Here is a 285,027-nt window from a genome sequence, read left to right on the forward strand (position 1 = left end):
AGATTTGGCTTTGAATTTCTCCCCCGTCCCTGCTTGCAAGTTTTCAGCGGCAGTGCTTTTTTGACCATTGTGGGAGACGGGCTCTACTAGATGGGCTGCTGTTCTGTAGCACAGGTACACAGGAAGCTGCCTGTTTCCAATAGCATTTGTCCAACTGGTTTGGTACTGGCATTAGAGTCTCAGGGTTCAAGGCAGCAGCCTTTCTGAGCCCTGCCTGGAGACACCATGGGTTGAACTTGCTTGCTCCAACAAGACAATTCTTTTGATCTTAACATTTCAGAAGGAGCAACGCTGACCCATTCAAAGAAGGCATCAAAGCCTTATGAGGCTTTGCCCTCAGGTGGAAAAAAATATTGTGCCCGGGAAAGGGAAAATGGGAGTCAACAGACACTCAAAGAATAGTTTCGGAGATAAAGCTTTATTTCTACCATCCATGAACTGGTAGAAGGAGCAGGTGTGATAACTCACAAACAAGCACGGGTTCACAGTCCTTTGCACAGAGCATATATTCCCCTTCCAGTTCCCTCCCCTTTCTCCTCCTCCTCCAGAGTCCTGCCCCATGTTGAGGTTCCTGAGCATGAACAGAAAGCTCCTGTCTTTGGGAAAGGGGGGGGGTGAGAAGCCAAGGGGTTTCAGAGTGTTCAAGATGTTGCAACTGAATGAGATAAAAGGCAGTTCTCAGGCCTGCTTTGAACAGAGCCTATTCATTAGCTTTTTGAAGCCTTCTCGTGCTGATAAAAGTAACATTTTTGCCTATGCACAGCATCTTGTGAGAAAAGCAGAGGAAAACGTTAGCTGTGGATTTTTAGAAGAAAAAAGGAATTTTAGACAGTTTTGAGGCCTGGGGTGATTAATTTTTAATGTGGGATAACCAGCCCCATGTTATACATGAAGGGGTTAATACCTGTTTTGCCAGGCTTAGCTATGTTCCCTTCCCCTCACCTTGGAAGGAACTAAGCAATCAGGCCTTCCCAGTCAGCCTGAGAAGATCAGTGTGTGAGGAGGCTGGAGTTGGTTGCTCCACATGGCTCTCACAAGCCACTCTTGGGTTCCCATACCAATAATTTAGGAACTTTCACCACTTTGTAATGAAGCTAAGTTTTACTGCCTGGGCAACTTTCTGAAGCACATGAACCTGACCTTTGAAGAGTTCGTAAGTAGACCATATTTTATTATTACAGTATTAGCAAACGTATTTTCTTATGCCAGGGGAAGAGGGAAACTTTGGAAAGAAACTTTTTAAGGGGATGTTTTGAGAGGGCACATGCTTTAAACGTCTAGCGGCCTATATTTCCACACTTTGCGGCATATTTTGTGACTTTAAATCTCTGCTAGGCTCCTTTCACCAAACAGTACTTGCCCCCAACTTGGCTCTTGGTTTCCAGGAAAATTCTCCTTGATATTTATACTGGCAGTTAAGACATAGGACACCTGCTTTATACTTTGTTCATCATTTTAACCCGGGTGGGTGGGGGGACACTTCAGTCCTCTCTTTTTGGCCCTTTGGACTCTTCCTAGACTTCTCCCTCTTCCCAGTCCACACCTTTTATGCCCAGGCTACATGGCCCTGCTCTGCACCCTCCTCAAGTGCCTTTGTCTGGCTGGACTGTGTCCTTGAACTGGGAAAATGCTTATATAGCTTGCTAGGACGGTGGAGGAAGGGGAGTGTATGTGTGGTAATAGCTGTATGTGGAAACCCCTGACTTTCAGTATACAGAGGTAAGAGCCATTCTCTCTTGCTCCACCCACTTCTGCTTCTGCCCTCATCCACCACAGGCCAGTGGTTCCTGCCCATGAGGAAATGTGGCTTTGGGCTGAAACAGGTCCCTCACCCCCACTTTAAACCACTCTTTATTGAACAAACCATTCTTAAAGCAAAGGACATTCAGCTGGTTGTTCTTACAGACATTCAGAGTAACTTTCGCCTGTTTCATCATCCTTGGCCCTCCTTCCTCCCTTCAGCTGTTCCTCTGCTCAACATTTCTTAAGTCTTCATGGCACCAAACTGATGGCATTGTCTCACCACATCACCATTTCCCTTGTCGCTGGTCAGCCGTGAGAGCGAGGGTGTGGGAATCTTCCTCCAAGAAGGAAACACCCACAGCCCTTTGGAGTTTGTGGTTTTTAAAAGCTATTCTCTTCCACTTCTCCGTTCTAAAGCCATGGCTTAGTTTTGCTTTTTCCTTTCCCCAACCAACAATTGGTTGTTACTGGGAATTCATGCTTTGAGTTTAGTAACCCTCACGTATGTTGGAGCCACCGCTTATCTGTCCCCTATTCCTCTACTACTAGGGTGTGTGTGTGTGTGTGTGTGTGTGTGTGTGTGTGTGTGTGTGTGTGTAGTTTAAACCATTTGTTGTAATGACTGCCAGGATCGGAGCCTTATTTTGCACCACCCTCCATTATCAACACCTGCTGTTTTGTTTTGTTTTGTTTTGTGCCTCACGATTGAAGCAGAAAGTTAATACCCCCCCCCCATCTTTCAAAACAGGACTTTGCACTCTGTGCCTTTGCTCCGCAACCCATATGGGCAACCCTTGGTGTTTATATTTCTTTCTCTGTGTTAAAATGCAAACATTTTCCAGCTGCACATGTCTGTCTGGTAACATCCCAGCCTCATCCCAGCTGTGCAACCCTGCAGTGCTGAGCATCCACATTTTTGAACCCCACCCCACCCTAACCATAGAAATATAACATACGCAGTAAGTCTCTCTTTTTTTTGCCAGGACTTTACTTGAAAACTGCATGAGACAAATGTAGCTTCAAAAAAGTAATCAGGAGCAGATGTTGCATGAGATATAAACGGGGGAGGAAATGTGTGTGTGTATTTGTCACATGCAGGTGTGCTGCGGAGTTAGCAGCGGCATCAGCTTTAGGAAAAGTGCTCTCTAGAGGAGCTGGGCATTGAGAGCAGCTTTGCTTTACAGCCGCTCTCGCTTGTTGGGCGATGAAACAATCTAGACTTAAGCCATAGATAGAGAGGTGCCTATGTTCATACAAGACGCTAAGTCATGGTTAAGGGCAGCAAGCCAGCAACAAACCATGGCTTTTCACAAACAAACCATAGTTAAGGCACTAACCCATGCTGTATTGCCTTACAATTTATTTAAACAATGGCTTATTGTGATGTGTGGACCAGGTTACTGCACTGGTCTACCTAGCTCTACAGTGGATTTGAGGCTGCTGTCTTTCCTAGCGTGATAGCTCAGGGACTGAATCTGTTACCTTCTCTATGGAGAGAACAAACTCCTTTTTTATATTTGTGGATTGTTATCTTGAGAAAACCCTTTAATCTTCATAGCGTAAGAAAGTTGTCTTGCACCTGACTAGCAATGCGGACCCCTCCTTCTGATGCTGCAGTTTCAAACACAGGCTTTTGATATTCACCTTGTCGTGTCACTGAAAACAATCATAGTATGAGAGATCGCCCTTCGAAGCCTGGTGCTGAATGTCCTATGCTGTTTTGAGGATTGCTATCGATCGGTTCCTTTTAACATAGCAGGTGCAAGTATTACTTGACTGCAGCTTCCAGTAGAGGCATATTTAGGGGAGCCTGACTGGTTGGCTGAGCCAAGAGGGTGCCGCAGCAGTGACTTAGAATAGAGCGTGCCAAATTTTGATGTGTCGCACAGGGCGCTGCTGAAATTTGAAAGCCCAAACTCCACTACTGCTTCCAGGGATAGGAAACCTATAATAATTGTGCTCAGGAGTCTCCTGAGCTCAGAACACCTCTTTGGTTAGTGAACTATGGAATGCAGGTGCTTTAAGTAATCCTGGCTGCATCATTCTGGGACTTCCTGGACCACTGCGATGAGAACTTGCTTTCTCACTCAGCCTCACTTACAAGACAGTAGCATACGTCATCTGACAGACGTCACTGGAACTTTATGGGGCAAACCGACATTGGCTGGCATGGCCTCTCCATTCTGCTGCTTTTCACGTATGCCTTTTTGTGTGTCTGGAGACCACGTTCTGTGTCTGTATGTGCACCACAGATGGGGGTAGGCTTTAAAAGCAGTTTCCCATGTGAGCTGCATTTACATTTACACAATGCATTTTACATTTTCTCCCCACAGGTTTTACATGGTGTAGTGTGTGTAGGCGAAAGCCCTGCTGTGAAGTTTGAAAAATAGATATTTTTGTCACTGGGAAAATAAGCCCTTTTATGACTTGTCAGCTCTTGGATGAGTTGTGTGAGGGTCTTTTTCTTTCCTTTCCTTAAAAATAATAATAATGAAATAACATGGATTTAAAATCTGTCACTGAAAGCTGTGATAGTTGGCAGCATTTATACTCTGTGGCTTTAAGTTTGCCTCTGAGCATTTGAGCAAAGTGTGGATTCTTTTGATGGTGTTCTGAATAAATGCCCTTGGTAATCAATGATGCAGATTCAGAGGGGGCAGTGAACACAGTCCATCATTTACTAAGTGGCAACTTACCCTGTTCTGCAGTAAGCATGTTGTATACTGCTCATCTGAAAAGTCGTATAAATGATGTGGTGCTGACCCAACATATACACCTGATCAGCAGTGCCAGCCCACTCATGAGGCAAGGTTAGGCGACGGCCTCAGGTGGCAGGATTCATAGGGGCAGCAGATCCTGATAGAGTTCTTGATCCAGTCATATTGTTCCCAGTGTAGATCTTCACTCATGCCTTCTTCCCTAGTGGGAAAGGGGCGCCATTTTGTGGTTCACCTCAGGTGCCAAAATGTCTTGTGCTGGCCCTGCTGATCAGAAACTCAGGGCCGAGTTAATAATAATAATAATAATAATAATAATAATAATAATAATAATACCCTGCCCATCTGGCTGGCTTTCCCCAACCACTCTGGATGGCTTATGCATCCAACAAAGGTTTGAGTCTTTTTTTGCTAAATCTCTGGGAACTTAGAAGTATATTTTAAAAGAGTTAATATTTACCAGGCAGCCCAGCCACACAGAGGAATCTTATGGTGGAATCTGGCCAATGAGCAGCATCTGATCATACATACATCATTTTATTTGTATGCCGCCTTTTCACAGTTCATACCATGCTCCAGGCGGCCTACAGCATGAGTAAAATACATAACTACAAAAGTAGACATAAACAATAAAAAATTTAAAAAATGCAAAACCGAACTGAACAATTTCAACATAAATCACTACAAAATATAAAATAAAGATACAAAAAATCAACAGAAACAATTCCCCGCCAACAACCCCCTCCCAAAAAACAATACCTCAGCCCAAGAGTGTTCAGCAGTGCAGCTTTTGCAGCTGGAGATAGTCAGGGCACTGTCCTCCCAGGCCAGGTGGAAAAAAGCAGGGAGCAGGTCTTCCCAGACTCACAGCCAATATGGTCTTGGCAACATGATTTTGGCATGGAAACCTGAAAGTGGGATAATGGGTGTTACTGCAGCTGTCTCTCCTTGGCTAAGCCACTGTCTCTGATAGTCCTATTAAGGCCTATCTTGGACAAGCTGTTCTGACTATCACTGCTGTGAGCTTGGAAGGCTTTGAATACTCGGAGAGATTCTGAAATTGCCTAAGGGAGCTGTCTCTGAAAGTGGCTGATTTCTTTCCTGCCTGGTGTCAATCAGTAAAGGGCAGAGCAAATGAGAAAAACAATTAACTTCAAGGGAGCTTTGTGGAAATACAGGTTTTCAAAGTGAAATGGCTCCTTTTGAGTCTGCAGAGCCATCACCCAAGATGCACTGCAGCCGTATCCCTGCCTGTCCCTGTCGCTGTTGCCACTTCTGGAATATTCTGCACCAGCATCATCGCTCTGCCTTCCAACAACTCTACACCTTCTTCATTTCTGTCTCAAATGTGCATTGTGTGAGCAATTCCAACCCCCCTCCTGAAATTAACACAAGACATTCTGATTGTTGTCTTGTCTTAAGATAATGAGTGATTGACTTCTTTTTTTCCTCTTTCCTCCACATTTTCGTTTGATCCTTTCTCATCCATCTTTCAAACGTTTGGTTTCCAAGCCTGCTCCATTCTTTCTGCTTCTCTGAGGAAGCTCTCCTTATACCAGAGGCTGACTGTGTGGCTAGAGAGGGAATATCACCCTCTTTCATGCCTGTTGGGGAGGAATTATTTCCACAAGCTTCTAAGAAATCTAGATGCAGTGGAGCTGATAATATATAGGAAGGAGAGTAGGATACGAATGTCCTTCTGGCAGTTTCAGCACCAAAGAATCTGATCATTTGCTGCTAGAGCTGACAGGCAATTAATTCTGTGCTGTATTTTGAGGTGAACTTCAAATGCTGTAAATTTGTATATGAGCAAAAGGAGAGCCCTGCTGGGTTAGTCCAAAGGCCTGCCTACTCCAGCATCCTCTTCTCACAGTGGCTAACCAGAGGACATCAATACTCTCCCCACTTGGGACTCCCAGCAACTGGCATTCAGAGCACACTACTTCTGAGACATGGAAGATGCTGGCACAACAAAGGAATTAGTATGAAGCTTAGCTCTGTTCTAATACTTTTACCTGTCAAATATCGGATGCACTGAATGGTGTGAATGCAACTCCAATGTACGCCGACAGTTGGGCGGAGCCTGCAGCTATTCTTGAAAAACACTGGGTACTATCTAGCAGCATAATTTCCCAAGGCAACTAGCCCTAACTGTTCCCCTACGAAAAATGTCACTGCACGTAGGAGGTGTGAAGCCAGGAAGCTGCAGGATGCAGTGCACAGGGAATTCACTCGTTTTTTTCAAGTTAGTATAACACAATCAGTTATGTCAATTACCCAAGGATGAGAGAGCTGAAGAGGAAGAAGCTTATCGCATGCTGGCTAGTACTTAAATTGAAACCACAAAGGATGGCACAACCTTTTACTCTGGATGAATTAATCCAGATTCACTACCCTTTCTGTCTCCATGCAAATGGCTGTTCTCATCCAGATTCTAACTGCTCCTCCTATGGACTGAAACGTATGTGTTGGTGAGGAAGGAAATCCACAATTTTAACTCCATATTTTGAGAGTGCAAAATAGGTTTCAAGGCAACCGACAGGTGTTAATTTATGTCTGGTATATGTGTGCCTTTAGATGCTCCTGCCATTTTATGCTCTCTGCATATACATCATCTCTTAACAGCTCAGCCGTACTTTCGCTCTGCTACCATGACAAACTCCTCCGTACTCCTATAACTTTGCCAGGAGTGAGGTGGGGGTGTATGCCAAAAGTGTATAAATAAAATGTACAGCAGAATGACACAGTATTCTTTAGTGACAGATTTATACATCCACTTAAAACACACTGGGGGCTGGTGCAGTTTGTCCTGCTTCTGATCAAGTCTGAGCAATAGCAAGCATAAGCCTCAATCACATCACTTGAAGTTGGAAGAGCAGCCACTTAAGATCTGGGCGTTTATTCAGCGGGTCCTTCCTGGCTTGATCAGGTGCAGCAGGTATTCTGCACATTCTTCACATTTGACATTGCTGTACCGCCTTCTCTCTTCAAGAAACTGTCAGCTCATTGCTCATATACATCAGAGTGACATTTCCTATTTACAAAGTCCATATCCCGGCCTCTCTTTAATGAGGGTTGCAGCGCCCCCTAGTGACATCTGGAATAAAAGATGTCTCTTGTTGGGGTTTGCACAAGATTTGCAGTTGGCCTTCCAGCTGTGGCCATTTATCCATATGTGCAGCCCCACCCCCACCAAGCCTTCAAAACTCTTTTTAAAACTAAGTAGCTTTCAAAAACCGTTTAAAAGTTTCTGTGCTCTTTTCCTTGAGAGGAACTTCCTAATCTTCCCTGCTCACCGCAGACCCACAAAGTCCCCCTTATCATTTCAGCGCTAAGTGGGTTTCTTTTCTTGCTTTTGGGAAGTGTTAACGGAAATTCAAGGGTCCTCTTGGGCAAATGAAGACACCGACCAGAGCAAGTCAGAGCAAAACAGCAGCCAGTAGGCTCGGTCTTTATTTAGAAAGACTGTCGCGACAGGACTCCCACCGCCCACAAGGTGAAGCAAAATGGAAGCCCCGAACAAAGGGAGACCCTAGCTTTTATTAGTTACTAATCCCCTTAGCTACACCCTCAGAATTACATCATATTTACATCATGATTATATTAAAAATAGGAGGAGTTGGGGAGGAGCTGCACAGGTAACTTGAGTGTCCTGACACCTGGCCGGAGTCTCCTTCCCCCTCCCTACATGAGCCATATTCAAGAACAAAAGAAAAGGGCAAAGTTCCTGCCCCCCTGAGGGGAATCCGGTCACAGTCCTTTGTGAGAGTCCGCGCGGAATACACTATGATATGCAGTTCATTATGTCCCTGATAGCCTTCTGTCTGAGCCCATCACCGATGGCTATCAAGGTTGTCACGTATACCAGGAAGGAGCACAGAATACGTGACTGCTCGGTGAAGGGATTATGGCCGTTTGATATCAGGCCACCCCTTTGATAGTCCTTGCAATATACAGTAGAATAAAGGTGGTCCGGTGAAAATCCGAAATACGGCTGATTTTTAGTGAATTTATAAAGGATATTGTCTTTGAAGTTCAAACACTTTCGTCTTCAGGAAGCGGCTTGCTACATTTTGATTAGATCAGTCACGGTCAATTGAACTCGGAAACTTTGTATTGAGGGCTGTCAAGGGTTAGGAAAAGAGCGGCAGTAGCCTGCAGTACCTGCGTGGCCGCCGCAAGGGGCGCTGTTCGGTAATGCTGATTGGCTGAGGCGGGCGCCGATTGACAGCGGAACTCGGTCGGCCGGTCTACCTATAATAAAAATAGGACTGCGCGGAGTGCCATAGCAGGAAGCTGTCAAGCTAGCGCTTCCTTATTTACGGAAGGCTTTAAAGGGATGCCCCTCTAAAAGGGACGTCTCCAGGGTCAGGAAGGGGAAGATGTGTGCATGTGTGAGTGTGGTGCTTGTGTAACACGTGTCAGTGTGTGTGGGGGGGTTTCCGGCGACAGTTCCCCCCTTCGGAGATAAGATTGCAAAGGCAAGGAAGCCGTGCAATCCTTTTCTCCGCATAATCAATAGAGGCTTGGGATGTCATACCTAGAGTCCAGGGTCCGGAGGTTATGCAAAGGTCCCAATTCGATGGGAGTTGACTGGATCTCTGCCGTCGGTGGCCTATAGATGGTGGTTGATCGCGGACGAAGGGCAGGAAGACAGGAGCCGCAAGTTTGACAGCACATCGGGAAGCAGTGAATCATGCAGCAGAAGAAAGCAACGCAGATGGCAACAGTGATCAGTATTAAGAGGCCGTTCCCCAGAAGTTGTTTTATCCAAGTCGACCCCGGTAGCCAGCTCCAGAGTTGAGCGTCCGACAGGCCCTCATGTTGGATATCTTTAAGTTTATCGGTCAATTTGTAGATGTTATTAAGGTGTCCTGTGATGTTTAGGGTCTGGTCGGTGACGTGTGTGCAGCATTCGGTTCCTATGAGGGCACAAACCCCTCCAGTCGAGGCGAGTACGTAGTCCAAAGCAAGGCGGTTCTGGATCGAATTTTGCCTGACCTCGGTTAGTTCAGTTAAGATGGATTGGGTAGCTGCATTGGATTCCTCCATAAAGTTCAGCAGTATGTCAGTCAGTTTAAGGATGTCAACGTGGTTTGAGCCGGCCCCATAGGCGGGAAAGAGGGCTCGGCCGTAAGTTTCCCCGTTGGCTGCAACATCGGAGAGCTCCGACAAGTCTTTTGCTCTCTTATTTCGCTTCTTTCCAGGGGGAAGCTCTTGGGTAACGCGGACCCCAGGTAAAATCAGTCCAAGGTAACAGGTGCCACGGGAGTGGGGGCTAGCCCATACGTAGCCGCGGTGGCCACAGATCCAGAACAACCCTTGCAGGCACGAGTCTATGCGCCCAGTATTGAAGGTGCGGAAGAAACACTGGGAAATTGGGGAAGGGTCCCAGGGATCAGGCAAGTTCATCACACGCTTCCATGCGGACAGTAAAGTAGGGTGGGTAGAAGGGTTGCCTTGGTGCCATAGGGTAACTCTGCCGCTTAAGGTAATATCAATGGTGTACTTACAGGTACTTTCACCGATGACTTTGTCGTTGCCGCTGAATTTTCGGCAGAGGTCGCCTGTAGTGGGTCCGGTGAGGTAGATGTACTGGTGGGTTAAGTTCACAGCGGTCAGGTTCCAGGACCGTACATCAGCGGAAAGATGTTGTTCCAAGGTGAGGGGCACTCCAAGGAATGGTATGCCACTGTGGAGGTGTGAGGGAGCGTTGGCGCAGATCCAGCATTCGTTGGTGGTTGTTTGTTTTGCGATTTGGGAGATGAGTTTCACATAGGTATTGGAATGCCAGGTGGACAGGAGGTCGTTGTTGTTGGGGTCTTGGGACATCGACAGTTCCCCCCCTTTGTCGAGGTGCAGTGCCGGCAGGATGAAGGGGGTCTTGGCGCAACAAGTAGGTCAAATTGGTGGTTAGGCCTCCGCATCTCTGCGGCCCGGTGGTGTCCCATTCTGCTGTAGGCGGTACAGAGTGATGCCATCCTTCTAGGTATGCTTTGCCGTCCCAATTGGAGGCTAATCCAATATCCCAGACGCAGCAGTACCTTCGGAGGCAGATGCCTTGTAAAATGGTTCGGCGGGGGGTGGAATCTACCCTTTGGCAGTAAAATCCGTGGATCAGACGATCAGTGGGGTGGTTCTGGTCAGTATAAACTGATTCTCCACCACCATTATCGAGGGCAGTCCAGTTCAGTGATTGTTCAGGTGTACCGTCTGAGAAAAGTACGTAAGAACCATTGAGGCAATGGGCACGGTTCCAAGGGCCGTCTCTGGTAAGGATGAGTTTCCCTAGAGGTCTGAACGATGGTGAGCGAACAAAAAGTTCCCAGGCTTGGTGTGTGTTGAGGACAGGTGAGATGGAGTGTCGAAGGAGGACGCGGGTCTCTGGTAGGCAGAATTCAAAATCCCCAAGGCGGTCTAATGTTCCTCTTTTTACCATATCAACGATGCCAAAGTCCAGGTATTTGTATTCAGTTTGTAATCCAGGGCAAGAAGTATGTGTGTTCGTGGAGTTCTGGGAAAAGGTGGCGGTGAAATGGAGGAGGAGTAGGATGGGTATGGTGGTTGTCATAGTAGAGCTGTCAAATGAGGAGTGGCGGGAGGTGAAGATGCCAAACTGCAGAGCTGTCAAATGGGGAGCGGCGAGCGGTGGAGCTGTCAAACTGCAGAGCTGTCAAATGGGGAGCGGCGAGCGGTGGAGCTGTCAAACTGCTGAGCTGTCAAATGGGGAGCGGCGAGCGGTGGAGCTGTCAAACTGCAGAGCTGTCAAATGGGGAGCGGCGAGCGGTGGAGCTGTCAAACTGCAGAGCTGTCAAATGGGGAGCGGTGAGCGGTGGAGCTGTCAAACTGCAGAGCTGTCAAATGGGGAGCGGTGAGCGGTGGAGCTGTCAAACTGTAGAGCTGTCAAATGGGGAGCGGTGATACCTTGCGGAGTTTCAGGCGGATGGGGGGTTTATCTTTCTGGCTAGGTGTAGTGATGAGTTCGGAAGACCAAAGTGTTGATGTGAGAGGTGAGTCAGGTCCGGTCTGTTGGGCCCGATTCGTACCCCGATCTGGTCCGGTCTGTTGGGCTCGATTCGTGCCCCGATCTGGTCCGGTCTGTTGGGCCCGATTCGTGCCCCGATCTGGTCCGGTCTGTTGGGCTCGATTCGTGCCCCGATCTGGTCCGGTCTGTTGGGCTCGATTCGTGCCCCGATCTGGTCCGGTCTGTTGGTCCCGCTCGTTGCAGTTGTCGTCGTCTGCTGGTTGGCGTGGGACGTGGTAGGGCGAGTCGTCCGGTGTGGGTTCAGGTGGCAAAGCCGGCTTGCAGCGGGTGTGATGCAACCAGGCTGTCTTTTCAGCTACCTTAACAGAAGTTGGAGTGGTTAAAAGTACTTGGTAGGGGCCCTCCCAGGTGGGCTGTAGGGGTACCTTGTGATATGTTTTTACTAATATCCAGTCCCCTGGTTGATACGGGTGGACGTTTTCATCTAGGGGGATGTTTTGGTTTGAGGCCGCGTATCTGTGGAGGCGAATGAGTTGTCTCTGTAGGTGTATCACATATTGTGTTAAGTCTGACTCGCCTACTTCCAACTCGGATGTTGGAAATTGGGTATTATATACCGGGGAGGGTCTACCAAAGAGTATTTCATAGGGGGATAGGTTTAAGTTTCCTCGGGGACAGGCTCTGAGATTATGTAAAACTAAGGGGAGAGCGTTGATCCACTTGATTCCAGAGTCTTTACAAAGCTTTCCTAGTTGTGACTTTAGCTGTTGATTCATTCTTTCAACCTGGCCTGAGGATGGGGGATGGTATGGGGTGTGCAGTTTCCATTTGATCCCTAGAGCTGCCGCGACTTGTTGAACTATCTCTGAGGTGAAGTGGGAGCCTCTGTCGCTATCTATATGTCTGGGTACCCCGAAGCGTGGTATTATTTCATGTAGTAGAGTTCTCGCAACCATTTGGGCAGTAGCTCGGCGGGCTGGGAGGCATTCTACCCATCCAGTCAACTGGTCAATGATGACGAGGGCATGTTTGTAGCCTTGACAAGGGGGCAAATCTATGAAATCAATTTGAAGACTTTCAAAAGGGACAAAAGCCCATGGTCTGGCTCCAGGTGGACCTCTGGCAGTATGCTTAGGATTAAAGGTTTGACAAGTGTGACAGTTCTTTACTGCCGTCTTAGCGGCAAGGGCCAGTCCGGGGGCATACCAGCAGCGTTGAACTGAGTCTATAAGCTTGTCTCTTCCCCAGTGAGTACACTGATGGAGAATTCTGACATGCTTGGGCACCCACAGTCTAGGCATTATAAGTCTCTTGTCGGGAAGGTACCAGATGCCATTCTCAAGGATAGCTCCGTGATCTTCCCACCCTTGCCTTTCCTCCGGGGTGGCGGTTTTATACATTAGGTCAAAGTCTATGTCCGATGGAATTTGGGGTCCCTGGAATTCATTATCTGAAGTTAGCGGTTGAAGGGCTGCTTCTTGTGCTGTGTGATCTGCGCAGCGATTCCCTGTGGATACTGGGTCTTTTCCCTTGGTGTGAGCTTTGCAGTGCACTACCGCTATTTCCTCGGGAAGGTGTATGGAATCCATAAGGCGCTGCACTAGGGGCGCATGGGCGATCTTAGTGCCTGCGGCCGTTAGGAAGCCCCTCTGCAACCAGATTTGTCCGGTAGCGTGAACTAAACCGAAGCAATATTTGGAGTCTGTGTAGATTGTTACCCTCTTTCCTGCTGCTAACTCGCATGCCCGGATTAAAGCGATGAGTTCGGCCGCCTGTGCGCTATACTTGGCATGGACAGGGCGTGCTTCCAGGATATCAGTGTCACTAACGACCGCATACCCGCTTTTCCGTTCTCCTCCGACTACTTTTGAGCTCCCGTCAGTGTACAGTACTAGGTGGGGGTTATCTAAAGGGAGATAGTCAAGGTCTCCCCATGGTTTCTCGGCATGTCGTACCACTTGGCTACAGTCGTGGTGTGGGGTTCCGTCGTCTGGGAGGGGTAGGAGGGTTGCGGGATTGAGGGAATTTACTCTTTTAATGGTTACGTTTGATGGACTTAGGAGGATAGCCTCATATCTATTCAGTCTCTGTATCGTGAAGCGTTGGCAGCCTTGTAGGCTAAGAAGGGTGGCCACCGCATGGGGAACGTTTACAGTCAATTCATGTCCCAAAACCGTTTCTTGGGCTTTTTCTAGAAGCAAAGCTGCAGCGGCTACGGCTCTAAGACATCCTACATTTCCGAGTACCGTAGTGTCGAGCTGTAGGCTGTAATAAGCCACAGGTCTGTTCCTCCCTTGGAACGGTTGTGTAAGGACGCCTGAGGCTACCCCTTTGTTTTCGTGGACAAATAGAGAGAAGGGCAGTCTATAATCTGGGAGTCCAAGAGCGGGCGATGACCTTAATTCCCGTTTGATGCATTCGAAGGCTTCGAGTGCCTCTGCAGTCCATTGCAATTGGTCTGGGGCGCTATCATGCGTCATTGCAGTGAGGGGCCGAGTGAACTCGCCATAACGGGGGATCCATGCTCGGCAAAATCCACTCATTCCAATGAAGCCCCTGAGTTGTCTCTTGGTTTTTGGAAGGGGTAGTCTGGTTATGGCCTCGATTCTATCGGTGGTGAGAGCACGGGTACCTTGTCCGAGGATGTGGCCAAGATATTTTACCTCCTTTTGGCAGTATTGTATCTTCTTTGGGGATACTTTGTGGCCTTTATGTGCTAATATTGTCAGGAGAGTTATAGTATCTGATTTACAGGATTCCAAATCTCGTCCACAGAGTAAGATGTCATCTACATAAAGCCTGATGGCTGAGCCACCCGGAAGGTTCACATCAAGGAGATCTTGGTGTAATATGGAGGAGAAAATTGCTGGGGACTCTACATATCCCTGGGGTAACCGGGTCCACGTTAATTGGCCTGTTTGCCAGGTAAAAGCAAAAAGAAACTGGCTTTCTGGATCCACGGGAATACTGAAGAAAGCGGAGCAGAGGTCTATTACGGAATAAACTACAGTTCCCTCCGGGATGGTGCTTAAAAGGTGGTGTGGGTTTGCCACCACGGCGTGTCTGGGAATGACGAAGGAATTAATCAATCGAAGGTCTTGCACCAAGCGCCATTTTACGGGGTTGGTATTCGGCTTTTTGACTGGAAGTAGGGGGGTATTACATGGTGAGGCACAGGGAACTAGAACTCCCATTTTTAGAAATTCATCGATCATCGGAGTGAGGCCGTCGATTGCTTCGGGAGGTAGGGGATATTGTTTAGTGCAGGGAAAGGGTAGGTCTTTCCTATAGTTGACTTTTACTGGGGTTGCAGACTTTAGGAGTCCAACAGAGGTCGATTCAGTTCCCCATAGCCAAGAAGGAACGCTATTTAGAAGTTCAGGAGGAAGATCAATGGGTTTGTTGTTAGCTTCTTGCAGGACTCCTTGGAAGTTGAATATGGAGTCATTTGGCATATGTAAGTAAATTCCTTCCTGGCCGCATTGAATAGTAGCATTTAGTTTACATAGCAGATCCCTACCGAGGAGGTTGACTGGACTGGAGGTCAATAGAAAAGTATGTTTAACTGACAACGGTCCGACGGAGACCTTTGCAGGTTTGGATAAAGGGCAATTTCGGGGGATCCCATCAAGCCCCATCACGGTTTTGGTTTCCTCTCCTGGGGTTAAATGGCTGTTAGTGAGGGTGGAGTAAGTGGCTCCAGTGTCCAAGAGACAGTCGTAGGACTGTCCATCGATTTGCATAGTGCATATGGGATCTGTTGAGGATAATTGTAAGACCGGGCAGAGAAATGAGAAGGAGGCGGGATCTGCTTTTAATTGTCATTGTTCCTGATATTCTTCCATCACCATTTCGTGGGTCGGGTTTGTAGGATTGTTCCCTTGGTTAAAGGGGTTGGTGGCGCCGTAGGGTAGGTTTCGGGGCCGCGGTTGCGGAGGTCCCGCACGGGGCTGCATTTGGGCTGGGGGTCGGTTCGCATCGTAGGAAGAGATAGGTTCCCTACTCCTAGGATATGCACCTTCCTTGTATTCTGGCCTGTATGGTTTAGAATTTTTATAGTCAGACCTCCTGGCCAGAAGAGGACAGTATCTTTTTATGTGTCCGACTTCCTCACAGTTGAAACAGACGCGTTCATCCTGTAATTCCGGCCCGCCTGATTTAAACTTTTCTTTGAAGGTGGGAACCGCGGCCGCATAAGCTAATACTCGGGGCTGGTCGGGTTTTTGGTCTTTCTTCTTCCTCTCGTCCCTCGAGTTAAAAACGGACTTTGCGATGGAAAGGATTTCGTTTATGGTTTTTCCATCGTATCCGAGATGTGAATTTAACGCCTTTCGGATGTCGGCGGTGGCCTGATCTTTGAAGAACCCTTTGACTATCACTTCGTGCTGTGGGCTCTCCGGGTCTATTCCACCCCAGGTCTTAATAGCGGAGACTAGCCGTGAATAGTAGTCAGAAGGGTGTTCGTCAGGTCCTTGGAGGACCGCTTGGACTTTGGTCCAGTTTACAGTTCGCTGTCCTGCAGCTTTGATGCCATCTAGGATGGCCTTCTTGAAGATTTTTAGACCCCATTGGCCATCGGTAGTGTTATAGTTCCACTCAGGGTCGTTAAGTAACGTCTGAGTGGTCAGTGGGGCCATTGAGGTCGGACGGCCTGGCTGGTACCCTTCCCGGCCAAGGGCTTCTCCTGCCTTTGCTAAGATCTCCCTCTTCTCTGCCTCATTAAAAAGGGCTCCCAACAACATATGCACATCCGCCCACGTGGGGTTGTGAGTGGAGAAGATGGTAGCCACTTGGCGGTGGCATTTGTCTGGGTCGTCCCGTAGGGAGGGCATCTTATCAGACCAGTTCATTAGATCAGAGGTAAGGAAAGGCTGGTGAGTAAAAACCATACGGGGAGGGTCTCCTGCTCTGACGGGAGGTATAGGTAATGCGCGCAGTGGAAAGGCACCTTCTATTTCTCCGTTTAGCAGATTGTCCCTATTTCTGGTTCTACTGGAAACAGGTCCCTCTCTTCCTTCAGTTAGGAGCTGCCCACTGAGTAAAGGCCCAAGGTCCAAGTCAGCCTGGTTCTCTGCCGAGTTCGATGCGCTTGAGGAAGGATCGGACGGCAGTGTGTTAGGGGTGCTGCTTTGGGGAGGGGCAGTGGCTGTGGCTGGTGGGTTCGTTACATTCCCTCTTGGTCCTGCGCCTGGTAGGTTTGTTACGCTCTCCCTCGGTCCTGGTCCTGCGCTTGGTGGGTTTGTTACGTTCTCCCTCGGTCCTGGTCCTGCGCCTCCCCCTCCGGCTCCTGCTCTGCCTCCCACACTAGGCCCTGGCTGTCGGGGTGCTTCGGGTTCGGGGTAGTAGAAGGGGACGAGGGTTCGGTCCAATTGTTCCTCCTGAGCTCTAATCTCATCGTATGGGGGAGGTCCAGTTGTTCTTAAAACAGCCATTTGGCGGACGATTTGGGCTTGCTGCCGTTGAAATAATTCGCGGGCTTCGGCAAAGGCGTTCAGGTAGTATAGTTGTCGGGGCCTCTCATCAGCCAAGTAAGTTTTAAGTGCTTGCATTTTTTGAAGATTAAAGGAGCCATGGGATGGCCATCTAGAAGCTGGTTCTAGGTGGTGGGTAAAGGCCACCCACGAGATGTTACAAAGGTCCCTCAGCTTGGATTTAGAGAGCCCCTTTCTCCCTTTCAGTTCCTTCCAGTTTAAGAGGACGAATTGAAGAGGGGTATCAGAGTCCTCCCTGTGGCGGAAAGGCTCCGCGGAAGCCTTGTCGCCGGGAGGAGTCCAGTCTGAGTGTTTGGAAGCTTGGGCTCCCATCCTTTCTTTTCTATCAGGTTGTGGTTTCGCTAGCGAGGAATGCTAAAGGCAGAAAAGGATGGACGTACACACACAAGGGAAAAGGGAAAGAGGGTTTGGGAGGAAAGGGGTAGAAAAGATCCTTTCAGTATTTTGGAATGTCCTAGTCTTAGTGGAATCTCTACTTATTTCTGAACCACAAATTATTTGCTTAAAACCACAGGTCTCTGCCCGGAACCTAAACCACGGGTCGCTGCCCGGAAACCTAAACCACGGGTCTCTGCCCGGAAACCTAAACCACGGGTCGCTGCCCGGAACCTAAACCACGGGTCGCTGCCCGGAAACCTAAACCACGGGTCGCTGCCCGGAACCCAAACCACGGGTCGCTGCCCGGAAACCTAAACCACGGGTCGCTGCCCGGAACCTAAACCACGGGTCGCTGCCCGGAAACCTAAACCACGGGTCGCTGCCCGGAACCTAAACCACGGGTCGCTGCCCGGAAACCTAAACCACGGGTCGCTGCCCGGAACCTAAACCACGGGTCGCTGCCCGGAACCTAAACCACAGTACTGTTTCAAAGCTAATCCTAATGTGGGGCCCCAATTGTGAACCTCCCCTCTACCCTCCACAACAGCCCCCTGCCTAACCTTTAGACTAAATTCGGCTTCCCTACTGAACGCCTGCACAGTGCAGTGCCAGATCGGGCTCCGAGAAAACAAAAGTTTGAAAGGAAGCAAATGACCTTGCGTTCTCACGTACCCGGGTCATCCCTAACAAAGGTCGCCGGGCAGGAGGGGCGGCTTCATTTGCACAGGCAAATAAGGTAGAGAGAGAGATTTGTAAGGACACCCCTGGACGACTCCGAAAGGGACGTCAGAGAAATAATAGACACCGCGCTTTCCTGGCCACACTTCCGAAAGGGAAAGCGGGGGAGAAAAGGAGAGATTTGTAGGGGGACGCCTTTGGCCGACTCCGAGAAAGGACGTCAGAGAAACAATAAGCACCACGTTTTCCTGGCCATACTTCCGAAAGGGAAAACGGGGGAGAAAAGGGAAAGGAGGTTCGAGATTTTGCAGATGCAACGTTGGAAACAAAGAGAAAGATCTGGCTGTTGTGGAGACGTTATTTTCCACCCTCCTCCCAATGTATTTTCTTCGGAACCATACTCACGTCCGTTGATGTCCCCCGCAGATCCCGGGATCTTTCCTTAGCCGGCTTTACCTCGCCTTTGCTCCCTCTGGTTGGGCTTCTGGTGACGGTTGATTACCGCCCGCAAAGAGGAGGCAGGGAGAGGAAGAAAAGGATCCCCGGGCTAAGGTTGCCCGGTGGCGCCCGATCCCCTCTATCTCCCCTCTCACCTTTACAGGAGAACCAAGTGTCCCTTCGTGGTCGCCAACTGTTAACGGAAATTCAAGGGTCCTCTTGGGCAAATGAAGACACCGACCAGAGCAAGTCAGAGCAAAACAGCAGCCAGTAGGCTCGGTCTTTATTTAGAAAGACTGTCGCGACAGGACTCCCACCGCCCACAAGGTGAAGCAAAATGGAAGCCCCGAACAAAGGGAGACCCTAGCTTTTATTAGTTACTAATCCCCTTAGCTACACCCTCAGAATTACATCATATTTACATCATGATTATATTAAAAATAGGAGGAGTTGGGGAGGAGCTGCACAGGTAACTTGAGTGTCCTGACACCTGGCCGGAGTCTCCTTCCCCCTCCCTACATGAGCCATATTCAAGAACAAAAGAAAAGGGCAAAGTTCCTGCCCCCCTGAGGGGAATCCGGTCACAGTCCTTTGTGAGAGTCCGCGCGGAATACACTATGATATGCAGTTCATTATGTCCCTGATAGCCTTCTGTCTGAGCCCATCACCGATGGCTATCAAGGTTGTCACGTATACCAGGAAGGAGCACAGAATACGTGACTGCTCGGTGAAGGGATTATGGCCGTTTGATATCAGGCCACCCCTTTGATAGTCCTTGCAATATACAGTAGAATAAAGGTGGTCCGGTGAAAATCCGAAATACGGCTGATTTTTAGTGAATTTATAAAGGATATTGTCTTTGAAGTTCAAACACTTTCGTCTTCAGGAAGCGGCTTGCTACATTTTGATTAGATCAGTCACGGTCAATTGAACTCGGAAACTTTGTATTGAGGGCTGTCAAGGGTTAGGAAAAGAGCGGCAGTAGCCTGCAGTACCTGCGTGGCCGCCGCAAGGGGCGCTGTTCGGTAATGCTGATTGGCTGAGGCGGGCGCCGATTGACAGCGGAACTCGGTCGGCCGGTCTACCTATAATAAAAATAGGACTGCGCGGAGTGCCATAGCAGGAAGCTGTCAAGCTAGCGCTTCCTTATTTACGGAAGGCTTTAAAGGGATGCCCCTCTAAAAGGGACGTCTCCAGGGTCAGGAAGGGGAAGATGTGTGCATGTGTGAGTGTGGTGCTTGTGTAACACGTGTCAGTGTGTGTGTGGGGGGGGTTTCCGGCGACAGTAGGCTGGCAGCTCAGTGGCTGAGTGCATGCTTTGCAGGGAGATGTTCCCAAGTTCAATCCCTGGCATGCCCAGAGTGGGGTGGAAAAGGTACCAAGTCCTGTCTGAAAACCTAGGGAGCCATTGCTTTTCTGTGGCAGCTGGATGGACCAGTGCTCTGACCCAGTATAAAATGGCTTGCAAATAGTACAGGAACTCTGCATTCCTCTGCCCTGAAATGCTGCTCATGCCAGCCAGGCTACTAATATTACAAACATTTCTGAAACTGACAGCAGCTCATTGTTAGAACATATTGCATCCCCCCCCCCATCTTTTGACAAAGGAGTACCAACCATGTTCTCCTTGGGAAAGAAAATGGTATCACAAATGGTTTTCCAGACTGGCTGGTGTCCTATTCTGAAATTTCAGGCCATAATCCAAATTTACTTACTCCAGAACAGCCCCATTTATTGGAACAGGATTAATATGGAATAAATAGAGTTGTGCCTTACAACCTCACTTACTCAGATTAATCAGGTACTGTGAAGGGGCAAAATACTGCAAAACACTGTCCTTAATGGACTCCCTCAGAAGGTGGTGCACTGCCTTTCACTGTAGGTTTTTAAACAGAGACTGTATGGCCATCTGTCAGGGATTCTCTATCTGTGATTCCTGCATTGCAGGGGGTTGGACTAGATGACCGCTGGGTCCCTTCCAATTCTACAATTCCACAGTTCTCTCTGTTTTGAACATTTACACAAGGCATTGTTACAATAACACCTGTTTCAATACAGCTGCAAATCAGACAGGCATATGAGCAGGTATGGTAGCACATGCATGTTATAAGAATTTTAAGGTCTTATATATATAAAGTAAATATTCATAAATGTACCAACCAAGCACATACATAAATGTATGGACCACATGTCTGAGACCCACAGAAAAAGTCCTGAAACCATTTGTCTCTTCCAAATTGACCTCAAATATTTCTCTGCAAGGTCGAAGGAAATGGAAAGCCTCCCCATTGTCTCTTTGCTCACAAATCCTGTCTCAAGGGCACAGTTAAGATATGAATAGGGTGAGCCTGTAATCTGGATTCAATAACTGAGTAGTAATCATAACAAAAGAGTGGTCAGGATTCCCAGGTGATCCAACCAGGTAACCTGGCAGACAGGATAAAACAACACACTCAGATTTCTGTTGTAGTCTTCCCCTTCTCTGATGTACGTATGATGTACTGGGAGGTGGTCTTGGGCTCCAGGGTGGGCAGCTCAAAAGTCTATATAAGGGCTTTCACACCTTTGTCCTGGGTCCTCCTCCTCTCTCCTGTGTGTGTGGGGAGCACCCTGTTGCAACAACTTTAATTAAGATCAGGTTTACTAGCTGTTTTGCTTCTCAATATTCTCTGGTTGGCCTCTGTTATTTTCTCCTACCGATGGAGAACCTACAAAGGACTCTATAAGGGCTCTTGAGTACCCCATAAAGGAAAGGGAGCAGTTTTTGTTTACAACATGCATAAGGCAAGATGAAAAATACTGAGGTCAGAGTGTGACCAAAATTAAAGTGCAATGCTGTACATGTCTATTCAGAGGCAAGTCCCGTTGACTTCAAAAGGTCTTACTCCTGGGCTGTTATCTTAAGCACTTTTACTGACTGATAACATATCCAGGTTAGTAAAAATTAAAATATGCCCAGGTTATTGTCCTAAACGTACTTATTTGGATTGACTTAAATAAACATTAATACTGGCCAAAACCCAACAAAGGGTTAAACCTGTTTAAGTCAAAGTCTCCACTGGACTTTTTGGCCTATGTATTTACCCGTTATAAGTATATAATTTATAAATCTCTTTTCTACTTAAAAAATATCCCAGAGCAATAGACATATTATTAAATAATTCACAAAGTAATATCCTATGTTAGGAATAGTTAGGATTGGGCTGCAGATTTAAATCCAACCATGTTCCATCATGTGGAGGATGCAGTGAAGGGACTGGGGAGTCCCAAAGGAGATAAAGGATCATCTCAGACAGGAGAGAGCCAGAAGCAAAGGAGTCCTGGGAAACAGTTTAAAAGGAAAAATAAGGGGAGTGAAGATGAATAATCTCTGACCAACCTATCCAGATAAACAAGGATTTATGCAATGTTGATTGCAAGTCTACATACACAAGCTGCTTGACAAATGCATAATTCTGTCAGTGCAACCATGATTTAACATTTCAGTAAAATGGCCTGGGATTACGCTGCTTTGGAGTAACTATAAATTTCCCGTGAAAGAATACCAGACCTAAGAGACCAAAGGAAAACAGTAGTTTAATGATCTGCACATGTGCAGAATTTCTGTTGAGACGCTCCGCAGGCTGGAGACACAGGACTGCATAAAGTTGTAGAAGTGGTGGTGCTGGCTCTCCGCTGAATAACTGCAGTGGTATCTAGAATACGCATATCGATAAAAGCATTGGCGCAGCTTACTCTCTTGTGCTTTTGTGGCTCTGAGTTTCGAAGAGTTCCTAACAAAATGAGAATGAGCTGGTTGGTGCACTTCTCTGAGGACATTCTTGGGTCAGTTTCCTTGCAGATACAGAGCATGTCAGTGAGAAAGGAAGGTGGCCTTTGGGGCATGCTTTGAGATATACAAGGGAAGATGGGAGAGCAGGCAAGCCCTCTCCAAAGAGTGCTGGTCTGTAAACTGGCCTCAGCTGCAAACCGCTGACTCTTCAGACCTCCTTGCAGTCTCCTTTTTGCCTGTCGCCCACAAGTGTCAAACCTCTTTCTGATTTGCTGACCTCATTCCAAACTGAGGTCACACCCACACCTTACGTTTAAAGCACCTTTCTTCTCCCCAGGGATCCTGAGAACCGTAGTTTTCCCCTCACAGAGCTGCAGTTCCCAGGCCTTTTTTTTTTTTGCAGGGGTGGGGGAGGAAGCTATGTGCTTGAAGACTTATGAATGGTGGGAATGTTACCCGATTCTAACCACCCGCCACCATTAAGTAGCTGTGGCCACCAGCAACCCAAAGCCATCTAAGCTCATTTCTGGAAACCCCCTTGTGCCTGTTAAAGGCACATCTTTAGCTGTTAGCTAGACTTGAAAGTCTTGAGAAAATGCCCTCACTTTGCACAGCCATAATATTATTGCTTGTCAATGCCCTCCTTCAACAATGAAAGGAGAATTGGTAACCTCTACGTAGATTACTGCAATGTGTTATACGTGGGGCTGCCTCTGAAGATGGTTCGGAAATTTCAGTCAGTGCAAAATTCAGCAGCCATGTTGCTCACTGGGGCAAGACTGTTTGAGCATATAACACCAATCCTGGACTGACTGTAAAGGTAAAGGTAAAGGGACCCCTGACCATTAGGTCCAGTCGTGGCAGACTCTGGGGTTGCGGCGCTCATCTCGCTTTATTGGCCGAGGGAGCCGGTGTACAGCTTCCAGAACATATGGCCAGCATGACATGACTAAGCCGCATCTGGTGAACCAGAGCAGTGCATGGAAACGCTGTTTACCTTCCCGCCGGAGCGGTACCTATTTATCTACTTGCACATGACGTGCTTTTGAACTGCTAGGTTGGCAGGAGCTGGGACTGAGCAACGGGAGCTCACCCCGTCGTGGGGATTCGAACCACCGACCTTCTGATCGGCAAGTCCTAGGCTCTGTGGTTTAACCCACAGCGCCACCCATGTACCAGCTGCCAATTAGTTTCTGGACCTAATTTAAACTGCTGGTTTTGACCTATCCTATAAAGCCTTAAACAGCTCAGCACCACAATACCTCAAGAACTGCCTCTCCCCATATAAACCAATCCAGACTGTAAATTCATCATTTGAGGCCCTTGAAGTGCCATGTTTTCTCTTTCTCTCTTGCATAGACACATACACCCACAAAGGGGAATCAGAATACCCTTGTTTCCTTTCTGAATGTCTGCAGTTTCAAGCTTAGACATACATTCCTTGGCACCCTGGAAGGACATGTAGCAAATGAGATGGCTTCTGCAATGGTCATTTTGTATTTGGAAAGCAGCAAGCAATGGCATATGCTGTGCGCTGTTTAAAGCAAGACATTTAATTAAGATGCAATAAGTCACAAAGCAGGATGAATGGCTAGTGGAGGGGGAACCCTCAAAATTCCGGGGCACATGAACCAAAGACAGCAAGTCTTTAGGGCATAAGCTGTAACACCACAGGAGCTATTTCAAACGCCTCACTCAGCATGCAGGCGCTACCGAAGGCAGTGAAATCTGCCTCGAGCACAACTGGCAGAGCAGAGTGTGAGCAGCAAAACACCATGTGAGGTAATGGAAACCTGACTAGCCAGAAAGCAAAGGAAGCCCTCGTACATTGTGGCTGAGCTTTGCAAGGCACACGGAGGACCAGTGATTCTCAACACATAGATGGAGATCTGCTCTGCAGTGACAGACAGAAGAGAACAGAAGGTACAAGCTAGAACAAAGCTGGTAGCTAATAAAACAAAACAAAAAACCAGCAGGGCTGTGATGTGAAGGAAGGATCAGGCTTCTTATTAGCATAATGATCTTGTGTGCAGGCGGTGCAGGCTCCAACTAACTGTCTGGGCAGTGAGAAGGGGGCATTAAATGGAAGAATATGACCTGGAGGTGAGGGTGGTCTTAATTTATTTATTTGCTTGATTTATTAAATTTCTATACCACCCTTCATCACAGGGCGGTTTACAATATAAAAACACAAAAATGCATATCATAGTAACGAACAAAAACAATAACCCCACGACATGCAGTTTAAAAGGGTATAGGATGCTAATCAGCCCAAGGGCTGGTTGCAGAGGAATGTTTTGCCTGGCTCCAGCCGAACCTCCCTGGGGAAAGCATTCCACAAATGGGAGCCACCGTAGAAAGGCCTGTTCTCTTGTTGCCACCCTCCAAACCTCTCATGGCACACGAAGAAGGGCCTCATATGTTTTGTTAAGAGGTGGCTTGGCAAGCACCTCTGGGAGACTGTTCCCTATCCACAGCACCAATACTAAAAATTCATTGTTTGTTTATATTCCAAGTAGAAGAAGCCTAGGCCAGATGTTAATATTCTGAGAAATACACAATGCACAATCCTCTCATCTTCCTCTCATACAAAGATACAGAATGGAATATTTCTCTGTTGAGTGGAGAGACTAGCGATGGGTTCTGAAGGCTGGCATAATTTCCACCAAGTCATCCGCTGCACTTTCAACCTCCCCAAAGAGTTTGGTTATCTATAGCTTCATCCTTCTCATAGTGCTTCTCACTTTCAGCGCAGCAATGAGTAAGATCCAGATGGCGTAAGGATTTTGTAGGCAAACACAAAAAACCATTATGAATTCTCAGCAATGGTTCCATAAAGCCAGCTTTACAGGAAGTGAGAGAGAGTGATTTTTAGCCCTGTGAAGGCAATTAGCGAGTGGGTTGTGTGTGTGTGTGTTTGCATGCGCATGTGTGTGAGAGAGAATTAGTGTCATGCCTGCTGTCCCTACTCCCAGCCTCCAAGTGGCAAGCTAAAAGTCTGAAGAAAGGCTATGCGTGTACAGCCTTGTGTGCATTGCTCGTACCTGCGGTAGGTTGGAAGCAGGATGCTTCTAGATGCCAGTTGCTGGAACCCATAGGAGTGGAGAGCGCTCCTGTGATTGGTTCCTGCCTGCTGGCTTCCCATAGGCACCGGGCAGGCCACTGTGAGAACAGGAGGCTGGACTAGATGGGCCATTGGCCTGATCCAGCAGCCTCTTCTTAGGTTCTTACAGCTGGTGACTGCCTCAGTAGGCCTAGCAAAGTTATCAAGTACAGTGGTACCTCAGTTTAAGAACAGTCCGGTTCAAGAAAGATTAGGTTTACAAACTCTGCAAAACTGGAAGTAGTGTCTTGGTTTGAGAACTTTACCTTGGTCTAAGAACGGAATCCAAACAGTGGAAGGGCACCGGCAGCGGGAGACCTCATTAGGGAAAGCGTGCCTCGGTTTAAGAATGGCTTTGGTTTAAGAACAGACTTTCAGAATGGATTAAGTTTGTAAACCGAGGTACCACTGTAACTGCCTTTCAGTAGGAAGTTGGCTGATTACTTTCTTTAATGTGTCTAGGAAAAGGCAGGAGAAGATGGGGAGCATTTTGGAAAATGGGCATGTTTCCCACACCCATGGTGCGAATTATGTAATCTGCGCCTGACAGAAATTTGGAATTTGAGGCAGACAGACAGAGAGCTGAGTTTAGGACACTGTAAACCAACAGTGATTTGGGGTGCTGACTATCTCCCTAGAGACCTGATGTGGAAACAGTGGACTTGGGCTGGGTGCTGGAATATTTGAACCGTGCCCCTACTCACACTCAACCTGTGTACTTGGTTAGTACTTGCACCCCAGGAGCTTCTTTCCACCTGAAGAAGTGGGCTAAGTGTAATGCTTTTTTAACTCAATAGTCACATGAGTCCTATTCCTGGATTGCACACAGAAAATTCTGTGTGTTCTTTTTCTTTTGTTGAATACCTTGTATTCAAAATTTGGTCCTGAAAATCTCCTGCACTGGGGAGCTTAAATAAAGGCGTTTTTTCTTCTGTCTGGAGATGGTCACCTCCCATGTGTGATGTCACGTGCTGTTACTGAACCCCTTTCAGGTTAACTTAATCTGAATATATCTATGTATATTCCAGAATCTATCTGGACCATACCTTCTTGTCAGCACCTTCTGCAAATTAAAGCAAAACTAAAGAGCTTCAATCTCCTTTAAAAAAAAAAACACACACAAAAACCCCACCATCTTCTGTATTCTAATCTCGCTCACATTTCACAGTGCTTCATTGGGCCTGCTGAGTGTGATTAATCAAATAATTCTCCCCATCATTACTTCTTCATTAGCCTAATTTTTCTCAATGGCTGAGGCTCTCTCATTTTCAGTCCCGTTTCCAAGAAATGCTTCTCCGTTCCCTCCCCAGCACTGCAGCAAGAGCCTCGCTGCCTTGCGTTCTCATGACACATGTCATCACTCACTCAATCAGAAACAAGACATGCTGTCATTCGCTCACCTCAACCGGTCTCTCCATAGCCAGTTTTTGCAGGCAATGTGCCGAATTGAAAATCCCAACCCCTCCCCCATACCAAGAAGCTGCTTACATAACTTAGTTTTACTCCTTTTACAATGAAAAACAGCCTTCAAAGCATCTTTCTAATTATGTGTTCATTTATGTTTCATGAAATCGGGCCTGGCTGTTAGAGGCTCCCGGGGTTGGTATTGCAAAAGCAAGAAACAACAAACTTGGAGGCAATTGTGTAATCAGGTGGTTGGAGGATAATCACAGCTGCTCTTTTTTTCCTAAAGCAAAGACAGGTCACTCAGCATCCTGTTTTTTTACTGGTTCAAAATGTGGAAACGGTAAAGAAGGGGAATCTGTGGTTCTCTGGATGTTGTCCGACTGCAACTCCCATCATCCCTGACCATTGTCTATGCTAGGGCTAATGGGAATTGGGAGTTCAACCACATCGTGAGGAGCCACAGATTCCCCACCCCAGCTGTAAAGAAATAATTCTCACTTTGGGCAATGCTCTAACCCCGCCTTTGAAAATATCCTGAAACCAGATTAGCTCCAGGCAGACAGCACAGACTTGAACTGATGCAGTAGTCTTTTCCTTCCTTCCAGGGGCCCCTTGAGAATTGTGTGACTAGGGATCTCTAGAAAAGTTAATATGTCCATAGTCTATGTGCCCTTACAATACATAGCAAGTTCTTAAATTGCCAGCCTTGGTAACTCTAAAAGCAGAAAGGTCTCTGTACATATGCCCTTACTACAAAAAAAGAAGCATTAGTATAGAGCAAATATTTAGCTGGCCTTGAAGAGAGAAGGAAGAGACTCCCTCTTGCAGATCAACATGCAGGGGTGTGTGACCCAGTGTCCTGTTGTAATGTGTGCGCCTGTGTAAATGTGGGCATACCTCATTTTATAAGGGACAATCTCCTGGATTCAATTAGATTTCCATTGTGCTACCTCAATAGGTGCTCAGCCATCAGTCTCTTGCTGCTGGCAATGGCATACTTCTTTAGTTCAGATTTAGCGCTGATGGCATTAGACATAATGTGTCTCTGCAAGGGGCTGCAATTATCTGGCAAGGTATAAGCAGAAAAGTATAGACCGAGGCAAACTCTCTCCCAAGATGATTAAAATCACTTCCCTAGCCTCCATCCATCAGCTTGCCTGGCTCTGCCTTACAAGTTTCACACGGCAATTTGGTGGAAGGGGACAGCAGAGGAGCCTGGACTAGTTCTGGCAGGTGTCTGCAGACCGGAATTGCAGTGGTTTGTTTTCACTCCGCCAAGGTTTGGGTTTTTTTGTCCAATTGTGAAAGTGAAAATGTTGAAAAAGAGATTGAAGGCACGTGATCCTATCTGAAACAGCTTTAGCTATACATTCACCATGGTTCGTTGGTGGTCTCCCAGTGGTCAGGGATGATGGGAATTGTAGTCTCAAAACATCTGGAGGGCCGGAGTTTGCCTATGCCTGCTGAAGAGCAACCCTGCAGTCTATATTACCCTACTTTAGACCCTCTCCTCAGCAATGTGGGTATGGATCACCAACACGGCAGCCTCAGATGCAAAGGCTTCCATTGGCAGCCCCAGGCAGGGGTCCCAGTATCTGAGCTTTCATTTAAAAAGCAGAGTACAGCATGTCTCTAGCCCTCTTACAAAGAAAAGGTGGTTTGCAGAAGAAGAGCTGGCCAGAGAGTGGAGTGACAGCTCAACTGCCCCTGCTAGCTTGTGTTGAAAGGAATGGGGTCTGTCCTAGGAATTGAGTAACTTCACCCATTCTTCCCCTGCAGCCCCCCATTTTGGGGTCCTGTGTCGGCTATGTTGGTTGACGTGTCCAATGTGTTGCGGTTTCTGCAGCCCAAGCAGGAGTCTCTGCGTTGGTGGACCTCCCTCCCTCTAGCAGAGGCCAGTGGATGGGGATGTCTGCTACATAATCATTCCCTCCAGCTGGAAGGACCAGGGTTTAGGACTGCAGCCCTAAACATCTTTATTTAGAAACACCTTTGGTCTTGCATGTGGTTGCTGGTCTATTTTTGTTATGTGGGGCGGTTGATGACTGATTTGTTGTCTTGTTTGTAGTTATAATCTTATTTTACCCAATTAGGTGGTATATGTGGTATTTTTACATTGTTGGCACTGCAGTCTTCATGAGAGCCATGTTTTTTGGCTATTTAGCAAGATCTCAATGTTATAAACAAATAAAAATAAATAAGTTGATGGCAAGAAGAGACACTGTTCTCCAGTCCAATGTGCCTGACTTTTTTTCAAGAAGTTCTTCTTGATTCATACATTTCTGGGTGGATCACAAGGCCTCTTGCATCCCTTTAAAAGGGTGGAGGGAGCAAGACTGTTCTTTTCCATCCCCTTGTGGTTTCACCAGTTTCCCTCCCTAGAAAGATTTGTGCTCCTGACTTTTATTGTTGTTAGCCGCCCTGAGCCCAGCTTTGGCTGGGGAGGGCGGGATATAAATAAAAATTATTATTATTATTATTATTATTAGTGGAGTATATGCCTCCCATTCATTTTTTACAAGTTGGATGTAAATTAGGGTGGCCACGTGTCTTATTTGACAGAGGACAGTCCTGTATTTGAAAGGCTATCAGAGTAGAGTCCTCTGTTTTCAAGGAACCCTCTGTTGTCCAATCCAAGTCCTTGGTAAAAAGAAAGAAAGAGTGGAGACCATCATTAGCAGCTGGACAGCAAACAGAGCCTTCCCAATATAGTGAGATGTATTTCTATTTAAATTATAGTAATTATTTTAATTCTGCATCTGTACATATAAATTAGCACATGCAAATTTTATGCAAACCTGTGCCATGGTGATGTGTTTTCTCTTCCTGGACAATGTGGAAGTTGTCTCCTTAGAGCACTTTCCTCCTGGAAGCAAAGCAATTAACTAGCCATTATATTTGTAAGGGTCTTCTACTGTTTCTAGAAGGGCTAGAGAGAGAGCAAAGCAGAAAGGGAAAAGTCACTGGCCAAAACAGTCATCTGTACAAACTCTTCCAGGAGGGGCCAAGACGTCCCCATCATGCCATGTTTGTGAGGCATCTGCCTAATCACTGTTGGTAGACAGAATGCTGGGCTCCTGGATCCATCGCTCTGACCTAACGCAGGAAGTCTGACATTCATAGATTCCTAGACGTTCTAAGACCTGTGTTCCAAGCTGGGCCTCCTGCCATTTGCTGACAAATTGTTCTCAACACTATTCTATGCCATTTAAACAAACACCATTCGTTAGTCACTGCTGAGGTAACAATGTCAGGAATGCGGAGAAACAGAATCTGCTTTTGGCTTTAGTTTTGATGCAGCCCGGCCCATCTCGCCCCCAGCTTCTCCTTTTGCAATTAAAAATAATAATTACCGTAGTTCTCCACTTTTCAGTCAAATGTTCTCCCCCCATGCTGGTGGACAGGAGCTTGATTCTTCTATGGAACATGTCATCTGACTGAAATCTGCTGGTGGATGGAGTTGAAGTGTATTGTGTGGAGGAATAAAAAGCAGGTGTTTTCACAAAGATGGCAAAAGTGCAATTAAATGGAAAGCCATTCAGGATTACCTTCTCCTCCATCTTATTCTTTCTGACTATCCTTCTCCATCCACCTTAGCACCCCACCCCACTCTGGTCCACTCTCTCTACCTCCTTTTCTCCCTGCTGCAGAAAAGCACTGAGGCTTGGGACTTGATTTCAGCCTGGTTAGTTTTGCACCTTTCCCCAGTTCTTTACCATACCTACAGAATGGGGTGCAAAACCTCTAAAATGGGGGTGGTGGTGGTGGAGAGGAATCTCTGCAACAAGTCCACACTAGCAGTAGTTTGCTTCATAGCATTACTGAGAATAATGCTGGCTGCTAACAAATTGTCCAGAACTGCTCCGGTCACTATGACACCTGCAGATGTTTGAGAATGGAATGTGAGCGGCATGCCTCCTTAGTGATGAAATCATTTTGGATCAGGCTGCAACTGCAATGGCCTGTCTGCCTTTCACCCTAGTTTTAGGTCTCTCTGTGTGTCTTCACTTAAAGAAATAACTTGGATCAAAATTTCGTGCCAAGGAAAGGTGAATTCTGTAAGTAGCATGAAACATGTCTATGTGCATCTATTTGCTGATTTTCCATGATTCATGCATGGGACAGGATGGAAGTTTATAAAAGTATGTATGGTGTGGAGAAAAACATGATACTAGAACCCAGGATCATCCAATGAAATAGATTGGCAATAGATCCAGGACGGGCAAAAAGAAGTACTTCCTCACACAATACATGCTTATTTTGTGGAATTTGCTGCTGCAAGGTCTATTAATGACCACTAGCTAGGTTACATGGTTTCAAAAGAAAATTGGGCAAATTCATGGAATCACAGAATTATGGCATTGGAAGGGGCCACAAGGGTCATCTAGTTCAATCCCCTGCAATGCAGGAATCTTTTTGCGTGGGGGTCAAACCCACAACCCTGAGATTAAGAGTCTCGTGCTCTACCTGAGCTATCTGGTTGGAAGATAAGATTATTAATAGCTACCAGTGCAAGTTCAAAGGCAATATACTGCTGAGGCTGCAATCATGTACACACTTACCTAGGAATAAGTTCCATTGCATTCAGAGACAGATCCTTTTGACTACACTTGTACAGGATTGCACCATTAATAGCAGTTGCAGGACAGCGACAACAGGAGAGGGTGATTACTTCCATTGCCTATAGCAAGGGCACTCCTTCACACTAGGTATAATGTATCTGTTCGTCATAGTAATGTGGTATTATTCAAGGAAAGCTGTCTAATAATAGAACCTCTACTGTTCCCTTTATGGGTTCAAAGATTACGCCAGACATTGCCCACACATTTTCAAGCTCAACTTGTGACATCATGAGGTCTAGAAAAATTATTTCAATATTAAAGGTCAGAATGTTGACTTCTGCAGCCAGTACAATGCTTTCCATCATTTCCGGTACTTGTGAACACCACAAAGTTCTGAGTATAAATCTCTGAGTTTGTGGTCACTGTTTTACGAAAGAAATATTTCTTAATGTGCAAGCATCTGTTGAGTTAAGAGGCCTGGAACTCTTAGAAATCAGAACACAAACTGAAACCTTGATTGTTCAATGAAGAGGTTTATTTTTTAGTACAGTGCTTTGCTTGCTCATACCTATACAGACTGGTGTTCTTCCTTCCGGAATTCTCTGCAAGTCCTGGCATGGACAAGTCTATGCTGCTTAGATCAGAGCATTTTGGAATCCTGATCTGGATCAATGAATGGATCTAATGTAGGCAGTACAGCATCTGGAACATTTAATGCCTGTAGTCTCTGCTGGAGCATGGCTACCACTGAGCATGATGAATTCTTGTCTCTTTCAAAGCCTGCCAATAAGATAACTTGCTGGGAAATGGGGGCACTTTGATTTTAAAATACAACATTGTATAAGAATGAGAAGCCCAGTAGTAGAATTTAGTATCTGAAGGAAAAGGAAATAATTCCACATTGGTTGCTTTTTGGCTGTGTACACACCAATTTGTAGCACAGAAATGTCATTTTTCTTGCTATGCAATCATTCATGCTCATTCTCAACATGCTGCTTTCAGTATAGATTGACTGTACTGGAGATCCTGCTATGCAGACAGTTGGGTGTGGGTACTATGGAAAAAACCCTGTTTGAAAATTTATCCCCTTGTAATCTTGGTATATGACCGCCAACCATATCATTGGGCAGGTGAGGATACACTCCCCATTGCTGAAGACTACCAATTATGCTGTGGGTTGTGATGCAGAAGCAATCTGCAATAAGCTTTTATTTTTGCAATGAAACCAGTTTGTCAAGAAGTGTTTTTTAGGAGGGAAAAACAAGCAACAGGTCTAGGTTTTGTGTGGACTAGTTGGGGGGGGATGCTCAGTTTCCATGGACTCTAAAATAAAATGCCATGTGTGCACATCCTTTGATTACACACCTTCATGGATGGAAATGCTGAAAAATAATAATATGAAAACTAGAAATAAGCAAGCACTTGCCACACAACTCAGGAAAGTTAATATAAAATAGTCCTCACAAGCATTACAAAGATGTGGAAAAGCCTAAACATATTTAATATGTTTGTTCCTGTGTGGGCGACCTTTTAATATGCGAAAAGGCTGGCTCATTGCATTCCCAACTGCTAGAGAGGGAGGATTTCGGGGTTATTGGCAGAAGATATGGCTCTCAAAATGTAGGCATACTTTTCCGGCATCCTTAACTCAGCCCACACTCCATAATCACATCCACACAAGGACTGATGTCTGCTAGGCAACCTGTCCTTCCATCAGGATGCTTTTCCTCATCAGCAGCTGCATATAACTAACTACTGTATCATGCTGTTCTTGTTTTCTCTCTCTCTCTCTTTCTCCTCCCCCACTCCTCAGGAAATGTTTTTTTTCCCCTTTTCCTTTTCCTAAGTTCCAATGGCAGAAACAGAAAGTGCATGAAATCTGGGCCAGACACCCTACTGGGAATAAAGCTCTGTTGCTGCTTTCCAGAAGGTTTTGCAGATTCTGAATTAGTTTTAGCTGCTCCCCCTACAGGAATTGGAAAAATTCAGACTGCCTTATACTTTATTTATTCAAAAACCATGGTGTATCCCTTTAAAGGCACCCCATTCTAATGGTCCTAAGTAAGACTCACAGGTGCCTTCAGAAGCAGCCCCTTAAATCTCCCCCAAAAGTAGCTGTGGCTGAAGGAAGCATAATGTTCCTTTAAACCTTGAAAGTATTGCAGTTGCCTGGGCAACGCAGCAATACCTGTCTTTCCGGAGAATAAGATGCAGTTGCCAGGGCAACAGCATCCTGTCTTTCCAGAGACCATCCTGTAATGTGGAAACTGCAGTTTCCATAGTAACCTTTTTGCCCCAGTTAATTCTCAGTTGCTTGACTTAATTTGCCTATATATATATATATATATATATATATATATATGGTCTTCTCCTTCAAGTCATCTTCTGTTTTCTGGCTAAGGATGCAGTTTTCACAGTGACAGAGTCAGGGCGTTAGAGAGCTGCAAAGTAGCGGGCGAAGCAGGTGTTTGGGAAGCAGTTACCCAGGCAACAAAACCAGGGCGTTCCAGAGGTGGTTGCTATGGAGAACTGGATGCTGACGAAGGCTTGTGAGGCTGAGAAGACAAATTGCCCTCATCATTATCTCCAGGCTTGTCAATCATACATATTCGCTTATTTACCTCTGAGAAGGCGAGAGCGCTAGGAGCGAAGAGGAAAACGAGAAAGTGCGTGCTGAAGAGAGGAGAGGTGTTTGTGTAAAACTTCACGCCAGGGGAGGCAGTCACCATCCAGGATGGCAACCATCACCTGCACCCGGTTCACGGAAGAATACCAGCTCTTTGAAGAGCTGGGGAAGTAAGTTTAAGACAGATACAGTGTGTGTGTTTTGGGGGCAGGGATTGTACTGGAAATGAATGAGAGTACTGGACTGAGGAGTCGGAGGGGGGGATGGAGGCATCAGCCAGAATGGGAACAGCTGGCATCCCGGGGGGAGCGGGGGGGGGGGAGAAAAGGCAACGGAGTGAACAATAAAACAAACTCGCAGGAGAGCAGGGAAATGTAGGCTTTAAAGAGGGCAGGAGGGGGGCTTCCAGGAAAGGAGAGCCAGTCTTGGAGCTGGCAAAACATTTTTTCAGTCTGCTGATAAAATAAGGGTTCCATATTCCTCCACTTTTGTAAAGCAATGAGATCAGTGTGGGACGTGTTAAAATCGCTTGCTAACATCGTTCGCGCTTGCTGTGTGTGTATACTGTACTTGTGTTGCTATCTGTAGTTCTGAGATGACCCAGCAGAAGAGGGCAAGGGCACTAGGATCCAGGTTAAAATAATTACGCCAAGTGCCACTTTCTTTTTGGGGAAGTTGATGTGCTTGATTTGCCTCGCAAAGCACAACTTTCCGGGGAAGTCGCTGTCTTCCCAGGGAACGAAGGACTGGTGATTTATAAAGCAGCCCTGGATTGCAGTTGCCCCATTGCTTATATTCCCTTAACCCTCTTTTCAGGTGAGACAGTTTTAGAGAGAACACTGAAACCTGTGTGTAAAAACACTCACAGGTATGCAATAGAAACAGAATGAGAGAATGCCAGCTGGGTTTTTGAGACTGTAATGAACAGATGTGACAGTGTATAGTTTTGCATATTAAACCACATCTTTGCATGCACAGCTAGGTTTGTACCTCTCTTTTGCAGTCAGCTTGCATATCTCTTGTTCCGAGTATGTTTGTGTGCATATGACCACATGTGTGAATTTATATATCTGTTTCACTTTGCATATGCACTTCACTTTAAAGAATGGGAGAATTCACTTTACATGATCAAGTATCTTAGATGCATATCAGGCAATGCATATATCTTTCATGTGTCAGTAGTGTGCCTTGTATATGTGTGTCTATATATCTATATCTATAGATATGTAACTTGTTCATAAGAGCACATTTAGATGTTCAAGACTGGAAGGATATCTCCTATAAATGATCCTCGAATAGTGAGCATTTATGGATTTTTGTGTGTTTATGTGCTTTTTCTCCACACACGTTGACAATCCTAAGTGTCTGTATAAATAATCCTTTGTTGGAAACCCTCTTGTTTGTGCTGGCATTTTTCTGTCTTTGCAACATATTGTGAATATGTGCTCCTGATTTGAATATGTAGGTGTGTCTATTTGCTGGCATTCGTGTTTCTCCAAGTCCACACAGTGGTACTTTGCATACATATAAATGTTTGCATGCAAGTACCTGGAATTTTGGATGCATTTAGTTGCACTGGGGGATATCTTCACAGCAAACAAGATTCGAGAAGGGGTGGTAGAGGAAATTAGACTCATGTGTTAACACATGTGGTTTAGCACATGCAATTTAAAGCGGAGAACAGGACAAAGTGGGATAAATTCAGTAAGAGTCAACTCCACAGAAGTTGAACCCGTTTAAACTAGCTGGGTACATGTACCCCTCTGATGTGTGTGCACATATGCATTTGTGCAGGGAACATATTTAGATGTGGTTCACCAGACATTGCATTCATTTTCACAAACATTTGGGCTGTTGAATCATGCATAGGTGGCGGAATGATGAGTCAGTGGCCAGATCTCTGCAAAGCTTTATTTCAGTCCAGAAGATGAGTGCGATTCCTTCTTAATTGACACCTGGGAAAGACTCAAACCTGTTTCTTCGGGAAGCTTTCTAACATCACCCCCAGCCCTCATGCAGGCGCTGTTTTGAGGGGTGCTAATGGCTGTGAGTCTGTGAAGTGTTCACAAGAGCCATTGAATTGGATGGAGAGCTTATAAGGAGCAGCGTTTAGATGGTACCTGGCTCAGAAAGAGAGGGCACAGTGTTCCAACAGTGTGAGAATTCAGGTTAAAAATAAAAAAGCTGGCTATCTTTGGTTACCTCACAACAGTCTGGTATGGTCAGCATCTATTACTGACTCCCCCCCCCCCTGCCCTGGCTCGTTCCCTGTCACTTCACCCAGCACTTCACTCAAACATTCCTATGGTCAGAAGGGTGTGGCAGAACTTCCATTTTTCCTCTGTTACAGCTTAGGAGGAGATTGTTGGTGTCACACAGTATCCCATGGAAGGCTGCATGTGCCTTTGGTTGTGAAATGTTATTGACTGTGACGCAGGAAGGAAAGGATAAGTGTTGCATGGAACATGTCTCTGTCTGGCGGATCTGCCCAAAGCACACTTCACCCACTGTTTTCCATAGTCCTTTGAGCAGTGAGCCACGTTGTTAAAATGTTTTCTGGATATTGTATTACATGTTACTCAACACGGTTGCAAGATGGCCACTTCCTCAGGAAGAAAGCCAAAACAAGTGGGATTTGCTGGAGAGGTTTTGTTTAACTTGAGGCACGAGGTTATGCATATCTTCATCTTAAGATATTTCAGAGCGTACTCTTATGTGGGACACTGTCAGAGATTGTTTTTACTAGACATGAAGGGGCTTGTTTGGCGGGCACCTTCTTCCAAACACAAGCAAACCCCAAAGAATGTTATTTGCATCTTAAAAGCTTATCCATGCATTTACTGAGGCAACTCATGTCCTAGTCCTCAAACTGAACTACTCACAGAGGATCCACTGGTATGCAAATTATTTGTTTCAAGAGATTATTTTGAGTACTGGGCTACTATCAATAAATTTTGGCTACGTCGTCGTTAGCATTATTAACATGCATTATGTTTTTGTGGAAATGCCTAATGTCACACCCTTCTCATATTGAGTAAATGTGTAACAAAAATATAGCTCTTTTAGGGAACACGTCCCCAATCCCCCTGCTTATTATATTCTAGATTCACACAGCAAAGAAATAATGGGCTTGCAAATCCCACCAGGATAAAGATGGCAGCACCAAGGGAGTAGACTTGGCATTTCTCATTCTCCCCACAGCGCTCCTAAAACATGGCTGTTTGAAAGATCTAACACACCACTGGCTATATGGAGTGTATGTTAGTTGGAAGATGTGGTGTGTGGAGGTTGCTATTTGTGTTATATAAGACAAAGGCACTCCAGGATGAGAAAGCAAAGTACATTTTGGCAGACTGCAAGCAATGAAAAGGAACTTGTGAGTATGCTGCCCCTGGTGGAGACGGAGTGAAATACCTCCGATTACGTACCTTTCCAGGGTCCTGTGGGGAACAAAGTGACTTGAGAAAGGAAATATATTCAGCATATAAAATACTGTCATTTGATATTTATGTTTGTCTTAAATTGGACTGAAAAATCATTCTTGGAACATCACTGTCTCCAGGTGGGATTCAATTGCATACTGGCAAATTCAGGTTCCACAGTGAGAGTTGATTGGGAGCTCTTGCACTGCAAAACCACTTCCCCAAAGGATCAGACCTTTTGTGTTAAGGAAAGTTCAGAATAACACTTTGATGCAACATCATTTAACCTCCCCGTAAACAAATCAGGCTGAATGTGTAGTAAACAGGTTGTGTGGAAGCACCCTTGGTTAAAGTTATTTTTTTTTTTGTCCAAAATCAAAGCAAAAGAAAAACCCCACCAATCCAACATAATATTATTATTAGTGGTAGTAGTAGTAGTAGTTGGAACCAAGCAACCCTACTGTTTGGCCATGGAAAGAACAATTTTCAGAATTGATATCAAGTAAAGGTAGCCAAAGTTTAGAGCTTTCATTGGTAAGGAACATCCAAATTTGAATTCAGTCTTACTCATTGGAGAGGCTTCCAGTATATTGAGACACACAATAACTTCGTCAAATTCTGAGGGCAGCTTTTCCAGTGCCATATGAAACAGAACTGTTGGTAGAGAAACATTATGTTCTATCTACCATCTATCTATCTTTACCTGGCTGTGTTAAATGGTTTTAAAGTCATTTTAAGTTAACCAATCAGAACATTGTTCTAAATTGAGAGCTGATCAGTAATGGAGTGAACTTCCTAGGAAAACAGTAATTTGTATACAGTGGTGTTTTCAGTGAGAGATTAGAAAGGCGTAAGGGACACTTTGAGCATATGATGTTCTGCCACAGAGCTTTTGGTCATAGTGAGCTGCAAGTCTTCAGAATGCTGAATCAGCACATCTGAATCATCACCCCCCCCCCAAGGGGATTGTGCCATGTGTCCTCCTTGATCATTGCTGGTGCAAAGAGAGTAGTAAACACAGATAGCTCACAAACTAAAATGCGCCAGCAGCGCCCAATTCTCCTACAGGTTGATACCTCTTCTTAAGATTTGTATCCCTTCCTCTTTGGTTATACCAGCAGTGGTGAAACTACCCTTCGGTCCCTTCAAGCTCTGTAGTTCCAGTTTGCAATAATATCAATATATGGTTAAGACCAGCATCATGCATCTTCTAGATGCTCATATGGTCCAGCTCCAAATGGTCCACATGCACTGTACGAAAGCACAGGATAATTAAAGAGCATGGAATTCCATATCATTAGCTCCCAGTTGTTGTCACCAGCAGAAATGCACACCTTTTATTCAGTAAATCAATATTAAAATTACTGTAAAAACCCAAGAGCACCCTTATGTTCAAGGGCCTCTTCAGCATCCTCTTTCCCACAGTAGCCAACCAGAGGACTATAGAAATCCCAAAAGCAGAACCTAAGAGCAATAGCTCTCCCCAGCCGTTCTTCCTCGGCAACCGGCACCTGGAGGTGGTATATGGCCATCATGACAACAATAGCCATTGATCCCCATTTCCTCCATGCATTTCTCTGATCCACTTTTAGAGCTATCTAAATCAGCGTCCATCAGCACATATTGTGCAAGTGAATTTTGTAGTCCAGCTATGAGCTGTGTGAAGAAGAAGCTCCTTTTGTCTGCCCTGAATCTCCCGACATTCAGATTCATTTGCATGACCTCAAGTTCTAGCATTATGAAAGGGAGTGGGGACTATCTCTATAATAATAACAATAATTTTTCTATACTGTACATACTTTATACACAACTATCACGTTCCTCCATTACTCTCCTGCCCTCCCCCCAATCTATAGAGCCCCCAAAGTTGTAACCCTTTCTCATGATCATTTTGCATGCCCTTTCCTGTATTTTTTCCAGCTCTACAATGCACTTTTGTGAGATGCAGGAAACAGTAGTACACGGTATTCCAAGGTGCAATCACACCATAGGTTTATTTAAAGGCATTGCAATCTTGATGTTTTTATTCGTTGATCCTTTTCCTAATGATCTCTAGCATGGAACTGTCCATTTATTCCTACTTTTTGCTTCTGGTTCTTTAATGAAGCCTAGGAGGGCCTCTCCTCCTGTCCCAGGACTGCTAAGCCTTCTCAGGAGCTTTTTGGAGAGGGACGTCGTCCAAAAGATTTTGAAAACCTAAGTGAACAATGTGCACTAGATCACCCCATTGGCACACTTGTTGGCGCTCTCGGAAAAACTCTGAAAGGTTTTGGAACAGAACTTACCATTGTAATATTGAACATTTACTGAAGCCTCAGACAGGAACTGGAGAACATATAAAATATGAGCCTGGAGAAGCTCCTTATAATTTGGTTTTGTTCTCTCTCTCTCTCTCTCTCTCTCTCTCTCTCTCTCTCTCTCTCACACACACACACACACACACACACACACAATCTAGTATCTTTTAGATTCTTTAAAACACAATATTCGGGGGGAAGTTACATTTTTATTTGTAATATCATTTTTTTATTTCTTAGCTTTTGAAAACTGCATGATAGAGTTTAATTTTTTTTACAAACCATGTCTTCAATGCAGTTTTTTTAAATCAAATGATATGTTTCAGTAAATTACACCGAATTGGGGGAAATGGTTGTAAGGTCTGACTTAATGTCATGTATGGAAAATGTAATGTCATCCATGACCTTTTTTATCAAATATCCTCTATGTTAAGGGGGGGGAGACCATGATTTGCGCTGTTCAGCAAGGAGTTTTTCATTGCGTAAAGTGTTATACAACTGCTTGGTGTTTTACAGCAGGATTATTATTTTTTTACATCAATCTGAATCCCTATTTACAGAAATTCCCTTTGAAGGAATTATTCCTGTTACAATAATCCACTGGTGTGTTTGGCAGCATTATCTTTTCGATGGCCACTACTTTTTATTATACATCTTGACACTTAGTACAGCCTTTGATTGCGCAAGGTCACACTGCTCCTATCCCTAGAACAAAACTAGAAGATAAGACTTTCTTTTTCCTTTGGGGCATGGTGATAATTAAAATGCAGGGAAGAGCTGACACCACACCAGGAATATCCTTCTCAATGCTAGCATTACTGAGTGGGTCTAGTTAAACTGCCCCCCACCCCCCAATCCCAGGAATGTGAAGGCAGAATTTCTAGAATTCAGTTTTCTTGCATCACTCGAAAATTTGATAGTATGGTCAAAACCCCAGTAGTTCCCTGACCTGGTGATCTTTGAATGATTTGGGCAGGGAGTTGTAGTCCCAAACATTTCAGAGCGCAGCAGGTTGGAAGAGGCAGCTCTTATCATTAGTGAGGCAGGGAAAACTAGCTTCTCCTGGGGGAAAATGCCATTGATCGATCGCTCTGAATGCACGAGCTGATACCTGATGGAAGCAGATGTTTTCCACCCTAATGTTTGTCATGGAATTGTAACAATCCTCAGTCCCAAAGAGGGTTGGGGAGGGGCAAAGAAGATGGAGAAGGGGCATAGAAATGAAGAGGGCAGGGCTGGGGGGAATTGGAGAGGCAAAGAAAAAGAGCAGAATGCCTCTGTCTGAGTTCTTTGAGTTCACCCCCCCCCGCCATAAGCAGGCAAAAGAAGTGGCTGAGTGGAATTATCATGTGACAATATATAATCAGGCCCTTCATTCCCAGAGCTGCAGGGGGAAAAGAAAGGATTTGCTGAACAAATAAGAAGGGGAGAAATTTCCCAACCCACACTTTTCTTTCTAGAAGGGAGATAAGCCCTGAAAATGGTTTGGAGGAGGAGTGGGAGGCAGGCAGGTGGCCTCACAGGCTCACAAGTGTGAAGAACTGTGGGGAAGGAAGCTCTTTTTGCCTCAGGGATGCTGCTGCCTGTGTGGCAGGGACCTGCATGCACTCAGAAATTAAAACGGAGGCAGAAGCCGCTCTCTTCCCACTGACAGTTGGCTACTTCCCCCCAAACCTCTTCTGATAAGTAAGTTTATTCATGAACATGGTGTGCCAAAACATCCTTTGCCACTTTTCAGACAAGGGGAGCTCAGTTATATTGTTTCCAGTAGCCAGAGTGCATGTTCTTTGCATTTATTTCCTGTTTGTCTTCGAAGGGGCTCAACATGGTGGACTTCTGTCCCCTGGCATTATAATATATTTACAAGAGGCTGAGAGGCTGGGCAGACTGAGACATAGTGGCTGGCCCAAGCTCATCTAGTGAGCTTCATAGCTGAGTGGAAACCTGAGTCTGGTCCCCACTAGACATAGGACTCATCTACACTCGTAACACTAAAAATGAGTTTTTAAAGGGTCATGATAACGACGTTCTTTTAAAACGTCAATAATGCATTATTAAAATGCGACACCAGAGAGCGCTGTAGAGTTCTCCCCATGAAATAAGTGGGTCGGCCTTGTAGAAAAGGAAGCAAATAAGAAATCAAGACGCCTTTTATGTTAGAATGATATCAACAACACCGTTCTAAGAATGTTTAAAGACTGAGTATAGATCCAGCCCTAGTCTACCACTGGGCCGCAGTGGTTCTTCAGTTATATACTGTGTGGCCTCCATCACCTTAGAAAGGCACACGTAACTGGTCGCCTTGGTTTGCTCAAGTTGTGCCATGCCATGATGATGGGAGGGTGCAGTTCTCAGGTATGGTTCTTCAACAAATGTCCTGTATTTTCATTGCCTTGTTCTTTTTTGTCTGGGGTAGCCAAGGTAGTTCCTCCCAGGTGTTGTTAGACTACAGCTCCCATCATCCTTCACTACTGGCCGTACTGACTGGGGCTGATGGGGATCGGAGTCCAACAATGAGTTGGCTACCCCCGCTTTAGTAAAGCACCCCAGGAATATGGTGGAAGGGCAGTGTAAAAATATCACACAAATGTAAATATAAATATAAATTGCACTGTAGTAGAGGGAAATATATTGCACATCCTCAAAGCATGTAGGCATTCTGGTTAATGAATCTCCTGGAAACGTGTAACCCAGCTGAGAAGAGCCTCTCAGACCTTGCTGGTACACTTACATCCTCACCTCCCCTGTTTCAGGAATGAGAAGTTGGGGGTGCAGGCTGCATGGGCATTGCTGATCCAGAACAAAGAGGTACCAATACAAAAACAGCACTTTCCAAACACCTTAGAAACGTTTGCTTCACGAGCGGAGAACTTTTTGCAGCCACATTCCCTTTTGGACCATGTCCTGAAGGCCACATGCCAGGGGTGGGCAGGGCCAGAGGCAAAATTAGTCAGAACAGAAAAAGGAAGTAAAAATTATCTTTGTACAGAAGGCCGGCTGGTTTCATCACACCCCCCCCTCTCTATTCTGAATCCAGGCAGGCAAAAGGCAGTTCAACGACACGTTCCAGTCAAGGAGGGTGCAAAGCAGTGTTGGTGCCCTGGAGAGAAGAGGGTGACTCTGGGGAGGGTGTGGGGAAGAGTCCTGAGGACCAGATAGAGAGGCTTGGAGGGCCACAGGCCTGAGGTTTCCCACACCACATGAACCTGCTTCTTGGAAATTCAACCGTGAGAGTCAAATGCAGGTATCCTGACCTTGTATAAATAATATATTTCAAGCATTTTTTGCTTTCAGACGACGGGCTTATATTCATGACACCATCAACAGCAAGGCATTTATAGCATTGGCTGAATGTGTGTGTGTTTGTGTGTGTCTATTTTGCATAGTCGTAGAGAGCTGTTTTCCTGTAGAGACATGAGCCATAATCGTATGAGTGGATCAACACTGCTGATTATTACCAACGTTATCTTTCAATACTATGACTAAAGCTGCGCTTGCCAAATTAAACCAAAGCTGCATGTAGTTCAACATTCAGTTTCCAGTAGTGGCAAATCAGATGCTACTCTGTGTGTGTGTGTGTGTGTGTGTGTGTGTGTGTGTGAGAGAGAGAGAGAGAGAGAGAGAGAGAGAGAGAGAGAGAATGGACATATTTTCCCTATTGGACTTACGGGGAAGAGGCACTTCCAAGATGCTCATTTACATCAGCTGTGAAAAGATGCTTTCTCTATATGCAATGGTGGCAACTGGTTCACATAGAATCATACTGGATCATATTGAGGAAGGAAAGTGTGGGTGTAATAGGAGTGAAGGGGATTTTATGGATAACTCTGGACCAGCCAAATTTGGTGCCAACTGGGGATTTCCTCCCAATGCAAATAGCGGGTTCAGAATGGATTTTCCTCAGGGCTGCAGCTGGGGAGGAAATTGTTAAACTCCTCCTCTCCACTTATCATAGAATCATAGACTTGTAGTGATCCCAATCATTATCAGTCATCCTGGTGGATGTCATATGCATTTTTTAAAAGAACAAAACCAAAGTTGTATTTAACGGCAAATCTAGTTTGGTCTTTCATCTCTGCTCTCTTCTACAGACCGCCTTTGTACAATGTGCATGATCGTAGTGAAGGCTGAATGAAGGGATATATTTGCGGGGGGGGGGGGGGCTCATGTGAGCACTACTTGCTGTCGAACTTTATGCGTGTCTGAATGCCAGCAGGGATGCATCACCCACTCAACCACCTACATGCAGACTGAAATATGGACACAGTGAATCCCAGCCACGGTACACAGAACTCTACGCAATATGCTCTTGCACACATGTCCTTCTGGTTCCTTCCTGAACATGTGCGTACACAACCTTTGAAAGAGAAGAGAAAGACAGTTCCAATCTTACTATATAATAAAAATGTAAGAGTGTCGCCACATGGCTCCCCTTGAAGGATTTGTAATGCTACATCAAAATCCTGGGTTTGCGTGAAGTCAGGGTGTGGCAGAGGAGCATAAGAGAAGGCAGATTGCCCAGCCGTAGTGGCCATGGCATGGGAGCTAGAAGGGAAGGTCACTGAGAATGGGAAGTGGCGGGAGAGGTCTGAATGGATATGGAATTTTAGGGTTTTTTTTGTTTTTTTAAGTTTTAACAAGAAGAAATCGCAGAATTGGATGCAACACAGAAACTAACATCAAGAAGCTAACGTAATACTGTAGACTCTTTCCCAGTTCCTTTCTTGCTGTACTGAAACCTTGTTTTAAATTGCTCAAACCTCTGACAAAGTTTAAAGCTGCCATTTTCCTCTCAATGTCATTCCGCTCTTCCTCCATTCTTCATACTCAAATATCTTCCTCCTCCTTTGTTCAGCTGCCTTACATGAGAGAGATAAAGCATGCAGAGCCCTCAAATATTCTACAGCACTTTCACACAGTGTATATCATTCCTTGTACTACGTGTTGTCTTCAGCATGAAGTTCCAGATTCAATGTAGAACAGATCTTTTATTAACAAGCAAACACCCGTAATATGTGCAACATCGATCAACTGAACCAAATTTTTGTTTATTTATTTATTGCATTTACATACCACATTTGTCTTCCACGGATCTCAAGGTGATGTACATAGTTCTCCTCCTCCCCATTTCATCCTTGCAACAACCCTGTGTGGTAGGTTAGCTTAAGAGATGGTGACTGGCTCAAGGTCCCCCAGTGAGCTTCATGGCTGAGTGGGGATTCAAACACTGCTCTCCCAGGTCCTAGTCCATTGGCTTGAGGGTGAAGTGTAAAGCAGGGCTGTGGAACAGAAGACGAATTAGTTGTCTTTCGGAACTAATTGGGGAGAAGGAGTGGGGGAAGGGGACCCTCCAGGCAATACAGAAGGCCTTCGTGGATATATGTGTGCCTACAGGTACCACACGGAGAATGCCTGGGCCACAGGTTCCTTCGTTGGTGCCCCTTGAGAACATTGATGTCTCAAGCATTTGCTCCTGAGCAACTTGTGAAGTTGTGAGGTGGTCCTGCATGCAGTACAAAAAGGGCAAGCTGAATATTGCTCACAAGAAGTCCAGTGTGTGTGTGTGCGCGCGCGCGCTGCACGTGTAGCATGCACTGAATGCTTAGTGATAATGAGAGCAGTTAAGCCAGAGAGAAGGGGAAATGCAAAAAACAAACAAACTACAGTTTCCATGAAGCTTGCCTATCGCTTTCATTATATCTGACCTGTTCATGGGGGTGTGTCTCAATTTTAATAGAACAAGGTTACACAGTTGTACTGCACATCATGGTCTTGTCTAATCCATATGAGACCCTGGTTCCCCTGAAATACACATAATACTCAGAGAATGCTTCCTAAGCCAGCCACATACACCCATGCACGTTCCTTTGTTAACAGGCACCTGCAGTGCTCAGATTGCTATGTGCACACTTCATCCAAACATCTACCTTTCACCTGCCACCTCTGATTTCAAGCTACTTGAGTAAGGAGCAGCTTTCAGTGTGACTCCCCACCTAAACAAATTGGATAATGGTAGGCATAGGTGTGACTACGTGACAGATCTAAAGGGTATGGGAGTTTTCCCATCAGCAATTTTCAATAATGTTCAAATATACAGTGGTACCTTGGGTTACATATGCTTCAGGTTACAGACGCTTCAGGTTACAGACTCTGCTAACCCAGAAATAGTACCTTGGGTTAAGAACTTTGCTTCAGGATGAGAACAGAAATCGTGCTCCGGCGGCGTGGCAGCAGAAGGAGGCCCCATTAGCTAAAGTGGTGCTTGAGGTTAAGAACAGTTTCAGGTTAAGAACGGACCTTCAGAACGAATTAAGTACTTAACCCGAGGTACCACTGTAGTAGTATTCACACCCTTAACAGTTTGTATTATTGACAGATTTACAGCATACATTTAGAGTACACCCAATGCACATATAAAGCACATGACTCCCCCTAAAGATTCATGGGAACTGTAGTTTGTTAAGGATGTTGGAAATTGTAGTTCTGTCTATGAACTATAGTTCTTTGGGGGAAGACATGTGCTTTAAATGTGCATCAGATCATAGACTCACAGAACTGTACAGTTGGGAGGGACCTCAAGGGTCATCTAGTCCAACTCCCTGCAATGCAGGAATCCCACCCACAGCTGTCCCTGGGTGGGGTTGAACCACTAATGTACTTTAAATGCATGGTGCAGACCCATGTTTTAAAATATACCACAAACCTGGAAAGGATCCATTGCTTAGAGGCAGGGCAGGGTTTGCAGGCTTGAGCATGGATGGGTTGCTGAGCTTGGTGGGAGGAAATGGTGAGGAGCATGCAGTGTCAGGGCCTGGGAGATCACACAGTGTGAGTGAGCTAGAGACCTTCGGGTGACCTATTTATTCAGAATCCATCCTGATTTGCTTGCATAAATCATACATGGTGGTTAGACTACAGATGAATTTCGATGTGGGGAATATTGTCTTGGCTTTCCTGGTTATAATGCTAGTGCTTCTGTCACATTTTCTAACATTCCTTCCAGACTGCAGTACCTGTTGTGTTATGGAACGGTGTCTTTTTGAGCAAAATTCAGCATGTCGTGCTGAATTTCATTCACACCTGTGGGGGTGGAGTCTGCAGTGGCTGCAGACATATATATATATAATGGATTGTTTTTGCTTAACGGGTTTTCCATGGTAAGGGGAAATCCAGATCATTTATATATAGAGAGAGGGGGGAGGGGGAGGGGGGCTGGCATTTTGATGACAATGATGTCATGTGGTTGAGCAACAGCGAGTCCACAATAAACTCCCGCCTGGAAGCATCCTGTATAGCAGAGGTGAAGACAATTCTTTTCCACCAGAGCTTCTTTCTTAGTGATAATTTGCATTGCCATAGCAACTAGTCTCCAGCTATCTAGGGGACTCTCTGCAAGTTTGAGAAACCTGTGGCAGATGGGCTGTTGGGGGCTCTCCTCCCACCCCACCCCCAGTTCTGTAAATGCAGCTTTATTTGCTGAAATCCTATCTGCATTGTTAACAGTGTTCTAGATATCTGGGCCAAATACCCTATTGGGAGATGGGGGGAGGTGGGGGGTAGAATAGCTCTAGAGCTCTGCGAACTTCCCCAGTAAAGTGGGGCGGGGCGGGGGAACTTGTGCCATGATGATAACATCATTTTGCATCATTGCATCCCCACTTGTAAACATTCTGAGCGAGAGAAGAGGGAGGGGAGACTTGGAACTGCTATATTCAGGTCAGGCTGGCTGGGGCTGATGGGATGGGAATTGTAGTCCAAAATATCTGGAGGGCACTAGGATGTGGAGGGCAGTAGTTCTGGGTTGGTCACTGTGTATATAACACATGGAAGATACCAAGAGAAAGAGTGTGTATACTTGTGAGAAGCTCAAAGCTTTGCAGCCGCTGTAGTTTGTTAAGGGTCGCTTGGAATTGCAACTCGGTGAGAGGTTAACTGCAGGACCCAGAGTTCGTTGAGGGAAATAATGTGCCTCCCATGTGCTTTAAGGCTATCATGTGTATACAGCCACAATGAGCTTTAGAACCGAGAGGGAATTTGAATCTGAATTTCACATGGCCAAGCCTAGCGCTGCGTTACACTGGAGCAAAGCAGCTATGACAAGAACATGGAGGCAGGCAACTTGCAGTCTCATGCACGGCTTATTATACTTGCAAAGGCTCTGCGGGTATTAAAAGATTGCCATCTTTCCTTCCGCCCACTTGCCCTCCTACCCTAGCCAGGTACTGGAGCCCGTTGTGGAGAAATTGTCAGGGAATTGTTCTCACATCCCCCTCTCCTGCTGCTGGGAAAGCAGATGCGATTAAGACAAAAGCGCAGGGAAGGGAAACATAAAAGTAAAATCTTCAGGACCAAGAATGGATTCTGTGGAGAAGAAATGCAACATTTATTTCCCTTCGTCCAAATTAAGCCCTTGGCCCTCTGGGTGAATGAGATATTAATAGTCCACTTCATACACAGGCAAAGAATAATTCTCAGGCTCCTACAGCAAAGACAGCCGGCAAGTATTCAGCCCCAGTCCCCTCTGTATAGTTAGTACAGCTACCTTAATTCTTCCAGAAGGGTCTCCTTTTTCCAAACCCCGCTCACTGCCAGGCCTGACTGCCATGTGACCCAGAACGATGGTTTCCAGCAGGGGCCCTTTGTGTGTGGGTTTGCTTTGCTACGTGAATTTCAATGAACATTTTGCTTCTGTTCCTCACACCCCGCCGCTTTCCTATTTGACTAAAGATTCATATTCATGCCCAAATTGCCCTCATCCTTCCACCCCACCGGGAAAATCAGTTACTCTCCATTCTCCTCAGAGGCTCTGGAGCCCCCTTTCCTGTGTTTATTCTTTTCCTTCTCTATATATGTTTTGCTGTGGGGAGAGATTGCTCTTGATATTTGTAATTCCTATGCCCACCCCCTCCAGGCGGAATAGATTTGGCAGAAAGAGCACTAGATACAAAGGAGCATATTATTTCCCGACTAAATGGAAACTGGGTGCAAGGTGGGGGGAGAAGGGTGCCTCTGATATGTGGGCTTATTAGGGAGACAAGACGCACAGACATCACACTTGGGGTATTTCAAATAGGGGACCCATGATTTATACCTACTGCGTACGATGTCTAAAAAAGCGACTTACTCCTTCTCCCATTTTAGTTATTTCTGTCTCCAGCCCCCAGAGTGAAGAATGAGACCTCTGCATCATAAAGGCCCCACTTGAGAGACCCCCACAAGAAATGCAGCGAGGTCATTCCTGCACCCTGCACTGTATTTCAAGCCACATTTGCACAGAGCTGTTTGTGTAAGAGAGCTGGCAGGGATGTGTCCCCCAGATGCCCCTCAACCTTTTAAGTTCCCCCACCCCTCCAGCTCTGCTGTTCATTAAGCTGTCGCCTGCACTCATCTGGGCCAGTGCAGCAACTGTTAGGGTAATTTCACATTACCGCTTACTCCACATTCACTTTTTTAATTGTATTGAACCTGGTTTGAGATGGGGGGGGGGGACACATCAGACAACAGTGTTCGTCAACAAACTATAGGTTCAATACAGATTGTGTGTATGTGGCTTCAAAAATCAGCCATGGGAGCGCAATGGAAGTGTAGTAAGTGGCACTGTGAACACCCCCCCCCAACTTCCACCTTCCATTGCCCCCTGGATGCAGATCCCCCTAGACATTGTGAATGGCAAGTAGGATACTCTTGTGGTACCATCACTGCTTAATCTAAGCCATGGATCACCAAGGCTCATTCTGTGACACCATTATCAGTTGCTGGACCCATGAGTGGTTTTTGTTTTTGTTTATTCTGCAAAGGGTGCATTTTCACAGTACTAACATCTAGCCACCTCAGCTTAGGGAGAAAGGCTTGCAAGGCAGCGGTTGTGGCCCTCAGGCAGGTTTTAGTCCCAGCACTGCTTACTTTATGCCCTTGGCTGGTATGAGCCATGCCTCAGTTTCCCTCAGTCAAGCATAAAGTATAGCTTCAGTTCTGAGCTCCTTGAGATTCATCAGGAATCTGGTTTGCAGGCCCAGGGGCAGTGGAGCTGCAGGCAGTGGGGCCAAGGAAAGATGTAGAAGCAATATGCACAGGACAACCAAAATGGGATTTAAACAGGCCACAACTTTATTGATTACAGGTGTCAGCAGTTTTTGGCCTAGGCATTGGGTGTGTATCTTGACTTAACCAGCCTGACTGCTGGTTGATTTTTGGCAAGGTTAACTAAAGTTAAGTACAGTGGTGCCCCGCAAGACGAATGCCTCACAAGACGAAAAACCCGCTAGACGAAAGGGTTTTCCGTTTTTCGATGCACTTCGCAAGACGAATTTCCCTATGGGCTTGCTTTGCAAGACGAAAACGTCTTGCGAGTCTTGCGATTTTTTTCGCTCCCCCCCTTTTTCTAAGCCGCTAAGCCACTAATAGCCTTTTAGCCGCTAAGCCACTAAGCCTTTAATAGCCACTAAACCGCTAATAGCGCTAATCCGCTAAGCCGCTAATAGGGTTGCTTCGCAAGACGAAAAACCACTAGACGAAGAGACTCGCGGAACGGATTATTTTCGTCTTGCGAGGCACCACTGTAGCACCCTATAACATGCATCAAATCAGGGCGATCCCTCCAAGATCACTATTTGGGGGTGCTGTGGCCCATCAGCCCCTGTCTGGGCATCCAGACAGAAGCATCTCCCCAGAATCACCGTAAGGGGATATGCTGATCCCTTGGGGGGGGACACCCCCCCCATCCAATTAAACTAAGGATCCAACGCAATGTCATATCTGCCACCTGAGTGGCTAGAGCCTGAAACAAGTTGTTTATTATAAGTGGTGAAAGGCATAATAAAAAACAAGAAGGGCTAAGTATCTAATTAGGCACAAAGTCTTCTTTCCCTTAAGAGCATTCTCACACCTGTCCCTGTGGGTCTCTCCCATACCATTTGTGCACATGTGAATATTGTTAATGCAAAGTATAAAGAGGAACAGAGTGAAGGTTAGCCGGAATTTACACTCAGGTCACAGTAGGGTTTTCCAGGAGTGATATTTGTGTGGGAAATGCAAGCGCCAGTTTAAACCTCACATCCGGAAACACCTTGCCATTCAATTTTAGCACCACAGAGCCAAGAAATGACAAGATTCCCGCTGCAAATCTTATTTCCCAGGCAATGAATATAAGCGTACCTTCACAGCATGTCTCATTTCCTCCTTTGCCTCTACTAAGTATTAGCAAGAGGTAGTTAACTCTACTCGGTAAGGTGATTCTTCTATTTCTGCAGAGGAGGCTCAGATTAACAGAAGCCAAGCTGTTTTAGAAACTAGCAGGCCACTTCTCCCTGTAGGTAGATGCCACTGGTCAGGTCAAGGTTGAAAAAGTCAAAGCTTTGCTTTCTGGTTGAAAAGTAGCTGCCCATGAAGAGGAGAAAAGGACACGCATCTTCAGTCTTCTTCACCTCTGCTTTAATGAAGTCTTGGCACATACAAATCCACCAGGATATGAACTGCATGCCTGGTGTGGAAGCATCCTGTAGGAAGCATGTTTCATAATACAGTTTCACTTGTGGGAAGCCTGGTGGCATCACAAATCATCATCTTCTTAGCAGAGCTGAAAGGGCTCTGCCTTTAACCCGCTCTTGCTTCTCTATGGAGCATTCCTTCTCCAGCCACTGTGGATGTACTAGCCTAATAAATGAAAACGACCAGTCCCATAAAAGACTGTGGTGCACTGAAGTTGTCACAACAGTTAGGATCCCAAAGGGATGCAAAAAGTAAAGCAAGTTTTGTATACCTGTGGTTAGGGTTATGGTGTGGGGTACAAGTTTTATTTCCAAAGCTTGAACTTGCATGTGCTTTAAGCCAGAAGGTAGTACAAACCCCCAATATCCACAAATTTGGGAATTACAGAAATATGCCACCCCCACTCCCCGAGTCCCCTAGACAAGCCTTCCTTGCACACCTTAAACTAGATATCTGCCCCCAGGTACAGAGGAGGATGTTGCCTCATCCCCAGTGCTGAAGTAGGATTCAGCTGTCAGCCCAATTGGATTCCATACATGGAGTGGAGGACACCACCATCTTTGCCTCTGACAGAAAAATATATCAGCCAGGCCTGCTTGACTGACAGGCACAAAACAAATTATATGAAATAAGCAAGACTATTCAAATTTTCTTAACCTGGCACAATTTATATAGACTGCAGAATGCAAGTTTCTATTTCTTTAACATGAGAATATTTTAGCCCTTGTAGCTGCTGTCACTATAATCTTTGCCACCAGGTCATGTTTTAAAATTTCAGCAACATCAGATTCAAGTTGGGTCTTTTGCACAAAAACTGCATTGGTGTCAATCTTTCCTTCATTAAAATGCATTATTATTGGCAGGCACTGACTGCCATTTGTACCAAGAGACATTTGATAAGACAGAAGGTGCTTAATGCTTTCCACCAGTGGAAAAAGTCACTATTCAGGGGGAGGGGGGAGAAGACAATGTGAAAAATTGGAAGGCGAAACATGCCAAATGCTTGAATGAAGGAGACAAATTGTCACTTTTTATAACAGGGGTTTTTCCCCCCTTTATTACATCCACATTGCTGATTTTTCTTTTAAATGCCATTTGAATGGGAAAGTTTCCCTAAGTGGATCTAATACACATTGAACCTCTCTGTTAGGAAAATCCCCACCCCCCACCTCACCCCAGTGTTTCTACTCAAGCTAGTTAGCAATTTCCACTTCAGCCTTAAGAGTATTGAGCCAGAATGTGAGGAACCCAAAATCAAATCCCCCACACAGCCATGAAGTTGAATGGGTGGCCTTGAGCAAGCCATTCATATTCACCCTAAACTACCCTGCAGGATTGCTGTAGGAATCTGCTTGAGATAGCTCAGTTGGTAGAGCATGAGACTCTTAATTTCATGGTTGTGGGTTTGAACCCCACCTTGGGCAAAAGAGGGTTGCAGAGGGCTGGACTAGATTACCCCTGTGGTCCCTTCAGACTCTACAATTCTATGATTCTATGAAGGTCATGAAACTAATGTGATACATATGTAAAACAGCCAGTCCCCCCCCCCCGTCACACTCAGAATGTGTCAAAGAGTGCTGGGGTGCCTTGAATGATGGTTGGGGTGCTGCAGGCAACCTTGGTATCTGTCCCTCTTCTCTTCCCTTCCCTCCCTCCTCTGATGCCCTCTCACATCTCTGCCTCCCAAAGGCTTGCACAGCTGTTGGTTGCAGTAGCCCTGGCTACAAGCTCCCAGGGCGAATGGTGCTTCTGGGGCTGGCCAGGGGGTGCTTCTCAGGCCCCAGTGGGGTAGTGGGAGGAGGCACCTCTCTTTGGGGCGGGGCGGGGTGGGGTGCAGCTCAGAGACCAGGGGCAGCAGCTGCAGCAAGGAGAGGGGAGAAAAGAGGAGGCTTCCCCACAAGGGAAGGTGTGCAAAAAGGGGTGAGGGGCTGCCAGCTCTGCAGACAAAGGGTGACCTAACTGGGCTCCTGAGCCCCACAGGGGTGCCACAGAAAGAATGTAGTTGGTCAAAGGAGCCGTGGACCCAAAAAGCTTGAAAACCTCTGCTCTAGGTTTTAATGTGCTGTTAATAAAAAAGGAGCATCAATGACTACTGATCATGATGGCTTTATACTACCTCCAGGATCAGAGGACACATCTGTTACCTTTTTGTCTTGCTTGTGGGCTTTCCAGAGGGCCACTGTGGGAAACAGGATGCTAGACTGTGCACGGGCCTTTTGCCTCCACCAGCTTGGCTCTTCTTTTGAACATTCCCACTTTTAAACATGTAGGCATGTGGGGTACATGACTTTATTCGGCAAACATCTCATGTATTGGGGGTTTCTCCCTCTCTTCTCTTCTTCTCTCCAACAGAGGTGCTTTCTCAATTGTCAGGAGGTGTGTGAAGGTGTTGTCAGGACAAGAATATGCTGCCAAGATCATAAACACCAAGAAGCTCTCAGCTCGTGGTAGGTGCTGCCTGATCTTACTACATGTTGGAAAGGGATTCCTCAGACCTGTGTGCTGCAGTGAACGGCACTTATAGTAGCCTATATATTTTTACATGCTTTGGGAACTGATGTGGTGACAATTGCTACAAGCACATGTTTAAAGGAACAAGTCTAGGCACACATTTTCATACATGCTAGAACCATTACTTTTACCCATTCATCCATCCGTTTAGTGTAGGATCAGCTGGCACCTAGGAAGGTAATCCCCCCCCCCCGCCCAGCTGTAGAACTAGAGTGGCCACATGCAAAACCCTGCATGTGACTGAAAGCCATATTTAACATCAACATTGCTGCTCCATCTCCAACAATCCCTTTGCACCCTTCTTTCAATCCCTTAGGCCCAGCCCACAGGACAGCATTTAAAGCAAAAAACCCACCTTTGGATATTGTACGTTCCCACCTCCTTGAAACTGACACACAGTGAACAGGAGAAATGGAATGAGAATAGGACAGAGGGAATGGCCTTCTTGAACTGCTAGAGAGAGAGATATGGTTACTATTCCTTACAATCCCTGATCTAACATTTGAACTGCAAAGAATGTTACGTGGCTAGTTTTCCGGCTTTCCCACAACTAGGTGGTTGCTTTTCCCATTCTATGGATGGAGAATTGAGGCTCAGATAGTTTCTTGTTTTGAGGCTAGGTAGAAACTCATAGCTTTGGCTTGTGCACAGTAACTAGTGGCCACACAGCCCCTTTAAGGCTTTTGAGGTTTGGGATTTTGTGCTGTCAACACAAGAGACAGCTAAGAAAGAGCAGCCAACACCAAGTTCCCAAAGAGATTCTTTATTCAGTTATAACAATCAGTTCAGGGTTTCTGAATTACAGGAGCTTTGCAAAACTATTGATTCTATTACTGTGGCGAAACAACTCTAAAATTTTATAATTGATTGCCCTTCTTGCTTCTTGTAGCTAAAATCCAACTTTTATTGGTTTCTCCAATTACTTTTAAACTAGGTAAAATCAAGAGTGTTTTCGCATATCACTTTTGAGCCTCTGTCTCGCTATTGTTGCTAAGTGGCAGAGAGAGCAGAGGGACAGCATTTGCAATGCAAATAGGCATTCTGGTGAATATAGGTTTTACATTCATAATCATAAAGCCTGCTTTAAGAGCTGCTTTAGGTTTTGTGTATGAAAACACTCACAAGAAGCAAGTCATATTTCCTCCAGGTGTTTTTGAAGAGCACATTGTCTTATAAAACAGCAAACATACAGATAAGCCGCATCAGAGTAGCATTACATGGTGAAATCACCACTTGGATGGGTGTCAGTAAGCAGAGGCTTTGGAGAATGTCAAGCATCTCAGTTATGGCCTTGGTGATGGTTAATGTCCTGAGCTGCCTGCCTTCCAGTAGAAAAGCCATGCTCAAGGGCCAGTCAGAGCTCCTGTCTTCAAACCCACCCTTTGAATGGTCTTGCCCTAAATGCTTGCTGGTGGCTCACCCTCATGCCCTTCCTAATTCAATCCCCAGGACAGGACTCATAAATTTGCATTGCATGATGTTTTCCCTCATGCTTCCTAATGGGACTTGAAGGAAGTAGCCACCACAGCTTCTGTCTCTGTCAATCATACTGTGCATGCAGGAGGTCCGAGGTTCAAACTCATGTTGAGAAAGACCCCTGCATGAGGATCACTGCCAGTCAGAGTAATAGAATAATATTGATCGATGGGCTGATTCAGCAACCACACTCAAAATATTATGTCTCTGCACCTGCACATAGCCCCTTTGTTTCTCCTTTTGTCTGAGTGGGCAAAGAACCCAGGAAGTCACATTCAACCATAGTTTCCCATTACATCTGAATTAGAATTATGGTTAAATTAATCCAAACAAACCAAGATCTGGAAACCAGCTTCATATTCTGGCTTGTTTGGATGCTGTTAACCATAGTTTTCTGGTTCAGATCTGACTGGAAGCTAGGGTTAAATGTGGCTTGTTTGCTCATTCAGATAAAAGGAGCCTCAAAGCAGTTTGACATGGATGCATGAAGCTCATTAATATACAGGCAACAAGCATTTTGCACAGGGGTTGCATTCCTGAAACCGCCCCCCCCCCCACATTGGCATGTAAGCCTGCCCCCAACCCTGTGACACCCCCTTTTCTGTCTATTTCTGGGTTGCAGCGATGCAATCTTTGAATGTATGCAAACCGGGAGTTGCGTGTATACTTTTTTGCCCTTGCCTTTGACACCTGAGATGTTTTTAATATAGGAATTTTAAATTTTTAATAACCACCCACAGGACCTGCTAGTGAAGGGTAGGTAATAAATATAAAAATAACAACAAAGCTCATTAAGGCTTTGTCCAAACAAGGCCCAGTGTAAGGGAGCGTCATAAGCCTCTCCATTTACCTCTCTGTGCTGCCCTGGAGAAGTGGGATGGGCTGTCCGTCCTGCAGGCTCCTTGCGCTCCCCATGCAGAGAGAGGGAATCTGGAAGGGCTTATTTAGTCAGTTAATTAATATGTATTCCCCCAAACATGCCTGCTGTCAAGGGGATTCAAAATACCACCTTCCTTTTAAACCTATTAAAGTGGTGTGGCATTGACTCTAGAAAAGTCACAGTCAATCAGTATTAACCTCATATTTTAAAAAGGTCATAACAGATTAATTAATGCGGTGGTTATAAACCTCTGCACAGGCAAGTGTTCAGCAGCAATGGAGCAGATTTCCCTCAGTCTTTAGGGGGAAGAAAAGCAGGGAGAGAGATATTGCTAAACATCCTTCTGCAAGAGATTCCTCGGCCAAAGATGCAGTGCCCTGGGCTTAAGCTGTGTCACAGAGCGTAGTCCGGGGACAGCAGCCAGCCAATTAGGTGACAGAGGAGCCAAAGAGAGGGAACCAGATTGTGTGCAATGAACTGCAAAAGGCAACTGAGGAAGTCAGAGGAAGCTGGGTGACAAACCGTCTGAGGCCAGGTCTCTGGGGTTTCTGTGACAGAGATCACCAGAGGGTGTGGAGGGCAGGCAGGTCAGCTGTAAGAGTTGCAGAGTTTGCTTCAGAGGGCAGAGACAACCTGGGGGCCCTGTACCTGTGAGAGAAGCATAATTTGAGACTCTGAGTTAACAGTGGTGCAAACAATGCCTTGTATGCTTAGTGCAAGTTGAAGAAAGCATGCTCGTCGTAGTTTTTACCTACAATAGGTTACTCTGAAGGATAACTGGGAAAAGGAAATGCCATTTGCACCCAGGTGGTGGGGCTCGTAGTTCAATGGTTAGAGGACACGCTCTGTGCTCAGAAAGCCCCGTGTTTGGTTTCCTGCATCTCTGGTGGGAAGGATCTCATGTTGCAGGACTGGGAAAGACGGCTTATTGAGGCCGTTGGAGCCACTGCTTGTCAGAGAATATGCTGGGCAAGATGGACCAATACCCCAAATAAGTCCATATGGAATTAGATCCCCAAATTTCAATTTTGGCACTCTGATTTGCAGAAGACTGTATTCTAACTGAACACCCACTCTGACAGTACTCTATTTGAAGGAGCCTTCTGTTTGTAAGGTGTACAGACAAGTCCAGTCTAAAGATAAGGAGCCATAAGAAGGGGAAGCAGCAGGGGCCTGAAAGTTGTTCATCAACAGTTGGCAGCTGGACAGTAGTTTTAGCAGACACACAGGTCACCTGGTCAGTCTTCCCAACTGGATGTATTGTATTTCTATTTGAACTGTAGCACCTATTTCTAAATTTGTATATTATATAATAAAAATGTAAGAGTGCTGTCATGCTGCAGTTTGCTTAGCCACAGAAAGGTGGCACTGTGAATCACAGTATGATGAAAGGCGGTGGATGGGCAGCTGAGATGAGTCATGGAGGGACAGCCAGAACAGGCTGCAGCAGCTCCCGCCCCCCGCCCCAATCCACAGGCTCCTCCGCCTGCCACTCCTGGGGCCCCTGCCTCCAGGATCCACACCTGTAGGCTAACTGGCACCGCTGCTGGCCAGCTTCGTCCTCCTCAGCCCACTTGGGGCTCTGCTGCTTCTGCCACCACCGTTAAGGATGACAAGTTGGGCTGTCAGGAGCAGCAGTGCAGGAAGGAGGAAGGTGGCCAGTGGCCAGCCCCTCTGGTAATCTGCTGCCGCCGCCACCGCCACCACTGTATCTGGTGGTATATTACGTGAAAAATGTGTATATATTAGCACATGCAAATTTCATGCAAATCTGTCTCTTCTGTTTTGGTGATGCATTTCCTCTTTTTTAGTGATAGGTAAGTGGCCACCCTAGCTAGACCAGACGGACTGGCTCCTATTGGAAATATTAGATGCTCTTGTAACAAGTTGAGGAGTTGCCGCCCACTACTATTTCAGGTCTGTGCCTGTTCCAACAGTTCTCCAATTCATTGAGGGTGCATGATATAACTGAGACTTCTAATGCACTGAGACCTTTGGGCATGTGCTGGAGGCCAAGGGTGGTCAGGGACGTCCTTAGCCATGTCTTAGGTGTCTTTGTACATATGCTGATTATAGAACCCATTCCAAATCATCTAATCTAAACTGGAGTTCAGGTAGACAGAAATGGTCTCATTCTAAAATATGCCAGAACTACTCATATGATAGTGTGCTGCACCTACCTTTGGCTGTTTAGCATTGAGTTAATGTTGAGGAATCGTTTTCATTTGGTAACCACAGTTATTGCTTGTTTACTTGCAAAACTGCTGTAGACTATAGAGCTTTCTCTTGTATCTCCAGTCAATGAACTAATGAGAGGCAAGCCAGGGGATAATAAGCCTATCACAGGTGTCTGCTCCTGCTTAAGGTGATTTTGTGAAGTGTTCCTTATAATAACTATACATGTCAGGAGCAGAATGTATGCATAGGCAAAAAGAGGAATATTACTTCATTGAATAGTGCTAATATCATTGCTTGATCAAAGGTTTAAAAAACCGTATGTTATAGATTTTATTTTATTTTTCTTCTGTTGAAGCTTGTTTTACATCAATGGATAGTAAGGAAAATGGAAACCCTAATAAACTCTCCCTTTGTTCTGCCTTTCCTTTTAATTTGCATTTACTACTCTCTCTAGCTCTCTTCAGGGGGAAAAATGAGTGGGCTTGACAAAGTGATAATTACCGAAGGAACATTATCAGTCTGTGTTATGAAGCAAGGTTAGCAAGCCTACAGTGGCCTTTTTTGATCTTAAAACCCCATCAACCTGTACCAACAAAGCCACGACAGTCTGTTACACAGAGCTTCCTCTCACATAGTTTTTGACATAATTATGTGAATTTGTGTTCTCAACATCAAAATATGCCATCTTTGATCAGGAACCATGCAAATGTGTGGAACTATTTCTCACCAATGTGGGGAAAGCTCCAGGCATTTGGACCTCACCATTGTTGGTTCCAGCTGTTATTTCTAAGAATTTACTTTGCCTATGACTTTCATCCTCCCCAAATCATGCATTTTTCTGGATTTTCTGGATTGAGTTTCAGAAGCACAGAGTACATGCATTTGGTTACAGGACTAGTTGGCGACATAGGCCAATATGAAGAGATGAATGGGGGGGAAATTAACAACAACAACAACAAAAAACCAGGATGATGGAGTGATATCATTTCTAACTAATCTCATACCTGTTTTCTTGGGATGGCTGTATATTTTACATTTCTAACATAAAAAATCTCTCTTTCTCAACAAACTGAGTGGAGATGAAAGGCACAGTAATATTAGAAAGAAATCTCCGAATTCAATGGCTTGGGCATTCAGGCCAATAGGTTGCTCAGTCTATCCAGGATTGACACTTGACAAACACATATCAAAAGCAGGATAGAGAAATAAACATCCAATGGTTTATATTGCTGGGTTTTCCCTTTTATCCTTTTGAATGGGTTTGAGCAGAGAGACTGTGGGCGTGCCCAGGTGTCATTTTTATTGTGCATTTATGATTATTTATGCTCATGATGGTATTGGGGCATTTATACGAGATCTCACTTTCAACACTGTTTGCATTTGCAAAAGTTTCAGGGCAGACATAATGCTTCATTTCCAACCAGTGCATGTCTCATAACTTCCTGCTAAAATCCTGTAATTTTTCATACCAGAAATGTTTCAGGGTTGCTGTTTTTTGAGGTGTGTGTCCTGCTTTTGTTGTGTTATAGCGGCGTGAGAGTGCTTCTCTTAGATGACAAAATTGAGGAAGCATTGCAACAACCAATAAAGCAGAATTATGTGTGGTTGGTCCAGTATATGTCCCCCACTAGTGTATTATTATTGCATTCCTGTTATGTTGCAGAATCCACCCTGTCCCACTTCAAAAACTCATGCTTCTGAAAAGGCAAATGAAAGATTTTGCATAAAGCATTTGTGGTTATATACACAGTTTGCACGCAAAGCATTCAAGGCTGATGGGTTCCCAGTACAATGGGCCTATCGTGTCTTGGTAGCATACAAAGGCAGGACAAAGCCAATGGAGGTATGGGTCACGAAGCACCCCCCCCCACCTCCAAATGGAATCCAATGCTATTTCTGTTTAAAATCAAGTATAGCATTCCAGTGGCTTCCACTTCACACATATCACTCTACCTGGATCAGAAAAATTAACAGAAAACTCTGTAACGTTAACTTGATTGTTTTCAGGGAATAGCACAAGTATGTATTTGTCAGCACTGAATTCCGTGACTCTCCACTTGCTCAGCTACCAAAACAGCTGTTTCACTCCTCAATCCACTCACTATTCAACAGTCTTGTGACTTTTATTCCTTTTGTGCTAGAATCAGGAAGCTGCCCATTCAGCTGTTTCTTGGTGGCCTTAGCAAGGCATTCTCTCAAAGCTTGAGTGTACCCTACCTACTATATGGGGATAATAACACTCCTTCACCTTACGTTGTTGTCGTGAAGGTTACAACATGATAATGCACGTGGTGCTCTTTCAACACTTGGAAGTGCTTTACAAATGCTGCATATTACGATACTTGTTATTAGCATTTGGCGAAACTTTTCTTCTTCTTTTGGAATGTTTAGAGAGGACCGTAGGCTTAATTCCTTTTGCATTGTATGCGTGGAATACATATAAATTACAGTGGTACCTTGGTTGTCGAACTCTTTGGTACTTGTACGTTTTGGCTCCCGAACACCGCAAACCCAGAAGTGTTCTGGTTTGCAAACGTTCTTTGAAACCTGAACGTCCGACACTGCTTCCGCGGCTTCTGATTCAGTGCAGGAAGCTCCTGTAGCCAATTGGAAGCCGCGGCTTGGTTTTTTAACGTTTTCAGAAGTCGAACGGACTTCCGGAACAGATTCCTTTCGAGAACCAAGGTACGACTGTACATTTAAACACATCCCACCCAAAGAATCCTGGGTATTGTGGTCTGTTAAGAGTGCTGGGAATCTGGCCAGGTCCAATACATTTTGGCACTTGAGGTGAACCACAAAATGGCATTCCCCTTCCCTCCAGAGAAAAAAGATGAGTGAAGATCTACATCAGGAACAAGGGGGAAATAAAGATCTGCATCGGGATCTCAACTGCTACATAGTCTCTGCTGTGCCTTATTCTCAAAAGAAAGCACAAACCCTGGGTAGGCGCCTGGAGCCCCTGGAATCTTGCACTGCTTGTGGAGACTGGGGTGGCGTGTATCACTGCTGTTATGCCCTATACTCCCTATAGTGCTGTATAAATTACAGCATAGCAGTCCGTAAGTTGGCTTTTTCATTGCCATTCCCAGGAGTTTAGATTCATGATTTCCACCTCTGCATACTTGAGAGCCGCAGGCTTAAGCTGCTAGTCATTTCTCTTGGGAGTTATCCCAGCAGCACTCCATCAATACCCATTTCTTGTGGCAGCTTAGTTTGATGTTTTCTGTCAATATCAGGCAGGCTGCGTGTCAGAAAGGAAATGCCTCTAAATGCAACTTTGGGGGAGTTTGAGAGTCAGAGGACAAAAGCCTTCCAGCTATGGAAGATTTATTGGTTGGAGCTCTAAGCTGGGAGGAACTGCATTGTGTTTCATAACTGGATGGCATTCAATGTAGAGCATATGAAACTGAATTGAGCTTTATATAATGCATTTCATACCCGAGGTGCCAATACACTTTATAAGGCAGTGAGTAGGAGCAGTAAGTGTGCAAGCAAACAAGAGGAGCCTGTATGTGCGCAGCTGTCACTCAAATGCAGCTTTTAAACTCTCCTTCTTGCAAATGGAAGGACTGGCCCAAGGCACCGTCAATTATTTCCCTCCCAATAATTTTCACAAGTTCCTCAACTCCCACCTGAACAATCAGAGAAACATACTGAGGGGTTTTCTGACATCCTATTTACTGTATATGGTTGCCAGCCAATCATGATATAAATCTGACATTTATATAATGCTGCAATATTTATGTTTCAGCCTAGTGTGATGGTACTTATGCTTCAAAATATCTGTGGCATGTTCCTCTGCAGAGATTTTGTCCCATTTCCCACTTCTGGTTTCCTCTGTGGCAATGCATGGGTGGATAATTTGCCAAAACATCTAGCTGCCTGTACTTCCTGTAGTCCTGGTGCAACAGATCTTTCTGATGTACCTGGAAACATTCTCAGGGCTGCCTAGGAATTTCATCATCACCAAGATACTACTAGATTAAAGCAACGACAGAAGGGTCACCACTAGGGTTGCCATATGTAAGTGTCATGATGCAAGTTTAGATTTTGGCGAATTTCCTTAAAAATATCTCAAAAACTTCCAGCAACTTCTATGTCCAGAGGTTCACTTTTTGAAATATGGTGGCCTTAGTTACCACACATAAATGAATATCAGTGGAACGTGACATGGGCATAAGGGCATGCCCATGACTCTGAAAGTAAAATTAGATTTAGCATCGTTACCAAAGAAATACATTACACTGGGTTGGGGGAAGTCAAGCAAATAGCTGGGAGATGGCTACCACCACTCCAAATTAAACTAATGATTTTAATTGTCTTGTGCTGTTTTGATTAAAACAGTGAAATGCAATGCAGTTTACACCAGGCCCACTGGTATGACATACAACAAAATGAAAGCACATAAATCCTTTCTATACATGTTTTAAAGGGAGAAAGTAGGGAGATGCGGAAAGATGGGGAAGGGCAGTGGCTTAGTGGGATGGCTTTGCATGCAGAATATCCCAGGTTCAATCCCTGGCATCTGCAGGTAGGGCTGAGAGAGAGACTCCTGCCTGAAACCCTGGAGAGAGGCTGCTAGTAGTCAGTGAAGACAACACTGAGCTAAATGGACCAATGGTCGGATTCCGTAGAAGGCACCTTCCTATAATCCTGTGATACATCTGAAAAGGAACCAATGGTAGGTCATCAAAGTGCCCTAGGAATAAAAAGAGCTTCAGAAAGGAAGGAGTAGGAGTTCCTCCATCACAGCAACAGGCTGTCCTCTCAGTAAATACAACGTAATAGCTAGGTGCCCAAACTGGAGCTTGACAGGCGCCACCACTGAAACCTTTCCTAGACTCCCTTTCATTCTGCCCCCCTTGTCAGAGTGCTCTAAGCAGACCAGCAACTGAGTCTAGCTGCCATTTTAAATTTCCCACAATGCCCCTGCCATAGTGTTGCTCTGGGGAACTGTGGGGAATTTAAACGGTGTCCTTCAGATGGCTGACATTGCTTGAAGCACTGATTCTGGCAACCATCATTGCCATGAAATCTGCCAGGGCCTCCCTTAAGAGAAGGGGACCTACTGGAGGGTCCTTTGCCCAGGCCCCACTCAAACTCGGAGCAGGCCTAGATGAACACCATGGCAATCATTTTGGAGAGACTGTATAGGGATGTCATTTTTTTGGTCAACTGTTACATATCACTTTACGAGATTATCAGATGACTCATTTACATCTCACGGCTGCCCCATGGAAGCCATTTTGAATTTTAAATTTCTTCACTACAGAGGATGCCGCTCCACAGTGAAACACTGGTGTGCAGCTGGATTTCAGATCTATTGGGGCCAGGGAGCTATTTGTAGTGGCATGGGGAAAATCCCTGATCTATGTGGCAAGGTAGCTCACGACTCATTACATGATAGCGACTCCCTTGTGGATGGCCAATGCGAGGGCACCTCCACAGGTGAGCTTCACTATGCATAGCAGACCTCAGCTGCCAAAAGTGACCAGGCTTCTCTCTGTCAAAAGAAGCATCTTGAGTTCTGCCCATTGCACATGAAGAGACAGCGTTAATGGGGAAGGAATGGCTGGTGCCTGTGTGCTGCTGCTTCTTTTGGGATTCATTTTGACTTTGTTTTCTGAAAATTCAAAGTGGGGGCGTTCCCTTCAGCAGAGCTGCTAGTACTTAATTAGTGTGAATAAGAAGCCTGGAAATGGGCAAAGCTTTCCCTTTGTTTCTTCATGACACCATTATTCATCTCTCCAAAAGGTAAAAAAGAATGAAATAAAGGAGCTACTTTCAGGACCCCAAAATAGAACAGTACTTTGCAGGCTTCCCACACACAGCCCTGCCAGTGTAACACAATCCCGAGAAACCACAGCATTGCAGATCTTCCAGCCTTGGTTCATTGCAGTCTGCTGGAGAGACCGACCTGGTCCTCCCACCTCCCAAGTCGCTTCAACCGGTGGGGTGAAGTGGACAAGTATGCTAGACTGCAACCAAAGAGACCTGTGTTCAAATCCATGAACTTCACTGAGTGACCTTGGTCCAGTTGCTCACTCTTAGACTTAAACCGACTGCCACACAGGATTATGTTGAGAATGAAGTGAGAAAAATGCAGGCATGATGGAGCACTGGAAGAGGGAGAAGCCTCTGCTGGCAATTAGTTTAGATTTCTGGAAAGGATGAGGGCGTGGCAGAAGAAGAGGAGAAAGAGTGTATGTGGGTGGTGGAGGGGTGGCAGAGAGGGGGAGAGAGGAGGTTGGTGTATTCACTGCTGTCATGGGGCTATGTGGTCATTGACATAAAAATCAGACCATTGATCTATCTGACTCAGTATTGTCTACACTGGCTGGCGGCAGCTCTGCAGGGTTTCAGAGTGGGAACGTTCCCTGCTGTACCTGGAGATGCCGGGGATTGAATTGGGAACTTCTGCATGCAAAACAGATGCTATAACCCTTCCCCATAGAGGACAGGTGTCTGCTGCATGATGTATCACATTCATCATATCCAGCCACAAGGTGTACTAGACTCATAAGAGATTCACTTGTCTGGGTTGTTCTGGTGACCTGGAAGGCTGAAGGAGCCATTTAGACCTGGGCATTGCACATCCTGCAGATACATTCGCTCCCGACATATTTCACAGGTTTATTAGTATTATTGGCTGATAAAATATTGTGTGTAGACTCTGGCATATCGAGTCCTTTTCATTTCTAACTCAACTTCTTCCAGAATGTTATGGCGCAGGACTTAGATAACTTGCTGCTACTGAGAGCAGATGGTGTGATTCTTCTGAAGGGTGCACCCTCCTGGACTGAGTGCTTCGATGCTCCATGTGAATGCAAGTTGGCAGCAGGCAAGGGAAGGAAACACAGCAGTCTCCAGATCTTTCAGGAAGCACAGATTGAGTTACATTATTTCTTCCCTCTCCACCTTAATCCATCCCCCGTTATTTTTAAAATCTCCCCTCCCCTTTCCCTTTTCTCAGACTCACAGGAGTACATCTTTATAGCAAGAAACATCTACAGTCCTCTGTGCATTTACTCAAGAGCAAATTCTGCTGTGCTCAACGGGGCTTAGCCCCAAGCAAGTTTGTTTCAGATTGCAGTCTTAGGTGCAATTCAGATGAAACAGGCAACCATGGTTTCTCACTATGTGAACAAGGCATGGTGAGCCTTGACTTCCCGTTCAACTCCTGTTTCATGCACTGGATTAGAAAATTGCTGCAGGAAATTATATTCGCAGAAAACAAATATTTTCCCAGTTATCGGTGATGTCCAAACTCAAGGAACTGTAGTTTAAAATATAATTACAGTGGTACCTCGGGTTACAGACGCTTCAGGTTACAGACTATGCTAACCCAGAAATATTACCTCGGGTTAAGAACTTTGCTTCAGGATTAGTGAGAATTGCCAGGATCTAACTGGGCTGGGATTGAACTAAGTTGTTGCATGCATGGAACAGAGTTGGCTCATGCAACTGGACTTCCCCCCTTCATCTCCTCGTCTCATGCACCTCCTAAATATACTCTTTGGGTTTTGGGGGGGACCGACCCAGAACAGGTTTCAGATACAGACTTGCTTTCACTACTCCTAGTTTACAAACTACAGTTTCCTATTTCAATGAACTATGATTAGTTTAAAACGTGTAACTGGATGTTCCCAATCTCCTTCTCTGTGTGAGGGAGGGAGGTGGTGGGAAATAAGAACCTGAAGTTTGCTGTGGTTCATTTGCATAGCAGAAAAATACACTGCTAAACACTGTCTGAATAAAGGCTTAAGTGTACTTTGCAAATGACCTTGGATAAATAGCTATTGACGCATGGCAATCCTTTTAAAGTCGGCAGGACAATATTCCTGGATAGCCTGCTCCAAGGCCGCTACTACGCTATTGCTGTGCCTCTGCATGCTACCTGGGAAACTAGGTAAGGGGACAGCATCATTAGAGGCACTTTGGCTGTCCGGGAGAGAGTGGGATGCAGGCCAGGTTCACCAGCTGCCGCTTCCCTCTCATTAGGGTCCAGCAGTCAGCCAAGTAAATTGCAAGCTTCAAAGGTAGCTGATTACAGTGTAAGAAAAAGTCCTGCTAGTTCATGCCAATGGCCTCTCTAGTCCAGCATCCTGTTCTCACCGTGGCCAACCAGGTGCCTATGGGAAGCCTGAAAGCAAGAAATCCTTGCTTTTTACTTGCCCCATTAACAGCACAATTAGACTGCAAAGCACCCTCTCCCTCGCTGCAATCTGACAGGCAGTGGAATGGACTCTACCTTATAATGCATAGTGTGTGCTGTCTTAAGCATAGCCTGGCACACCTATTTCACCCACAGAACCCTGCATAAGGCAGGGTACAAAAATAAGAATATTCTGCTCACTGATCCTGTACAGTACCCTGCTGTTCTTCAGAGCAATCCTCTTTCAACTGGTCAGGACATTTGCATGAAAATTTGTGCTGAATCAGACCAGAAGACTCATCTGCTACACTGTTCTGCTTCCCACCATGGCTAACCAAATGCTTATGGAAAGCCCATAAAAGCAGAACGTGAATGCGATGGTGTTCTCCCATTCATGTTCCTCAGTGACTGGTGTTCAAAGGCATGCTGCTTTTGATCCTGGAATTAGTATATCATGACGAGCAGCCATTGGTCATCTTATCACCCACAAGTTTTTCTAAGCTCATGTTGAAGCCACCTAAATTGGTGGCTAGCACCATGTCTTGTGGCAGTGCATTCTAGCTATGTGCAGCTATGTGCTGAGGATCATTTAATCCGGGGGTGTGCAACCCGCGGCTCCGGAGCCGCATGTGGCTCTTTTACACCTTTGCCGCGGCTCCGGGGCGGATACTAGCGAGGGGAGGAGGCGCATTGTGTGCCCACTGTGGCGGGCGCTGTACTGGCTGTGACGTCGCATGGGGCGGTGCGTGCGTTAGTCACGCACCGTCCCGACGTCACCTTCCCGCCTGCTGTCAGATCGGAGGGCAGCGGCGCGCATGCTTTAAATGTCGCAATGGCTTTGCAGCTCCCAGGTTTTTTTCCCTTCGGAAACGGGTCCAAGTGGCTCTTTTTGTCTTAAAGGTTGCAGACCCCTGATTAATCTAACCCCCTGCAGTGCAGGAATATGCAGCTGTTTCATATGGGGAGCAAACCTACAACCATAGTATATCAGCACCACTATCTAACTAACTGAGCTATCTAGCTGATTGATGTCAAGAAGTACAGTACTTTCTTTTCTCCTGATTTTCCCACCATTCAGCTTCATTGAATGAGCCTGGATTTCAGCATTAGGAAAGAGGGCGGGGGGAAAGGTGCTCTGTCCACTGTCTCCATAATATACATAATTTTATACCCCAACACATCTTTTTCTCGATGCCTTGGATTGTGATTATAAAAGATGCATCACATGAATTAATGTAGGGTATTATTTTTCCTTTTCTTCCCTTTTATCCATTCTACTTCTCCCCCCCCCCATTTATATCTGTATATTCAATGTCATTTGCATTTTGTCTTTATTTTAAAAATTAATAAAGTTTCTTTTTCTTAAAGTTTCTTCCTAAACTGAAAAGCCCCAAAATGTTGCAACATTCTGGGAGTTGCTGCAGCTCCTTGATCATTTTGGCTGCTCTTTTTTGCACCTTTCTGAGCAGCTCTAGAATATTATTTTTGAGGTGCTGGACCTTCAACTTGCATCCTGGTGAATAGGTTGCTGCATAGACAGAGATGTGCTGAGAGGAAGGCCGAAAGCGAGTGGTTAGGTGTGTTGCTTTAGATAAGTAAAGTAGTGGGAGAGAGGTGGAAAATGCAGGATTTGCCTTTCTTTCAGGTCAAAAGGGTGTTTTGAGTAAAGGAACAAAGGAGGCTTTTCAATTAGCCGACTAGTTTAAAAACTAAACTCCCCCACATATTTCCATTATTCATTTGCCATCAAACGCGGAGACCATTGTTTCAAGCGACATGTGCAGTACCCAGAAATCAGTAGCTTTACATATTCATAAGCAGAAGGTTCCCTGCTGCCCTGCCATGCTTCACAGTGACACCAGCTTTTGTTTGAATAAAGAGGGATTCCCCCTGCCTCTTCCCGCCTCCCACCCCCAGTGCAGATCCTGCCAAAGGACATGGTGACATGCTGTACTTAGAAACTCCCTTTCCCATTTCCTTCTGCAGTTTGTGTTTGAATTGGTTGTTTTTTTTAATGTCCAGATTTTAATCTGTTTTTTAAAAAATTCTTAACGCGTCCAGGGACTGGTAGCAAGAGGGAATTATCATCCATAGGTACTTGTGAATATGCATATGTGAAAAGTTCTTGAGACCTTTCAATGCCTCTGGTTGTGCTGGATGTAGGCATGCGTGTATGAGCTGCCCCTATGTAGAAACTCTAAATTAAGGCATTACTGGGAAGCATCAGATATTAGCTATTGGACTAGGGCAGCATGGAAGAGAAATGGTGGTGTAGTGGTTAAGAGCGGTAGTCTCGTAATCTGGGGAACCGGGTTCGCGTCTCCGCTCCTCCACATGCAGCTGCTGGGTGACCTTGGGCCAGTCACACTTCTTTGAAGTCTCTCAGCCCCACTCACCTCACAGAGTGTTTGTTGTGGGGGAGGAAGGGAAAGGAGATTGTTAGCCGCTTTGAGACTCCTGAAGGGGAGTGAAAGGCGGGATATCAAATCCAAACTCTTCTTCTTCTTCTTCTTCCAGCCCCAGTCCTACTGCAGATAAACACAAACATATTTTGCAGTGAATGTGGCCATGTCTTGCAATGATTTCAGATGTTTGGGCTGGGATTTGGTGAGTCTCCTGAGAAAGGGGGTTCATCGTTTACTTTGTTTTTATTTCTTTTCTGCCTTATCTGAAGGGTTTAGGGTTAATCACAACCTGTCATCGCTGGCAAATCCTACTCACAGTCCCTGTCAAGTAGCTGGTCTCAGTTGATGTTAGAGACTGACATTGGATGTAGGAAAGACTGTAGTATATGTGTGTGTGTGTCTTAGGGCCAATTAATACAGTATCTTGGCAACAGGGTTCGAAATTAGCAGGGCGCCAGGCAAATTTTGCTCCTAAAGATTATCCATTTGTGAGTACTTCAAAAAGTCTGGGTGCCATTTTTTGTGCCTGGCTGACACTCAAGCATTACTGAAATGTATGTGCTTTGAAACCTTGACATGGATGTTAAGGATAAACAGTATGCTAAGGAGTTTAACAATAAAGAGTAGAGTGTTTTGGAAACTGAAGAAAGGTACAAATATTTTTTATTATAAACATCAAATTAAACACGTATCTACAAATTCTGATAAAAATGTGATACTAACAATATGTCTCTTATGTGAATTGCTTATCAAAATAATAATTAAAAAGTGTTGCTGGCACTCGCCCCCCCCAATGACGACTAGACATTCTGTTTTGGCGCCCAGGTCCCAGGAGCCATTTGGCTCCTAGCTTTTCTACCCCAGTTTCTAACCCTGCTTGGCAACATGGTTGCTGCCATGAGGCCACTTCCACGTCGCACTCATCAGCATCAGATGAGTAGCCTCAGCTTGGATCACACTGGGTGCTTTCCACATCAACACCTCCTCAAGAAGTACTTGATCTGTGCTTACCTATATGATCAAAGCATACATCATGGATGCAGTGTGTGAGCAAGGTGTGGGAGAACTGTAGAAATTCTGTTGCATAATCAAGCGATGTATGAACTGGATTGAATGATTCTGCTCAAATTGTTGATGTGCATTTTTTATTGCATAGATATGTGTGAGCACAACTTTGCGGCACAGTGTGTCATTGCAGAAACGCTGGGAGGAGTATTTATACACAAGTGCAAGTGTGTTTACTGCCAGCACTGTGCCAGGTGTTTATCTGAGCAGGTGGATGTGGGCAGGTACCTGTAAGGAAGGGTGTTTCAGCTCGCCATATGCTGTACGTAGACCCTAAAGCAAAACAAGCCATTTTATAACTCTTAAGGTGGCAATTCAAGTAGGGAATAAGAATATATTAAATACCACTATACAAAGAAGCTCTGGCCTCATTTAGAATCTGGTTTTAGTCAAAATAGAGAAACTTAAATGGGAACAATTGCAAAGAAGAGTGATTGAATAATTGCTAGGTTGCCGAACCCTGTATGTGGAATTGCAAAAAGAGAAGAGAACAGAAGAGATCAGAAAAGTGGTGCCTTGTCTATGTTGTAAAAAAAGGGGGGGGAGGCATTACTATAGCACACAACAGATAGGGGAAGAGGTATCTATCTTAAAGCCATGATTCCCCAAAGATGCAGGAAGCACTTTGAGATGTGAGGGGGGGGGGGAATCAATCTGGTTCTTATTTCCCAGTGCAGTATGTAGGCTTAACACAGCTATTCTTCCAAATTTTGCAGTGCCGTTCCCCAACCAAAAAATGCCTACAAAAATGTGTTTTATCAGGGGAAAGTGAATATATTAGTGAAGATAACACAAAAATGTTGAAAGTTACTTGCAAAACTGTGTGTATTATGAGAAATCAACAACAAAAAATGCTGACAAATTCTCATGGGGATGTAACACTTTTTAAAAAATCAAAAACTGATGCAGAAATGTATTTTAAGACTGGAGAAATGGGAAACTGAGAGAAACTGAAATAGATAAATAGATGGATTCCCTAGAAGTACTCCCCCCGCCCAGAGGCATGAACAGTAGGTATGTGAGGAGTTCCTTGGATGCTCCTGCACAAAAGCATGGCTGTGGACTTTACAAACAATATTCCCTAGAAGCTTACCCTCCACGTCTCTTTTACTTAAGACAGGCTTTGTACATGCATCATTCTGGAATGAAGAGCGACCTAGCACTTGGTTTTCCTACCTAGCTGTGTTGCACTTTTTTTTTTGCCTTGAAAATTGCTTCTTGACAAGCTGGATTCATTCCAAAAATAAAAGCTCATAGCGGATTGATTTTGTATTTGCCCATCTGAAAACAGATGCAGGCGGTCCCAGCAATGGGGTGTGTGTGTGTATCCACACCTGCCCAGTGACATTGTGGGTAGGCATATATCAAGATCACAAGAGTTTCAAACACATGCCAAGTAAGCACACCCACCTGTCTGGATGGCAGGATCTACGCAATAAATCTAGACTGAAAGCAGCATGTTAAGGATGAGCATGAATGGTTCCAGACTAATACAAACCACATTTTTGTGCTGAGTATGGGTACCTTTCTTTCCTGAGGATGAGGAAGGAAGAATTCTTCTGTGCTACAGCCACTGACAGGACTCTGCACTGGAAATTGTGGGGGGAAATCAAACAGCTTTCTCTTCCTTTTCTTTCGGGATATTTAACACAACTAAGTTTGCCAGTGCCTGATTGTTGCTGTAGTTTAACTGTAGGTGCAACTCCAGCTGAATAGGAATAGGTATAAATGAAGCTGCCCTGAAACCTGTACCAATGCCTGGAGAGGATGCCAGACTCAGTAGACATGAATGCTAAGGAATGCAAAGGAAAGTTCCTCCACCAGATCTCTTTCCTTGCGACTTCTCTGAATGTGAGTTCTTAGCACAGATGCATGGTAGTGGGTTGTGTGCTAAAACTTGCTCCACAAGTAGATAGATGCTACAGAAAACCTGGTCACGTGGATTTCTGTATCCTGGCAACCATGTTGGAAATAGTTTTCAGTATCCACCCAACAGCTTTTCTATATATTTTAGGGCTGTTTCACACAGAGGTAAACCAAGGTGGCTACTGAGAGCATGCTTTCAGGGTCATATTTTATCCAGGCAACCTTTCTCATAATGTTGACCAGACGCTGCATACATATTCTGAATCAAAATAAGAAAATGAAAATGTCTCAGATGTTGGTTTTACTGAAAGCTTCAAATCTAGTCATTTAAAACCATCCCATTTTAATTTCAGAGAGCTTTTGTATCATGCTTTATACCTATGTGTTGTAAACTGCTTGTGTGCGCAGCAGTGAAGAGGAGGGCCAAAATTAATAATCACAACAACAACATTAGGAGGTACAAGCAGTCATACGAAGGTCCTTGATCAGTATGCTTGTGTGGCATTGTGTTTGTAGGCATTGCTTACAATACCTAGAAATGTAATGTATGGAGTTGGCCCTGAAAAGGTAAGCAAATCAAACCCATAACAACATATTATTATCACCAAATATAATCCATTCTGCATCAGTCTGGTGTGGATTCTGGGGCCCAGTGTGACGGCCAGATCTATTCTAGTTGGACCACTAAGGCTGCATCTATATCCACTTATGTGGGAATACGCCCCATTGAACAGGGTGGGACTTATTTTGTGTATGTGAGGATTGTGCTGAACAGCTGCTAGTCTGTACATGCCTACTGAGAAGTAAGCCCCATTGAGTCCCATTACTCCTAGGGAAGTGTGTGTAGGATTGTAGCTTTAGTCTCCAGAGTTATTGTACCTCCTCCTTTCTTAAATTCGTGTTCCATTTTACTTTGTTGTTGTTTAGTCGTATAGTCGTGTCCGACTCTTCGTGACCCCCATGGACCAGAGCACGCCAGGCACTTCTGTCTTCCACTGCCTCCCGCAGTTTGGTCAAACCATTTTACTGAGTGTCTCCTAATTTCCCTTTGTACCTTTTCAGTTTTAAGAAGAGCTGGATCTGTTCTGGCCGTCTCCTCCACACTAACTGCTGCTCCTTCTTTTCTCTCATTTCATAGTGACAGATTGCAATAGCACAAACAGAAGGAGAGGTTGCTTTGAGGAAGAAGGAGACATTCATTTAGCATTTCAGTCCATATGACAGGAGATGGGTAAAAGCGAGGGAAAGGTTTATAACTGTCTGGTTCTGGCTCTTTCCAGATCCCTTATATGGGGCTGATGATCTCAAAGTATTCTGCAGACAGTGATGTAGAGACCCCATATACTTCTCTCCCACATGTACCTTGGGTAGACATACATGCGGCCTGGGGGTGGTATTCAACTAAATAATTGTACTCATGGAAGGACTGCTGCTAGTGCAATGGGACTTTTCCTCCTCTGGTGTGGGTCCATGTTTCTGAGACAGGTTGTCACAAATAAATAGATTTTTTTGCAATAAAAGAAAAAATAAAACAAATAAATTCATATTTGTTAAGCACTGGCTTGTCTCAGATTGTTTCTGATGTTCCCAAGAGACAATGATGTCTACTTAGGACGGTATTGGTGCTTAAGGTTAGAAACAGGACACATAGTGTTATTTATGTATGCAATTATTTATTACATTTTAAAACCACCCTTCATGCGAAGATCAAAGAGAGGTTTACAGTATAAAAACACAAAAATGCATACCATAATAACCAACAATAACAACACCCCCCAAAAAAGTTCATTGTGTTCTGCACGCTCTACTTCCCCAAACAGTGAGTAGTTCCAGAGGCAGAGTTGGCTTCCTTTGGAGGAGAAAGCTGTTAACAATTACTGTGGTTATGTTACATTTTGTTTATTTCACTACCACACAAGTATAGCAAAAATGCAAGTTAGCAGCATGTGCACTCCCACCAGCAGATCTGTTACCTCACCTCAGGTCTTCAGACAGAGGCATCCAAGATGCTCTCAGCTTTTCAGCTAGACTTATCTTCATCCACTCACACTTCATCCAGAGAGAGGGTTCACTTCTCAAAGTTCTGGTAGCAAACACTCAAGAGAGATAATCCCATTAGTTCCCATTGAGATAAAGCCTGCGCCCCACTTACCAGTGCAAACCCCCTAGTGATAGACCTGTTCACAGGAGCCATAAAGCGAGCCCAGAGAACTCGGAACTTACTCAGTATGTCAGAGAAAAGGTATGTCTGGTTCAGTAGTGGGGGGACTTCTCTTTGCTGAGTGCTGCCTTCACTTGGCTGTAATCTGTCAGGGGATGCATGCCAGAACCCAAAGTGTGTGACATTTACAGGACTGCAGTTTTGCAGAGCCATCTTTCCCTCCATCTATCTGACCACCTTGGGTACCTTCTCTCCTTCAATTAACACATGTTAACACGGGAGCTCCTGATTCCCTGCCAGTGGCTCTAGTCCAACAGAGTATAGACCTCCAACAGCAGGTGAAAAATGAAGAAGCAGAGTTCTTGATTCCCTGCATGTGTTAGGACAATCTTTTAGCAGCCTAAGGTTTAAGGGCAGTCTAAGCAGAAGGGTGGACATTCTTCTGCCTTTCATGAATGCCATTGCCCCCTCTTGAGTAAGAATTAAGAATAAGAATAAGAATAACCATTTTATTATTTATACCCCACCCATGTGGCTGGATTGCCCTTCGAGCCGGACATCTGCCACACATGAATCAACTGTTTGCAGTTGAAACTAGGCCTGTGTTTCAAGAGATATATCCTGTAGAGCCTCCTGGCTATTTCCTCCCCCCCCCCCACTGCCCCACCTTCCAGCTTGCGATTGTATAGAAGGGTTACATTTCTCACATCGCTTTCAGTATTAAGGGAAGGAAGGAAATACCTCTGTATAAAAGGGCAGAGTGGGAGGATAAAATTCCCTGCCTCTTTGTTCCCTGGCTGTGAAGGTAAAATGAAATGCTTAGCGATCACTTCTTTGCAAAACAGGAGAGTGAGATCTCACCTGCCAGTCACAGTTAAAAGAACAGGCGCACCTCCCCCCCCCCCAGCTATCTATAATGGCAGTAACACCCTGCTGTTTGCAGCTTTTGTACTTAAGGCAGGGAGCTTGCTGTGCTTTGTCCACCAGCAAATTTTATTGGCCTGTGACTGCTTCAGGCAGGATGCTGGGGACCACTGATTCCTTGGAAGATGGTTTCCAACTAGGAGAATGACCAGGCTTATTAACTACGAACCCCAACAAACCAGGCTGGAGTGACCCTCTGGAAGCTCTGCAAAATACATAGTTATAGCACCCTCAGTGTGAGGCAGGAGGGTTTGTTCAGGGGGAGAGTCAGGGTCAAAGCGGAGGAGTGAGCTGCGGTCTGCGAAATCACTCCTACTTGCATGGGCTCTGGGATTTTATCCCCATCATGCGTAGCATAAACAAAATACATTTTTTTCCTGGTTTTATTAAATGGAAGCATTTGCTTTTGGTTTTAGTCAATGGCGGCTTCCCGTATTGTCCAAACCAGAAGGTTGAAATTTGAGACAAATTACCGGTAGTTTCCAGACAAGCCAATTTCTAACCATGGATTATTAGGCTGGCTTGTTGAAACTAATCATGGTTTGTATTAAACCATGATGTGTGCTTACACAAAATGGGGTGCTATTGTTAAATAAGACAAAGAGAAAAGGCCTAAAAATCCTCCTCCTCACCATGCTGGAGGAAGGCAAAGGAAGGAGGACTTCCCAAAGAGCTGTGCTCACTCATATTACACCGAACCCTGGTTTGGTGTGTTAGCTAAATGATGCCATTATCTGTCAACCCACCCAAACAGTCTTTGTCCGAAATTCTCAGACATTCTGATACAGAAGATGGATCTACTACTGCTACTACTATTACTATTATTTAAACATAGACAATCTTGCTGATGTTGATAAGTGACTGACAATTTCCAAACCTTCTGGAAGAACTACAGATTTCACATAATAGTACAGTACTACTACAGGACCCAATGCAAATTCATGCCATGTCATGTGTTTGATATCATAGCCCCTCTTGGGCTTTTTTAAAAGCGTGAATAGAAGCAATATTACCATGTACAACCAAACACACACTACGTCCTTTCTGAAAAGGAAAAAGGCTCCTCTTGCTCCTTGCTATATCTGAGTATCCCCACACATTCCGTTCACACAGTGATCATTATTTCCTGTTGGCTCTCCTCAGAAACTGAAGGAGGATACTTTCTTCTTTCACAATAGAACAAGTGGAGTTTGCAGCAAACCCACACAGGATGGCAACTGGAGTTAAATACTGTACAGCAAACAGCCATCCAACTTGTTGGAAATGACATGGCAACAGCAGAACAAAACATATTGTTCTGCCGTGCCGCTTGGTCAGGGGGCTCAAAGAAACATCCCTCTCTAGAAATAAAAAGCATTTTAAAGGATTCAAAGCAATTCACACATTTATAATCGGCGTGGGAAATGGTTGGCCCGCCAACGGTTGCTGAACCACAGATCCCATCATCCATAGCTATTTGTCATGCCTGCTGGGACTGATGGGAGTTATAGTTCAGCCAAAATTGGTGGGCCAAACGTTTCCCATATCTCCTTTACGACAGCCCTGGATAGTATCTCACCTTGTTATTTGCACATTGTAGGTGGGGTAGCTGAGAGAGCTATTAGGTGCCTAAAGCCACCTAACAACTGCATGTAAACCTGAGCCAAGTCCACAATGTTGGGTTTACCCCAAGATAAGCCTATTCAGACATTATATGCCTGAACAGGAAATATGAACACAACCAGTTCCTGGCATTTCCAGGTAGGACTAGCAACTGCCATGCTTTCAGACCAGGCCTTGGGCAGAGTTTAAGCTGAATACAACCACACCAAACATTTAAAGCACTTGACTTCCTCCCAAAAGCACATTTTCAGGCTGTGTGGTGCCCAAAAATGTTCATTTTTGGGCACCGTGTGAGATCTCACGCTGAAAAAAGTGTGGCACGTTTCATGTGACTCACCTGAGAGCTCATCCCAGAAGGTGTGTGTCCCAGTTTTGGCTCCAGAAAAGCTGGACGGTATTCAGCCATGGCAGGAGCCTCCCCTATTAGTGTAGACAGTTGTGAGCTGGACCAACTGGTGCTTCCACTCAGTATAAGTCTGCTCCCCATTTTTCCTTCGTTCCTTGAGAAGGATATGGTTGGCGCATGCCAATAACTCTGACGCAATTAGAAATACATGGACAGACGTCACAGGGAAGAAAGCTTTATCTCGTGCTGTTCAACCATTCTTTGCGACGTTTTGTCAGCCAAAAGAGGAACATTTGTTCCTATGCTAGGTGAGAGGTGTACTCCTCAGGACACTGTGAGTGGTATAAGCAAGCTGATTCCCTCCTTGACAGCTGACAGAACCCACTTGAGAATTTTAGGAACCTACACTTAATTTGTATTTATGTACCACTTAGGGATTATTTTTTTTTTTTTTTTTAAAAGTACTACAAATGTTCATCGAATGCGACCTTGTATTTAAGCACTCACTGCTGGCAACAAGGAATTGCATGGAGGGTTGGCAGAGGATGAGTGGAGAGCCCAGCCTCCCCTCTGTGCCCTGCATAAAAAACAAGTGGGTTGCCAAAGGAGGGGAAAGCCCCTCTTCTCCACACTCAATGTAGAAATTGCAGTGGGTACAGGAGCCCTTCTGTGTTCCTTTGACAGCACTAAGCAGGCTAGTAGGAATTTCTGCGGGTTTGAATGGACTTATTTACAAGGTTGACCTAGTACTACATGCATGGGTCCTTTCAGTCTCAGGGATGGCATTTCATCACGGGGCAACCTTCCAAGGGCTTCGTGCCAGTGGTGGGCGGGACCAGAGGCAAAAATGGGTGGAGCAACAGGTGGCGCTCTTTTGCGTTGAAACACTAAAAGCCAGGTGTTTCTACATACACTCACCCACTACCCAGCACTCACATCTTTTATCCTCCATCAAGGCAAACAAGATGAATTATCCCAGTTTAAGATTAGGCATTCCAGCCAGGAAAAAGCATTTGAGGAGAATGCAGAGCAGGGCCCTTGGTAGCCAGGAGAGCTGGGTGGGGAGGGCATGGTGTTCAGTCCTTGGGCTGTTGTACACTGATCAAATAAAATTTTGAGCTGTGCATCAGCAAGATCATTAGATGTGTGTGGGAGGAGGGAATCCAAGGTAGATATCATTTGACCTGTCAAATTGGTACAGTTGCATCTTCGGTACAAATTCAGTACTGAATCAGTACCATTAAGTATGCAGAAATAGACACTGCGCCTCCTCAACCAGTTTATCATAGAATTAAAGGTTTATTACCCCTCTAGATTGAGGCTGCAATCCTACGCATACAGCATAGTCATATGCATGTTTACTCAACTCATGGTACCTCCTCTGACAGAAGTATGCAGAGAATGGTGGTGACACCTCAACTGCTTACCTGTATTTTTCACTCTATAAGACGCACCAGACCACAAGACGCACCTAGTTTTTGGAGGAGGAAGACAAGAAAAAAAATATTCTGAATCTCAGAAGCCAGAACAGCAAGAGGGATCGCTGCGCAGTGAAAGCAGCAATCCCTCTTGCTGTTCTGGCTTCTGTGATAGCTGCGCAGCCTGCATTCGCTCCATAAGACGCACACACATTTCCCCTTACTTTTTAGGAGGGGAAAAGTGAGTCTTATAGAGGAAAAAATATGGTAAATCCCATTGAAGTCAATGAAGTCAAGATTATTTCCCTTTGCAAGGAACAAGGAGCTCTTGCTGGAAATGGGAAGCCTGCATGGAGCTCCCCACTTCCCTCTGCAATGTCTAGTCCAGTTAACCCGACATTTTGACATGGTTACAGTGTGCGTTTCCTCGCTCTTGTTCCACATAATTGGCTGCTGTTGATGGAATTGCAGCCAGAACTATAGCACAGAGAACAAGACTGCCTTATAATGGCTTAGACCATTGATGGCTCTGCAGTCTTTGCCAGCTAGTGGCGCCAATGGTATGGACATATTGAAAACTTAAGAGTCGGTGTGGTTTTTCCAGAAAGCAGATTAGAAGAAGAGGTGTAGTGTGTCCATGAGAAGAAGAAAACTGTTGTTGTTGGTTCATTTTTGTTGGTTTGCCTCCTTTGTTTCTTGCACACACACACACACACACACACACACACACCCGCACTCACTGCAAGCATCAGAGACAAAGCAATGGGAGGGAATTGTAAGCGGGGACAACAATGAATTCAATGAGGAGGAGGTGATTTAGGTGGGAAAGATTAAGAGCTGTGTCTATGTCTGCATAGCTTAGCAAGAAAATGCCGCAATGATGAGTCTCTAGATGTAAACGCCAAGGATTGAAAAGGATTATTCAAAGCTTTACATGGCAGGTGCATGAGTAGAAATGCAGTGGAGCCGAATTAGGGAAAATGTTAGCTTTGTATTAGGAAGAGCTGCCTGTCAGACTCAGTGACATTAGCCTGCGGAATCCTTCTTGCATTCAAAGTACCAGAAGCCACAGCATCCAGGAATCCCTCTGTGGCCAGGGAGGCCAGTGCAAAAGGTCTGCTTCATTCTCAGTAGCCGCTAAATGCAATGGCTGAGCTGTGCTGTGTTCCAATAATGATGATGAAACACTTGCTTCAGTTGTTGGTGCCTGGTGCAATAAAACACTTTCATAAATGCTAGCAAGGGGAGCACTCTGCTCCCAGGAAATTCATTCCATGTACTAAGAAGCCAATAAAATGTAGAGCGATGGGCACAAAGCACTACACTGTAAAATGGAGAGAAACAAATACACGATTCTATATTTCAATGTTCTAGAAAACAACCATTGCTAGTTCAGCTAACAAGGCTCAAGAGTGTTGAAGATATCTGAGAATCTGTGCGCAACTCTTTTAACACTTTTTTTTGTTGAGAATGCAAGGTTCACGCTGGTGCTGAGATCCCATGGCTGATATATAATCTTTAATCAAATTAGGAGTATCATTGCCAGTGCCAGGGAGAGGATCGAAGTCAATTCTGTGTGAAGAACCACATTTTATATCCTGCTGTTTTTCATTTTCACAACGCCTTCCTACTTACGCAGCTGCAGAGGGTGAGCCTTGTCGGTAAAAGCCACAGCTTTGTGGTGGGGCTTATGATCTGCATCCATAAAAGTTCAAGGTTCAAGCTTCAGCACCTACAAGGATGCCTATCATCCAAACTTGTTCAGTTCTTCTCTTTTCCCCTTAATCAGGGAATGTCATCCAGAACAACTGTGATACCTCTCTTCTCTCTTGATTCAGAACAAGTCTTTGGCTCAATCCCTTAGACCTCATCCCCCATTGAAACTTAGGGCCCACCCACACTCCCATTTGTCCCGTGATTTCAAGTGATTTCAAGTCATAGGTCCAAGAGGCTGTTGTTGTCCTGCCGCTTTCTCTGGGAAAACCTGCTGTTTACTACAGAACCAGGACAACCATCAGTTAGGTTTTCTGCAGTAGAAAGCACCTTTGTATAGTCATAAATGGAAACTGTTCCTGAAGAAGGTAGAAGCACAGGTGCCTTGTAGGGAGGGCCCTAGACAAATCTGGGACTGCCACAAAGCTCAAGGAGCAAATTCTGTGGAACATCAAGTTCCCGCCAGAAAGGTGATTGCTCACAATCCTTTTTACTACTGATGTGAGGCCAATATATTTTTGCTCCAGAGCTGTGTTGCAAGGGTGAGCATAGGCAAAACAGTGAAGTTCTACGACTTCATGTTCTTTCAGATGTGTTTGTGCAAGCACAGTGATTCCTGCATACTCATGAGTGTGGCAGTTTTGTGGATTTATTTACAGTGGTACCTCGAGTTACAAACTCCTCAGGTTCCAAACACTTCAGGTTACAAACTCCACTAACCTGGAAGAGTTACCTCAAGTTGAGAACTTCGTCCCAGGATGAGAATGGAAATCGTGTGCCGGCAGCGCAGCGGCAGCAAGAGGCCCCATTAGTGAAAGCACGCCTCTAGTTAAGAACAGTTTCAGGTTAAGAACGGACCTCCAGAATGAATTAAGTTTGTAACTAGAGGTACCACTGTATAAGATTTCTCACCCACCCTTCACTCATAAGGCCCCAGGGCAGGTTCTAACAATACCATATGATTAGACCCTACCAAGTGTCCCTGTTTTCCAGGGACAGTCCTAGATTTACAGAAGATGTCCCAATTTCTGGTTTGATCCCAGGATGTCCTGCTTTTCCTTAGGAATGTCCCTAGTTTCATTGTAGAAATGTTGGGATTTATTGAGTTATGTGACCCCCAAGCCAAGGAGATAAGTAACTACACAGCTATTAGAAGCAGTGTTAGAAACGGAGATATGAAAGCTAGGAGCTAAATGGCACCTTAAACCTAGGATATGGGCACGGCAATGGAATGTCTAGGTGCACTTTTTTAATAATAAGAATGCAAAGCTGAAAATTAATGAACTGCAGCTCAAATCTTATGCTCGTTTTTCACGTGGTCTAGTCTTTTCCCTGCCCACCCCTCTAATATTCTTAAGAGGGTCCCTTCTGCAGTCTTCAGAGAGTGGCTGGAATTGGGGAGGCAGAACCTGGCTTAGGTGCAGAAATCTTAGGTGCAGTACTGCGCCCAGAGCTCAGAAACTGCTTGCATTTATGAAATTCCCTGTAGCAAAATGCGCCTAGAACAATGGGAGTTTTGAATGCTGATTACAAGACATCTGAAGGCAGCCCTGTATAGGGAAGTTTTAAAATGTTTAATTTCTAGTATGTTTTTATATACGTTGAAAGCAGGCCAGAGTAGCTGGGGCAACCCAGTCAGATGGGTGGGGTGTAAATAATAAAATGAGGGTGATGATGGAATGGGACACCCCTATTTTCATCAGAGAAATGTTGGAGGGTATGTATTATTTAAAACAAAGGAAGTAATTCCAAACAAAAGCAGCACACTGTAGGTTAAACAAAAACAGAAGAGGTCCGTCCTACAAAAATATATGAATTGTCGGCCAGAGGCCTGTGTGTGTGTGTTCAGAGTACAGGGGAATGTATACAACAGGTACGCTAGATGCCCCTCTGTGGGGAGGGAATCTGACAATTCAGAGGCTGCCACGAGGCAAAAGAACACCAAGGAAGAATTAAGCTTGCTTTTCTTATTGCCATATGCCCTGTTGGGATAGGCAGGCTAAAAGAAAACAGCATTGAAAGATCAGTGCTGTGCTCGCACATACATAGCCATTCATGGTCTGCTGGAGCTTGTTAAGCTTTTGATGTTTGGCACCTCTGGCGGAGTGTGAGACTGTTGTCCCCAAGCTCCGAGGCACATTTGCAACACAATGGGGAACAGGCAGCAGAAAGTTCACACTGCTGGATTCCTCATATCTTACTTCAACACAAACCTAATTGTGTGTGTTTATCTCAAGAAAGAGACTGAGAGAAAGGGGACAAGTGGTGCTTTGTACTAGGAAGGTGAGCAAGGAAAATGGGAGGTGGGGACATAAAGAGGCACATGGCTGCTACATCAGAACAAAACCGAGCTAGACATTTAGGCTGTTTGTTTGTAGGACGCTATATTCAACCAGCAGTCCATGAGCTTGCTAGGGAAGAACTCACATTTGTAAAATCAGTCTTTGCCAAGAGACCCTTATTTTTAAATTTACCGTATTTTTCGCTCTATAGGACGCACTTTTCCCCCTTCAAAAATGAAGGGGAAATGTGTGTGCGTCCTATGGAGCGAAGACACTATAGCCCCGCGACCCTCTCCCGGCTGGAGAGGTGACGCGCAGCTATGGCAGGAGCCTCTCCACTGCGCCTTTCCGCTGCTCCCTGACCTGCTCTTTGGGGCTGGTGGTGTGCTTCCCCCCGCCAGCCCCAAAGAGCAGGTCGGAAGGAACCTGAAGCCTGGAGAGCGAGAGGGGTCAGTGCACACAAGAGGGGGAAAGTTCTCCCCCTCTCTGCGCAGCGCCTCCTGCTGCTTCGCTGAAGGGGCGCTGGGCAGAGAGGGGGAGAATTTTTTGTTTTGTTCTCCCCCCTCTAAAACAAAGTGCGTCCTATAGTCCGGTGCTTCCTGTGGTGCGAAAAATACGGTAAATGCCAAAAGAAAAGGTTTCCCCACTCCCACTATCTTCAAATGAAGTTGTGCAGTGGATATTTCCACTCACTCACCCACCTTTGTTAGAAATCTTGTTGCTATTGATGAGAGCCCTGCTTGCTATAATGCAAAATAACTCCAGATTTTTGTGTGGCTTGATCCTAAGTGAGTCGAAAGTAGCCAGTGCTAGGTTGACTTGTGTTTTAAAGACATGCCTTTGAGGTTGTTTACCTTTGAGGTTGTGATTTCTGCTTTGTAGGAGGTTGGACTAGGTGACTCTGTGGGTCCCCTCCAGCTCTACAATTCTGTGAGGTGCCAGGGGTTACAGCTACCTGCAGAATCAGAGGATAATTTGTTTTTTTTATGACTATCAATTCTCATTGTCCTGACTGCTTACTTGCATTTTTTTTTGTGTTGCAGATAAACATATATTACAAAAGGTGTAATCTCATTGAAAGGAAGTAAGCACTATGACACTGTCCCTGGAACTTCTTGTCCCTTGGGGAAGTGGCACAAGCAGAAGTGTATTATAAATTAGCATTAATTTTTAAAAGTGGAACGTAACACAGGAGATTGTCAGCTCTAGCTTAGTTTCAAGGTACTTGTGGATATTGCCAGGAAATCATTCCTATATCATTTTTTCCTAGAGTTCAATGAAGTAATTTTATTTTCATACAGAATAATCATTTCCAAGTCGGTCATAGAAGGGCTTTTGGGTGAATAGCCACTAAGTGGATGGGTGGGTGATTTAGATGTCTTAAGGATGTTAAAGGCTGACAATTCTGACAGAGGCTGGAAAAGTTTGCCTCAACAATTCTATAGGTACTTGCCCCTTAGCTGAATATTTAGATAACTTTTGTTAAATCATCCCAAGTTCTTATTGCTGCCTGGATTTGCATGCTATAAATCCCAGAGGAATAATATGGAGAGCTAATGACTAGCCTACAATCAGCTGAGGATAGCATGCATGCTGCTCTTTCAGACACACTGATTTGTTGGCATCTTTCCCTACAGATCATCAGAAGCTGGAACGAGAGGCTCGGATCTGCCGTCTCCTGAAGCATCCTAATATAGGTAGGGAAGAATCCTCACCTCTCTTTGGGATAGTGAGTCCATTCATCTGCTGGGAATGTGTCAACTCCAGTGTTTGTTCCAAGAAAGTTGAGGGTCACCTGTATTTTACCTTTTCAATCTGATGTGGTACAGTCCTGAAAGATGATGACTAGGCCTGTGGGCAAGGCTTACTCTAGGTTTGAGGGGTCTCTGAGCAAAGTGTCATTTGGCAGGCCCTTCCTCTGTAAACAGACATGCCTGTCTCTAGTACCAGCTCAGTGCAGCTGGGTCGAGAACCCCGTTTGATGTCCCACAAAACCCCATGTCAATGGCAGGTCTGGGAATTGCGGTAAAGTAAAAGAGTGACTAGATGCGGTTTGGAGTGGCCAAGATTTTTGGTCTTGGGGATGTGGTAGGCATCAGCAGTAGGCCCTATGAAGGTGCCCAATGATACCTGCCTGTATGCCCACGGATGCTAACCCTGACTGTATGAACTGTTTTCCTGTTTATGGGACTTTCTTTCAAACATCAGTTCAGAGGGGCGAGGGTGCCAACTTGAATAAAATATTGCAGTGGCCCAGGTATGCCCTGCCCCACATAATCAGTCATGTGATGCAGTGCATGCACACCATTTGAATGGCAATGACCATCATCTTTGGGGGGGGGGCTCCAGCCCCCTCAAATATTTTATTGTGGGGCAGAAGCCCCCACGGCCCCTAGGAGTTGGCTCCTATGCAGAGGGGTGTAGCCAACTAAGTTCTAATCAGAGTAGACCAATGAAATTAACGAACCTAAGTTTGTCATTTCTATTGATTTCAAGGGGTCTGCTCTGATCAGCATTGGATACAACCCAGATTTCCTCACTTAGTGTTATGCTTGTGGTGACCTAAGTATGACGTTGGCAAGTATGCCGTGTTCTTTAACCTTGGGTCCCCGTAGGTTGTTGGATTACGAATGATGGGAGTTGCCAAAGACATCAATGGGGTGGGGTGGGGAATCAACAAAACCATTAAAAGAAGAAGAAAAAGAATACAGTGGTACCCTGCAAGACGAATGCCTCGCAAGACGGAAAACCCGCTAGACGAAAGGGTTTTCCGTTTTGGAGGCGCTTCGCAAAACGAATTTCCCTATGGGCTTCCTTCGCAAGACGAAAGCCCATAGGGAAATCTCCGGGACAGCGGGGAAGCACAGCGCTTCTTCCCCACTGTCCTCGGACCTCCTCCGAAGGCTGGCGGTGGGGCGGAAAGCCCTTCTCCCCGCGCCAGCCTTCGGAAGGCTCCTCCGAAGGCTGGTGGTGGGGAGAAAAGCCCTTCTCCCCGCGCCAGCCTTCGGAAGGCTGCTCCGAAGGCTGGCGGTGGGGCGGAAAGCCCTTCTCCCCACGCCAGCCTTCGGATGGCTGTCCTGAAGACTTGCGGTGGGAGGAGGGTTTTCCTTCCCACCGCCAACATTCAGAATGCTGTTCTGAATGTTGGCAGTGGGGAGGAAAAACCCTCCTCCCACCGCAAGCCCCGGGAACAGAGGAGAAGCGCTGCGCCCCTTCCCCTCTGTTCCCGTACCTGTCCTGAAGGCTTGCGGTGGGGAGAAAAGCCCTTCTCCGCACCGCCAGCCTGGCAAGCGGTTTCCATAGGAATGCATTAATTGATTCTCAATGCATTCCTATGGGAAACCGTGCTTCGCAAGACGAAAAACTCGCAAGAAGAAAAAACTTGCGGAACGAATTAATTTCGTCTTGCGAGGCACCACTGTAATAAGAATGCTGATTTTAAACTCTTCTCCCCCTCCCATAACTTGATGATTGCTAAAGCACTGCAGTAGTACACCAAAGAAGTCCACAGACACAGGGGACATAGAAAAAAATGTGTCATATTGAAAATTAGGAGGGGAAAAGAAACAAACATATGTTGGACTTGTGGGATCAATGTTGCTTGCTACGAACAATGCCAAAGATACTGTATTCAATAGCCGCGCATCCCATGTATACAGCCATGTTCTACATAGCAGACCCAATAGTAATAAAGCACTACCTGGAGGTGGGGGGGGGGATTGTATTTCTTAATGACAAGATATTCCGGTTTAAGCTCTGAATAAATATAGAATCTCAGAAGGTGTGGGTTGTATTCAGTGTAGCGCTAAGGAGATTGTTCCACCAGTGCAAGGATTCCTGCTTGTGCAACGAAATGTTCTTTCCCTCTGCTTCCCCTAAATATGTTCTAACCCTCTGGAGCAGATCTGGGGAGGCAAATGCATGGGGAGAGGAGAAGGGAAGAAATTCTGTTGTGCAAGCAGAAATCCTTATGCTCATGAAATACTGTAGCTGAATACCTTCCTGTATCTTTAAAAGAATCTGGTTTCATTGCCATTAATTAATAAAAACTGCATATTTATTAAGCAACCCTCTGCCCTCAGAAAACCTCAAAGAGCTGGATTATGATGCTGCTAAAAGCAAGAGAAACCAACCAATGACTTTAATTAGCATAGGATCAAATCAAATAGCTGGGCAAAAAAGAGGGTAAAAAGGTACAAAGTAATAATAATCTGCACAGGTAGGTAGCCGTGTTGGTCTGCCGTAGTCGAAACAAACAAACAAACTAAATCCTTCCAGTAGCACCTGAGAGACCAACTAAGTTTGTTATTGGTATGAGCTTTCGTGTGCATGCACACTTCTTCAGATACACACACACACATGCACACGGAAGCTCATACCAATAACAAACTTAGTTGGTCTCTAAGGTGCTACTGAAATGATATTTTTTTAAATAATCTGTACAGTTTGGAATAATACCTAAATGGGGCTAATATTGATTTCAGTTTTGTTTTCTATGACTGTTTCTGTGTTGGTTGAGTTTTATTTTCTTCTATGCATGATTTTTTTCAGGTTGTGTTTTTATAATAAATTTCATATATGTTAATAAATAAACAGACAACTCTCAGAAGCATTAAGTTCAGATTCCTAACACGTGGGGGCTAGCTTCTCCTTTAACCAGCCAATCTCACTCACAGAACAGAATAGTGATGAAGGTGGGTAGTAGTAGTTATTCCCAACCATTGATCCATAGCACTGAGAAGTAATTGGATGAATATGTGTCATATGAAAGAAGCAGGCTAGAGGAGAGGGTGGGAGAATTAGCCTCAGAAAGCTAAAGCCATGATGCTGATTTGCTCTGTCATGTTCCTGTGCTCCTAGATCTGGAGTTGTTCATGACTTGACATTAGCTACCTACCTAATGGGAGCATTCGGGCCTGGCTAACAGACCTTTCCATTATAAGATGGCTATTAGTCAAAGCAGCAGTATCAGCTGCAGAGAACCTGCCGGGATTTTGTACACTGCATAGAAGCTAAACACACTTCGCAGCAAGCTTTGGTGCTGTAGGATGATAATGCACACATAGACCAGAATTAATTTATAAGATGGATATTAGCAAAATGAAGATTTGGGGTGAAGGAATGGGACCTCTTTATCATGCTGATTTACCTGGCTCTTTCACATAATGATGATGATGATGTTGGTCTGTCCTTGAAAGCATGGCTTGCTCCCAGTCAGTTAGGATCTGGGGATGAAAGCAAGTGAGGCACAAGCTAAGTTTCACCTTTCAATATTTTTCAATGGCTGTTGAATTTTAGAAGCAAACTGCAGTTTGTTCTACGTGCAACTGCTTGTGAATAATTCCCAATGAGACTGTCTCCCGAGACATATGCCTTGGATTGCATAGTAGTCCGATTCTTCAACCCTGGACTACATCCTAACATCCAATGAGAAGAAAAAAGAATGTTGGTTGTAGTCCACAAATGGAGGCATGCATATTCACTTCCAGTTGCTACTAAAATCATCTGCTTTAAAAAATGCTTTCTCCTCCGGGTGCCTGACATAATAGGGGAAGCTTTTTGGGTTACTTACTTTTTTTATAGTAGGAAATGCTTCAGGTTCACCTCCCACTATGTTTCAGTAATACTGTCCTTTATTAGGAGCTCAAATTCTCCTTGCTTGTTTCCCATAATCTGTGTATTAGTACGTATAACTAAAACGAGCCATTCCCTCCAATTTATTTTCAGGATCACCTTGCCCCATATTTCCCACTCAATCATTTTGATTTGTGCGACTGGCTCCTCTTGTGCCTTTATCAACTTCTTGATAAGCAACAAGCTTTCGAAGTTTTCATGGCAAGGAAGCACTAGCACTTACTAATGTTTACAGATCAAGGGCATAGAACCAGGGCTAGTTTTAAAAAGTTGGCAACCCCATGTACTGTGTGCATCAAGGCTATCCATCTTTACTTTTCAGATCACTGACAAACTGACTTCTTACAACTTTAGGCCGCCCAAGAACAAAAAAGTCCTCTGGGTGGCGTACATTAATAGTTGAAACTGCCAGATAAGCTACAAATAAGCTGATAAAAACCACAGAATATTAACACTGCCTCAAAGCACAGTACTTGGTTTATGAACCACAGTCGTTTGCAGGATCCATCCTTTATCCAGAAGCTTGAGTGCAGAATGTGTTTTGGTGGAATGTGCTGAACATCCTTGGCTGGTCTCTTGCCCTCTTTCTGTCTGTAACAGTAGTCTGTTGCCACTGCTCTGATTTCCATCTCACCCTTCCTTCTCTCTCTCTCTCTCTCTCTCTCTCTCTCTCTCTCTCCACACACACACACACACACACACACACACACACATGCTCACACACATGGCCCCTGCTTTATAAATGTTTCAGATCATAAAGAGCCTGTCAGGTTCAATCTGTCTTGGGCAAATGCCTGCACAGCAGCGTCAGGTCTCTTTTACATCAGGCAGAACCACAGACTGAGCTGGACCAAGCTGTTACTATGACAACAGAGGCCTTTCCTCTTTCCCCCTCCCTTTCTTTTCCTTGCCCCAACTGAAGGGTTGCTTCTCTAGAGCTAAAAAATAAAAACCCACATAAGAAGAAGACAATGGAGTTTGGGATGCATGTGGGGTAAGAATCAGGTGCTGGAACGACAAAGGAAATGATTCTTTTCTCTTTTACTCCCAATTTTCTTTTCTTTTTGAACATATTATTATTATTATTATTATTATTATTATTATTATTATTATTATTATTATTATTATTATGTTACCCACTAACAAGACCAATGCTGTTTAAATTGAATGTAGACGCCAGCGTGGAAAAACTCATTCTAATGGAAAAGAAATGTAATGTGTCTATTTCTTCAGTGCATATGTCACCACATGCTTATAAAAAGCCTCAGGCTAGCTAGCAGCAATTAAAAACAACCATTAAAAAATCTCAGCAATACAATAAAATTAGTTAAAAATAAACAGCATTGACAATAATGCCGTGGCTCCATCTGGCACCGAGTTCAGATCTCTGCCAGGCTATTTTGGTTTGTTCAATACACATTGTGCTACCAGGTGGTTTGTTTTTTAAGGTCATCTCCTATTTTACCAGCAATACCGCTGTTCATTTGCCCAGCAACTCAGTATACAGAAATGTATACATTTCTGAGTGGAAGGCTGTTAAAACAGAGATGTAGAGATAGGAAGAAAAGCGGAAACCCTATTCACAAAATAGATCTTATCACACAATTAAAATATGCAAACTTCTAAAAGAACAACATATCAATATCTGATCCTTTATCCTGTGGTCAGGTGGTAAGTATTTTTGCCAAAAGTTTTAGAACTCAAACCATTACATGCATAACACAATATATTTGTGTGTGTGTAAATCACAAGCAACCCTAAGGTGTTCCCCAAACAATGGTGGAATGGGTCACCCTCATGCAAGGGTAGGGGATCTGTAGCCCTCCACATGTTGCTGGACTACAACTCCCATCATCCCTGCCTGTTGGCCATGGTGGCTGGAGCTATTGTAAGTCCAACAATATCTAGAGGGCCATAGGCTTCCCCACCCCTCCAAATGCATTGGTTTCAGCATCTGATGCTGTTTGTCTTTGATCACCTTGCCTCTGTCTCCCAAACTACCCAATGTCTTTGTGTGTGGTTTACATGGGTGTCATGGAAGCAATGCACACAGAAGAATCATATCCATACATCCAGGATATGATGCCAGTTGCACTCCAATGTGCTGTATACACCATCAGCTGCAACATCTGTGATATAGGAACCAAGGCTAGACCAAGATCTGTCAATTTCAGTTCTCCCAGATTTTCATTTCTCCAATCTCACATTCAGTTCTCTACATTTCTTCAATTTGTGATTTTTATAATAAAAAATCCCCATTAGAATCCTTTCTCTTAACAAAAAAACATTTTTATGCAAGTGTTTTCCCCTAATATGAGGCATTTTTAACGTTATTTTCACCAATATATTAATTTTAATGCATGTTTCCCTTGTGAGAGCCAGTGTGGTGTAGTGGTTAAGAGCGGTAGTCACGTAATCTGGGGAACCGGGTTCGCGTCTCCGCTCCTCCACATGCAGCTGCTGGGTGACCTTGGGCCAGTCACACTTCTTTGAAGTCTCTCAGCCCCACTCACCTCACAGAGTGTTTGTTGTGGGGGAGGAAGGGCAAGGAGAATGTTAGCCGCTTTGAGACTCCTGAAGGGGAGTGAAAGGCGGGATATCAAATCCAAACTCTTCTTCTTCTTCTTCTTCTTCCTCAATAGCATGCATATTGTTGGGTAAACATTGACTGGAGAACGACACTGCAACATTTGGAGAAGTGCAAATTTCAGAGAATGGCTGTGTTTCAGCTCCCGTATTGTTTCGGAAGGTGTGAATTAAGTAGCTTTCCCTTTAAATGCAAACTGAATCAAAACTCCCCCCAGCCCTACAAAACAACCCTAAGGTAGGAGATGACTGGGCTGGAGAAAAAGTGTTGGTACTTTCCCTTCTTTTCCTCAACTCCAAAATGTACTCCATCTGTGTGAATCGCTGCACACAGCTTGTAATCGAGCTTGCAATAAATTGTGGAGTGCTGCAGCCATGGCTTTCCTATTTTCTCAAAGGGATGGAATAGTTAACATTGCTGACATCTGAATTCACATCTCTGGCATTTGAGTTAATCCCACACTGAAGAGGAACAGGCAGTTTATGCCTCTGAAGACAATTGAGAGTGACACTCTGCAGACTCATTCAGTTGCTTTACATAGCTCTTATTGTGTGCATTTTCTCTGCAGCCATAAAACCTTCACACGCACCTGCACACCCTTTTACAAATGAAAACCAAGATTACGTAATTGGAGTGAGTGTTCAATATCATTAGATATGAAATTGCCCTTTTGTAGGTCATTCCTCTTCATTTTTATTCATAGTAGACCCATAGAAGTTAATGGACGTGGTAAAGATGGACCCATTCATTTCAGTGGGCCTGCTTTGAATACCACAGTTTTTCATTTTTGTGTCTGTTTTCTTGCACGCAGCATTAGCTTTCCCTTTTGTTAGGGTGCTCAGATGCAAAGGAGAGTGACAGGACTCCTGTGTCGTCCTCTACACTTTTAATATTTTATGTTAGAAGAGGGATGCTGCTTGTTCTGCAGGGTTGGAAGAAAGCTACTTCTTCTGCATTTCCCGTTTTTATGCAAATGTCACAGGCTGCATATACATTTAGAACACTATTAAAGCACACCCACACACACACCTGGGAGTTATAGTTGTTAAGGGTGCTGGGAATTGTAGCTCTGTAATGGGTAAACTAAGGGATGCGGGTGGCGCTGTGGGTTAAACCACAGAGCCTAGGACTTGCCGATCAGAACGTTGGCGGTTCGAATCCCCATGACGGAGTGAGCTCCCGTTGCTCGGTCCCTGCTCCTGCCAACCTAGCAGTTTGAAAGCATGTCAAAGTGCAAGTAGATAAATACGTACCACGCCGGCGGGAAGGTAAACGGCATTTCTGTGCACTGCTCTGGTTTGGCAGAAGCGGTTTAGTCATGCTGGCCACATGACCCGGAAGCTGTACCAATAAAGCGTCGGCCAATAAAGCAAGATGAGCGCTGCAACCCCAGAGTCGGTCACGACTGGACCTAATGGTCAGGGGTCCCTTTGCCTTTACTTTAATGGGTAAACTACAGTTCTTAGCATTCTTGGTGTGGGTGTGGGTGGGTGTGCGCGTGGGTGTGCGCGCACTTTAAATGTATGGTGTATATCATTAACTCTAATCATTTCACTGGGCCATCTGATACCCTATTAGGGTTGCCAACTTTTCAACGAGCTGAGCCGCTGTAACGCTGCTTTTGAACAGCTGCTTGATTTTCAGAAATTAACAGATATATATATATATATATATATGTATATATACACACACACACACACACACACACACACCATGGAAATAAGGGCTGCAACCTACATTTCATTTCCATATTGAAAAAGCTTCACTTGCTGATTTTCAAAGCTGCTGTTAAAGGCACAAGAACAGGCTGTGCCATGGTTCCCTGTGTCATCTGGCAACTCTGCCCCCTGCTCCTTTTTTGCCCTTCTCCCTGGAGACACAGATGTGAGCTGCATAGAGTGGCAGTGCTTCTCTGTGGGAACAGACAGGATTGTGTTAACAGAGCAAGATAACTGAACAAGACCAATCTGGTAGCTATTTATACCCAGAAAGCCATTCTCTCCTCTCCTCCCCTCACACCCCCACTGTTCACTGCTGCCTGGAAACTCAGGAGTACAGTTCCCAATGAAAGCAGCACAAACAGGGTAATTATCTACTGATGATCTAAAATGAACCAAAATGCTGCAGGCTGGAATTAAAGAGGGGAATTGATGCTGCCAGGAGGAGCAGAGTGATATCTATGGTGGCACAGAGCCATGTGCAAAGGGCTGGACCCCTGGCTTCTGGGGCTGGGTTGACCCTAGTTTACGAGACGCGTCCTCTGTGTTGAATCTTCACTTTATTGAAAATTGTGAGGAAGGCAATCACTTTGACTCCACCCTGTCTAAAACATAACAAAAAGAGGGGTACTCTATGAAGGGATTTGTCCCTTTCAAACTACATAAATAAGTAAACATAAAATGATAATAGCAAAATAGATTAATGTTATCAATCAGTTTGCTGTCTTATGCTTGTGTAATGTTCATGCATCCTGGTCAGTGCAGTAGGGTGTCAAAATAGGCTCCTAACTGTGGCCCAACATTCCTTGCGTCCTGCAAAGCTTACCCCAGCAGCCTATGTGTTTTCACAATTCCCTGCTACAGGAATGCTGGAGAGCTTCCTTGCCCAAGGCTGTAAGTTGGTAAGCAGCAGTCTTGGGTGGAAGGGAGGACTAGGTCCTAGCCCAGGCTTCCTCAACCTCGGCCCTCCAGATGTTTTTGAGACTACAATTCCCATCATCCCTGACCACTGGTCTTGCTAGCTAGGGATCATGGGAGTTGTAGGCCAAAAAACATCTGGAGGGCCAAGGTTGAGGAAGCCTGTCCTAGCCTGTTTCATCTAGGTCTGTAACTAGCTTTACCATGGTTGCTTATTCCCTCCCTGCAGCTGAATTCCTTCACTCAACACATAATTAGCTAATCTTCCTTACAGTGTTGCTGAGGGGAGAGGGAAAAAATGTAGTCTTGGTTCATATGCTGGATTCTGAATGCTCAGAGAGGCATTTTGTATTGCATCACCTGCACCTATAGTTAAGCTTAGTTTTGGATTTATGGTTGAATATCTACTGTAGTCATTGATGAATGGGTCCCCTGGCATCCCTCCCCCCCCCACTTTAAAACGGCTTTGCTTTAATCCAGGTGGTCAGTTCTAGAGTCAAAAGGCATCGCTCTAAAGTGGTCTCCTTTATGCTTCGGTGGTGTTGTGTGTTAAGGAGTCGTTCTGTTCTGCTCTGCCTCTAATTATAACAGTGAAGGTCTGGTGTGCCTTTTCCAATCCATCTATTCAAACCTTTTCATGCTCATTGAATAATTCAGTTGCTCGCTATTCATAAAAGAGGCATGCCTTTTATGCAACTGCATTTATGTTGTGACTTCTAGAAAGATGGAGAGCTGAAAGCAGGCGAGCAATTTGGACCCTTCCTGATGGAATGAGTGGGAGGTTCTGGCTGAGCAGAGCAAGAAGCAGAGAGTCCTTGTTTTTCTTCCCCAGAACGACTCTTTATTGACTGGAACAGCTCTTCAAGGAGTCTCATGATCCCAGGGCCTGTTGGTGGACGAGTCTGAATAATCTCTTAACAGAGGCTTTGCAGTATTAAATCCCCATAAGTCTGCACTTTCTGAAACAAGGCCTCCATGGCCCATGATTATTCAGCTGCCTGTTCTGGACTACAGCATTTCCAGGGAGGGCTGGGAAGGTCTCCTGCCTGAAACACAGCAAAGCCACTTCCTGTGTGACAGCTAGGTAGACCAATTGTCTGACTCCGTACAAGGCAGCTTCCTATGCATGCAGCCCAACCTGGAGATTTCAGGGATCAAACATGGAACCTTCTGCATGTGAATGTTCTGCCAAGAGCAGAGGTTCTTTTAGGGTTCAGACAGGTTGTTCCTTGAGAAACAGATTTTATCTATAGGCAGGATGAGAAAACAAAACACGGAACAAAGAGCAAAGAGCAAAGCAAAAGGCAGGCAGGTCCATTCTGTTGCTGGGAACCCCCTCAGAACAACCATGGTTGGACTCACTGGCATGCAATCAGTGGACCAGGGGGACTAGGCGAGTGCCCTAAATGTTCCCCTGGTGCCTCCCTCCCAAAGCCCAGGAAGCTTCTGCCCAGCTCAGGGAAGGAGGTGTGATGCTCTGATGGGTCCAAGAGCCCTCCCAACACCTTCCCAAAACCCACCCAGCTTTGGGAAGGAAGCAGGAGGGCCCCAGCATCATGTCAGAGAACTGGCTCCTCCTTCCCAAAGCCTGGGAAGCTTTTGCCTGGCTTAGGGAGGGAGGCGCAATGCTCATGCTTGCAACACTGTCCCCCATTGTCCTCACAAGCTGGAGCCTCTATGAAAAATTTCACCACAAGCCACTGGTACCTTGTAAGCTGGCCTTTGCCTTTGCCTTCTGAGATCTATTGGAGGACACTGTGCCTGATGTATTATGGTGCTCAACTGGTTCATTGTTTTTGTAAGCTGGCTTAGGAGACATTTTAATTAAAGGATCCAACCCTCCCTCACTTTATCCCAGCGGTGCTCTATCCCAGCTATCACTTTTCTCCTAGCCCAACTCAAATACTGGAGAGAGAAATCAGACAGAGAGATTAGAGAGGATACAATTAAGAGAAAGACTAAGATGGTAGACTTGGCCAGGTGAACCAAAGGAGATTTTAGGTGGCAATTAAGTAACAATGTGAGAGTTGCTTGCTCCTCTTCCATGGACACATATATAGGAACATTCATGTCTTTGGATGGAGGGCTGAATTTTAATAAGTGCAATCAGGAGAGAGGTTATCATCAGAGTGAGCAGGTAAGGCATTATCAAGAGACAGATAAATTTAGGGGCAGTAGTTCTGCAGGGCGGAATGGGTGGAATAGATATCCTAGAATTAGAGAGAGGTCAGGAGTCAAAGCCACGTGGTGGAACAAAGTCTGGTTTCGACAAAGGATGCCACTTAAGGTTGTAAAGTGGGTGGGGATAATTAATGGTGATGGCTCTGCCCATGTAGTCCTCATTTACAAGCACATAACTGCTGCACGTGTGAATAGGGCCTGCCCAGGTAAATTTTGTCCCTAAACCCTCCTGCACAGCACACTCTTAAAACCAGCAACTGACTAGTCAATTAATCAAAGCCATGATAGCTCTTCTGCAACTTCCTTACCTGAAAAACTATACATGTATAATAGCAGGCATCTCTGTGTCACGGTGGTGAGCTCCTGTTGTTCGGTCCCAGCTCCTGCCCACCTAGCAGTTCAAAGTGCAAGTAGATAAATAGGTACCACTCCGGTGGGAAGGTAAACGGCGTGTCCGTGCGCTGCTCTGGTTCACCAGAAGCGGCTTAGTCATGCTGGCCACATGACCAGGAAGCTGTCTGCGGACAAACGCTGGCTCCCTCGGCCTATAGAGCAAGATGAGTGCGCAACCCCAGAGTTGTCTGCGACTGGACCTAATGGTCAGGTGTACCTTTACCATGTCTTGTATACAGATATGTGTATGCTGTCTCAGCTCATCCTGATGTGCTTAGAGCACCCAACTTGGTCATTTTTAGGGCGGGGGGGAATCCTTCTCTTCCTTTAGTGTTCAATTAACCAATCTGATTTAACCAACATCACTTGAATGGAATAGCTGGCATTAATTTATTGAGGTGTGAAATCCAATTATGGAACCATTTGGTCCTTCAAGAGAGCATAACAAACTGAATCTATGTAGAGACAGCTTCTGGTGCCCTTCTCTCTCTCTGTCAAACCCCCCCCCCTGTTTCCTTTCTAATTCTTGTGGCAAATTGGGATGGAGGAGGAGGAAGGACTTTGACATTGCCTGGTGAGTAAGCAGCTGCTTGTAGGGTACATTGCTGTTAGCATGAAGGAACAGCTCAGCCTCTTTGCTTGGGACCCGAAAGGACCCGTATCCCAGGCCAAGCACTCGCAGAGCATACTTCATTTCACGGATATAATTCCACAGCCCTTGAGCCAAAAGTAAGGAAGTAACTAGGGCCAGTTCAATACATTTTGCCGTGTGAGGCACAGCACAAGATGATGCCACCCCCTTCCACATACAGAAGTCAACTGGACTGGCACAGCATGGTCCACCGCAACTGAAAGCAGCAGGCCACCTAAGGGGGCACCAGACATGCACAGAGCATAAACTATGGAATTTGCTCCCACAAGAGGTAGTGATGACCACCAATTTGGGAGGCTTTAAAAAGAGGATTAGACAAACACATGGTGGGTAAAGCTACCAATAGCCACTAGTCAACAATGCCTATGTTCTATGACCACTGCCAGAGGCAGTATGCCTCTAAATACTGTTTGGGCAGTGTTGTTCTGCTTTCAGTGGTTTACCACAATGTGAGAACAGAGTTTTGGACTGGGTAGGCCTTTAGGCAGGTCCAACAGGGCCCTTCTTCTTATCTAGATAAAGGTAGGTAGCCATTTTGGTCTGCCGTAGGCGAAACAAAATAAAAAAATTCCTTCCAGTAGCACCTTAAGAGACTAAGTACGTTTGTTATTGGTATGAGCTTTCGTGTGCATGGCATGCACACTTCTTCAGATACACTGAAACGGAAGTCACTAGACCCTTATATATAGTGAGAGGGTGGGGAGGGGTATTACTCAGAAGGGTGGTGGGAATGGGTGATTGGCTGATAGGTATGGTTAACCTGTTGACCTGTTAACGACTGCAATTGGTCTTACAGGAAAAAGCAAGGGGTGAGATGGCTAAAAATAGCTTTATCATGTATAATGAGGTAAGAATCCAATGTCTTTATTCAGACCAGGTCTCTCCATGGTTTTAAGTTTGGTAATCAGTTGTAATTCAGCAACTTCTCTTTCCAGTCTGTTTCTGAAATTCTTTTGTAATATGACAGTTACTTTGAGATCTTGTATAGAATATCCTGGGAGATTGAAGTGTTCTCCTACTGGTTTCTCTGTCTTGTGATTCCTAGTGTCTTCTTACCTGTTCTTCTGTACCTCTTCAGTGTTCCCTGCCATTCAGCATTCGCTGCCAGAAGCAACTGCCTCACTGTGCCCCAGAATTAAGTGTATACTGGTGCTAGCAGGACAATTCTAAACCCATTAGCTCAGCTGTACTGATCAAGACTTACCTTTCGGTGGAGGTATACAGAGGAAGACTATGACTGAAGACCAAAGTAGACAGAAGGGACATGAGGCATGGTTCTCATTGTTTGGCCTCATATAGGTTTGTTTGTTTTGTTTAGAAAACAGCAACAACAAACGATTGGTGTGGTGGGGAAACATTATGATTACATCAATTTATTAACATTTCTATTAAAATACCAACAAAAAAGAGGAAGTAATAACTCTTAGCACAAATGAGGGAAATTGGGTAAGCACATATCTCTGAAAGTTAGCAGCAAAATGCAGAAGCCAAAGATGAAAAATAAAACAAATAGATAGGAGTAATGGCCATGCCTCAAATCTTCAAATACACAGAGGTGGAAAGAAAGAAAGAAAGATTCATTCAAGCATAGCAAAACCCATCATTCTCTGAAATAATGATGTGATAATTTTGAATGAAAATGCCATAATAAATCTCACAGCAAGTTCAGTGCAAATCAAAACTAGATGGCAACATTTTAACAAAGGTTGTGATGTATTTATGATAACTTTGAAAAATAAATTTCATGTCAAACTTGCAAGGGGACAAAGATGAAGTGTTGCAAGGGGAAGCATAAAGTATTACAAGAAAGACTCCTTGCCAGAGCAACAAGAGGGCAGATTTTTATTCTTCTCTCATCTCTGCCCTACCTACCTGTCTTTCAGGTACTGGCACTTTGTTTCTTCTTTGTCCTGCATTCTGCTCATATGTCATTGTTCCTCACCATGTAATCTATTAAGAACACAAGACATAAGGACAAAATAAGAGCCATGCTGGATCAGGCCAGTGACCCGACTAGTCCAGCATCCTGTTCTCACCAGGTACCTATAGGAAGTCCGCATGCAGGACTTGAGTGCAATGGCACTCGCCTAGGGTGCCAACTTGAATAACGTATTTGGGGTTCCTGTACGCCCTGCCTCACATAATCACTCACAATACGTGGCACATGCACACCATTTAAATGGCACTTTCCATCAACTTTGGAGCTCCCGGCCCCCTCAAATATTTTATAGGAGGGGCAAAGGGACCTTGGTCACTAGGAGTTGGCTCCTGTGGCACTTGCCCCACTTCTGATTCCCAGAAACTTGTATTTGGGGCATTTATAGATCATTTTAGACTGGCACTTCACATGTATTATTTCAGTATTCCTTAAAACAATCCCCTATATTGTAAATGGAATAATTTTGCGGTGAGAAGATGACTTGTGGAGTTTTTAATTTTATTTTTAAAGAACATTTTTTCATTAGGCAACATCAGCATCCTCTTTATCCTGGCGTTTTTTGGAATTATGTTCTAGTGGGTAATATTAAATGTTTAAAGAAATATGGGAAGTAGAGAGGTTACCTCCTTCAAAATCAAGAATGACATGCATGCCTCTAAATTATGTGGATCTCTTCCTCTGACTGTTCATAATAACCATTTCTGTTATTATATGAAACAACTCATATTCTTCTTGTTAAGGATTCTTTGGGTGTCTTCCCAGGCTTCTTGCAGCTGATTGTTAGATTGTTCTTACATTTGGAAATGTACCTTAGCACAAAATAATTTTCTGGTGATAGCAGGAATCAGATAACTGGATATTTTCCAAAGGTTATGCAGAAGTTGTGATTAAAATTTCAGTAGCTGAAATTGCTCTGCTTAGATTTTTCATAAATACATATAAACCCATTTCCCCCCTCTTTCGTTTCTCCCTCCATTTTTTTGCCCACCATTGGGAATATGCATTTACACACACACACTTTTCAGAAATATCTCATCATTCTAGAACATACTGAGATTAGATTAAATAGTAATATTTAAATATGCATGGGTCAAGGGATATTTTGATAATGTGCATTTATCTAAATGGCATTGTGACATCCCAAACGATTGACTAATCACATTTTGAGCAGCAAAACCAGGCTGCAGTAGTGCAAACTCTGTACTGCAGAAGATAATAACCATTTCTGTCAAGTTTACATCTGTGGAAATCGACTGTAATAATTCTTGTCAATTTTTCATCTAAGGGCTATTTTTTTTCATCACAGTATTTTCCCTGATGAGAAAAAGCAAACCTGGTGAAATTGTCTCTTCTATGCAACCCTTAAAAGTGCAGCAATATTCCTTTCAAGCCTTCAGAAAAAAAATATAATTGTTAAATTTAAGCACAGGCCCAAAATTGTGAAAAATATAGAATGGATTCCCTGGAAGTTGTATGTGTGAAGTCTCACACAGAGAACATCAAGGCTCTTCCAGCATGTTTCTCATTCCATTCCCGGTCTTTTGCCTCCAGTTGTGGATGATGGAGGTGGAGTGTTCCCTCAGCTATGGAAGCTATCCTTGGAGGATGCCAGGATAATTTGATATCTGGCACACAGTAAGGAGGGAAAGGGTCACAGGGAATGCCATCACCAAGCGAAGCCACTAAACCCTGCCCTGCCTGCCAGAGTACTGTCTTAGCAAGACTGCCTGTGCAGCTGTGTTTATCAAGCCAAGCAAATGGCAGCAATCTTTGGGATATGGGGATATGGAGAAGATATTAGGCATTGAGAGCAGGGCGAAGGGAGATATAGAGAGGTTGCTGTCACCTGGGCTGGGGCATCTACTGGCTGTTATCAGCTGCTGGGTTCTAACTGTACAACCCTGAATAGTGGGAAGAGTCACCTTGGTCAACCGTATGATTTATTTTTCCCCTTTGAAGAATTTCAGCTTTCACCCTAATCCTAAAATGGAAATCTGTCGGATGTTAGTGTTTTAGGCTGCATAGAATTGCAGCCAGTTCTCAAAATAATATAAACTTGGAATTCCCAAGCTAGGCCTGACTCATTCTAACAATGGCTGGCCCAAAGCCTCAGGGAAGTTTATAGTCGGAGTGAGATGCCGTCATCCATTCCCTGTTGAGTCTGCACGATCTAGCAGCTAGAGGTAAATGATGTGGTTTTTTTGTGGGGTGGTGGTGGTAAGATCACAAAGCTCTTGTTGAAATATCATACACATAAGGCATTGGCAAGATTTTTTCTAAAAAAATGCATCTAATTTACATGGAAAGGGTAAATCAGAATTAAAGGGAGAAAACAACACAGACTGGCATTTTGATGACAATGATTTCATATGAATGCAGTAAAAAAAAAATCCAACCTTGTATGCATGAGATGCACCGATCCCACAATAAACATCTGTTGTTTCCCTGAACATGGATGAGATATGGGGAATGGTGGATTCCAACTGCAGCAGAGTCCCTGGCAAAGCTGCCCGATATTTCATCGAGTGTCCAACAATCCAGTTAGCCATCAGTGAGCTGAATGGAGAAACAAATGTACTTGGCTCCACTGTGTAAGGCTGACAAGTAATCCAGGCACATTATAAACAAACAAACGAGCACTTTAGCACATCCTCAGCTGAAAAGCAAATCCATTCAACCCACACCTGGGCACACACACAATAGGTCCCATGAATTGGCCCGTAGTCTGCCTTCTTTCCATTGAAACCCACTGTTTCTTTTCTCCCTCTTCCGTGTTATATCGAAACCATTGTTTCTGTTACTTGACGGTCTGCAGTCATAAAGACCTTCGGCAGAAAAACGGCAGTGTTTGCCAAGGTCAGTAAAGTCGACTTCAGCGATCAGAAGATACTCCCTGGATGCATGTATGTTGCAGAAGGTTTACCTCCTTTTCAACATTTTGAAGCATTGAATATGTGGCAAGATGGGGAAGGTTCCCAGGACATGTTCTGAAGGTATATGAGGCCGCCACTTTGATAAAGCTAAGTGGGCCTGGGTCTGGTAAGTGCTTCAATCAGTGGCCCTCTGGGAACCACATGGATCTCACCTTGGGTTCAGTGATGGAGGAAAGGCTATCAATGTCAGAAAATAAATACATACATGAATATAGGTAAGGTGATGTGTGGTTCCACTTCATACACTTGCAGCCTGCATTGCACTAGGGAAGTATTTCAGCTCAATGGACCAAGGTGAAAGACCAGTAGATTTACCTCTGAATATAATAAGTTTATTCTGGCTGGTAACCTGTTCCATTTTTGTCTCTGCAGTGAGGCTTCATGACAGCATATCAGAGGAGGCACACCACTACCTGATATTTGACCTGTAAGTAATGGCGGGACATGAATAAATCTTCATATGCATGTTAAGTACTCTGTGAATCATTACGGGAGCATTACCTCTCAGGACACACGCACAGTTTGAGAGCTACTCAGTCCAAAGTGGACTTAGATCATAGAGTTTCTCCACCCACCTACTGAAAAGTGAACGTGGTGTGATGGAGCCATTTTTCCACATGCCTCATGCACACATTTTCTGTCTCTCTACCATCACGAGGCAAACAGATACTTTGGAATGAGTCAAAACCCTGCAAAACCCATTTGACAAGAGACAAATAAATTGGTATGTAGTGCATCACAGACAATGGCTCTGCCAAACAACCTTCAACTTCCTTAAAAGCTGTCTCCAGGTTAAGTTGGTGCCCTATCACAGTTGGATATCAGTGTTGGGTAGCTTGTGTCCAACCCTTTTAGAAAGCAGAGCAGCTAAGTGGCTTGGATTTCGCAAAGCGTTTTGCAGCATCCAGCTTTAAGAGAATTAGCACTACTCTTTATGCAGATCAGCCCTTCAAGCTTCTTAGAGCAACAATTAGCATATTGAATGTGAAGTCCCTGGAGGACCAGCTGCTCTTGCACTGTTCTCCAAATCCTTTAAGAGATCCTGCCTGGCGCTGCAGTTTTTCTTTGTTACTCCTTTGAGACAGAGGGGTCTGGCATCCAAGACGGCGCTGATACATCTCCCGTTCCAACCTGTTCCTTCTCAGGCGGCTCTTAATTTCTCCTTCCTATCCAGCAAGCAAAATCACAGTAGGAATGCTCCATGAGAAATTCTAGGCTGGTGAGGAAGTAGTGAGGTTGGCAAGGTCACTTGAGAGGGGATTGCTGTTCTGCATGCTTAGCATATGGCCCACATGAGGCAAGATATTAAGATGACAAAGGGGAAATGGTGAAAGCCCATTTCATCATTTCCTCCAGAATTACAGTCCTACAGTTTGCAGAATGAGGCTAAAAAATCTGATAGGATGAATATCACTGCTAGCTGTGGTAGAATAATAGAATTATAGAACTGCATAGAACTGCAAGGGACCCTGAAGGTCATCCTAATCCAACCCTCTGCAATGCAGAAATCTCAACTCTAGCATCCATGGCAGATGTCCGTCCAGTCTCTGCTTTAAAATCCCCAAGGAAAGAGAATCCACCATTTTCCCACCATCCACCATTTCCCCACCATTTTTCCATCAGAAATTTCTTCCTCCAACCTTCTGCATACGAAGTGTGTGCTCAGAACTGTTTTCACTAATAAAATACATTTTGTATGTCATTGCTACTAATACAGGCATTCATATGGGTTCTTTACCCCAGTATATGCTTCTAAAAAATAATGTATACATTACTTGGCTACAGAACTTCATTGCAAAATTCAGAGAAGTGTGCATTTCAAAGGATGGTTGTTTTTTGTTTTGTGTGTTACTTGGGAAAGTGCGGATTTAGCACACTCGCCCCTTTAAATGTGAACTGCCTTGACTTTCGCCTCCATCCCTTGCAGCAGGAGGATGTCTGGAGCTGGGACTGATTCCTCTTTAATTTCTTCACAGGGTGACAGGCGGAGAACTGTTTGAGGACATCGTTGCTAGAGAATACTATAGTGAAGCAGATGCCAGGTGGGTATGGGGGAAAGAATAAGTGCCTAGGAAAAACTGTACAACACTTCGTCTCTGAGGCTGGCAGGCAACAAGGCTGAGAACCTGCTGCTTATCTCTATCTCTGTCACCGATTAGTTTTGCCTTCAATCTTTTTGTATTGCTACACTATGCTTCTTGTCATGTAAGCAGGCAGTGTCCAACAACAATACAAAATACAGTGCATATTCAGTGTGTGTGTGTGTGTGTACATATATGCAATATAGATACAGTAAAATTAAAATCCAAAGACAGCCAGTAGTCCAAATAAAAGTAAGATTCATGATGACAGACATCAAGGGCCAGCATAGACCAGGGTAAATGAAAAAGTACTGGTGTGTGCCTTGTTTTGGGGTGGAAGTGGAGCCACTGCAGCTGCTCATACACAATATAGGCACCATCTGTGATACAGTGTGACTCTAGGTGAGAGACTGGGAACTGATGGCTCACGGACTGCATCTGGCCCATGAAACCTCCTTAACCAGCCCTTCTTGGCCCTGCTCCTTCCTTCTTGATATGGGCAGCTGCGGTGGGAGCAGCTACAAAAACAGTCACTGCAACTGCAGTGCCCACTTCCGTCTTCCCTTTTCAGCCTGATCTCAGACAAATCTGCCCCCTTCTCAGCACTGGCAGCCACTGTCTTTCCCTGGTCCTTTCCCAGTGCTTGGGAAATACAGTGGAAAGTGTAAAATGGCTCTTGCTTTGATGCAATGCCATCTAACCTCTGCACAAATGTATCAGGACAAATGCTCATCAAATAACCAGCATTGTATGATTGCTCTGCAAATAAATCAGGATGCATGCTCAACAAGCAGGTTGCCCTGAAATGCCCTTAATTGAAATTTTGCCGGCTTTTAATTTGGATAGTGACTCTTGGGCTGGGGTGGAGGGTGATTCATTGGCTTTGTGGGACAATGAATTAAACTAGTAAGATGACGATTGCCGTGCAAAGATGCTTACTTGAAAATAGGTCACACCAACTTCAACTGGACTTACTTCTGAGTAAGTAAGCATAGACTTGCAACCTTAACACCACACACACACTAACAATCACCTGGCATATTAGACTATCAGCTTGGTGTGCTTCTTAGCAAACAGCTTTTATTAAGCTTCCTGTATGCCCAGAACATTATAAACGATTGCTTTATTAGCATCTGCCAAAAACGTAAACAGAGCCATTTCATTTTGCAGACAGCTGTTATGGCACCTGGGCCTTCATTTTCTGTTTTCCACATGCCTGCAACATGATGTGTGTGTCTCATCAAGCTGTCGTAGTGAGACCTACCAACATGAGAAAAGCGATCATGAACTTGCCACCCCATCTACTGCCATAATTTCTGTGAGAAACCGATCCAGTGGTTTTTGCTCATTAGCTTCTGCAACACTGCATGCTCATAAAGCAACCAGCTTTGCTCTTTTTTCCTCTCACGGAAGAACCCGAATGCCTCCAATAATGCCCTCCTGTAATAGAGTTTCAATGGCAATCAGATTACAATGGTTATTTCATTTCCCGTCCTGTTGGTAAGCCTGGCTCTGCAGAGAAAGGCACCGAGCCATTCTTCATGGCTGCTAGCAGGAAAGGGGAATGGGAAAATAGGAAATGGCAAAAAGATAGCAGAGCAGACAGGACTCTGCTGGGAAACCTTGCCTCAAGCCATCTCCTGACCCCTTCCAAGGTAATGTGACTGTGTTTCCTCTCTCTAGTCACTGCATTCAACAGATCCTGGAAGCTGTCTTACATTGCCACCAGATGGGTGTAGTGCACCGGGATTTAAAGGTAAAATATTTATAAACTGTAAGACTGAAAGTGTATCCCTTCTGCAGCCAACTCCTACACCCAACATACATACCCTGGTTGATTTACTTTGATAGAAAGTAGATGATAGCAAAGCTTCGATAGAAATAGAATTGTTAAGTGGTTGAAGTCTGTAGATTTCATAGGTCCTAGTTTTCACAGACGTACAGTAGTAAACTGTCGGAGCTGTATGAACTTCTGATTGCATTGGACTGAATGCTCCTCCTCCGAAAACAAATCCCCATCCATAGAAAACTAGCATATCAGGGAGAAAGCTTGATTAAAATCCTTCTTGCTGATGCCTAGCTTTCTGCAAGGAGGGACTCTTTTTTTTGTACTATGAAGGAACGTTCAATCATGTGAGCCCTCCCCTCAGCCTGGAATGATACAGGTGGCCACCTCCAGTTTTAAATCTGCCTTCCTAATTAAGCCAGCTGTAAAATGTAAGTGTATCCAAGAATACTTCAAGCTATGGGTGCTCTAAGCCAAAGGTAGGGTTGGAAAGATCTGTCGGTTTTTGTTTTCTCCGTTTCTCATTTTCTCAATCTTAAATTCAGTTTCCCACATTTTTGCAGTAGCTCATGAACCAAATGAGTACCATGTGGCATGGTCAGAATCTGGCCAAAAGATGCTAGCTGAGGCATATCGCCATCCTAGTATTCCACCTCCTACTCCAAATAAGATGTTTTCTCATTTGGGCATAAGCAGCAGTCAGAGGATTCACAGTCTGTTTTGTGTCTCACTGGAAAAAAACAAACAAACTGCAAGTAGCTTGTACCTGGGACTCAATAAGAAACCAAGGGGCGTTTTTTTGCTGTTTGCCTTGGGATTACTGAGCCAGCCAGCTGCTTCCTTGCTGGCGACTGCAATTGTAAGCATGCAACTTGACCATAATTCTCTATAGTGGATGCACTAATAACATGGTTGCTGATTGTGATCTGGGAGTCAGGCAGCCGAGCAGAGAAGAAAACCTGATCTATGTTTCTTCAATCAGTGCTGTTGGCAATCCTAGGTCCTGAGGTGCAGCTGACAGCCCTGTTAGTATGCTGTTGTCTGCCAAAACAGCCAGCCATATGAGCTACCTCTTCACTAATTAGCGAGTTGTTCTATCTGTGGGCTGGCTTATTATGGGATGGGAGCTCACCATGCATGCAAAATTTTCACAGCATGCATGCCATGTTGTTGGCATCAAATCCCACCCACAGTTTAATCCTTTCCAGGGAAAATCCAGCACGTTTTTAAAAACCCATTTGTGACAAGTGAATGTTGGACCATTCTAGGGGATGCGGGGCCCAGGAAAAATCACACCCTTTAGCTCTCCCCATTGCCTTCATCTCCCTTTTGCCTCTGCCAACCCCTCCACCACCTCCCTCCCTCCCTTGCTCTAGGAAGGGAGGAGGTGGAGAATCTTCCCAGCTGGGTGGAAGGTAGCTGGGCTGGCCAGGCAGCAAGCATGCTGACTGTGAATGCCACCATCAAGTACAGGGCATCCAACATGCAGTACCTGGGGCAGTTGCCCTTAGAGACAGCCCTTCCTGAATGTCCTGTTTCCAAATCCTTGTCCCCACCTGCAGTCACCACCATAAGCGATTCCTTTGCCTGTTGCTTTAAGAAACACATGCTTCATTTCTGTTATTTCGCTCCTTTTTCTCCCTCCTCCAGAATACATGTCACCCTCTATATTTCTCCCACCTACTGAAGTGCTGCTAAACTCCCTGCTCACACTCATTACCAAGAAAAATGGCCCACGCAGCCATGTGACAGGGCTCCCGCTAAGTGGCCAGGAGAGAACAGAAGCTGGTACATAAGATGAACCTTGCTGGGTTAGACCAAAGGCTCAACATCCTGTTTCCCACAGTACTAAGCCCATAAATAGGACACAGGCCCCTCCTCTGGTTGTTCCCCACCAATTAGAGTTCAGACAGATACTATTGCTTCTGATTCTGGAAGCAGCATATATAGTGAGCATAACTAGTAGCCATTGGTGACGATAGGCTTCTAGGGGGATTTTTTTTGCCCCATGTTGCATCACTTTATACTCACTTGGCACTGCAGTTGCCACTCGGTCACCCATTCAGTTGGTTTGGAGAGCTCTGAGCATTCCAGTTTTGTTTTCATTCACACTGAAGCACCCTGGGCTTGCTGTTTAGTGCTTGAATGTACAGGAAGCAGCCTCGAGGGAAATAAATAATGTTGTATACCACACCTTACCATGGTGAGGGGAGCAGGGTACATAAAGGTAAAGGGACCACAACTCTGCGATTGCGGTGCTCATCTCGCTTTACTGGCCGAGGGAGCCGATGTACAGCTTCCGGGTCATGTGGCCAACATGACTAAGCCGCTTCTGGCAAACCAGAGCAGCACACAGAAATGCCGTTTACCTTCCGATTGGAGCGGTACCTATTTATCTCCTTGCACTTTGATGTTCTTTCGAACTGCTAGGTTGGCAGGAGCAGGGACCAAGCAATGGGAGCTCACCCTGTCGCAGGGATTCGAACTGCTGACCTTCTGATCGGCAAGCCCAAGAGGCTCAGTGGTTTAGATCACAGCGCCACTTGCGCTGTGTATCCCACACCTTCCCGCGGTGAGGGGAGTGGGGTACATAAGTATCCGCATTTCTGCTGAGCATGGGGCAGAGAGAGGAGGGCTGCACCATAGGCATGCTTTCTAACCAGCATGGTTATAATTGAAAATGTGCAGGTGGTGCTTTTTAAAGACTCAGTAATTAGAAGAGGGCTAAGCAGATTTGACGGGTACTTCAGAGTTGTGCTTCTGTATGTTTATCCTCTAACCGATTCCTCCCATAGCCGGAGAACCTCCTGCTGGCATCCAAACTGAAGGGAGCTGCTGTAAAACTGGCTGACTTTGGGCTTGCCATTGAAGTGGAAGGGGAGCAGCAGGCTTGGTTTGGTGAGTGGGGGAAAGTTGGGTGTCATGGGTTTAACACTTCTGTGGATCTAGTTACGCTCATGTAACAAGGGACTCAATTGCTGTGAATATTTTAAGGATCTTCGGACCTTAAGCCCAGTACGTTGTACATATCTGTTGTATAAGCTTTAGAAACCATAAACATGGTGATTATTCTGCTCAGAGTAGGTGTATGACAGTGGTTAGTACCTCAGGGGAAAACTCCCAAATAACCACCAACCAAAACATATTCTCCTTTTTTTGAATATTTTAAAACTATCACTACACAGAGAGGTGGGGGGGTCACAGATGCTAGGAGTTGTAGTACAACAACGTCTGTAGGACCACAAGTTAGCCACACTTGCCTTAACCATGTCTGTGTTATTTTTCTTCTATGGGTCACTCTGGTTTGGATCACATTAAAGGTATACCTGATATGTGTTGCTTTCCACTAAAGATCTGGAAAGCTATATAATTGCACTATCCTGTAAATCTGCTAGGTGAGATTTGATAATCTCTGTTGTAGGTAGTCATGTACAATATGTAGAACAGAGAGGGGTTCAAAGTAGCACAGCTGCCCGTTCATGTATCATCCTATTTGTCAATAAAAATATAATGCATGGACCACATTCACACAATGAGATAATAGAATCTTAGAGTTGGAAGGGACCCAAGGATCCAACCCCCTGAAATGCAGGAATCTCAGATAAAGCACCCATGACAGGTGGCCACCCAACCTCTACTTAAAAACCTCCAATGAAGTATATAAATGAACTTCGTACATCTGCACATTTGTTCTTCTCTTCACACAAATGGGCAAACAAGCCATGAAGCCATAGTTAACTACTGCTTCCCTGTGACCTGGTTCACATGTGATGTTAAGCCAAAGTTTATTAAACTATGTCTTAGTATTATGTGGGAACCTTGCCCAGTGCCTTAGCCTTGGTTTGTTTACTACCAACAAACCATGATCTGAAGCCATGATTTGTCATTGACTTACAAAACTTTAACTATGGCTTGGCATTGTGTGTAAACCCAACACCTTTCCTTAACCATGGTTTGCTTGCCTGCCCCACCCAGGGCACTCACCAAAATACAAAGGCACAGGGTGAGAGCTAGAGAGAAGCAAGTCATGGTTTGTTTGATTTGTCTGTGGCACAACTTGTGCTTAACTTATAGTTTTTTTAAAACAAAGCACAGTTTAAATAAATCATGGCTTTACATTCTGTGCCAATATGGCATTAGAACCATAAAGCTGTGCTTAATGGTTCCCAGGAAAGCCAACTTGATCTGGTAGCCACCTTTAAACCTTGGCTTCATATACTGGCCACCAAACTCTGCCAATTTGTCCTTACCCACAACAACTTCAAATTCGGTGATGACCTGTTTCTTCAGATCAGCGGCACAGCAATGGGCACCCGCATGGCCCCACAGTATGCCAACATCTTCATGGCAGATTTAGAACAACGTTTCCTGAACTCCTACCCACTCCAACCTCTCTTGTACCTGCGATACATTGACGATATTTTTATCATCTGGACACATGGTCAACAGACCCTGGACACCTTTCACCAGAAATTTAATGATTTTCACCCCACAATCAACCTTACAATGAATCAATCTATGCAAGAAATACATTTTTTGGACACTACTATAAAAATACAGGATGGGCGCATAGACACCACCTTATACCGCAAACCAACTGACCGACAAACATATCTACATGCCTCTAGCTACCATCCCAAACATACCAAACAGTCCATTGTATATAGCCAGGCACTACGTTACAGCCGCATCTGTTCCAATTCTACAGACAGAGACTCTCACCTAAGGGATCTACAGCAAACCTTCTCAGAACTAAAATACCCAGCAGATGAAGTTAGACAACAGATCAACAGAGCCAGACTGATACCCAGAGAGAACTTGCTGCAAGACAGACCCAAAAAAGAAAATAACAGAACACCTCTAGTCATCACATACAGCTCCCAAGTTAAAACAGTACAACGCATCATCAGAGATCTACAACCTCTCCTGGACAATGACAGTTCTCTTTCTCAAGCTCTGGGAGGAAGACCTTTCATTGCCTACAGACAACCACCCAATCTTAAACAACTCCTAACCCACAATAATACTACAACCAGACTTAACACAGACACTGGCACCAGAGCCTGCAATAAACCCAGATGCCAACTTTGCTGCCACATACACCCAGACAACACCATTACTGGCCCCAACAACATCACACATACCATCTCGGGACTATTTAATTGCTCATCGTCTAACATTGTGTATGCCATCAAATGCCAACAGTGTCCTTCAGCTCTCTATATTGGACAAACAGGCCAAACCTTACGCCAAAGAATAAACGGACATAAATCTGACATCAAGAATCACAGAACAGAGAAACCAGTAGGAGAACACTTCAATCTCCCAGGACATTCTATACAAGATCTCAAAGTAGCTGTTTTACTACAAAGGAATTTCAGAAATAGACTGGAAAGAGAAGCTGCTGAATTACAACTCATTACCAAACTTAAAACCATGAAAAGACCTGGGCTGAACAAAGACATTGGATTCTTATCTCACTATACATAACTAAACCATTTCTCACCTTCCCACCCCTTGCCTTTTCCTGTAAGACCTATTACAGTCGTTAAGAGTCGTCAAGAGGCTCTCTCAGCTATCTGCCTATCTCCCATTCCCACCACCCTTCTGAGTAACACCCCTCCCCACCTTCTCACTATATAGAAGGATCTGGCAACCTCTGTTTCAGTGTATCTGAAGAAGTGTGCATGCACACGAAAGCTCATACCAAGAACTAACTTAGTTGGTCTTTAAGGTGCTACTGGAAGGAATTTTTTTATTTTGCTTAGAAGACGTTTGTGTTGTAAAGGGAAGCTATGGTTAACTGCGGCTTCCTGGCTTCTTTCCTTGTACAGCAGGAGTGAAGGGGCTGCATGGAAGTGGATGAGGCTCTTTCATATCTCAGCTTATTAAGCTTCAGTTTGATAATCAAAATATAGAACAGGATTGCTGCACTTCTAAATGGGATAATGCACCATAATTAATGCAGTGTAAATACATATTAGATAGGAACATGATAACCTGCAGCAGTGTTACAAATGTCTGAGGGGGACTCCTGTGGGATCCACTACACACTCCATCTTCCCGGAACACCTGCTCCCAGAAAGGAGCAAAAATGTTTTGCTAGAAAGCAACAGGCACCAGCCTATCTGTGCCTGAGTATGGGTGTAATCATGAAGTTCACTTGGACCAGGAAGCCTTCATTAACTGCAACTGAAGAATCCAGGCATATCAATTACAGTACAATTTTATTACTAATTAGGCATGGGAGCACATTTGATGTGGTTGATGCATTTGATTATAATCTTGGCCAATCATAACTAAGAATTTAAGAACTGCTAGGCTAGGAGAAGGAAGGGTCTGAGAAGTATGGTGATGTGGCATTCAAAATCCCAGCTTTTTTCTGGCTTGGGTTAAGGAATTCCTTGCCATGTGTGTGAGGTCAAGGTGTGGGGAAGAACAAACACCAATTGTGTTTTCCATGAATTGACGTTTGTTTCGATTCAGCAGTAAACAAAAGACCCATGTTTCAATATATCTGGTCCCTTTGGAACTCCTATATGACCGACAGGCAGGCTTGGTAAAAAAACACTGAGAAACGTTCTAGCCACCTTAGTTCCATAAATAAGCTTTTGGAAACTAAAGGCTGAGAAAGCAAACCCCCCAAACGGCAATCTGTCATGCTTTGTAAGAGGCTGAAAGAAACAGAACACGCCAACCATTTATGGTTTGCTGCCTTTTGTGTAAAAGGTGTGAGGATTTTGTGTAGCTGAAATATGCAAAGCATTTTTAGATCCAGTTGCTCCAATATAGTCTTCAGTTCTAAAAATGCCACCCACCCTGGTTTTGACTACGTAGAGTCCCCTGACTTAACTGAGTTACGATGGCCAATATGTTTAGCCAAACTATATTAGTTCTTCTCCCCTGAGCTTTCTTTTACTGAGCTAGTGGCATATCTTCAATTTGTTTAGCCATTTAATTGCATTTTCTAAAAAGTCTACTTGGGTACTAGATGTGGTTTAATGAACTCACGATAACTTGCAGCTATAAATGTAACTTACTAAGGTCATCATAACTTACATTGCTATTGTATCTTTGAGCTGTAGACATAGGCTGTTAAGGGAATCCATTTATAATTTCTCAAACCACAAATACATTTTGGCAGATGCAATTTGTTAGGGGAGGGGGCATAACTCAGTAGCACAGCACAAACCTTTGCATGCAGAAAGTCCCAAAAGGATCTCAGCAACAAGGCTAGAAGAGATCTTTCTGTTAGCTCAGAAAATGCTGTCCTAGATGGGGTAGCAGCCTATTTTCTGAGGGGCAAACTAGGACTGCATAGACACTCAGGAAAAACAAACATGTCCATTTTGATTTCTCATTTTACAGTGTTAAATTCAATGCTCCACTTTTCTACATCAGTTTACGATTATTATTATTTTTTAATCCTCACAAACATTCCTCAACCTTTTAGTATGGCTTCTAGTATACACATTTTTAAATGGGGCAGGCTTAACTTAGTGCAGTGAGTGGTTCAGCTCCTTAGCAAGCAACCTAACATTCTGCCTTGAAGGCAAGATCTCTCCCATCTGTTCACACCTCCCTTGGTACCTCCAGGAGCTAGGTGAGGGAGGGAGTGTCTCTGCCCCCTCTGGAGAGGCAGGGGTCTATCCAACATAGTGAAAGGCATTGCGGGGGTGTCAGAGAAAGCTGTGAAGCTGGCCATTGAGTTCTTATGGGGCTGGTTTGGGGGCTCCTCCCCTTTGGACTATTTTCTAAAGATTATTATTATAATTATTATTTATTGAATTCATATACCGCCCTATACCCGGGGGTCTCAGGGCGGTTCACAGAATAAAATCAAGATATAAAACCACAAAATACCTAATGAAAATAAAAACAGCAACCTAATACCCCCCCAAAAAAAGAAAGCACATTTTAAAAGGGCCTAGGATGTAAATCGGATCAGCCAAATGCCTGGTTAAAGAGGAACGCTTTTGCCTGGTGCCTAAAGGTGTATAATGAAGGCGTCAGTTGAACCTCCCTGGGGAGAGCATTCCACAGATGAGGAGCCACTGCAGAGAAGGCCCGTTCTTGTGTTGCTACCCTCCTGACACCTCGAGGAGGAGGCACACAAAGAAGGGCCTCAGAAGATGATCTCAGGGTTCAGGTAGGTTCATATGGAAAGAGGTGGTCCTTGAGGTATTGCCGCCCTGAGCCATTTAAGACTTTACAGGTCAAAACCAGCACTTTGAATTGGGCCCGGAAACCAATATCAGGTTACCACAAGACTACCTACACTTTTCTCTTGTTGATGGGCAGTGAGGTTGTGGCACTAGCTCTACAAGCACAGGAAGACTTGAATCAGAGATATTAGGAGTGATTTTCAGCAAAGGTGCTCCAGGATAGCATGTATCTAGTGCAGAACAAACACCAGGTTCGGTGGGAATATTAGAGAGCAATTCTCTTTTCCCATTCGACTGATAGCTGCCTTGTGCTTTTCGCTGCAGACTCCGCTGGACCCCATGATGTGTAACTAGTTGCATATTGTAACTCTTTGCCTTTCTAGGTTTTGCAGGTACTCCAGGCTACCTTTCACCCGAGGTGCTCCGAAAGGACCCCTATGGCAAAGCTGTGGACTTGTGGGCATGTGGTAAGTGAGGTTATGTTTCGAAAGTGGCTAAACAGGCAAAATAAAAGTTTGAGGAATAAGATGGCAGCTGCTGTGATTCTCTCACCATCTTTCGTACTGTGTGCAGTCCCTAGCTTGTTCACAGGGCTTGGTTACTCCTGAGATATGTCAGTGCTGCTGTGTGAACTAGTGTCAGTGGACTGATAAACTCTACAGAATTCTAGAAGCACATCATGAAAGAAGATGTGAGCATTCATTGTCATCCTCTGCCATGGATCAAATGGAAAACCAGAATTCTTTACCCCCATGTGAGCCAGTGTGGTGCAATGGCTAGAGTGCTGTGTGACCTTAGAGCAGTCACAATCTCTCCTCACAGCCTAGCTCACAGGATTGTTGTGATGATAAAATAAGGGAAGCTTTTCGAAGGGAAATATTTTATGCTCTGTATTTGAATGCAGTTGTAAAAGCACTGGCATGGCTGCCTCCCCACTTCAGCGCTCCCTCTGATGGGTTGTTGTCCTTAAAGCTCTTAGTAAAAATAGCAAAGTTGTTCTGGTCAATATGAGAAACTCATGTATGAATCTGTGACTCCACAATCATGTGTACTAGAGGAAACCATATAAATGTTTTGTAAGCGATGGGCTGAAAATCTTACAACCAAAACCCTACTCCTATGACCTGTGGGAGGAATGGCTAGCTAGCTGAATGAGCTTTTAGCAGCCAGGAACAAAGTTTATGGATTTATGGGTTTAGCATTCACCAGAGAGTAACTTCCACAAGAACAATTTGGAGATTAAAAATTGTGTTTCTGGATGCTTGTTAACTTGGAGAGTCCATTATATTCCCCCCTCACCATAGCATCAAGGAGTCTCTCACTCAATAATCTATTTATCCTCATCATTCTTTTGGGACTCAGGGAAGAGCTCTTATCCATATTGTGCAATGAGAAAAGGAAACATAGTAAGCCTAAAACACTTGTGTAACCCAAACAAGTAGTTACAGTAGAGCAGAAAGCGAACGCAGGTGGCCTGAATTAAACTTTATGAATGGGTGCTATTTCAGATGGAATGTGTTCCTTTCTGGCAAAACACCTGGCTTCCTATGGCATGTGTTGTTGTTTTTAAAAAAAATTGATGTGAATAATGAACAACAAAGATCTTCTGAATGGTAGGAACTGAAACTGTGTCCTGGTGCAATGACTTAACATGCAGTCATCCCCTCAGCAGGGCCACCTCTGAAGAATAAGTCTTAAGTGGAGTCTCAGGCAGTTTCTATGAGTCTCAACAGTAATATGTTGCTCATCACACAAGTTCAGTGATTATTATTTTTTAATCAGATAGTGCTCTCAAAAAAGGACAAGCCTTCTCATGAGGCCAGATTGTATGTGTATGTTGCCTATTTGGCATGTTGATGCATCAGTGACTCACTTAATTAAACGTTTTACCTTCAGCCTCATTTTCACAGCACACACATGGAAGGAACAGTTTTTCCTGTGTTGGGTTGCAGAATGTTGTAGGAAACAGATGAGGAACATACACCTGATGTTACATTTTCATTCCAAAAGAATCTTTGAACAGGGTCTGATGTGTCTGAATGTTGCATTACTGCTGCTAGCATGCATAATGGTGCCAATCCTTGCAAAAGATTGCCAAGGCATTCCCAGACCAGATGTTCAAAGTTCAATTCCTATATACAAAAAACCTATTAGAGTGGAAGAAAATTTCCTGGGCAGCATATATGCCGTACAGAAAGAGAGGGGTAGTTGTGATGTGTGTTGTTGATAAAGAAATTTCTTCAAAATAATAAACCTCAGACAGTGTTTTGGTGTCTGAGATCAGACATAGGGACCTGATAGTGTGTAAGAGAACAGGTAGAAATGGTAGGTGAGAAATAGGATTTCTTCTTTGTCCCACCCAAGTTCAGCTGTATGAACTGATATGGAGGAAAGACTGGGCTTAAACAAGCCCACAGAGCAAACTGCAGTGTTGCAGTTCCTGGATGTTGTTACTTAGCTAGAATGGATGCTGTTCTGGACACTTGACAAGATACTTTTGACTAACTGGATTCACGGTATCTGACAATTAAGTGGCAAGTGATTTCTTTGTTTGGGACAGAGGGTGCTTCCCTCAGATAACAACTGGACAAGAAACGGCTTCCTCAAAGCACAGGATTTTTTGCAGTAAGGAAAGTGACGGGGAAACACGCTGAAAAATGTGTGTTAACACTTGCTTTGACTCTAACCTACCCACAACTTAATGAGTGAATGCTAATTACATAGCCAATTGCTCAGTGAGCTGGTCATTTGTTAGTGCCCCCTGTCAGGCAGGTTCTGATGCTAACTGACGACTCAGCCTGAACTATAAAAATGCTCTTACTTATCATTGACAATTTAGACAAGAAGGAGCCTTTTCACATCCTCTTCAGTTTTGAGTCTCACAGACAGTGTAGGCCTGCTGCTCCAGGCTTCTGAGTCACTGAACTAACCCCTTTTCCCACCTGTGTGTGGCTGGAGCTTACATAACGATGCCTGTCCCTGTCTCACACAGGAGTTATTCTGTATATTCTGCTGGTTGGCTATCCTCCTTTCTGGGATGAGGATCAACATCGACTATACCAGCAGATCAAAGCTGGAGCCTATGATGTAAGTGATTCCACCCCCAAATCCCTTCATTGTTTTCTCTTCCTTTCTTACATGCCATCATTTCTTTGAAGAGTTCTCAACTCCCACTTTTTGTACACACAGAGAGACAGAGCACCAGGTCTGAAAGCTTATTTGAGAACCAGTGTGGTGAAGTGGTTAGTAGGTTGGACTCTGAGACCTGGACTCAAATCCCTATTCACCTGTGATGCTCCCTGAGTGAACTTGGGCCAGTCTCAGTCTCTTGGCCTAACCTGCCTCACAAGTTTGTTGTGAGGGGAAAAATATAGTGAGCTAAGTGGGGATATTTTTCTTTTTTTAAAGGAAGTAATTTGTAGCTATTTATTTCATGGGTTTGTATATGACCCTTTAAGCAATTGGTTTAAAACAGTATAAGAAAGAAAGAAACCAGAAAAAGCCAATTAAAGCACAGCCCCCCTAATAAATAAAAGCAGAGGTTTAAATGGTTAAAACTCAAAGCTTAAAAAGCTTGGGAGGATAAAAAGACAATTTCCTGTTGTTGAAAAGATCATAGAATCATAGAATCATAGAGTTGGAATAGACCAAAAGGGCCATCGAGTCCAACCCCCTGCCAAGCAGGTGAGAGTCTCTGGGGAAAGGATTTCCATAACTAAGTGACAATTAAAATATCTCTTTCTTTGGTTGCAACTTCCCTCACTTCAGGAACACCCTTGCTGTGCAGGCAAGCTTATGTAGGAACAGGTTTTCTTCAGGTACCTGATCCCAAGGCATGCAGGGCTTTTGATAGTGTTGTGAGTTTTGTAGGGGGAGTAGGCTGTATACCAAGTCCTTTCTAATACCTGCCCCCCTCCTAATTCTTGGAATAGTCAGGCTAGCTTCCAGGTGAGGCAATCGCCTGGGTGATGGACCATTAAGGGAACAAAGAAAGTGGATCTGGGCCAGACGGCAAATGGGGCGACCTAGAATGAACATGCAAATTGCAGCCACGCACCTGGCTCTCCTCCAGCTTTACCCACCAAGTGGATGAACGTAGGATATACAAGTTTACAAAGTTCAGTTGTGAAAATCCACACCAAAAAGATACTGGTCAAGGTACTGATAGTTTCTAGCTGCCAACCTCTTCCACCCCACTCTGTGACAGTTCAAGGGCAAGGCCTTATGGCTTCCCCTCAGTACACACCAAGGCCAAATGGGCCATGCAACAGGGCTGCTCCGTGGATGTTTTTATTTTTTCTGTGTGTGTTAACAAACTGGCAGACCTGCAGCTGGATGGCAATTCAGCAGAGAACAGGGTTTGGCAGAGCATTTTCAGCACCTGGCCCCCACCCAGTGGTCATTCTGTGCTATGTTTACTGCCTTGTATTGACTGTGATTAGCAAGAAATGCACCCAGCCTTAATGTTGGCCTTGTGAAACTGTTTTTTTTGTTTTGTTTTGTTTTAAGAAAAGCTGCTGGGTGGAAATCAGTGGTAAAAATATTAACAAACTCTGACAGTGTCCTGTGCATGTCAGAGACCATTTCCTACAAAAATGGATGCTTTTATCCCTTCCCTATCTCAAATCCGCATTATTGTATCGTGTGAAAAAGAGAGTGTGCAAATAGGCCAAACTGCATGATGCAAAAAAGGAGGGGGAGCTCCTGATCATATTGTTATGAGTAGTGCTGTCCCTTTGCTTTTACAGTTTCCTTCTCCCGAGTGGGATACTGTCACTCCTGAAGCAAAAGATCTCATCAATAAAATGTTGACGATCAACCCATCCAAACGTATCACAGCAGCTGAAGCTCTGAAGCACCCATGGATATCAGTAAGTGCAACTGCCCAGATCCTGTGGATTGTCTGGATGAAAAGCATGTTTTTTAGAGGGTCTCAGTGGGACAAAATATATTTCAGTTATGTAGCACACGCACAGCAGAGTAATCATTTGTTCACATGTTGATTAATAAGCATTGTATCACATGAGGTACATGCCATAGGTATATGCTTATTATGGGCAACTGGTTATGTGGCTCCAAAAAAACACTGAACCATTTGCTGATGGCACTTATTAAGGGTCTGTGTTCATGCACTCCACTTACAGCAATCAAGACGGGCTCCCAGGAAAAAACAACAGCTTCAGAGGAGAGCAAAGCACATAATTTTTAAAATCACTTTTCCTGTTTTCCACCAGACCTAGTCATTCTGATCTATAGAAATAACAGTTTGAGATGCACTTTTACTATTTCCACAGCCCGTATTGTAACTCAGCTGTACTCTTGGAATAAAACTGTTACAGAGGACTTTGACAAGTTTATTTTTAATTTTAAAAAAATAACTCTAGCTCTCATCCACTCAGAATCAGGGAGCCTATATAGGCTGATTTCCCCAAACCCCACTGCTTATCATTAAAGCAATATCCTCAGTTTCCTGGAACATTTTTTACTTGTGTACTTCTGTCTAGCAAGTGTTGCTGCCACAACTACATAGATTGGTAAACTATGGGTTTCCTTCCCAAGGGGCTGGAACATTTATATTCAGGTCTTTGCTTTGAATGTCCGTTGTGCTCGAAAAGGACAATAGTCTGAGCCACCAGTGCATAAGAGAATCAGACTGGGGAGGCCACCATCAACCTAATGAACCATCTCCAGAATCTCTGGTGTAGCAAAAGAAGGAACAAATGAATAAGCAGGAAAACTAGTTTGCACAAACCATTAAAGTTTTCTTTTCTACTGCTTGGAGAATTCAAACATATGCCTAATATATGAGTGCACATTCAAGAGACACAGAGATGGTGCAGAGTTCAGACTTGTATGTGTAGCCATGAAATAACCATCCTGCACAAAGGTGCAAGAAGCTGAGAGTTATCTAGGCTAACCCACTGCGCAAAGGCTGGAGTCTCCAAATACAGACTCCCCAAAAGATTTTACTGATCTTACCTGGTTACAGTGGGCAGGGAACAAGTTCTGATTAGGACATATGGGTTCATGCAAAGCAAGGAATATCACAAGTAAAAGAAGCCAAGTTGCTTTAAAAAAAAAAAAGGCAGGGTGTGTGTGGGGGGGGGAGTAAACCTCTCTATTTTCTATTCCCTTCCATTTCTGAGCAACTTTGTTTTTGCCTTACAGCACCGTTCCACCGTGGCATCTTGCATGCACAGGCAGGAGACTGTGGACTGCTTGAAGAAGTTCAATGCCAGAAGGAAGCTAAAGGTAATCCATGCCTCTTCTCTGACTTGTGGGTGGTCTTCTAGGAAATGGGTGTACATCACCAGACTGTTTTCCATTTCATCTGCCTTCCTGTGTTCATAAAGGTTTCCAAAGAATTGACTTTCCAAGAAAGCTGTGAGGCTTCCAAGAAATTGGCTTTCAGAATGGCCACCTTTGTGCTGAGAAAGCAAAGGCCTTCCTAGATATCTTAATTAAGTCTTCGGGTCATATGCACTGAATGACAAAGGATAAAGTAGAGCAGTGGCTCCCCACTGCCCCCATTGATTGTTGTTGTATAACTAGATGCTAGTGGCTGCAGAAGGGACAACCCATTTCAGGCTCACTCGAGCCTGCACTGCCTACAGTGTCACCATTTCTTGGCATGTCAAGGACTGCTCTTTGATAAAGTCCACTAAAATAATTCCTGAAAAGTGAACACTGATTAGACTAAACCCTTTTTTAAAAGGATTCTAGGACAAACTGAAGTTGCTTCCTAGGAATCACTGAATCTGAATTCCTTAAGGGCACTTCCACTGATTTCCATTGAACGTCCTTCAAGACAGTGAAATTGGGATCAGTGTCCAAATTCACCATTTTCAAATCACTGTCCGCCAGCCCTATGCTCAGGGGGAAAGTTCAGTATCGGCTAAGAAGTTTATTGCCACCAGTGCTATCATCAGCACCTTCCTCCGAGGCCTTGTTGGATATCTCCACATGCTGTTATTCTTCCTTTGAATACTGTGCAAGTTTCCAGCCTCAGGGCTGAAGGCTAATAAGATTACTGAGCAAGGAAACAGATAATGATTTGTGTTTACTTTTCCTCCAGTAATCTGTTACTGCTTCAATTATGTTAATGTAATCCTATTATACATGTCTTCTTACTAGCTCATGAAATTGATTGGGAAATTGAGAAATGCTCTGTGTGTCCGCACCTACCCACAAAAATGAGGAGAGAGACCAAGAGTATCAAAGAGGCATAGCCCAGTTGACCTTTTTCACTTGGAAAGTTGTATTTGGATGGATGTTTTGAGTCCTGTGCAACCAGTGGGAGTAAATGCTAAGTTCCATCATGCAGGGTGTATCTGACATGGCACTTTCTAGTCCCCTAGTGGTACACTTGTTCCACTGGTGAAATGTTTTCCAACTGCAGAACGTTGTTGTGGAAGAGAAGGCATTAGCAGGTTGCTTGTAACTTTGTTGCACTGGTTGAACAATCCGCTGCACAAGAAGTTTTTGCTAGCTCAGCTGTTGCACAGGATTTAACTGTTGCGCAACATTAAAACTCACCTGCACCTTAGTACAACAAGAGCTCTTGTGCTAGTGGACAGAGAATGTCCGGGTACAGCTCGGCATCTTTATCCAGCGCCAATATGTGTGTCTACGTCCTGTTTTTCTTTGACAAAGTAGAAACAGTTTTATGCACAGCAGTGCCCCTTCCTTTTGTGAGGTGTTTTCTTTTCCAGTAAGAAAACAGGCAGTCGTAACTGACAGATAGTCGGTGTTAAATGCTTGGCAAAGGAGAGCAGGGATCTATAACCAGTTCTTTTATTAACTTGCAGAGAATGGCTCTGAAGATGTTACTTCAGTACTGTACCATAGTCTTCCCATCTATAAAATGGATGTGAGGAGACCAATCTACTCTTTGACATCTATGGGACAATATGCTATGTGAGAACAGATATGTGTAGTAATAGTAGTAGAAATAGTGGTAGATGTGGTAGATTTTATTATCAGGTGCTAAAATTGAATTGTTTTTTTAAAACAAACAAACCATGCCACATACGGTATATAGATCTGTCTCTCAATGCCCAGTATTTTTTAATTTCGCAATATATCAAGTTTGGGAGTACCATGTAGCATTCTGGGGCTTGGGCACAGCTCTGAACAATAGGAAAGCAGGTTATTCTCGGGCAGGGCAGGGGGCTTCTATCATTGATGTGTCTAGTAGAGTCTAGCTGCTACTGCAGCTTCTATGGGGAGATGAGATATGGGGAGTTCCCCTCGAGACGCAATGGGAATTCCTCATCAGTGACTGCTAGAAACTTGTCAGTTGTCCTGGTCTCATCAGAGCGTGGAGGTTGCTTGTTCATCCGAGGATGAAATCCCATTAACACTGCAAGAAAGGATACTGAGTCTCTATAAGGTGGCTATAATAAACCCCTGCTGCCATCATTGAGAAACTTGCAGAGTAGTTAAAAATCCCTGAGCCACTATCCAGTGACTTGTTTTCTGCAAACAGTTAGCTATATCTATTAATACCACCTCCGAACTATATTCATCATACCCCTGGAACCGTGCCAAAGAGCCATCCCTCTTGGAGCCCCAGCCAGCTCCATTTTCCACTAGATGCCTTTAAGAGGAAGGAGACTAGGGTTGGGGGAAGGGATGGGTCTGATTCTGAACCCAGTGATGTTTCTTGCTTCCCCGTTTTCTTTTTGTCTTTTGTGTATTTCAGGGTGCAATCCTCACTACAATGCTAGCAACCCGGAATTTTTCTGGTAGGTAACCCAACTCTCTCCAGGACAGTATTGACTTGCTGCCTCTTCATATGTTGGATGCTAGTCATATGTGCTTAATATGACTGGCCAGTGTGACAGGCTCCCCAAACCCTGGCTCTCATTGGAAAAGACTGGGCACAGGGCATCTTCATGCAAGGCTCTAAAGCAGGGGTGGGGAACCTCCGATCCTGAAGGACTCCAGTTTCCATCAGCCCCCAAACAGCATGGCCAATGGTCAGGGATGATGGGAGTTGTGGTCCAACAGCAACTGCATCATCAGAGGTTCTCCACCCCTGCTATGATAGCATTTTGGAATTCTTCTGCCATTTCTACCTGCGGCTAAACATTAATGCAGGAAAGAAAGAAAAGCGGAGAAGCATTTTAAATTTACATTCTGACCCTTGTTGGTTTGGCATGAATGAAGGTCAATTTGTATGTCCCAGACTTGCTCAATGCATAAATCCATTTGCTGGATTTTACTCAGTAGACAAGGCTGCCTATTGGTTGCCTTGAAATTCTAGCATTTCTGCAGCTTCCCTGCAGGTTGCTACTTTCAGGACTGTACAAGCAGATACAATTTGGAAAGCAAGATACTGGGACTGCAGTGGAATCCTATAAGGATGTGTTGACTTATGCTTAAAAATCCAGGGTTGTTGGCTTTTGATTTACTGATGAAGATCACATGCTTTGGAGATAGCCTGCATTTTAATATGATGTTTGGGTCTTCCTGGTTGCGGTGCAGTCAGGGGAATAGGGCATTGCAAAGTCTGGATGTGGTTGAACTGATAACTGTACTCTCATTTTTCATACTGACACACTGCTAATACTCAGGGGGTTTATTACTAGGTAAATCACAGGCAGCCAACCTGCAGCTTGTCAACCACATGTGCCCTCACTGCTTGTGCCAGCCATGCCAACTGGCATGCAGCACCTGACCACTTACCCACACCACCACATGAGTCCCTGGGGGCAGTAGGCAGGGTTTCTCATCCCTGGTATAAACCAGCACAACTTAAGGTCCCGTCCCCCCCAATACACCAAAACCTTTTGGATGTTTGGGTTGGTCTGTTTGCACCATGTTCCTATTCTATAACATTCCCCAGATTTCACCATCCTATTGGTTTTACATTTTAGGAAAAGAAGCTTGACAAATGGACTTGATAAATGCACCAGCAGCCTGCCTCTAAGTTTGGGCTCCAGCCCTGTTATCGGTTATGCTTGGGAAAGTGGCACAGAATCTGTGTGTTCCTGTGCATTGCTTCTCAGAAGTAAACTGTGTTTAATGGTGCTTACTCACTTAGAAGAAAGCATCCATAGATTTGCAGCATAGATCAAGTGCCTTGGTAAAATAATTTAGTTTGCTAGTGGCAGGGAGTACTGATGTATAAACGATCATTTTAAAATTCCCTAAATATTCACGACATGAATTGTCGCTGTCTGCTATGTCAGGAACTTCGTCCAAGATTTGTTTCTGTGCACAGCCTCCTTTCATTTCACTGGGCATCTAGCTCAGCAAGGCTTTCCTTGTCGTGGCAGCCTGGAAAGAAAGCACTCAATGTCTTTTAGACCTATTCTTGGAGTATGACTCAAACGTTTGGTGTCCAGACATAGCTCACATATTACTTATTTCAGGAACTTGTGGCCCTCAGATGTTGCTGGACCTCTGACCATTGGCCACATTGGCTACAGCTGATGAAACCTGGGGTCCAACAAGATCTGGAAAATCACAGGCTTCCCACCCCAGACCTATTTCCAAAGGTCTCCAAGCAGCACAGTTTGAACGTGGAAAGAATGTGTGTTAGAGATGCTACAGAGTTGACAAGGATTTACTATATGGCTTAATAAGATTCATGCATTCTTCCACTCCACGGGTGGGAGGTATTGAGGTGTGTTTACTACTTAAAAGTGAGCACTTCGTAATTTTGAAAGAGAAAGAAAACTACTTCTTATGCATAGGACCTCCCACTCTACACACACACACACACACACACACACACACACACACACACACACACATCTCCACTAAGCTTCCCCTCTTTCCTTCCCTCCCCTGGTTCCACGCTGTGATAACTACTCAAAGCGAAAAGCTCACAGTTTGGAGGTAATTATACACAACCAGGACTACAATTGATCGCAGTTAGGTGCACTTAAGCTGCAATCCCATACACAGATATCTGGGGAGGTGAGGAGTAAGTCCTATTGAGACATGTACGGTTGTGCAGTACTGCACAACTCACTTCTTTCAAGAGGCTTAAGTGTGCCCGACTCTGTGCTGGATTGTGGCTTAGTTGTCTACGGCAGAAAGCTGATGTCAGTCCTTAACTCAGGCACTGACTTGTGGCTTTTCTCACGTCACATTCGTTTATAGTTATTAATCGTTTACCCAAAGATCACAAAGAAGTGACAAAGCACAACTAATCATTCCTAAAACGCTTTGTGACACATTGCTGGAAAGGCTGCCGTCAGTGGATCAGTGCAGCTGCCAATCCTCTTCCCTTCACACAACAGAAGATTCGCAGCATCACCTTGATTTGGCAGGATTTTACATTTGCTTTAAATTATGGATGACCCAAAAAAGGCGGGGGCAAGATTTAATCTTGTACTCTGGAGAGGCAGCTATTGTGTGGACGTGCAGCTCCACCCGAAATATACCGTATGGGGAGAGGGGGGATATTAGGGGAGAAGGATTACAAAATTGTGATTGCCTCTTTGGAACACAGGTACTAGATAGGTTGAAGGTTCCTTCCCAGCACACAGGAATTGCTTACAAGTGTCCTCAAAAGGCCAGTGTTCAGGAAAAGCCTCTTCTAAGCTGTTCTTTTTTATTTTTAATTTAAGGTAGGCAGAATTTGAAGAGGCTTTTCCAAGAAGCACTTTATGAGGAACTTCCAAGGATGACTTCCATCTGCTGAGATTTTTATTGAAACATGGCAAAAACTAGCTCCTTGGAAAATGTAGGGGGACAATTGTTTGTGATTACATTTAATATGTGGCCAAATTATTAGAAGTAGTGTGGCATGTGGCCCCAGAAACTTGTTCAAAAGGGAAATGTGGCCCTCCAGCTGAAAAAGGTTCCTCATTCCTGCTTCATGTAGGAAATAATGTGCCATCTGTATGTACACAATCACAGCTGATAATAAACAAATATTTGGTTTTCCAACATGGAGTACATGCAGTGTGAAACCACAATTGGTTGTGACTTCCTACAGCATGCACATGTAGTGAAGTACACCTGTGTAATATACACATGTGACAAACTGTGCACGGGGCTGCATATTATAAGCTGGAACACTTAGCCACAATGAGCACTTGGACGAAGGGGAAAGGGCTGGATAGAATTTAAATAAATAAATGCTAAACTGTAGGGAAAGATAACATAAGATGCTTAGCTAATGCAGGCTGGTTGCTTATTGAATGGAGTAAACAAGGTCAAATGGGGACATAATTAAATCACTGAAGAAAAATCTAGGAAATTAGGGTTGATTGTCTACCATGACACTCTTAGGAAGTTTGTCTTTTAAAAAATGAAAAAATGTTGAGGTGGAGGAGAGCTAATCAGCTGAGACTGCTCTAAAAGTGATAAGGGTTCACCACTGAAATTCAAATCAGGGAATTCAAAACTTGATCCTTTATTTAGTTTTCTGTCCTCCATGTTCAGATGTGTGTTCCCCCCGCCCAAAACCAGAGTAGTGATTGCTACTGATGGTAGGGTTATCCGGGTCATCTTTTGCTCAGAAGCTGCAGTCAGGCCAAGCGTGCTTATGCCATGCTTCATATCTGTGTGTTTTATGCATTCAGAATCTATTTGAAGGCAACAGAGGGAAGAGGGAGGGATTATGAGTGGGCTGCAGTCCCAGGAGACGAGGCTGGCTCTGGGATAGTCATGGGGGAGGGAGGCATGGGGGAAGATGTCTGCTTTTCATCATTGTCAAAATGTGGGCTGCAGCTGTCAGGATGTCATAATTGTAGCACATGACCCCACCAGCATGGGGGTCTAAAATTAGCGAAAGAGGCAGAGTGTGAGAAAGGCAGGCAGGCAGGCAATTGCACGCTGATCTTATCATAGTTGAGCCATTAGCGTTCATATCTGAGACCGCGAAACAGGGCAGGCAAGCCCAGGAGGTGAGGGTGATGGCACAGGGCAGGACTGAATCCCTGTAAGCCATGTTGAAGGATCCTTGAGCCCTCTCAGGAAGGAAACAAGTGTCAGAGAATGCTCTGTCAGCTCCCTTCTCTCTCTGTCGCTGGCCATTCTGCTGGTTCCTTCAAAGATTTGGGAGTCCGAGAGGACAAGTGGCTGTGGCTTTTCACGGGGAAGGATCCCAGTAATCCAGCTGGTGAGCTGCATAGTTTTCTGAAAGAGACTTCCTCCAGAACTCTGGATCATTGCAAAGCAAGTTCGCTACCAGCAGAGGAAGCGGTGGAATTGAATCTGTGATCTTCGGTTCCTGCGTTCTGCTGCTCTCACACAACTCCCCCCATGTTGCTGGTTCTCAGTGTGCTGACCCTGATACCGTGCCTGTTCCTCTTGACGTGGTACTTTTTCTCCACAGGAGGGAAAAGTGGTGGCAACAAGAAGAACGATGGCGTCAAGGTAAGTCCTGGGCTCATAGAGCCACCAGCTTGCCTGTACTCAAGAAGGCAGGAATGTTTGGGCTGGTGGACTGTGTGGTCATGGGTCCCTGCGTGGCCCAGGCCCTTTGTGTTAAGGCCTTGCATTAGTGGATCTCTTGCATCATCCTCTTCTCATCATGAAATACATTTCCACATTCTGAAAGCAAAAAAGGAAAAACAAATACCTTTACCTAAGCAAAGTTTGCTGCTTAGAGTAATGGATGCCTTGACTCATGTTCAATTTGCTTGGCTAACTCATATCCTCATAATCTCTTCCCATTCCTGCTTTCTTTTCATAAAGAGGAGAAAAAAAGCTTGTGCCTTTCTCCTACCGTCTTACTGTTACTATGCTACGGTCATTTCAGGGAAATAGAGCCAATCCAAATGTTTGGAGGCCATGGTGAAACAGCCCCACAAGAGGACAGCAACTCACAAGTCCAACTGATTCAGAAATCTGGAGGTTGATGCTCCTATGGTCCTTGTGTGGGAGTGAATTATGCCACAGTGTGCCTCAGAAATCAGGCAGGCCTTCTTCCTGGCTTGTTATCTCTGTGTGAAGGAATATCTTGACACGGAAGCACTTCCAAACAAATCAACACCTGAGTGAATTTGGAGGTGTTATGGATCGGCCAAGAGAGCTTTATCACATCCCCCTGCCCAACAATTTGAATTGGCTCTAGGGCATTTCTTAATACTGTAAAGGGGGCTGTGACAGGTAAGACAAACTGAAAGACACTTAATATGGAAGAGAGGGAGATGGGATGGGGAGTGGGAGCAAGGATGACTCTTTCTTTGATTGGCTCCTGTGGACATCAGTTTAGACTGAGCCTCTGAGCAGTGGCGAGGGGCCCAGCTGCCACCTTTTCTTTTCAGATAGGTCATTGCTGTTTTATTTGAGTCTGAGTCTCCCACGGTGGCCTGATGAACTATCTTCTGGTCAACTGAAAACCTGGGAGGAATGAGAAAATATAGATGTTTCTGTCATCAACCCAAAAGGAGGGGAGAAAGGGGTTAAAACTGAAAACAGAACTAGGGACACAAGAAATCCTCCCCAACACAAACACACTCGCCTTCTCCAGGTTTTTGATTCTACATTGGTCCCTTTGGGTTTGCAGCACTCATATCATGCCTTGAAACCTGGTTCATTGATTTGGCAGAGATGCAGATTAATGGATGAACAGGTTTGCTCTTTCCAGTGACATCATCCATTCCAGCTCTGAAATATTTGTGAAGTTTGAATGCTAGCGTTTGAAAGAATGGCTTTGTGCTGATATTATAATGATTTTCTTTTCTGGAAACCAAACTGGAGTATTCTGGACAGGTGCCTGGCATCTCTTTCCACGGTGCCAAATTGAGACTTGGTGGCTATCTGAGGATGTGGCAAAGGTTTCTTCAAAGAATGAAGAAGATTCTGACAACAGTATTCCTTGGCCAAGAGATACACTTACGCTTGCCCATCTGCCTATTTCCTATGCTAACAGCCACTCCTGGCACTGTCATCTCACCCCCATTTCCTTTCAGAAATACCCCAGATGGACAGACCTCAATTCCAGCAGTGGAATCCCACTTGGCTTAATTGTCAAATGGCTTGGCTGCAGATTCTCCTTCCCCCTCACCTTGTTTGGTTTTGATATCCCCCTCTGTAGAAGGAGATGGCTGTTGGCATTACAAATTGTGGGGTCTAGTTCACGATCTCATGGTTAGCTTGCCTTTCTGATGAAACTCTCTGGTTTAACCAGTTCATGTTAACAGAAAGAACCTACCTACTGTGTTTGAAGTAACATGGTAATGGCAACACCCCCCCCCCCATTGCAGAAAGGATATTACCCCCTACTTTGGCTACACCTTTTAGTGAAAAAGTAGATATTTATGTGCCACCTCTGCAAACATGCTATCCATGGAGAGTAGAAAGGACAACGGACCCCTTTCACCAATAGTTTATTGAGAGAAGAGGCTTTGCCCCTCTTGTAACCAGTGGATACTCAACAAGTTCACTGCCCTGTGTCACATCCTGTTACATTGTTAATTAATGCAATCACTGCCCCATGTCACATCCTGTTACATCCTAAATTAATAAAGTCACTGCCCTGTGTTGCATCCTTTTATTGTATGTACGTCCTACTTTAATAAGGTCACCACTTTTGTGTTGCGTCATGTTGCGTCAATTGCTTCTACAGTTACCGTCCAGTAAGGTTTCCTAGACAGTTCTTGGTTCTTGGTATGTTCTCAGTGGAGCCACCATGCATCTGAGCCTAGCTACCTCCATCATATATAGCTTAAGTACCAAATCTAAGAGTTGTAGTAGAGTCTGTTCTCTGTCTTTTGGTTGGCTTTGGAGAAGAAGCTGTAGAGGGCTAGCTGAGGATATCATATGATGAAATAAAGCAGTCAGAATCGCCAAGTGCCAATGGGCTCGTTCTACTGTAGCTCATAGAACGCATTTCATCTCACCAGATATATGCAGTTTTGATACCTTTTTAAATAAATAATAGTGAAGAAGATTAGGATGGAGGCTTCTACACTATGCCTATGGTGAGCCTGTTTAGATGCTGCATTTTCTGGATTTCATCTAGATCCATTTTCCAAGTTTCATCTACAGGACAGAAAGAAGTAGTGTGGAGAAGGCAAGAAGAAGCCAAGAATGGATTTGTGGGATAGCAAATAGAGAACTTATTCAAGACTCTTTTGAGTGATAATTAGGAATCTGACATGATGTGCCTCTCTTTTGATGTACATTAAAGCGCTGTGTTGAGAGAAGCTCATCAAGAATCAAAAGACAAAAGTCTTAAATCTTGAATTATTTGCAGGATTTCTTCTGTGAGCTGTTCAGTATTACTTTGAGGCGTAGAAGGAGCTGCTTAGGTCATGTCTGCAATGCAAATAAACTCACTTCCACCATTTGGCATTGTGTTGATTTACCACCTTTGGTACAATGCTGGGATTATATGAATCAGACTTTCCACTCCTAAAAACTGCAGTCATAGTCCATGTAAACATTGCAGTTTGCCTGTGGTTTCAGTCATTCTCTCAAGGTTTTATCACACTTTTAAAAGAAATCCCTGGTGAAAGCTATGTGATAGCACATTCCTGCACACTGTTCTGTTTCTTCTCACCCAGATACTTGTTGCTGCACTTGAACAAATCTAGAAAAAGGGCGTCACTTGGCTCAAAGTTTGACCATCATCTACTTCATTTGTATTTTTCATGCCCTAGCAAGCCTCTCCTAGCTCTGATATCGGTATTCACATCCCACCTAAACAACCCCCACTCTGATTTGGTGCAATGTACAGCATTATAACTGGGCTACTCCAAACAAACACTGATATTATCTCATAACCATTGCAAATGGCAAGATGCTTGCATCTTAGTGTGGATAGTGAAGACTTTTAAGTGCTTTACTGGTACCTGAATTATCATGCCAAAATGATGTGCAGACATGACCTTAGAAGAGTGATCACTGAAGACAGGATGAGAAGCAACAAATTTCGATCACAGTGAGAATGCAGATTTAGATTAGTGAATAACAAGACTGTTCAGCAGTAGTGTAACTGTCTATGAAGGCTTTCAGAGATGCTATAGATGTAAAATGCCCATCCTCATTCGGTGCAGTAGAGGATCATTTGGATTTCTTCTGGCTTTATTCTTTTAGGATTCAAAGTGAACAATTCCAGTATTTAATGTCTCCAGCTTTTTGCTGCCACAAGTAGAATGATGCAAAGTCACAGTGGCAAGGAGGGTTGGAAAAGTATAGCATTTCATTTGCGGAGGGCTGTATTCAGATATTGTTGTGTCCACAAGTTAAGTTGGTGTGGCAGTTTTAGCTTGGTGACTAGTATTTACAGATCTCAAAACATGATTCTCTTCAGCTTGGAAATCTTTTGTTGGATTGGATTAGAAAATGGCAGGAGAGATGTTAAGGTGGAGCCCTGCCCTGGGTCAGGATATTAAGGTTCATAGGGATGCAGACATCTGTGGGTCCAAACATAGAATAGTGGACAAGGCTGATGGATTTGTTAATTGTGCTGGAAAGTTAGATTGGCATGGTTTGCATTGTGAGAGTTTTGACTTCTCTTTGGCATTAAGCATCAGATTTATTCACAAACTCTTCACCTTTCTAGTAGGATCGCAAAAAGGTGTCCTAGGACCCACTGTGTCCCATGTTCTGCTCTCTTCCTTCTTTCTCACTCTGTGTCTCTTCTTGTCCTATCTCTTCTCCTTGTTTTTCCAGAAAAGAAAGTCCAGTTCCAGCGTTCAGTTAATGGTGAGTGTCCTTTGTCTTCCTCAATGCTGATAATGTTGGGCCTCTCAACATGTTCCAGCCCTCCCTGTTTTGGGGAATCACTCTGAGGTGTGGAGAGCAGGGCTGAAAGTAATTCCTTCAGAGCAGCATCCTCCCCTATGGGGATCCTTCTAAACAGGAACGGCTGGAGCAGAAGGATAGTTGAAGCCCAAGAGCACTGAGAACCTAATTCCATTTTCTAGCGAAAGGTTCTCCATGGAACTTCTCCTCTAGCAGATCTGCAAGCTGCACCAGTCCAAGCAGCCGTGAAGGAAAGGCCATCTTATATGGCTTTGCTGGAACTGTTCGGTTACAGGAGACCAAATGGCTGGCACGGCCTTGGTCAATCTGCTGTTTAATATTGTTTGCAATATGTCTCTGGTGGGATGAACTGGTGGTTGCAGTCCAGCTACCAGAGTTGTCTTGATGAGAAGCAAATGGTTCCCTTTCTCTGTGTTAATCTGTGTACCAGTTGGCTGTTTATGGAAAGAGGTGTGTGTCAGCCTTTGGCGGTCCATGTGGTTCTTGGCAGCCCTCTCTGTTTGAGTGTACATTTCTTTCTTTACTATGCGGTCAATGTGGTCTCTTTCACTCCTGCACAATCTCCCTCACTCTCTCATCCTAGCTCCCTCTCTTTGTTAATTTGTACATTCCTCTCCCAACTGTAGTCAACATGGTGTCTTTCACTCCTTACACAGCCCTTCTTGCCCCCTGCTAGCTGTAGGAGATGTCAAGCCTCTCACTCCTGATAGTAGTGCAGTGGAATACTAGTGAATTCACTCCTGCAAGATTCTTCACAATCGGACCTCCGGCTCAGTTGTGGTTTCAAAGTCAAGACAAGTATTACAGTCACAAAGCAAAATCTGTGGTTACTGACAAGTGCTTTTATCTGATGCTTACCTGGTTTTTGTCCCTTTGCAGTGTTTGATCCTGTTGAGGTAGAACCTGGGTGATGGGTTACCGGTCAGGATTTTTCTGGGGGGGGAAGCCATTTGGGTGCATCTTATTTTGCTTTTGTCCTCTCCGTTCTTTCTCCAGGAATCTTCAGAGAGCACAAACACCACCATTGAGGATGAAGACACCAAAGGTATAGTATAAGACTGTGGCGGAAGAGGTAAAAGGAAACCCATTTTAGTCAATGACTTCCAGTAAGCATGAGTTGTGAGACTATGGACCCCTAGGCAATTGTCGCTGTCAGCCTATATAGGTAGAGCTGTTCAAATACTAAAATGAAATTTGAAGCTTAGAGTTTTATTTTTCATCCATTTTTCAACGAATGAAAACTTCATCCTTACTCTATAGCCCACTGACCAGGATTGGTCAGTAAAACTGTTCAGCTGTCACAAAACTATTCTGTTGTGAATCTGCAATCTAAAACTTATTTTGTGAAGTAAAAGAAAAATCAACTGTGTGCAGAAATTTACTGTGATGCGTCTAAAAGACTCAAATTTCATTATAAGTGGTCCTGTATCAATTTATGTGCAATGCGCAAAATTCTCCTACAGAATAATACCGCTGTTGTGACTACCATTTGTGAATTAGCAAGGCGATTAGACCTCATTTGTACATACCACTGCACCACACCTACTCAGGGACATAGCGTTGGACGGGGGCGCTGCCAGGGCGATGACCCTGGGCACATTTTTCTGGGGAGCACTGCACATTTGGCTCTTCACACCTCCTGCCAGCCCTGCACCACATGGCGAGGCTGGGATCAGATCTGAATGATTTGCCGGGTGAATCATTCAGATCAGATTCCAGCCTCGCGAAGTGGCATAGGGCTAGCAGGGCAGCATGCGAAGGACTCAACAATCATGCACCTTTCAATCCCAGCCTCGCCTTTGCCATTGTCTTTGGCCATTTGCTATGCATGCAGGGGCTAATGAGAGTTGAAGTTCAGCAATATCTGGAGACTCAAGTTTGCAAAAGGCTGCCCTAGATACTTAAATCCCTTGCTCTCCCTCGGTTCAGCTTGCAGTGTGTTGTGATTTTTCTAACAACTTGGCAAACACTGACTTTTTCATTCCTCTTCTCCACCGAGTCTCTATGGAAGTAGTTTCACTGTCACCATTTTAAACCAGTCTTTGGGAAGAACCTTAGTGAGGCCTCTTTCTTACTGCCTGACAAGGCCACAGCGTTCCCATAATAGCTTGGGAAATCAGTGTTAATTTGTAAAGTCTCCCCAAATGAAGGGAACTCATCTGCTGTGGAGATGGACTTTGGCCTGACATTAAAGTTAATTGAAAATTTGTCTCTCTGGGAATAACTCCCGCAGGAAAGGCTGGCGTGTGTGTGTGTGTGGCAAATTAATATGAAATGATAGAAACACTGCTGATGAGGAAAGCCTTCCCTGCGCATTTTATCATTAACCACTTTGTCTCTTTAGTGTAGGGAATTAGATCTACCCACAGGACACCCATATTTTAGCCTTATTAATAAGCACATTGGAATGCTTTGGCACAGTCTTTTGGAAGATCCAGTTCCCTGAATGTGTTGCTGGATTTCTAAGAGATTTCAGCCCTCTTGCAGATCCAACAGAAAGCAGTGGTAAGGAAGGAGGATAGAAAAGAATCATCCTGAAATTTGTATTGTCTTCAAGGCTTCTTTAAAGTGAAAAGGAGGGTAATGGTGAGGTGTTTGTTTTTTAAAGAAGTTTGTTGTTCCAAACTTTAAAGCATCTATCTTTTGAAGGGCAGTGAAAGAAACCTGAGGAACTTGACTTGGCACATTTTCTCATTCCTTGGGGAGGGGGGGGAGGCACAAAGAGGCTGTTCATATTTTGTTGCTGCAAGCAACCCACACAGATTCTGACACAGGGATCCAGGTAAACCTCACAGTCACTACTTCAAGCCTGCCTTTCAGGAATAATAATCCCATATAGCACAGCCACACAGCCTCCCATGACAAGTCATTTGTTCACAAGGGTGTAGGGGCTAACAGCACGTAAGATGCAAGTACCTGTAATGAGTCCCAGCACCATTTTTTAAAAGAAAAGGTTTGTGAGGAAGGCTTTTTTTGTGTGAGGAAGGCTTTTTTTGTGCGAGGAAGGCTTTGGGCTGAGAAGCCAGTGGCTTGGGATACTGTGTGCTTAACTTTTTCCCTATCTGGCATTTCTCAGCTCATGAAGCTGCCATCCCCACAACAGCTTCCCTATGCAGAGATCAAAATTACATATTTACCAATGTTTTGAACCTTTGGAAATTTAAAGGAAGGAAAAAGTTGCCTCCTCACATATCTTGAAGCCCGAAGAAGGGAGCGCCTTGTAACATGTCATTCATTTACTCATTTTATGCTTGATATCAATTAATACTAATCCTGCAATTAATCCTGATACTACTACTAATAATAACAAAACAACAACAACCAGTAGTTTCTAAAGAAATCCTGCTGTTTGGTGTGTTTTCCCTCACAACAGCTTCCATCTGATTTGAAAACATAAGCCACAATCACCATTAAGTTGAGGTGTGTACATTTGAGAGCACCACTGCACATGCTCAGATGACAACTTAACGCATAGGAGTTTGGCAGGGAAACCAAACACATCAGGTGAAGGCATCCCCTTTCTGGTGTGTGTAGTGTGCAACTGCAACTTGAAACACAGCAGGCCAGTAGAAGGGGACAACCTTGCTGTGCTTTAGGCCACTAAGAGTCTCAGGCCTCTGAATACAACAGGTCCCACTTGGCACCTGTGTGGGTCTCCTGACTGGTGTGTCCAGAGCCATCTCTCCAGTGAAGATGCTGCTACGGGTGTGGGAACCTCCCACAAACTGGCGAGCCGTGTTTGCATATGTGATTGTCGCACCCCCTGGCCATAGTCTAAGACTGTGCTCTCCGCTGTGCAAAAAGTTGCACATGCAAAAGGAGATACCACCACGGCTATTCTAACAGTGCTGCTCAGAATGCCAGGAAAGCAGCCTGCCCGGCCAAGGTTTGTTTTTAAATGAAGTGGCAGTCACTCACTCATGGCCAAAAGTGAAAACAAGCTGCTCTTTGGCCAAGAAAGGTGCCGTTTTGTAACAACGCTCTCCTCCGCCTCTTCTCAGTCCTTAGTCTGCACTGATGCCTTTTGTTCTCATTCTACCCCCTCTTACTATCCTTTCCCCGCTGCCAGGGTCTCTTTGCTGCTCCATTGGTTTCCTCTGCCAGTTCCTCTCCCTACTGGGGTGTAATGTAGCTGAGCAACAAAAGCTTGCCTCCCTAAGCCTGGTGTAATTGCTTGTCTGTGCTTCAGCCACTGTGTTGAAAGAGCTGTGCAGGCTGGCAGGAAAGCACCAGCCATGTCTGTAAATGCCTCTGAAGGCTGCTTGTGTGTCACCTGCCAAGCACCACCACAGCTGAGGTGTTTATGGTAAGGCTTGCCCTGTAGTTGATTCTTCCGAGGCTGGGAACTAATCTGCCACCTCCAGCCTGCATGGCTAAATGGACAGGCGTTGTGGTCCAGCGACATCAGGAGGGCTGCATGGACCTCACCCCCGCTCTAGGCAATCACTAAATACTGAGCTGGCCTTTCCCTCAGCCCTTCCACTGAAAGGTAGAAACAGAACCAAAGATTTCTAAATCTTCCTCATTCTGGAGAAGTATTTTCCCCCAGCCGTTTTTATAATCTCTCCATCTAGTAAGTCTTTCTTTAACCCCCCCCCCTTCTGCCAGACTATCCAGGGCTGTCTGTACGTAAAAAATAAATAAATTAAAATTCTGTAGGCAAGCAATTCAGTTTTCTAGTTTTGGTAGTTCTGAGAAGGGCAGAAGCAAAGAAGCCCTGTCCTCAACCTCTGATCTTCTTGGCCGCCTGCTGAGGTTTTCCAAGGCATTGCCCCAAAGATTTTCAAATACATCTTCACAGCAATAAGGACTAGAAACTTGAGGTGCTTTTTAAAATGAAAGCAGGCATTTTTAGAAAGTCGAGTTTTATGTGCACTACCATTTTCTGCGGTTCACAGCACTGTGACATCCATACAGCTCTAACAATGCCCTTTCTCACTGTCTTATTTACATTCAATATTTTCTCTCCCTTCTCCCCCCCCCCAAACCAACAGTACGAAAACAGGAAATCATTAAGGTGACGGAGCAGCTGATTGAAGCAATAAGCAATGGGGACTTTGAGTCCTACACGTGAGTGTGCCCAGTGGGTGTTTTGAACTTTAACAAGAGAGCAAAGTATATTCCTGAGCTGGCCCAGTATGGAGGAAGAGGGTTAGCAGGAAATCCTTCAAATGGCCTTAACTTTGAAAAAACAGTTTTGAAATGTCAGGTTGCTCTGAAGGCAAGCAAATTAGTGGTTTTCTTTTATGGGTTTTCAAAGCACAGCTAGAAATGGACTTCAAGAACTTGTGTTTTCCGTTTCTTCTGTTCATACCAAGCCACTCTGTCATTATTATCTCCCATCAAAATTAAAATGGATGGATTCATTTTGCAGTCTGGCCAAGGATAAATCACAGCTATTACTGCTGAGTGAGCAAGCAAGGCCCTGGATTCCTGGTTAAGAGAACAAAGAAGCATGGGTTTATTGATGAAGAGTAGAGGCTGCTGAGTTTGTTTTTCTCCTGTCTACAAGAAGGGCCTGTTTGAAAACAAACGTGCAAACAAAACCCCTTTCTAACTTTATGAATCAACCAGTTAGCACGGTAATATTATGGGAAGGAGCACAGGTCAGTGCTGGAGCTTCTGCATTTTGTGCAAAAAGTTCCATGCTCAATCCCTAGCCTTCCCAGGTAGAGCTGAGAGAGAAACCAATAGGCTGACTCAGTATAAGGCAGCTTCCTATGTTCCTAAATGAATCTTACTTTACGCTCATCTCAGCATAACTTCAAAATAGTTAGCACTAACTCATTAAAGCTTAACAAGATAATGAGGAACCCAAAGTTAACCTCCATAATTTATAATAGTATTTCCATTGTGGGTAATGGGTTAAATGAGTGCCTTTCACCTATTTATTTATTTTTAAATATACTATTTGAAACCTCAGTTGAAACCCATCTGTTTACTAAGGCAGGATGCCAGCACACTGGAACTGATGCATGTTCTGCTAACTTCAATAAGGCTGGATATGTTTTATTAATTTGTTTTGAATCTGCCCAAGGATGGCTCCATAAAGTCCCCCACGCAGTTGGCAGCGTGGCATAAAACAACAATTAATACAAACAATATGAAGCAATTAGATTACAGATATAGACAACAGATCAAGAACGAATCAGTGGCAAGGAAGAGTCGACAGAGAACCTTCCCTAGTAGATTTATGAAACATAAAAATCTCTGCCAGGTCATACAGTCAACAAAGTGACCCTCCCAAAATCCCACTGGAAGAAAATGATTTTTTTTTGTCTTTTAACTAACTTTCTAAAAATAAAAAATGAGCTGATGTGGTGAGTCTTCAGGAAAACAGTGTTCCATAATGAAGGCGCTATTTACTGTTGTTTTCCCTCTAGCCTCTGACAAAGATGAAAGTTAAAGCAGAGACCTGTCAGATGATTTTGATGTATTGGTGGGTGGTCTCATACAGGAGCAGGGAGTGTTCTCTAATATGAAACACACCATAACCATTCAGAGCTATTAACACCAGCCTTGCAGATTGTGCTTGGAAAGACATTGGGAGCCAGCACTGCTCTGAGTTTATTCACACTTACCTGGGCCTAGAAAGAGCCCACCTGCCAACGCATCAAAATCAGAGCAAATGTCAATTCAGATTTTTCATGAATTGCCATTTACTCCGATTGAGCTTTAAAGAGCGAGTTTTTGCGGGGAAAGCTCTGGGGCAAATAAAGGGCACTCAGGACATGAAGCTTGTCCATCCTGCAGGAGGATTTTACAGATGCTTCCTTTAACCTGCCACCAAAATGACAATTTCTTCAATCCATTAGGAAATTATTGCAGCCCCCCACTCTTCAAAACTGAGAATAACATGTCCTTTAAGGTCACAGGCCAAGAAGCAGAGAGGCTATTGAAGTGTGTCACTGAGCACAGTGGTATGCTTAAGAGCTAAGAGAAAGAAATTAAAATATATTATGAGAAATAAATTATGTATTTGTATTGCATAGACAGGTTAACTTCATTGGTGTTAAATCCATAGGAGGTTATTTCACTTCCTTTTCTCTCTCCACCCTGACCCTGGTCCTTTCATGGGCTCTTCCAGGAAAATGTGTGACCCTGGGATGACAGCTTTTGAACCAGAAGCTCTAGGGAACCTGGTGGAAGGGCTGGATTTCCATAGATTCTACTTTGAAAACCGTAAGCACCCTCTGCCTTGTGAAAAGGCCCTTTGACTCTCTTATCAGAATGGAAATATTTGCAATATTGGGTCACTTCATCAGCCTTCTAGCCCAGGGACCAGCCTCTTAACTACAGCCAGTTTGTTTTAAAATAAAGTATGCTAAGAAATTTGAAGGCATATAGATGGAATCTTCTATCCTGTTACCTGCCAAGATTCTGCTTGTCAGAGTAGAAATTTCATCCTTTGAACATTTTGGTTCATAGCAATAGATAGGCCTAACATCCCTTAAATTTGTCTTATCTCTTTTTGAGCTTTCTGAAAAGATAAGGACAACTTGGCTGAACTAGCACATGCATTTAAGGGCAGGACAGTATATCAGAGATACAGCACAAACTCAGATTTAATTGCTGACACCTCCTGTTAAAAAGCATATCTGTATCAAGGCTAAGAAAGACCTCTGGCTGAGGCCCTGGAAAGTCATTCCCAGTCTGAATAGACCATGTTGGGCTGGATGTGTCAGCTTTGTAAGTTCATAGGTATGCATTTGAAGGTTTACTTCTGAGTAGACTTGGTTAGGCTTGTGCTCTTAATCTCTCACTCATTTCCAAAGTTTCCAACCAAATCATAAATGGTTGAATGTAGAGTGGATGAGCAGGATTCACCTAATGAACCCTGTTAGCACGAGCCCTATTTGAGGGTTTCTGCTTGCTGGGGTGGGGGTCAGGAGAACCCCCCAGAACAACACAGGAGGGGAGGGGGGATTGTTCCACCTGGCAAGCTACAGTCCTTTTGCTGACAATGTTGAAATCCCAAACAATGTTTTTAGTTTTTAGATTGTGGACTGGTCAGTGAATGCAATTTAATGAATTTTTAAGAGAATAATCTCCCTATGATTGGGACATAAACTGAAACAAGCCTAGAAATATTGTGCATATGCCTTCTTTTTCCTTGTTGCTACAATGATTTTATAAAGATTAGAGAAAGATGTCCGTCCTAGTTATGGGGAGACGCAGGCAGTATTGATCTCACTGGCTTTCCTCTCAACCCCCAGTGTGGTCTAGAAACAGCAAGCCGGTGCACACTACCATCCTGAACCCTCACATTCACTTAATGGGAGATGAATCTGCCTGCATTGCCTACATCCGCATCACGCAGTACGTCGATACCAGTGGGATCCCTCGCACTGCACAGTCGGAGGAGACCCGAATCTGGCACCGCCGGGATGGCAAATGGCAAATTGTTCACTTCCACAGATCTGGAGCACCTTCTGTCTTACCACAGTAAGTCATCCCCAGGCCTTGGTGATCCCTCTCAAAGCCACTCTTGTCATACCATTGAAAACTGAATATTCTGTTTCCACAGTGCAAACAGGAGTAGATAAGTGTAAATTAAAGGTGAGAGTATAAGCAAGGCAGTAGAAGGAAAGAACAGCAGGGAAGGCCAAATGTAACACACATATGCATGGCTTAACAATATTTGTAGCTAGGTCAAAACCTTCCTGAAAGAACTTTTATCTATGTCAGTGGTCCCCCACCTTGTTGGGCCTGGGGGCGCTTTTGTAAATCTAAGTAACTGTTGTGGGCACCACAAAATAAAATCAATTTCCCAGAAGAAAAACTGACAGTGCTCAGACCCCCCCCCCGGGTCTCTCAAAATCAAACACCTACACCACCACTCCCAACAAATAAAACAGATTTTTTTTATTTAGAAAAATGCAACCCCCCTCCCCCAACGCAGGTACCTCCCCCTCAGACAACAAAAAGCCCCAAACCACAATTTTAAAACAGAACTTAAAATTGGAGGGGGCCTTGACAGATGCCTGAGAGTGCTGTAGTGCCCACAGGCACCACATTGGGAACCCCAGACGGGGATTCTTCATTTGCCTTTATGCAAGGATGCATTCATGGCATTAAATTACAAGAGATTTGAAGGCAATTCATGCATATTTAGTTTAACCTCCCACCAGTTACAGTCACACATTATTGTTTGATGATTTGCTAAGATCCACATGCATGCTACCAGAATGGAGAATACCCCGCCCCCCATGTGGTAGGCTCAGAATGGTATTTTATTGGTGGCAATGACATGCATGGAATAGAAGTGTCTAATGGCTGGTTCTTGGAGTTAGAGCAAGTTTAACATTCTCTCTCTCTCTCTCGCTCTCTCTCTCAGGCCCAGTTCACAGGTCACTTTTTCACATGGTAATTTCACCATGTCAAATTATTTATGAACATGATGTTTGAATCTGGTCACATGACAAGAGATATTTATTATGCCAGAGCAAGCCAAATTAATTGCAAAATACCAACCCAACCCGGTTTATATTGGTTTAGAAGTTTCAACTTTTAGTGATGTCATTCAGAATTGGGGCTCTCACGTTCTTCTCCCCATCCCCATTCATTTTCTTACTGTGATGTTATGACTGTCATAGGTGTTTTCTCAGTAAAGAAAGATGCATCCTCGTATTTCATGTTAACTAATGCACTGCCAGTTTAAATCATCAAAAGAAATGAAAATAACTTTATTATCCATAAGGTAGAGTTGAAAGTGAAGAGGGAAAAACTGTGTTATTTTATCACTCTCTAAACTTCTTGATAACAAGGTGCGAAGGTGCAGAAATGAAGTTAAGGGTATACACTGTTTGTTTTTTAATAGGCGGGAACATTCAAACACACAAGCCCCCACCTGCACTCTGGAATGATACAGTCCAGCATCAGATACTTCACGTGTGTCTGATCATCTGTTTCTGATGTGAGTGCAAGAAGATTCCATATGGGCATCCCTGATAGCAGAGAAGAGTATCTTTTGTCCAGGTTTGATGAGACTCCACGGCTAGCCCTTAGTGGCCAGCGTGATAGTGGTTACTCATTCTGTTGAAAACTACTACTGAAGTTAGAGTCATTCATTCATTGCTTTTATGAATTGCCTCTCTGCTTAAATAAAAAAGTGTTCAAGGTGATGAACAGGAACACACCCCGCTGGGGATTCAACAAATTTATTTGCAGTTAGGAATGGAGGAAAAATGCCATGCAAACCTGTGTAATTCCCACTTGTGAAATTCAGAAAATGTTCAGAAAATGTGAACAAAAATATGTCTGTTAGGGGAAAGTGTGCATAAAATACATATATATTAGTGAAAGCAACATGCTAAAATGCCTTGCATTAGATAATTTACTTGCAAAAATGTGTATATTAGGAGAAATATGCACTAAAATGCAAGCAAATTTTAATGATGAAAAATCACAGACTGATACAAATGTGGCCAACTTAAATTAAGGTTGGGGACAGAGAAAAAGTGAAACTGACAGAATCATCTACCCTATTTGCGGTAGCTGCTTTTCCTGTTTGCCTCCACACTAACTGTTTTCTGAGGAATTGCCATCTGTCCCTCATTTAGGTACCATAGAGAATCCAGATGAAATTTTTGACAGATGGCTGCATTCTGGTGTTTTCTGTGTCACCTTGCCATATCCCCATCCCATATCTAATTTGTGGCAATTTTTCCAGTTGAACCGGGGGTGGGGGGGTGGGACAACCCACTAGCTTGTTCAGCATGGTTATGCAGAGAGCTATTGATTCAACTGGCTTTCACTTCTGCCCATGTGCAGCCACTGTTAGACTTTTAGGGTTTAAAAATATTTTTGACACTTCCTTATTGCACTGCTGCATGTAGAGCAATAGATGCATGCACAAATTTGGGGTGGGGAACCACAACAACATTGTGATGCTCCTTACAGTTTCAAGCCAGAGAGGGCTAGGGAGACTTCTCACTATTTTACAAGCCTTTCTGGGGCTCAGTGCAAGCAAGGGGATTCCCTCCCATCATTTTCTGGTTTCTCTCAGCTGTAGAGCTTGGAATTCTAATGAAAATGCCTTGCTGCACTTGCACTTCAGCATAACAAGGAAGGACCATTTTTTAGAAGCACCTAAAATGGTATGTCAGGCAATGCAGGCCTAATCCTTCCTCTGTCCCCTGCTTGTCGGAGATGCCTTGTGTCATTTCCCTGGCATGTGGGAATTTAAGAAAAAAAGTTAACTGGTGCTCTAGAGTGAATGTGCATTCATAAAGGGGTGGAGGAACACTTTCCCCAATATTTTAAAACAAAATTAATCCCCCTCCCCCATTTTTTTCAATAGCTGCCATGCCCTGTTCCTCCTTCATCATGTGTATAGGCATTGCAGGATGCTAATGGGGAAGATCTGTGCTACACGGAACCGCTATTTTAATTCCCCATCCAGCTCGCAGTGCAAGAGTGATGTCTCAGCAGCACTAAAGAGGCATACTGCTTCTTATGCTTCTCTGAGGCTAATTGACAATCTACGTGTATGCTCCTGCCTGTTCTTTTCATTTGGGTTCCCTGAATGCTCTGTTCTCCGCTTGAGAGATGGTGGCACTTAGTAGTTTGAGGTGCAAGCAGCTACTGGGATGGTGCAGCCCTCACCCAGCTCTTCTCTTATTCTCCTCCTGCTGCTGCTGCTGCTCTCTTTTCAGGGCAAGGCTGTTCAAAAGTAGTCTAGTGGTGATAGTTGCAGAAAGAAGGTGGGGCCCCTCAACATGAGTCACATCCACCCAACACATTGAAAGCACTCCTGTACCACTTTAGCAGGCATGTCTTCCCCCAAAGGGTCCTGGTCACTGTAGCTCTGTGAGGGGTCTCCTACCCAACTCTCAACACCCTTAATGAATGACAGTTCCCAGGATTCTCTGGGGCGAAGCCATGACAACAAAGAATGCTTTCAGTGTACAGTGTGGGTGTGACCAAATGTTTTACATTCTCCTGGACATCTCTTGTCCTCTCGTGCTCTTCACTCCTTCACCCCTGCCCCGCCACAAAGCTTGAGTGGTGGATGCCAGCTGGAGGACAAGGCTTCACAAATAGAAAAGAGTAATTATTTGGGGTGGGAGTGGCTGGGGTTGGGGGGAGAACCAGATGGGAAGGTCACCATTTTGGTGGAGTAAAAAGCCGTTTCCTTTTGTGTTTTTCAGCTGAAGCATCAGCCCCTCAGGCCAGGTTTCTCACTGCCTCACTACAAAGGGAAGATCCCTGCTATCCTTTACCTAGGGAACTTGGCTGCTGCTGCTGACTCTCCTCCTTGGTTCTTGCTGGAATTCCTTTCACACACAGAGCTCCTCACCAAAATAAACCAAGAATTTAATAGACTTTTTCTCCTTCTGTTTCACACGCTCTGCGTTTTGCCACTTTGTGCCGTTGTAGTAGAACAGGGCAAGACACCCTATTGCATGAAAAAGCTTTTCTGTGGTTAACAGGAGAAACCCAATGTGGAGGGTAGCCTTCAGCCACTACTGCCCACAGATCTCATGGAACCACCCTGGTTCAGTACTTAAAATTAACTGTGTTCCTCACAAGGACATGGTTTATTTTGGTCTCTTTGCTGTTTTCCACTAAGTCTTAAGGGGCCTGAGAGAAAGGGGAGCATGTTCCAGTGCAGAATCAGAAGCCACCTCCTTGCAATGGCAGATTGATGCCCATCCACACAATGCAAAGTTCTTGCTCGATTATGATCTCAGCCAAAATCAAAAATACTTTTATACTGCCCTGCGTTACCTAAATTCCAGATCGATAAGCATACATGCAACGCAAGATTCTTGCTTGATCATGACCTCAATCATTTTATTTATTTTTAAATATTTCTATGCCACCATTCATTATTTAAATCCGGAGCAGTTCACACTGCACCGCTGTCACTCATCTACATCTACATCTTCTGTTCTGTGTGAAGTTAAAACCTTACAAATATCAGCCTATATTCATTAAAGCCTAGTAAAATTCTGCTGGGATGAATATGGTTTTATGGCGCATAAAATGCAGAATCCATTTCTCTTCCCAGAGAACGTAACTTTTTGTGTGCCTGGACCAATTGAGGTTCATGACAATTCCTTTCTCTTTTCAGAATGTGCATGAAATGAAACTGTTAACACTATATTGGCATTATAATGTGTCTAAGAGCACATAAATAAATGAAATGATAGGTTGGAAATTCAGCATGGCAGCAGGGTATTTTTCACCTTATTTGTAATGCAGTGATATAGTTGAGGCAGTTTCTGCCACTATCCAGCACACCATAGGAACTTCCTTTATTCGGCTTAGTAAGGATCTCCTAGATGTTTCATTTTGCTTAGAATTCAGTTTTCTTTGAACTGGCCTTTTGCTCCTTTCTGGCAGGATTTTGAGTCATGTTTTTTCCCCTCTGTCCCTTCAAGACTTAGATTCACCATTAAGAGGAAGAGGGGAGGCTGAACCTTTTTAGTCCCACAATTTCCCACATACACACTTCAGGCAATTTGACAGCATTGAAGATGTGGGCACTATGGAAACAGAACTGCCCCTTCAATTTGACATAAAAATAGAGGCCAACACTTTCCAGCAAAGACAGCGAATGCAAGCTTTACTAATGACACTTTGAGGCGTTTTGATTATGCTTTCAACAAACAAAATGAAACCTTTCGCTATCTCTTGTACTTTGAGCGCATGCCTTTTTATATGAAAAACAAACAAACAAAACCCTTCCGTGCTATTTCGTAAATGGATTTTGAGTATTTGCTAAAATGGATCTTTATGTAATACCTAGAAATATCAATTGTTTGGGTTTGTGGCTGATTTTTAATGAAGTTGGGATGGGGTGGGTGGGGCTTAATATGTTATTGTTTACATTTGGAGTTGACTTTGTGGCAAATTGTTCTTGAAAGTTCAAAAGGGCACAATAAGCTGGACACGTGGGCAGGATTTCTGATGTGGGCTTCTGGCAAATCTCAGAGTGCTTTACGCCATAATAGGACTCCTTGTGGTCGTGTACTCTCTATATGCCATGAGAAAGGTTTGGCAATCAGAATCGCACATCTTAATGAAAGGAACCCAATGGAGAGACTGAGGAAACTTCCAAACTGGGGTCAAACGACAGCATCTGCTTTTAAAAACACTGGAGTCATCTTCAAGGAATGCAGGAATGGGTTCTTCACAAGCCAGAATGTCCCTGACACCATTGTTGTTTTGATGGCATATGGAGGGGCTGAAAGATCTTCTATTTTTGGCATCACCTTCTTGCCTTCTAGTACAGGTATGGGAAGTGTGATGGTTGTTAATTTTTTGGCAGTCTTTCCGTTTCTTGTTATCTTTTATTTTTTTGAAACTTTAAAAGTCTTTACTCTTTGATGTGAGATTAACTACCGTGCACTTCTACTACCAAGGGAACTTATAAATGGCACTTTCTTCATTTGCATGACATTTAACTTTATAGACAGCTACGTGTACTTCAAAGCAAACAAACATGCTTGTTTGGGGACAGTAACAACAACAGCATCAGCAACAACAACAGTGTGGGAAACTCTCTGTGTAAATTTTGAATGGTGTGATTTTGCCTTTTCCGTGGTTTGAAGTGCTTAGCTTTCCATCTTGTAAGGCAGGGCAGACATCTGTCAATATAAAGCCAAGTTTTGCAAAGTGCAAGAATCAAGAATAACTTCCCATTGGAGATGAGGGGGGAAAGTGACTAAGGGGGAAGGAGGGCCGTTTGAAATGATCTGATTTGCCTAAACAGGAGTTTGCTTTTTACTCAGAAGGGGCTGTCAGTGTACCATTTTCCAATTTCTAACAGAAAAAGTATAATGTGATTGAATCATTGGAGTTTTTTTGATGCTCAACTGAATACAAAAAATTATACTGAGGTGAGAAGGGCTTTCATATCGGGGGGCTTGCCATAAAAATATAGACCTGAGGACCTGTTTGCATTTCCCCACTCAAATTACTTGGATTTCAGTCAATTTGTTTCATTTTTGTTTCATTATCCTCACCTACTAGTGGCATTTAAAACATACATGGCAGCTCATCTTTACATATCTATAACTACAGGCCTAATTTTTCAGCTGCCAGTGTTCACATGTCTTGATCTTACATTGGACTTCAATGAAGTTCTCTCCTTTTGAGTTGAGCAGCACTGAAATTTCACCTGACCACTGAACTATTTTTGACCCATTTCTCTGTGAAAACCTCTGCTCAGGTGATGAATCTGATAAACCTTGATAGCCTGGCTTGTCTGGGCTGTACCCATTGCACCGGGCTTTTGCTTCCAGTGTATTATGATGAGTACTTCAGGAATGAGGAGGCCCTTCCTTGCTGTTTCCCAAGCACACATTCTGTCAAGCTTTAGCTGCTTTGACTGTGTTTCTTTGGGCAACATTAATACTATCTCCTGCATTGAATTTATATTTCGTAATTTCTGGCATCCTTTCCAAACATAAACCTCAACATTTCAAAGAGAAGGGGGAGTCTGTCCTAGCAGAGCCTGATTTCTCTCAAGTCTTCCAGTAAAGAGGGGAACCTGACAGGTGACAAGGCATCCAATCCATCCCATTACAATTTTGCCCAAAACATCTGATTAAGCACCTGCACTTTAAGGAGGGGCCTCCTACCATGAAGTTATTTTCAAGGCCCTCATGTATTCTTCGCCCTGATTGCCACTGGCATTTCTGAAACCCTGTTTTGACCGTGAAAGCAATTGTACCCGGATTTTGATCCATTGTCTGTACCTCCCCAAACCCCACCTTTACTCTTCCGTATCAGTGGCATAATACCTAGAGAGAAACCAGTTCACCTTTCCTGGCTTCCACAATAAAGGACGCTTGCATTTTCTCTGCCATCATGGAGGCCCACTGGCCTATTAATCCTAATCACTTCCGGAGCACATAGCCTGGGTACTTCTTCCAAGTGCAATTCTGGTTCCATAGGCTACAGATGCCAGTAAGGCAGTACATGTTCCACAGAAATGCATGTAGCAAACCCACAAGCAGCATCAAGGGGCTGGGATTTTGAAGGCATGGTAAAGGGAAAGGAATGCTTTACATCTTTCTGCCCCAAAGCCACCCCACCTCCCCGTCCTCCCCACAATAGGGTTGAAGTGCTTTAGGAGGGTAAACGCTCCTGGAATTCCCACAAAGGTGAAACAGTTTTGTGTGTAGTGTTGGTAGGTGGAACCCAACAAAACACCTGGCAGGGCATGGGTTAAGCATTCCATTCCTCCTCTTAGTACAACACTCAAAACTGTAGACTCTTGAAGCTGCTTTTCATTATAAACATTAGCAGAGCTTCACTGTGTGCATTTGTGTGTAATGTAACATAGAATCAGAGAACCAGAGAGTTGGAAGGGACCTCGAGGGTCACCTATTCCAACCCCCTGCAAGACAATGTGTAGTTTGCCCCTCGGTTTTAGGCTGTGAGGCAGATTTCAGATGGTGAAAGGTACAAATATAATTGGAATTTCCTCTCCAGTATGTGGTAGGCTGTTAGCAGCATCTATTTGAGCACAAAACAAGATCATGGCTCCCTATGAGCTTTATGAAGTCCAGCAAGAAGGGATGCTGTTGGAAAATGTGCTTTGACTATTCATCACCATCACTGTCATTATCAGCCAAGTCAAATGTTCAGTGACAGCCTAGTGATATGATCCAGGAGGAAACACCAGTTAAAAATCCTAAAGTTGTGCCTGGACAGGCCTATTTTGTCATGGTTTGTCCTGGGGAGGAAGTGCTGCAAATGGCTCACACTTTTATCTTACAATCTGTCCAAATAATGTGACACTGGGTTTTGCTGGTACCCGTGCTAACCTTTCCCACCACAATGCCATTTGCTAATGTTTATCCAAACATCTTGTTCTTTCCCTGATCCAGAGCATTGTCCTGGACCTCCTCTTTCATTAGCGTAGCCCTGCCTTTTTAACCACAACTGCAAGCTTTCATGCATTTCAACCCATTCCCCATAGAAACCTCACAAACACCTCCTGCTACCCTTTGTGGAAGTGGAATAGAGGGGCTTTCCCACAGCACAACCTCAGCTTCTACACAACCCCACAAAAATATTTCAATTCCTCAACACCTTTGGCATCCCACATCAAAGTTATTGGTGCATGAAGGGCTGCACATCTATATATCTATATTTGTGCTTATTTTGTAAAATAAAAATATCCCTCGTCTGCGGTCTTGAACAGAAAGAAACCATGGATGTATAGGAAAGCAGTGAAGAGCAATAACAGGCACAATAACCAGGAAGGAGAGGGAGAAACTAATCTGAAATAAAATCTAACAAACAGCAACAAGAGGATACCTGACTTGGACATTACTCCTCATAACAATCTAGAACCAGGATTAAGGTGTGCTGCATTTATTGGCATTTTCTACAGCTGCACAGGAGTAATCTCCATATTTCGTTACTTTCAAGATGAATCGGGATATACCTGTATCAGGGACAGTTTATGCCTATTGAATTGGACAAGGTGGGGGGAAACTGGGCTACCTCATCTAGCATTCTACCACTGATGTGAAAACAACTGCAAAGTTAGCCTGCTCCTTGCTGAAGTCTAGTCATCTTACCTACTTCACAACTGATCCCAGAAATTAATTTCCAGCTAGAGATGAAGTTAGCAGTAGGGAAGGACCACGGCTTAGTAGCAGAGCATCTGCTTTGCCTGCAGGAGTTCTCAGGTTTGATTTCCAGGTAGGGCTTGAATGGTTCCTGCCTGGAACCCTGGAGAGCAGCTGGCAGTCAGTATAAGTGAAGTTAGATGGAGCAAGGATCTGACTCAGTAAGAGACAGCTTCCTAGGTTCCTATGTGTGACAGAATGATTCCTAGGAAACCCTTTCCACTGTACATTACAGCTGCCAATGTGCTGGTGGAACGAAAAAATAAATATATTCAAATATACTCCAGATAGATGAGCAAAGCCTTATATGTTCAGACTTTGCTTCCTACCTAACTGAGAATGCCAGTTGTCTTTTCTCCTTCAGTTATGCCACATGTTCTCCTTTTTGTTAAGATGGCTTCCCTTCCTCCTCCTTAGTTCTTGCATGGCTGCAAATCAGCCACTTTTTGTCCTGCTCCCTGCCCCTTTTTGGTAAGGGAAACTCCGCGAGAAGGCAAAGTTTGGTATTTTTGGTTTTTTTTCTAACTGTTGCACAATTTTTTGGCTTTTGTAACATTTGGGGGGAGAAGCTGGAAAAGTGGTTTGAGAAGAAAGTATAAATGTATATAAGAAGATATATATAAAGATATAAATATATATGCATATAAATATATGAAATCTCTATGGAAATATTTATTTCACATGAATGCAAAAAAAAAAAAAAACACAAAAAAGAAGGGAAGAAAAAAAAGCAGCTTTGTAATGTAAACAAACAAAACAGTCAGGGAGCGCCCCTCTCATGTTTGTTAACTTGATGTGACTGGAATATTCCAAAATCCTTCAGTATCTTTTGTAAGTGAATCAGACCTGTAAAGCGGTGTGACTGTGTTGGATTCATTGTTCCAGTTTTTTGAAGCTGTGGCTGTGAACAAAATGATCACTGCTAAAATTTTATGCTATATTTTTGGGGTGGGGGAGATGGGGATTGTCAGTTTTATTCTTGGTGTTTCAAGTGCAATAAAATAGCTACAAACTCTTGAGTATGGAAAATGCTGATTGTCCCTAAATGACTCCCAGACTCTGTTTTACTTTCTATTTCATGGTGATGCTTCTGTCTTTAAGGGGTATCATATCTGGAATACAACACTCAGGGACAGAGCAGAAAGGAGGACTGAAAGTTCTCTTCCTCTTTGGTGACTTAGGGCCTGTCTTCTACTCCTCAGGTGCTTTCTCCTGGTTGGGATGTTTCCTTCAATTGTGATTATGCTTCTTGATATACTTGGATGGAAAGAGGGGTGGTGGTTTAGAAACCTCTGGAGGTTTATTGTAAGGAGGTCCCTTGGAGGCTTATGCCTTTAAAATATACACAAGTTGGGTGTCCACTAAAATTCTGACCCTTGTTTTCCTTTCACACAGAGATCTAGCTTGCCCTCTCTCACTTCTGAGGAGGGAATAATAAAAATAACAGCAATACTACACCACCTCTGCTGCTGCCGCCGCTGCTACGACTACTGTCTTACATCCTCCCCTTTCTCACACAGAGCACGGGGTGTCTAACAAAATCTAAAAGCCACAACATTAAAACAAAAATCTAAAATGCAATATTCATCAGCACTATTTGATCAAGGCTGACCTGCTGGCTGTGTCTTTCTTCATTCCACACTGAAATCCCTACTCACAGGAATCTGATAGGGATCCTTTAAGAAAAGGGAGCAATGGAGGCTGGTCCAGTAGTGTGAATGGGGCCCTACCTGACTTCTTACTTCCATTCATTCCAAGGGGTGACTGCCTCATCAGCCTCTTCCTTAGCCTCAGTGTTGTCCCTTGCAGATCTGAGAAAGGAGGATGGAGACAAAATTAGAATGGCCTATCCTTGGCTCTGCCTCCTGTGGGTCTCCCTGCCTTCTGCGCTACCAGTCTCAATGGGCAATAGCCACCACAGCCCATAAGCAGCAACCTATGGAGGGGAACAGGTTTCCCATCCCTGTGCCAGCATAATCAATACCATAGCCTTTAGAAATGCTGCAAACTGAGCAAGGCCCTAGCGGCTAACTGTGTAGGAAGTATAGAAGGGTTGCCACACCATCTGCTGGTAATTGCAGGCATGCCTGCATTCTTCTTAGTGTTTCCTTTTGTATTCTCTTGGGCCCATCCAGACATCTTGCTTACTGTGCATTCATTCATTGGTGTTGGCGCAGTTATACTCAAAACCGTTTTCTATCATCTTTGCCCCTGCAACCATTTCAAGACAAACATGTTGCTTTGTTTCCTGTCACTGTGTGTCCTGTAGTTTCCTGGAAAAATACTGTAACATTTATACCACAAATGTTTGAGGGCTTTTTGTATTCATTGTGCCATAATGCAAGAGTGTCTCTCCAAAGGGCAATACAGTGGACGCTCGGGTTGCGAACGTGATCCGTGTGGGATGCACATTTGCAACCCCCAGCATCCGCAACCCGCAGTGGCGCGTCTGCGCACGTGCGGGTTGCAATTCAGCGCTTCTGCGCATGCATGACTGCCGAAACCCGGAAGCAACCTGTTCTGGTACTTCCGGGTTTTGGCAGTCCGTAACAAAAAAAAAACGCAACCTGAAGCGTCTGTAACCCGAGGTATGACTGTAATGCAGTGTTGTTCACATTGCAGAACAACTAGCAAAGTGAAATGATGTGAGGATGGTTCAATAAAAAATCACTGCTGATGTTGTGTCAGTGATAGGTTGCAGGGTACACCTGCCAAAAAACACCAGCCTGGAAGGGCCCTTGAGATTTATACAAAATTTTCATTATGATAGTAAATGATCAGTTGTTTATATAACAGGTCCCCCCCCCCAGTAGTGACAAACAAAAATAGTTTTAAAATACAGTCGTACATTGGATCCCAAACGCCTTGGTACTTGGACGTTTTGGCTCCTGGACACTGCAAACCTGGAAGTGAGTGTTCCGTTTTTCGAACATTCTTTGGAACCCGAATGTCTGACGGGGCTTCTGCTGCTTCTGATTGGCTGCAGGAGCTTCTGGCATCCAATCAGAATAAGCTACGCTTTGGTTTCTGAACATTTTGGAAGTTGAATGGACTTCCAGAACGGATTCTGTTCGACTTCCAAGGTACGACTGTATGTCATTTTAAACTACTTTTCATAAAGTAGTTATAATTACCATTCAATTGCATGAAAGGTAGTTTAACCACCACTCATGATGACTGCTGAATCTGTTCCCCCCTGACCTGTTGGGCAGAGTTCACATCATCCATCAGATATGTGAGCATAGCAGTGCATGTACAGCCCACTGTTACAAGCATGAATCTCTGGATAAGGACCTAGTTAAGCCTTCAGAAACATGTACTGCCTAAATGTCCAAAAGGCATTTTGTAAGGTGAACAGGAAGGTCTTAGAAGCAGTCAGGTGGAAATATCTTTAACAGAAAACCTCCATTAATTGGATGATGTTACTGCATAATTGTCAAGGAACAAGACTGTAACATGGATGAAATAATTTCATGACTGGTTTTTGTTTTTAGAGGGGTTTTAGATAAGGATACCCATATCTTTATATAGTTCCTATATCCTCTTCCCATATCTACTGCAGTTCATTATGCTTATAGAACTCTTTGTTAAAATATTATGCAACTATAGAATATATAGAATATTTCGAAATCAGGATTAAAATTAGCCTCTATATTATTTATTTGCATCAATAAATTCTATCACTAGGAGGTGCTAAATGACAATGATGTTTTTATTCGGATATCTGGTTACAAATTAAATCTAGATGAAATTAAATGAATATTGTGTAAATCAAGGCTCTCTGTGTCATACAAGAATGAGGAAAAGCAACCCAACTGCATCTAAGAATATATGTGCCTGAAAAACTAAAATAAAATAGGAGAGTTACTTAATTTCTAAGTAACTCCCAGACTAAAACCAAGATGGCTGAGAAGAAGCAGCTTTGTGAAGGAAAGAGTGAAGAAGAGACTTTTCAACCTGTCCTTGCTCACCTTCACTTTTAAAGGATTCAAGTTTGACCTGTAGCAGGTTAAGTCTGCAACACTATCTCTGCCCACAAGATGTCAGCAGCTCACTGTGAGGAAGTTTGTGCAGTTGTAGTAATAGGAACTCTGGGTGGAACATGAGGCACAGCACAGGTTTCTTGGGATTATTTTGTTTTGTATGGTGGAGTTCCCCCTCCTAAAATTCCTGTCTGTGGAAAGCTAGCATCAAAGGAGAAAGGCCATAATCATGTAGGGAGATGGGGGTAGTTTTTTTTTTAATGAGATGGGCAATTACACTCGAGGATTCAAAGAGTGTAAATAAAATTTAATACATTAACTGTTCCTACACCGTGTGTGTATATGGGAGAGTTTTAAACTGTGTATATGAACCCTAATATTGCGTTGGGTGAGTGACTGGATCTTGGGAGAGAGCATATTTGCCTGAATGGAAAGAGTCCTTTCTGCACACATTAAATAGAAAGGGATATTTTGGCCCCCAGCTTCCCCAGCCCTGCAGCCTTAACTGTATGTATACAGCCTGTTGCTGCATTTCAAATAAATACATTTGGGATTGGATTGCTAATTAATGGGACCACTGCTTTATGGTCACCCTTTTTGCTGTGGGGAATTCTTCATGAGTAGCTGCCTTTGGGCATGGAAGTTTCATTTTTAAAAGCCTCATCCCAGAGATTTAAGGGCTTGGTGAGCTCTCTTGGAAGCCTCACAATGAGGCCGATCCCTCAGGAAGTCAAGTCCTGCTGTTCCAGACCTTGGGAGCAGCTGAACCCAAAAGCCAAAGCTTTTTTTTAATAGAACATCTAAAAAAGTGAAGGAATTCTCCTCACGTGCATTTTTGTGTTCACCAAGTTTCTTTATTCAGCATGAAGACATGGGCTCCTCTGGCCCATGCTGTGTCCCTTCTCAGGAAACTCCAACTCTCCCCTTCCGGTGCTCTTTTTGCTCTGACCCCTCCAAAATGTCTTCTTCAGATTCCCCAAACAGACAAGGAACATGACAAGAAAGTTCATTGAAAGCCTCTCTAAAGGCCCAGCTGGGAGCTGTGAATGCTGATGGACATGACAGGGCTGCCTGGGGGGGCGGGCGGGCGGGGGAATGCAAGCTTGAATGTTAAATGTGAGGAAAACTTGAGGAGGTGTTTACACGCCCACTTCAATAATTTTATTTTCTTAGAACTGGAAGCAGACAGAAAAGAGTCTGGGAAAATTCCCCATACTCAGGCTTTTGTATTGTTCATAGTGCTAAGAGGGAATGAGAGGAGGGAGAGTATCTCACTCTGCCTTGCTAAATACATAATAAATGAGAGAGTACTTTTGAGGTCACTGTGAAGAGAGTTAACTTGCTTTCATCTACTTTAGGAATCCCGTGCATTCCTTGAATCCCTTTCCTAGTCTACATGATTGTAGAGAGATCCTGTACGGTGGTGCCTTGCAAGACGAAATTAATCCGTTCCGCGAGTCTCTTCGTCTAGCGGTTTTTTCGTCTTGCAAAGCAACCCTATTAGCAGCTTAGCAGATTAGCGCTATTAGCAGTTTAGCGGCTATTAAAGGCTTAGCGGCTATTAAAGGCTTAGCGGCTAAAAGGCTATTAGCGGCTTAGCGGCTTAGAAAAAGGGGGGGGGCGAAAAAAAATCGGAACACTAGCAAGACGTTTTCGTCTTGCAAAGCAAGCCCATAGGGGAAATTGTCTTGCGAAGCAGCTCAAAAATGGAAAACCCTTTCGTCTAGCGGGTTTTCTGTCTTGCGAGGCATTCGTCTTGCGGGGCATCACTGTATGTATGTAATTTCTCGCTGGCCTGCAAACAAAATATCTTGCCCTATCTTAATAATCAGGCAGCCCTAAAGGCCAAGAGGAAGATTTTACTGGAGAGCCAATCAGAGCACAAGCAAGCACTTCCCTGCACTCTCTTCCTCTGTGTGAGAGACAGGAAGGCCTAAATGGCAGCCTGCAGCTCAGCAGCCTGAGTCTCAGGTGAGGTGCATGCAAACAAAACAGAATACTGGCTAAAAATGAGGGCAAATCACTCCCCCCCCCTTCACAAGAAGTTGAATTACAGAAGGATTTGACAAAATCTGACAAAAGAGGCAGCCAATCAAAATGGACTCAGTTATTATCAAGGCATGAGGCTTGATGTGAGGATTTCTAAAATAAAAAAATCTGATAATTGAAAGTGGTGGCCTGGGGATGTGCATATTGCCCATAAACTGTGGTGATACAGCGGAAGCAAAAAGTTCTCAAAGAACTGCTCCAAACTGGAGTAACAGAGAAGATCACTCTGAAATGTAAGTGCCAAATTTCTTTTAGTCACATTTAATGTTAAAATACATTTATTATAGTCTTTGTTTTGTTTATGTGATATGTATTTTTATGAAGATTTTAAAGTGCCATTTTATATAGTTAAAAATGCTGTTTGGAATTTGTTCCCCGCCAGTGAAAATTCCTTTAATAAGGCATTGCCCAAAGCCCACCAACTAATTTCTTTCTTTGCCACTTTCATTTTGCTGCAATCAAAACCTGCTTTTAGTTTTCAGTCTTCTTCCCTTCCACCTTCCCACAAATACACTCTTTGCTCACTTTGGTACTGTGACCCCAGTGTACATCATATGCAGTTTCCCCCCCACATTTCCCCACTGTTACTACAAATCCTAATAGTGCCTTCATTCCAGCTCTCTGGAGACAAAACCCATTAACACCTTGCCGTGGCCGGTCAGCAGCTTATACAAAGGATATTATGTGAGCTTTACAATTTATGATGCCCCACGAAGTCTCTAAGGCTGCAGTCTAGATGAGCCTTTGGCATGATCCAGTAGGGCAGGTGTGGGGGGAAGATTTGGCCCTCCAGATGATGTTGAACCACAACTTCCAGCCCCAAAAAGCATGGCCAGTGGGTGGCGATATTGGGAGTTACATTTCAGCGACATCTGTAGAGTCAAAGATTCCCCACACCTACAGTAGGGCATTACTTAAGACCTCCAGTTTGAAAATGTGCTTAAGAGCTCAAAAAGGTTGGCATCCCTGAATAGTGGAACATGTATATAAAGGTAAAGGAACCCTGACAGTTAAGTCCAGTCGCGAACAACTCTGGGGTTGCAGCGCTCATCTCGTTTTACTGGCTGAGGGAGCCAGCATGACTAAGCTGCTTCTGGCGAAACCAGAGCAGCGCACAGAAACGCCATTTACCTTCCCGCCAGAACAGTACCTATTTATCTACTTGCACTTTGACGTGCTTTCAAACTGCTAGGTTGGCAGGAGCTGGGACCAAGTAATGGGAGCTCAACCCGTTGCTGGGATTCAAACCACCGACCTTCTGATCAGCAAGCCCTAGGCTCAGTGGTTTAGACCACAGCGCCACCCACGTCCCGTGGAACATGTATAGGAAAGTATATTGCACATCAGATTTCTTGGGTACTCACTGTAGTCTTAGTAATCTTCATGAGCTGTTAGAGGGTTCTAGTATCAATGGTAGCAGAATGCCTACATGCAACTGAAACTAGAATGGAAATTTGAATTTCTGAGGCTGGCTCCCCACTGAGGAATATAGATAAGGAAATCAGTTTGACTATACAAGCAAAGCTATTTTGCTGATTTTTAAACAACCCCGCCATGTCTTCACCTCCTTCAAAATGAAGTAGCTATTCCCTATAAACTATATATTATAAATGAACACAATTATTATAATCTAGCAAAATACTGTAATTCAAACAAACGTACATCATTCTGCTGTAAACACTACAGTAAAATTCATCCTAACCAAAACAGTGCTGAGGCGCATTGCTGACAGAAATAATAAATTGCTTCTTTTTAATTTACAGCAATAGTTCCCACAAGAGTTTTCTTTGTTTGGTTGCTAGCTAGTCAGTCCCTTGAAAACATTGTCAAGAAATCTACGTTGCTTCCCTGCATTCTAATAGTGACCTTACATTTCTTTTTGCCTTATTAATGAATGGCACTGGAAAATGCAAGATTTGGTGGGATGGATGAATCAACTGAGCAGCATAGAATCCAATAAATTAGTAATACTAAAACATTAATTTAAAAACTCCAGCATTAAGAGACCTCATTAAAGAAAAAAAGTAGTCTGAAATAAATGGTTTTTTTACATGCAGTTGTGGAGAAAGTTCTATAACTTGGGGGCCACAACAGAAAAGGCCCTGCATCTTGTACCTGTCTTCTGTACTTAATCTGTGTTTCCCACAAGCCTTCTGGGCTCCACGCAGGTTGAGGAGGATTGGACTGGTTATGACATTTGTACCACATATTGCTTAATCTGAGTTATATTTACCTATAGATATATTTGTGCAACATTCCTGTTTTCTGCTTGTGACATACAGCAAGCTTGGTTGAATAAGGTTAAGTTCTGGTACTATTAACCTTCTGTGTTGATAGTCCTGGCACTAGGCTGGAGCTGGAGTCTTAGAAGACCTTTGGTCACACATGTTTTAGTTACTCATAGACAAAGGTGGCCATACTTTCTGCGGCAGGGTGGTCAATGTGACCTCTTTTATCAGCCTTAGCCAACCTGGGTGTGCTGGACTGACTGTACATGAAGGAAGTCACATTAACTTACATATGTACATTGGATGTGATGCTCTGTTCTCTCTTTTTGCCTTTTTGCCAAATGACTTTCCCCATGTAAATTATGACTCTTTGCGTTTGTACTAGACCTCCTCCCCATTGAAGAGGGTTGCTCTACTGCTCTACTGTGTGTATCTGTTGATGACGTGGGGTTCCCCACCCTCCATGGAACAATTACCATAGTCACAGCCAGGTAACAGCAACCATAAACAGAGCACGGGAGTGTGTACTGTTGCTTCTCCACCCTCTCTCCGCAGCATAGCAGTGACATCAGATGTTTGGATGAATTTATTTGACATAGGCGCCAAGCTCTGTAAATGTTTTATGAACATCTTTTCTAGGAGCAAGAGGAAGTGTTAGATCAAGTCAGGACAGCTTGGATTTATTCCCATGAGAATTCCGTTTCTGAGGAAAACTCCCTTACTGTACTAAGGCAACAGATTTTTCACCTCAGTCTTAACTCACCTTCCCCTACCCCATGCTCATCCTCATCCCCAAATTGCCATTTGATGAGGAAGAACTCCCATCCCTCAGAATAGGGATTTTTTCAAAACACCTGTCCGGAAGGCTTGTCACACTGCTTTGTGATTTGGTTCTGCATGTGAACCAACTCTTGCGGGACGGGGACACACACACACTAGGGTCTGGTCCATACATCTGACATTCTGTTTACTCTGGCTCCAGTGCACTCCCACTACTGGTATTTGAAGGGCATTAGTTACAGTCCATATATATCCTGAATTTCCCTCAAAAATACTGCTATTTGATGCATTTCCCCTTAAACTAGCTTCCATCTGATTTGAAACATAAGCCACAGTCCCCTACCATTAAGCTGAAGGGCGTACATTTGAGTCAACCATTGTACATGTGCAGATGACAGCTTCATGCATCGGAGTTCTGGGAGTTGCAGTGGCGAGGGACGCTAATAGGAAATGAAGACATCCCACCTCTGTCTGGTGTGTACAGCAACATGCAAGTGTGTGACTTCAAGGGCAGGGGGGGACGACAACCTTGCTGCGTTTTAAGCCAATAATGTGTACATAGCCTTAGCCATGTGCCTTTGCATGGGACCAGTGGAATCTGCAGGAAAATATAATTGAGGATGGGGTGTGGGGAGCAACATGTAATCTGGGAGAGGTGGAGTTTTGTCCCACAAGTTAGATTTCTAAAAGATCAGTAACGGTACATTTCATATTCACACTGCCACCCTGAACACGTTTTCTTTGAAATAAGTCCTATTTATTTGATGGAGTTAACCATGAAGTAAGCATGCCTACCATTACAGCCTGTTTATGATCCTGTTATCATTTGCATGTGAAAAGTGCCTTTGCATTAAGGAACCACAGGGGTCCAGCAACGGAGGCTGGTGATACCTGCCCTCCCGCCTCCTGGCCCAGCCTATATGTAAGAGGAGCCTCACACAACACTTGTTTATGTTGCGTAAGAAGGAAACAGCACGTGGGACTCTTCACATCTTAGGTCACAATGGTGACCTGAAATGAATTAATGATGTGAGAACAATTTGCCCATTGTTAGTAAAATGTGGGACTTCCCTTTCTTGCATTGAGGTTGGAGATGTTCATGAAAAGAAAACTTTGATATGGTGGCATGGCGTGGCATAGCATTTTCCAGGATACATCTGTAATCCTCACTGCACTGTCACATTATGTGCATGATGCACAAGGATGGATTGGTTCATGTGGTGAAAGACAAGGGAGACCCAAACCGAACACATGGGGATAGTCAGACATTTCTATGCCCGTGGCTTCATTTCCCCCTCACTGAAAACTGAAAAGGCAGCTTGCTCCTTCCAGCCTGGTTTACGCAAACCTGTCTCCATGCCATCATTTTTCCTGTGCACAACAGAACTGAGGAATGCAACAGTTTGAGCAGCTCCTTGGTCCACACCGCTTTGCAGGCTTCCCTTATCCATCTGGCTACCCACTGTGCAAACAGGATGGTGAACTAGATGGGCCTTTGGCCTGATCCAACGGAGCTCTTCTTACGTTCTTACATTCCTACTGCACTATGGCCTCACTGGACTGTGTTGTAGAAGGGCAGGATTCAGCAGTTTGCCTGTGATCTTTTTCAGAGCCAACCAGTAACTTACCTGTTAATTAGTTATCTTTGCACAAACCAATAGTTTTCCTATTTCCTGTTCCATCTGAATTCAGTATGTTCCTGGGTTCCCCAACTCTCACCCAATCAAAGGCAATCTGGGCAATTAAACCAGCCTCTCCTTGGGTAAACGGTGTCAAGGTTAGAGCAAGTCATTCATTGTCGTAATAAATCTTTATTGCAACCCCTTCTTCCCATCCCCCATCATAAACTAAACTTTCCATAAACGCTAGGTTTATAGTAGGTCTTCTTCTAATGATTAACTTGGAGCTTAGCAGCTTGCAAAGCTCTGCAGAAGGCACTGGTAGTGCAAGAACTCTGAAGGGCATCTGCAGTCTCTTCTTCTTAGCATGAAGTTGACTTTTAAGCTGCAGAAACAATTGCCTGATTCCAGCATTAAGAGTGTTGGAACTGAGAAAGCAAAGAAACCTGCTCAATTCCTTTCTAGTTAAATAAGGTTATAACAATGTAGTTTCCCCACCTGAAGTTCTGAAATGGAATGGAAAGTATTGTTATGTGGAGGGTGTGGTCTTATTGTCAAAAGAGGTTTAACCCCATCTTCTGAGTGGATTGACTCCTTTTCCTAAAAAGGCACATCCATGGATGGTCAGCCCAGCAACCTGTTCTCATAGTGGTCAACCAGGCGCCGATAACAAGTGGTGATCTTTCCACTTGTGCTCCTCAGCATCTGGTATTCAGAGACATGTCGCCTCTAATACTGGAGGTAGGTCATAGTCATCATGGCTAGTGGTCACTGGTAGTCTTATCCATGTATTGGTCTAATCACCATTTAGAGCTGTCCAGGTTGAATGAATGAATGAGTGAATGGGAGAGGAGGCATCATGCAGGTATGCTGGGAGGTCCTTCCAAACATCAGGGGCAACAAGAGAGAGGGAAATCATTTCAAGAAGGAAGGATGGTGGTGGAACTGGAAGAGTGATGATTCCAGGCTGAAATGCTTTCCACTGAGAACATTAAAGAAAGTTGTATAAAGGCAGCAATTGGTTTAGATCAAGAGATGCCAAAACAAAATTAGGCCCATGGGTACCTCTGCAAACTGTGGTCATTACACCCACCTCACAACCAAGCACACAGTGCAGCCTATTCTGCTGTAGTGTTGCATTGAGTCAAACGTCAGCATAGGGATAAGAAAGGACAGGCCTCTTTGGGCACATGGGTTCCATGTTGGTGACCCGTGATTTAGACTGCCTGTTTGATTCATGTTGTTCTGTAAAGCATAGTGCAGAGCAAACAGTAATTTTCATTTCATTACATTTAAAAATCATAATATATAACATTAAAAATAAAAATAATTCAATAGTTCCCCCCCAAAGAGCCACCTTTTAAAGGGTATAGGAGAGATATTTCAGACCTTTTCTTAAATTAAAGCTTGTCCTGTGGTTTAAGAGGCTAGTTTCCTATGCCAAGATACACTAGAATGAGAATCTGAAAATAAAATGTCATTAACTCCTGGGAATTCTTACATGGGACTCCCTGCCACACCCCGGGTTTCTATTTTTAGCCTGCTACACTGTAAATTGATCCAGTCAGTTATGATATGGGCTTGAAACCAGTTTTGGATGATACACTAATATATCGCCCAGCCCTAGTTAAGAGCAGAGTACACTAATACATACTGTGGATGTTGCCTCATCCACTATGGCTTCCACCAAGAGGTAAAATTTGAACAGTCTGGAAACTTCACCTTAGAATGAGCATTCAAGAAGAAGAAGTTCAGTGTCCCACTATCTGCTTGCTTAGCAAGCGCTGATGTGAAGTGACTAGCATTTGAATTGATGGACAGATCTTGCAAGGCATAGTTTCTATTTATTATATTTACACAAACCTTTCCCCTCAAGGCCCTTAAATTTCTCTCCCCCTACCCCGCTCCCCCACTGCCATGAAAACACACAGGAAACCAAGACTCTGTGAGTTTCATGGGTGAAGGAGGATTTGAACCTTGATATTCTGCCCAGTTCTACTCCAGTCTAGAGCTGCAGGGTCTTTTTTAATCTGAGGGACAACATTCCCTCATGCAGAACGTTCTTGCCAATGGGGTCAGAATGACCAGGAGCAATGAGTGATGTCCCTGGAGTATTTTTTACATACGGTATATCTCCTTCTGATATGAGCAGTACACCTCTGGGAGAATAGTTCCAGGGTGCTGCAACAGCTTTTTTCCCATTTGCAACTGTAAGCTATCTATAAAACATTGTTATTGGCTGGCATATTGTAAATGAAACAAATAGTGCCATGTGATATGCGCTGAGAAAGCAGGGGCTCCAAAGGAAGTCCCATTACTTGGCTTTAGTGTTATTTACATCCAGGATTGGTCTTCTAAATCTTAATCTGGTATTTAATGTTTTCCTTTCCTTCTCTCATTCTTTTTTTTGCTGGGAAGCAAGGAAAGCAACAGGGTGTGGGAATCTGCCGACATTATGAACTTGCAGCTGCAGTCCATTATGCACTGCCAGTGTTGCTCTCCTGTAGAGCTGATGACAAATGGAATTGCTGCCCCAGGGGAAGCCTTGACATTTTGAAAAGCATTTCCGTTGCGGAGCTGGAAAGTGTGTGTGTGTGTGTAAAATATTTTTGTAAACACTTTGAGGTGTTATTACAATCAAGTGGAATATAAATGTGAAATAAATAAGAATAGCACACATTCTCTTTTTTACACACACACACACACACACACACACACACACACACACACACACGTTGTTGATGCCAAGGAGAAAACATTGAATATATATGGAAAACTTCCTTTTTTATTGCTGTCATTCAAAATGTTTGCACCTTGGCATTAAAAACATGACCCAGAAATGAAATGTGGTTTGGTGCAGCTGGATATAGAATGTTGTTTATGTACATGTGGCAAAATGGACACTCTCCTGACGTTTGTAAATCAGCATGTAAGTAGAGAAATAAAAGGGAAAATTCCTGTCCTTTATTCAGTCTCTCCTTTAAAACGAGAAGTCTTGGGCTTAACTCAATCCAGGATCTTAATTTTAACATGCAGCTCCATTTTATTACACGTTAGAGAATCCAACATCTTTTCTACAAAGGAGGTATGTAAACAGGATGTTGCTCTTCTGAACTGTCACCTTACGCTTTATCCCCATCCCTGAAGTCCATTTAAATAATTCACATGGCAGGCTGATTCCTTTCCTTAGATTTCGCTGTGGTGACTTGTCTATGATTTCAACTTCCTGAGGCAAAGAGAGAATCGAAGGACACACGTTTTGCATCCCTGTGAACAGGGAGGGGTGGGGTGGGGGAAGCCACCTGAATGAATTTGGGCTGTGAATCTCCATCCCCAGATAATTTACACATAAATCTCTCGTAACCCCCTCAGAACGCTTGCCTCAAGGTGGGAGGAGAACGAAAGAGGGAAGGAATATTCTGCAATGTATGTATGCATGTATGTATGAGGGCCTGATACCATCAACATTCAAATTGCCGTGCACCTCAAAACTAGCATTTCAAAGCTTCCTAGCCTCTGATGCTTCCCTTCCAGATAAATGAGGAGGAGAGAAATTGGCTAAAGTTCAATGACCTGATGAGAAAATTTGTGTCCCCCCCCCCCCTAGGCTCTTATTTATTTTTAAGGCACTCTCCAACTTCGCTCTGTAGTCACAAATCTTGAGGGATCCTATTTTAAATGCTGAATTCTACATTGTTTGGACTCTAATAATAGAATCTCTCTTTCTCATAAATATCTCAGTGGTTAATTCCTGAATTTCTAACCTAGTAGCTCAAGTATCATTGAGGAAAAAACAGCAGCTGTGCTATCAATTTCAGCCATTACTATTCCTGGCATACTTGGGATAATTGGAAATAATTGATTGCAACCCTGCTATCTGTGTTCAGGTGACTCTAAGGCAGGGAGTGGAGAACCATGTGGCACTTCCTGTTGTTGGGCTATAAATCCCATCCTCAGGGATGATGGGATGTTGATGATACTTCAACAACACTGGGCATGAGGGGCAGAGGTTGTACATCACTCTTCTAAGAACTGTTTCACATATGCATCTTCATCATCACTTGATGACTATAATATTCAGAGACAACCCGTGAGCCATCACAGAAATATCCATAGATATAGTTTTATTTCACTTCTTGTCACCTCAGACATCATGATTTCCAAGTGGCATTCATCCAGCCAGCTGATAGTTAGAAATCCTGTAGTATGGGATAGCTCTGTTGGTAGAGCATGAGACTCTTAATCTCAGGGTGGTGGGTTCGAGTCCCACATTGGGATAAAGTTTCCTGCATTGCAGGGGGTTGGACTAGATGACCCTCCTGGTCACTTCCAACTTTACCATTCTAAGAGAGCAACCTGTGGGTGGGTGGGCGGGAATCAGACCTGAGAGCTGGGAGAAAACAACAATGGGTGCAGTACTATGAGCTTGGCTGGACAGTGCGTCCACACTATGAGGTTCTCAAAGAGTGTGTCTAAAACTATGCTTAGAGGGGTGTCTCAGGTGGTTGTTGTTTTTAAGGGCCTAGTTAACACATGCCACTTCCTTCCTATTGTTGACACTTGATAAATATATGAGTAGTGGACAGATGCTTTCTCAGTGACTTTCAGTGGTCTGTTTTCATATTATCTGATGTGTAGTGCCCTCACAGAGTGGTGCTGCACTTTTAGCCCCACTCCCTTATATTGCATCTTCTTCCTTTAAAACACGAGTTGTTTGTGGCTGTCTGCAAAGAAAGCCCTGTGTGTGAGCGCCTGCTCAAAGGTAAGTGCTTCATGAAACCGGGACATCTGGTTGCGCTAGAGTCCTTACACCATCAGGGCTTTCCTTTAGCTCATCTATTTCACCAGAGACTGCAAAAGGCAGTGAACAAAATAGTCACGCCACACAGATATTCATGGTCGTGGAAAGGGGAACTGGGTAAGGAAGCCTTCCCATGCATGCAGGGAAGGCTAGAATGAGTGGGTGCCTTGTTCAGTTCACAGGTGTGTACACTGTCAGTGTAGCAATGCTCTGTTGAATTGTCTTTGGCTGCAATTTTTGCATTTAATTTCCACTTGACCCCACTGCTCAGAATCCCCACTCACCCCTCTTTATATATACATGCAACTGAGGATTACATTTGACATGGACCTAATGAAGTAGACTCTAGGCTAGTTCACGAGAGCTTATGGCATAAGAAATATGCTAGCAGCCTTTAAAATACCTCTTTGTTGTTTTTGCATCAATTCTTTGTCAAAGCTGTGAGAGAGCCAGTGTGGTGTAGTGGTTAAGAGCGGTGGACTTGTAATCTGGGGAACCGGGTTCGATTCCCCGCTCCTCCACATGCAGCTGCTGGGTGACCTTTGGCCAGTCACACTTCTTTGAAGTCTCTCAGCCCCACTCACCTCACAGAGTGTTTGTTGTGGGGGAGGAAGGGAAAGGAGAATGTTAGCCGCTTTGAGACTCCTTCGGGTAGTGATAAAGCGGGATATCAAATCCAAACTCTTCTTCTTCATCATCTGTGATTTTGGTTTTTACATGGTGTGGGTGTGGCTGTTGCACACTGCTTTGATTTTAATGAATTTTTGCTTTATATGTATTTTTATAAATAAAATAAACACAGATTAACACAGTTACCTGTCTATGAATTTAAACACACATCTACAGAGGCTTAAAGCTCCTTGAAGGCTGTATACACACAATACGCTTAAAGCATATTCTTCCCCTCAAAGAATTCTGGGCTCTGTAGTTTACTCCCTACAGAGTTACAATCTCCAGCAACTCTTAACAAGCTAGAGAGCCAGAATTCCTTGAGGGAAAGAATGTGCTTTGAATGTGCTTTAAAGCTTGTGTGCTTCTCATAGGTATCTACTTGGCTATTGTGGGAGACAGGATTTGGGGCAAGATAGGCCTTTGGCCTGATCCTTCAGGACTCTTATGGGGTGGGGGCAGGGTTATTGCGTTGTTGTTGTTTTTATTTTGATTATGTATTTTGTGGTTTTCTTCTGTGAACTGCCCTGAGACTTGCAGGTATAGGGCAGTATATAAATTCAATAAACAAATAAAAACACAGACTTTAAAAGATACATGGCAATAATTCATATGCATATTACCATCACTCCTTAAGACTAGTGTTCCACAGACACATGACACTTGAGCAGACTGGTTCTTCCTTATTTTAATGTCAAATAGTACACACCCACGCTCACTCAAGAACACCTATCAGTAGCTGGAATACATTGTAAATGCTGGCCACTGTGGCTGAGCATTAGAACTGCTCTTTAAAGGGGGAGTGGCCTGTGCTGTCCATAATTACATGAAAAGAAGAAGATTCTGACACACAGACTCACATGTGCACTTAACACAGAGATCAGGTCAGGAACCTATTGAATTTTAGAATTTTAGAAATGCCTGATCAGAGTTATTTGTCCATTCATCTATTTGCTTTGTAAGGAAACAGGGACTTCTCAATACCCAAAAGAGGCTTTGTAGATTGTATATAAAAGTTTTCTGAAGCCTGGATTCTCCAGGGGTTTTCATTGGGATTTGGAACACCCATCCATAGATGCACACATTTGCTGGCCAACTCAGGAAGAAAAGCCTGTGTGGACAATCAGTCCCAGAAAATCATCTGGAGCCAGACTACAGACAGCACATTTATATGCCAGGCTAGAGGCGAGAGAGATTTCTTTCCCTCTTTTTCTGCCAATTATTTTTAGCAAAATCTTAAAATATTGCTCACTAATGGACTGCCTCCCCGCCCCCGACCTATAACTACAGAGGCCACTAGAGAAAAGAATGCAGACAGTCACACAGAAGAACAGCGTGTATCTGTGCCAGGAAATGGGAACTACATTGTGCTTCTACAAATAGCCCATTTCCCAATGCATATTGGTTTAAGAAGGAACAGAAAAAGGCCAACTGTTAGAAAATCAAGCCATGTAAGGGAAAAACTCCCAGGTACCTTTCCCCTCATAATGTATTAGAGGTACTATAGAAAACCCAGTCTATTCACAGGTCCCACACAATACAACAAGCCTCCAGTCTGTACTTTTGCTGACAGCGAGCCAGATAGGTAATGGCCTCACACCAAAGTCCTTTCTTGATCTTCCTTCACTAAAGCTCTCCCCAAAGCTGGAGGTAGAAAATTGCTCCTACCTGTTGTTTCTCTTTAGAGGATGAAAGAATAGATATTGTGATTTGCATTGTTTCGTAAAATAGCAGCATTTCATACAGTTTTGAAAAATAGGACTTAGAATGTCAGATTTGATCTTTCCTGGTTTTACTGTAACACACACTTCAGGAAAGAGGGTGCCTTGAAATACTGTGAACCTTTATATAAAGAAGTGGCAGTGCTAACAGAACCAAGTTTGCCTCTTAGAATCATAGAATCTTAGAGTTGGAAGGGACTCCAAGGGTCATCTAGTCCGAAACCCTGCAATGCAGGAATCTCAGCTGAAGCTGTCCTGTTGCTTGAGGTGTGGCTAGGTGGGCCTCAAGCACCTTCTCTTCCAGCAAGACAGCCAGCTTGCACTTGCTACAAGTGTACTGTTGCTTATTCTCTAGCAGAATGGCAAACATGGCACAGGTGTTACAGGTCACTGCAGCAGCTGCCTCACTCTCCATGTCTCTGGTTCTGTGCACACCAAGAGAAAGAACTCCAGGCCTCCCCTGCTAAACGCCCTGGCAAACACCCCTGCTTGCGAGGTCTGTTTGCGAGCTCCCAGGATCTGCACTGAGCTAAGTTTGACTGCTGCTGGTTGCTAACTCCTCCCTCAGCTTGGCTTCCTTCTCAGCTGTAACTCCTCCCCATCAGATCCTGTGTTTCCTCTCTCTCTTTGGTGGTTGCTACAGAACAGGGGTCAGCAACCTTTTTCAGCAGTGGGTCGGTCCACCGTGGGCCGGTGGTGGGCCGGACTATATTATTATTATTTTTTGGGGGGGGATGAACAAATTCCTATGCCCCACAAATAACCCAGAGATGCATTTTAAATAAAAGCACACATTCTACTCATGTAGAAACACCAGGCAGGCCCCACAAATAACCCAGAAATGCATTTTAAATAAAAGGACACATTCTACTCATGTAAAAACACGTTGATTCCCGGACCATCCGTGGGCCAGATAGAGAATGTGATTGGGCCGCATCCGGCCCATGGGCCTTAGGTTGCCAACCCCTGCTATAGGAGGCTGTTTTCATGCATAGGACCCAAAGTGCACATAAATCCTCCCTCCTGCTACTTATGCAACATTTGAGTGGTGTGAGGGGATAGAATTCAGAAGCTAAATAGAATGCACATTCTAGTCATTCTTGTAGGCTTGTTTGTTTTTTACATTCCCATTGGACACTGATTCAAGCATAAAACTGCAATTTAAGCCTCACAAGCAAAATTGCCAACCCAATACATTTTGAAATCTGAAGAGCAAACTGCACTTTGGGCCATTTCAGCCACTCACCCACCTATCATGTTTGCATGTGTGCCCCTCCACTACGTATTTTAGATAGTGTGTGGCATTAGGGCACATATGGCCATACAAAACAAAGTCCAGTGTATGTGATAGCTCCTCCTCAAAAGGAGAGGAGGTGTCTGTAACTCAGTGGTAAAGAACATGCTTTATATGCAAAAGGCCCCAGGTGGGCCTGGGAAAATCCCATCTGAAAGAGCCTGGAGAGTTCCTGCCACACATTGTAGACAACAGTGAATGAGATGGACAAGCTGACATAGTAGAAGGTTTGCATGTCTGCCCCTCCACTCTGCACTTCAGGCAGTGGATGGGTTTTATCCAGCTAAGTTTAAATGAATGGATCTAAGCTAGCAATGCCCATTAACTTCAATGGGTTTACTCTGCATTGGATACAACCCTACATTCCAATGATTATACAAATTGTGTTTATATGTAAGATGATTTCTACACATGCTCACACATCTCTCCCTGTCCTCTACTCTGGCAAGTGGCAAGCAAGAAGCATTTTCAAAGTGCAAAGCGGGGCTAAAGAGGGGTGTGGCCCAATGAGTGCCTCAAGGGCCAGATAGAGAGTCCTGGAGGGCCACATTTGATCCCCAGGCTTGAGGGGTCCCCCATCCTTGACTTAGTTGTTAGGCCACAGAACGTAGCGGCAGCTTTGGGAGAGCTATTCTGAGTGAAAATATGTAGGCTAAAAACTGCAAACGAATAGCTAGGTGACTATCAAGGGGGTGGGGAGATAGATTAGATAGGAAGAAGATAGTTTATGGGATGCTAGGCCCTGACCCTGAGGAATTCACTGCTTCGGTGAGGAAGGGAAAACATGAGTGGATCCAAGTGACCTGTCCTAGACATTAGAGCAGCAAGACACAGATTCATTGCACACCTTCCCACATCAAACAGAAACCTCAACAACACTGGGATTCTCAGCAGAGTTATGCTGAGTTCACTGCTATGAGATGCTAAATGCATCTGGAAGTGCCAAAGTGCAACTTTGTGCAAAAGTTCAGTTGTCTGCTTCCTTGCGTTTCCTCCACCTTTCCCCCACATGGGTGGTGAGCTGGGAGGCTGCCACTTCATTCACATCATGGACTCTTCTTCATCCTCTTCAATCTCTTTATCTACCTGAAAGGCTATATTCTCGTAGCTGGTTATCCCTCCATATTTCCTCATATGGACCATCAAAGGTTTAGGTGACTGGCTGCCTGCCAGAGTAGCCACATACATGCCAGTTCTGTTCTCCTCCAGGGAAGGACCCCAGTCCATGGTTGGCCTGCTAGCTTGCTGGATTCTCTGCAAGTAGAAGGACAAACAATTACAGGAGGTACCGTGATGGACATCCAAAAGAACGTCCATCTTTGGGAGTCCAAAATTGCTTTGATACTGCCAGAAGCATTTCTGTGAAAGAGCATGGAAGAACATCTCCAAAGCTCCCAAGGCATTGCCAATGAAGTAAACCCAAGCAGTGGTTAGTGTTTGCACAGCCAGTAAGGCTGATGAACACAGAGCACTGGTCTTTGTTCACTATTAGTGTTAACTTTTTAACTCCAAAGAAGTCATCAGCACCTGTGGAAGCAGACAGTTCTGTTAATTTCACAGGGTGCCCTGACTGTTCAGCAATGCACAGCAAATATGCAACATAGTCTGAGATTAGCAACAATATCATGCTCTTTTCTGCAAAGCAGAAGTGCAAGGCTCTGCTATTTTTCTACAGATCTTCATATTGATTCTGTTTGAAAATATTTCAAGTTTATGCAATGCACATAAACACCACTAGATGGCAACCTCTGTCCCAGCAATATAGAAACTTGACATTATTAAAAGCTATTTAAACGAAGTAATTCAAATGAAGATAGAAAGTGGGTGGGGGGTGTTGGTATTTAGAGTATCTCTGGAAAGTCTGTTTTTTTAAGATTGGATGGCAAGGAAAGTTCCTTTGCTTTCTCCACACATTCTTTTTAAATGGCTAAATAAAATGAAATTGACAACCAGTTGTCCTCTAGCAGAAGGGAATGATGGCAGTCTCATTCATTGTACCTAATGGTATGACCAAATCTGTTTAGACAAAGCATTAAACTGAGGCTAGTTAAAACAAAAGAGAAAGCTTCCAATCTTCTGCTTGTAGCCACAATGGCCATATAAAGTAGACCTAAAAGGTGCAAAAACAAAGATCCCATGAGAAAACAGACTCTCCAAGTACCCCTGAAGGAGCGTCTCCACCCCCATTGTTCTACCTGGACACGGAGGTCCAGTGCCGAGGGCCTTCTGGCGGTTCCCTCACTGCAAAAAGCCAAGTTACAGGGAACCAGGCAGAGGGCCTTCTCGGTAGTGGCGCCTACCCTGTGGAATGCCCTCCAATCAGATGTCAAAGAGAACAGAGAGCAACAACTACCAGACTTTTAGAAGACATCTGAACGCAGCCCTGTTTAGGGAAGCTTTTAATGTTTAATAGACTATTGTATTTTAATATTCTGTTGAAAGCCGCCCAGAGTGGCTGGGGAAAACCTGCCAGATGGGTGGGGTATAAATAATAATTTATTATTATATTATTATTATCCCTATTTTCCAGGGACAGTCCTGGATTTACAGAAACTGTCCTAGTTTCTGATTTGATCCCGGAATGTCCCGCTTTTCCTTAGGACATCCCTGTTTTCATCAGAGAAATGTTGGAGGGTATGAGAAAACAAAGAAAATGACCCCAGAAGCTGCTTACCTGCCAGAGTGTTCCTTCCTCGTGGAGCACAGCAAAAACCATCCCCGTGGGGATCATCAGGCAGGAGATGATTCCCATCAGGATGCCCAGAATCTCAGCCCAGAATGGAAAACGATAGGATCCATTATACTCTGATGGTTCATACTTGATGATGCTGTACACCAACAGAGCCTGAAACAAAGAGTGTCATCATAGAATTGCACGAGGCGTTTCCCCTTCCATTTTGAGTCAGCTGTAGGGAGTGCTGTCCTACAGATGAACTTTTAATCTCAGGAGGTGTAGGATAAGACCCTGCTAACAGACCAGGGGAGAATGAGATGAGCTGGGGGAAATGATTCAAAACTACCACCTGGCAGAGACTGAAGGTTTATCCATACCTCCGCCAAAATCTGCAGCGCTGAATCAGAACAAATGGCAATTGGATTTTCTGCAGATTGCTATTTGTTCCACATAGCACGAGCACTATTTGTTCCACATAGCAGCGGGGCAAATACAAAAGTGCTCAGACCCATGCCTAGAACATGCAGGACAAGTGGGAAACCATTTGGATGTGTTCTTTCTAGGCACAGGGCAAGCAGAAATGTGGTCAAGCCTTTAATCAGTCTGTAGTTTCCATTTGAGAAGCTTCCCACTCTCTTGTGACATTTTAGATGGTTTTGATGAGGGTATTGTCCAGCTGTGGATATTGGAGCATATTTACCATCATTGTCACTGGAGACAGGAACAACCAACAGGCTTTGAAGTATATCCCTGGCTTGAAACCCAGCATCATATGAATGTCACGACAGAATCTCTTCATGCCTGTAGAGAACAAAATGATGTGTAAGAAATGGGATATTAAATCAGCTCTTTTCCACCAAATCATTAACGCCACAACCCTATGCAAGTTCACTCAGAAGTAAGCCCCACTATGGTTAATGTGGCTTGGCCCCAAGTAATTATGCAAAGGATGGCTGTCTGAGGCTATCCGGGAGTATACTCCATCGAACACAGTTCAACTGACTTCCAGAGAAGCAATTTTTAATAGTACATAAAGATGTGTGACTTACCCACAAAACAAACAATATGTTAAATGTTAAAACTTATTTATATGTACTGTATTTTTTGCATTTATTATATATTAGTGGTTTTGAGACTTTTAGTTGTAGTAACAACCACCACCACCTCCATTGGTGCAGTGTGAAAGCCAGGGGTGGTACAATTCTAAGTTATTATTTTACCCACTGCCACATGCATCTTGAGATGTTGCATAGCTTATTGGCAGTCTTACTTACCCCACAAAAGCCAGCGTATATCTCTTTGTATTTATCAATGTCACTTTAAAAATCTCAACACATACTCAGCAATTCAGAATTGAATGTCTACACTATCAGTGTATCTGGTCTTACCATAGACACGTGTCACCACCAGGCAGGTGGTAATGACCACTACCATGAGTCCAAATCCAGCACTATAGTCATCCAGCAGCACCAGCCAATACATCCCGCCCTAGGGCGAAGAAGCAGGGAATGGTCAAAGCCTCTATCAAGACATGGGCTTGTCAACTCAGTGAGCTTACTTGTGTCAATACATCCTGTTCTACAGGCCAGCACCAGCATTTTAATAACCTGAATATTTAGGAAGTATGAATGGGTGGGGAGGTGGGGGGGTGTCACATACCAAAAAAGTCACTCTAGGAATTTCATGGGCTCATTCTATCAGGGCACAGAAAACACTATGATTTGCTTTCTGAATCACAGCTCAAATTACAGGTGGAATTCTACTGAGTCCCTTCAGCACAAGGATTTCTGATTGCACAACAGGACATCCCCCTCTTGTTTCCTTGTGTGTCCCTATGCCCTCCCCAAATCTGCTCCAGAGGGTTTGGGGAACCCCTAGAACATTTAGGGAGGGCACAGAGAGAGGAAAGAGGGAGAACACATCAATTGCCCCTGTAAATCCTCAACTTAAATGATCAACGGAAAGGTCTGGCGGCTGCAGTCTTTGACTGTCCATTTTGCTTACCTCTGTTGTGAGGATGAGCCCCATCAGGAACATCACAATACAAACGACGCCTGAGAAAAAAGCCTTCTTTGGCCGCAGGTAATATGGGAACTCATCTGTCACCGCAGTAACAATGGTCTCTAGAAAGGCAAACTGCACACAGATAATAACAGATGCTCTCTTGTACTGTAAGCCATAACCACCATTCGCTTGAGGCCATATAGTTCAAGTCCTTCCTCACAGCAGAGTACACTCTTACCTGACTGTCCAGGCCAAGAGTCAACAGCATGAAGAAAAAAAGGAAAGACCAGAAAGGAGAAAGAGGAAGCATTGTCATGGCTTGTGGGTACACCACGAATGCCAAGCCTGGACCTAGAAGACAGGCAAAGGAGGAGAAGAATCACAAGTGGGATTATACAGCTACAGGCAAGAAGATATTACTGAGAGAGAGTCGAGTTTCATGGCTGTAGACATAAGGGCAACTTACAGCAAGAGATGTCAGGAAAGATGTCACAGAAACAGTCTGGAGTTGGCATAGAACAGTGTTTCCCAACTGGAAACGATTTCCAGTCCCTTGCTTTCTGGACCGTATTTTTTGAAAGCCAAGGCTCAGGAAATAAGTTGTTGATACCCTAAGTCACAACTTTGGATGCTTCAAGACATGGATGATCTAGCAGAAGCCAATTGTCGCTGCTCTGATTTAAGCTGGAAGTGGAACGCTAACTCCGCTTTCAGATTTCTAACACCTGCTAGCAAAGTGAGCAGCCCCAGATATTGGAGGGTATGTATAATTTTACTGTGGAAGGAGTTAAATAGTCCCTTTCTCTCACCATGATCACAATTGCAGTTACACCCTACCTCACCTTGTGTGCTGTAATTTAGAGTGGGAAGGAAGAAAAAAAGGACATAAAAACAATGTTATTTAGAAAGGGAAGGGTTAAAGCAACAGAGCTGATTCCTAGAGGAGCAATATAGACCATAAAGGGGAAACTACCTAGAGGATAATTAGAAAATGGTCACAATACAGTGGTACCTCGCAAGACGAATGCCTCGCAAGACAAAAAACTCGCTAGACGAAAGGTTTTTCCGTTTTCGATTTGCCTCGCAAGACGAAATTTCCCTATGGGCTTGCTTCGCAAGACGAAAACGTCTCGCGGCTTTGTTTCCTTTGTCTAAAAACAAAGACATGTTTTGTTTATAAAGTTAATTTATTTTCCCTTCAATTTTTGAACTGCTCTTTACAGTATGTGTGACTTTAAAGAGCAGTTAATAAACTGTTGTTGTACCAAATTTGGCTTTGTTTCGACTTTTTTTGACCATAGGAACGCATTAATTGATTTTCAATGCATTCCTATGGGATTTCGTGCTTCGCAAGACGAAAAATTCGCTAGACGGCAAAAATTGCGGAACGAATTAATTTCGTCTTGCGGGGCACCACTGTACTCTAAATTTCCCAGAATAGTGATATACCCAGAGGGAAATTATGCAGCAATTCCACTCTGTGTGTGTGTTTTGTGTGTGTGTGTGTGTGTGTGTGTGTGTGTGTGTGTGTGTGTGTTTATGAAAAAGAATATTCTTAGCTCCCCTCAAAATAAGGAAGCCTAAAATGTAAAAGGAGAATGTTCTGTTCACAATGTCCTGCAGCCTCAGAAATCATTTGCAAGCCAATTTCATTATGTTGCATGCAGACATGTAATGCTTGGAAGACCTGGTGGATAATACACACACTTCCACAGAAGATGGAGGGAAGGAATGTTCAGGCCTTACCTGCTTTGGCAACTTCCTGAACAGGGACGTCAAGTTCTTGGGACATGTAGCCCAAAACAGAGAAGATGGCAAAGCCAGCCAAGATACTGGTGATAGCATTGCCCACAGTAACTATAAACGTATCCCTACAGAATAAAAAATACAAGAACTGGATCAGCAGTCTCTAGCATCATGAACTGGCCATTTGACACCCCACAGCAGTGGTGGGGAGCCATTTTCAGCTCAAGGGTCACATTCTGGCAGTCACATGCTAGCAGTAGGCAGGACTAGAGGCAAAAGTGGGCAGTGTGAATGCCACCTGTGAACAGTAGGCTACTTTCTGCATGCACATGTATACACACACACACACACACACCACCACCACCACCACCACCACCACCACCACCAAGCAAGAAGCATGATTAGAGTTCAAGGACACATTCCAGGCAGGCAAAAAGACTTAAGGAGATTGCAGAGCACAGCTCGGAAGAGGTGCGGCTCAGGACAGTGTGTGGTCTGTAAAGAGTCCCTGGAGCCAGACAGAGAGGATTGAAGGGCCACATTTGGACCCTGAGCCAGAGGGTTCCATCCCTGATGTACTGAGTTGGAAGGCAAGAGGAAGGAAAGGATGACACCACAACCAAATTACGCTGCCATACTTGCCATCTATTGGGATCTAAGTTGGGGGTTCATATCTTAGAAAATGCTACTCTGCTGTGCTTTGGGTTTACATGGAAATATCGAGAGATATGTCACCTATAGAAATATGAAGGAGCATATGTTTTGCTGAGGGTAAAGAGCAGAAACAGAGTTCTCATGGGATCTTTATGCTGATTTTATTTGAATTCCATGATGAGCTGGAATTCTGTGTGGTTGTGCCACAATAAGCCTTCCTTCTGCACAATCATTTCAGCAGAACCAGAACAATTCCCTCTCTCCTCCCCGCCCCATGCTGTTGTTGGGGATCTCCCAACATCTCCCAAGCCAATTTTGGGGGGTGTAGGGGAAGGAAAGGGTGGGAGGCCTCATTGTGCAAGCGGAAATCTTTGCACAGAGCTTTCTCTGATGGGGCAGGGCTTGTTGGGTGAATCTCATCCTTTGCCTTCATTGTCACAAAGCATCCATTAGAGGGATGGTGGGGAGCCAGGGAAAAGGTTGACTGATTTAGTATATGTTCGTTTCCATTGTACGTTCCCACTTGTTTTCTGGTAGTTACGTTTTGTCTCCTTCCTCTTGCCACATCCATCATTCACCTGCTACTCTATACAGCCTCCATTCAGGGATAATGGAGTGTTGCTAACATCCATGATGACATGGATGAGCAACCACCTCTGTATGTTCCATCTCCATGCCATGTTACACTGAAAACATGTACCTGTAAATGTTCTGGTGGAAGGTGTTATATGATGCAAAGGTGAGAAGTCCCCCAAATCCTACCCCAAGAGAGTAGAAGATCTGTAAAGCTGCTTCAATCCACACCTGAAACAGTGTTTGAAAACAAGAGGTAAAGGAGAAGTCTGCTTTGAGTGACAAAACAGTCCATTCATCTGCACAGTGAAGCTTTTTCTAAGGATGATCTAACCAGCTTGAAAGCATACCAGCTTCGAACGCGTAGGTACTGCTGCAGTGGGAAGGTAAACAGCATTTCCGTGCTCTCTGGCTTCCGTCACAGTGTCCCGTTGCGCCAGAAGCAGTTTAGTCATGCTGGCCACATGACCCGGAAAGCTGTCTGCGGACAAACACCGGCTCCCTCAGCCTGAAAGTGGAGATGAGCGCCGCACCCCATAGTTGAATTCAACTAGACTTAACTGTCCAGGGGTCCTTTACCTTTACCTAACCTCTCATGACAACAAAACATTAAGGAAGAACTTTGCCAAAGCACATCTGCCAATGTATACAATTTTAATAAATTATAATAATCTGCTAGTGTCTGCACTTATTCATTAATGAAGTTAAATGATCCTAAAGTGTTTCTGTACATCTCATGAAGGATGCATGCTAATTTCTACTTTGCACATTATAGCAGAAGTGAAGGCAGTAAACACATGTTATACCTTGGGAGACAGTAGCAGGTCAAACTGTGGCGTGAGATAGAACTTGATTCCTAACCAAGCTCCTTCCAGGGTCACACCTCGAATCAGGAGCATGATCAGGATGAGGTAAGGGAAGGTAGCTGTGAAATATACAACCTGCAAGAAGATAAAGGTATTTGATTGAAGCTGCAATGGTTCATTTCAGTATGCATAAGAAAATGTGGAGATGGTGGCTGTCTACAGGACAGCTCTGTAGAAGTCTTGCAGTGTTCCGCAGATTATGCAGAGTGGTTGTCATGTACCCATAATGTCCAACCATTGTGGTGTATTGGTTGGAGTGTTGGACTAGGACCTGAGAGACTAGGGTTCATATAGCCACTCAGCCATAGAGCTCACTGGGTGACCTTGGGCCAGTCACCAAATCTCAGCCTAACGTATCTGAAGAAGTGTGCATGCACACGAAAGCTCATACCAAGAACTAACTTAGTTGGTCTTTAAGGTGCTACTGGAAGGAATGCTTTTATTTTGTATCTAATAAGAGTTATGTGAGGATAATATAGAGAAAGAAAAAGTGGTGTATGGCTCCTTGAGTTCCTTGGAGGAATGGAGGAATATAAATGTAATAAATAAATAAATAAATCCTCTGCATGTTGCAAGAAATTTAGAGTTAGAGCATCCCTAAGAGATGATTGTCCAGCCCACCACCCCTCTTGCAAATTGACTTGAGTTTGCTCTTACCATCAAGACATTCCTCCTAGTGCAGCTGGGTGGGGGTACACATGGTTATTGTCAGATAATGATACCAATTGTGCGAGGGAGGAGACTGGAGCTGTACTTGTTGGCCCCACCAACTCTGTTAGGTCTCCTGTAGCCTGTCCTGTCTCCCTCCATGCATCAGAGGGCTGAGCATCTGCAGCTGGGAGGCTGCTTTACTTGCAGAGCTCCCCATACAATTTAGAACCTTGACAGCAAATTCTAAAATGTGTGGGGAATGTCCACATGTAAAGCCAAACACCCCCCCCCATTCATACACATTAAGCCCCAGTGTATAGAGGGTTACTGGCTGGGCCACTGCGAATGCAATGGAGGGGAAGAGGCTAACCATTGAGTTTAGCTAATAATTCCATAACAAGCATTGCTTCAAACACACTAGTGCCTGCTGCCGATTCATACTTTACCTTGCCAGAGGATTTGACTCCCTTTAGGATACATAGGTACACAATGACCCAGGCGAGGAGGAGACACAGGCATAGATTCCAGCGGATCCTCCCAGGATCGCCAATCCCCGAGCTCTCCTGGATGTGCAGGACATAACGACTAGGACAAAAGGGAGGCGGTTAATGGACAGGAGCATCATGTCTCTCTTAGTACAAGGGAGGGCAAATCTGCCATAGAAAACCACCTAATTTAGGAACATAAACTGGATTGGGCCAAGGGCCCCAAAAGGGCTGGGGATCCCTGATTTAGAGTGTGCAGTTGTCAATCAGGTCCAATATGGTCGTCAATGGTCACCTAAACATTCCCTGGCCTATTGTACTTGCCTCCAGTATTCCTCACTTGGGCTGACAGTGTTAGAGATGTTGAAGGGGACAGCGCCATTCCCTGTGCGCATGATGTGGTGGTCCAGGCACAGGTCTGTGTTCCACCAGTTGCCGCAGTGCTGCCAGGGCAAGTTTTTTGTCAGCGAGGCAAAGAGGTAGAAGAGAACGTAGGCGATGATCATGTTATAGTAAATGGCCACCAAGCAGACAATCAGGATTGTGGCCATGCCAACACCTGAAAAGGGAACAAAAATGGAAGACAGATTAACATAACAGCAACAAGACTCAAACAGCTCCTTGGGTGCTGCCTATATGCTGCACTGTTCATAGTGAACATTTCCATGCCAGAAAATCTGAGTCAGCCATAACCACATAGGCTGGCACTTGACCACTGGAGAAGAAAGCTTCATTTGCTTTGGTTACATGATTATGTACCCAGCCTATTCCTGGTCCGTGTCAGTTTTGCATGTCTACATTCATAAATCCATTTTGCCCTATTTCTGAATCAATCTACATTTAAAAAAGAAATCCAAACTAAAATTTACATTTAGACACATTTTCTCACAAATTACATAAGTACATGAAAATAGCTCTGCTATCTAGGCCACATCCTATTTTCACAGTGACCAACCAGAAGCATTTGAGAATCTTGCAAGCAGGAGTGGAGCACAACAGAGCTCTCCCCTCCTGCAGTTTCCTGCAATTAGTATTCAGAGACATACTGCCTCCTACGGGGAGGCAGTACATAGCCACTGTGGCTAATAGCAATGTCCTTCTTGAATTTGTCTAATCCTCTTTTGAAGCCATCCAGTTGGTGGCTACCTCTATGCATTGCTAAGGTTGCTTCCAGATTTTGAGGAGGGGAGTTAATACACAAGCAGGTTATTAAGATATTGCAAACAGGTGCTTCTTTTACCTCTTCTTCCTGGAAAGGGTAAATCTGGATTAAATGCCATGCCAGGGGAGGGGGGAGGAATACAGGCTGGATACTGCAAAAAACGTGTATACGTGAGACACACCAACACCACACTACAGTGGTACCTCGGGTTAAGAACTTAATTCGTTCTGGAGGTCTGTTCTTAACCTGAAACTGTTCTTAACCTGAGGTACCACTTTAGCTAATGGGGCCTCCTGCTGCCACTGCCCTGGCGGAGCACGATTTCTGTTCTCATCCTGAAGCAAAGTTTTTAACCCAAGGTAATATTTCTGGGTTAGCGGAGTCTGTAACCTGAAGCGTCTGTAACCCGAGTTACCATTGTAAACACCAGTCTGGAAGCACCCTAAATATATTTTGTCTCAAACTACATATTTCTATATGCGCTTTTGCAGAATTTGAAAAACTATGAAATCCCAAGGGATAGCTGCATTCCAATCTGCACATTCATCTGGGAGGTGTGGATTGTGTCTGCCTGTACTGGAATTTGCAAGGGACTGATTCCTCAAGCATCCCTATCCATTCATAACTATCCACACCAGTAATTTTCATCCTGGCTGTCACATTTGTCACCATCTCTAGTGTACCCTGTTGCATTTAAAAGCACACAAGCCATGTGAAAACACTGGCCTCATTGGGGTTGTTTCTTATGCAACTCAGAGCTTGAGACTGGACTATTAAAACTCTGTAACAACGAGAGAGAGAGAGAGAGAGAGAGAGAGAGAGAGAGAGAGAGAGAGAGAGAGGCTGCCTTCTCTGTGCCTCTCACCATTCAGCTTTACTGATCCCTTTGTGTACCATCCATTCACACCCATAGACTCCTATGTTCTAAGTTTGCTCCATGATGAGTGGAGACAGTGGCAACAGCTGCTGCTATGCCTTTTTGCTACTGACACAACGGACCCTGGTTTTATAGTTCTCAGCAGAAGAGAGGGAGACAGAAACCTCAAGGAAGCTGAGAACTGCCTTGCATGCACACATACCTTTAAACAGAGGGCTTATCTTCCAAACAGCAAGAGGCCCCAAGCTGGAGAACTGGCCCAGCGACAGCTCCATGAAGAAGATGGGAATCCCACAGATCGCCAGCATGATGAAATAAGGAACAAGGAATGCCCCTGTAGGAGAGAAAATTGTGACACAAGGCACAGGGGGCATGACTGGATTTGGGGCAAGGAGCACAGTTAAATGTGAGCACCTTGTTATATAACTTCCCTATGTAGCATAGATTCATTGTGCTAAAGGGACCTTGGAGGTCATCTAATGCAACACCAGCTCAATGTAGGATCCACAGTGCAGGCTACAACTTTAATATAGATTGAACATTTCTATGGAAAACCCAATAGGTTAAAACAAAAACTGGAAACAGTAAATGTGGATTAAGTGAGAATGAGAGTGGGGAGAACGGGACGGTATTTTGGTGTTATTGTGTGGATACTGCAAAAAAAACACACCTTGCATGCCTGAGCAACACCAAGTCTACAATAGCTCCCTTGATTTCCAGTTACTTTAAATGTATGTGCAAATGCCCTTGTTGCCATCTGAGAACTCTATGACTCCAGTATTGGAGGTACACCCTATCATAATAACTTGCTTGTGATGGGACCATAGTTCAGTGATAGAGCACATGCTTTGCTTGCAGAAGGTCAAGAATCATTCCTTAGCATCTATGGTTACAAAGATGAGGAAATAGGTACAGTAATAGGAAACTGAGATGATCTGGGGGACTTAGAGCAAGGACTTTAAGGTGAAAGCTGAATCTAAATGACTTGACAAGATCACTGGAATGACTGTGGTTCAGCCAAGAACTCAATTAAATCCCCATAGTATCCTAATCAGTGGATTAAAATGGGGGAAAAAACCTAAAACGTCAAAGACTATCTACATGGCACATATTTTCAAATTTGCATTTTTGGCAGCTGTCTGAGATTCACAAGATTTTCTGTCAATTCAAAGGGTTCAGTTTCTACTCTACTGAAAGCCAGCCAATTTTGTCAAAGAAAAACAATTCCACCCACCATTCTTAGAAAAGCAATCTGAAGACACTATTCATCAAACACTAACCAGAAGATTCAGCTAAGCAAAATCAAATTATTTCTCTGAATTCTGTCAGCTTTCTGGGACCGACACCTCTATGGCATAAGCAAAACACTGATAAAGATTTACAGTGAATGGTTAGAATCTTGTTGTTGTTACTTTTCTCCCCAGTGGAGAAGATGGTATCTCCAGGAGTGTGCTGCCCTTTCACATCCTGAATTCACGCAAGCTGCACTATGCACTGACTCAGAAGGATGTATGCCTCCTACTGATTCATCAGTGTTGCTTTCGGAAACACGCAGGACATTTGACAGAGGTGCCTGGCACCATGCTGAAGCCTGCTTAAGAGTTCATATGGCATGACAGCCAGCCCCTTGATAAATGTGTCCTTAGTTGTATATCCCAGGACACCATAGGGGTTTGGAAATGGGTCACAGAGGACTAGCACCCATGAATAGGATACCACAATCTTGGGACCTGTGCCTTTTCATCCAGCACTGAGCTGGAGTGAACTACAGGAATTTGAGTTTTGTATGTTTAGGTGTCGACTTTCTGGCAGTTTTTGTTGTGATCACCCCGTCCCCATTTTGGTTTTGTAAACATTAAAGGGACCATAGCCTAGGCAGATATTCTTGAAATACCACTTCAATATCACTTGTGTCCCTGGTGTCTGTCTTTTTTTTCCAAAAAAACAACAACACTCCACCCCCCCTGCCCTGCCCCCCCCTGTCATTTGGGGTGGGCAGTGTGCGCTCCCACCTGCCAGATCAATGTCTTGCAAGCTGCAGAGAGAGACAGTAACTCAGCAGTGTCCCCAGGGTGCTTGTGCACCAGCCAAGAGCAAATGCACATCCAACCCAGGGGATCAGCACAGTCGTTTGTGACTCCAAGCCGAAGCTGATGCAGGAAATCAGGTGTCTGCTTGGTGTGCTTCCTGAAGTTGGTTGTGGCTACAGTCAAAGCAGCAGCATTGGGGAGTCCTTCTGGGCCATGCCTGCGTTGCAGCTGCTGCTGTGGGAGTTGCGTGCACACACACCTCCTACCTGACGCCAGTTTTCTATTGTCAGTTTTCAATATAGAGATGCAGCCCTCCAGCACAGGATGTGGCAGGAGCCCACAAAAGCCCTAGTAAGAAAAGCCCAGGGCTTACCTCCTCCGTTTGTGTAAGCGCGGTATGGAAACCTCCAGACGTTCCCCAGTCCAACACAGTAGCCAATACAGGACAAAAGGAAATCCAGCTTGCCTGTCCAATTCCCTCTGTCTTCAGGGTACTCAATCTCCAGGTCACCATCTCCTTGATCGCTTGGAGTCATTAGCAAGTCCGGAATCACGGGCTGACAAAGGGCAGAAGTAAGGAATTAAAGACAAGGTTGTTGGAAGAAGACAGAAAGAAATGCAAGGGAAACTTCAGAGAGCAAGGGGAAATGATTTTTATTTTATTTTTTAAGAAATGGGTTGATAGAAGCTAGATGGTGGTATATGTCTGTAATATACACACACAGGGGTGGGCAACCTGTGGCCCTCCATGTTATTGGACTACAGCATACCTAGGGGAGCACAACTGGTTTGGTCGCACTGTGCATGGTGTCTCAGGGGTGCCTTCTGGGGAGCTCAAGAGGTGGAGGGGCTCCGAATTTTGGCGTCACACAGGGTGCCACTGAAATTTGAAACACCAAGAGATCTGCCACTGAGTGACCGTGGCTTTCATCATGGCTGCCCATACTCCTTGGGGCTGATGGGAGCTGCAAGGAAAGACTTGCATCTGTCATGAGCTGAGTGAAGTCCATCTTCTCAGCCTCAGAGGTCCACAACAGGCGCTGTTTCTTTATACAGAGCCAGCCCATTTGTGACCTCCGGTTATTGTTGGGACTACAGTTCCCATCTTTCCTAATCACTGGCCATGGCAGCTAGAATTGGCAGGTAGACTCCAACGTCATCTGGAGAGCACCACATGGACTACCCTTGGTCTACTCTACACTGACTATGCTCTCCAGGGGTTTGGTTCTAACAGACGTTTTCCCCAGCTGTATTTGGAGATGCTAGCAATTGAATCGGAGATCTTCATCAGGCAAAGCTTGTGCTCTGGCATAGAGCTACACCACTTCTCCATGTCCAGTCCTGCTCTCCCAGCTTGCGTGATGTTTGTCAGGGATTAATTTAGCCCCTATTGCACCCCAGGGCCAGCGATAGCTAACATAGTGTCCTCAGACGTTGTTGGACTCCAGTTCCCATCATCCCTAACCACTGATCTAGTTGTCTGAGGCTGATGGGAATTGGAGTCTCATAACTCCTGGAGCATATAACATACAATGAGTACATTGGCTACCTCAGCTCTGGCCCAACAAACCCTCTTTGGTTTGCCGAGTTAAAAAGCAGCAACCCATCATCTCTCTGGCTTCCATTGCCTCATTTAATAACTGCCTGCCTAGCTAAGACACTGGCTGAACTAGACTGACTTAAAAATGATCCTCCCTTGACGTGGCTTCCAAATATATTTTCCCAACACAAGAAGCTGCCTGCACCTGGTTCTTAATTTCATAAAAAGAGAGGCGACGGGGCTCAACCCTATATGGAAACCACACACTCTGACTTGAAAGCTCTCCCTGAAAATCCTTGACATGAGGGGACAGGCTCTAGCTACTCAGCAGAGATTGAAAGTTTCGCTTGCCGAAACTCAGGAGAACTATTTGATCTTTATTATTAATTCATATGTTCCTTGAAAACAGCCAGATCACTGGTGAGCGCTGGCCCAAATTAAACATTGGTTCTCCTTTTTTCCCTCCAATAGCTGCCCTTTCCTCTTCCACAATAGGCTACAGTTGTAGCAATGCTCCTCTTGTTCAGTTTCCATGGAGACAAGTGAAGAAAGTGTTAGTTGTTGAGGAAATAATGAAGCACAGATTTACCTGCCATATGTTTACATGCTCTTGCACTTACATGCGCACATATCTCTGCTCAGACCCAGCCATGCAAACATGTCTGTACGTGGGCAAGCTAATACCACACACATGTGAATAACATGTGTATCCGTATACAGACCTCATAGATGCAATTATATATTTTTATTTCTTTAATACATTTATATACCACCTCTGTCTTCCAAGGATCTCAAGGTGGTGTACATGGTTCTGCTTAGGATAGACTAAGAGATGGTGACTGGCCCAAGGCTTCATGGCACATATATGAACACGATGCCCAGAGAAACTTCTATATATCTTAGTGCAAAAGATGCCTATGTATGTACATGACATATCTGTAACTCATGTGGACAAGTACATTATCATGTACACTCACTCGCTTTCTCACATACACACTTACATTTATAATAATCTAGACCTAACACATCAAAGCAGAAAGTAACTATATGGACAGGACAGTGCCAACATCTGTAGAAATGAATATAACCAGGAAAAATCTACTAAAAATGCCCTTCATGGTACTGTATATTTTTCCAGGCACCATAATAGCCATTCATCTGTTCACTGAACACATTTATATGCCATTAATCCTCCCAAAGGCTATCAAAGTGATTTACAATACAGCATTTTAAAATCTAAAATATATTAGCAATGTTAAGTAGCTACAAGATAAAATTAATACAGACCGAAAGCTTCCTTTAAAAAGCCACATTTTACCTTCTCACTGAAAAGTGAGCAAGCATGGTAGCCATATGGCTCTTTCTGGGAAGGTCATTCCACAGTCTAGGCTCCGCCATCAGAAAAGCCATCTTGTGTCACCACCTGCCAAATTATAGGCAGCAGGACTACCAACAGAGTGGCAGTTGAGCAGAGTGTTTGAGCATGAGCAAAAGGAAGAAGGCAATCCTTAAATCAAGCTGGCCCCAGATCATTTAAGGCCTTAAGGTTAAGACTTCAAATTCAGCCTGGAACTAAAATTCATGTTGGTACAACTGGAGTATCACTGGCATGACAAAACATCATACCAAGGCAGCTGCATTTTGAAGCAACTGAAGCTTTCAAGTGCTTTGGAAAGGCAGCCAGCCATGTATGGAACAGGTTACAATGATCTAAACTGGGCACAACAGGGGCATGAAGAACTGGCCAGGTCTTCTCCAGCTAGGAACACAACTGATGCATCAGCCAATTATGCTGAAAAACGCTTATGGTCACTGAGGGCACCCAGGAGCATTGCAGGATCCAGGAAACTTCCAAAAGTGTCTATGCGATCATTCAGGAGATTGCAGCCCCAACCAGATCAGAATGATCACCTAATTCGGGTTCAGTTGAGCTTCAAACCATGTCTTTACCCATGCCCATTACCTGATTTAGTTTCCCTGCACCCAACTCCTATTTCAGGCATAGGCAAACTTGGCCCTCCAGATGTCTTGGAACCATAGCTGTCAACTTTTCCCTTTTCTTGCGAGGAATCCTATTCGGAATAAGGGAATTTCCCTTAGAAAAGGGGAAACGTTGACAGCTATGCTTGGGACTACAACTCCCATCATCCCTGACCACTGGTCCTGTTAGCTAGGGATGATGGGAGTTGTAGTCCCAAAACATCTGGAGGGCCGAGTTTGCCTATGCCTGTCCTATTTGATGAAGAGGTCATCTGCACATGGGCTACCATCAGTGCATGTGCAATGGCTGTCTCAGATGTACACATCTCAGCTTAACCACAGCTTACGTTTTCAAATCAAGTGGAAGGTGGTTTAAGGGGAAATGCATTGAACAAGAGAATTTCTCAAGAAACTGCAGGATACAGATGGGTTTTGGCCAATATCATGTGTACTCAGTTTCACTGTTCCAGTAGTGGGAGTGCACTGAAGCTGGAGTAAATGGTATCCAAGTGTACACAACCTAAGTCTCACCATTACGCAATGTAAACCTCCAGTTTCTAAACCTCTTGCAGTAACGGCTTATATTTTTCCAGGATTTTTGCTGAAGCAATGAGATCTTGCAATCATTCCCTTGTAAGAAAAAGGAGTGAGGCAGCACACAGAGAAAGTAGGACAAACTAGCTGGGTGCAATGGAATCTGTGTTCTAAAGCAAGTTGGGGTGGGAAAATGCCTTTAAAATAAGCGGCAAATGTATTTTAAAAATTCTTAGCTGAGTAAGGTGTACAAGGAAACTATTATTTTTATTATTATTATTTCATGTTCTTTATTCAGCTCATAGTGGTGAGGAGGAATGGAAGTTCCCCCAGAATATCTGCTTTATATACATTATTTACACAACAAGGAAACTATGATGACTTTTTTCTATTGATATAATAATAGTGTCTGTGTGTGCATACATACATGCATGTATGCACTTAAGAAAGCAGTAAATTTTAAGGAGGTTTTCTGTTTTACAAACAATTTTAACTTATACACTTCAGTGATTAAGCAGTATATAAATAGCTGAAATAAAGAAATCATTTCAGCGGGCATTGTAATGCTTTTCTAGATAGATAGATAGATAGATAGATAGATAGATAGATAGATAGATAGATAGATAGATGATAGATAGATAGATATAGATGTAGGTTTTGGTGTCTTCGGGTGTCTTCCCGTGTAAGAGTTGGGGTGTCTAGGCGACGTTTCGACGAGGTCTCACTCGTCATCTTCAGGCTGGTGCTTTCGGCTTCTTGTTACTGGAACAGAGCAGGATCTCAGTGTTTGAGTTCCTATAAATACTGTTGAGGGGGTGTGGTGCAGAGAAGAAGTTCCCAGGTTATTGTGCCTTTTCTTCTTTTGTTCCTTAATTACTTGGGGGATATCTTGAGTGATATCTTGAGTGATATTCTGAGTACCACTTAGGTGGGTCATTAAGTGTGGATTAGTTGCTATAGCTTTCGTGTCTTGACCTTTTGAGCTTGTGAAGAGATTTTTCTGAGAAGATGGCTGTACTGCACTGAGTTGTGCTCTGGCTTGGCTTCGTGTATAGGGGCGAGCTGTGGTTTTGTGCCCTGTGCCAGCCAGATCTGTGTAGGGATTGCAGGGGGGTGCAGCATCCGGAGGTGCCACTATGGTTTGGCTACCGGATGGAGTCTGTAATTTATCTGTGGAGAGGGTCTGGGTTTGGGTCTGGTGTGGTTGATAGGTGATGGCGTTCTGTGTGCCTCTGGTCCTGGTGTCGGTTTTTGTGGGGAGGGCTAATTTCCAGATGTCTGGCAGGCGGGACGTGTCGTCACGCTTGTTCATGTTGTGAGGGTGTTTCTCTATCTCGATGGCTTCCATGATTATTCTCTTGTGGTGATGTTCCATGTTAAAGAGCAATTTGGAATCTGCAAAATTAATTTCGTGTCCTGTTTCTTTCATGTGTTGGAAAAGAGAGGAGGTTTTTTCTTCTTTTTTGACGGCATTCTTGTGTTCTGCGATACGTGCATTTATTCGTCTGTTTGTTTGTCCAATGTACGTGGCTGGGCAGACTTTGCAGGGTATTTCATAGACCCCTTGGTTTTCCAACTGGATTTTATCTTTGGGGTTTCTGAGGATATTGGCTATTTTTTGGTTGGTGCAAAAGGCTGTTTTGATATTGTGTTTATGGAGGATTTTGCTGATTTTGTCTGTAGTGCCCTTGATATAAGGAAGGAGGGCCATGCCATTGTTTTCTTCTGTGTCTTGGTTTTTGGGGGGTGTTTCTTTTTGGATTAGCTTCGTAACCCTGTTTTGCTGGTATCCATTGGCGATTAACACATTTGAGAGATTCTGTAACTCAGTTGTCAAGTGGTCTTTGTCAGCCAGGCGTTTGGTTCTGGAGATGAGAGTCTTGGCTACGGAGTTTATTTGTGCAGGGTGGTGGTGTGATTGTGCATGTAAGTAGCGGTTGGTGTGTGTTTTTTTCTGGTAGATAGTGTGTCCTAGGGAGCCATCAGGTTTTTTGTAGATTAGGACGTCAAGGAAGGGAAGTTGGTTGTTGGCTTCTATTTCCATAGTAAATTGTATTTTGGGGTGTAGGCTGTTGAGATGTGTGAGGAAGCTGTCTAGTTTTTCTTTCCCGTGTGGCCAAATTACAAAGGTGTCGTCAACATATCTGAGCCAAAGTTTGGGTTTGTGTTCTGACTTGTCTAAAGCATTGGTTTCAAAGTGTTCCATGTACAAATTTGCGATGACCGGTGAGAGGGGTGATCCCATAGGCGCTCCTTCTATCTGTTTGTATCTTTGTCCATTGTGGATGAAGTACGTGTTGGTTAGGCAGTGGTTGGTCAGGTCCAGGATGTATTTGGGGGGATTGTATTTGTTTTGAATGGCTGTCAAGGCTTCATTAATGGGCACTTGAGTGAAGAGAGATACAACATCGAAGCTCACAAGTAGGTCATCGGGATGTAGGTTTTGCTTCTTTATTGTTTCTATGAACTGGAAGGAGTTAGTAACGTGTGAAGCGATGGATTCTGCATAGGGCTGAAGTTGCTTAGCGAGAAATTTAGCGAGATTTTGTAGAGGTGAGCCTATGGAGCTGACTATTGGTCTGAGTGGTGTTCCTTCTTTGTGTATCTTGGGGAGACCGTAGAGTTTGGGGCATCTGGATGATTTTTCTCTGGGGATGATTCTTAGCTGGATTTCTTCACTGATAGGAGAGGCTTTTATTTTGGATTTGGTGGTTTTTTCCAGATAGGTGGTGGGATCTGTTTTTATAGGTTGGTAGGTAGGGTCTTGGAGTAGATTTGATAGTTTTGCTTGGTAGTCCGATGTGTTCATCACAACAGTGGCATTACCTTTGTCTGCTGGGAGAATGATTATGTTGTTGTCTTTCTTCAGGTTGGTGAGTGCTTTCTGTTCTTCTTTGTGTAAATTGCTTCTGGGTGGTTTGCTGGAGCAGAGGATGTTGGTGACTTCAAGTCTGATTTTATTGGCTTCATCTGGGTCGATTTTGGTTAGGCTAGCTTCGACTCCGCATATGATGTTTTCCGTGGGGATGCGTCTCGGGGCGACTGCAAAGTTGAAACCTTTGGAGAGTACTTTGGTTTCAGTTGGGGTGAGGATCCTGTCTGATATGTTATGTACTGTTTGTTTCATGGGTTGTTGTGGAGGGTGGCTGGGCTTCTGGCGTTTCTCTAGTTTGTGGAGTTTGTTGGTGTGTCTGTCTGTCTTATGTGAGGTCTCAGTTTCAGCTCTCCAGACGGCTAGTTGTTTGCATTTGTCCCAGAGTGCAGGGTGGATTTTGTTACAAAGTTGCCGGGACAACAACTTAATTCCCACATGCTTCCAACTTAAATTCCACTCTAAAACCCCAGCTACCGAAAGGATCCTGAAACGAACTGAACTATCCCTAATCAGAAACGAAATACATAAGAAAAGATACCTACTAAACCAAACCAACAAAGATCTGCTCACTCTTCACCTCAAACTCTGTAACAAAATCCACCCTGCACTCTGGGACAAATGCAAACAACTAGCCGTCTGGAGAGCTGAAACTGAGACCTCACATAAGACAGACAGACACACCAACAAACTCCACAAACTAGAGAAACGCCAGAAGCCCAGCCACCCTCCACAACAACCCATGAAACAAACAGTACATAACATATCAGACAGGATCCTCACCCCAACTGAAACCAAAGTACTCTCCAAAGGTTTCAACTTTGCAGTCGCCCCGAGACGCATCCCCACGGAAAACATCATATGCGGAGTCGAAGCTAGCCTAACCAAAATCGACCCAGATGAAGCCAATAAAATCAGACTTGAAGTCACCAACATCCTCTGCTCCAGCAAACCACCCAGAAGCAATTTACACAAAGAAGAACAGAAAGCACTCACCAACCTGAAGAAAGACAACAACATAATCATTCTCCCAGCAGACAAAGGTAATGCCACTGTTGTGATGAACACATCGGACTACCAAGCAAAACTATCAAATCTACTCCAAGACCCTACCTACCAACCTATAAAAACAGATCCCACCACCTATCTGGAAAAAACCACCAAATCCAAAATAAAAGCCTCTCCTATCAGTGAAGAAATCCAGCTAAGAATCATCCCCAGAGAAAAATCATCCAGATGCCCCAAACTCTACGGTCTCCCCAAGATACACAAAGAAGGAACACCACTCAGACCAATAGTCAGCTCCATAGGCTCACCTCTACAAAATCTCGCTAAATTTCTCGCTAAGCAACTTCAGCCCTATGCAGAATCCATCGCTTCACACGTTACTAACTCCTTCCAGTTCATAGAAACAATAAAGAAGCAAAACCTACATCCCGATGACCTACTTGTGAGCTTCGATGTTGTATCTCTCTTCACTCAAGTGCCCATTAATGAAGCCTTGACAGCCATTCAAAACAAATACAATCCCCCCAAATACATCCTGGACCTGACCAACCACTGCCTAACCAACACGTACTTCATCCACAATGGACAAAGATACAAACAGATAGAAGGAGCGCCTATGGGATCACCCCTCTCACCGGTCATCGCAAATTTGTACATGGAACACTTTGAAACCAATGCTTTAGACAAGTCAGAACACAAACCCAAACTTTGGCTCAGATATGTTGACGACACCTTTGTAATTTGGCCACACGGGAAAGAAAAACTAGACAGCTTCCTCACACATCTCAACAGCCTACACCCCAAAATACAATTTACTATGGAAATAGAAGCCAACAACCAACTTCCCTTCCTTGACGTCCTAATCTACAAAAAACCTGATGGCTCCCTAGGACACACTATCTACCAGAAAAAAACACACACCAACCGCTACTTACATGCACAATCACACCACCACCCTGCACAAATAAACTCCGTAGCCAAGACTCTCATCTCCAGAACCAAACGCCTGGCTGACAAAGACCACTTGACAACTGAGTTACAGAATCTCTCAAATGTGTTAATCGCCAATGGATACCAGCAAAACAGGGTTACGAAGCTAATCCAAAAAGAAACACCCCCCAAAAACCAAGACACAGAAGAAAACAATGGCATGGCCCTCCTTCCTTATATCAAGGGCACTACAGACAAAATCAGCAAAATCCTCCATAAACACAATATCAAAACAGCCTTTTGCACCAACCAAAAAATAGCCAATATCCTCAGAAACCCCAAAGATAAAATCCAGTTGGAAAACCAAGGGGTCTATGAAATACCCTGCAAAGTCTGCCCAGCCACGTACATTGGACAAACAAACAGACGAATAAATGCACGTATCGCAGAACACAAGAATGCCGTCAAAAAAGAAGAAAAAACCTCCTCTCTTTTCCAACACATGAAAGAAACAGGACACGAAATTAATTTTGCAGATTCCAAATTGCTCTTTAACATGGAACATCACCACAAGAGAATAATCATGGAAGCCATCGAGATAGAGAAACACCCTCACAACATGAACAAGCGTGACGACACGTCCCGCCTGCCAGACATCTGGAAATTAGCCCTCCCCACAAAAACCGACACCAGGACCAGAGGCACACAGAACGCCATCACCTATCAACCACACCAGACCCAAACCCAGACCCTCTCCACAGATAAATTACAGACTCCATCCGGTAGCCAAACCATAGTGGCACCTCCGGATGCTGCACCCCCCTGCAATCCCTACACAGATCTGGCTGGCACAGGGCACAAAACCACAGCTCGCCCCTATACACGAAGCCAAGCCAGAGCACAACTCAGTGCAGTACAGCCATCTTCTCAGAAAAATCTCTTCACAAGCTCAAAAGGTCAAGACACGAAAGCTATAGCAACTAATCCACACTTAATGACCCACCTAAGTGGTACTCAGAATATCACTCAAGATATCACTCAAGATATCCCCCAAGTAATTAAGGAACAAAAGAAGAAAAGGCACAATAACCTGGGAACTTCTTCTCTGCACCACACCCCCTCAACAGTATTTATAGGAACTCAAACACTGAGATCCTGCTCTGTTCCAGTAACAAGAAGCCGAAAGCACCAGCCTGAAGATGACGAGTGAGACCTCGTCGAAACGTCGCCTAGACACCCCAACTCTTACACGGGAAGACACCCGAAGACACCAAAACCTACATTCCTGTACCCGTGAAAATCTACGAAAGCATAGATATAGATATATATATATATAATATTATATATTACATTCTGTGCTGTCTGAATAAAAGAAAACCTTACACAACTACTTACCTTTGATTGCTTAATCTCTCCCTTCTACCCTCATCCTGTCATACTCCCTTTTGTCTAAATGCCCTTCATCATCTATGAGACTACTGTGAGTAAGAAGACTCTAAGCTTGGTCCTTGGTTATTGTTTTCTTATCAGTGTCAGTATCTCAATGGCTCTCTCTCTCTCTTTTTTACTGCCCCAAAGCAAAGCAGAGGCATAGTATGAAGAAGGCAGTTAACGAACTAGTGTTTATTGTTATATCCAGTCACATACATAAATTACTTTGTGAAAATGTCCACATCACAGCTTATAGTCACTTGCACACACTTTTGGACTCAAGGGAACTTGCTTGCCAAATATGTACGTAATTAAGATGGGAGAGGGGAAGGGTGCCCGCAGAGCTTGAATTTTAGCCAGGGATCCCTCTATTTGTTTATTTATGTAAATAAATTTACATAAATTTATTTATGTAAAAATATATATATCAAGGCAGCTTACAACAAAAATACACAAAACAATACAGTAAAAAGCATATTAAAAAGTTAAAAACAGAAATCAATTAACCATTGTGGAAAGATGTATTCTTAATTGACTGCATAAGCCTAGCGAAATAAAAAAGTTTTCAGCAGGTGTTGAAAAGTTGGAACAGAAGGCACCTGCTGAATCTCTAGTGGCAGAGTGTTCCACAGGACTGAGCCAATGATATGAAAGGCTCTATTTCTTGTTGTTATCAAGAAGGCCTCATAAATTTGAGGAACGACCAACAATGCCCCTGCAATGAGCTCAATGACTGAGCTGGGATATAACAGTTCAGGTGATTCCTGAGGTACCCTGGACCTAAGTGTTTCAGGCTGGCTTTGTAAATTAATACAAGGATCTTGACCCTGGCTCTGTAGCAGATGGGCAGCCAGTGCAGCTGTTTTAACTATGGTGTCACAGGTTCTCGGCCAGATGCCCCCATCAACAGTATGGCTGTCATGTTCTGCACTAGTTGGACCCAAGGGCAGCCCCATATGGTGCACATTATAGTAATCCAGCCTGGAAGTTACCAGTGGCCAGGCTATCTCTCTCCAGGAAGGCCATAGCTCTATGGCTCATTCCTGGAACCTATATACTATGCCATGGGATGTCTAAAGAAAGAGTATGCCTCTAAGCATATGTAGAGTACATATGTCTCATACCTGAGAGCAGTTTCTAGCACCTGGCTATCTACAAATTGAGCACCGGGAAGGGTTAACGAAGAGTTATCCCACAACTGAAGTAATATGAATCAGCCTAAAGTTCATTCTGACAAAGACCCTACCCCATTTTTTGGCCAAGGCCACTTTCCACTGAGTGTGATCACTGTTATACTTTGGAGTGACATGTTTGTCTCTCCGTGCTACAATCTGGTGCTTTCTTTAGAATCCTGGTGGCATTCTGAGCATCTTTGCTTTTAATTTTTCTTCGGCAGCCTTCTGTTCCTGAAGAGAGAGAAAATCAATCACACACACCATCGCTTGGAACAACAAATTGAGGGGAGAAGCTTTTCTTCCCAGGCTGCAAAGTTTAAGCATTGTGGTTAATCTATAATGCCAAACTCTGCTGGGAGACTGAGAGACTCCAGCACAGGTTCCTCAGCAGGAAATTTTTAACAGCTTTGTGCCGTTCCCTTCTCCTGTCCTTTGGACAGCTAGGTATTCTATGAAGGCATCCTCAAACAGAAATAGTTCAGAGTAGAAAAAACAAGGGCAGATTCAGAGCGAGAGGGCTATCCTTCAGATAAATGAACACTGGATAAGCTAGCTTTGGATATATAAAAAAAGAAAGTATATGGTGACTATTGTGGTAAAAAGGCAAAAAGGACAAATATTATTATTACAATACACACCAGATAAATGTGATAGACCGCCTTTTGGAATATGAAAAACATTTTTTAGAGTGTGTGTAAGCCCCACAAAAGTCTTTATTTTACCGATTTAGGTCATCAGTCCCACATTGCACTCAAGAACACTGAGTTACAGGAGAGAGAGAAAATCCCTCACTTTAAGAAATGCATCTGTGCCACATCTGAGTCACAAGCTGGCAGCTGGAGAAATCAGAAGACACCCCCCCCCCCCGAAACACTTCAAAATGAATATTTTTCTCCACAGTTTTTGGGAGTGTCCCATTTTGTAGACCTTGACTTCAGATCTGGTTGGAACCAGATGTGGTATGTAGTAGCCTCCCCTTACTCTACATTAGCACGGTGTAATGATGCCATATCTTTCATTTCCTCAGTTACACATTACAGGGAGAGAGAAGGCGGATCTTAGCATTAAGTTACATTTATGTGAGATGTGTGTGTGTGCACACATGTGCATAAAAAAGAGGGCTTATCTCTGTTGTAGAGCAGCTGCTTATGATATTAAACTTCAGTTTGAAGCTGGTTTAATACCTTGCCTTGTTCTGAAGCTGCTGAGATATTATTGTCTGAACCCCGTCAGTGTGCATGCCACACACAAAAGTTGTGGGGAAAGCAGACACGAGGTAGTGTCCTGGGGATTAGATAAGTTCATGCCTCTCAGAGTTGTTCAGATCAATTGGCTGAGGCTGCATGGCATCTCCACCACTCTGTGCTGGTGAAGGCTCATTATTTGGTGAAATGGCGGTACTTTCACCTACTTATCCAGCACCACTAGCCCAGAAACAAATTGTTTTTCATTTCTCTCAAAATCTGGGATGGGAGGTGGAGACTTGGACTAGAGAAGGCAGGAAGCCACCTTGAAAGTCACTAGAGCAAAACAAGGCTCACTGCTTCAGCAAAATCATAGCAAATCCCCATTTAGACAAGTATTCCCCATAGCTCCTGACTTGAATCTTCTGCTGCTGTCTTAATGGGATTGCTTTATTGTGCATTTTGACTGTGGATTTTTATTCTAACGTTTTGATTAAATTGTTTCATTGCGCATTTTAATTAGGGGGTTTTCTTGGCGGTTGTAACTTGTTTTTTTTAAATTTGCTTTGCCTGCTACCTGCCGCAATGAGAGAGCATTTTGGTCCAAAGACTAGCACTAGCACCAGATTTAGGGTGGTGCCAAACCAAGGGGGCTCAAAACTGAGAAGATCCATTTTGGGGCGCCAAATGTTGGCCTCACACAGGACGTCATATTACAAAATATTACCAAAGTCCACCCCTGCTAGCACCAGTCAGAAACAGGATGGATGGCTTTGCTTATAGACTACCTGTCCCTGCAAATCTTATGAACTTTCTCAGACAGCGCACTCTGAATGGTGGTTGGAGTCTTGTGGGATTTTCTGCCTCAAGGGCCAAAATAACTTGGCTGGCCTTGAACCGGGGTGGGGGGGGTACTGGGTGCTATTTACTGCTCTACCTTCATTTACTGCAAAATGTATTGGAACAGCCAACAGTGGAGTCAGAAGTGAGAGATATGGTGAAAGATAAATAAATGAATAAACATTAATGCATTTATATCCCAGGGTGGCATACAGCGCATGGTCCTCTACTCCCACTCCATTTTATTCTCACATCAATAGGTTGTGGTTAGGCTGTAACTGGCCCCAAGTGACCTTTGTGGCTGAGTGAGGATTTGAACCCTGCTCTTTCAGTTCCTACCTGGCACTCTAACCACTATGCCACACTGACATGCTTATGTAAGAGATTCTGCCTGGGTGATGTAAAAGTGGGAAGGGGAAAGGGGAAAAGAATCACTGCCAGAAGAAGGCTTTCCAGGGGGAAAGAGGGAGGAGCTGGCCGGGTGATGCAAGCCGAGAGGGAGCGGATATGGAAAGAAGCAAAGAGGGGCTTGATAGACCTGACCCGGTTTCCTGCTCCAGCCATGTCCGATGTGAACCTCTCTAGCCTGTCTTCCTGGGCGCTCTTTCCCTTTTAGCACCTGTTGCACATAGGATGCAGTGGGAGGACAAGCACTGATGCAAACACTACAGGGGACTTGCAATCCTCTCTCTCCCCACCCAATTGTTCCGTACCTAAATCCCACCCCCAGCCATATAGCATGCATCATCCCCTGGTGGAAACACCTGCCTTCCAGAGGAAAAAGAAACACCTGCGTGATGAGGCTGGCTGGTGAAAAGCGGGTGCACTCAAGTATAGGCACAGCCCCCCCCCAGCTTGCTAATTAAAGAGAGTGAGAAGAGCTGGCTGTGCAATGACAGCCAGCCAGCCACCCCCGCCTCCCACCTGCCCCACCTGCTGCTTCCTGGGGTCCTGCCAGGGGCAGAAGGTGTCGTCGCTCTCCACCTTTAGCAGCAGACAACCTGCTACTCTGGAGGGTCTGGGTCCCAGAGGAAGTATCCCCTGCCAACCTTACCTGGGGGAAAGGATACAGGGACTGTGGGATGTGCAATCCTGAGCCTGGATTGTTTTGCCATCCAGAAAAAGACACCTGCTAAAGCTCTCTTCCCCTGATACACACACACACACACACACACACACACACACACACACACACACACACTCACTTTCTCCTTTTGTGGCATCTAATTATGTGCCTCCGGTACAAGCTGCTCGCTGCCTCCTCGTCTTACCTTCTGAGGATGGTGCTCCTGGTTCTTCATCGTGGAGTCGCGTTGCTATGCACTCCTTCTCCCTCCCTGCAGTTCGCTTGTTCGCACTCTGGCTCTTCCACTTGTTCCAGAGATGCGCGCTCTCTCTCTCTCTCTCTCTCTCTCTCTCTCTCTCTCCCTCCCTCCCTCCCTCCCTCCCTCTCCCTCCCCCCCTTCTCTCTCTCTGCAACAATAGGGAAGACAGAAGGACCATCCAGATAAATAGATCAGCAAGTGAGCAGGAGAAACCTTCCCTGTCTCTGTATGTTTCTGTCCCTCTCTGGACCAGCACAGAGTATGTTGTTACCATTAGCTAGCTAGAGAATGAGGCAGAATGAGAGTGAGCTGCCAGGGAGGGCTAGCAGCAGCAGGTTGGCTGTTTGGCACACAGCTCTGCTTCGGAGTCAGATGGAGATTGCAGGCTGTGTCAAGCAGTAAGTAAAGAGGGGACAAATGCCTGGAGCAGGAGGTTTGCCAGTGGCTAACAGGACTTTTTGTCTTTTTGTATACAGAAGCAAGTGATTATGCCTCTCAATACCTGTTTCTGGGGATCAAGCAAGATGCTGGGACTGTTGCTTCCATGTCTGACTTTGACGATTTCCCAGAGTCATCTTGGTTTATTTGGGGAACGTGACACTGGACCATAGCTCAGTGGTAGAGCTCAATCCTTGGCATCTCCTGGGAAAGGCTGTGAGGGAATGTTCTCTGGAACCCTAACCAGTGTAGGAAACACTGAACCTGACAGACCAATGGTCTCATTCAATACAAGGCAGATCCCCATGTCCTATGTCTGTGTTGTTACTTCATCATCAGTGGAGTGGTATTCAAGAGATCTGTTGCTTTTCAATGAGCTGGGCTTTGAACATGTTTAGGAGGCATTATCAGAAAGAAGAGAATGGAGGGAACACTATCAGCAGTAGTGTTAAAAGACACCTACACTAAAGCTGTACTTAATACACTTCCATTTCTCATACTATGTTTGACACTGGTAATCTACTCTGGGGGGAAGCAGATTTCTGGTATGTAGGATTTACTTTGATTTTAACAAAAACTAAAGTGCTACCAACCTTTTCTATGTGGCTTGAGACAGAATGGAATGCCTGTCTAGTATTCACCTAGATTCACAGCAACCTGCCTGGTTTGATAACTGAATTTCTGCCAAGCCAAATAAAGCACCTATGATTCTATTACTCGTTCTAGCAGTGGAGTGTATCATTTCTGAGCTCTAAGAAATACTTTCTTGTTAGCAAGTAGAATGGTTGTTGGATTGGCACACAACTTCTGTGACCTTCCCCATAGCAGTTCTTTGCCCCGTTTCTCTATTTTCAGTTGCCTATCTCCCTGTCAATAAGGAACCAGACCTCACGCTTCCATGTTGCCCTGTCGCAAGCACTACTGTCCCTAACACTGGCTCCCACAAATCCTAAATGACATCCCACCTTCTGCTTGCCTTGCTTTGTGCCAGGTGTGGGTAACTCTTGCCCCTCTAGAGGTTGGTGAACTACAACTCCCATCAGCCCCAGCACACATGGCCAACAGCCAAGGATAATGGGCTTTGTTGTTCACCAACCTGCAGAGGGTCAGAGGTTTCCCACACCTGCTTTATCCAATGGCAAATAATCAGCTCTGATTTGCCAACTTCATAACAAAGGTAGCAGATCTGGTCTAGGTCTGTGCTGTACCATCTGGGGGAAAAAACCCCCACACTCAGGCAGTAGAACACAGTGTGACTGCTAGATCGGGCAGCTGCTGCGTATACAAATGCTTTCAGTCAAGATGAGACAGGTCCTTATTTTTTTCCAAATTCATCACAGCGAGAGCTGAATTCATGTTTTACTTTCATCTTCCCTGCCTGCCCATTTCTAACCTGTCTGACCCTCCTTTGACTAGATACCTCCTCAGTACTTTTCCACTTCTAAATGGATTTGCACTGAACTGTGACCCAGGGATTTAGGGACTGAACCCTAGCAGCTCGGGGATCAGGAGCATTTCTGACATCTTCCTGTTTTGAGCCAGTCCCCCCTCCCCTCACCCGATATCCTTGCTCCCTCTACTGGCAAATGCATGAAGGAAGCCTGCACTGATTCACAAACGTTGATTCCTGCAGCTCCTCCTGCTGAAATTCCTTCTTCTTTATAGGAAAGAGCAGGTCTCCCTAGAGGAGTCTCTTCACCCATACACACGGTTCAAAAGGCACAAAATACATTATGCAAACAAAGGCAAACGTGCCACTTTATTGGCTTATTCTGCATGGAATGGCTCCACCTGAAAATTCTTTATTCCAAATTTTGACAGAGTCCAGAACGTTTAGGGGAAAATGCAGCAAGACAGGCACAGAAACGGGTTAATGAGGCAGCAGTATATAAGTATTCCAAATTAATTAAGGGAAAGGGTGGTAACTGGATGGCAGGAATTATCACAGTACTTAGATCCCCCTCCACCTTACGCACTCTTTAGTCTCCTCAGTCTTGCAAACCAAGGGAGCCTTTTGCAGAAAAGCCATAGCTCATTTGTAGAGCACATGTTTTATGTGCTAGATGAAATCCCTGTCATTGCTGTCTTCTTCCTTTAAAAAAAATATGTCCAAGCAACATTGGGGAAATATTCTTCCATAAGATCTAAGAGAACCACCTAGACCATTAATCTGCCATCTATTACTACAACCTTGAGGACTAAAAAGCAGAGATCAAAATTATGCCACAGAGCCAGAAATGTATGTAGAAAGTATACATAGCTACAATTGCAGAAAACAAACAGCAGTGACTTAAATCATTCTTCTTGCCTTTTGGGTTTTGTGCAGAACCACTGAAGAGAGCACCTGATGTGACCTTCTGGGGGTGCCTTGAATCCCCCCCCCCCTTAAGTGGAAGCATGAAAAACCAGGAAACAAGCAGCAGTAGATAGCTGATGAAGCCAAATTGCACATTTGCACTCACTTCTGGTTCAAGGCAAACAGGACTCTCTCAGCTAAGCTCCTGAAAGTGCACACAGGTGGGGAGATGACTTTGGGCAAACGCACCTGAGCCCATTTCATAACCTGGGCCAAGCCGTTTGAGCGGGGGTGGGGACAGAGGGCACTTTTATGACTGCTTCTCATCATCACCTGCTCCCTGTGCACACATGCCTGGCGGGAACCACAGGGACCAGCCTGTCGTTCCATGGACTTTTACCCTGCTGTGCAAACAGGCAAAAGCCTGACAGAGTTTCGGTTGGAAGTTCATCATCTCAATACATGGCCGGAACTGCGGTTGAGTCAGTGAATCTCCAGTGTGTGCTCTCCCTCTTCCCCTCTCCCTCTCTCCTCATAGAATCGTAGAATAGAGTTGGAAGTGACCAGGAAGGCCATCTAGTCTAACCCCCTGCAATGCAGGAATCTTTTGCCCAACATGGGGCTTGAACCCACAAGCCTGAGATTAAGAGTCTCACGCTCTACCAACTGAGCTATCCTGTGTTCTCCCCTTTTATGCCTCTTCAATGTTATTAGCTCTGTCCCATTCTAGATTACACTGCCTGCCTTTGCATCTTTCTCCTAAGTAGGGCATGTGCATTCCTCACCCTCATTGACACTTGCATATGCAGTGATAAGCTGTGAATCCTGGCATGCTGCAATAAACTACCAATTTATCTAGCTTGCTGAGATAAAGATGCAGAAATACAGCGAAATGATAAAGGAGCAGCAGGTATCTGGAGCTCGGGGCCAAATTCAACCACCAGCATACACGGAAACTTCACACATACTAAGATGCAGGCAAAGATTCCTTCACCCCTTCATCTGCAGCAGGAACAGCAACAAAGCTCTGAGAGCATGCTCCACATATGCAGAATGATGGTGAGCAGCTGTAATGCTAAAAGGAAGTGCTGTTGGTATTTCCATTGAGATGGAATTTGGGAGAGGTAATTCCTTGGGGTTCAGTTTATGTGACCCAATGCAGCTGAATCTCTAAATGTTTGTTCGGTTCAAAATATGACTTCTGCTGTTAAAAATTAGTTGCTGACCAGGGTCATATAGCCTTTGAAGACATTGTTTCTTAGAGATAGCCCCTCGCTTGTAGAGCTTGCTGATATGCTGGTTACCTAGACCAGTGTTTCCCAACCTTTTTCCTATCGTGGCCCCCTCCCGACCTTGTTTCCTTCCTGTGACTCCCCCATGGGTATAGCCAGGGGGGCAGCTGCCCCCCAAATAAGTAAAAATCAATACAAATCTGAGGTTCTGCCCCCCCAACAAAAGCCTGCCCCAACAAAAATCCTAGCTATGCCCATGCCCCCCCCATCATACCGATAGAAAGGTAGCTATTTAAATGTTTTGTTTGTAAATAGAAAAGGTTTTTTAAAAAATAATTTATACAAAACATAATTACATAAAATGATAGGAACATAATGAAATATTGTTGAAGCAGAAAAACAGAATCATAGAGCTGGGTCATCTTTCTAGTTCAACCCCCTGCAATGTAGGAAACTTCGCTAAAGCATCCACGACAGATGGCCATCCAACTTCTGCTTAGAAACCTCCAAGGAAGGAGAGTCCAGTACCTTCCAAGGGAGATCCATCTTCCATGTACAGTGGTACCTCGAGTTACAGACGCTTCAGGTTATGTGCTTTCGGGTTGCGCACCGCGCCGAACCCGGAAGTACCAGAACGGATTATTTCTGGGTTTTGGCGCATGCGCAGAAGCACTAAATTATGCTTTGCGCATCCGCAGAAGTGCCAAATTGCGACCCATGCATGCGCAGACGCGGCGTTGCGGGTTGCGAACGCTGCAAGTTGCGAACGTGCCTCCCGCATGGATCACGTTCGCAACCCAAGGTTCCACTGTAGTATAAAAATTAAAAAACACTTATTTGGCCCCAGTTATTTGGCACAGAGGGGGAAACGTACAGATGCAGTCCAAAAGGTGCAAAGGGAGTTCTGTATATATGGGAGAATTTTTTTAAAAAGTGGTCCTCACTTACCAGGTGCCTTCTACACAACTCGTAAATGTATTTTATTGCTTTCATCTTTTGAAATGTGTTGTCTGATCTCCATCAAAAGGGCCTGAAAAGACCTTTTATAGCCTAGCAGGCGCTTGCCAAATCTAATCCCACCCAGGTTATGGACTAGTCCCCAGATACTTGGATCCAATATCAGTTGCCTATATGCTACCAATTTGACTTCCAGTGGGACTTTTCCCTATAGTACTTCCCCCTGTATCAACCTGCCTGTGCATTAAGATCAGCTGGATGGGCATTTCTCGTAGCCTCATCACTGGATGAAGTTAATGGTGTGGTGACATGACAGGGACTTTTCTGTGGTGGCGCCTCAATTGTAGAATACCCTCCCCCTCAAAGTACGGACAGTACCCTAATTGCTTACCTTTCAGTGATGGGTAAAAGCACACATCTTTGACCAGGTTTCTGTGACGAAAGTACCTGATGTGCCAGATGTAAACCAGTGATTTGTCTGCTGTTGCATTGCGTATTGTTATTTTATATACTGTATGTATCTGAATTGTTAATTGCTTTCACTGATTTTCCTGGTTGCTTAATCATGACTTGAGGGGCTCATGAGCTGGTGAAGGGTGGGATATAATAATTGAATTAAAAAATAAAACTGAAAATAAGAGGCGCACAAGGCCATCTTGCTGTCATGTGATTGACTAGCAAGACATTGAATTTGACAGAAACTAGGATGACTCACCGCCATTTCTCCTTGTCTGCCCTCAAGTGACACTTTGACTCCACATACCATTTGAGAGAAGTACCACCTGCAAAATTGGTCCTGATGCTCTGCTAGTGGGAGGAATGCGTGTAACAGGACAACTAAGCTTGAGAGAGGCCAAGGTGTACCATTCATGTTTTCAAAGCAATTTCCTTGGGTCCCGAAGGTACCCTTGCCAGCTGCCCCTTGTACTATCCCGATGCGATAGTATCGCATGCCTTCCTTCTGTGTTTGTTGTTCTTGGATGGGAGGCTCGTCAGCCTGTGGACAGCCATAAACCGAGATTAGAAGCCCAACGCAACTGATTGTTTATGGTTTGCTGGCCTTGGTCTTTGACCCTAGGAAGAAGCAAGCCCTTCCCTTCTCTTGCTTTCCTCAGCTGCCCCCAGTGTCAAGATTGCAACAGTTCTGAAGAACTCCCTTTACCAGGCTTCTATGCAAAGCAAACTAGCCTCTGGAAAACACACACACACACACACACTGCCGCTGGGTGCAAGTGAGAAGGAAGAGAGCTTTCTTCGCCATATGTGTGAAAAACGAATTGCGATCCCCAAATTTAGCGTAGGAAGCAGGCTTAAAACAAGCACAGCAGGATCCTTTCCGCACAATGCAAGTGTATTCATTCTCAAAGGAGAATTTAATAAAATCATGGATGGATAAAATTATCAGTGTGAACAAGGAGCCAATTCTTAAGATATTCCTGAACCTCGTTGCTGGAAGGTGGAAATACGTAATGATCACTCTGTAATAGCCCTGTTTCCTCTCTTACATTATTTCTGTAGCTGGATCTTAGCTACTTACCAGAGATAGGACTCCATGATCCACTTTCCTAAGCCAGCGGGACTCTTTTACGCTCTTATAGAATCATACAGCTAAAAAAAGGGCCTGAAGAGGATGCAGTCTCTATTCATCAATCCCAAGGATATTTTGTGTCCTTCAGACCATACAAAATGTACTATAGACCAAGGACAGAAGAAGCAAAGATGCTCAAAACCAAAAGTGCCAGCACAGCTCAAATTAAGAGTTTAGTAAAACAATCCAAACAGCACATAATGGAATAGGTATCCAGTTAAACTTCGAACATGAAGCAAAAAAAATCCACCATTGCACCCCATGAGGGGAAAATATTATCTAGAGATACATATTGGCTTCTGGTACAAGTCATACCTACTTCTGGAATGGGAAAGGAAATTCAAGACCTGAAAGGGTTGTGTGAGCTCTATCTTATAGCATGAGGCACCAGATTAAAAACCATATTACTGTGTTAATCACAACGTACCTCAATGGACTAAGGCTGCAAAGGGATAAGAAATGGTTTGCAGTGAATTGCAGCCTTTTAACACAGGAAAAGTTAGGTTACCAATAACCTTAAAACTCAAGAATCAGGTTATTAATAAAAGGCATACATTTTAAAACAGAACCATTGCACAAAGGAACACCAGATTGAAGTAGTGGTAGTAATAACAATAACAATAATTTTATTATTTATACCCCGCCCATCTGGTTGGGTTTCCCCAGTCACTCTGGGCAGCTTACAGCATATATAAAAACATAGTAAAACATCAAGCATTAAAAACTTCCTGATACAGGGCTGCCTTCGGATGTCTTATAAAATTTGTGTAGCTCTTTATCTCCTTGACATCTGAAAGGAGGATGTTCCACAGGGCGGGCACCACTACCAAGAAGGCCCTCTGCTTGGCTCCCTGTAACTTTGCTCCTCACTGTGAGGGAACCAGCAGAAGACCCTTGGAGGAGAACCTCAGTGTCCGGGCTGAGCAATGGCGGTGGAGATGCTCCTTCAGGTATACTGGGCCAAGGCCATTTAAGGCTTTAAAGGTCAGCACCAACACTTTGAATTGTGATTGGAAATGTACTGGGAGCCAGTGAAGATCCTTTAGGACCATTGTTATATGGTCCCGGCAGCCACTCTCAGTCACCAGTCTAGCTGTTGCCTTCTGGATTAGTTGTAGTTTCCAAGTCACCTTCAAATATTGCCCCATGTAGAGCCCAATGCAGTAGTTCCCTCACAGAGGGAATCATTCACCACCCCGCAGAGCCCATCACCCAGCCCTTCCTGGCTCGCTTCTATGAGCCAGGATGGGCAAGGGTCAAGGAGACAGGTGGTCAGTTTCACTTGTCTAAGCAGCCAGTCCACATCCCCGGAGGTAACAGATTGGAATTAATCCCATGCAACTTGACTCGACAGGGCTTTAGCACTCTCCCACCCTGGCCTTGCTACCAAGGTGAAGTCTACCTCTTTCCGAATCTGAGCGACTATCTGCAAGAATGTTAGTGGTAAGACTGTGAGGGAGATAAACCTGGACAAGAATGGCCTTTTCAAGCCTGATGCAGTCTAGCAGTAGTCAGGGAACAATATGATGAGGACTGGAAGCAGCTAATAAGAGATTTTTTTCTATATAAAAACCCCAGGCTGTCCTAAAACTTGCTCCATTAGGAAACAGAATGTTAGCACAATGGCAGTTCCTTCAGCATGACTATCTGGAGGAAAGGTGCAACTTTAGCAGGGAAGACTACTACAAGAGCATCACAAAATTCCTCATCCACAACGTCACTGATCACTTTGACTAAGACCACCCATCACAATTAACCAAAGTGCAGTGGCCAAAAAAAGTAGAATGGAGGAGTCATGCTGTTGGGAGATATTTGGATTCCCAATTCACATGGCAACCTATAAGATCATAGCACACATTCAGTGCTGTGTGTGCAATGTAATTTTCGCCTGTTAAAAATGTATGTTTGAACAATGAAAGCTGGTTCAGACCCATATTTGCTACTGTACAACAACTTGTCCTAACCCCCATTTCTCTTTTTTTATAAGATATTTATTAAAGTTTCACAAATTATATAAACAAACACAACAATACAAACGAACACAAACAAGAAAAAGAACAAGTATAATTTCAAAACCTTATTTTCTTAAAACTTACTTCACCAACCTCCTCATACCTCCCCTTTCTGCATTCCAATTTCAAATATTTAGTTCAGCAAATCCTCACCCTTAATTTTATCTAATTGTTAACCTTTCTTTTCTTTTAACTTAATCTTTACAACTGTAATCCACTTACTTTCTAAAGCCGCATCATTTTAACACTCATTAATTTTACAATGTTTCTTAAGATAGTTCTTAAATTTCTTCCAATCTTCTTCCGCCGTCTCTTTTCCCTGGTCTCGGATTCTGCCAGTCATTTCTGCCAATCCCATATAGTCTATCACCTTCATCTGCCATTCTTCCAAGGTGGGTAGATCTTGTGTCTTCCAATACTTTGCGATGAGTATTCTTGCTGCTGTTGTAGCATACATAAAGAATGTTCTGTCTTTCTTTGGCACCATTTAGCCGACAATGCCCAGGAGAAAGGCCTCTGGTTTCTTAAGGAAGGTATATTTAAATACCTTTTTCATTTCATTATATATCATTTCCCAGAAAGCCTTAATCTTTGGGCATGTCCACCAAAGGTGAAAAAAAGTACCTTCAGTTTCTTTACATTTCCAGCATTTATTATCAGACAAGTGGTAAATTTTTGCAAGCTTGACTGGAGTCATGTACCACCTATAAATCATTTTCATAATATTTTCCTTTAAGGCATTACATGCCGTAAATTTCATACCGGTGGTCCACAACTGTTCCCAGTCAGCAAACATAATGTTATGACCAATATCTTGTGCTCACTTTATCATAGCTGATTTCACTGTTTCATCTTGTGTATTCCATTTCAACAGCAAGTTATACATTCTTGACAAGTTCTTAGTATTGGGTTCTAACAGTTCTGTTTCTAATTTTGATTTTTCCACCTGGAAGCCAATTTTCCTGTCCAACTTGTAAACCTCCATTATTTGATAATAATGAAGCCAGTCTCGCACTTTAACTTTTAATTTCTCAAAACTCTGCAATTTCAGTTTATCCCCTTCCTGTTCCAAAATTTCCCAATATTTCGGCCATTTGGCCTCCATATTGCTAACCCCCATTTCTCAACACCATACCATACGTTATTTTCAATGCCAAACTTTTTTATAGGCCATTTGCTGCTCCAATTTCAAACTGAGGAATTCACAAATCTCACCACAGTGTACAAAGGATAGAATAACCAATACATAAAATGTATTTTTTATTTTTAAAGAGGCTTTAAAAAATGTACCTTAAATACAAAAAATATCACCAGTCTGAGTAGCCATTATGAAGAAATATAAACATCAGTGGTTTTGACACTAAGCCTAGAAGGCACTGGTCTCAAGAGGGAATACTCAGGAGGAGAGAACTAAGAGTTCAAAGCCTAATATACATCAAAGGTGAACGAATGAATGAAAGTAGGTCTGATTCAGCCAACTGTTAACCTTCATTGGGTCTTCCAGGATTAGAAGATTCATTTTACTTCCAAGTAATACAATTTGAATGAAGTTCAGGAACAAGTTTATGAAACTTTGCAGCAAGTCATATTGGTACACCAAATCAACAAGTTTTGCATGCTCCAAAGTCCGGTTACAAGCAAGTCCATTTTTCACTGATTAATCATTTTACTCTCTATTTCTGCCTCAGTGCTTTACATGTGGAAACAAGGAACTGGTACATTAAGTTAAAGTAATTGTGGGCTGTGCTTAGGATTTCCATCTCCCCAGGGCAGGGGTGGAAACCTCAGGCGCAAAATTCCACCCTCCAAGTCTCTCATATCTGCCCCTTGAGACTTCCCCACCACCACACCCTCTCCCCTGCTTCACCCCCTCCTTGAGTGCTTTTGACTGACTGAAATCTGACCTTGAATTCTGATAATGTCTTTTGCTTGCTTGGATGGAGGCTAGAGGGATGTGTGTGTATAAGTGTAGAAACTAGCCTACTGTATAAAGGTAAAATTTGCATCTGTTGCTCCACCCACTTTTGCCTCTGTCCCCGCCCACTACAGCCATGTGGCCCCTGGAAGGTTGTCCAGAAAGTAATGCAGCCCTCAGGCTGATAATTAAAGGTTCCCCACCTTCAGGGGGAAGTGTAATGGCCATTACTCATCTCAATGTGCAGGTCATTCAAATATTGGCATATATAAAAGCCTTAGAAGTACCTTAGAAGTCAAACGGAATCCATTCCAGAAGCCCGTTCGACTTCCAAAATGTTTGGAAACCAAAGTGTGGCTATTGATTGGCTGCAGGAATCTCCTGCAACCAAGTGGAAGCCGCGCCAGATGTCCGGCTTCTGAAAATAATTCGAAAACAGGAACACTCACTTCCAGGCTTTGATCGTTCGGGAGCCAAGGTGTTTGAGATCCAAGGTATGGCTGTATAGCCAAATCAGCAGGCAGCAACAAATACAAAGCCCTGGCAAGCCTGTTGAGATGTTCCTCAACATCTCAAACATCATGCAAGGAAGTGGTAAGAGGAAACTGGACAAACCTGAGTCAGAAAGCTGTCTTGAATTCTGCCACTCTACCTACCAGGAACTGAACCAGGGCTCAGCACTGGACAAAATATACAACTCTGTGCAGGCACATAAAACTTTAAAAAACAAACAAAAAAACGCAACCAAAGGACATTCTTTGATGTAGTAAGAGACAGTGCTGTGCAGAAGCCAACCCTTTGCTTCCTTTCCCTTATACCTTATTGCCTCATTTAAGGTTCTTTCATTGTTTTGTACGTGTCAGCATTTAATCTCAATTTTGTTTTGCTCTTGCATACTTGGCCCCTATTTATTTGCTTTTAAAATGACTTTTGCTCCTAGTGCTACAAATATCAATTGTAACTCAGGTGTGTGGCACTGGCCTCCTGACCTCCATTGCCTAGTGTGGATGAGCTTCTGTGATGGCTTGGAGTTGGCTTTGGATAGTTGGCCTGACAAGCTCAGTCCTTCTGGCCAAGAGATCAAGGCCTGGTTGTGGTCAGATGCCAGATACTGGCAAATGCTCCTGAAACACTTCCTAAGTACCCTGGTTCTCCGTTTCTGCCCCCCCAACCCCAAAGCATCCATGCTTGCATTTTCTTTTCTCTTTAATATTTTGCAACAGGAGCAATTCCTTCCCAAAGAAAAGTACAGAAAAGATAATGAGCCTATTGCTTCGATTCCTAGGAATAAGTCCATGATTCTCCCCTGCAGTGGTATCAAAGAAAATAACCCAGTGGGTCTAAGAGGAAATGGCTTCATTGGTTCAGCAGTGATAGCATTGCCTCTGCGTAAGTTTCGAGAGTATGCCAGCTAGTGCCGATTCTCATGGTTAATCCGTATACTGTGGTACCTCGGGTTACAGACGCTTCAGGTTACAGACGCTTCAGTTACAGACTCCGCTAACCCAGAAAAAGTACTTCAGGTTAAGAACTTTGCTTCAGGATGAGAACAGAAATCATGGCGTGGTGGCGGCTGGAGGTCGCATTGGCTAAAGTGGTACCTCAGGTTAAGAACAGTTTCAGGTTAAGAACGGACCTCCAGAACGAATTAAGTTCTTAACTAGAGGTACCACTGTATTGCTGTTTTGGTTTATATGCAGTTCAACTGGAAGGGCTGGGTTTAAGGCATAAATTCTTCCTTGATAGTCATTGGTGATGAGGAAACCAGGTTGGTAGTGCTGCTGCAGATGCCTCCAATGGGACCAGGGGTGCCAACTGCTGGAGGAGTCGGTGTGGTTGTGCTGGCAGGCTGGGTCTGCTGCTGCATCTTCTTCTTGTTCACCTTCCTCTCCTTTGCTCTGCGGTTCTGGAACCAGATTTTCACCTGCAGAGACAAACGCAGAAGGTGGTAAAGGCCATACAGAATATAAAGGAGGAAGATGGGAGAGAAAGAGGATTGAGATGGATGCACAGGACAAGACCATCTTCACTGTGAGTCCAGGAAGACCTGCTCCCTGTCTTGTCAGCCTTTTTCACCTGGCCTGGGACAGGGGAGCCCTGACTGACTCCATCTACAAAAGCTGAGGCTGCTGAAAAGACTCTTGGCTGTGCATAGGGAGTTTTGTTCAGGTGTGTGTGCTGTTATTGATACTAATCTTTATTAGTATTAAGTGTTATTAGTGTTATTGATCCTATATTTTTAAATGCATTATGACTTATGTTGAAATTGTTCAATTTGGTTGTGTCCTTTTTGGTGTTTTATTTATCGCTTATGACTACTTTTGTTATGTTTGTATTTACGTGATTTCTTTAATGGTGTCAGCTGCCTTGAGCATGGTTTGAACCATGGAAAGTGGCATACAAATAAAATGATGTGTGTATGTACTGTAGGTACGAGATGGTTCAAGTTACAGAAAGAAGACGAATGAGGTGACAGGCAAAGTAAAAGAATATATAGTGGCCAAGGAAAGGCAGAGATGAAAAGGAATTGGGAGGAGGAAGAGCATGGCATGATTCTGAGCAGAGGCAAAATGGATACCTAACTGTAAGAATTCATTTAGGATGTTGTTGCTGTTTTCTAATGTCCCTAATAGTCTGCAATCAGATACCTTTCTGGGGACTTCTGTGTCATTTTTATGTTCCACATAGTAATAGCTGAGCATTAAGGTTTCCTGCTGAGAACTATTCAGTCATAGTCAAACAGTGAGGAGGAAAGTGGGACCTACACTGAGGCAGGTGAATGATGCCAATGATATAAAGGGCTCATCATCTGAGCACTTTTTCCCTGGCCCATCACTGCCCACCAACCTGGACCACCTAACCAAAAAACAGTTATAGAAGTATCTAGCCTACATTTGATATATGCCAAGCAAGACCGAAGATAACCAACCATGAAGCACATTCACAGCCTGATCCTATACATACAAACATAAGCCACTGTATTCAGTGGGGTCAATTTCCAAGGTAAGTGTGTATAAGATTGCAGTGCTTATCCTCAACATTTGCACTGGCATCTGTGCCTGAGATGCTCATTGTAATGCTTTACGTTTTGTGATGGTTTGAGATCCTGCTACATCAGGGGCGAGGAGCTTGTGGCCCTCCAGTTGTTGCTGGATTCCCAATTCCCGCCACTGCTGAACATTGGCTATGCTAGCTGGGGCTGATCAGAGTTGGGAGTCCAACAGGTCCCCCCACTCCTGTGCAAGACCCTTCTGTACCAACCTGCCGCTCGGTGAGTCCCAGCGTTGCTGCCAGTTCTGCTTTCCGCCGGATGGTGATGTAGTGGCTGTAGTGGAATTCCTTCTCTAGTTCCAAGCGCTGGTGGTCTGTGTAGACAACACGATACTTGTCTTTCGTTCTGGTCTTCCCTAATAAACAGCAAACAGTAAGACACTGAATTAGCAGAAGGGATGTGGAAAATGTATTTCCATAACCGCCTTGTGGTCGTCTGATGAAGGGAAGTACATTAATTTAATTTAAACAACAACATTGAAGAAAGCAGCAATGGGAAAAGGAGGAGGAGGAGGACAGGAGAGGCAGGGAATGGCAAAGTGGTAATCTGGTGGAGGATGGCAGGAGCGGTAGTGGAGGTGGAATGATTCTCTGAGTTAAAATTCGTATTTCATGTTGTGCCTTTTAAAACTTCTAGCTATAGATTTTTCTTAAAGTTACAGGAAGTGCATTCTCAAATGTACGCTTTTTTGTACTTTGGCCAAGTGTTAAGATACATATCAGTTCCAGTTCTTCAGTGGTACACCACGCAGCTTTCTCTGATTGCCAGTGTTGACATTTCTTCATCCTAGTGTTCCATTCTTCAGAGGTATTCAGGCCTCCCATTTAACAGCAGCACGTTCTTAGCAGCTGCAGTCGCTCCCTTGATGTGCCCTGTTTTGCTCTTACTTGATGTTCACGTAGTTGAGGTGTGACCTAGCAATTGCTATTGGCATCGGAAGTTGTGTTGTTTCTGTGCCCCATTTCACTTTTACAAAGAAAGAAACCTCTGTCTATAAGGAGTGTACTAAGAGACATCTCCACATCGTACGCGCCCTTTCCTTCCCCGTAATGGCAGCAAGTGTCCATTTCCCAAGAGGCAAATGCAAACAGAGGGCAAAACCCTGAGAGGGGATTACATATTGTGGAATTTGCACAAATCAGGCTAGCTTGTACATTATTTAAAACAGCACAAAAGGTGTGTGCCACCCTGTGTGTGTTTTGTGTTGTTGCCATCTAGAAACCCTTGTGAGTAATAAAACAGCTGTACAAGTGGAACTGGTAACAAAACGTAGCCATGTGCAGTGCTCCTGTTTAGGGTTCCAGTCCAGCCATTGTTCTCATCCACGATATTCTATCCAATTCCCCCTCTCACTCAGTTTTCTGTTTTCCTCCATCTCTCTTCTGCAGCTGTTGTGGCCACTGTGCGTATTTTGCTCTCACTGGGCTGCTTTAAGGTTCCCACCCTCTTAGGGTCTCCCTCCCCTTTCTTATTTATTTCTGTAGATCTGCTGGTACTTCCCCTTTTGTGCATGGATGGTGCCAGGTAGTTTGCATAAGGATCAACATTCACCCCTAAAAGAAGAGGCAGTAATTTCAAGAATAGAATCAATTCATATATTTAATTAACCACTGCAGGTTCTCTCAAGCACCCTGTTCAATTTGTTAGCATTCAAGATGAATTTAATTTAAATCCACCAGAAATGAACTGAGCAGAGTTCTCTGTGGGCAGCCTGACATTCACATCAGCTATCCAGCTTGGACCCCTGCAGACTAATTATGAGTCATGTACAGTGGAGCTCTTGTGCATAGTGGAGTAGGGAACAAAAATATAAATGAGGCTGTATAATCTTGCAACAGTCCTCACAATTACACCACTGCATTATTCCAGAGGCTTGGAAGCCCCATGGGATTTGTGGGCTCTACGGTGACACAGTTCATGAGTACCGTATGACCATTTGACTCTCAACAGCAAATAAATAAATTCTGTCCAAAACGTCAGGCAGGACCATTTAAGATATCAACATCCTTTTGAATAGGAATCTCAGTCCACTGAACAGGAACCAGTCCAGAGAAGAGCAGGTGTCTGTTAGCTGTCTTTTCCTTAACTTTTGCCAATAAGATTGGCATTGAAACAAGCACCCAGCGGGTGAGAAATCCAGAGCATTTGCTCATTAATTTTAATGCCTGGGATCAACATCAGTTGTCAGTGAGAATTCTGCCTGGCAATTGCAATTGCTTATCTCCAGCTGCTCACCAGATGTAGAGCACCAGATTTTGGCCCTGGTGCTGCTGAAGTATATTAGCAAAAGTAGGCCAAATTCTGTTCTGAGTATAAACAGGAAGCATTGACTCCTCCTCAATTCAGGAGGAGGAGAAGAAGAAGAGGAGGAGGAGGAGTTTGGATTTGATATCCCGCCTTTCACTCCCCTTAAGGAGTCTCAAAGTGGCTAACGATCTCCTTTCCCTTCCTTCCCCACAACAAACACTCTGTGAGGTGAGTGGGGCTGAGAGACTTCAGAGAAATGTGACTGGCCCAAGGTCACCCAGCAGCTGCATGTGGAGGAGTGGAGACACGAACCCGGTTCACCAGATTACGAGTCTACCACTCTTAACCACTACACCACACTGGCTTTCAATAGTTATTACAGCATTTTATTTACATACTAATCCAGACAGTCAAGTGAGCAGGATGGGAGGGACAATGCACTGTCTGAGAACTACTATACCACATTGGCTCTCACTGGCTTTCTTCGATGTGCCTCTCCACACAAGTACTTCTCGTGATGCCTGCATAAATGCCATTTTGCTGTGTGCCCACTGCTGAAACAAGTACGGATTACGCTGGCCTCCATGATTCACAACAGGCCCTAGGGAATTCACCAGAGGCGTAGCTGGGGGGGTGCACTGGGTGCCACTCATCCAGGGGGTGGGACTTACCACGGGGCCTGCAGCGTGCCCGAGCCATGTGTCTCTCCTGGGAGAGATGCCGCGTCATGCCTGGATGTTGCACGCAACAGCGCCCATCCAGGCATCACAAAAACATTGTGACGTCATGCGTGACACCGTCGTCATGACGTTGCGCACACACGACCAGCCCTCCATCTTATTCCTGAGTCGGTGCCTCTGTCTTAGAGAGTGCAAGCACCTTCACATTCCCTCCCAGGGAAGCTGTTCTTGCAAGGGAATCGTATGCCCCCTATAGCCAGCCCCAGCCAGTAATCTTGCTGCAGCTTTTTGAGCTGGTTGAAGTTTCTGATCACTTTTCAAAGGCAGCCCCCCAGCCCCACATAGAGCACAGTGCAGTAATCCAAATGGGATGTAACTTAAACAGTCAAGCAACCTGATTGATATTTGGGACCCACAATCGTATTCTCTCCCATTCCGACTATAAGCTCACCCTCTGCTCTTTTCCTACAATACCAGGTTTATGTAGAAGAAAAAGAGTGTATAGATGAGGGTAGCAGCAGCAGCTGTTACATTTGTGCTGGACATGCAGCATTTTAAAGGCACAGGAGCCCTGCTACAATATAGGAGGGCAAGTCTGGATTAAAAAGATGCAGAGGAAAAGAAAGGTGTCCAAAACCCACCTAAGAATGAGAAAACTTAGTGGAGGTTGACTCACAACCCGCCAACACACTCAGCTACAGTCCATCTATATTACCACATTCTGAAATATGTTCCCTCCTCTGGCCCATTTGATGGGCATCTCACTAGAACATTTACAACGCTCTTCATGACTTTGTCTTTCAATTTCAAACATTTCATGAATTTAAATAGGATTTTTACCTCCCCATCCCAGCCCCCAATTAACTGGAGAAACACAAGGTCTGCGTTCTTTTTTTGTCATTAATTACTCATACTTGATAACTCATTTTTTGTAATCTATTTTATCAGCCAGCCAAATAGGATTAACAGTCCATCCCATGCATATAGAAAATCAGTGGGTTTAGGCATGTCTAACTTTGCATAGGATCAGGCTGTTAAGTAGTGTCAAATACTCTGAATATTCAGTCACTCAAAGGAACTAGAAGGAAGCAGGGGAGTATTAAAGAGGAGGCCACAAACAATACAGCCTATATATTATTTCATTCTGGGTTGCCAACATGGTGCCCATGGGCACAACAACACCCCGGAGGACTTCCCCTGATGCCTGTGAAAGCTCTTAATCCCCTCCTCCGTCTCACTGCACTATCTTTATTAAGTAGCCAGAGTGGTTATCTTCCCTCACCCTCCTAAAAACTACATAGCACTGAAGGAGGAAGTTGAAAGAGTGGCACTCTTCGCCACTTCTTTCAGCTCTATGTGCTTTCCGAGGCTCAGACTGGCTCCTGGGCAGCTTAACAGGAAGCAGAGTAACCAAGAGGGAAAGAGAGGAAGCAGGGAGGCAAAGAGGAAAACTGGAGTGATTTGGGAGACTTGAGTGTAGCTGAGAGGATAAAATGTTGTGCCAAGAGTCGAGAGAAAGGGTGAAGTGTGACAAAGAGTGAGAGGAGGTCACGTGCCACACACAAAATCAGATCCAGTAAAATTGATCCTTCTGAAATTTCATAATCTTAATGGGTTCACACATATCCCAAGCCACCATCAAATCATGGATCACTTTTGTATCCATTGGAAACCCCCTACAGATCCACTGTTTTCCAGCACTGCCATGACACAAAAACATGGATCTGAGACACGGATCCTTATTTACTCTAATTTTTCAAGGGATCCCCTGAAAACCACCATTAAACCATGTCACACATTCTGCAAGTTCAAGAGGATCCATTTTAATTCTACTGCACCTGACTTTTACTCAGACCACTTATGAAAGCAAAAGAATATGTGCATGCGTACACAGATCTGCTTTCTGTCTGGTTGAGAGGGGGAGAAATAACCAGAGGGGGTGGTGCCCATGGCGCTTTCAACATTCAAAATGTGCCTGTGGCCCCTCAAAGGTTGGCAACCCTTGGCTTAGCTGCATTACTCATCCATGTCAATAATTAGCAAATACGTGTAGGGCACAGAAATGCGGATGATTCATAAACAGAAGGGGGGGGAAATGACTGAGTGGAGAGTGAACACAATTACTATATCAGTTCCAAGTTATCAGATGGGTTTGTAGGGAGAGGGCTATTAGGAAAGAAGGGAAAATGTAAAATGTATCAGCTACAATTTTCGAATTCTGACATACAGGCATTTCCCACTCGTGCACGATCAGCACACGCGCAACTGCTGACACACACACTATTTTCAGTGCTGAAAGGGGGCAGGGGTGGAAGGGACTTAAGAACATCCCACTGATGCGCATAGTGGCCGGGAACAGAACCCCCCACGTAAGTGGGAATTCCCCTGTATTAGTGAAATGTGTGTTGACCAGAAAGCATGAAAGATCGGTAGTTTAGATACAAAAAACAACTATACCTAAATAATTTCATGTGACAGGTTTCTGTGTTCTTGCTTCAACAGGCAACTCCCCATTTATACGCAGTCGAGTCATGTGTGACTGCCCACATTGCCGCAAACCCACAAATGGCACCTAAGGAGGCAAAAACAGTTCCCAAAAGAGTGCGAAAATGGCAAAAATGATGTAACCCCTGCGTAAATAGGGAGTTGCCTGTGTCATTTGAAATGATTATCAAAGAGAAAGACAGAAATGATGGGCTTCTGAATACCTGTTATTTATTATTATTAGTAGTAGTAGTAGTAGTAGTACAGTGGTACCTTGGGTTAAGTACTTAATTCGTTCCGGAGGTCCGTACTTAACCTGAAACTGTTCTTAACCTGAAGGACCACTTTAGCTAATGGGGCCTCCTGCTGCTGTCGTGCTGCCGGAGCACAGTTTCTGTTCTCATCCTGAAGCAAAGTTCTTAACCTGAAGCACTATTTCTGGATTAGCGGAGTCTGTAACCTGAAGCATCTGTAACCCGAGGTACCACTGTAGTAGTATACTGTCCTTCATCCAAAGATCACAAGGCAGTTCCCAACATAAAAATACAAAATGAGAACACAAAATGCATAATGAAAACAAAAACAAAACCAATAACCCCCTCCGACAAACTCATTTAAAGGCCATAGAATGTTAATCAGCCAAAGGCCTGATTATAGAGTAATGATCTCACCTGGTGTCTAAAGAGATGTAATAACGGTGGCAGGCAAGCCACCTTGGGGAGAGCATTCTGCATATGGGGAGGCCTGTTCTTGTGTTGCCACCCTCTGGACCTCTCATGCAGGAGACACACGAAGAAGGGCCTCAGAGGATAATCTCAGGGTCCAGGTAGACTCATACGGAGAGAGGAAGTCACGAGCCTTTTAAGGCTTTATAGCACTTTGAAATGGGCCTGGAAACTAACTGTTAGCCAGTGCAGTCTGGCCAAGATCAGTGAAATTTGAAACCATCTTGCCCTAGTGAGCAGCCGTAAGCATAATGTGTTTCAGTAATCTAACCTAGAGGTTTCCAGAGCATAGATGACAAAAATTAGGTTATCCCTGTCCATATAGGGGTGCAACTGTGCCATCAGTTGAAGCTGATGGAAGGTACTCTACACCACTGAAGCCACCTGAGCCTCAAGCTATGTACCTGCTCCTTCAGAGGGAGTGTAACCCCCATCAATGTTAAACAGCATGACTTACAATTTTTTTAAATGTCAATCCAACATTCCACTGCATGGTAATACTGCATTTCATGCTAGATTTTATGTACGGTATTTTTCTGTGTACAGTGGTGCCTCGCAAGACGAATATAATCCGTTCCGCGAGTCTCTTCGTCTAGCATTTTTTTTGTCTTGCGAAGCAACCCTATTATCGTCTTAGCGGATTAGCGCTATTAGCGGCTTACCGGATTAGCGGCTATTAAAGGCTTAGCGGCTTAGCGGCTAAAAAGCTATTAGCGGCTTAGCGGCTTAGAAAAAGGGGGGGAGCGGAAAAAAATGGAACACTCGCAAGACGTTTTTGTCTTGCGAAGCAAGCCCATAGGGAAATTCGTCTTGCGAAGCAGCTCAAAAACGAAAAACCCTTTCATCTAGCGGGTTTTCCGTCTTGCGAGGCATTCGTCTTGCGGGGCACCTGTGATGGTCTGAGAATCTGATTCAGAGGGTGAACCGGAGGAATCCCAGCCTGCACAGGAGTCCCCGCCTCCAGGGCCGGCTGAACTGGGGCAGGGCCTTGATTCTGAGGCGCCTGCACCTGTGCCGGATCCTCAGGAGCAGGCACCAGGTGAATCCACTCTGGCTCCAGAGGTGGTTGAGGACTCAGTGCCTACAGGTGAGTCTCCCCCTGGGCCCAGTAACCCTTCAGCCTCTCCTGAACTGCAGAGGCTCAGGGCAGAGAGGCGAAGGGAACTGGTTTCTCCCAGGAGGAGTGCTCGCCTTAAGGCCAGGAGAGGCGGGTCTCCTGGGGGCCGGGACCGCCCCTGGCCTCAGAGAAGATAAAGGCCAGTCAGCCCGGTCCCAGGTTGCAGGAGCAACGTCGTTGTTGAGTACCTGTTCCTGCCCGGACCCAGACCTGACCCTCCAGTGTTTCTGTCCCCGCCCGGCTCCCTGCTTCGGACCTCGCTCCACTCCTTGTGAACTGTTTCCAGGCTAGTGACCCAGGACCGGACTTTGACTACGCCAACGGTAACCTTCCCCCCGGGACCAGCACAGTTTGCTCCTGCCACACCCGCACTCCCCCTTCGTAGGGGTGCGTTCGGGAAAAGCCAGAAGCCATGGCTGACCAGGCAGCTGCGCTGGTGGCATTGGCCCAGGAGAACCAGGCCTTGACTCACACCGTGCAGCAGCTCAGCGATGCAGTTACAGCACTTCAGCAGCGGTTGGACACCCTACCGGCTCCTGTGGCCAACACCCCAGCTCCAGGCAAGTATCCAGTGGCCTTGCCAGAGAAATTTGATGGGGCCCCGGCCAGCTTTCCCATGTTCCTCGCCCAGGCCCAGTTGTATATTCAGGGGCGAGCCTGGAACTTCCCTGACGACCGCACCAAGGTGCACTTTTTGATCAGTTTGTTAAAGGACCAGGCGGCCAAGTGGGCATTACCACTGCTCAGGCAAGACTCCCCCTTGCTGACAGACTATATGGGGTTTTGCAACCATTTGGAGGCCGCATTCGGCAACCTCCAAAAGGAGAGTCAAGCCAACCAGGCAATTAGGCGTTTGAAACCGGGCAAGTGCACTGCGGCCGCCTACACCATGGAATTTCAGCTGTTGGCGCAAGACTTGTCTTGGAATGACTCTGTACTTCGGGACCAGTATCTTGAGGGACTGTCGGACGAGATACTGGACCAGCTGGCCACGATGGAACGCCCCACCACGCTAGACGCCCTCATTCAACGGAGTCTACAGATAGACGATCGGCTGGAGGACTGTCGTCAGGCCCGGGGCCGCCGGCACTTCCAGTTCTCGGCACCAGTTTCTACCAGCAGCTCCATGGCCACAGCTGAGTCATCAGAGGAGCCTATGCAGCTCGGGGCAGTGCGGCCACGCCTCTCCCCCGCGGAGAAGACGCGGCGTCGGGAGGGGAATCTATGTCTCTACTGTGGCAGAAGCGGACACTATTCCCGGTCCTGTCCTGAGAAACGCCAGCCACAGGTGAAACCGCCAACCCGGTACGGGCAGTTCGAATACCTGGTTATGCCCTTTGGATTGTGCAACGCGCCCACTGTGTTCCAACGGTACATCAACCAGGTGTTCCAGGACTTGCTAGACAAGTACGTGGTGGTGTACTTGGATGACATTCTGGTTTTCTCCCGTGACCCGGCTCGCCACGAGGGTCATGTCCGGACCGTGCTGCAGCACTTGCGGGAGCACCGCCTGTATGCGATGCTCAGCAAGTGCGAGTTCCATCAGCGGTCAGTGGACTTCCTTGGTCACCGACTCTCTCCAGATGGGGTGCAGATGGATCCTGAGAAGGTGGCAGCGGTTCGGGAATGGGCGGCACCTCGGAACCGCAAGGACCTACAGCGATTCCTGGGGTTCGCCAACTATTACCGGACCTTCATTGCAGATTATGCTCACCGCACCACCCCGTTGACCCGGCTACTGCGCCCCAAGACGCCGTTTTCCTGGGACAAGGAGGCAGAGGAGGCGTTTCAGGGGTTGAAGGCCTGTTTCCAGAGAGCGCCGATCTTGCAACATCCTGATCCATCTCGACCCATTGTGGTAGAGCCCGACGCCTCCAGTACGGCTCTCAGTGCCGCCTTGTCTCAGCAGTACGGACCTGATGCGCCACTGTTACCCTGCGCCTTCTATTCCCGCCAGCTCCTTCCAGCGGAGCGTAACTATACTGTGTGGGAGCGGGAACTACTGGCCATCAAGGTGGCCTTTGAGGTCTGGCGCCACCATCTTGAGGGGGCACGACACCCGGTGGAGGTGAGAACTGACCACCGGAACCTGGAGTACCTCCAGACCACCCGCAAGTTGAACCAAAGGCAGATCTGGTGGGCATTGTTCTTTTCCCGGTTCCAGTTCCAGATCTGCTACATCCCTAGTTCCCAAAACCAGAAGGCGGATGCACTGTCCCAGAAACCTGAAGACAACGCAGACACGGTACAGCAAGCAGTACCCACCACGATCCTACCACCAGCTGCATTCCTGGCCACCCAGGAGGCTGAGCCACTGCAGGCTCGGGTGCGGGAACAGCAGCGGGTCGACGCTTGGGCTCAGGAACGACTCCAGGAACTGGCCGAAGGGTCATGCCCTCAGTATCCGGGGCTGGTCTTGCATCAGGGCCTTCTGCTGCACCACGGTCGCCTGTACATCCCGCCAGGGCCACTGCGGGCTGAGGTTCTCCGGATGACCCATGATGCCCCAGCAGCGGGGCACTTTGGGCGGTATCGGACCACCCATCTGGTAAGCCGTGAGTTTTGGTGGCCCCGCCTGAAGGCTGACGTGGCTCGCTACGTCGCTGGTTGTGATGTCTGCCGGCGGGCCAAGGGCAGGTGACCCCCCCGGGCTACTTCAACTATTGCCAGTCCCACCACGTCCTTGGCACACGGTTTCGCTGGACTTTGTAGTGGACTTACCCCCGTCTCGTGGCTGTACCTGCCTTCTAGTTTTCTCCATTTCACTAAGATGGTGCACTGTGCCCCCTGCCCATCCGTACCCACAGCTAAGGAAACCGCTCAGCTGTACCTTCAACATGTCTTCCGCTTGCATGGCCTACCTGAGCGTGTGGTGTCCGACCGGGGCGTTCGGTTCACATCCCGGTTCTGGCGAGCATTGCACCAGACCCTCGGGACAGAGGTCTGTCTCTCATCAGCCTACCACCCACAGACCGATGGCCAGACGGAACGGGCGAACGCGGTGCTGGAGCAGTACCTCCGGTGTTACTGCAGCTACCAGCAGGATGACTGGGTCAACCACCTAGCATTGGCGGAGTTCGCCTACAACAACGCGGTGAATGCGTCCACCCAGCAGACCCCGTTCCAGGCCAGCTACGGTTTTCATCCACCGTTGTTTCCAGATGTGCTGCCGGCATCTGCGGTCCCTGCGGTGACGGAGTGGCTTCAGGAGCTTCAGTCCCAGCAACAGCTATTGATGGAGCAACTGCGGCAGGCCAAGGAGGCGTACAAGACCCAGGCCGACCGCCACTGCCAGGTGGGGCCGGAACTCCACGTCGGTGACCTGGTATGGCTCTCCACTTGCCACCTCCACCCCTCTCGACCTTCGCGGAAGCTGGACACCCGTTTCACTGGCCCGTTTCCTATCATGGACCAAGTCTCGCCTGTGGCATTCCATCTCCGGTTGCCCGGAAGGTTCACCCAGTCTTCCACAGGTCCCTTCTGAGTCCACCCGACGAGTTCCACCCGAACAGTCCCCGACCGCAGCCAGTTTTGGTTCAGGGGGAGCCTGAGTACGAGGTGGAACACATTCTGGACTCCCGATACCGCAGGGAAAAGCTACTGTATCTCATAGACTGGAAGGGGTATGGACCGGAGGACCGTTCCTGGGAACCAGCAGCCAACGTCCACTCGCCTGCCTCCCTCCGAGATTTCCATGCGGCATACCCCAGCAAGCCGGGTCCAGACCCTCGATTGAGGGGGGGGCTGGGAGGGGGGATGGTGTGATGGCCTGGGAATCCGATTCAGAGGGTGAACCGGAGGAATCCCAGCCTGCACAGGAGTCCCCGCCTCCAGGGCCAGCTGAACTTGGGCAGGGCCTTGATTCTGAGGCGCCTGCACCTGTGCCGGATCCTCAGGAGCAGGCACCAGGTGAATCCACTCTGGCTCCAGAGGTGGTTGAGGACTCAGTGCCTACAGGTGAGTCTCCCCCTGGGCCCAGTAACCCTTCAGCCTCTCCTGAACTGCAGAGGCTCAGGGCAGAGAGGCGAAGGGAACTGGTTTCTCCCAGGAGGAGTGCTCGCCTTAAGGCCAGGAGAGGCGGGTCTCCTGGGGGCCGGGGCCGCCCCTGGCCTCAGAGAAGATAAAGGCCAGTCAGCCTGGTCCCAGGTTGCAGGAACAACGTCGTTGTTGAGTACCTGTTCCTGCCTGAACCCAGACCTGACCCTCCAGTGTTTCTGTCCCCGCCCGGCTCCCTGCTTCGGACCTCGCCCCGCTCCTTGTGAACTGTTTCCAGGCTAGTGACCCAGGACCGGACTTTGACTACGCCAACGGTAATCTTCCCCCCGGGACCAGCACAGCACCACTGTATAACACCCCCCACGTATAAGACACCCCCCTATTTTGGGGAATGCCTTATTAAGGAAATGGGGGGAGATTGCCTGGAATTGTTGAGCTTTTTTGGGGGGGTTGCCAACAATCGCACACCCACCTGACCACCAATTGTACAAAACATTGTCTTATACACAGAAAAATACGGTATGTATCACCCATACATCAATTGATTTTTTTTTCTTGTTTCCACCATGCTCGGTTGTCCATTAAGAGGATGTTCTGCTGGTAATATGTACAGTAAATACAGGTGTTACAGAACAGTTTGCCAGCGTCAGCAAAGCCATGCCCCATTATACAGAGGCATTCACATCCCTTCTAAGGTTGACTGAAGAGTGTGAGCCTAGAATACTTCCCCCCCACACACCTTTTTTAAACAAAATATAATCTGCAATGGAAAAAATTAACAACATTTTTACATGCAGTTGTCGCAAATATATTGTTTATCTGAATGCAAACCCTCCCCATTTGGGCACTTCTTTCTTCCTCTGATGAGAAAGTGGTAAGACCCACTCCTAAAATCTAGCTGGAGACAATTTTTTCAGAAAATTCATATTTGAATAGGATTTAAGTTTTAATGATTCGAGCAGAACGTCAAACTTTGAGTGTCTTTAAAACTATTTTGTTTGTTTGCTTGTTGTTTTTAATAACCTGTTTTTAACCACTAGTTGCTATAGTTTGGTATTTTGCTTTCATATATTTGTAAATATTTTTAAAGCACTGTGCAAAAATATTTTTCCTTGCAAAAATATATATGTTTAATCATTTTTTATTCTGTAAAATTTTATCCATTCTTTCTGGTTTGGCCTGGTTTATAAAAGAAATGCACATTCCTCTTTAGCAATTTTTTTGTTCTATTAAAATGTATTCATTCCTTTCTTTCTATTTTGGCCTGGTTTAGAAAAGAAAATTAACAATCTAATAACTGGTGTTGTGGGATGCACACATTCAGCTAAGACTCAATAGTGAAATATATTGGAATATCTAAAATTGTGACAGTGATTGTGAATTGACTTTTTTCTTGTTTAGTAATGTAATTAATTTTTTAGGAAACTCTCTCACCTTCCCTTTGATATCTGTGCTACTGAATTACTTCTACAGCTTTAGTTTTAGAGATAATGTGCTAATTTAAACATTATCAGTACAGTAGTACTATAACATAACAGTTTTAACAATATGTTAAAAGTAAAAATTTATCAGTTTTAGAGTTAGACCTGTAAGTTGCCAGGGCATTACCACATTCACCTTTACATAGTTTCAGCCTTATTTCAAACATTGTGATATATTGAAATATCGCGATGTTTAGCTGGTGAAATATTGTGATGTTGAAAACCAGATATCGCCCAGCCCTAATCCCTAACTTCAAAGGCAGCTCTCCTGCTATCTTTGCTTTCCAATTAACTCCTATTCTTTATTCATTAAACCACTTTTCCTGATAGTAGGCATTGAGCCCAATTGTCCAATTTTTAATATTTGAAAACTTTATTGCCACCACCTGACTATCTTCTGATAAGAAGGGCTAACTTATTTTGAATTCCCGCCCCCATCCACAATCTTGTCACAATTATGGGAGGTAAATGACCTCCTTGATCAGCCCAAATAAACCTGTTAATGAGGCCAGAGGCAAGAAGTTCAAAATGGGGATCAAGGGGAGGCTAATGTCCGTATGGAGGGAAGGTATCGTTACTATTGTTAATGTGTAACCCTAATAGCGCTCAACTTAGCTATCATTAGATAAGGGAACTGCTTTAATATGCTACACGAACCATCAAAGGAATCACCTTTAAGTGTATGCACATGCATAGACGCACTGATACACATTCAGGTTTTTTACCTAAAACAATCAACACATAAGAACTAATTTAGTCATGATCCAAGGATTTGTTCTGTACCTGGGGCCAGGATTTATCCCAATTAATCTGCATAACCTAATCTACTATCTGCTGACAAGCTGTCCCCAAAGAAAACAAAAGGATTGCGTTAATGCCTGGAGCGGCACACCAGAGTATAAACCAATTACAGTATATCAATATCTGAACAGATCATGGACGTAAAAAAGAAATGGATTTACACCTGTGTTCAGCCAAACATTAGGGTCTTTTTTCACTCTGGTTAAATACACCCTCTTGTTAATGGTTTGCACACATTTTCAACAGAATGCAAAACTGTTTGCAAGGTTGCAGGTGTCTTCCCTGACGTCTCATTGCTCCCTCACTCCACTCCAGTCGTACTTATTGATTTGCAATATTTGCGTACTCCCAAATAACAAAAGAGTATATTTAAACCATAAATGAAATTGATCAGTTGATGCGGAATGTGGATGAAGATTCACATCCTGGATTACGTACAAATGATACACATTCCACTGAAACTACTAACATCCACTTTCAGGTGAATATTCTGCATAGTCTTTAATGGTATGTCCATTTGGATTACCATCCAGGTGTGCATGCCCATCCACATCTACACTCTGTCCCTACCTGGTCACTCATGATGCATCACCAGAACTGCTAGACTGGGGCAAAAGTCATGCCGCTCAATAGTGGTGGGCAATGAAGCTTCCAGCAAAGCATGGCAAGACAAGGGAGGGCAAGGCGGACATGTTCTTTCCCTGTCACTCTAAACAGAAGTAGATGAGCTATCAATGGATCAGAACAGGCATGGAAAAGGGCACAAAGGAGCTGGAGGGTAAAGATTTTCCATGAACCAGTTTTGTGCCTTCTGAAATAGCAGTTTTCACAAAGAAAAACCAATGTGAAATTTTGCCCAAAGTGGGAAGATTAATTCGATTTGTTAAAGTATTTCAGGAATCTGTGATTTTGAGTAAATAGCAACTCGGGGGGGGGGGGACGGGACCACAAAAGGATCGCACATCTAAGACCAATGGCACCTCTTCCCAATATGGCAGCAGCACACAACCAACATGAAATAAATACACATGGCTGGTAGGATTCCAAGAATTGCTTGAGGCATTATCAAGGCGTTGCATAAGTTCCCGTGACATTGTTCTCTTGGAACAGCACACGCTCACCATATCCAAGAACTATTTTCGAATTCCACTCAGTTTCAAGAATCGTTATCCATGCGGCATGGGGATGAGTCAGGCTGATAAGGAATCATTTTACTTCCAAATCTCTGTCTGTTCTGGGTAACTGGAGAAGCAACATGCGAAACAACTTTAGCTTAATGAAATCAAGTGAGTGTACAAACTTCCCAAGAGGAGATCACAACCGCTTTACTCCTCCCTGGTCCATTTTGCTGCCGGGCTGCTCTAGGCCAAGCTAAGGTCTGGCTTAGCCTACGTTTGGCCTATTAGTGTGTCATCCAAAGCAGGCCAATGTCATGTGCTTGCAAGCTCACAATCTCTGACAATAAAAAAGCTGCGTTTTCTTAAAGACACAAGCTAAAATGTACTTATCAAAAACATCTCCAAACTAATGCATCAGACTGGGTGGCTTACAGTTTGTTTCAGACAGATTTTCTCATCAAGTGAGAAAGTTCCTTTCCAAGCTGAGGTTGGTATTCAACTAAGATTTTCTCGAAACAGACACACTGAAATTTACTTAGACCTGCTCATTAAATCCAACAGGTCTATTCTGAGTAAAACCTACCTGACTACCACCCTAAGTGTGTCAGAAACAAGAAATGAAACTTACAGTGGTGCCCCGCAAGACGAACGCCTTGCAAGACGGAAAACCCGCTAGACGAAAGGGTTTTCCGTTTTGGAGGCGCTTCGCAAAACGAATTTCCCTATGGGCTTGCTTCGCAAGACGAAAGCCCATAGGGAAATCTCTGGGACAGCGGGGAAGCGCAGCGCATTTAGAAGCGCTCGGGGAAAGCAGCGCACTTCGCTGCTTTCCCCGGAGTGCTTTTAAATGCGGGCGGCTGGGAGGGAATCCCTTGGCCCCCCGCGGGACTTCCCGAAGCTCTTTTTAAGTCCGGCGGGGGACCAAGGGATTCCTTCCCAGCCGCCCGCTTTTAAAAGCACTCTGGGCAAAGCAGCGCACTTCGCTGCTTTGCCCAGAGTGCTTTTAAATGCGGGCGGCTGGGAGGGAATCCCTTGGCCCCCCGCTTGACTTCCCGAAGCTCTTTTTAAGTCCGGCGGGGGGCCAAGGGATTCCTTCCCAGCCGCCCGCTTTTAAAAGCACTCTGGGCAAAGCAGCGCACTTCGCTGCTTTGCCCAGAGTGCTTTTAAATGCGGGCGGCTGGGAGGGAATCCCTTGGCCCCCCGCGGGACTTCCCGAAGCTCTTTTTAAGTCCGGCGGGGGGCCAAGGGATTCCTTCCCAGCCGCCTGCGTTTAAAAGCACTCTGGGCAAAGCAGCGCACTTCGCTGCTTTCCCCGGAGTGCTTTTAAATGCGGGCGGCTGGGAGGGAATCCCTTGGCCCCCCGCGGGACTTCCCGAAGCTCTTTTTAAGTCCGGCGGAGGGCCAAGGGATTCCCTCACCGCTGCCCGCCTTTAGAAGCGCTCGGGGGAACACCTGCCCCAGCCGCCCCACTTCGGAACGCTGTTCCGAAGTGGGGCGGGGGGGCGGGGACACCTGCCGCCGCCGCCCCACTTCGGAACAGCTTTCAGAAGTGGGGCGGGGGGGCGGGGACACCTGCCGCCGCCGCCCCACTTCGGAACAGCTTTCCGAAGTGGGGCGGGGGGGCGGGGACACCTGCCGCCGCCGCCCCACTTCGGAACAGCTTTCCGAAGTGGGGCGGGGGGGCGGGGACACCTGCCGCCGCCGCCCCACTTCGGAACAGCTTTCAGAAGTGGGGCGTGGGGGCGGGGACACCTGCCGCCGCCGCCCCACTTCGGAACAGCTTTCCGAAGTGGGGCGTGGGGGCGGGGACACCTGCCGCCGCCGCCCCACTTCGGAACAGCTTTCCGAAGTGGGGCGTGGGGGCGGGGACACCTGCCGCCGCCGCCCCACTTCGGAACAGCTTTCCGAAGTGGGGCGGCGGCGGCAGGTGTCCCCGCCCCCACGCCCCACTTCGGAACAGCTTTCCGAAGTGGGGCGGGGGGGCGGGGACACCTGTCCCATCCGCCCCACTTCGGAAAGCTGTTCCGAAGTGGGGCGGGGGGCGGGAACACCTTCTGAAGGCGGGCAGGGGGCGAAAGTCTTTGTCCCCCCTGCCTGCCTTCCCAGGGGCTTTTAAATCGCCCCGGACAGCGGAGAAGTCCTCCGCTGTCCGGGGCGATTTTAAAATGCCGCCCGCCAGCATTTTAAGATAGCCCCGCACAGCGGAGAAGTCCTCCGCTGTCCCAGGGTTTTTTAAAATGCTGGGGGTGGGAAGAAAAGCCCTTGTCCCCCCCCCCCAGCCTTCAGAAGAGGTCCGGGGACAGACTGTCCCCGGACCTGGTCTGAAGGCGGTTTCCCTAGGAACGCATTAATTGATTTTCAATGCATTCCTATGGGAAACCGTGCATCGCAAGACGAAAAAACCGCAAGACGAAGAGACTTGCGGAACGAATTAATTTCGTCTTGCGAGGCACCACTGTATAGGGACCACTATTCTTTTAGTCAAGTGATGATGGGAAAGGAAATACAGTGGTACCTCGGGTTACATATCCTTCAGGTTACAGACGCTTCAGGTTACAGACTCCGCTAACCCAGAAATAGTACCTCGGGTTATGACCTTTGCTTCGGGATGAGAACGGAAATCGTGCTCTGGCGGCGTGGCGGCAGCGGGAGGCCCCATTAGCTAAAGTGGTGCTTCAGGTTAAGAACAGTTTCAGGTTAAGAACAGACCTCTGGAACAAATTAAGTCCTTAACCTGAGGTGCCACTGTACCGGGGGTTTATCTAACCACAATATCCCAAATGCTAAATAATTTTAAAGAGCAGACTCCAAACAAATACAGTGATTACCATTATATTATTGCAATCCTATACACAGTTCCCCGGGAATAAGTCACCTCAAATAAGCAGGCACAGATTCTCACTGTGGATAATATACTTTTCTTGTTAAACTGTGCTCTGAGGTGTTAGGTTATACAGCAACAAAAAGCGACGGATGTGTGGAAAAAGTAATAAGTGGATTTCATTTGGAGATGAGAGAATATTGTTAGCCATTCAGCAGAATATTCAACAGTGGGGCCTTAAAACAAGTGGATTGTGGCTTTGCAGTATAATTAGTAATTACCTGAGCACCTTTGTGTGAAAACCCTGCCAGATCTGCTCCCTGTGCTAGTACCTTTGAAACACAAGGCCTCTCCAACCAGGACAAGTGCTCCCTTATTTCGTAACCCACAGGAACAGCCATCTTCTCAGCTGTGAAACCTAAAATAGCAGTGAAGCTGCCTGGCATAATGAGCAAGGTTGGCATACTTTCTAAACTGTGCCACAACAGGAGCTAAAACTCTTGCTTCTGTGTGCCTGGTTACCTAGAAGAAGACAGGAGTGTGCGTGCAGATTATTCACCACAGAGGCGGAAAGATGCAGAATGTTTGAGTACAGAACATTATTTAATCCAGCAAGCAGTGTATGGGGGAGGGGGAAGTGCCATAATTTACGAAATGGTTGCCGTGGAGTAAAGGGATTCTTTTTTAAAAAACAAGATTAGACATCACAGAATTCCATAATAGGACCAAACTAGGCATAAAGTAGCAAATACATGTCTCTCAGCAAGCTTCAATTTTATTTTAATGCCCTCTCAGGGGCTCTGAATTTGATTGCAGCAGTGGTTGTGGTGGAATGGGGTTGTCTGCTTAATCTTCTCCCAGTAGGATCAAAATGTCGCTCTCCCAAGCTGCCTTTCACCACACCACAGAGTTCTTGTTTTCCTGTTCTCCCCTTGATTCTACCCATCCCCCTCAGTCTTGGAGTGGAATTGGTTTTATCTCAGTTCAGGCTTGTGGATGCTGACTCACCAGGTGACTATCTAGGTGTCCAGCATCTAGATTAGGCTGGATTGTTTTAGGAGCCAGAGCTAATTTGGACAATAGCTTTCCCTTGCATAGCTACAGAAACACCTTAGGGACCAGATAATCTCCAAAACTGCCCACTCCCTTGTGGACCCACAGCTTTTAAGATCAGTCTCACAGGTCCTGCTCTCATGGCCATCTATACATCAGCTCAGGTTGGAGGTGACATCAAAACTGTGGAGCGACTTCACAGTGAAGATCCACCAGGTTGCCTCTCTGCCATTCATTAGACTAGTCTTTTCCAATGTGGTGGCATTCAGATGCTTTGAGCTACAGCTCCCATCAGCCCAAGGTGCCACAGTGCAGCTGGTGTTGCAGTCCGTAACATCTGAATGGCACCAGGATGGTGAAGGCTGCTTTAAATGATCCGCTAATTTTTTAGTTTTGTACTCCTGCCTTTTAAGCTGTTTTCTCCTTTGTCATTTTCACTCTGGGTAATAGATTTAGGCTGCAATCATAAGTCTCCAAAGTCTCTCCCCCCCCCCCATCTCTGCTGCGCAGGGCCAGGGCAGAATCATACAGGGGCGCCGACTTATAAAAAATATTGGGGGGGCCCATACCGGGGTCCTGCCGCTGGTTCGCTCGGGTAGCCGGGAGAACGCAGTTCGAGGTGGCGGTGTTGGGGAGAGACCCTCGCTCAGGGCGCCACTAGACTTGGCGGCCGGCGGCCTATCTGGGGGGTTTTGGAGCGTATTTCGGCGGAGCGATTGGGGAGGAGGGGGCTTGTTGCCGGATTCTTCAGCTGAGCCGGAGATCCGCTGCTGGGGGTCCCTGGGCCGAGTTGTGAGCACGGCCTGCTGAAGGGAGATCCAGCCGATTGCACGACGGGGACGGCCGGGGCTCTCCGGCTAGGGCGCGCGGCTGGCTGGCTGGCGAGGGAGCAGGTGGGGAGGAGGCGGGGGTCCTCACTCTCTTAGGAAACGCACCCGCGCGCCCGATTGCCACGAAGTCCGAAGGGTGCGTGTGTGGAATTAAAAAGCAAAAACGAGATACGGGCAGGGCAGACAAAGAGTTTTCTGCAAGAGGATGGAGGGCAGGTTGAAGAGAAAATCACTCAGGATGAGACAGTCAAATCAGCCATGATAAAATGGGCTCAGGATATTGGGTATAACATCATGTTTGAGGACTGGGAAAGGTTATGGACCACCGGAATGAAATTCACGGCATGTAATGCCTTGAAGGAAAATATTATGAAAATGATTTATAGGTGGTACATGACCCCAGTCAAGCTTGCAAAAATATATCACCTGTCTGATAATAAATGTTGGAAATGTAAGGAGGCTGAAGGGACATTCTTTCACCTCTGGTGGACTTGTCCAAAAGTGAAGGCCTTCTGGGAAATGATCTATAATGAGTTAAAAAAGGTATTTAAGTATACCTTTCCCAAGAAACCAGAGGCCTTCCTCTTGGGCATTGTTGGCCAGAAAGTGTTAAAGAAGGATAGAACTTTCTTTATGTATGCGACTACAGCAGCAAGACTACTTATTGCAAAACATTGGAAGACACAAGATTTGCCCACACTGGAAGAGTGGCAGACGCAATTGATGGACTACATGGAACTGGCTGAAATGACTGGCAGAATCCGAGATTTGGGAGAAGAAACAACGGAAGAGGACTGGGAAAAATTTAAGGACTATTTACAAAAACAATATAAGTTGTATGAATGTTAAAAATTTACACGATTCGGAAACTATAGCTTCAGCAATTAGATTTGGGAAACAGGAAATTATATTTTAAGTAAGAAAAGGTCAAAATCTAAGGTAATACTATGTTTAATTTAAGATATAAGTAACTGATGAAAAGTATGTTAAATTTAGAGGTATAGTATTTGAAAAGTACAAAATAAGGTACGAAACAAGGTAATAATTTGCTGATATCTTTATTATAAAGAATGCAGGGTAAGGGAGATGCGAGGAAGTCCAGTTAGTTATATAAAAAATGTGTTGAATGGTTGGTTTTCTTTTCTTCTTTTTCTTTTTTTCTTTTTCTTGTTCTTTTACTTTTTTCTTCAGTGTATGTTTCTAACTTTGTATTTGAAACCTTAATAAAATATTTATAAAAAAAGAAGAAGAGAAAATCCTTTCGCTTTTCTGGGGCTCAGGGAAGTCTCAGAGCCGGAGGTTGGGGAAGGGACCCCCTTTGCTCTGCCCTCTTCTCCCGTCTTAGATTTGCATGGGGGTCCCCGCCCAAGCTTGCCTGGCCACCGGGCCACACAAGGGCCGCGCTCTACGCGGCACACCTTGCTAGCCGCGCAGCTGTCCTCCGCGGCTGCGGAGCGGCCCTGCGCCGGTGCCCAGCCCCTCTGGGCGCCCGCTGCGCTGCCAATGACAAGCGGGCGACGTCGCGGGCGGGGAAGGCGTCGCTTTCTTTCCCGATCCTTCATCCTCCCAGTCTTCCAGCCCTTTTTTGGGTTGGAAGCTCGTCTCGTTCGCCCTTCTCCTTTCTTCACCCTGCGCGCAATTTTCCTCCCTCGTCTCCCTCCCCATTTCTCCTTCCTTCCTGACTGACTGACGGGCTTGGGCTCGGGCTCCGGGTCGGGCTCCGGGTCGGGCTCAGGCTCGGGCTCGGGCTCGGGCTCCGGGTCGGGCTCAGGCTCGGGCTCGGGCTCGGGCAGCCACAGCGTCGGCGGTGTTGGCGATCGGCGGCGCGGGGGGATGGCCCTCCCGGGGGAGCCGGCGCTGCTCAATGGGGTTGCCAAGGAGACAGGCCGGCCGCCCTCCTCCCCCGGCCCGGCGCCCCCCGCCGCGCCGGTGCCCGTTATCGAGCTGGTGCGCGCCGGGCGCCCTATAAAAGCCGCGGACGCGCCCACCGCCGCCCGAGATTATTGGGGGGGCTGAGCCCCCCCAAACGAATTTTTGAGGGGGCTCGGGCCCCCTCAAGCCCCATGGAGTCGGCGCCTATGGAATCATAGAAGCACAGGATTGTGGAGTTTGAAGGGACCCCAGAGGGTCATTTAGCACGACCCGCTGCAATGCAGAAATCTCAACTAGAGAATACATGCCATCCAACTTCTGCTTTAAAACCTCCAAGGAAGGTCCGCTCCACTGTCAAAAAGTTCTTCCTGGTGGTGGCAGGGGGCAGGTAGATTGCTGTGCCAGTGTGGAATGAAAACAGCAATCCTTTGCACACCTACTTGAAAGTAAGCCTTATTGTTTCCAAGGAAATATGCATCAAGCAATGCTTGAACTGTTCTTGTTAATATAATGATGCAAGTCATGAGATATATACACATTATATGTAAAAAGAGAATGAGATCTGCTTGCCTACAATTTAAAAGCTGGTTTTATTCCAGTATAAATCCTTTTAGGGCTTTTATTTTTGGCAGATGTATCTTCCACCACTGGAGTCCCTTAATGTCCATTCAGATCTCTAATTTTAGTGCATTCAATGTACAATGCACATTAGAAATACAGTTATACCTTGGGTTACAGATGCTTCAGGTTGTGCGTTTTTGGGTTGCGCACTGCGCCAAACCTGGAAGTACCAGAATGGGTTACTTCCAGCTTTTGGCACTTGCGCATGCGCAGAAGCGCTAAATCACGTTTTGCGCATGCACAGAACCGCCGAATCGCAACCCGCGCATGCGCAGACACAGTGCTGTGGGGTGTGAATGCTGTGGGTTGCAAACGTGCCTCCCGCACGGATCACTTTCACAACCTGAGTGTCCACTGTATCTGTTAAATATACAGGCATATTTAAAGGGAAGCTGCTATTCTCTGGGTCTTCAAAGAAACCATACCTTAAGGACTGTATGTACCTTGGGCAAAGGACTGGCTGCTCAACAAATCTCATATGAGGTCAGCAGCATGCTGTGGTTAATAATTTAAGAAAGACTTGTGTGTGTACGTGCATGGTTGTGTGTACATATAGCATGCCTCTATATGTATCTCTGCATGGAGAAGAGAAGCTATCAGTTTCAGGTATTTGACAGTGATGTGTTCCATATTGAAAACAAACCCCAAAAGTTTTCTCATGCTGAAAAATCCACAATGAACTCACACATAGGAATTACACACAGAGATGAAAAGCCTTTCTGCTAAAGACTCCACAAAGGCTCTAATGTGAAATCTGCAGCAGTATTTTCAGACTGAAACACACTCATCTCCTAGGATTTGAGTGAATTTTAAACTCCTTCCCATAACAGAAACAGAAGTATTTCTGAGAATATTTATTTAGATTCTAATCAACTGTTTTTCTGCAACTTGGAAACATCGGCTTGTCACTGCATTCAAATCCTCGTTTCACCATCCATTGCAACCACTGTGACAAAATGACAATAGCCAAGCTTGAATATCTAGCAACAAAATATTGGGACTCATTGTTTTGAAAAAGGTACTGAACCAGAGTGGAAATTATGCCACATTACTACTTATATGAAGGGCGAGTTTCAAAGCTCACATATAAAACATGGGCAATGAACTATTCATAGACTATTTATTTACAAAGGTGGGTTGAAAATAAAATCACAAGGAAGTCTGTGAAAAATTGCAAAGAAGTGCAAGACTTTCACACATAGTTTGTGAACATCTTCTGCAGAGGAAAAGAGCAACATTTAACAATGACTATAGCTTTGGCATTTGTTTTGTTGTCCAAATAAAACAATATTCCAAACAACATTATAGGCACGATCCAGCAAGTTAGTTGCAATGGCAAGTCCAGTTAATTTCAGTAAAATGTTACTCAATACTGTTTTGCTGGAATGTGCCTCTGGAGTATCTCCTTTCTCTAGCCCCACAGTCTCAATATGAATCGCCAGCAGCGTAGATCAGTTGTCAGTGCCCAGGGCCTGTGGGCATGCGCAGGGGTGGGAGGCAGCCGCCCAGCCCTCAACACCAATGCTGCCGGAGCGACCCCAGCCCCACCAGGGCAAAGCAGGGCTGTGCTGAGCCGTCTGCCTGCCTGGGCAGGGCTAGAGATGTAAAATTTCTGGAAATTTTGAAGCCATGGGGGGAAATCATTTTTTTTCCAGAAAAAGGGGAAATTTTGGAAAAATTGAAAAAAAAGTTCAGTATGGAGTAGTTTTACAAATTGCATGAAACACCGTCTATATAAAAGTATTATGTTTGCAATAAAACAGGAAACCACCCCCCTTTCCATCAAAAGCAACAAAAAAAGCAAGAAACAATCATCATAAATAATAATCAGATTTGCCCCTTAGCACCAACAGCAAATAAAATTAAGGTCTACCTCAATATTTAAGCTCCATAGAAGGTCTACCTTTTGAGTGGTGCTTTAAAAAAAAAAAACCCAACAGAAGACACAACATATACATGCAGTTTATTCTATCTCATTTTCTGAACTACTGCTATCATTTTCCATTTCTTCTTCCTCTTCCTCTTTTGTCATTTTTCTCATGGACTTCTAAAAAACAGCTTTGGGGGAAAATGGGGGGGGGGAAACTGTTTTCCCCCCAATTTTCCCGTCCCCCCCCCAGGCCTTCCCATCTCTACTTGAGGACAGCTGGGGTAAAGCATAAGGCAATTTTTGTGCATGCCAGGCCCAGAAGGAACTAACATCCAGTTACTGAATAGTATGTTGCACTAAGGCTCAAACTCTGTTTGAAAGGAAAAGAAGGTGTGTGTGTGTGTGTGTGTGTGTGTGTGTGTGTGTGTGTGTGTGTTTTAAATTGAATTTGTTATTATATATTATAAACCGCATGATAGTAAGAGAGCTTCTAAACAGTTTACAAAAATATACAACAGAACATTAAAATGATTGATAAAACACAGTTAAAAGCAGGTATTTGTTGTTGTTGTTGTTGTTGTTTAGTCGTTTAGTCGTGTCTGACTCTTCGTGACCCCATGGACCAGAGCACGCCAGGCACTCCTGTCTTCCACTGCCTCCCGCAGTTTGGACAAACTCATGCTGGTAGCTTCGAGAACACTATCCAACCATCTTGTCCTCTGTCGTCCCCTTCTCCTTGTGCCCTCCATCTTTCCCAACATCAGAGTCTTTTCCAGGGAGTCTGCTCTTCTCATGAGGTGGCCAAAGTATTGGAGCCTCAGCTTCACGATCTGTCCTTCCAGTGAGCACTCAGGGCTGATTTCTTTAAGAATGGATAGGGTTGATCTTCTTGCAGTCCATGGGACTCTCAAGAGTCTCCTCCAGCACCATAATTCAAAAGCGTCAATTCTTCGATGATCAGCCTTCTTTATGGTCCAGCTTTCACTTCCATACATCACTACTGGGAAAACCATAGCTTTTACTATACGGACCTTTGTTGGCAAGGTGATGTCTCTACTTTTTAAGATGCTGTCTAGGTTTGTCATTGCTTTTCTCCCAAGAAGCAGGCGTCTTTTAATTTTGTGGCTGCTGTCACCATCTGCAATGATCATGGAGCCCAAGAAAGTAAAATCTCTCACTGCCTCCATTTCTTCCCCTTCTATTTGCCAGGAGGTGATGGGACCAGTGGCCATGATCTTCGTTTTTTTGATGTTGAGCTTCAGACCATATTTTGCGCTCTCCTCTTTCACCCTCAATAAAAGGTTCTTTAATTCCTCCTCACTTTCTGCCATCAAGGTTGTGTCATCTGCATATCTGAGGTTGTTGATATTTCTTCCGGCAACCTTAATTCCGGCTAGGGATTCATCCAGCCCAGCCTTTTGCATGATGAATTCTGCATATAAGTTAAATAAGCTTGGAGACAAGCAGGTATTTAAGAGTATTCAAAAGATGATTAAAGTCAGCAGTGGTTAAAAGGAAGTAAATTGCATGCAGCTTCTACGTGTTCAGATGGACTGGCCCTAACAAAAATGTTTTGAGCAGTTGCCGGAAAGAGTATAGTGAGAGCACCTGCCTGGTGTCAGTCGGCTAGGGCTCAAGTGTGGTGCTGGAAGGCCGGGGGGGGTGTGGAAAAATGGGAGGGATCATGTTATTTTCTGTTTTTTCAGGAAAAATTGGGGGGAAAGTGTGTGGAATATTCAAACTATATCCAACTACCCCCCCCCCCAATTTTTCTGGGAAAAAACGTCTTTGGAAAAAATGGGGGGAAACCCCTGTTTTTTACCCCAATTTTTCCAGGCCTTCCCATCTCTAGGCAGGGGGGAGCCCAGTCTGTGGATGAAGAGGAGCACTGGGCTGGGCTGGGCTGGGCTGCATTGGGGGTTCCTACATGGGGGTGCTTGGTTTTCGCCCCCTCGAATATTGTGCTCCCAAGGCCATGGCCCCCTGCCCCCCCTCACACTACACCCCTGTAAATCACTATTAGTGGTTTGTTTAAAAGCTAATGGTCTTCGTCATTACATATAGTTTAGGTTTGAGTTCTACTGTGTGCGTAAAAAAAAAAAAAGGAGTGCAGTTTCAAAATGTTTATGGATGCAGTGTTACTCTTGAAGTCTCATGTGATGTTCGTGCCATTGTGCTAAAGTTTGCTGCTATTCTAATTTTTGGCCAGTCACCTATACCTTGGCAAACTACTGTAGGCCACTCTACACATGCTGTCTTTAAAGAACGTTCAAGAGCTGTAGCTTGTGTAGAATACGGTAGCTTGCTTAAAAATAAGATCACGTACTGCCATTGTCCCATTGCTTTTTGGCATCAAGTGAGGTTTTTATTTATTTAAAAAGGCATCTCCTGGCCGCTGAGTCTTTTTAGAATTATTGCTGCTGAGCGGATAGTATAAAATTCGCTGACATTCAGCATCAACTATTTTTATTCTTATTTCATTAAGTGTTCTCGTGATTTGATAAAGTTACATTATGTTCGATACTCTTAGATTGTTGTTAATCATGAAAGGTGCTGTTCCTCTTAGCGGTACATGGTCTTAAAATGCCACAAACAAGCAAATTAAAGCTGGCCCAATTCCTAACGCTGCTAATGATGCATAAACTACGTGTGCCTATATATCTGTTTAGTTTCAAGCACAAGGTGTTTGAGCTGGCTTAGATGAAATTGCTCCTGCTTAAATAATTGGTAGGCTCAATATCACAAGCTGGAAATGTGTGCTTGGTTATAAGCAAACAAAATGACCTAAATCCCTATCCAACTAAACACTAAACAAGTGGATATAAATTCCACTAAAATCAATAGATCTAAGTCCTGTTGATCAGGATGTTAGACGCTTTTAATAATTTCATTCATGATATCTTGAACACTAAATCATATCATCTAAAGGTCCCTTTTTCTCCCAGGTTCTCCAAGATTTAATAACACCACTACTTTATTTTCCAGCAGCTCTCAGGATACATCCCAGTAGTGATTTATTCAATAAGGAGCTGAGAAGGAGCCTTTAATATAGCCATCTAGCATTGTGATTTATAACATGCATAATTAAACTGTTGATATTTTTAAGGCAAATGCATACTCCAGTTGCAGCATGATGCCAGCCATTAATCAATTCAAACTGATTGTTTGGTTCGTATCATTTCATTTAAGAGATTTATTTACTCTCTATGTTAATCTTATTCCTGAGCAGGTTACTCCTTTGTTTATTAAAAATGTTTTAAAATGATTACAGATTTTAAATATTATGTACCTAATATAATGCACATAGGACAGCACCTGTATACGAAGTGCCTTACTTGCACTGGCCAAAATGAAATGAAAGGGTTTGCACTTTCAGAAGAATTAGATTATTCCAATCTATGTGCGTTAACAGTTTTTCTATATATTTTTGTTTTTAAGTTGTAATCACTCATCTTGTTTTTATTATTGCTTGTAAGCCGCTCTGAGCCCGACCTTGGCTGGGGAGGGCGGGGTATAAATAAAAAATTATTATTATTATATGTGTACAAGCATTTTCTCATTATGATTCAATTATATCATTTCCACATCCGATGCTTTCAATAGTTAAGAGATCTTCAGGCTGTTTTACTGTAATTGCCTTACAACCAGGGCTTTTTTTTTCAACTGGAGCTCACCTCCAGTTTTTACAGTTATGTCAAAAATTACTGATTTGGTTATACTATTAGAAATACATTGACAGATAATTATGAAATTATTGTGAGGTTTAATAAGTTAACTATTTATATTTGGACAACTTTTCTGCTGCACTTTATTGGAAGGAGAAAAACAATCATTTCCTTAATAACAATTTAAACAATTTATTTAACTAAAACAATATTATAGCATATGTATCCATGTTTGTTAACTGATGTGGTTAAACGATTTAAAGAAAAAAATAGACTGAGTTTTAGCACACATGAAAAACTTAAAACAAATCCTTATTTCCTGATGAATAGCCTTTGGACTATAATGTAACTTAAATAGAAAACTATCTTTAGAAAGATTTTTCCTCCAAAAGCATTTTATTTTAAAAATCCAATTTAAATTAAAAAATCTGATTTAAATTTTTTTAATCCAATTTTTTATTTTTAAAAAAATAATAATTGTTTTTTATTCACCCTGATTTATGATACTTTATATAAAACAATTTTCATAATAATATACAAGTATATATTTTCCTTTCAGTGTTATAACTGAAATGTGTATGAATTCTTCGGTAGTTTATTATTTATTTTTTAAAAATTTTGTTTATTTGTATTCAAGGAGAGAATAAGTTTCTCATAATCCAATCCAACCAGATCATTTAACTTATTTAGAAATGTTTTTGAGATTTTATCTTAATGCAACTCTGTTGTGTAACATTTTAAGTAAAATCTAGTTACAATGTTTTTGTTTCCCACCATCACAAAATAAGACACCTTCTTTGCTGCCCCAGGACCTCAAAATACCAACTGGCTCCAGTTTTGATAAACTGAAGGTGATACCAAGCCTTTGATGAGTTCTAAGCAGAACTAGATTGTAATCCTTTCCTGGTTAAAAAAGGATCTCAAGTTAACCACACAGATAACAAATGTGTGATTCTTTCAGTACCAGTTCTCTTATGTTTTCTATTCTACAGACCCTTTGGGAAGTAAACAAATCAAAAAGATGAAAGTTCGAGGCCCTTAAAGTGTTACAATGAATCGACATAACCAATCAGAAAACTAGCAAAAAGACATCACTATTAAGCTACCATTCTCTAAATGGTTTATTAAAATCTAAGGCATTATAAAAACATTAAGGCATTAAAATCTAAGGCATTATAAAAACATTAAACATGTCATCCAATGGCCGTATTTTATTACTATATTCTGCAATGCCGTGGCTGTTACAAGCATATATCAAAAGCCCATTAGATGTTGCACAAAACAAAAATAGCGGAAACCTAGTGCCATTCTGGGTCTACCAACTATCAAAAACACAAATTAAAACTCTACCTCGTGAAACTTAGTAAATGCAGCCCAAACATTGGGAAAATCATTCTGGAAAAGGATCAGGGTTTCCAGGCATAATTGTCCCACAAAACTGGGTCCTACTGCTCCTTTTAAAGGTGTATCATTCACCTGCCCCATGCACCTTATTATGAAAAAGGTCACACAAATATTTCATTTCTCAGTCGTGCACCTACATTACTTTCCCACTGGTTGCAATTCATTCTGTGCAAAATAGTCATATGTTACAGTTGCCTAAAGTCACCACTAATACATGAAAAAGTATTTGTGCAAACAAGCCATGCAAGTCAATGGTTGTGTTTGGTTATCATGATAAACACAGAGTATTGGTTATTAAACTGGCTTGTTTTAACAGCCATGGGTTCAAAGCCATGTCCTAAACCTGGCTAATCTAAAACCAAAACAGAAGTTTCTGATCTCCTAGTGGAGTGGGAAAGCTCTTGCGGTGTGTGTGTGTGTGTGTGTGTGTGTGTGTGTGTGTGTGTGGTTATTCTCATAACTGTAAACCATGAATTAACATTATGTCAGAATGCAAATAATATCCAGCAGAAATGAAGTTCAACAACCCAGTGCAGATAGTATGTGGGAAAGGAATAACTCATCTAATACAATGCATTTCTGACTCTTTATTCATCACACAATTTACACGCGTTAGCATTTCCATAATTTGTCCACACTTTTCATATAACTGGCTGCTACGGTAAGGCATTCACATTATTGTGAGGCAGAGAGAAAATAGGCAAATAAATCAACTGCAATTACTATGGTAGGGAATACAGGGTTCAGCTCAATTCAGAAGCCTGATAATGTGCATGTTTATTGTTTTTAAAATATTGTACATCCTTCCTCCCTAAGAGCCGTGTACATTAAAAACAATATGAAATAAAGACAAGTTATAGAAAACAGTAAAACTCCCAGCAGCCCCCCAAAATTAAGAGGTCTCAAAACCTTTATTAAAATGAAATGTTTTAACTGTCCTATTAAACACAAGCAGTGAAGGAACCATAGAGAGGAATGGGTCAGTGCCTTCTGGCTGTTAACCAGAAGGCTGGTGGTCTGTGCCCATCAAGGGATGGCTGTGGGAGGAATTTCTGCATTGCAGGGGGTTAGACTAGATGACCCTTGGGGTCTCTTCCAACTCTAGGATTCTATCTCATGAAGAAGAGTTTTTCAGAGGGCAGGAACCACCACAGAAAATGCCCTTTTGTGCATTGTCGTGTGGGGTGAAGGAAAAATTATTTTTGAATGGATTTAGGCACAGAATCTGGCTTTTCTGACCCAATCAAGTATTGGATCACGTCTTGAATGCAAAAGTTTATGTCAGAACCTCTCATGCAATATCATGTTTTTTAAAAAACCTGGATAATTATATGCAAAATTATACATCTATTATACATATATGTATATCTAGTATATAAAAGAAGCACCATTTTCTCCTATATAAGTACAGTATTAAAACATAAGTATTATTCCGTTATATGCATTGCTGCATGTATCTCTTTTATGTGAGCACTACCATAAGAAACCTGGAATGTATATGCATATAGTATTGTGCATATAAAATGCTAGAATGTTTCTATTTTTATCAGAGCTGGTTTTTAAAAAAACCTTGCTTGTCACTGAGATCAAGGAGCAAGGCAGGAATTGGGGGGGGGGGAATAATATCTCTGGATAAGGTTGACATAAAGATTTTCAGAAAATTTCATCCCTAATTGTTTTCTTAGGAATAGCTGAAGGGACAGTGAGAAAGCCATATGTGGAAGGTCTCAATTCTCAGCAGGATGGTATGGAGGAAGATGGTCTTTCAGATAACCTTGTCCCTAGGGCTTTATTGGTCAACCAGAACTCTGACTTGTGCTGGGAGACAAATGGGCAGCCAATGCAGAATGCAGTTGGGTAACATAAGCACTATATCTCACCTGCATAAGAAACCTGGTGGCAGCATTCTGATCTAACTGTGCGGAATGTTCTGAATGGTCTTCAAAGGTAGCCCTATATTCAGCATGTTAAAATAATCAAGACAAGATGGCGTGGATCATCACAGCCAAATTTTAAGTTTTCTACAAAGGATGTGGATGGCGCAGAAATCTTATTCATGCAAAGATGGTTCTAGCCATGTCCAAGATTTGAAAATCCAGGTCTAAGACTCAGTCCAAATTTACCCCAAATAGCATGCCCCTTCAATGCCAGTGAACCTCCAAACCGAGATCCTGCCTACTGATCAGAAGAACTAGCTTTGGTTTCTGTTTGTTAGCCCTTATCCAGCCCAACATGGACATCAAACACTGGATTGCCTCTTTGCAATCTTAGATTTCATATTATTCATTGTTGTGGTTTGGGAAGATTGGCTTGAGAATGTGTAGATAACTCAATCTCAGAGCAGGAGAGGCCTTGGCAGAATTCACTCCTTTCCCCTCACTGCCACTCAGAGAAGCAGAATAAGCAGAGATCAGTTTTTATAGTTTATGCAGGCTGCATAAACTGGTTTTTTTCTTGATGCACCAGGATTTGGCTCTATTTTAAGTACAGTCTGCCAGGGCAGCCAGACAGTAAGTTTATAATATGACAAAATTTCAGTCTTCTCTTACAGATCCCCATTTCAGCAGTGACTCATGCAGTGGTGGCCTTTCATACTGCAGTACTCTCCAGAGGCACTTGCAATGTACATGTTCTAAAAATACTGCTAGAAAATGACCAAATATTTGATTTCCCCGCCTGTTTTACATTTGGGTCTGAGATGCATGAATGACAGATCCATGAACCTGTGTGTCTGACCACCCACTCACACAAATGGAAGCTGCTGTGATTTTCTTGTAGTTTCTCCATCCTTGCTAAAGAAAAAAAAAATGAAGTTCCTATAGGATCTAGGTCTAAGGGTGTACATTTCCAGGGTTCAGTCTAATTGACCATATACTCAATTAGAAAGGTTACTAATCTAATTCACTGCAAGCAATGAGACTGATCCCCTTCACATACCTTCAAGACTTAACTCAAAAATGTATTTTTGAAGGCGATGGGTCCCTCACCCCTGCTTAGGCCTGTCTAGAAAAGCATGCAAGTTGTAAACTGTGTGTATGGTTCCAGTCTCAAGAGAAAACACCAACTAAAATACATCCCCACCCCTAATCCTGTGCTTTAGTTCAACTCTCATATGCAAATATTAAATCAGCACTGGTTCAGTCCAAGGTGAGATGCCTTCCAAAATTTTGTGATGCATGAATTCACTGAACAAAACCAATATAGACATCTGGAGATGAACAGATTTTCCTAGAATCTATAAAGTACAGGAGAATTAACACATTGTTAGGATATCTTTCAGGGAAATAGTCCAGGATCTACTCTCCAGAAGAGGGGGGCAAACCATCTCCTAAGGGGAATATTGACTTTTCTGAGACCTTCCCAGCCAGCCCACTTCATTGTACAGTGGTACCCCGCAAGACGAATGCCTCGCAAGACGGAAAACCCGCTAGACGAAAGGGTTTTCCGTTTTGGAGGCGCTTCGCAAAACGAATTTCCCTATGGGCTTGCTTCGCAAGACGACAGCCCATAGGGAAATCTCCGGGACAGCGGGGAAGCGCAGCGCGTCTTCCCCACTGTCCTCGGACCTCCTCCCGCCGCCCGGCTTCGGAACGAATCTCCGATGCCGGGCGGGGGGGGGGGGACGCCTCCTCCCGCCGCCCGGCATCGGAACGAATCTCCGATGCCGGGCGGGGGGGGGGAACGCCTCCTCCCGCCGCCCGGCATCGGAACGAAGCTCCGATGCCGGGCGGGGGGGGGAACGCCTCCTCCCGCCGCCCGGCATCGGAACGAAGCTCCGATGCCGGGCGGGGGGGGGGCGGGGACACCTTCTCCTGCCGCCCAGCTTCGGATGGCTTTCCTGAAGACTTGGGGTGGGAGGAGGGTTTTCCTTCCCACCGCCAACATTCAGAATGCTGTTCTGAATGTTGGCGGTGGGGAGGAAAAACCCTACTCCCACGCAAGCCCCGGGAACAGAGGGAAAGCGCTGCGCGCCTTCCCCTCTGTTCCCGTACCTGTCCTGAAGGCTTGCCGTGGGGAGAAAAGCCCTTCTCCGCACCGCCAGCCTGGCAAGCGGTTTCCATAGGAACGCATTAATTGATTTTCAATGCATTCCTATGGGAAACCGTGCTTCGCAAGACGAAAAACTCGCAAGAAGAAAAAACTTGCGGAACGAATTAATTTCGTCTTGCGAGGCACCACTGTACTTTTCTTTAGCAACCTATTTAAGGAAACCAGGAGTCTCTGAATATCATTGTATTATAACAACCTGCTCAACTCCTAAATGATTCAACATCTACTTTGGTGCAGACATGCTTAGGGTTGCCATCACAATACCACAAAACAGTACGTACGCATTATCCCTCACTAAAAAGGCTGTAGAGGGGTAAGTAAAACAGTATGGGGACATACACCATTCCTGGAAAACATAGCCTTGTCAGATGGCAGAAAAGTATCTGAAGAAGTGTCTGAAGAAGTGTGCATGCACACGAAAGCTCATACCAAGAACTAACGAAAGCTCATACCAAGAACTAACTTAGTTGGTCTTTAAGGTGCTACTGGAAGGAATTTTTTTATTTTGGCAGAAAAGTAGTCACTATTGTTGCGGATGAATCCATGAATCATGGCCCAAGGTGGTGATTGTGTTTAAAGTCATTGTGCTTGCTTCAGATGTTGCAGAGGAGGTGCATCTTCATATGACCAGACCAGGTTTTCATTTCCCACTTACCCATTCATTCATTCCATTCAAAAATCATGAAGTTTGATGGCATGATTGTGAATTGGGCCACTTGGGCCCAGGTGAAGGCAATTTTTTTGATCAGCAAAATCATTTTTTAGAAGGAATAAAGATGGTGGACTAAAACCAAAACAAAACCCACTGCTTTGTTTTATTTTTAAATAACAAGTTTGATGTTTAAAAGTTTTGCTGATTTCAAGGAAATGTTAAACTCCTGCTTAAATCTCTCTCGCTGAAATCAAGTCTGGCAAGGTTGGGCCTATGGTATATAAAACGTGGTTCAAACCCGAATTGAGCGACACATTTCCAAACCTGAAGGATTTTCAATGCCAAATTTCCAGCTCAAGCAGAGATTATGGAAAACAAGCTTTCACCTATTATGCCAGCGCCTATTTGTGAGATAGATGCTGAAGTATTGCATCACGCTGCTTGGCTTAAACGAAGAGACACCAGTACAACTCGCCGCTCATATTCAGCCGACGAAAGGAAAGCCGCGCGGGCGAAGAAAGGCCTCTCCTCGGTGCGAGTCTGGCCCTTCTGCGCGGGAGCGAGCGGAGGCCTGTTGCACGCCAGCGGCGGGCTTGTTTGCCCGGCCCGAAGTGGAGCCGGGCAGGAAGCAGAAAGTGCCTGCAGATGCTGCCCCCACTTCAAAGGGCGCCAGGAGCCCCGGCTTCCCAGCCCCCCAAGCTGAGGACAATGGAAGCCGCTGGGCGCCCCGCTGCACGCAGGGCCGCTGCCTATCTGCATGACAAAGGGGGCACGCTTGTAAATTTGCCCTGGGCTTGAGGGAGGCGCTCGCAGGCCCTTTCATGAACCAGCTCCTGGTCCAGGCCGCCTTTGAACTGGGCAGCGCCGCGGGGTCTTTCCCCGGCATGTTCATTTGCGTTTCCCTGGGGAGAGACTTCCACTTTCCCACCCGGCAGCAAGCCCAGCCCTTTAAAATCCCGACCCCGCGCAGAGTTCAAGAGTTCAGCGCCATCACGAAGCCGGCTGCTGGAGAGCTCCCGGGTGGGCGCGAACACGCGAGGGGGGCGAAAAGCTCCGTCGAGGGGAGGCCCGGCTTCCCGGCAAGGCAATATAGGCAGCGAGGAGGAATTATGGACTTGGCGGGAAAGTTCGCTCGCGCCCTTTTCCCCTCATAGAAACGCAAGGAAGACATTTAAAAGTTCATTTCTTTCAGCGGCTCGGAGTATGGCTAAAGCTGGATGAAAACCACAGGCCCTCCGTCACGTTCCAGCGTTGGGTTAGCACTTGGACGGCCAGGGTCCAGATCCTTGGTCAGCCGTGAAACTTACTGGGTGGCGCTCAGCCTAACTTACCTCGCAGGGTTGTAGCGAGGATGAAACTGGATGGAAGAGAACCAACCAAGTATGTCACCTTCAGCTCCTTCGAGAAAGGTGACATATATAAATGACATACATACATACATACATACATACATGTGGTTCATTGCTTGACCACGCCACATACATAATTGCCACCTGTAAAAAAGTACCCCAGAATTTATAATTTTACATCCCCCCTTTTTTTTTTGCTGTGAGTCAAGGTGGATTTGTGACATTTTGAAACACCAAATCATGTTTTAAAAGGAAACTGAGACACAAGCATGCAGTGAGCAGAATGTCAGATTTGGACAGCGGAGATCGAATGCCCAGCTATGAGGTTCGCTCTGGGACCTACCACACACAGCTGTTGGTGAGGATAGTTAAATTATTATGTACCGTAATCTATTGTCAACAGGTATCTATAGACTTGTCCATTCCCCACCTTTTTTCACTTTGAATTCCTTTCGACACGGAAGGCAAGTTTGCATTTAATTGTACATTTTGTAATTCCGCAGAAGTTCTATTTATTTCAATAAATTACACAGTTACAAATCTTTGTTTGCCCAATCATCAGCAGAAAGGTTAAAACGATAGGCTACTCCTATTATAGCTCTCATGTGGACATAAACACTATAAAGAGATGACCTGTCCTCCACCCCACCTACACAAGTATGGCCTCTGTAAAACTACATACTATGTGAAATCAGTTCCTTTGATTGCAAACCATGCTTCATGTTTCTTGAAAAATACTCCCAGTGTAACTCTATCCTTGACTACTCACATAAGTCCAATTTAGTTCAACAGAGCTTATTTCTAGGTAAGTGATAAAGAGTTGCTGCTTTAACAGCATTAGAAGAACACTTTGCACATGATGAAATGCATTCTGGTCTGTGAAAGCTTTATGTCACAATAAATGTGTTAGTTATACCCAATTTATTGTCACATAAGCAGTCACACTTCAAAAAGAGCCACTGAACTCTTTATTATTTTAACAGCTTATGGTGATATTAAGTAGCTCATTCTTGTACAACACCTATTTTTCATACAAAATCACATAGTTCTTTCTACCCACAATCCTACCCTGGCCTACAGATCCATCATTCTCGCATACTCTTGCCTTACTTAAGAACAAATAAACAACACTCAGTGGTTTCATACTTGCACTCACTAAAATGGATTAGAGTATAAACACAAGAATTGAAAGGTGGGAATCTACCTTTTTACCACTCTGATTATGAATAAAACAATATGATTACAGACAGTATTAAAGAGTAACTAATCTGTGTTAGGCATCTGCACATAGTCAAGATCACTTATGTTTGCACTCACCACACACACACATGTACAGAATTTCCACAAAAACAAAGCATATCTCAGATCCAGTGGAACTCTCCTTTCATACATAGGTGTAACCCATCCTTGCAAAACATCGAATTCTTCCATACAATCATACAAAAATATATTTTCATTCTTCTTTGCATACTAAACCACCACATAAAGCAAATCCATCACCCAGTTTAGTAGTTGCACATTATTTGTCAACAGATCAGTCCAGACCCAAATGAGTGATCTGACAGTTTCTCATTTAAAGAAGAGATAGTGGTCATCAAGACTGTGGCTGATGTAACTTAAGATTTTCCGCATGCTACCAGGGCTATGGTCTGAATCCATGTAGCAGAGCCAGAGTGCTGAAGCTAAACAGCTTTGGAGCTGGTGGGTACCTGGACTAGAAGCTGTCTAGAAGTTACGTAAACAGGTTTGAGTTCTATTGAAGAAATGTTTAAGAAAAGTAGAATTTAATCCATCCGTCCATATTAAACCCACCTTTAAATCACATCTCGCCCCCAGTCACTTGCTAGTACATCAGATCCAGTAAAGAGAGATTTCTGCTTGCTTAACTAGGTTCTAAGTTTGGCATTTGCTCACACAAATTAGATAATGTCAGGCGATTCTACTCATCTTCCTCAGGACACCCAAAAGAGCTGGTTTTGCCATTCCCAATAACCACCTCCAGCAAGGATCTGAAAAGGACTTGCAAACATTCAGGATCAGAACTGAAACAGTGAAACCTTATTGCATACAAAGTGCAGTAGCTTCATGATAGCAGCTTCCAAAATTATAGATCTATAAAATAAATAAAGGAGCAATTTAAAGTATTGTAAGCCTGGCTGATTCCCAGTAATGGAGCAAGAAGAAGGGGAATAGAATTATTAAAACTAAGTCCATGCCCATGTCCTATAATGATCCAAAATTTGATTAGACACCATGTGGAATATTGATTTTTCCAGACAAATACATGAGTGCATCTTTGAGGCTGTGCTTAAGAGGAGCCACTTCGCATCTTATGTGAAACAATTGTTTATATTTTAAAAGCTATATGTAGCAGAAAATTGGAACATGGACACTTTTTTGTCAGTGTACACAGACTGCAATTCAAGATAAACTTACTAGAAGTGAGTGTTATTGAACATAGTGGAACATTCTTATAATACCTCATTGCTAGCAAGTATATACTAAAAACAAAGTGTGATGTGCCCCACAAACAAGAGAGCTCATAACCACAACAGCTACTTGATTAATTAACACAAGCTCCTGCAAATGGGGCATACTTTCCCCAAGATGCCACCTTTATTTTCTTATTTTAAAACAGAAACACAGAAGATGACCCTTGAAATGTAAAATAATGTTGACAAAGCAAGAAGATTGCCCACCCCCTTGCTAGTTTAATAATAAATGGGTAACTAACACATCAAAATACGTATATTAACCCCTTCCCCACAATCGGTCCTTTTTCAAAGGGTCTACCAAAATAAAACAAAAAATATTTCCAAGTTACCAAAATATTTGCAATCAAAATATTTGCAATCAACATATTGCAATTTCCAGGTTACCAAACTATTTGCAATCAACATAGATTGCTTTATCCATCAGAGTTGTCTCTCAGCATAATATTTACCTGCAGAGGCTGTCAGTAATCTAGACTGAGAAAATGTCAGTTTACTACAGGCTTACTAGATGAGAGAAAAATTAACTTGTGACTCAGTGCTAGAATCTGAGTGAAGTGTTTGACAATGATACTGAAAAAGGCGACAGTTAAAGGTAGCTATTTGAAAGTTCTAGCCATCCATTTTATAGCAAAAACATACATACACAGCCATCAGCCCAAACCATAAACTACATGTTATTAATGTTATATATTATCTTCATCCCATCTTATGTTCTTAGAAATCCTCCATTGCACCCACTCCTCGGACCTATAACCTTTATAATTTTGGCTATAACGTTTACAGAAAAAGAAGTCATACTTCCAGGTAAATCTCTTTAGTCATAGTCAATGTGATTAACATATAGTATGGATCATACACACACTAGCTAAGATCCACATTTAAGTGCCCTTAACTCTGTGCTGAGTTGTGACCATTGTCTTGAAGCAATATGAAGCAAACACGAACTGAGGCCATTTGTCCATCTACCCCAGGATTGCCTACTCTGACTGGCAGAGGCTCCCACTAGGTGCCACTTCTTTTGGCCAGAGATGCTAGAGATTGAACCTGGCACCTTTTGCAAGCAAAGCACCAAGTTATTGACTCTCTCACCAATCACACCTCACTGACGGACAAATCTACATGTACAGTATGAAGGTTACGCACGCCAACCGCATATACTCTGCAGGTTTAACTGCTAAACGTAGAGTCTGAAATGGCCCTGGGTTTGCAGCCAACCTCTCAAGCACCCTTTCATGTTAAAATGCCGCTTGACCACAAACTCTTGTGTCTACAAGTTGATGGGCGAAAGATAATGAAGAGTAAACCTTATAAAGTTGACAGCTCCGTCCTACTAACCAGCAACGGAAACTCGTGTGGGGCTTGCTGAGCGAAAAAAGGAAAGGCAGAGAAACAGCAGAAGTTGGTCTCCTGCGTGACCTAAGCAAGCCCTCTCCCCAAGAGCAAGGAGGAGGAAAGAAACGGAGACGGTGCCTTACCATTGCCGCTGTTGGTGGGGACGGGGCGCCTCATCCACTCATAAGGCGTGCGCCTTTGCGCATTTGGCGAGAGCTGGGGCAGCGAGCTGCTCATAGGCGGAGGCAGCAGTCCAGAGCCCGGTGGCTGAATTGGATTGAAATCAGGGGGGCTGTATCCGAGCTGCCCCGGGTTGGCGACAGAAGAAGGGGCTCCTGCCCCATAGGAGTGCCAGTCCTCTTTGGTGGGGGTGTAGGGAGAGCCCCAGGGGCCCGCGGGTTGCCCATGGTGAGGATCGCTGTTAATCCCTGGCACGTGGTGGTAGCTGGCAAACTCCGAGTACTGAGGGGGCACCGGCACGTAATTCTGAGGGCTGAGGTTCAGGCTGGGGTGCCTGACCGGGTTGGGGTACATGTTGGTGGCGTCCTTATCCAACAGGTATCCCACATACATCATCCCCAAGTGGCCCTGCGCGCATAATGTGTGCGCCCTGTGCCACAGCCGCCTCTTCCCAGGCCTGCCCTTGCCGATCACTCGCAGCTTCTTCCTGATTAGCTGCTCACCTGAACTTCTTGGTCAGTGGTGTGGTTTGGTTTTTTTTCTTTTCCTCCCTTCACTTCCCCACTTTGCAAAGGCACCTCCCTGAGGAAAGGCTTTTTATTGGGCCAAGCTCCCGGAGCATTTGCATTGAAAGGCAGGTTTGCATTTCAAAGTGCAGGAATCAAAGGGAAGCCACTGGGTACAAATTACTCAGCAGATAGAAATGACGGGGTGGGGGAGAGGAAAGGCCCTGACAGAGGAGGTTATGCTTAGATGGTAAGGAAGGCCTGAGAAGTTCCCAGAGAATACAAAGAAATCCAGGCACAAAAGGGGTCATCAGGTAAAGGGTCCAGGAAGAAAACGGGGAGGGGGGAGGGAGAGGTGGTATTTCCATGGGTTTTCCCAGGCAGTGGTCAGGTAGTCGGTGTCATTTAGTTACAAGACCGGCAACCTGGCATCTCCACCACTTGGAGCACCTGATTAAAAAGAGACTGACAAAAAATGGAAAGGGTCCTAAGGGATTTTTGTCTGTTCGTTTTGCCTTTTAGTTTCTTAAGGTCAGCTCTGTGGAAGCAATGGTGTTTATCATGTGAGAAAAGCATAGTTTTCCGTGCAAAAAATGGGACACCGATTCCACTTTTTAAATCCTTCTGAGACCCCGAAGCCACACAGCCATGCTGGAGTGGTCTTTCTAATAATTACCGTACATCCCAACCATTTTAGATTGTACATAGGCTGCCAGACGTCTGAGAATGCATTATCCCAGAAACCTGGGCCTAATATTTGCCTGGAGATATTGGGTGGGGAAAGCTTTACCTTTATAAATATTAACGTAAGAATCGGGTGAGTCTACGTTTTCTTGAAAGATTCAGTTTTCACAGCTTCCTGCTTCAAATGACCGTAACACACACGCAGATTTATCCACTTTGAAGAACACATTCTTATTCTTATTATTAAACTATTCAAGTAGAATCAACTGCATCCATTCAGGAAGAGGATTTTAATAAGAAAAAAAACACCGGTCTTTTAAAATCACCACCACCATCATTGGACAACCGTTTTTCCTGGTTGTCGGAAGTGTCCAAAGAATGACAGGCAGCAGCGCTGAGCTTGTTAAAAGACGTCGTGCTCTTCCAGTGGATCTCTCCAATAAACACCTCGATGAATATTAAGAAAGGCAACTGTTAATAATTCGAAACGCTAATCCTCATTGCACTACACCTTTGAAAGGAGCTTTTTTTTCATTAACATTTTCGAAAAACAGAGAAATCAAGTAGGGAAGCCGGAGGAGGAAGGAAGAGAGAAAGCAAGAGCTCATTTATCTTCGGGTGACGCTCCTCTCTGATGCGAGGTCGTAATACTACTAATTGGCAGGAACGCTTTCCAAAACTAGCTTTTATGTTTACGTGTCTATTCGAAATATTTGCTGCCCGCTCTTCACTCAGCAGTCGATTTAGGACATTTATTACATTTTATTACATTGCCATTATAGTTCTCTTCCGCCCTTCCTCCCGCAGCGTCCCAGCGTAGCGAACAAAACATAATCAAAACTATCTTTGGAGCCATTAAAAAGGTTTAAAACTACATCTCTAGTGTGCCTCTCTCTAATATAATATTATTTATTTATTCATTACATTTGTATTCTATCTTTTCTCCAGGGGCACACATGGTTCTCTTCCTCCCCATTTTACCCCGCCCCAAGAACAGCCCTGCGAGGTAGGCTAGGCTTGGAGACAGTGGCTTAAAGGCTTAGTAACAACCCCGTAACAACTGTCTCAGTGTGTGTGTGTGTATGTGCACGTACATAGACACACGTGTTTACACTCTCTCTTCTTCGGTGTTTTTTGGAGTTACAAAACAAAACATCCACTGATATTGACTCTGGTAGCTAAACCTCCCTCCCTGACAGGGCAAGAAACACGGAGCATGGCTTTCAGGAACGATAGTGAATCCTTTGGTATTGAAAGAGGCGAGTTCTCTGTGTGGCATAGATCAAATTTTTAAAAGAGCCGTTTGCTATAATAAGAAACGCCAACGCGGCTAATTCAAAGGAGAGGGGCTTGCTGATGATACCAATAAGATAATGTGGGCAATGAAACCCATAGGATCTCCGTGTAAGGTGATTTACTGCGTCGAGATTTCAAACCACTCTTCCTGCAGATCCTGAATTCAGGAAGGCTGGAACCTGCTGCTGGGAACCACCCTCGGATTTCCATCCCCAAAAGCCTCGTGAGTGTCAGGGCTTGCCCTCTCCAAACTGCCCCCACCCCGCCAGCCGTGCCTTTTATCCTTTTGAAGGCAACTCACACCTACACGTTGCTAGAAGCCCAGCCGTTGTCCCACAAGCGGAGGAACTCCTCCTTCCTTGGGGAGAAGAGGAGCGCCCCTAACAAAAGGCGCATGCAAAGCAGGGTGGTCGTGCTCCACGGCAGGGATTTCTCCTGCTCTCACTTCCTTATTTTATTTGGAAGAAGAGACAAATTCAGAAGCCCAGAAAAGAAAAGAAAAAGGCACAGGCTGCAATCCTCTCCTTGCTTACTAGAGAAAGTCTCACTGATTTTAGAGTGTTGTACTGAAAGCTGAGTCCTATCTGCCTGCTTGAGTTTGTCCAGGGGTCTCATCACCCTCAGCAGGGCTCTGAAAATGTTTCCAGTTTAATTTGAACAAAGACTAACAAATTTATTACAATATAATATTTTGTGAACTGGAATCTATTTATCAGATGCAGGAAATGTGGATAGGTGAAATGTTATCCTGAGACACATGCCACATTTGGGGAGTGAGGAGGTTGTAAACTGTTAGATACACCACCAATGTGTGCTTATACCTGCAACTCAGGATAACATTTCTTGCATTTGATGGAGTGGACGGTGGTCTACAAAATATTATGCTGTAATAAATTTGTTAGCCACAAAACTCTTTGGTATTTCTGTTGAAGCAGACTAGCGGGCTACCCCTCTGAAGATTAATGAGTCTCCAGCTAGTTGTTGCACTCCTAGGAGTAGCTCAGCCCCATGAGATTATAGATTCTCAGTCATTTAAAGACCTGATGGGCAACACAACGTTAACCCCTAGCAAAAAATAATAATAGTATCTGTGCTCCTAATTCAAATTAATCTGTCTCATAAACAATAAACACTCAAGTAGTGCACAAAATCTACTTAGGGAAGTGCCTATCTCTCTGCGTGTGTTGAGGCCGGAGAAATGGTAAAGAACGTAATGGTTTTTGCTACACTATGACATTTTCTCTATCTGTACATAACATTCCCAGTTGTACACACACCGTGGCAAAGTGGTCAATTGATTAAGAGACCTGTCTATTACAGGTGTCATTTGGATCTCCTCTGAAAGCACTTCTTTCAGGTTTGGCTCACAGTTTAACAGATACAGAAAAATCTGAAAAAGTAAACCTAGGTCAGAAGTGCTTGTTTGCCTTCTGTACAATAGAGATACTTCTATTGAAATGGGGATTGTTTTAAAACCCCATGTTTTTATTAAAGTTTTTCAGTACCTCTGTTTAGATAGTTGATATACTGTCAATGCAGTTATGTGACTGCCACCTTCTGCATATGCCTTGGGTCCTCTTCAGAGGCCTGCTCAGTGGTACCACCCCAGAGGGTTTGAGTTGTATCTTATAATTTAAGTGGTTTTATTTATCTTCTACTAGAAAGGGTAGCTTTTATTGTTTCTGTTGTTTAATTTTAACTATTGTAATTTATATTTAATATTGTAATTTATTCTGTAAGCCATTGAGAGAACAAATGTTAATGGGTGGCTTATACAAATTTAGTAATTAGATATTATAAAGGAACATTGTGAAATAATACAAGGCAATTTCCACAGAGTTTTCTAATCCAGAATTTCCCTTTCAATTATTTTGAGAGTGTGTTAAACACATTCAGTGGTACATCGGGTTAAGTACTTAATTCGTTCTGGAGGTCCGTTCTTAACCTGAAACTGTTCTTAACCTGAAGCACCACTTTAGCTAATGGGGCCTCTTGCTGCCGCCGCACCGCCGGAGTAAGATTTCTGTTCTCATCCTGAAGCAAAGTTCTTAACCTGAGGTACTATTTCTGGGTTAGCGGGGTCTGTAACCTGAAGCATATGTAACCTGAAGCGTATGTAACCCAAGGTACCACTGTACTTTAACTCTTTGCTTTAAAGCAATTGAACTCTCTGGGTAGGATTCCAATATTTGACTGGGCTGTGCAAAATGATTATAATTGCCAAGCGATAGAAAACTATACAGTGTACTCTAAGATTTTAGCATGATCTCTTCAGAAAACAATAAATAAATGCCTTTTCTAAGAATCTTAGCTAGATCTTGGTTTTAAAACGGAGGATATAATAGAATCATAGAATTGTAGAGTTGGAAGGTACATCAAGGGTCATCAAGTCCAACTACCTAAAATCTAGAAGGAAATTTAAAGCTAATTTAAAAGTCAAGCTTTTGCGTTTTTAAAAGTGACTGTCATAATTTGAGGTGCTTGGTGATTTCAGAGCCTACCTAGTAATGAACAGGGTTAGGAATCGCACAGCAACTTAATTAAAAGTCTAATTAAATTAATATTCTCCCATTTTGTTTCTTTTTAAATATCAGTTGTACTTATCTTGCAGGTCAAAAGAAAAAAAGATTATGAAAGTGTTGTAAATATCTGTTAAAATGAAATAATTTTTCCCATGACGAGCAATTTGCTACAAAATCTTTCACAACTCGTGGATGACCTAACATTACAGGTAGCCATGGATAATTGTGGGAAATGCAGGTGAATGAGGGAGTTACAAAATGATACAACACTAGATAACATAGTCTTAAAAAGAGCATAGCAATCTGAAGACTTTTTTGTTGTTGCTATTGAAGGGGCAATACGTTGCATTTATAAAACAAACAAGATTACAACAGAAGCCTCTCTGTGTTGGGTAAAATGGACTTATATATTATGTGCAATGACACGTCGCCATGAGCAAAGTTGATCAAAGTATTTTTAGTGTTTGCTGTTCTGGATTTACTGAGAGAGGAGAGATATTGGGAGAGCGGTGGAAAGCTCATTTAGAATGACAGCTGCAGCATAAAGGCAAGTCCAATTCTGGGATTAATTCAGAAAGGGATTGGCAATAAAATGGCAGGTTTATAGAGATTTTGGAGCACCTTCCTTATTAGGGAAGGCTAAAGTGATCTGAAGCTTTTTAGTTTAGGGCAGCAAAGGAACACTATAGCCCTCCAGATGTTGCTGGACTACAGCTCCCATCATTCCTAACCATAGACCCTGCTGGCTGGGGCTGATGGGCATTAGAGTGCAACAACATACTGTATAGGCAGGCAGAGGATCCCCATCCCTGGTTTGAAGCAAGGATTTAGTTATAAAGTTGTGTAAAATTGTGAATAACTTAACAATTTCCCACATAAGTTTGCTTTATACTGGTACAATATAACTTGGATTCGACTGACATTAAGTTCAGGACCAACAAAAGGTAGCACTTGTTCACATGATGCGTGTCTTAGGAAATTGACTACAAAATGTGATATTGGCTACCAGTTTTAAAATGGGTAAGAAAATTCCCAGAGGAGATGTCTTATCAACAACTTTTAACTCTGACAGCTAAGTGATACTTCCACAAATAGGGGCAATATAGCTCTGAGTCAGCATCCAGGCATTGAGAGAGGAGGGGACATTCCACCTAGGGATAGAGGTCCACAGGGGCTGCAAGGTGATTACTGTCAGGGGTGGGTGGAAATCAGGTTAAAATGTTGAGGATTATCACAGTTAAGACGTTTATATCCCTATTTCCCCTTAGGGTATCCAGAACTTGTGAAATCTGTCAAAGCCAATCAGAAGCAGGGTTACAGGAGAACAAGCAAAGTTATAAACCGTGATCTGCCAGCACACGGCCTTGGTCTTGTAGTCTGAGAGAAAGAGGGAAGTGTGTTGCCCTCCGTGATATGCTCTCTCAAGAACTGCAAGCCCTACTTAACAAGTTCCAGTGATATAATGTAGCCATGTTAGTCTGTTGCAACAAAAACCACAAAGAGTCTTGTGACACCTTATAGGTTAATACAAAAGTGGATTTCAAGTGGATTTCTTTGGATCATATGGATGGATAATAAGAATAAGTAGAAATATTCTGAATCTAACTTTTTGATAGTTTAATAAACATATGAGATCAATATAGACAGACAATGTGTCCTAATAAATTGTATGTATGTACAGTAATATATGGAGAAGAGTTCAATTTTGGACCCGTCGTAGGAGATTTTGAAGTATGGAAAATAAGCCTAAATTAAAAATGATAAACTGTGTTATACCGTGTTAAAGTGATGATAAAATGAAGATTTAGGAATGTACTACTGTAAATGTACTAAATGTACTAAAACATTGAGGTCTGGGAATACTTCAGGAAAAGAGCAAATAAACTGCTTACTTTGTGCAAGTTATCAAGACCACTGTGTTGGGCTGATGATGTATTGGCAAACAGCAGCAGTGAAATCATGTAATCTATGAAGTATAGTTGGCAAGAAATGTTGGAAATGTCAAAAGGAAAATAGAGTTCATTTTCATATGTGATGGACTTATCTGGAAACAAGAGGATACCTGGGCAAAGGTAAGGGATAAGATAATGTTAACAGCACATAGCAAGTGGGAAATAAATTTGCCATTATTAAGTAATGCAAGAGATTTGCCTGTTTTGTGCACATTGTAGTAGTAGTAATAATAATAATAATAATAATAATAATAATAATAATAATAATAATAATAATAATAATAATATCCCACCATCCCCAGCCAAAGCATGGCTCAGAGTGGCTAACAACAGTAAAAACAGCATAATTTACTGTACATAAAATCACAGTCAGTTAATTGAAATACATTCTAAAATCAATTCAGAATCAAATTAATGGCAACCACTGGGCTAGAGTTCTATGAGGATTACAGAAGGAGAGAGCGGGTCAGACTGTGCCTTGACCAAAGACCTGGTGGAACAGCTCTGTCTTGCAGGCCCTGTGGAAAGATGTCAAGTCCCGCAGGACCCTAGTCTCTTGTGACAGAGCGTTCCACCAGATCGGGGCCATAATTCGTTATGCCAAAAAGGGGAGGACAACAGCAATCCTTACTACTGAAGACCATGAAGGCAAAGTACAGTAGCTATGTCAAAACTAACCATCTTGGAAGGAAGGAAGGGAAAATCATTCATTAAATAGAGCACATAATGTTCACAAATGTGAAGTATTTTTTGGCTCTATTTAAATGATTTGATCAAGGTGAAGATTAAGTTCTCCCCCCTGCCCCAATCAAATTTAAATGTGACTAGCAAAAAAAGTCCTAGACTTATTTGTCTACAATTTGGCAGGGTTCCTTCCCAAGGGCATATCTCTTAAGTCTGCTGCTTTCAGACCAATTGTCCTCCAAGCACTAGGGAATATTAAGTGGTCCTTTTTTTTTACCCACCCAAAAACTATAACAGTGACCCTTGTGGGGAAACCACTGCAGCCATCCGTCTGAAATTTAGCAGGCTTTAAACCCTCGGAAGGGATCACCTTGTCTGCAAATTTAATCCAACCCCCAAAACATATTTTTAGATGTTTATTTAAAAATAATAATTAAAAAGGACTCAGCACAATAGCTCCTGGTCCTTTTAGTTGCACATAATTTCACAGGCTTTATCCATTCTTCAGGAACTCATGTGCCTACAAATTTCATCCACTTCTGTCAAAACAAAACAGAAGTTATAACTATGTTTAAACTTCGAACTAGTGAATGGGGGAACAAAATGGACTCAGATGAGCCTTGACCCAAAATGACCAACATATGCACACACACACACACACACACACACACACTATAATGAATATATATTATTTTTGGTCGCTTTTCTGCCCAAGGGTCTTCAAAGTGTTAATAGGTTAAAAACACATACATGTTGAGATCAAAACAATTCAATTAGATAATTATAATGCAGACTAGAGTTCTGTGATTTACTGTTTAATTTGTAGCAACTTATTCTCCATGTATCTAATAACTTAGCAGAATGGAAACTTTTCATGTGTCTGGAAACTCCTTTTCTTTTCTTTATCTCCTCCTCCTTTTTCAAGACTGTATAAGTGGCTTTTGTTTTCCTTGCAGCAGGGTGAAAGGTCCAGCCTGAGGTTGTGGGGAAATACAAGTGGAAGATAAAGGAATGGCTTTATCTTTTAGCATAGCAACTGGGGCTGGCAGTGCACAAAATAGGATGGGGACAGAAATATATTTTTGAATGAGAGTCCTGCATGGTCACATGATCTCCACAACTTGGTGTTGTGCAGAGTACAACATTGGCCTGACCCAAGCTTTAAAAATGGCAACCCTAGTACCAGCTCCCACTTTTAGGGTTTCACTTTCTAAACCCTCAGGTGCAAAGCGAGTGTTTTTCATATGTGCACAACAAAGCCATTCTCACATGATGGACCCACACAGCCAGCCCTAACTATAAAAAAATTCCTTCCAGTAGCACCTTAAAGACCAACTAAGTTAGTTCTTGGTATGAGCTTTCGTGTGCATGCACACTTCTTCAGATACACTGAAACAGAAGTTGCCAGATCCTTCTATATAGAGAGAAGGTGGGGAGGGGTGTTACTCAGAAGGGTGGTGGGAATGGGAGATTGGCAGATAGCTGAGATGAGCCTGTTGACGACTCTTAACAACTGCAATAGGTCTTACAGGAAAAGGCAAGGGGTGAGAAGGTGAAAAATGGCTAAGTCATGTATAATGAGATAAGAATCCAATGTCTTTGTTCAAACCAGGTCTCTCCATGGTTTTAAGTTTGGTAATGAGTTGCAATTCAGCAGCTTCTCTTTCCAGTCTATTTCTGAAATTCCTTTGTAGTAAAACAGCTACTTTGAGATCTTGTATAGAATGTCCTGGGAGATTGAAGTGTTCTCCTACTGGTTTCTCTGTTTTGTGATTCTTGATGTCAGATTTATGTCCGTTTATTCTTTGGCGTAAGGTTTGGCCTGTTTGTCCAATATAGAGAGCTGAAGGACACTGTTGGCATTGGCGGGCCGGATTCAGCCCGCGGGCCTTGTGTTTGACACCCGCGGTGTAAAGGGAAGAGGAATGGCAGGCTTCTGCCAGCCATACCCACCTCCATCAAAAAGAAAAGTTAGCAAGCTGGATGAACCTGATTTAGAGCAAGCTTTTGTACAGAGCTAGTTTGTTCTGTGAAAAGGTGATAGATGCAGCAAAATGTTTATTCGGTTTTTGCAGTCAGCTTGCAGTAGAAATGAGGCTCCCCATCTTGTAGCATGTTCAGCATCACTTGGTCTGCAGTTCTGCTTTTGGGTATTGAACTACCAAAGCAAGAAGAACTACATGGATCTCCATTAAAAAATGGAGTGGGCAATACAAAGAAAAAGGAAAAAAAATCATTTAATTCCACTCTGGACATGGCCCAGTCGACATTCAGGCTAGCTGCTATCAGCCTGCAAAGCTCTTCAGCCAGAGGTAGCTAATCCAGTGCCTTCCAGATGTTAGCCAGCCTGACAAATGATCAGGGGTGATGACACCTCTATTCCAAAATAAAAATTAAAAATGGAGGGCACCAGCTTGGGAAGGTTGTTTGCAGCAGAAGATGCGCTGTATGTCTTATGTTTTGTTTACAATAGTTTTAGTGCTTGCTCTAGCAAAGAGCCAAAGATTAAAGTGGCTCATTAAAGACTAGCAATTGGATTCCATGGGCCAGAGCCCCTTTCATTACAGTGTTCAGGTATCTATACACAGAAGAAAAAGGAGAAGTGAGACTTAACGACCATTCAGTGTGGAATGTGGTTGTGTCACACTACCATGCAGAGTGCAAATGATAATGAGATCTGCTCAAAGGACTGAAAGATCCAATCACAGGTGTGGCTCACTCCCACCTGGTGATAAAATAATATAGCAAGGTGGTTAGTGCACCATGGTAAGGGACTGTTATATTATGGGAAACTAGCAGAGTCTTAGGGCTTTTGCTTGATTTGTAAAACAAACAAACAAACAAAAAACAACAACCCCAAACTTCATTAGGGCCATGAGGTGTCATAGAGGGGCTGGGGAAACTGCAAGCTGTGGGCTCAAATGGCAATGGAAAACAAAAAATACAGATAATGAAATTAAAGATTAAGTGTACACAAAATAATCATAGTGGTATAGGAAACCATTGTCTCTATTCATGCCCAAATGCACGTAATCTTAAGTTTCTTGATGAGTTCTAATTCAGCAGTTTCATGCTGGAGTCTCTGTTTAGAATTCCTTATTTTCTCCAGTGAACAAACCACTCCCTTCACCCACGCCTAGCTTTGCAATCGGGATTTGCTACCCCACGTGCATTTCAGCATGTACAGTGCTCTCCTAGCTGCATAACAAATATGGAGAGCAAATTATATTTTTAGAGCAAATTTTATTTTTAGTTACCACAGCTGGATCACAAATACCCTTACAAGGAGTAGTCAGTTTGAATGACAGGGAAAACAAATTGGCCAATAGAGTCAACAGATACTGTCACACCCTCTAGCCACACCTATAGCTGGAACATCCAAGGTGGAAAGCCGCAAGATACTATGTGCAAATGATCACAGGAATTTGCCTTTGTGTCAAAGGGGCACAGTGTGCATTCCAATCCTTATATTTATCTCAAACTAGAAAACCCTTTGTTCAACGAAATATTTCTTTTTCCCAGAGCACAGACCAGCGGGAAAAGTCAGAGAGGATGCAATATCATCAAACACAAAGATAATTTCTTCCTATCTTTGTGTAACACTGTGTTGCCTTTCTGTTTACGCGGGGAGGAGCAGGAAGACAACCTTTTGTTTTGTTTTGTTTTATATTATTGGTTAGGAGAATGGACTCTACAAATCATTGGGGGGGGGGTGATCTTTTACTCTTCTCTTCTTAGAACAAAACAAAACAAATCATCCAAAAGTTGAAACATAGCCCTGCTTATATAGAATAAATCCAAATGAAACATCAATGCATTTATTCTTTTGAAAATGAAGAAAATGGAGGGGGGGTTTACATGTAAACTCTAGATTGCAAGCTGCTATCTCTGAAGTAAACCTGCTAATTTGAGTAGGACTGATCTGAGTAGGACTGATCTTGAGTAGGACTGATCCCCACCAGTTTGGGGCCAGAATATATCCCTACCATTCTTAAAGGCCAGTTGAATTATTATGGCCACCTATTCTAATTCCATAACCAGCCTGAAGGAAGCAATTCCCTGAATGATCCTTGACCTTATGTCTATGTGCTGCAGGTTATAAACGATATAGCTTCAGTGTTATTCCTTTGGGATGAGTACTGTGGTGGTGGTGGTCTGTGTGTGGATTAGCTTGCTTGGGGATCTACGGAAGTCAGAACAAATAATGCAAAATTAATCACAATTGTATAAAGCATACAGAATACAGAATATAGTTTTGGGTTTCAGTTTTTGATATTGGCAGAATTTGGGGGAGAATGGCAAAAAGCATATCCAACTCTGACTAGAAAAGAGTGCTAAATATGTAGCACGGATATATAAAACCCAAATTTAAGAAAAAAGGAACAGCAACATCAAAAATAGTGGGACACTTACATGGAAAAACCTTAACACACACATGCGCATTAACACACTCACACATTATCATACACTCTGCAGGGGTACAGTTACAAGACATAGGTACACTATCAGGACTGAAAGAAGCAAAGATCACCAGTGCTGAAGCAATGATTCTTCAACATCAACTTCTTTGGACTGGTCATGTTGTGTGGATGCCTGATTATCATCTTCCAAAGCAATTACTCTATTCCCAACTTAAGAATGGAAAGCAAAATACTAGTGATCAACAAAAAGTTTAAAGATGTTCTCAAGGCAAATCTTTAAAAAAGTAGTATAAGTACTGATAACTGGGAAGCACTGGTCTGTGAATGCTCCAGTTGGAGAACAGCCTTTACCAAAGGTGTCATGGACTTTGAAGAAGCACAAACTCAGGGTGAAAAGGAGAAACGAGCTAAGAGGAAGACACTTTTGGCAAACCCTCACTGTGATCAACTCCCACCCAGAAATCAATGTCCCCACTGTGGAAGGACGTGTGTATCCAGAATTGTCCTCCACAGTCACTTACGGACTCACTGTTAAGATTGTGTTCATGAAAGACAATCTTACTTGGCTATGAGTAATCGCCAAAGAAGAAGAAGAAGAAGACATTGTCGGGATGGCCAGTCTAGGGTGGCCAGTCTAGAGTGATGAGGAGAGGAATGGAGGAAGAAAGGGTGACAGATGCATCATGTAATTCAAAGATGGGAACAGGCCATAGCTCATTGGCAGAGCATCGGCCTTGCCAGCCGAAGGTCCCAAGTTCAATCCCTGGCATCTCAGATAGGAAATCCTGCAAAGCCACAGCCAGTCAGTGTAGACAATACTGAGCTAGATGGACCAATGGTCTGCCTCGGTACAAGGCATCTTCCTATGTTCCTATCAGGGGATCTGTTGCTCATGCCTCCTTCTTTCATTCTTTTTTCTTGACCACAGGCTGTCAGTATATGGCCCAAGACCTGCAACAGAGGCAACTGAGTGTGCAGTAATCTTGGGGTGCTGTCCTGCACTAAGGTTATACTCACAAGGGCCTGGCTGGATGCTGCTGTTTCTTGTAGTTCTGATGAGATTAGGCATCTTGATTTGGTGTCTTCAGCCAGTTTTGTTGTGCGTACCAAGCTTTGTATGGCACTACAAGGAAGGGCTGTCGCTCAGTGGTACATTTTATCTTATGTATTTATTTACTAGGGACGCGGGTGGCGCTGTGGGTTAAACCACAGAGCCTAAGACTTGCCGATCAGAAGGTCGGCGGTTCGAATCCCTGCGACGGGGTGAGCTCCCGTTGCTCAGTCCTTGCTCCTGCTCACCTAGCAGTTCGAAAGCACATCAAAGTGCAAGTAGATAAATAGGTACCACTCCGGCGGGAAGGTAAACAGCGTTTCCGTGCACTGCTCTGGTTCGCCAGAAGCGGCTTAGTCATGCTGGCCACATGACCCGGAAACTGTACACTGGCTCCCTCGGCCAATAAAGTGAGATGAGTGCCGCAACCCCAGAGTCGGTCATGACTAGACCTAATGGTCAGGGTCCCTTTACCTTTACCTATTTATTTACTATTTTGTGCCATTAACATTTATATCCTTCTTTTTCCTCCAAGGAGCTTGAGGTGGCACACACACTTCTCCCCCTCTACATTTTATCTGTACAACAACCCTGTGAGGTAGGTTAGTCTGAGAGAGAGTGACCGTACATCACCTAGCAGAGCATCTGCTTTGCATGCAGAAGGGCGTGGGTTCAGTCCCTGCTGCCGCCGCCCCTGTCATCTCCATGTAGGGCTGGGAATCCCATGTGTGGAATCCTAGAGAGCTGCTGCCAGACAGTACACAATATGAAACTAGCTGCTGTTCAGTGCATGAACAGCTGGAAAACAGTCGGGAGTATATTATAAGTGTAGGTGTCCTACGTAGAAAATGTCTGATGTCTTTCTGGTTCTCGTTTGCCTGGTGAATCAGATAAGGTCTAAAATGCAGCGCTCTATTTTTAGGCGCTTTCTTACAGACCCACCCTCTGTGTCTATGCGGTGAAAGTTTACTTTGGTGGGGAGGGTTAGGTGGGACAAGGGAGATGAGGTGGAATGACAATAGAGCCATAAAGATCCACTGATAACTTTTCCTTTTGGTCCCTTTTTATTACAGAAGAGAATCATGTTTGGAAAAGTTTGTTTGCAAAAAAACCAACAACCCTTCTATCCATTGTGGTCGTACTACAGAGCATCTCCGCCTCACAACCATCGCTTCTACAAAGTAAGGACAGAGGTTGGCCATTTTGTAACTTTCCCTTCCAGGATGGATAGTACAACTCCAGTACAATATCTGGTAAGGAGTTTTCTTTCAGAAGTACAGCCACCACCACCCTTTCTTGTTGTAAGGAAAAGAGAGCAATGGTCACATAGAAACAAAAGACCAGCGTGGTGTGGAGGTTAGAGTGCCAGACTAAGACTTGGGAGACCAGGGTGCATAATCCCCCTTGAGCCATGTTCTTGCTTGAAATGATAGCTTCTCCTAGATGTAATGCAATAAATGAAGGCTAAAAGCATGTATAGTTGTATCGCGGAAGTCGAACAGAATCCATTCCGGAAGACCGTTCGACTTTCAAAATGTTCAGAAACCAAAGCACGGCTTCTGATTGGCTGCAGGAAACTCCTGCAGCCAATCGGAAGCTGTGGAAACCCCGCCAGACATTTGGCTTCCAAAAGAATGCTAAAAAACCAGAACACTCACTTCCAGCCAGAATGTTCAATTCCCAAGGTGTTTGGGAGCCGAGATATGACTGTATTACATTTGGGAGAAGCTATCATTTTAAACAAGCACATTTCTTGCCCATTGCCTTTCTCATGCTTTTCTTGACCACTTGTGCATATGCTTAAGGTGGTATAGAAACACAAGAATTCCACAGAAGAGTGTGTTCTAGCACTTAAAAGTGTAAGGTGTCGTTGTGAACTTCATGACTGAATGGTGTGTGTGTGTGTGTGTGTGTGTGTGTGCGTGCGTGCACACCCCTTGATCCTATTCAAATCATAACCAGGGCATCAGTCTTTCTTATAGCATGGGCTACCTCACAGAGTTGTTGAGAGATTCAAAAGCAGGGAGGTAGGGGACAGAAGAGCCCTATGCTGTCCTGAGCTCCTAGATGGGAGAATGGATTGAAATGTAAGAAATGACTACTATAGTTCCCTCCTTGTCACGTGTACATTCTCACCAATGTAAAACAGCTAGGTTTTAAATTATAGACTCGGCACATGCAGAAAATTATTGTAGGCCATGTGTGAAAAGTCCTTGAGAGCCCAAAGGGCATCTGGATGAGCCTTCCTGCTTGGTTTCAAGGTTCCTGCACTAGCACAAATTAGAATACCCAACACTTGTCTGTTGCCTTTACTACAGTGTTCCATGAGTCTTAAGTATCCTTCTCCAGTTTTTATTTTCATCCCATATCTGTCTCTTAACCCCTGCCCCATTTTTTATTTTATTTTTAAAATTAAAGCCAAACTATATGTCACAGCTCAGCGATAAAAAAAGTATCTTGGCTGCAATCATGGTAAGTATGCAGCAGAACACCGCCCTTGGCAAACGAGGCCTCTGATGTCATTATCAGAGATTATCAAAGGAAGTTTCAGGATGTTATCACTCTGCTCCCTCTCCCCTGGGATCTTTTAAAATTCCCAACAGCTCTGAATATGAGGGGGTTTCCCTTGTCTCTCAGAATTTGTCATGAAAGATGGTGGGTTGTAGCTCATGTTAGTTCTGATTAGAGGAGACCTAGTGAAATTAATGAAAGTAAGTTAGTCAGGTTCATTAACTTCAATGGATCTGTTCTGAGTAGAACCAAAATTGAATGCAATCCTGTATGATTTCACTTCCCTCCTTGTTCCTATTAATCTTTACACCCTGGGGCCTTTTAATGCTACTGAGGCATTGCTCTTCTGCAGTTAGTAAAGGAGGGTCTATCGTAATTCTGTACAGCACTTAATACATCTTTATATTCCCTGTATCTCTGTATTCCCCTTTACAATTCCACATTATCCATCCCCAAAACATAGGACAAAAAGAAGAAAGTGTGAACATTTGCTTGTCATTTCATTTTTTTATATGCACAAAAACGAAACAAAAAATATAGAAAAAAGCAAACATGGGCTACTGAAAATAATCATGGAAGGAAATGGGCCACGCTGCAGTTTATGCAAGGTGGTAATTCTGTTTTTAAAAAAATATTTTATTTTTTTCATCTCCATGTTTTAAAATATAATCACACATCTGAATTGACAGATCCAATTAAAACATCCAATCATTGACCCTTCCCCCCTTTCTGTGGTTACTTATGTTATATCCAGTTCATATTTATCTACTAGTCATCCTTTATATTTTATTTAAGTTATTCTCACTGCACATTTTTATATCAGTCCTGCTAGTGATTTACGTTGTTTACAATAATTGTTTAGATTGTCCCCATTATATATGGGACGCGGGTGGCGCTGTGGGTAAAACCTCAGCACCTAGGGCTTGCCGATCGCATGGTCGGCGGTTCGAATCCCCGCGGCGGGGTGAGCTCCCGTCTTTCGGTCCCAGCTCCTGCCCACCTAGCAGTTCGAAAGCACCCCTAAGTGCAAGTAGATAAATAGGTACCGCTTTATAGCGGGAAGGTAAACGGCGTTTCCGTGTGCTGCGCTGGTGCCGGCTCACCAGAGCAGCTTCGTCACGCTGGCCACGTGACCCGGAAGTGTCTCCGGACAGCGCTGGCCCCCGGCCTCTTAAGTGAGATGGGCGCACAACCCTAGAGTCGGACACGACTGGCCCGTACGGGCAGGGGTACCTTTACCTTTACCTTTATTATATATTAAAACATCTTTCTTCTAGACTTCTTAATCTTCTGGTGAATTTTGCCATTTCCGCATACCCCATGAGTAAGGTGGTAATTCTAAGCATCTTGTTCTTTTTAATTTTTTACTTGAAAGTTTGAACAATTAACATTTCGAACATGAAGAAAATGGCAAACATAGGCATTGAAGGCAAAAAGTCAGACAACATTTTCCGGGACTGCATCCTACCATTTCTTCTTGTGAGAGGATGGCAGTCATTTTGGGCACTGTGATCTCGCCACACAATTTCCCCCCAAAAATGCTGTTTTCAGGCACAATGCCCAAAAACACAAGCTTTGGAGCACCACACAAGATTGCAGCCCAAGAAACCACGGCATGAAATCACATTAGATCATAGCACCCAAAATGGCCGTCATCCTCTCACAAAAAACCCCAGCATGCCCCAGTTTTTCCAGAACATTTGCAGGTTATGTATCTTGTCACTCATGTCGCTCAAACCATCATTGTTTGTAAATCAAAGCAACTCACCTGCTTTCCTTCAAGTGCAGAATTTGGTGTTTAAAGTGCTGAATTGTAAATGTCCTGATCCTGGTGGCCCGATTGGCATCAGGCCTGTGCTATTCCAGACAGTTAAGGAAATGGCTTCAATCTGCTATGGTTTTTCTATGAGTGTGGAAGACAAAATACCTTTTTAAAGAAAGAGGTTTGTGTAACACATTGGAGAACCCCAGACTTGGGATGGAAAAAAGTAAAACGAGACCTGAACATCTTTCCAAAGCGCAAGTAAAACGAAATGTAGTAGTAACAGGTCATCCCCACCAGCAGACATTAGCTGTTAACAGTCATTGAAAGTAACAGATATGCATCTGATGATGTCTGGACTCAGTGTTTATCACACTTCAGTGCTGATATTTAGAGACATCTGTAACTCATCATTAGCTTGCATGTTTGGCATTGGAACAAAAACTGGGAATGGGTCTCTTGGAGAAGTGTTACTATGGGGGGGAGGGGATTACCATTTATACTGAAGCAAATAATTAACTTGCTTCAACTCAATGCTTCACAGAACAAAATGGACTGAAATTGTCTGTTCCAAAGCTGACCATGTTACTGTGTTGATCATGTGACTCCGTTCGGTTGGCAGTGAGCTCCCCATCCTACTCACTAATTTTGGGTTCGGTTCTGCAGCTCTGCTTCTTTGTGAATGTGTTATAGAATAAAAATAATCATATTGTGAACGGTTGATTCAAAGTGACGATACACATGGAAATGCCCATACTTCACAAGGGCCGGCCCAATCTCCTCAGCACAGCCCAACAAATGCAGGCACTGGAAACAAAACATAACAAAACAAAACAAAGTTCTGGGTGCTGAAGCTTGGGAAGCAGCTGCTCATTTATTTATTTATTTATTTATTTATTTATTTATACATACATCTATCTCGTAAGATTTATATACTGCTTAATTGTAGAAAACCTCCAAGTGGTTTAGAAAAAAAGATTAAAAAGATTAATTAATTTTAATTAAAAGAGTAAAAAGATTAAAAAGCATATGGTGTACACAGGGGCACCCAGCAGAGCAGTCACTACAAATTTAGGGACAAGTTTCTTATTCCTAATTGCAGGAAACTAGGAAATCACATCCCTCATCCAGGCAGGAAGTACTACATGTGTAAACACAGCCAGAAGTGATAACCCAGTTTTCTGTCACCTGTCTGCATTCTGTGACCACCACACATGCTCATTCCTCACTGCACTGTTTTTGGAGTCCCCACCTTTAGGGTTTCTTTTATGAAAACTTCTGCAAAGCTGCTTGGTTCCCCTAAGCCGGCTGACACCTCCCCTCTTCTGCGTAGATGGTGCTCTTTTGACTACATAAGGACAGCCACCCAGAAAACTGAGATGACTATTAGTATCTATAATAATCTAGCGTTTAAAATACTTTGGGTGGTTGAGCATATAGGTGCACAAATGCGTGCACTGGAAGTGTGTAGTGGTGCGTGAGTGAAATGCGGAGAAGCAGAGGTGAGGGTCTCATGGGCAACTTCCAGTGACAAACTCATTCCCTTCTCCTCACAGCACTTGCCCTTTGAAACGTAGTGCTTGTTGTATACATGACACATGTAATTATCTGGTTACAGCTGTAACTATCACCAATTCTCAAATTATGGGGGCAGGAGCGTGGTGATGACGAGCAAAGGTGAAAACCACAAGTCCCACCCCTGACTCTACCAAAATAGGAGCCTCCTCCCTCACCTTCTAAAAACTGTAACTAATGGGCCTACGCAAAAGTTTATGAGGTAAGTAGGCCCTACTCCACCACCACCTTGACTATTGCTGTTATTACTGCATGGTTTGGGGTTTACCAGATCTGACTTTAACCTCCTTTAGTTCAATTCAGAGTAATTTAGGCTGTGTGCAAAATCCTGTTGACTCCGCATACAGTGTGCTTGCACCACAGACTTGGGAAACAGTGTACGTGTGACGGAAGCCACCGTCCATATGTCCATACCATCCAACATCCTGGGAGTGCATATTGGGACACACACACTCTGCACCATCCCGTTGTAGCCCTCCCCCCGGTACCATCCTGCCACCAGCTGCCCGTACATCCTGTCGCCTCCTCCCTATCTCGCCACCAGCCACCGCTACATGCACGCATGCACGCACACACATGCACACACTTCCAGAAGCAGTGCCAGAGAAATAGGAGAGCGTTGCACCAAAAAAACCCCCACGTCCTTGGGTTCCACGCTCTTTTGGTTCCCGGGCGAGTGTGGCACCAGCTTCTGGAAGTATGGCCGAGGCAGAGGCAGCCGGGAAGGGACATCCAGGATTGGCACCCCAATCTGAGGTAGCTTCTGTAAATCTGGGATGTTGCACTCAAAATGGGGCGGTTGCACCGTATGTATGTTTCCTGTTGTTTCTTGAGAAATACTGTGTTTTGATGTGTTTCCCTCCCAAACCAGCTTTGATCTGAATTGAGAAAAAGAACTAGATGTCTTCTAAGCCACTTCGGGTGTACCCAACCTTACGTGGGCAAAAATAGACTAGTTGTTGCCCCTGAGCCTAAGAAGTTTATGTTTCTAGGGCAGCCATCCCTGCTCGCTCCACTCACACACCCTCACTCCTTTGTACCTCCCAGCCCCATTCCTCTCTGACAAGGCTGTTATGGAGGTGCCCTAAGAATAGGGAATGGATAGCCCATTCTGTATTTTTTTGCAAACTCTGTTGAGTCTTCCTACTTGATAACTGGTAAAGACGGGACACTGAATGAGATGGACAACGGGTGTTACCCAATACAGCTACAGCTATTTACTATTGCAATCTCTCTAGGAAATCCTAGGCAAAATCTTACACTGATGCAATACCAAACAACAGTTACCCCAATTTATCTTCCAGTCTTGCTCCTCCCGATTCCTTGGGAGGAGGAGGAGGAGAAAACTTTGGCCAGTGTCTGAAAGCAGCATGTCTGGCACTGAGTTGCCGTGTTGCAAAACTGCTGCAAAGGAGCTTGGACCCAAGAGTGCTGAAGCATTCTGCTATAAAGCACTACTGCTGTGTGGGTTGGTGGTTGATGCAGTAAGACACACCCAAAGTTCTGGAACTTGGAGAAAGCAGAACGAAAGCTGGCCTTAGTCTTCCTCCTCCTCCTCCTCCCAGCCTTGCTTGCTGTAGTCCCTCTGCATGTTTGCACTGGGCGGGGAAGATGGCAGCTTCCTTGTTGCAGTTCCCCTAGTTGCAGTTGCTTTCTCCCTTCTGTACTTTTCCAGTGATGGGTGTTCATGGCAGCTGCAAGGCCTCCGAGTCCTTCTACAAACTCCTCTGGGCAAGAACTACTGCAAACAATGTCCGCTTTGGAATACCCTCTAGAAGTCCTTGAGCCCACCCAACCTCCTCTCACCTGATTACGAATCACAGAATCAAGAGGGAGCAGCAAACCAAGCACTTTATTGTCCCAGAGTCAGTCTTTGCCTTAATCTTTTACAGCCAGTCAAGGGCAGATTAAAGCAAAGGCTGGAGGCCCTTGGCTCTGTAATCCCCTGAAGCCTAGATGCAAGAGCAGGGATCAGTGGAGGCAGAGATCAAAGGGAGCACAGAATAAAGAAAGGAAAGGTGGAAGGAATTGTTTATTTAACTCCTGTTACTTATATCCCACTTTTTAAAGAGTTGCCAAAGCGCTTCACATTACAAAAAAAGGGGAGAGAGATCAAAATATGCTAACCACAAAACATTAAAAATAGTGAGTAAAAATGCATTAAAACCACCAGAAAAGAGATGATCTAACTAGAACAGCAATAATTCAATCAAAATTATCTTCTGGGTTTTTTTAAAAAAAGTTTTCATCATTCATGGTAAAACAGGAAGTGGTGATCTTGCTGGATCTCTCTAGGGAGAGAGTTCAATAGTGGTGGTGCCATCACCGAGAAGGCCCTGTCCCTGGCAGGGCATCAGTGATTGGAGATGGGCTATGTGGCATTGCCCTCTCTGTGCAGCAGGCCACTGCTGTCACAATCTCTTAAATTTAATATACTTTACAAGGTTGTTGTGAGGATAAAATGGGAGAGGGGGAGAAACTATATATGCTGCCTCGGGGTCACTGGAAAAAAGTGGGACAGGGGGAGGTGAATGCAATAAATGAATGCAACCACTGGCCCTTATATGAACAGGCATGGGCACTGCAGCGAGAACAGCTTAGGTAGACCCCACTCCTCCATAATATTGCACACTCCAGTTTGCTTGCTGGTCAAAGGAGCCCAATTCTGGCCAGGCCATTTTGTCTGGATAGCAAATCAAAGGGTGAGGTAGTGAGAAGATTGCTCAGTTAACAGAACACACGACTCTTGATCTCAGGGTCATGGGTTCAAGCCCCATGTTGGGTGAAAGATTCCTGCATTGCAGGGGGTTGGACTAGATTATCCCTGTGATCCCTTCTGACTGCTATGATCTACCAATGTCTGCTTGACTTCAAGATGGGGTTTAGGAATTCCGGCACCCTAGGAGAGACAGCCTTCCCTGCTCTCAGTTCTCGGACAAAGGCTATTCATTTATCACATTGATTACATACAGCCTGTTCTTACTCCCATGTTTGTTTCTCCTTGATACGTTAGATAAGCTGCTTGGATGCAGCAGCTGCTAACAGCAATGCTCCGTCTTCGTTGCAGAAGATCTGTAGGCAGAAGCTGGCAATGCTGCTATAATATAGGAAGAACTGACAGCCTGATGTCAAATTGATCTTGCCACTGGCTTTCTAGACAGTTGCTTAGTGGTACCTAGCAAGGAGGGGATATCTACACAGTTTTCAGGGATATTCAGGGCAGGTGAACAGATGCTGTTGTCAGTTACAGTATGAAATGACACTGCCAGTCAGATTTCATTTCATTTATTTATTGCATTTACATCCCGCCTTTTCCTCCAAAAAGCTCAAGGTGGCGTCCATAGTTCTCTTCCTCATTTAATCCCCACAACAACCCTGTGAGGTAGGTTGGGATGAGAGTCAGTGACTGGCCCAAGATCACTCAGTCAGCTTCATGGCTGAGCAGGGATTTGAACCCTGGCCTCCCAGGTCCTGATCCAGCCCTCTGACCACTGCACCACACTGGCTCACTAGATGTGGGGCCAGAGATGCTGTAGGAGATACACAGTATGATGATGCTGGGCAAGATATCCTTGTTTCTCAGTTTGAGTTTTATTTATTCGACTTCCGCATCAAGTGGAAGAGCCCTTCATTTTGAACCAGTTACATTGTCTTACTGAGCTCTTCCTTGCCTACAAATGCCGATGGTGTTTCCTGCTTTGTGCTTCTGAGTCTAGCTGGTGTAATACGTTAGTGTTTGCAATTACTGTAGAGTCTGGAAGGTCAAGTCTTATGCATCTATGGATTTTAATTGTGACATAGTTCTGTTCCCCCTTTCATTTGTCAACTCTAGAAAACGTTTTTGTGGATTAAGAAAAGACAGAATCCAGAAAGTAAACTGATAAAAGAGTGCCCAAGTTTTTACACACAAAGCCCTGGGCATAATAAAGTAGGGAAGTCTTGGGATGCTAAATAATAGGCAGAAATTAGCCCAATAAAAGCCATCACATGCTCTACTTTCTAAGTCACAGGTAGCCATGTTGGCCCATAAGAAAAATCTCAAAATCCACATTTGGGCAATACCTTTTTAAATCTAACCAATATGTTACAAAATAGTGAACTAACTTTTGAGTTCTGCAGAAATTGGGCTAGATGATAAATAAGAGCAAAGGCCTAATTTGAATGTCTGCTGAATGTCTGCTACCTCCTCCCACATTTCTTCTTAAGACTGTGAACACAGACTGTGATGGTGAATTTAAGAATCCCTGGCCAACTTTCTTTCCATCTAGCTTGATGGAACAGTTTGGGAGAACTCAAAAGCCTCCACCCTCTTTTGTGACAGATTAGTTGGCCTAATTTATTCCCCTAAAGTAGATCTTAAAAATAATGTATTCTGTATCTTTCTCTGTGGGGCACTTCTTGTTATGTTTGATATAACAGTGCCACCTTGTGGGAAATGAGAAGAAACTTGAGGCCACACAAGATGTCCAGAATGCAAGGAAGGAAGGAAAAACAAACAGAAAGGGAAGTGACTGATGCAGGATTGAAACAAGAGGCATAGAATCTGTTTCCATCTCTGCAATGAATTGTTCATTTGCAGAACAGTCTGTACCAGGAAAGATCTGAGGGCTATTTCACATAAGGATATTGAATGATTTACTTTTAGATGTATGGCTTGTTTTTCAATTCAAATAAATTCCCAAAGTAATTGATAATAATAATAATAATAATAATAATAATAATAATAATAATAATAATAAAAAATTTTATTTATATCCCGCCCTCCCCAGCCAAAGCCGGGCTCAGGGCGGCTAACAACAATCAAATAATCAAACAATCAAATAATCTAACATTCTAAAACATTTCATTATAACAATTAATTAAAATCAAATTAATGGCAACCGTTAAGCAAAGTTCTGTGCAGGTTGCCAGAGGAGGGAGTCAGACTGGGCCCTGACCAAAGGCCTGGTGGAACAAGGATATAGAAACTAGAATTGTAGAGTTAGAAGGGATCGTCTAGTAGTCCAACCCCCTGCAATGCAGGAATCTCAACTAAAGCATCCATCACAGGTGGCAGGAAGAGAGCATCGTAGAAGTATCGGCAACACATTTAATAAAAGGAACAGATAAAACCATTTTAAAACTATGAACAAAAATATTTGGCAGAAGTTCCCTGTTTGCTCAAAAATGAACAAGAATTTTAAAAGTTCCACACAGGCAACTAGCTCTGCTTGGTTTTTTTGTTATACAAGTAGCCCTTTTAATATGTGAAAAGCACGGATAGCACTTTTGTGTGTGTTCATAATCAGAAATATTAATGCAAATACTTACAACTAGAAATGTGCTACCCTTTGCGGACTATCATCATACAGTTTCTCGGCCACATTTTCAAAGCAATGGATGACATTTTAAAAAATGTGTTGCATAATGAGGTTTATGCTTTTCCTCGGCAGAAAAGGTAATGCATGAAGGTAATGCATTTAAGACCTTACATCTACTGTTGTCCAAAGAAATGGTCAAATGCATTACACTCCACAGTTCGTATGGCACACAAAAAAGCAACATTTCTTGTACGTAATGGTGCATTACCCTGTGGTCACCACTGTAATGTAAGGATTCTAAAGCTGCAATCCTATCCTCACATACCTGGGGGTAAGGAAAAACAGAAGTTAACTCTATACAATAGAGATACCATCTGGGGTAAAAAATCTCCACATAGAAGGTTTGTAGGATTGCACTGTGAGTCATTTTTTTCTGATGGTGGGGGAAGACTTATTGTTTGTTGCTCCTCTGGCTTCTGGTGTGTGTGTGTGTGTGTGTGTGTGTGTGTGTGTGTGTGTGTAATGCAACATAGAAGTTTGAAAGAAATCCAGCATTGGTCAGTGGGGGCATTTGAAAATGAATGCTAACATTCATCGGGCGTAGAAAACCTGGTTTCCTTCAGATGTTATTGGACCCACCAGCCCCAGCCAGCATGGCCAGTGGTCAAGAATGATGGGTGCTGTAGTCTAGTAACATCTGTAGGGCTCAAGTTGGTGATGGCTGCTGTAGATCATGAGAGCAAAGATGCACCCCATGCGGGTTCACAGTTTGTGATGGAGTTTAATATGACGACAGTGGCGTAGCGTGGGGGGTGCAGGGGGGCCGGCCGCACCGGGCGCAACATCTGGGGTTTAGGGTTAGGGGGCGCAAATCCACAGGTTAGGGGGCGCAAATCCACAGGTTAGGGGGCGCAAATTACTTGCCTTGCCCCGGGTGCTGACAACCCACGCTACACCACTGTATGACGATGGTTCTAGGCAAAGCAAGGCACAGCTTGAAGAAAAGGCTCTGGCAAGTAGCAAGAACTTGGTGGAGCCTTTTTATTATCCAGAAATGAGACTCCAAGTTTATATAGGAGGGAACGTCTAGTTATTTGAGTCTGGGGATTGTCTGCCTGATGATCTATATAGCTATGTATAACTCTCTCCGTCTCCAAAGGCAGCTTCTGCTTGGACAGGAGTACTGCTGCAGTTACCTCCTGTGATCAGCAGGTGGTGCAGTGAGTAGGGAATTGACAGCAACTTCCTCATACAGTGGTACCTCTGGTTACGTACTTAATTTGTTGGTTTTTTTTAAAGATATTTATTAAGATTTTCAAAATATTACAAAAGAAAAAAAGAAAAAAGAAAAATACAAAATAAAAATAGTTAAAAACAATTCAGTCTTTCAATCACTTATCTTTCATTTGCTTATCTCCCGGACCTCCTCACGCCTCCCTTTTCTGTATTCCAGTTCAGTTTGTTAGTTCAGCAAATCCCTCCCCTCTTTGTTCATCCTAGTCTTCAATCTTAAAATATTGTAACATTAGATTTTTACCTATTAATAGTCCATTTTCTCATATTCCCTTATAACATTACAGCTAGAAACCACTTAGTTTCTATCCAACATCATTCTAACATTCATTAATTTTACAATATTTCTGTAAATAGTCTTTAAACTTTTTCCAATCTTCTTCCACCGACTCTTCTCCCTGGTCTCAGATTCTGCTAGTCATTTCTGCCAGTTCCGTATAGTCCATCATCTTCATCTGCCATTCTTCCAAGGTGGGTAGATCTTGTGTCTTCCAATACTTTGCGATAAGTATTCTTGCTGCTGTTGTGGTTACGTACTTAATTTGTTCCGGAGGTCCGTTCTTAACCTGAAACTGTTCTTAACCTGAAGCACCACTTTAGCTAATGGGGCCTCCTGCTGCCGCCGCGCTGCCAGAGCACGATTTCTGTTCTCATCCTGAAGCAAAGTTCTTAACCCGAGATACTATTTCTGGGTTAGTGGAGTCTGTAACCTGAAACGTATGTAACCCGAGGTACCACTGTATTAGGCATGGCTAGAAAACTATAGTGCCCCATGTACATCCAACTGCAGCCCCTCTTTTCCAGGAGCAGTCCCAGATTTACAGAAGCCGTAACAGTTTCTGGTTTGATCCCGGAATGCCCCGCTCCTTAGGACATCCCTATTTTCATTGGATAAATGTTAGAGGATATGGAGTAATGCGACCCCAGGCCAACCTTTAGAAGACACCTGAAGACAGCCCTGCATAGGGAAGCTTTTTAATGTTTAATGTTTTATTATGGTTTCTATAATAATAATAATAATAATTTATTATTTGTACCCCGCCCATCTGGCTGGGTTTCCCCAGCCACTCTGGGCGGCTTCCATAGAAACCAAAAATACAGTAAAATATCACAGATTAAAAACTTCCCTGAACAGGGCTGCCTTAAGATGTCTTCTAAATGCCAGGTAGTTATTTATCGCTTTGACATCTGATGGGAGGGCGTTCCATAAGGCGGGCGCCACTACCGAGAAGGCTCTCTGCCTGGTTCCCTGTAGCTTTGCTTCTCGCAATGAGGGAACCGCCAGAAGGCCCTCGGTGCTGGACCTCAGTGTCCGGGCAGAACGATGGGGGTGGAGACGCTCCTTCAGGTATACTGGGCCGAGGCCGTTTAGGGCTTTAAAGGTCAACACCAGCACTTTGAATTGTGCTCGGAAACGTACTGGGAGCCAATGTAGGTCTTTCTAGACCGGTGTTATGTGGTCTCGACGGCCGCCCCCAGTCACCAGTCTAGCTGCCACATTCTGGATTAGTTGTAGTTTCCGAGTCACCTTCAAAGGTAGCCCCACATAGAGCGCATTGCAGTAGTCCAAGCGGGAGATAACCAGAGCATGCACCACTCTGGCGAGACAGTCCGCGGGCAGGTAGGGTCTCAGCCTGCGTACCAGGTGGAGTTGGTAGACAGCTGCCCTGGATACAGAATTGACCTGTGCCTCCATGGACAGCTGTGAGTCCAAAATGACTCCCAGGCTACGCACCTGGTCCTTCAGGGGCACAGTTACCCTATTCAGGACCAGGGAGTCCTCCACACCAGCCCGCCCCCTGTCCCCCAAAAACAGTACTTCTGTCTTGTCAGGATTCAACTTCAATCCATTAGCCGCCATCCATCCTCCAACCGCCTCCAGGCACTCACACAGGACCTTCACCGCCTTCACTGGTTATGATTTGAAAGAGAGGTAGAGCTGGGTATCATCTGCATATTGATGGACACCCAGTCCAAACCTCCTGATGATCTCTCCCAGCGGCTTCATATAGATGTTAAATAGCATGGGGGAGAGAACAGAACCCTGGGGCACCCCACAAGTGAGGGCCCAGGGGTCTGAACACTCATCCCTCCCCACCACTTTCTGAACACGGCCTAGGAGGAAGGAGCGGAACCACTGTATAACAGTGCCCCCAGCTCCCAGCCCCTCTATGTTGGAAGCTGCCCAGAGTGTCTTGGGCAACCCAGTCAGATGGGTGGTGTATGAATAATAAAATTGTTGTTGTTGTTGTTCAATAGGATGTCCCTATTTTCATTGGAGAAATGTTGGAGGGTATGCAAGTACAGTGAGGTACTTGGATATTCAAAGATTAGAAACAAAGCTGGAGGACACACAGAGTTTGATGTAGAGTTTGCTACATTTTGCATTGAATTTGCTACAGTTTGCATTTGCTTAATATGCAGGGGGAAATGCAGAAAGAATGGGGAAAGGCAAAAATCAGCTGATTAAGTGTGGCCTTGCCTTTTTAATTATTTTTTAACTGGCAACAATTCCTGCTCCACGCAAGTCCATTCCAAGGCATACGTACTGCTGAACTTTATGCCTGTGGCATGCTGAAGGCAACAGAGGCAGCTCAATCTCTGCCTCCATCCAAATAATTTCAAGTATTTGGAATGCATTGTTTCCATTCCTGCAATCTAGTGAGATGAACTCCCTTTGCTTGTCCACTAAGGGGACCAAAAAGCAAACAAAATAAAGAAACAAATAAAAAGCAGCAGTGGAATTTAACACCTATGTAAAAGGTTTTTTGAAAAGACCATGAAGGAATTTTTAAAAAATAAAATAACGAGAAGCAGCTTCAGGCTGAAACAGCAAAATAGCAGAAAAAGGAGGGTTACTAATTTCTCTACCAGCCACTTAACTGCTCCAAATTAGTCTGCATGCATTGGAAACTTCACAGAGGAGGCAGAAGGGGCATACAGGGAAAGAGTTAAATATTCTTTCTTCCCTCTCTCACAACTTCCCAACTCTAGCCTTCCCACTCCAGAAATTAATTAAAAAATGAAGGCTGATTGGATTTTTCTGCATGCACTTGTATGGAATATATATTTAGGCAGATACAAAATCTATATGCTTGTTGACACTCTCAAGAAATCCTCAAAAGTTTGTGAGAAAGGACTTTCCATTGCAGAAACCATGCTGACTCTGCCTCAGTATGGCTTGTTCTTCTATATGCCTGATTATTTTATCTTTAACAATACTTTCCAATACTTAGCTGACTAGCTAACAGGGGTCAGTTGCCGAGGCTCAATTTAGAAGTCACAAAATTTGATCTCCAAACAATGGGAATGTGCTGTGAACTCTCTCTGCTCCATCATTCCCTCTCATGTGCAGATTTGCACTCTACACCATGGAATGACTATATGTTTGTCATACTGCCCAAATGCAGTAATTATGACTAGCACCAATTAGGAATTGTACCCTAAGTGGTGTTTGAAGCTATGGTTTAAAGTAGGTGTGTAAACCATGGTTTGATGCAAACCCCTTGTTAGCACTAAATAGTTTGCTCAGTTCAGATGCCATTGCAAAGTCTATGGTAATTGCAAGCCATGAAACGGAAGGAGCATCTATGTGTAAGGGGGGAAGACAGAGGGGAGGGACCGTGCAAGCCCAAGAGTTAACAAGTTTCTAGATGTAGGTGGGCCCAGGCACACACAGTATTTGCAGCCCAGCACTAAATCTGCATAACTCTACATTCAGTTTCTAGGATAAGTCTCCATTTTTATTTCTCTCCTTTCTGCAGGCCATGCAGTAGATCACCTTAAAAAACAACAACTCCACAACCCATCTTCTCTGAGACGTTGTTTGTGGAGTTAGTGGAGAATATCCAGTGTGATAAGTTAAAGGTAAAGGGACCCCTGACCATTAGGTCCAGTCGACTCTGGGGTTGCGGCGCTCATCTCACTTTATTGGCCGAGGGAGCCGGTGTACAGCTTCTGGGTCATGTGGCCAGCATGACTCAGCCGCTTCTGACGAACCAGAGCAGCGCATGGAAACGTCGATTACCTTCCTGCCGGAGCGGTACCTACCTTGCTCTCCCGGCTTCAGCAAAAGGAACCTGAAGCCTTCGGAGCGCAGCACGAGTTCCCGCTGCACTCCAAAGACTTCAGGCGGCTATCCCTGAAGCCTGGAGAGCGAGAGGGGTCGGTACTCACCGACCCCTCTCGCTCTCCAGGCTTCAGCGAAAGCAACGCGTAGCCTCTGGAGCGCGGAGGGAGCTCTCCCTCTGCGCTTTGGAGGCTTCGCATTGCTATCGCTGAAGCCAAGGAGCCTGCATTCGCTCCATAGGATGCACACACATTTCCCCTTAATTTTTGGAGGGGGAAAAGTGTGTCCTATAGAGTGAAAAGTACAGTATTTATCTACTTGCACTTTGACGTGCTTTCAAACTGCTAGGTTGGCAGGAGCAGGGACTGAGAAATGGGCGCTCACCCCGTCACGGGGATTTGAACTGGCGACTTTCTGATCGGCAGGCCCTAGGCTCTGTGGTTTAACCCACAGCGCTACCCGCGTCCTGTGATAAGTTAGAGGGATAATAATAATAATAATAATAATAATACATTTTTATTTGTACCCTGCCCTCCCTGGCCAGAGCCAGGCTCAGAGCGGCTAACATCATATAAATAATACAATATGGGGGCAGAGGGCTTGGTACCTGCTGTGAACAGCACTCCCTCCCCTCCCCTTGGACTTGCAAGAATCTGCAACAGCTTGGTTAGTAAATGGTTAATCTTCCCAGAATGTAAGTGGCTCCAGATGTGCTGCAATGACTGGGTGACCGGAAGGTGCCTCTATTAATATTCGCACTGGAGTTGGGCTGCTGCCTGTGAGAATGCGGATTCTCCCACCAAGTTCAGTTAGGAAAGCACTTAAGGGAAGAAGACTCCAAGGAGCAGGGATGTCTGCAGATGGAAAGCCAGCTGCACATGGTGTTTCACATCAATGCATCATCATCACGGGCGAAATACAACTGGTTTTTCCAGAATGGGTGTATAACACACTTACATGCCCTCCTGTACCATATTACATCTGCTTATCTTTTGAATCCTCAGCCAGAAAACTCTGTTCTGAGTGACAGGCCTCCCTTGCAATACACTTGAACAACATTAGCCCCTCCCTCTTTCCTTTCCACCACATTAGGAAATAGGAAATATCAACCACTTGAACCCTGGACAGGCAGTGAGAAAGTGTGGCTTTCACACTAGCAGTTATTTATCGAGCTCCCGGTTCTCTCACCCACCTCATTCAAATTCATTCAGATTTGGTATGGCAAAGGGGAAATATGTAAAAGCTTTGCCAACCTTGTTATTAGAAAAAAATTGGATGTGGGGAAAATACAAAAACTTATTAGAAAACAAAACACCAAGGTGGCTATCTCCAATAGAAGCTGAAACAAGGAAAAAAAATACCGTAATATGAGCGGAAACTGGGGTACCTATAACGATTTGTTAGACTTTTCAGAAGAAGAACCCAAAGGGGGGGGGATGAAGGGAATATGTTTCAGACTGACTAAATTATTATCAAATCGATTCAAAATTTACCTCGGGTAAAGTACTTAATTCATTCCGGAGGTCCGTTCTTAACCTGAAACTGTTCTTAACCTGAAGCACCACTTTAGCTAATAGGGCCTCCTGCTGCCGCCGCACAGCCGGAGCACAATTTCTGTTCTCATCCTGAAGTGTATGTAACCCGAGGTACCACTGTAGATAAGAAACTGGGATTTACAGAAAAACCATCACAATTTGCAAAAGTAATATTAAGATCCAGAATTAAAAATTTATCTAAAATGTGCAAGATACTATTAGATTGGGAAACTAAGGAAGAACTTGTGAAATTGTTTATGATCAGATTGGGCACAAGATGTAGGTCATAATATTGATCTGAACTTGTAGGAACATCTGTGGAAAATAAATTCAAATTTCACTGCTAGTTATGTGTTAAAGGAGAACTGTTTAAAAATGATCCACAGGTGGCATTTGACACCAAGGAAACTAGCTAAAATGTTTAGAACTAAAAGTGACCTATGCTGGAAATGTAAAGAAACAATAGGCACCTTCAATCACTCATGGTGGTCTTGCAGAATAATAAGAGAATTCTGGGAGGTGGTTTATAACAAACTTAAAAAAAATGTTTAAAAGAATGTTTCCTAAAAACCCAGAAGCTTTCCTTCTGGGAATAATAACAACAGAAATCCCAAAAAACCAAACTACTATCTGGATGTATGTGACAACAGCTGCCCGAATTCTTGTAGCACAAAAGTGGAGAAGGGATGCAGTACCATCAAAAGAAGGATGGCACATTAAAATATCAGAATATATAAACTTGCCAGCATGACATCTATTAAAGAAATAAAGATGATAAGAATTTAAAACAGGACTGGATATTATATATAGAAAATAAGCGTAACAGGCTGAAAAAAGAATAATCAGCAGCAGATGTGACAAAGTGGGATAATGTGTAAGGTAATGAAAATAATTTAGTAGAAAGAAAACGCAGTCAAAAAGATAACAGTAAAGAAATCAGAGAAAGAGTGGAAGGGGAGTTAAAATTAAGGCTCATAGTCAATTAAAGAGTCAATTAAAGAGAATTAAATTGGATGAATAAGTTATGTTACTATTATTACTTACAGAAATATATTTTATAATTATGTTATCCCCCCACTTCCTTTTCTTTTCTACTTCTTACTACCATCTGTTTGACTGTAACATACTATGCATTGATGATATGATAAACAGAAAAGCAAATAAAAAAAGAGATTGATTTTTTGTGATCTTAGGTAAAAACACACGCCTCGGTTTTTGTGGAAACAAACAGAGGTGAGTGCTGATTTAGATCTACAGTTCTGCTTGAGATCCATTGATAAATAAACTGTGTAGTTTGTTAATCAGCTTATAATAATCAACTGATAATAAAATTTGAGCAGAGCTGCAACAGGAGAGGCATGCTTCACAAACAATTTGGCCCTGCAAAGCCCTTTTGGGTGATTTGTTTTATTTTTTGCAGCCCTGTCTGAACAAGTTCAATTTTTTTTGCTAGGAGTGACTGTCTGGGGAAACAGGGATGCGTAAGATCCCCATTGCTGAGACAGCTGGGCTAACGCGCTCTCAGCCCAAACCAACCACACATATTTTACTTGGGGCAGATGTGAATAGGGATATGCAATCATTTGTGCATCTGAATGCACATGCCATTTAAAGTGGACAACATCTGTGTCTGGTTGTCACAGTGGACTACATCTGTATCTGGATAGTTATCTGAATGTAATCAATCTATCACATGCCCGTTACTTCCAAAGTGATGTGCATCCCCATTCTGCCTGCCTGCCTGAACTAGTCACATGACTTAGGGCTGTATTGATCCAGAAGTTTTGGTTTCCACTCCTCTTGGGAAGTGAAGCCATCAGTGCTGTGTAGCAAAACAGGGAACGTTGCCATGATTGCCCACGCAATAGCAGTGCATTTTGTCTTTTCTCCCATTCAAGGTGAGGGCAATGGGAAAGCTTTGTTTGTGCTCAGAGGCGTTATTATTTAGCCAGATCTAACTGGCTCTGCGGCATGGTGAAACAATCATTACCAATGCTTGATCCTCGTGATCACACAGTGAAGGAATAGTGTGAGTAATGAGGGAGGAACTGATGCCAAGGAAGCAGCAGATTAAAATAATAATTCCAAATGAAAGCAACAAAAAATGTGAAAGCGTAGAATTTAGGGGATTTTTTTGTAGATAGCCCCACCCCAAAGCATCAGATTTCACATAAAAATTGAATTTTGCACACCACTAAGCAAAATACAAGAGAATTTGTAATCTGAAAATTACAGCATCTGGTGAACTTGATACAATGTCCTGGTATGAATCACATGGATGAAACCAAATAGATCCTGAATGGGCTACATAGAATAGCTACCCCACTCTAACCTCCATCCTTGTAAAAGGAAATGTGTATAGCCTTTTAAAGATGCCATTGGGACTGTATAATCTTGTAGAACACAAAGAACAATGGCTTTAAAGCAGATATCTTAAAGTATTACAACAAACCTATAATCACATTCTGGTTAATCAATGTAACCTGTAATCAGGACCATCCTATGGGGAAAACCTGTTACAATTCTCCTCTTCTCTAACAAGCTTCTCTTAAAATATTTGCATTTGAATGAGGACTGAGTCTGTTCATGGCTGACAGTTCATGAGTGCTTTGAGGTGTGTGTTGTTGTTTTTTTAAAACAACACCAATCAGGTGATATATAAATTTAAATGAATAAATGTTCTTTAAGGTATAGGGTGTACACAGCCTCAGCTGACCCAGATGAAGCCAGATTGACTTCCTCCCTCCCATGGATGTCATGAACTGCGGGCATGTGAATATGGGGGTGACCCCACTAATTTGCAAAGCAGCTGATTGTCAGTGGTCTTACTCCATGAAAATCAGTTGCCAAACTGAGGTCCCTGCCTCTTCATAGCTGTCTTATATTGTGTCCTCTCCTGGGCTTTTCCCAAGCAATAAGAGACTATGCCTGCTTGAAGCCAACCTGTCCTCTGCCCTTTTCATGCCTCTTCTGGTTCTGGTAGACAACAGTGAGGGGCACTTGTCACAGTGGGAGGGGGAGACATACATGACTCTTCACCAGCCTGACTCATCTCTGCCTCTTGGCCTCCCTCCTCCCGCTATCCTGCTCCAGCTTCTTCCTCTGGTTCTGGACTTCTTTCTGCCACAGACTCTCCCAGCTCACTAAACCCTGTTATCTCTCCAGCTTCTGACACCTCCTCTTCCCACTTTTCTCCCTCTACCCACTCATTTTTGTCCCACCACCACTCCCTGGGCTCTGAGCCTTCTTCCCTTGATAGTTCCCCACCTACTGTTCCCACCATTCCTCTGCTTCGAACCAGTCCATGGCATCCAGATTTGGTGTGGTAGTGGGGACTGTTGCCACTGTTACCCTACTGCTCTCTCTCTCTCTTGGGGCCAGTCAACACCACTGCTCAGAAGGAAAGGACAAGGCAATTAGAAACTGCTGCACCCCTTTCCCTTTGTTGCAGCTCAAATGTTGGAGGAGACAAGTGAGCAAGTGGCAGCAGCAAGGAGGGAGCGTGCAGGGGGCTCTGGGAGTCAGCAGATTCCCCAAGATGTCAGGCACGCAACTCCAGTCAACACAGCAACCACTGGGGCTAAATTCAGAGGATGTCAGAGTCAGACATTTGGTGAGGGGTCAAGACTAGCAAAGGGCCTTTGGCATTATCCCAGTGGTGCTGTCCTCCTCACACTGCAGAGAGCACCTGAGAAGCTCGCTCAGAGGCAGCTTGGGAGAATGTTCAGCATGCATGTGCTCTTTCTTCCAGGTTACCACTGAGAGTGGTGCGCCCAGTGGTCCCTCTCAAAAGTCACTGACAACAGGTTCAACATGAGCCAGCTCACACAAGGATAATGCTTTCTGGCCAATGGATGAGCCCAAGAATGTGTGAAATGAGAGGAGGACAATTCTGGCAATGCAAAAAGGGTCTTTGCCTCATCTGTAAACAGCTCCCTAGCCCCACAGAAGGAAGGGCTTTGGGTTGGGGACAACCTGGAGCCCCAGAATTTCCAACCCCTCAAAAACTATCCTTGCTATTTGGTGAGTCAGCCATTAATCTTCGGCTGCCCCTGATCTCATCTCTACAGAACATGTCAAATTTAGGACTGCCTTCCTTTTAAAAGATAATGCTGTCAGCGCCACAGAAATATATAATGTAGAAACGCCTTCAGCTGTATGTCATTCGTACTTGGTGCAGCTTTCCAGTGATTGCTCTTTTCTTAAAGAGAGAAGGTCCAGGAGGGAAGCAACAGGCACCAGTGCTCTACAGAACAGTTACTCTGTGCCTGGATATGTGATATCTCCTGACATCACACCAGTACTTCCTGTCTCTTTCTGGGCTCCATTTCAGCATTTGCTGCTATCGTTGCAGATAAAATAAACCATTTGCTCTTTCATCTGGGGACCACATTGCACCAATTTCCAGTCTGCTAAAATGGTTCAAGATGCCTTCGTCTCAGTTGTCCCAAAGGCAAACACTCCTTTCGAAGCCTGTGAAAAACCTGGTGCGCTGCCACCCCCACCCCAATGGAGTATTGTTGTTTTCTCTCTTGTTGCTGTTTGGGATGCCATCTAAGTTCCGTCATGAGCATTAATACACCAAGCCAATAGTGCATCTTATTTGGGAGTCTGTTGTTGTAATCCCACATTCCATTTAAAGTTATAAAGAATACCAGCACCTTTATAGCACACATGCATACATTAAAAACTTACTGGAGGAATGGAAAATGTACCAAATTTTAATGTCAAAACGGACAACTGGCAGCTGTAACTGGATAAGGCTTCAAAGTGATTTTACTCAGCCTCTAGTGACCCTATCAAAGACCTTTTAAAAAACAGATTCCCATCATTTATACATTTTTATGCAATATGTACGTAGGGATATTTTTGTGTATTGAGCACATGTGCTGTTTAATGGGTAAGCTTTACGGCTGGCTAGTGCCAAACTTATTATGAAACTAACCTTTTCCAGCCTGGAGAACAGAGTGGCTGTCAGAATACAAAAATGGACCATCTTCATTTTAGAAGAAAATGGTAATATACCTGTTCACACACGCTGAGTTTTTTAGAAACAGGCCCAGATTGGGGGTGGGCGGGAGAGGGAAAGAAGCAGGCATGTGTCCCAAGTAGCAGGTATGGGTGGCTGTGGAAAGACCCGTCCGCTTAGCTGTAAGAGGCTGGGTGGGTAAGGTATAAAGGGAGGAGAGTTTAGTCAGGGGTTGGAGAAGGGTAGTTGGCAAAAGTGTGGTGGGTACATGAGGTTGACGAGTGGAGAGATCAGGGGCAGCAGCCATTAGTGTATATACATCTCAAGATGCTATTCCCTGATCATGTTCTCTTTATCTACTTTCTTCGAATTATATTATAAAAGATGAAGATCTGGAAAACTAAGATGCTTTGCAAATCCTCTGGAACTTCTTTACTGATTTTTGTTTCCGTTTCTGACATTTTGTCCCTGATATCTTTGGGGGTTTTGTCATCTTGTTTGTGCTACTTAAAGCAGACTGT

The 285,027-nt window shown here is 44.3% G+C and overlaps 3 protein-coding genes and 3 long non-coding RNA genes across 8 annotated transcripts; 1 reads left to right on the plus strand and 5 right to left on the minus strand.

Annotated features, from left to right (window-relative positions):
* Nucleotides 1-33,731: 33,731 nt before the first annotated feature.
* Nucleotides 33,732-143,087, plus strand: CAMK2A (calcium/calmodulin dependent protein kinase II alpha). 3 transcript variants are annotated; one of them, XR_014004590.1, is made up of 20 exons: nucleotides 33,732-34,071; nucleotides 53,460-53,554; nucleotides 83,730-83,789; nucleotides 101,420-101,474; nucleotides 103,024-103,089; nucleotides 104,812-104,884; nucleotides 107,710-107,812; nucleotides 113,463-113,546; nucleotides 116,072-116,166; nucleotides 117,828-117,950; nucleotides 119,248-119,331; nucleotides 121,784-121,826; nucleotides 126,380-126,420; nucleotides 130,669-130,701; nucleotides 131,758-131,806; nucleotides 135,756-135,831; nucleotides 137,849-137,943; nucleotides 138,978-139,206; nucleotides 140,582-140,677; nucleotides 142,914-143,087. XR_014004590.1 is itself a non-coding variant. In XM_081180761.1 (19 exons), exons 1-19 carry the CDS (start codon nucleotides 34,010-34,012, stop codon nucleotides 142,915-142,917), a joined length of 1,470 nt encoding a protein of 489 aa, XP_081036887.1. In that variant the 5' UTR covers nucleotides 33,732-34,009; the 3' UTR covers nucleotides 142,918-143,087. The 3 variants fall into 3 exon arrangements, 1 of the variants encoding a protein (XP_081036887.1); XM_081180761.1 differs by lacking the exon at nucleotides 140,582-140,677; XR_014004591.1 differs by lacking the exon at nucleotides 130,669-130,701 and having other exon boundaries at nucleotides 33,734-34,071.
* On the minus strand, nucleotides 126,379-131,751 carry LOC308579830. Its single transcript, XR_014004594.1, has 2 exons — nucleotides 131,620-131,751; nucleotides 126,379-126,597 (listed from the first exon to the last, which is right to left on the minus strand). It is a non-coding gene; the product is annotated as an uncharacterized lncRNA (long non-coding RNA).
* A 3,025-nt stretch (nucleotides 143,088-146,112) lies between the features above and the next one.
* Nucleotides 146,113-153,753, minus strand: LOC308579829. The gene is made up of 2 exons (XR_014004593.1): nucleotides 153,169-153,753; nucleotides 146,113-150,169 (listed from the first exon to the last, which is right to left on the minus strand). It is a non-coding gene; the product is annotated as an uncharacterized lncRNA (long non-coding RNA).
* An 11,406-nt stretch (nucleotides 153,754-165,159) lies between these two features.
* On the minus strand, nucleotides 165,160-196,147 carry SLC6A7 (solute carrier family 6 member 7). The gene is made up of 14 exons (XM_081180750.1): nucleotides 195,990-196,147; nucleotides 181,598-181,781; nucleotides 179,397-179,528; nucleotides 177,480-177,714; nucleotides 177,117-177,255; nucleotides 175,960-176,094; nucleotides 175,281-175,384; nucleotides 173,927-174,051; nucleotides 172,419-172,531; nucleotides 172,181-172,312; nucleotides 171,565-171,664; nucleotides 170,877-170,977; nucleotides 170,177-170,347; nucleotides 165,160-168,756 (listed from the first exon to the last, which is right to left on the minus strand). The coding sequence occupies exons 1-14, from the start codon at nucleotides 196,017-196,019 to the stop codon at nucleotides 168,544-168,546; spliced, it is 1,914 nt and encodes a 637-aa protein (XP_081036876.1). The 5' UTR covers nucleotides 196,020-196,147; the 3' UTR covers nucleotides 165,160-168,543.
* Nucleotides 196,148-208,129: 11,982 nt separating this feature from the next.
* On the minus strand, nucleotides 208,130-248,910 carry CDX1 (caudal type homeobox 1). Its single transcript, XM_081180785.1, has 3 exons — nucleotides 248,340-248,910; nucleotides 209,743-209,888; nucleotides 208,130-208,405 (listed from the first exon to the last, which is right to left on the minus strand). The coding sequence occupies exons 1-3, from the start codon at nucleotides 248,770-248,772 to the stop codon at nucleotides 208,202-208,204; spliced, it is 783 nt and encodes a 260-aa protein (XP_081036911.1). The 5' UTR covers nucleotides 248,773-248,910; the 3' UTR covers nucleotides 208,130-208,201.
* LOC308579833 lies at nucleotides 240,998-241,621 on the minus strand. Its single transcript, XR_014004597.1, has 2 exons — nucleotides 241,252-241,621; nucleotides 240,998-241,192 (listed from the first exon to the last, which is right to left on the minus strand). It is a non-coding gene; the product is annotated as an uncharacterized lncRNA (long non-coding RNA).
* Nucleotides 248,911-285,027: the final 36,117 nt, after the last annotated feature.

The sequence above is a fragment of the Podarcis bocagei genome (genome assembly GCF_964188305.1).
Source record: "Podarcis bocagei genome assembly, chromosome: 2".
In the NCBI taxonomy this organism is placed as follows: Eukaryota; Metazoa; Chordata; class Lepidosauria; order Squamata; family Lacertidae; genus Podarcis; species Podarcis bocagei.

Excerpts from the sequence above, each read along its gene's own strand:
- CAMK2A (XM_081180761.1), top strand. The coding sequence starts at position 34,010 with ATGGCAACCATCACCTGCACCCGGTTCACGGAAGAATACCAGCTCTTT. Across the intron at positions 103,090-104,811 it reads TATAGTGAAGCAGATGCCAG|TCACTGCATTCAACAGATCC; the intron begins GTGGGTATGGGG and ends TCCTCTCTCTAG. Across the intron at positions 137,944-138,977 it reads TAGATTCTACTTTGAAAACC|TGTGGTCTAGAAACAGCAAG; the intron begins GTAAGCACCCTC and ends CTCAACCCCCAG.
- SLC6A7 (XM_081180750.1), bottom strand. The coding sequence starts at position 196,019 with ATGAAGAACCAGGAGCACCATCCTCAGAAG. Across the intron at positions 172,313-172,418 it reads CTCTTGGCCTGGACAGTCAG|TTTGCCTTTCTAGAGACCAT; the intron begins GTAAGAGTGTAC and ends ATCTGTGTGCAG. Across the intron at positions 171,665-172,180 it reads GGCTCATCCTCACAACAGAG|GGCGGGATGTATTGGCTGGT; the intron begins GTAAGCAAAATG and ends TCTTCGCCCTAG.
- CDX1 (XM_081180785.1), bottom strand. The coding sequence starts at position 248,772 with ATGATGTATGTGGGATACCTGTTGGATAAGGACGCCACCAACATGTAC. Across the intron at positions 209,889-248,339 it reads CCCCACCAACAGCGGCAATG|GGAAGACCAGAACGAAAGAC; the intron begins GTAAGGCACCGT and ends GCTGTTTATTAG. Across the intron at positions 208,406-209,742 it reads TGGGACTCACCGAGCGGCAG|GTGAAAATCTGGTTCCAGAA; the intron begins GTTGGTACAGAA and ends TTGTCTCTGCAG.